Source organism: Musca domestica, unplaced genomic scaffold, assembly GCF_030504385.1.
Source record: "Musca domestica strain aabys unplaced genomic scaffold, Musca_domestica.polishedcontigs.V.1.1 29, whole genome shotgun sequence".
Lineage (NCBI taxonomy): Eukaryota > Metazoa > Arthropoda > Insecta > Diptera > Muscidae > Musca > Musca domestica.
Window position 1 is genome coordinate 1,989,704 of NW_026712296.1, and position 243,793 is coordinate 2,233,496.

Consider the following 243,793-nt stretch of genomic DNA (forward strand, 5'->3'; position numbering starts at 1 on the left):
TTTTGCTCTCCCTTAAAAGGGATTTTGGATTTTTTTGGGTCATTGGTGTTCTTAGGTGGTCATGGTATGGAAAAGTCTCTGTCTGTCTTACCCTCTAGACTTTCTATGAGGGGATCATTTTTTGCTATTCTATAATAAAACAAATTTCCTTTTCTATTGAGGGATCTTCTATAAGAAGTCCCTTCTGTAGTGAAAAGTCGGCAACATTAAAATGCTTATTTCGGTAATTAACAAAATTTATCGGTAAATTAGAGACGAAATCAGAATAGTCGCTAAGACCTACCGATAGATACCAGTGTTTTCAACCTTAACTTATTGTTTATATAAAAATTTTAGGTTTCAAAGTTACCGATTTTTGTCGGTAACTCAAACAATGAGTTAGAGAATCGCACTACTGGTCTTCCCCGAGAGACCCCGTTCCGGTTTATTGAAGAATACGCTTTTGATCTTTAATAAGAGCTTGTTTATACTTCTTTTATTAGACCTTATATATTTAAAGACCTTCTTATCTTCTCAGAGATTAATTTATTACCTTTTAATTGCATATTGTAATTAGTCAAACACTGGCGAACTAATTTTTTGTAGTTAAACAAGTTTCGAAAAAAAAAAACACTTTTGAAAATAAATTACAATCATGTTCTACAAAGACCATAATTTTTTAATTAAATTATAAATCATTTTAATTGACGCCGCCGAAAACTTAACGAGTAGTTTTGGAAACGAAAAACAAGCGACCGCGTTTGCTTCGCAAGAAGCAATCATGTCCAAAATTTGAACACTGCGCGTATCTACTCGAAATTGTAAACTGTAGTCGTAAATAATTAAGTTAATTAAAACGGTTAATTGAATCACTTGAACGAACACATATCGACTGAGATAAAGTTTTGGATTTTGGTCAACTGGGGGTTTTTGTGTTTTTTTTCTTTCGTGTGTGATATAAAAATGTTGAGTTCTTTTTTTTTTTTTTTGAATAGCAAAGCTTGAATAAAAAACAAACAAGAAACACAAATTAAAAAAAAAACTTGTTTTCGGCATTTTTGTTGTTTTTATTTATTCTCAGTTAAATTTGACAATTTATGATGAAAAATTAAATGAACTTAACGCGACAAGGAAATTTAAAGAGGTGAATGCAGAATTTGTACGAGGGGTCTAGTAGGAGGAAAATTTGATTTATTTATTTTTTGAGAAAAAAGAGGCAGCATCAGGGACCTTCTGCAAACTGTGGAACTGAAGAGATTACTTGTCTATACTTCTATAGACAGAACTAAAAAACTTTCATTTGACCGCCCAAAAATAAAAAAAAAAATGTTTTTGTGGAACACCATAAAGTCCTTCTAATTTGGACTTCATATGGAAGACAAATAACCTTTTTTAAAAGAAATCTATCCGCATTTTTTATATTTGACCAAAAATGGTTCTTATAGAAGCCAAAAAAGGTTTTCAGAGAAGTCCACAATGTTTGTGTGTAGAAGACTTAAAAACCTTAAATTTGTATTGAAAAAAGGTCTTCTTATTAAAAAGAAAAAGGTCTTGCTATTGAAAACAAAATGTATAGAAAGCCAAAATTATAGACTTATAGAATTCCAAAGATAGAAGAACATAAAGGTTTCCTTATAGGATCCGAAAAAGATCGTCCTGTAGAAGACCAATTAGGTTTTTATATCCTACACCACATAGTGGTAGGGGTTTTATGTCTTTGGGCATTTGTTTGTAACATGGAGAAGGAAGCGAGATAGACCCATAGTTAATTTTGAGGATCTTCATAGAATCACTTTCTGAGTCGATTTATGTATGTCAGTATATTTGTCCGTCCGTCTGTCCATGTATTTTTGTGAACAAAATGCAGGTCGCATTTATTATCTGATTGAGATCACATTTTCCAAACAATATTTTTTTGGCCCAAGGACGAACCCTATTGAAATTGGTGATAATCGGATCATATTTAGATATAGCTCTCATACATATCTTCAATCGATTTCGGGTTAATTGTGTAACAAATGGCCAATATGAGTCCAAATGACCTGAATTTTGGTACATCCCACCAAATTCAATCTAGAAGCAAATACATTAAATTTGAAGAAAATAGGTTCAGATATAGCCATAACTCCCATATATACGGATGAGATAAAAAAACTGCAACAAAGTCAAACGCCACAATTTTTACATTTTTTTTTTTAATTTTATTGAATTGAAGCAAAAAATTTTGGAAATAGCATCAAATTTTAGAATAAGTTTAGATTTTTTCGAATTGGTCTCCTTTTCATTAATTATGGCCCTCAAACGGCCAATGAAATCGTCGCACGCCGCCCAAGTGCTGCTCTGCGGTATTTTGGCCCATTCCTGGCGAAGCGCTTGCTTGAGGTGATCGACACTTTGGTATTTTTTAGTGCCAACCTTGCTTTCCAAAATACTACAGACACAATAGTCCAACGGATTGGTATCCGGAAATTTTGTTGGCCATTGTGCGCTGGAAATTAAGCGAGAAACCTCATTTTGTAACCATTCTTGGGTGGCGCGTGCTGAGTGCGATGGTGCTGAGTCCTGTTGGAATGTCCAAGGTCTGCAGCCAAAATTTTTGTTGTGCCCAAGGCTTTAATACACCCTCCAGAATATTTTCGCGATAATATTGGGCATTTATTCTGATGCCACGGTCAATTACTACGAGCGAAGAGCGATCATCGGCTGTTATGGCGGCCCACACCAGCCGGTGCTTAAGTTCTGGTGGCCAACCGAAGGTGCACATTTTCAGCTGACTTCTTTTTGGCAAGTAAAAACGATCATTCAGTTGGTTTACAAACTGCTGGACAACGTATGTTTTCTCATCGGAGAAAACCAAATTCTCTTTAGCTTTTTTGAATCTATTTTCTTTCTGTTGCGGTGTAAGTTCTTGCACTTTTTGGAATTCAATGGTTTTACCCCGAGCTCATTTTTCAATATTTGCCGAATGGAATATTACGATATATTCAGCTCACGAGCCATTTTTCGGCCACTGCGAGGCGGGTTTCGATCAAGTCTCTCCTTTTCCTTTCGAACCATCTCTGCTGATGTTGCTGTTTTTCCGTGCACTTCCTTGACGTCGGGCCACACTATAAGTATCACGGTACGAGACACAAAGATTTGTTCACATTTACATCCTGGAGTGCTCTAACTATCGCCACTTATGGTCTTCTAGCCAAATATAAAGAAGTCACACTATCACGCTTGAATTCCATCCTGAATAACTTTTGTTCTGAAAAATTCTCACCTTGTAAAAACGCATTTGCAAGCTGTCACTGGAATAATTTTAACAGCTGTCGGACAAATGGCTTAGAAATGACAGCAATCTGAATTTGGTTGCAGTTTTTTCATCTCACCCTGTACTGAAGGAAGCGAGATAGATCCATAGTTCCTTTTGATGTTGGGTTAGGAATCACATTCTGATTCGATTTATGAATTTCCGTCCGTCTGTTCATGTACTTTTGTAAATAAGGCACAGGTCGCATTTATTGTCCGATCGAGATGAAACTTTGCATAAATCTTTTTTTGGCTCAATAACGAGCGCTATTGAATTTGGAGATAATCGGTCAAAATTTAGATATATCTCCCATATATAACTTCTTCCGAAATTGGTTAGATATTGGTCTAGAAATAAGTGTGTCGAATTTTGTGAAAATCGGTACAGATATGGCTTTATAACAACAATATTTTCTTATTGATGACCTGTTAATAGAAGTCTAAAATACTCTTTTCTTTTGGGGGGGAGCAAACAAATCGTCTTATCATGGACCAGAAATAGCTTCTCAAAAAGGCCCAAAAAATTGATCCTGTATAAGATCAAATTAGTATTAATATACAAAAGAGCAAAAATTTTGCTCATTTTTACTCGGGTGTGTAACTTGTTTGCGAGCGAGATTGCTCATAGAGTGGGAGTTTTATGCGGAAAGTACTCTTCATTCTTTTGTTTTGTGTGGAAGCGCTCCCGAGTCACTCCTGTTTGAAAAATTAGAGTTGTAGTCGAATCGCTCGAAAAAGAGTTAGTCAACCCCAAAGATCTCCAGAAAAGGACAAATAGAAAGGTGACATAAAACAAATTTCTGATGAAAACATTTTTATGGAGGCTTAAAGAGTCTACAAATAAGACGGCAAATGTTACTCTCATGGAAGACCAACACAACCTTCTTCCAAAAGAATTCTCTACAAAATATCGTATTTTTATATTTGACCGAATATCTCCTAATCCAAGACCAATATTTCCTTGGTGGAAACTTCTTCAGCGAGCCATACTTGTCTAACAAAGAAGAACATAAGGTTATTTAACACCCTCAAATTTTGATTTCTCACCGAGCTTCCATTTTAATTTAATACCTCTTTGTTTCTTTACAATGCCATTCGTTTGTTTATAAATATTTATTAGTACGTAATCGATGTTTGTTTACATGAACTGGAGAATACCTTATTCGATAATTTACAGAAGAACAAGAAAAAATTGATTATTCGGCATTTACAATATTCTACGAATATGGCAAACCTAGAAACCTGCATTCGAATGGCATTGAACCAATGCCCTAAATTGTAACCCACATTAATTAGTACTCTCATATCTCAAATGCAAACACACACACACATTTACCTACACACTCGTAAATAAATATACATCATCAGTCATGATGACCGCTTGCAACCCACTCAAAACATTTGCAACCGTTCTCATGCTGAGTAAACGAAATAAAGGTTATTTTTTGTTAAACGAATATCGGTATTGAAGTGCTTCTTTCTCCGATTGCAGACCTTGAGTGAGTGTGTGAGTTGTCGCTCAGATATGGCAGTTGATATCAAAAAATCTACATGTCCCTGTTGTAAGGCCAGAACATGAAATCGTTTTTTTTTTTCTTCTCGAAACATAAGGCTGGCAAGTATAAAAATAGTTTGTAATTAATTGACGAACATGTTGAGTAATTTTTCTCAGATGTGTTTGGAGCAAAGGAGCAATGAACCGGAATGAACTTTACGCAAAAACATGACATGAGGACCTGTGAGTAATTTCTATGAAAAATTTTGGAGAGACAAATAAAATAATAATAAAAACAAGTTAAAAAGCAGCCATTTTCTGTCACAAGTGCAAATACGAAATTTGAAACAACTCCGGGGAATAATGTAGGTAAAATCATGAAAATACGGAATATAGGGTGGTACCGATATATAGGGGCTATATGAAGACCTGGACTTGCATTGGCAATTTTCTCTCATAGGATGTAGTACCCATGAGGAACTTCAAATTCGAAATTTGAAACAATTTCGGTGAATAATTTCGATGAAACCAGCAAAATACTGAATATGGGGAGGTTATATAGGGGACTTGCATAAGCAATTTTCTTTCATAGACTGTAATACCAATTACGAACTTCAGATACGAAATTTGAAACAAATCCTAAAATCATCAAATTACCGAATATAGTGATGTACCGAAGGCCTGGGGGCTATACGAAGACCTGGACCTGCAAAGATAAATTTCTGTCATAGACGGAAGTTCTCATTAGGAACTTCATTTACGAAATTTAAAACAATTCTGGTAATAAATCAGCAAAATACCGAATATAGGAATTTACCGTTATATGGGGCTATACGATGACTTGGACTTGCATGTGCAATTTTCTGTTATAGACTGTAGTACCCATTTCGTACTTTCATTACGAAATACCGTAACCATTGAATGCTAACTATTTATTAGTGTCTATCTCAATCGGCAATGGTGTTAATTGGCTTAAAACTTTAACACGTTCATGCCCTACGCCAATTGTTTATACCTTGGATAGGCGAAAGAAAAAACACCAGCTTAATTTGATGGTTAGGTTTTTATTTAAAGGAGAAGAGGAGAATATTGTTAAGAGTGTGCAAATTCACATTTAAGAATAGGCACTAATATTGGATATCCAAAAAATGAGGGACATCGGACCATGACTTCTTACTGTAATTAGTTAGTGGCATCCGTTACTTCATTAGTATGAATGCCACTTAGACCTGTCTTGGACCTCCCTTTCTAGATCGTATATGTCCTTCCTGACACGCCTGGGTGGGGTAGTTGTATCCACCATATGATGGTTTGGATGACTCCCACGATAGAACCCAAGCAGGTTATACAACGAAAACGTATGGTAATGCTGACGTGCGGGAAGAACCTTCGTCTCTACATGTTAATGGTCCACTGATGTCATGAGGAGACACCCTGTCACAGTTCTCAGGGCAGCATTTGGCAGGTCTGGAAATTCTTCCACTGTGAAGCACTTGTATTCGCAGACCACACTGACCGACCTATCGCGTTATAAGGGATCAAAAAAGGCTACTTATCGCAACCCAAGTACTGCCGCCTTGAGGATCTTTTCATTTTGTCGCAGGTAGCTGTGATTTGCGCAGAGGACTTGAACATGCTGTTGAAGGGGTAGTCGGTTCGTGGTGGAAAAATATGTCGCAGGTAGCGGTGACTTGCGCAGAGGACTTGAACATGCTGTTGAAGGGGTGGTCGGTTCGTGGTCGAAATTAAATTTCTCTCGACCTGCATATTCAGCATATTATGTCTGACCGTAGATTTAGTGGGGGATATTCGCATATTCCTCGCGTGGAAGTAGGCGGCAAGCTCTTCAATATAGTTGTCTCAACCTTACATTTATGTCAACCGACAATGTCACCGCGCCTTAGATAACCCCCTGTTTAACTCTACGGGTTTTGGAATTCTGTTCCGAAATTCCACGTACGGCTGGTTTCCACACATATACTTGATTATCCAGCGTTTCAAACTTGAGGGTAGTTCTCTCTATATCCTCAAACAGTGTGGCGTGGTTGACTGTATCAAAGACCTTTGATGAGTCAAGGGCCAACGACCACTGTTCTATGATACGGCTTGTTCTGGTTTAATCCTCGACTGTGGATATGACGTGGAATGCTGTTGTGGTACTATGTTGTGGACGAAATCCTTGTTGATGGTTAGAAACTGGAAAGCTTTCTCTGATGCCGAGAAGAAGTTAGATGTCAGATGGTCTAGTCACTTTTTATACCCTCCACCATACATAGTATGGAGGATATATTAAGCTCGTCATTCCGTTTGTAACCCTGTTCGTCTGTCTCTCCGTCTGTTGTAATCACCCTAGAGATAAAAACGAATTAAGATAGGAAGCTACAATTTTGTGTGCGGGCAGTTCAAGTTCGAAGATAGGCTATATTGATCCATTATATCGTAATGGCCCCATATAACGGTTCCCCCCGATCTTCAGTATTTTAATGGATTTAGCCGTTTTTCTTTGGAATGGTCTGAAATTCTACATAAGGAGCCCCTTGTGGGTACTTTACCTCATGTAAGGGAATTGTCTATATAGGTCCTAGATATCGTATACCCCATATATCTGTACCTTCCGATATTCAGAACTTTGATTATTTTAGCCACATTTTTCAATGGAAATGTCTAAAAATACACACAAGGAGTTCCTTCTGAGTACTTCAACCCTGGAAGAGTACTGTCTATAAAGGTCCACGATATCGTAAATCCTCCATATATCGGTACCTCCCGATATTCGGTATTTTCATGATTATAGCCAAAATGCCAATAGGATTGTCTGATAATCTACACATGGAATTCTTTCTGAGTAGTTTGCACCCTGGAAAAGAATTGTCCACATAGGTCCACGATACCGTATAGCGCCTATATAATGGTACCAACCAATATTCGGTATTTTAATAATTTTAGCGACTTTTTGAATCGAAATTGTTTCAAATTTCGTATTTCAAGTTTGATGCTCGTAATGAGTACTTTAACATATGACGAAGAATTGTCTATACAGGTCCACGTCTTCGTATAGCCCACATACAATGGTACTTCCCTTTATTCCGTTTTTTGATGATATTATAAACATTATTCACCGGAGTTGTTTCAAATTGTATAATATTAGTAACATTTTTTAACGAAATTATTTCAAATTTCGTATTTGAAGTTCGGAATCGGCACTAAAACCAATGCCAGGAAATCACTTATGCGGTTTTCATTTAAGTGGTACTTTTCGACGGATTTTTTTGAAAAAATTCAAAATTATTTCAAAGTGGTGGATGGTTTTAAAAGTTCGGCCCGTCGAACTTAGCTGCTATTTTACCTGTTTCTCTTATGCTCCTCCATCAAACGGTTGACTTCCACTGTCAATTCACTGATTCTGGAACAGCAGGATTGGGACGCTGGAGATCATCATGCTCATTTGCTAGATCAGCATGCTGCCTCTGCTGGGAAATTTGGTTTTATTTCAGGTATTTGGCCAGCCGGAATGAAGATTTCTCGGTGAACTATCTATATGGGACCACAAATCATACAGTTCAATGTTTGTGTTTGTGTGTTATTCGTGACATATGGCCAGCAGTGCTCGAAAAAGTGGTCAAAAATTGGACGTCCAGAATGCACTTCGTCAAGAACAGCCGCGGTGCCCAAATGCCCGTAATCATTTTCAAATGTTAATGCCACGTATTGATCTTTCGAATAAATAAAATTGATTAAAATTTAATTTTTTGTGTTATTTTTTACAGTTTCAAGTTCTATCGGGCTTAAAAAAAACACCCTGCATATGCCATGACTTAACCCACAACATACACAATCATTTCAAGTTTTTTTTTTCGCATTTTAAATGCCTTCAAATAATATATTTTTATTCTATTTTTTGCACGACATAATTACCTAAAAAAATATTGAAAATCGCTTATTTGGGTCACACGTATTGAGGTCACTAAGAATACATATAAAAGCTTGTGTGAATATATATTTCCTCTTTTAATTAGAGAATAATTATATTTTTTCTTTGATACTGATAACCTTGAATAATGAATTTCGCAAAATATTGTTCAGGGAAGGAAAGCAAAAAAGAAAAAAATTATAGAAAATGAAAATAATAGAAAAATAAGGTTTGTCAGAAGTGGGATTTGAACCCACGCCTACAGAGTAGACTGCGACCTGAACGCAGCGCCTTAGACCACTCGGCCATCCTGACTGTTGGTGTGCTGTTGGCAAATGTGTGTTTTGAGTGTGGGGTTGAAGCATTTCTGTTTGCTACAATGAGTCTTATTGTTTTTGTTGTTGCTTTTTTATTCTATAGAACGTGTGTTGTGTGTGAATGTTTTTTGGTTTTTCTATTTTACGAACTTTTTCTTTTCTATTCTTGTTTGGGGTGATTATTTACGGCACATGTTAGTAGTGTGTGATTGTGTTTTAATAATAAAATAAGAGAGATGGCTTGGTATCCCGTATTGTCTAGTGGTTAGGATATCCGGCTCTCACCCGGAAGGCCCGGGTTCGATTCCCGGTACGGGAAAACTTTTTTGTGATGCTAAATAAAAAAAAAAACAAAAGATTTTCATTGAAGTGGCGGAAAATGAGAACAATTGTTGAAAATCTTTGGATTTTGTCTGCAGGCAGGTCAAGTTCGAAGATGTCATATATCGGTCGACGATATCGTATAGCCCCCATATAACGGTACCCACCGATTTTCGGTATTTTGATGATTGTAGCCAAATTTTTCAATGAAATTGTCTGAAAATCCACAAAAGGAATTCCTTCTGAATACTTCACCCCCTGAAAGAGTATTGTCTATATAGGTCCACGATATCGTATATCCCCCATATAATGGTTCCTCCCTATATTCGGTATTTTGATGATTTTAGGTTAATTTTTCAATAGATTTGTCTGAAATTTTACACAAGGAGTTCTCTATGGGTACTTTACCCCCCTCCCCCACAAAGAATTGTCCATATGGGTCCACGATATCGTATATCCCCCAAAAAACGGTACCTCCCTATATTCGGTATTTTGATGATTTTAGCTACATTTTTCAATGGAATTGTCTTAAAATCCATACAAGAAGTTCTTGCACTTTCCTCCCTGGAAAAGGAATGTCTATATAGGTCCACGATATCGTGTAGCCCGCATACAACGGTACCCCCGATAATCAATACTTTCACAATTTTAGGGACATTATTCACCGCAGTTATTTCGAATTTAGTATTCGCAATGGGTACTACAGCCTATGACAAAAAATTGCGTATGCAGGCCCACGTCTTCGTATAGTCTTCATATTACGGTGCCTTCCAACATTCGGTATTTTGATGATTTTAGCGAAATTATTCACAGGAGTTTTTTTTTTCGAATTTAGAGTTCGTAATGGGAACTACAGTCTATGATAGAAAATTGTCTATACAGGTCCAGGACTTCCTATAGGTCACATATATCAGTACCTTCCTTATATTCGTTTTTGACGATTTTAGGAACAATTCACCGACATTTTTTGAAATTTCGAATTCGAACAATAGGCTGTGGCAGAAAATTGTCTATGGAGGTCCACGACGTTGTATAGCTACGTTGATGATGATGATTTTAGCTACGTTGTTAACCGTATTTTTTCAAGTTTCGTACTTGAATATCGTAAAGGCTTCTGACAAAAGTTGCCTTTGCATGTCCACGCCTTCGTATAGCCCCCATATAACGCATCTCCCTATATTCGGTATTTTGATGGTTTTAGCGATATTATTCACCTGAATTGTTTCAAAATTCGTATTTGAAGTTCCTAATGGGTACAACAGTCTATGACACAAAACTCTCGATGGTACCTCCCTATATTCGGTATTTTGATGATTTTAGCTACACTATACACCGATTTTTTTCAAGTTTCGTATTTGAATATTTTAATGGACTATGACAAAAGTTACTTGTGCAGGTCCATGTCTGCGTGTAGACCCCAATATAACGGCTTTATTCGGTATTTTTAAGATTTTAACAAAATTTTTAACGGATTGTATTTTTTTTTTTTTTTGAAAAATTTCAAATTCGTTCGAAATGGTGGAGGGTATTTATAGTTCGGCACGGTCCAACATACTGTTTTTGTACTTGTTGTAATTTTTATTTCATTATGGTTGATGTAACATCTTGCAATTGAAAACTGGGAAGTAGATCAGCATTTCGACATTGAGAAAATCGTTAAAATAAATGTTGACCAACATGACAAAAACCAACTTTTGTTTGAATAATGCCACTCTGTTGGTAATGAGCTTAAAACATGTTTTAAGCCAACTAATCAAACAACAACTAAACGAACTCAGTTCCATTAAATGTTGTTTATGAAGTTGTCATTTAGATATGCAGTTGAAAATGGACAAATTTAAAAGCGTAATGTCAATCTTAAACATAATTGACATTTATGTGGGCATTGCAATTTTACGCGGCATGTTATGAGATTAGCTAAATAAAAAATAATAAACAAAAAAGAAAAATTGCTTGACTTGCTCGTTGTCAATCATTGTATTAATATGTTTTCTGATAAAAAATTATGAATTATTATACTTAAAACTTTTATTCACATTTTAATAATGCTTTACATTTTTATGTTGCAGGTAATTATTGAAATACTTTGTTAGACAAATTGTAAGTAGATTTTATATAAAAATCCATCGAATTTATTAAAGAAAGAACGTTGGAAATTATTGTATTAAATAATTTAATTTAACAGCCATTGTGCAATATCTGCATCAAAATGGTTATAAAGTATCTGGTATGTTCCAGAACTGCATGAATGTAAAGATGTTAACCGACTTTTCCCTTTATGATATCGAAAAAAATTGCAAAAATAGTAGATTATTGCAGGTTCCGAAACAATAAAACAAAAGTACTGTACAAAATATAAGTTGGAAGTTCAATTATTTATTTTCCAATTTATTATATTTTTTCAAATAAGTCTCTTCAATAATATTTCGTCAAAAAATTCAATTATTATTATTTATTATTTACGGGAAAAAATACGTAGATTATGAAAGTAAACTAAAAATAGAAGACACGGCGTGTATCGGCGTTTTGACAGTTTACTACTTAACCTAAATAAAGGGGGCAAAATCCCACCTGTTCCAATTTTTTTAAGCTTTCGGATACAGATTCCATAGAATCCTTGAATTTTAGGGGAATAGGTCTTCGCCAACATTACTGATAACAATACGAGGATTGTATTTTGATCAAAACTAATTTCGAAAGGGGTGTTTCTGACCGTTTACCGATATTCACGAAAACTACCGTTTTCGGAGATATTCACAAATAATTTAGTGGCTGAATTGGGCGAAAAGCTTTCGTTTTCCTGATTTTGCAGCAGATGCTTAATAGGTGTACTCTAAAAATATTTTCCCGTACCGGGAATCGAACCCGGGCCTTCCGGGTGAGAGCCGGATATCCTAACCACTAGACAATACGGGATAAGGAACACTTTGATGTCAATATCATCTTAAGCTATAGTATAAAAAAAACTAACATATAAACAAACAAGTAAAAAAGCATTAAGTTCTGCGGCCCGTTATATCGGGGCTATATGAAGACGTGGACGGATATACCTCATAGTTAATACTGTCATAGAGACAAAACAAACTATTGTGTCAAAGCTCTACGTCAAATAATGTAGTCTGTATGATAATTTCAACAGACGTACGGACATCGTTAAATCGACATAGAATTTTATGCTGATCATGAATGCATGTAATTTATGGGGTCTTCGAAGAATATTCAGAGGTGTTACAAACGGAATAAAAACTAGTAAAAAAAACATACCTTAGGGTAAAGATAGCATTAGAACCCATTATGACCCACAAATACCAATATTTAGACAAATTCGTGGGAAAATGTGGCAAAAATCATCAACATACCGAATAACGGGAGGTACCGTTATATGGGGGCTATTCCAAATCGTGGACCTATACTTACAATGTTTCGCAACCGGAGCTAGAACCCATTATGACCAACAAATACCAATTTGTAGACAAATCCATGAAAAAATGTGGCAAAAATCATCAAGATACCAACAGGAATGACAAAGTTAATATACCCTCCTTTCCAAGGTGGAGGGTATAAAAATTAATATAACCTCCTTTGCATGGTGGAGGATACACAATTATTTTGTTTCTTTAATATAAACAGCAAAAAACTTTCCCGTACCGGGAATCGAACCCGGGCCTTCCGGGTGAGAGCCGGATATCCTAACCACTAGACAATACGGGATACAAAATTCCTCATTTGGCCTTATTGACAATTGTGGAAATTATATCGAAATAGGGTCCATGTGGTTATATTACAAAATTTAAGTTTTCCCTCTTAAATATATATTAGAGTAATGATAGATTTTTCGTTGTGCTCTTGAATTTCTTTTTTTTTGCGTAAATTTTTTCCGTACTTATCTTATATGTTTATCGGTAAAAAGGTGGGTGTGACCCGATTAGATAGTTTTTAAATATACCTCTTTTTCATGTAAATTGTTATTTGTTCCTGCATATTGCATTTTGTTTTCAGTTTGATGGCTGGTAAATACAAAAAAAAATAATGAAATAAAGGAAATCTTTCAAAATTTTGTTAGTTGTCAAATAAAGTTCCCACAGAATCAATTTTATTTAAAGTTCAAGGACCTTAATAACATCATTTTTTTTTGTGTAACGATAAATTGCATATTTGAAATAAGTACTTCAAAATATTTTCCCGTACCGGGAATCGAACCCGGGCCTTCCGGGTGAGAGCCGGATATCCTAACCACTAGACAATACGGGATAAGGAAAACGTAGATGTTAATATCATGTTAAGCTATAGTATATAAAAAGTGTGTAACCTAATTTTATTAAAATGCGTGGGAATGATACTGAGACGTTATCAAATATTCAAATGGACCAAAAATTGAAAGTTTTCTGGCACGTCATAATTATCGTCCGATCCTTAGGAAATTTTCAGTGGAGGTTCGGTATCGGCCCAGCCAAGCATTTTGGATGGCCATGTGATAACAGTGACCGGATAAAATGTGTCCCAATTTTTAGAGGAAAAAATACCAAAATGTCTATTCCACCGAAATGCTGACAGTTAATTCCAGGCGAATTAAGAAATACACGAATGGCGCACTTCTGATCTTTTTTACAACAATTCATATAGAGAAACCTTAATTTACAAATATTGTTCTGAATAGCCATCAGCATGACTCTCTTTTTTAAGCATTAATAAAGGGCAAATTCTATAAGAATATGCGTTACTTCGGTCCAAACCATGAAATTTTTTAGATATGACAGATTTTTGGAAAAAATAAATTTGGTTCCAGATCCATGAAGGTTATTCGGAAATAGGACCAATAAGGTCCAAAATCTGTTTTTAAATTTAATATGACTTTATTATAATGTCTTAAGTCCTGCTACTTGAAAATTAGAGACAGAATGAAGACATCGTTTGTAATCTTAAAACTTTCGCAACCTTTATTTAACCTTTTCAATCCGCATCTAATGTAAATAAGTGAATTTATAGTGTATTATATCATTCTATTTCTGATTTCTGCTGTTATAAGGTTCATGTCACTAAAAACTCTTCCAACTTCTGCGTTACTAAATGGTAAAACTATACACTTCATACCAATTCCTTGAACGGGGTTTCATTTGAAGAATTTTTAGTTTACCTTTGCCCATTTAATAGTTAAGTTCTAGTTAATGTTATTATTATACTCATGCTTAGCTGCTCATAGAAATGATGTTGCATCTTTCTATTCTGATCGAGGTACAGAGTAATAAAGTTGGTAAACGAAAAAACCCCTCTTTCGGAAAAACGCGGAAACTTAGCAGTCTTAGACTACATAAGCAGGCGATCCGATGACGACCGATACTGTTCGAATCGACTTATTCTGTCCCAGAATATATTAATAATAATTATAAAATTAATAATAATCCATACGAAGGAAAGGAGTTTCCACATTTGGAAATTACTCCCTTACAATTTTAATTTTGTTAAAAATTAAGAAAGAAAGTTTTTAATTTTTATTTAATATAAGACCGCACTTTAACGATTGGCGGCCAAATCCAAACCATCATACTTTTCATTGATAATTTGCATATTGGAAACAAGTGTTTTAAAATATTTTCCCGTACCGGGAATCGAACCCGGGCCTTCCGGGTGAGAGCCGGATATCCTAACCACTAGACAATACGGGATAAAGAATCAATGCGCATGATAATCAATTTAACGTTAATCAGTGGCATTCCTTCATGCCACATTTATAAATTTTCGTTATAAATTTGATATAAAATTTTTAGTGTTATATGTATATGAAAATAAAATATCTTTACCAGTTGTCTAAACATTATCTGATGTGATTTTATTCGACATTTAAACACAAAAGCACCGGAAGACCGCTCAAGCTTGATCCCTCCTTTCTTGCTTTTTTAATGTACATAGTTTTTAAATTACCCTGTTGATGCACTCCATCTTACACCTACAATTCGAAAAATCTCCAGAATACATTATTGTGTATTAAAATCTTTCTACGAAAATGTTTTATCAATTTATATAACATTTCGCAAAAATTTTCCCGTACCGGGAATCGAACCCGGGCCTTCCGGGTGAGAGCCGGATATCCTAACCACTAGACAATACGGGATAGTTAGCAAATGTGGAAAACTTTAGTGATAAGTTCTTTTTAAAAATTATATATTCTTTTTAACTGTACAACTCCGTTTTCTGCGGCATATGGCAAAACCTTGTGGACACCCATTATTTGTGATTATCGCTATACATTTTTTTCATCGAAAAACAAATGCTGGGATATATAATTGCTCTACGTGATCTAGGGTAAGATGAAAAAACTGCAATCAACGTAAGACTGCTGTCTTTTCTAAGCCACTCGCCCGAAAGCTGTTAAAATTATTTCAGTGACAGCTCATTATATTGTTTATAAGCGTACAAAAGCATTTTGGTGAGAATTTTCCAGAAAAAAGTTATTCGTGATGGAATTCAAGCGTGATAGTGTGATTTCTTTATATTTGGTTGGAAAACCACAAGTGGCATTTAAATGTGAATAAATTTGTTGTGTCTCGTACCATCGCTCAATACCGTGATACTGATAGCGTAGCCCGACGTTAAGGAAGTGGACGGAAGAAAACAGCAACATCAGCAGAAATGATTCGAAAAGTAAAGAAGCGACTTGATCGAAATCCGCGTTGCAGTGGCCGAAAAATGGCTTGTGAGCTGAATATATGGCAATATTCCATTCGGCAAATATTGGATAATGAGCTCGGAGTTAAGCCATTGAAATTTAAAAAAATGCAAGACCTTACACCGCAACAGAAAGAAAATAGACTCAAAAGAGCAAAAGAGTTTGGTTTTCTCCGAGAAGAAAACATTCGTTGTCCACCAGTATGTAAATAAACAAAATGATCGTGTTTACTTGCCAAAGAGGTCAGCTGAAAATGTGCACCATCGGTTAGCCACCAGAACTCAAGCGCCGGTGATGCCATGGTGATGGTGTGGGCCGCCATAACAGCCTATGGTCGCTCTCCGCTCGTATTAATCGACCGTGGCATCAGAATAAATGCCAAATATTATAGCGAAAATATTCTGGAAGGTGTATTAAAGCCTTGAGCACGCAAACATTTTGGCCACAGACCTTGGACATTCCAACAGGACTCAACACCATCGCACTCAGCACGCGCCACCCAAGAATTGTTAAAAAATGAGGTTCCTTGCTTTATTTCCAGCGCACAATGGCCACCAAAATCTTCGGATACCAATCTGTTGGACTATTGTGTCTGGAGTATTTTGGAAAGAAAGGTTGAAGGTTGAAAAATACCAAAGTGTCGATCACCTCAAGCAAGCGCTTCGCCGGGAATGGGCCAAAATATCGTAGAGTAACCTACGAGCAGCGTGTGACGGTTTCATTGGCCATAATTCATGCCAAAAGTGACCATTTCGAACAAATCTAAACTTATTGTAAAATTTGATGCTATTTCCGACATTTTTTGCTTTCGTTCAATAAAATTTAAAAAAAAAATTTAAAAATTATGGCGTTTAACTTTATTGCAGTTTTTTATCTCACCCTGTAATTTAAAGGTAAAGTATTAAATTACATCACTCCAAAAAATGTTGGGCATAAATTCAATAAAAACGAGATCAATGGCTACATGTATCACTCTAAAAACCTATCTGCAGATCATAATTTCAACCAGGCCTGAAAGACTTCCAACTTTTATAAATTAATTTTTTAATTAAGGAAAAAAGACTAAGACTTATGGTGGCGATCGAATGAAGTAAGGATAAGTATTGTGAGAAAAATAAACATTTTATAATACCAATTTACCCCGTTTTTAAAAGACAAATGTCTCTAAAACGTTCTTCATATATCAAATTGTTCTAAACCAAAACGAGGATATTACATTTACATGAATATTAAATATCTGTGCCTATTATCCAAACTTTTTTTTTAAATATTACAAATTCCGAAGAGTTTTTATTTGGGGAATTAGAAAACTTGAACAACTCTTAAATCTTAACGAGTTTGTAACCTTAGGCAGGCAAGTAGCTTTACCCCTCGGTCGATCTCATCCTTCACTTTTTTACTTTTTCAATTTTTTTAATTTATGACATTTCGCAAAAATTTTCCCGTACCGGGAATCGAACCCGGGCCTTCCGGGTGAGAGCCGGATATCCTAACCACTAGACAATACGGGATAAGAAATACAGTTATGACAAAATTAAAAGATGCAACTTGAAGTGCATTCGTATAGAAAGGTTTTTACGTGGCAAGAATATTTTGTTGTTTCGAATTTGAGTGGTAAAATATTTTCCCGTACCGGGAATCGAACCCGGGCCTTCCGGGTGAGAGCCGGATATCCTAACCACTAGACAATACGGGATAAATCTTATCGTCTTCAAAATGTCTTGTCAAACTATGCTATGGTAATACGCAATTTAAAACAATTAATAATTAAATGACCAAAACTTTTCGAAATGCATTCGTGAGAATATGATATGCATGCCAAAGAAGAATTCTCTTATTTTAGGCCATTTTTTATTATATAGAATGTAAAAAGATTTCCCGTACCGGGAATCGAACCCGGGCCTTCCGGGTGAGAGCCGGATATCCTAACCACTAGACAATACGGGATACTTAGCAAATATTGAAAACTTTACTGATAAGTTATATTTCAATTAGTTAAAAAGTATCAGTCGGTTTTGCCAACAGATGTATAACCTCAGGCAATACCATTTATATCCTAATTGTTTAACTCCGATACGAAATGGACAATATTGTCCCATTCCTTCGGAACCTACTCTATGGAGGGTCAACAATTTAAATAATCATAACAGAAGTCAAAATATATTTAAAAAATCGAACATTGCCTCGGGTTATACATTGTGACGCGCCAGGTTTGGACTATACTGGTTACTTCCTCCACTTCATATGAGATATGTAATCATTTTTAGAAAATGTTAAAATGTGCATGAGGTACCAGATATAGTTGACCAGTTTCTGGTTGAGAGATATGTTTAGATATAGCAAGTTGCAAAGAATCGCTGACTTTTCTCGCAAGTTATGACAGATAAAAGTATTGAAAATTGTGAAAATCGGACTCTTAAATCACATTTTATAAAAGTTGTAATTATTCAAGTTTTGACCCTTTGTGGGGAAGTACTTGATTGAGAGGACCGATATTGTTCATTGTCGCACCTGACCTAGCACTGATGCAAATATTAGGATTTGCAAAGTTGGAGCAAAATCGGAGTATCCTTTCCAATTCTGTGCTGTAAAATATTTTCTTTTGTGGGGGAGGTTGAGAAGGAATGGACCGATGTTACCCATCTCTGAACTCGATCTAAATTTGATAATAGTATTACGATGTACTAAGTTTGGACCGAATCGGATACTTCCTTCGAGAGTTATCGTGCGCATTATTTAGACAGCAGACAGATGTGGTCCAAAGAGACCTGGTCTATAACCGTTATTTCGAATAGGCACGTTTAGATCGTATCAAATAATATACACCCCCTGTAACCATATGAGTATTAAAATATTAACCGACCAGCAAGAATGCACAAATGTTGCTACAATGACTGATATTTCCTTTGTGATACCGAAAAAAAAATGCTAAACTAGTGGATTCTTGCAGGTTCTGGAACAGAGCATACATCAAAATTTCATTCTTCCAGGGCCCATAGGTATCTCTTGTACGATATGTGGCTATTCTTCGGCATAGATGTTTTGCTTTTTCAAGTGTATCTATTAAATGATCAATCGAGCTATTCACCATCTTTGCCAGATTATGGTATTCATCAATGAAAATTTTCAACCGAAAATTTTTCCTAAAATAAATGCATAAAAAATATATATTTCCCGTACCGGGAATCGAACCCGGGCCTTCCGGGTGAGAGCCGGATATCCTAACCACTAGACAATACGGGATTGTTGCGTCTTTTCGATCAATTGTTCATAAAGAATCTCAATTCTACACAGCAATTATTGGATTCTGTGTTGCTTTCTTCCAGATGAGCAGCAGGTAACTTTAGATGCTGCCACAAATCGTGGAGCTATTTTGTGGCAAACAACAATGCAAATGTTGAAATGATCTTGAAAAAGTCATGTCAAGAAAATACAAATGGCTGACAAGTTGAAAAAAAATGAGAATACCTGAGGCATATAAGGTAATACATGAAACCACCACATTGCCAGCCGTTAATCAATTAAATTAAAAAAAAATGAGAAAAATACGAAAAAAACAATAACAGCAAATACTAAATTTGCCACGTAGAACTCCCACACAAAAAAAAGCGATATTGATTGCTTTATGACCAATGTGGGTATTCCATTCAATTTTGGCCAGCAAATCTAAATTGTAGAGATGTAATGAGGATTTAAATACCCTAAGTCTTACAACTGCAGAGGGTTACATAATTTGATAAGGCCAAATGTGATTCATTGATATAATGGTCTTAGATCTTGGGTCTCCTTTTGGACGAAATCGATTTCAGAATATATGTGGTTGAGCTAGACGTCTGAGCGATTATCTGTCTATATCTCAAAGAAGGCATACGATTTGGAGTTCAGGATTTTTTTAATTATAACCTCAGCAATATAGCTTCAGAAGATTGATACGGCCAAAACGTGCCTCATCGAAATAACGGTTTTAGACCCTAGGTATCTTTGGACCAAATCCATTTCGGGATATTTGGAGTCAATCTCCCGACGTCCGTCTGTCTGTCTGTCTGGCTGTTGTACACCACAGAGAGAGAAAGGATAATCTGATTTTGCTCCAACTTTGTAAATCCTAATATTTGTATTAGTTCTAGGTCAGATGCGAAAATGGACAATATCGGCTCACACCATAAAGTACCTCCCACAAAAGGGTCAAAATTTTGAATAATTATAACTCTTATAAAATTGTCTTCAAATTTCACACATCACAATATTTTTATTAGCCCAAGGTCTGGTATAAAAATGGAATACGGGGTGAGATAAAAAAACTGCAACAAAGTCAAACGCCATGATTTTTAGATTTTTTTTCTTAATTTTATTGAATGAAAGCAAAAAATGTCGGAAATAGCATCAAATGTTTGCGTGCCTAAGGCTTTAACACACCCTCCAGAATATTTTCACGATAATATTCGGCATTTATTCTGATGCCTCGGTCGATTAATACGAGCGGATAGCGACCATCGACTGTTATGACGGCCCACACCAACACCATGGCCGGCGCTTGAGTTCTGGTGGCCAACCGAAGGTGCACATTTTCAGCTGACCTCTTTGGCAAGTAAACACGATCATTTTGTTTGTTTAAAAACTACTGGACAACGAATGTTTTCTCATCGGAGAAAATTCGGCAGTTCCCCACTTTCCGCCAAGCGAAGCAACTCTTTAGCTCTTGTGAGTCTATTTTCTTTCTGTCGCGGTGTAAGTTCTTGCACTGTATGGAACTTCAATGGCTTATCCCGAGCTCATTTTTCAATATTTGCCGAATGGAATATTGCGATATGTTCAGCTGACCAGCCATTTTTCGGCCTCTGCGACGCGGGTTTCGATCAAATCGCTTCTTTACTTTTCGAACCATTTCTGCTGATGTTGCTGTTTCCTTCCGTCCAATTCCGTGACGTCGGGCTACGCTACCAGTATCACGGTAACGGACGATACGAGACACAAAATATTTATTCAGATTTAAATGCTGGAGTGCTCTAACGATAGCCACTTGTTGTTTTCCAGCCTAATATAAAGAAATCTCTCAAATTCTCACCAAATGCTTGTAAAAATGCTTTTGTAAGCTATCAGTAGAATAATTTTAACAGCCTGGCTGTTAGAAATGACAGCTTTCTGAAGTTGGTTGGATATTTCCCCCAGAAAGGGTAAAAATTTTGAATGCCAATAAAGCTCGTAAAACGCGAAATTAACATACGATTCCTTTCGAATTCGGTACATTTCAATATTTCCACTATCACAAGACCTGATGTGAAGATGGTATGTATCGGCTCACTCCTTCTGGTACGCCCTTTGCAAAGAGTCAAAATTTGGAATAATCATAACTCTTATAAAATGCGAAATAAGCATCAGATTCTTTTCAAATTTCACACATCTCAATATTTTTAAAACACCAAGATCTGGTGTGAACAAGGAATATATCGGTCTACTGCATCTGGTACTTCCCCACAACAGGTCTAGATTTTATGGAGTGGTCCGATACTGTCAATTTTCGCACCTGGCGTGGTACTTTCAAAAATATTGATATTTTTAAATTTTGCACAAAATCGAATGACCCTTTCTCCTTATATTACGATGTACCAAAGTTGGAAAAAAAATCGGATACTACCTTCACGAGTTACCGATCCAAGTTTGGATCAAATCTGATGCTCCCTTCGAGAGTTATCGTGCGCACCAGCCAGCCAGACAGAAGGACGGACAACCCTAGATCAACTCTAAATGTCTTCAAAAAAATTTGGCCCAAAGAGACCTAGTTTCTAAACCCGTAATTTCGATGAGGCACGTTTTGGGCGTATCAAATAATATTATCCCTCTATAGCCAATAGCCATATGGTTGAGGTTATAATTAATATGGATCCTTGTTAGGGAGATATCAAAAGCATTTGATCGATATCCTTGATTTTTTTACCGCATATGTACAGACGATCTGTTACAAATATTAAATAATTCAGATATGATTGCCATTGAAATTTTGCAATAAAATATGAAATCATAAGTCGGAAGTGTTCCTAGAAACGACTCCCTTCACCATTACGACTGACGCCTTTTGAAGTTCCTTAAAAGGTTGTTAAACCCTCTCTCTTTCTCTCCGATGCATGAAATTGCTCATGTGGCCGCTGAATCGACCATTCATTCCGGCGACCCGGTGAGTGATTAAATAAATGGTCGTTCTGACATTTTTACAGTCGGCGGCATTATTATCATCCCGAACAAAATGATTGGCGATGTTTGTTGTTAAACGCAACAACATTACTGCCAAGTTCATTGCGGCGTTGAATAATGCGCTTCGAGCTAAAAAAAACTGACTATTCGGTTTGTTGGCATTTAATTTTACAACAACACGCGGCAATTTTCTTTTGTCTTCCAATTGGTTTATTGTTGTCGTTTTTTGTTATTATCGACGCAGATAAAACACAAATTAAAAAAACGTCAAGCTAACACACCTCACAAAAAAAAAAAACCGCCAAAATGAACGCAAGAAAATTCACCGAAATGCAACAGCATCTCGCCGCGTCTCGTCATTCATGGTCATTGCATTTTGGCCAGAGGAGCAGAAAAATAAAAAAAACGATGACAATGCTTAGCCGGTTTTGTTTCGACTGATGATTAAATCTTTTTGCCGTCAGTGAAGCGGCGGACATTGCTCGTGACCAAAAGTGGCCAAAACCAAAGCAATTGAATTGGGGTTTTTTCTTTGCCAATTGCCATATGGGGAATATTGGGTCACAATTGCATATCCAAGAAAAAAATAACAATTGTGAAGAAATGGGAACATAGTTTAGCCGGTGGGAAAGTTGCACCAAAATGATGTAATAACAGAAAATACATATTTCAAAATCCATTAATTGAATACCTACCACTGGAAAAAGGGATGCAAAAATTATCAAAGCATTTGTGGTTTCAAGCACAAATGGTCTAAATACTCTTCACAATTTAAATTTTAAAAGAAAAGGTGCAAATACAAAAGCTTTGAAGAAAAAAATTATATAAAATTATAAAAGATGACTTATATATTATCGACCACTTCCTTCAGGGAAGAAAATCGAACATATATTTCCAATTTTATGAAAATAATTGATTGTGGGAGAGGTTGATGGAAATATTGAGATTTACCAAGTCTGAATGAAATCGGATGTTAATTGCGTGTTTTATGAGCTTTTGAATTTTCAACATTTACCGGACCGGAGGCTTATTTCGGATTTTATGATCGTTTTGGTTAATTAAACTTTTGACTTTGGAATGGTCCGATCTCAACCATCTTTATATGAAATCTTGTGTTGATATAAAAATTAAGATGTACCAAGTCTGAATGGAATCGGATGTTAATTTTGCGTTTTATGAGGTTCTTGGATATTCAAAATATTGAACTTTCGTGGGATTAATAAACATATTGTGATGTGTGTAATTTGAAGAGAACCGGATGCCTATTTCGGATTTTATGGTCGTTTTTATTATTCAAAACTTTGACCCTTTGTGGGGGAGGTAACATAAGGGGTGGACCGATATATTCCATCTTCACATCGGACCTTGGGTTAGTAAAAATATTGTGCGTGTAATTTAAAGACAATCAGACACTTACGTCACATTTTATAACAGTTATAATTATTCAAAATTTTGACCCTTTGTGGGGAAGGTACTTGATGGAGTGAACCGATATTGTCCATTTTCGCATATGACATAGTTTGCACTGATGCAAATATTAGGATTTGCAAAGTTGGAGTAAAATCGTATTGTACTTTCTTTTTCTGTGCAGTAAATTATTTTATGTGGAAATTTTGACATTTTGTGGGGGAGGTACCAGTAGCAGTGGACCGATATTGCCCATATCCGAACTCGATTAAAATTTGATGACAATATTGCGTTGTACCAAATCGGATGCTCCCTTCGAGAGTTGTCGTGCTTACAAGCCAGACTGACAGACAGACGAACGGACGGATATCGCCAGATTGACTCCAGGTGTCTTGAAACCGATTTGGTCCAAAGAGACCTAGGGTCTAAAACCGTTATTTCGATGAGGCACGTTTTGGCCGTATCAAAAGCCATGTGGATACAGAGGGAATATACACATGGCTGAAGGTAAAAAATGCCGTCGAAAAATACCGCTCAAATGACGTGGAGACGTGGTCCTACATAAGAACGTTTTTGTCATAGGCTGTAGTACCGATTTTTAAACAATTCCAATGAATAATCTCTAAAATCATCAAATGAATTTAGGGAGGTACTGTTATATAGGGGCAATACGAAGACGAAGATAGGTTGTAATACCCACTATGAACTTTAAATACGAAATTTGAAACAATTCCGTTCTATTGGAGACTTTTAATACCATACGGGCTCTACGAAGGCGTGGACCTGCATAAGTAATTTTTTGTCAGAGGTTGTAGTATCAATGATCTTCTAATATGTTGTTGGAACTGATATGAGTATTTCGAGCAGGTACAAATGGAATGATGAAGTTAATATACCCTCCATAGTATGGTGTTGGGAATAAAAATCGAATGGTGTTTTGTAAGCAATTCCTTCTACATAGAATGTGCTTATATGCGTGGTCTACAATATTTATTTGTATTCGGATTCTAATAAATTTCTATAATTGTCTATAATTTCTAAAAAACTGACTTTCGCTCGGCGAAAATTTTTTAGTATTTTTTATGAAAATCATCAAAAATCAGAGTTTTCTTTGCCCAAAAATGACTGTGTGAAACTAATATTCATCATTAAAACTGCATCAAGATCTACACACTTACATAAGTAATGCAATATTTAAAAATATATTCCAAAAATATTTCTTTTCCATTAATTTTTTATATTTTATTTTTCATTTTTGTTACAGATACGACTTGAATGCTCAAATGGATATTTACATGACTGACCTATGTAAATCTGTTGCGCAATTTTACACAAACATGCCGCGTAGCAATGAACAACTATTGCATAAAATATAAGAACAACAGCAAAAAAACTAGCGCCACCTATGAATTTTTATTGAGATCTATCCGACTGGTAACAACAACAACAAACCTTCCCCCACACATGTACGTGACGAGAAAAACGTGTTTGCTAAATCACAGACAACCAAAATCAATAACAAAAACAAATATTTTTTGTTTGCTTCCAACAAATTAACCTAAGAGAATCTCTTAAAAACAATCGAAGAGAACCCACACGACAAGAGAGCACAACAAAATGAACTCTTCACATTTGATTAGCAATCCCCAGCTGGGTAATCATCATCAACATCATTATCTTCACAACCATTCGCAGCCACAACAACAGCAACCACACAACTCAAAAATGCCGGCTAGCAGCAACACAAACAATCAAACCCATAACTTTAATAATCATGAAACAGCAACAACGGCTCCCAGCCAACATCATACCGGCTCACACATGACTTCTCGTGGTCATACCCAATCAGTCTCAACATCAAACTCAAACCAAACAATGGGCCCTGGCTGCAATACAACCACAGCCAGCCCAACACCGCACACAACCAATGCCACACAACCGAATAAATTTGCGCCTGCACGTAGACTAGCTGCCCGACAAACTTTACGTTTGGCCATACCCAAACAACAGGGTGACCTGTCGTTCACAAATAATCAAGCTGGTGTGGGAGGGGGAATTTCACAATTTCGTCACTCCTCACCATCGCAACTGCCACCGGCTCCAATCTTAAAACGTAACACAACTCCACACATAATGTCATATACATCGTCCCCTTCGGGGTCCACCACCGCCACACCATCCCACATGCCACCGAAATCAGCCTCACCTCTGGAGTCAACGAATTTACCAAATGTCATGGATAATACCGGCTGTAGTGTGACCACGGCCACTCCATCCACCGCCAATAGTGCCAGTAGTGGACAATTTTTGAGGCCTCGAAATCCCAGCATAACTTTGAATTCAACGGATCTGTGCAACAACAACGATTTCTTTGCATTCGCCAAGGAAATGACGTCGCCAGCTGTAGGAGGTAAGTTGATTGTATCAATATCATTCACTAGCAGATAAGTGATGGAGACAATTTTGACTTTTTTTTGGCATAAAATTGACTGATTGCATTTAGAAAATATAATTTCTTAAGAGTATTCTTCCAAGCAATATCATAGATAACTAAAATATAATTCCGAATTAACAAATCGAAAACAAATCGACATATTACCGAAATTTTGCTATACAATTTTTATACCCTCAGCCATATGAGTAGAGAGGGTACATACCATTTGATACTACCAAAACGTGAATCATCGGAATAACGGTCTCTTTGGACCCAATCCTTTTCAGGACGTTTGGAATAGATATAGCGATGTCCGTCTGTCTGTCTTGCTGGCTACTGCGCACGACAACTTTCGAAGGGAGCATCCTTTTTGATCCAAACTTGGTACAACATTATATCAAATTTTAATTGAGTTCAGAGATGGGCAATATCGGTCCAGTCCCTCTGGTAACTCCCCCAGAAAATGTCAAAATTTTCAATAAAATATTTTACTGCATATAAAGGGAAGAATAATCCAATTTTGCTCCAACTTTACAAAACCTAATATTTGTATCAGTTTTAGGTCAGGTGCGAACATGGACAATAACGGTCCACTCCATCCAGTACCTCCCCCACAAAGGGTCAACATTTTAAATATTATTAACTCTTATAAAATGTGATGTAACAGTCCGTTTGTCTGTTTGTCAAATTACACACATCACAATATTTTTATTAACCCAAGGTCTGGTGTAAAGATGGAATATATCGGTCCACTCCTTCTGGTACCTCCCTCACAAAGGGGCAATATTTTTAATATCTATGAAGCTCATAAAATGCGAGATTAACATCCGATTTCATTTAGACCTGGCATATCTCAATATTTCCATCAACACAAGATCTGTTATATAGATAATAGAGATTGGACCATTCTTTCCAGTAACTATCCTCCCCTCCCCACAACATTTTGAATAACCTAATCGATAATAAAATCTGAAACAAGCATCCGGTTATCTACATATTTCACACATCCCATTATTTCTACTAACACAAGATATGCTGCGAGGAGGGGATATATCGGTCCATTCCTTCTGGTAACTTCCCTACAAAGAGTCAACTTTTCGAATATCCGTGAAGCTCATAAAACGCTCAATTACCATCCGATTTCATTATGACTGTATTTCATTCAGGGTACATTTTATTATTTCTATCAACACAAGTTCTGTTATAAAGATGGTAGAGATCGGACCATTTCTTCTGGTACCTCCCCCACATAGGGTTCAAGATTTTAAAAAACAAAACGTCCAAAGAAAGCGAAACAAGCATCCAACTCTCTTCGAATTTCACAGATGTGAACATTTTTGCTAACACAATATCTGTTGTGAAGATGACATATATCTGCGAACCCCGTCGAAACCGACTGATACCTTTTAACTTGTTGGGAGAAATATTTACATCAACCAAACTTGACAAGAATAGCTGAAGAAAATTCGGATCCTTTGTAGGGAATGAAACGATTTCTTCCTTCTTCACAGCAGATCTCATTTAAATTAAATTATTGAAATGTGTTCAATTTGAAGATAATCGGATGATTATTTCGCTTTTTATGAGCTTCAAGATTGTTCAATTTTTGACCCTAGTGGGGGTAGTGCCAGAAGGAGTGGTCGTCACATATTTTAAATTTATTTAACATTTTATAAGAGTTATAATGATTCCAAATGTTGACCCTTTGTGGGGGAGGTACTTGATGGAGTTGACCGATATCGTCAATTTTCACATTCACTAAGAAAAATATTGGGATTTGCAAAGGTAATTTGTTTTCTTTGAAAATGTTGACCTTTTGTGGGAGAGCTACCAGAAGGAGCGGTCCGATGTTGCTCATATCAGAACTCGACCTAAGTTTGACAATAATATTTCGATCTACCAAGTTTGGATCAAATTGGACGCTGCCTTCCAAATTTATCGTGCGCATCAACCAGACAGACAGGCGGATGGTCGGACGGACGGACAGCCCTAGATCAACTCCAAAGGTCCTGAAACGGATTTGGTCTAGGAGACACGTTTTGTTCGTACCAAGAGATATATACGGTCAGGAGCCATATGACTGAGGGTATAAAAAATAATTAGATTGTAAAATGCGTCTGAAACATTCGTAACATCTATCAAGTTTTCTGAACGGACCGACCGAACTTTATCCCAATTTTATAATCATTGCAATTTGTTGTATTTTTTTTATTTTCAGACCATTCACCCATATTTGCAGAAATCGCTTCATCCATATCACCATCGACAAGCTCTGCATCTCCCTCGAATCACTTAAATCGTCTGTTTAGCATGAGCCCCTCAACGCTGCGCAATTATGGAAATGTAAGTACAATCTTGTTATAGTATTGACGTATTTTATTCCATACTTCACAGTTTTGACAGCCTTTGTCGCAAAGAAGTGATCTAAGTAACATTTTCAATCGTTAAGTTAATCAATTTTCGTCAATTTTAAAATTTTTTACACTTCAAAAAATGCATCAATCAAAGCGTTAAGTATAAAAATAAAATAATTTTTTTTTGGCATAACTGGCCATCAAAAAATCTAAAATCAAGGTCGGCTTCAGTAGAATTTTGGTTCCTCTCCTCAAATAGTTGAAATTGCAAACTTAGATCGTCCATTTTTTTAAATATCTTTCAAAAAAACCCTGGCACGGTGCCCTTCGTTTGTAACTCATCGAAATAATAATTTTAGACCCAACAAAGTATATATATTTTCTTGATCAGCGTACAATTCTAAGACGGTTTAGTACTTTCCGACCGTCCGTCCATCTGTTTGTTGTAATCACGCTAGTGTCAAAACAAATAAAGATAGGAAACTAAAATTTTGAATAGATCAGTCTTTTGTCTGCAGGCAGATCAAGTTCGAAGATGGGTTATATCGGTCCATGATATCGTATAGCCCCCATATAACAGTACCCCCCGATATGACAGAAAATTGTATACACAGTTCCAGGTCTTCGTATAGGCCCCATATACAGGTTTCATATGCAAGTCCACGTCTTCATATAGATCCCAATATAATGGGTGTATTCGGTCTTTTATTTTTTTAACTTCGTTCCAAATGGTGGAGGATATTCAAAGTTCGTCCAGGCCGAACTTACTGCATTTTTTACTTTTTATAAATATCAAGGTCGCTGTCATAAATAATGGAGTTCAAAAATATTTTTTAAAACCAGAAATCGTAAATTTTTAAAAGTATTTTCCAGCTTGTTTAATGGTGTTTTTATATCCTACAATACTATGTGTTGGGGGTATTAAAAGTTTGATTGGACCAACAATTATGTAACACCTCGAAATATTGGTTTCCCACATAGGAAAGTATATATGGATCTTCCTATCTCGCTGAGCTGAGTTGATCTAGCTATGTATGTCCGTCCGACCGTCTGTCCATGTTAATTTGTAATCACTCTACAGGTCGCAATTATGGCCCGATTCTCACGAAATTTAAAATGTAGGTAGGACTAGGGCCAGAATAGAACCCTATTACTTTTGGAGATGATCGCATAATATTTAGGGACCAAAAACTGAAAAATTTAATGATTTTGCAGTTGCTCTACAGGAATTTAGCACGGGCTAGAGATTAGGGCTGAGCAGAAGCCTTCCAATTTTGCTGGTCATCGGGTAATATTTAGTGGGTGAAATAGTCCATACTATTTGTGTTAAATAAAAGTCAAATTTTAGATTAAACCGCGAATATTTGTATTCCCGGCGTAATCACAAATGGACGAACAGGTCAATTCTGACCGTTACGTAGATTCCGATAGTAAATATATCAGATATATATATAGCTAAATATATTCAATGTGTATATACAAAGGAAGGGGATGTTATCTTGAATGCTTATATCTCAAGAATGGCTGGACAGATTTTGACAAATGTTGTCAATTTAGAATGCCCTCCTAGCCGAAAAGAATAAAATATAAGGAATTCGCATAAAAAGATACCAATAATGGTGTTAATATAGATTTTGTAGTATTTTGTGACATTTTTTTTTATTTTTTCATATTTTTTATCGCATGCGATTTTTTCAATTTGATTTTTTAATATTGAAGTGTCTATTTTGTAATATTTTTTCACCTTACAACACAGGTTGGGGTTATTATATACAGATTACAATTACCGTCCGATCCTCACGAAAATTTTCACATTTTTAGACCCAGACGTCGGGTGGAATGGACCACTACTTTTTTGTGTAAAAAAATACCAACATTACTTACAGACGATATCCGAAAAAAGGCCAATTTCTGGCTTGATGCTGATTTCGTTGACGAATATAGCCAAATATCGTAGACAAGCAAATCATATAGATGAGTCTAAATTTGAAGATACAGAGGTGCTTCTTACTTTTGGAGATGATCGCAAAATATTTAGGGGTTCAAATGAATCAAAAACAGAAAAAAAATTTCTGATCACACAATTGAAGCCTATCGACACGCCTGAGAAGAGAGTAAAGGACAGGGGAGAATTGCATTATATGGATTACCTTTGCATTATATTTAGCTGTAAGATGGACCATAACAACTAACAACACGACGGAGTGCGTAAATATTTTGCAAATGTCCATGGTCAAAATGCTAAGGACAATATCTGGGCAGTACTCTGTATCATAATTTCAAAAGCAGAATCTTGCAAAATGGATTTGGACATAAGGGAGATTCTAACATATTGTAGTGTTGTAGGGTATCACATAGTCGGTCCCGCACGACTATAGCCTTTGCTTACTTGTTTTATGTATATATATTTTCAAATTTCCACGGTGAATAATATTGTGGATTTTAAAAAATATTTTTTCAAAGACCCCTGGCCTGAAATCGTGAATAATTTAACAGTAATTTTCATGGACCCCTTATTCAAAATTGTCGAATTTCCAAAAATGTTTTTCAAGAACCATTGGTCGACAATAGTAGATTATTTTGAAAAAAATTTCAGGGACCCTTTAAAAACATTCTTCATGAACCACTGACTAAAATTATTTTTTTTAATATTTTTCAAGTTCAAAGTACTGGGTTTAAAAAAAAAACAAGTAAGAAAGCGTTAAGTTCGGCCGGGCCGAACTTTAAACTCCCTCCACCATTTGGAACAAATGTAAAATTTTAAGAAAAATAAAATCCTCTAAAAATTATGTTAAAATCTTAAAAATAACGATATAGCCGTTATATTAAGGGCTATACGAAGACGTGGAACTGCATAGGCAACTTTTGTTATAAGCCATTACAATATTCAAGTACGAAGCTTGAAAAAAATACGGTGAATAATGTAACTAAAATCATCAAAATACCGAATATTGGGAGGTACCATTATATCGTACCTGTAGTACCTATTAGGAACTTTAAATACGAAATTTCAAACAATTTCGGTAAATATTGTATCTAAAATCGTCAAAAATTAGAATTTAAGAAGGTACTGATATAATGGGGCTATAGGAAAACCTGAACCTCTATAGACAATTTTCTGTCACTTTACCCATTACCAAATCTAAATACAACATTTGAAAGAACTCCGGTGAATAATGACACTAAAATCATCAAAATGCCGAATATTGGGAGATATCGTCATATGGAGGTTATACGAAGACGTGGGCCTGCATGCGCAATTTTCTGTTACAGTTTGTGGTACCCATTACGAACTCTAAATACGAAATTTGAAACACCTCCACTGAATAATGTCCCTAAAATCGTCAAAATATCGAATATCGGAGGGTACCGTTGTATGTGGGTTATACGATATCATGGAACTAAGACAATACTCTTCCAAGGGATAAAGTACTCAGAGAGAACTCCTTTTGTGGACTTTGAAAAAATTTGTCTACAATCATCAAAATTCCGAATATCGGGGGGTACCGTTATATGGGGGCTATACGATATCGTGGACCGATATAGCCTTGGCCTGCCAGCAGACCAAAGACTGATCTGTGCAAAATGTTAACTTCATATCTTTATTCGTTTTGACTCTAGCGTGATTGCAACACACGTTTATGCAGACCCGCGGACAAGGCTAAATCATATTAGAATTTTACGCTGATCAGGAATGTATATATATATATACGTTGTTATGTCTAAAATTATTATTTCGTTGGGTTACAAACAGAATGGCGAACATTATACACTTTCCATACTATGTATGGTTGAGGGTATAAAAAATTTTCTCACAAATCGTAAATTTTTACAAATATTTTCGAAGACTTTTTTTTTGATTTTGGAACATTTTGGAAATTTCCTTTCCAAAAAACATGTTTTTCTTTTCCAAGACTTAATGCAAAAAACCTTGGATTTAATCGGATATATGTTAACAATATTTTTAGATAGCATATCAAGACAATAGTTTCGAACTACCAATAATTATTAGTAGCAATTCACTACTCCTGTCTCATCAAAGCAAAGGTCATGACTTTTGCCATTTAACCAGACAGACGGTTCTCCTCATTTGAAAAACCATCTCCCCTCTCTCGTTATTAAATGAGTTCTGGCGGCAGCAAAAGAAAATTTAATAAATTAGAAACGAATAGAATTAGGATTAAAGTTATGATAAATGCTAAGCTGGTTGATTGTTCGGCATACAATCGGAGATAAAGAAGTTTTCGTTAGAAAAATACTTTTGGCGGTCATTTTGGTTGGTAGTCAAATTATATATACATTCAATACAGTTAACACCTTCGGAAAAGAGGGGGATATGGACGAAATCGAAAGAATAACATGCAAATAACTAATGATCATTAATGATTAAGAAACTATTCACAAAAAATATATATTCAAACAAATGATGTTTCATTTTTAACGTTGAAGATGATTATGACGATGAAATTAGGAGTTGGGGGAGGGGGAGGCAAGAAAGCACAATGGCCACATTAAAGCCAAAGCGTCAACTCAACACTGCCACCGGCTGAAACCATTGTGAAACAGTATTAGCTAAAATATGAAGAGACACTCCTTAACTTTCTTCCATTTACGGGTCGTCATTTGGTGTAGAACCATTTCAAAACATTCCTTGGCTTGCGGCTTGATTTTTGGCTTTGCGAAATTCTATTCAAATTCTGGCCAGTCAACAATGTTACTGGCTTCACCTTGCCTTTGGTTATTTCTCAATTTCTCTGAGCCATTTGCCTTGCTGCTGGCGATTCTCTCTTGTCACCAAATGAGCTACGGAATGGCATGGCCATTAACCAAGTTTTTAGAATTTATTTATGACCAAGTTGTGTGTGTGGAGACATTCAATGTGAAACTGAAGACCAAAGAACGCACCAACCCATCGAATTGAAATCTAATATGAAATCGAATATGAATCTACGCAAACTGGGTAAACAAGAAATCACAGATTTATGAATACTTCAGCCAACTAACTAACAATGTGTCCGATTGAGTTAGAAACAGTGTTTGGATTAGATAACAGTTGGGATATTTGTTATTTTGTTTTTAATTTTTTTATTTATTTCTCAAATAGGGCTAGTTTACAAATGATGTGAGATTATGAAAAGATAATTTTTCACATTAAATCTTTAGCAGTTATATAGCATACTTCCAGGCGATAAAGACTCTTTACATAGGGTCCACCAAATATTTACCTACACCACATAGTGGTGTGCATTTCTTTATAACATGAAGAAGGAAGCGAGATAGACCCATAGTTACTTTTGAGGATCTTCATAGAATCACTTTCTGTGTCGATTTATACAAGTCAGTCCGTCCGTCCATGTATTCTTGTAAACAAAATGCAGGTCGCTTTTATTATCCTATTGAGACGACATTTTCCAAACAATATTTGTTTGGCCCAAGGACGATCCCTATTGAAATTGGTGATAAGCGGCTCAAATTTAGATATAGCTCCCATAAATTTCTTTAACCGATATCGGGTTAATTGTGCACCAAATGGCTAATTTGAGTCCAAATGACCTGTATTTTGGTACATCCCACCGGATTCAGTCTAGAAGCAAGTAAATCAATTTTCATATATATGTTTCATCCGACTTGGCTTTTAAGACCCTCACATGCGTAATATACTCTCCAGAAGAATGATATTTGGTACCGGATATCAGATACTACTCGAAAATGCCTCTGTCAAATTTTATCGAGATCGGTTCAGATTAGGATATAGCTCCGATATCAGGTTAATTGTGCACCAAATGGCTAATATTAGCCCAAATGGACCAAATGGAATTTTGGCAATTGCGACTGAAGTTATCATATAAACCAGTACTTCAAAATTGGTGTATATCGGTTCAGATATAGCTATATCTCCAATATTTATAGTTTATCCGATTTAGGGTTTAAACTCCCTCACAAGCGTGATATGCATTCCACAACAATGATGTTTGGTACCAAATATCAGATACAGCTCCAAAATAGGTGTATCAATTTTTTTCAAGATCGGTTCATATTTAAATATAGCTCACATAATTCCTTAACCGATTTCGGGTTAATTGTGCTCTAAATGGCAAATATCAGTACAAATGTCCTACATTTTGACACATCCGACCGAATTCAGTCTAGAAGCAAGTACATCAAATTTGTTGAAAATCGGTGCAGATATAGTTATAGCTCCCACATATAAGTTTCATCCGATTCCACAAGAATGACATTTGCTATCAGATACAACCCATAAATACCTCTGCCAAATTTTATCAAGATCGGTTCAGATATAGCTATACCTCCCATCTATACAGGGTGAGATAAAAAAACTGCAACCAACTTCAGGCTGCTGTCATTTCTAAGCCACTCGTTCGACAGCCGTAAAAATTATTCCAGTGACAGCTCATTATATTGTTTACAAGCGTACAAAAGCATTTTGGTGAGAATTTTCCAGAAAAAAAAAGTTATTGGTGATGAAATTTAAGCGTGATAGTGTGATTTCTTTATACTTGGCTGGAAACCCACAAGTGGCTATCGTTAGAGCACTCCAGCATTTAAATGTGAAATAAATCTTTTGTGTCTCGTATCATCGCCTTTTACCGTGATACTGGTAGCGTAGCCCGACGTCAGGGAAGTGGACGGAAGAAAACAGCAACATCAACAGAAATGATTCGAAAAGTAAAGAAGCGACATGATCGAAACCAGCGTCGCAGTGGCCGAAAAATGGCTCGTGAAATTCGCAAAAATATATAAAAATTAGATCGGGGTAAAGCCATTGAAATTCCAAAAAGTTTACGAACTTACACCGCAACAGAAAGAAATTAGACTTAAAAGAGTTGCTTCGCTTGGCCGAAAGTGGTGAACTGCCGAATTTGGTTTTCTCCGATGAGAAAACATTCGTTGTCCAGCAGTTTGTACACAAACAAAACGAACGTGTTTACTTGCCAAAGAGGTCAGCTGAAAATGTACACCTTCGGTTGGCCGGCCATGGTGATGGTGTGGGCCGCCATAACAGCCGATGGTCGCCCTCCGTTCGAATTAATCGACCGTGGCATCAGAATAAATGCCGAATATTATCTCGAAAATATTCTGGAGGGTGTATTAAAGCCTTGGACACGCAAACATTTTGGCCGCAGACCTTGGATATTCCAACAGGACTCAGCACCATTGCACTTAGCACTCAGAACGCGCCACCCACGAATGGTTACAAAATGAGGTTTCTTGCTTCATTTCCAGCGCACAATGGCCACCAAAATCTCCGGATACCAATCCGTTGGACTATTGTGTCTGGAGTATTTTGGAAAGCAAGGTTGGCACTAAAAAACACCAAAGTGTCGATCACCTCAAACAAGCACTTCGCCGGGAATGGGCCAAAATACCTCAGTCAAACATTCGTGTGAGGGTTTCATTGGCCGTTTGAAGGCCATAATTCGTCCCAAAGGAGACTAATTCAAATAATTCTTAACTTAGTCTAAAATTTTATGCTATTTCCGACATTTTTCCTTTCACTCAATAAAATTTAAACAAGGTGTGAAAATTATGGCGTTTGACTTTGTTGCAGTTTTTTATCTCACCCTGTAGATAGACTTAATTTTTTGCTAAAGGCTTTAAATTAAATTTTGTGAAATTATTATCGAATTGCTCTCGACACTCTATCCTTAGGTCTGGCTAGTTTGTATATTTATCAGTTTATAAGATCCTTATAGCCGAAAATTAGAGTGAGGTTCATTTCACATTCTCTAAACGGAGTCGGTGCAGTGTGTCATTTCAGCAGGGTAGGGTACACTTACGACCGATTCCTAACCTCCAAACTCACGGAGTATTTCGTGTAGCTGTTTGTATTGTTTTCATTTAACATTTGAATTGTTTTTCACAATTGCAACGAATCGTGTTTGTGATATAAATGGTAAAAACGTGTCCGAGAGGATGTATAGCTACTTTTTTGTCAAAATTGTCGGTGCATGAGAATTTGTTTTTGTTTGTCGTTTTTTTTACAACAATTTGCTATTAATAATTGTTTACAGTAATGTTGTCATGAATACACAAAATAATAAAAAAAAAAAACTATAAAAATTCAAATTGAATGCTAGCTAGTATAGAGAGTAGCCAGAGAGCCAGAACAGATGAACGGAACAGAGAGCAATAGTTTTTAATCAAACATTAATATTCTTTGTAATGGATATGCATGGAATACCCCAACTAACGAAACACATATATATATATATATATATAAATATATATATATATATATATATATATATATATATATATATATATATATATATATATATATATATATATATATATATATATATATATATATATATATATATATATATATATATATATATATATATATATATATAATATATATATATATATATATATATATATATATATATATATATATATATATATATATATATATATATATATATATATATCAATATTAGAATATCTGAATGTAGCTATGTACGTATGTCTGTACATTGGAAATACGTACGTTTGTGCCTTCATTAGTACCAATTTTGCTTTGATCTTTTAGCATTTGTTTTTAAAAAACAAATTTGAAATTAAATATTTTTTTCGGCGGGTATTGTTTACTATTTGTTGTTTTTTTCTCGTCATGTACTCGCATCGGCAAGCTACCCAATGTGATATATTGAAAACCCAACGGTGATGATATTGAAAATTAAATAAACAAAAATCGAGAAATATGGTATGGATGTATGGGTATATATGTATGTGAATGAATTGCTTAAAACATGACCAAAATAATGAAGAAAATTAATAGATTTTTTGGCCAAACCAATACACAACAACTACATCAAGAACTGTATAACATATTCATTTGAAATACTCTAACCAGTGTCATTCAACATATACAGTATTGAATTAAACAATTAGTTTTGACAACAGACGGCGTGCACAGTGTTTGGAAAAGTCCGATCCTCTATGGGCCCAATATCCTAAGCAGGTAGAATACAATATTACAGGTCTTCTATAGACAGAACTTCTTTAAAATAATTTCTACAGATGTCTTTCTTCGGAATTCTATTGCAGACTTTGGTACACTTTTTAGAATAGCCCCCTGCGATGATAACTCCGATTTCTAGTATTTTTTAAGTTTTGGCCATGTTTTCCATTTTATTTTGCCAAACTTTGGCATTCTGAGCTCTTATTATATAAAAAGAGTGCATGATATCACTTCGAGAAGGATAATATAAACCAAATATGTACCGCAGCCGAGTTCCACCAAATGGAAACGCACACCCGAAATTCACTCCCTTTAGGCCGATATTAGCCATTATTTGCCCAATAAACCTGAAATCGGATTATGGACATATATGAGAACTATATCCAAATCTCAGCCGATCACGATAAAATTTGGCAAAGGTATTTTCGAGCTCTGGTACCAAATTTTATTGTCGTAGAGTGCATATTATGTATGTGAGGGACTAAACCCCCAAAATCGGATGAAAGAAATATATATATATATATATATATATATATATATATATATATATATATATATATATATATATATATATATATATATATATATATATATATATATATATATATATATATATATATATAAATATATATATATATATATATATATATATATATATATATATGGGAGCTATAGCTATATCTGAACCGATGAATTTGATTTACTTCCTTACAGACTGAATTCGGTCGGATGTGGCAAAATTCAGGTTATTTGGACTGGTATTGGCCATTTGCTGCACAATTAACACGAAATAGGTTGAAGGTATGGGAGCTACTTTCAAATCTGAACCGATGTGAAATAAAAAAACTGATACAGGGTGAAATAAAAAAACTGCAACAAAGTCAAACGCCATAATTTTTACATTTTTTTAATGAAATCAAAATATGTAATATATGTTTGCATCAAATTTTAGAATAAGTTTAGAATTACGGCCTTCAAACGGCCAATAACACCGTCACACGCTGCTCGAATGTTGCTCTGCCGTATTTTTGCCCATTCCCGGCGAAGCGCTTGCTTGTGTTGATCGACACTTTGGTATTTTAGTGTCAACATTGCTTTACAAAATACTCCAGACACAATAGTCCAACGGCCTCCAGAATATTTTCGCGATAATATTCGGCATTTATTCTGATATCACGGTCGATTAATACGAGCTGAGAGCGACCATCGGCTGTTATGGCGGCCCACACCATCACCATGGCTGACGCTTGAGTTCTAGTGGCCAACCGAAGGTGCACATTTTCAGCTGACATCTTTGTTTGTCATTTTGTTTGTTTACAAACTGCTGGACAACGAATGTTTTCTAATCGGAGAAAACCAAATTCGGCAGTTCACCACTTTCGGTCAAGCGAAGAAACTCTTTAGCTCTTTTGAGTCTGTTTTCTTTCTGTTGCGGTGTAAGTTTTTGCCCTTAGGAATTTCAATGGCTTTACCCCGAGCGCATTTTTCAATATTTACCGAATGGAATATTGAGATATGTTCAGCTCACGAACCATTTTTCGGCCACTGTGACGGGGCTTTCGATCAAGTAACTTCTTTACTTTTCGAACCATTTCTGCTGATATTGCTGTTTTCTTCCATCCACTTCCTTGAAGTCGGGCTACCAGTATCAAAAGATTTATTCACATTTAAATGCTGGAGTGCTCTAACCACTAGCCTCTAACCACTAGCCACTTGTGGTTTTCCAGCCAAATATAAATAAATCACACTATAAGGCTTAAATTCCATCACGAATGGCTTTTTTCTGGAGAATTCTCAGCAAAAAGCTGTCACTGGGATAATTTTAACAGCTGTCGGACGAGTATCTTAGAAATGACAGCAGTCTGAAGTTGGTTGCAGTTTTTTCATCTCACCCTGTATGTGGTACATCGCGCAAACTTTAACAAAACCGAAAAATGTAGCTGAACATATCGCAATATTCCAAATGTTGCAAATGTTGAAAAAATGAGCTCGGGGTAAAGCTATTTAAAACCCAAAAAGTGCAAGAACTTACACCGCAACAGAAAGAAAATAGACTCAAAAGAGCTAAAGAGTTGCTTCGCTTGGACGAAAGTGGTGAACTGCCGAATTTGGTTTTCTCCGATGGCCAACAGAACTCAAGCGCCGGCCATGGTGATGGTGTGGGCCGCCATAACAGCCGATGGTCGCTTTCCGCTCGTATTAATGGAGGGTGTATTAAAGCCTTGGGCACGAACACATATTGGCCGCAGACCTTGGACATTCCAAGAATGGTTTCAAAATGAGGTCCCTTGCTTCATTTCCACCGCACAATGGCCACCAAAATCTCCGGATACCAATCCGTTGGACTATTGTTTCTGGAGTATTTTGGAAAGCAAGGTTGGTACGAAAAAATACCAAAGTTCGATCACCTCAAGCAAGCGCTTCGCCGGGAATGGGCCAAAATACCGCAGCGCAACATTCGGGCAGCGTGTGACGATTTTATTGGCCGTTTGAAGGCCATAATTCGTACCAAACGTGACCAATTCTAACAAATCTAAACTTATTCTAAAATTTGATGCTATTTCCGATATTGTTAGCTTTCATTCAATAAAATTAAAAAAAATGTAAACATTATGGCGTCTGACTTTGTTGCAGTTTTTTTTATCTCTCCCTGTATAGGAGTTATAGTTACATGTGAACCGATTTGGTAGACTTATGTCTAATTAGCCCGAGTGGAAATATTTCATTAATAAGACTCATTTAAAATTAGTCCATACTAGTGGGATATACCGACATGGCCGAAGGTGTCCCGGGCCCCTCTTAAAGTAGTCAATTTTTGAAATCATTTTACAACATTTTACTTGAATTTTCCCCAAATGGGGTCGGAAGGAAAAGGAAAAACATATTCAGTAAAACTTTTACTGAGATTTTTTTTTTCAAATACAACACCGGATTTGGGTCGTAAGAATTGGGCTGGCTTCAGAGACTAATCAAAAAGGGATTAATTTCAAAGTAGTGGGCGGAACACTGTGTCACCAAAAAAGAAATGCGAGGAAGTAAATATTTTCATATGCATGTAATTGTATTGGTTTGTCCATCGTTGTTGTTGTTGCTGTTGCGTTGTGTGGACGAGTAAATGGTTGGGATGGATGGACGGATGGATGGCTGGGTGAATGAATGAATTATTAGTTAGATATGTGTATGGGTGTTAGTTCTACCCATACCGCGTACATTTCAGCACACTGTGCCACTGTGTGTCAAATAAATGGTTAGAATTTGTTATTTACTTTTGTTTCGTTAGTCTGTCTGTTTGTTTGTGTTTTCTCTTCTTCTACAACTCGGTGTTTTGTCGTTGTTGGGTTTTTTAACATTTCAAACATTTAAGTTCTGACGGATACTATTTTTTTTTGCCGCTCTTGACTGTGGCTGGCTGGCTGGCTGGCTGGCTGGCTGGCTGACTTTTTTGTCGATTAAAGCTTGTGTGTCAAGTGTGACGGTATGCGTGTTTTTTCAGTTATTGGCTTTGGGCGTGAGTAGTGGTGCTGGTGGCCGAGAGACACATAACGTGACTGCGAGTGAGTTATTTAGACGTCTTCCAAGAATACCATATTCAGTATGTGACGAATTGAGAGTCGTGCCGGTAGTAGTAGCCAGTAATAATTTTTTGTTTTGTTTTTTTCCGAAAAAAAAAAAATTGAAAAATAAAATTAATGCGTTTTGTGGCCATAAACCCCCCCGGTTTGAAATATTTTTATAAACAAATTTTATTCACCAAATAATTGTAAATAAAACCGGCGGCGGGAGTGCGTCGATTTAATGATTCTAATAAAGAGAAAAAAGCAAAATTTTGAATACCAACCAACCTAAATTTTAAATACGCAATTGCGCTATTTTGTTTCTGATGTGCCCAGGCTAAAAATTAAAGTTCAAGGATATACCAATGAAATGTGAAATTTTCGCCCAAAAGAAAATTTATTACATTTTCCTCCCGCTTCCGTGTGGCCGGCCGCTCTTTTGAAGTTCCCCACCATCCTTTGTGAAATTGTTGGTGTTTTTTTTTTCTTTCGGTACAACCTTGAATTGGAAATAAAATACAATTTTATTATTATTTTTCGTTTTTATTATGGGCAATCGTGTCAGTACGTTGTGGTGTAAGAAAACAAATTTGCCTATAACCCACATCAGCGAAGAAACGACCAATAAGACCAGTGAAAAGAGTTGCGATTTGAAAACGCGGGATTCACCCAGACGGGCATCGAAACGTAGATTTCTACAGCGTCGTCTGTCGCTGAATTGGATAACACGTGAGAGCGGTACGCGAAGTCAAAAAGTAGAAGAACCCGTTGAGGTTCATCGTACGGTCAGCACCTTGCCGAGGCGTCTGAAATTAAACAGTGAAGAGAGAGAAGTGAAATCACATCTGAAGAGATCGAGCGGGAGTGTTGAAAAATCAAATTCTTGCGAAAAAATCGAGTCTTCATCACCACCCCCGCAATCAAGCGAACCTTTGGAAACCACCCGGGTAATCGAAGAACCCAAAGAACCACACATCAACATCTCTGTGGATGAGGTAGATGCTCCGCCACTACCAATAGCAGCGGATACATATAAGCTATTGACATCGACACGTACCGATCTTTTGACCCGTGAAAAACGTACCGTGAATATTTCATCCTCGCACATAGCCAGAATGAAGATTAGTTCGGATTTAAATATCAACACCAGTTCGCTGGCCCCCACAGCCAATGGTGGCGGCAAGGTAAGCTGGGTTTATTTTTAACAAATTTATTAAATTGGGTATTTGTTAGCTCAGCAACCATACACCTGCTCTCCTCCTCCTATCCCTCTCCTCTTCCTACCCCTCTCACCACCAAACAATTTGATTATTTGTTTACATTTTTAATTATGACGTTTTGCTGATGACAAACTTCTTGGGGCCGTATCGTACTTTAAGCCAGCCACTGCTATTGTTTCAAACAATTAACAATGTATTTAACTTTTCGCTGAACATGATTATGACATTCCCACCAGCTGTCATCTTCATTATGATTTTGTTAATCATCCTCATCATCATCATCGCCGTCGATTTTATGACTGCTTCATGACATTCCGCTGCCATTGTGATTTAATGATTTCATTTTATTGGATTCTATTGTTTTGTTTTTCAACATTAATTAAAATAAATCTTTGAACACATTTTCGGAATTTAAATTCCACAACTCACAAAAATGTTAATTAATTACTTAAGCTTATTGATATTAAGCAATAGCACGACGACAGGCGTGCAAATAAAAAAACAACAACAACAGAGAGAATAATAAACAAAGCCTAACTGGTGTTGCAGGGAGTGTGACCCTCAAACGTTTAGAGGCGGATTTATGGAAATTCTTTTTTTTTCAAAGTATGGTATAATTATTATAAATGTATTAAAATATAATATAATAATAATAATAATAATAATAATAATAATAATAATAATAATAATAATAATAATAATAATAATAATAATTATAATTTTATTATTATTATTATTATTATTATTATTATTATTATTATTATTATTATTATTATTATTATTATTATTATTATTATTATTATTATTATTATTATTATTATTATTATTATTATTATTATTATTATTATTATTATTATTATTATTATTATTATTATTATTATTATTATTATTATTATTATTATTATTATTATTATTATTATTATTATTATTATTATTATTATTATTATTATTATTATTATTATTATTATTATTATTATTATTATTAAATATTTAAATATATTTTGACTTCTATTATGATTATTCAAATTGTTGACCTTCAATAGGAGAGCTACCAATGGAGTAGAACAATATTGTCTATTTCGTTTATGACCTTGGTCTGATATAATCATTGGAGGTAACAGCTTTGGATAATATGTTAGCTGAAAAAACTGCAACCAACTTCAGACTGTTGTCATTTCTAAGCCACTCATCCGACAGCTGTTAAAATTATTCCAGTCAATACCAATCCGTTGGACTATTGTGTCTGGAGTATTTTGGGAAGCAAGGTTGATACCTTAAAACTTAAAAACTTATTCTAAAATTTTATGCTATATCCGACATTTTTTGCTTTAATTCAATAAAATATAAAATAAATGTAAAAATTATGGCGTTTGACTTTGTTGCATTTTTTTTATCTCACCCTGTATAAAGTATTGACCTTTTGTGGGGGAGATACTAGAAGGAGTGGACCGATATTGCTCAACTCCGAACTCGGTCTAAGTGTTACAAAAATATTACCATGTATCAAGTTTGGACCAAATCGGATACTCCCTTTAAGTGTTATCGTGCGCACCAGCCAGACGGACGGACATTGCTAGATCGACTCCAAATGTCCTGAAACGGATTTGGTTTAAAGAGACCTAGGTTATCAAATGATATATACCCTCTTTAGCCATATGGCTGAGGGTATAAGAAAATTATACATTAAAAAATCTGAAATAGAAATTTGAGCTAGTTCCATTTTACACCGTCAATGGCAGTGAAATCGGTTGGAGAATGCAGTTAACCTTTTCAAAATACGATAAAGTGGGGGGTACCGTTATATGGGTGCTATATCAAAACGGGAATCTGCATGGGTAGTTTTTTTCTTTACTACGAGTTTCCAATACCAAAATTGAGACAATTTCGTCAAAAATGTGGCTGAAATCATTTAAATACCGAATATCAGGATGTACCATTGTAATGGAGCTTCACAAGAATGCAGACAGTTGTACCACATTTTCCATACCGTCATCCTAGACACTCTGCATACGATTACGCCAAATTTCAAAGCTCTACGTCCAATAATGTGGGCTGTATTTTTCAACAGAACTTAGAATTTTATGTTGATCACGAACATGTATTTTAAGGAGTTACTACATACGGAATGACGAATTTAAGGTGGAAGGTATAGAACACCACGTATATTGTCCTTGAAGACCATCAACATAACTTTGTAAAACATAACAATTTTTTGGAGAAAAAGACATTGACAATTCTGTTAGCAAGAGGTCTTTTATACCCTCCATCATCCATACCATGCAGGGTATATTAAGTTCGTTATTCATAGAAATAATAATTTTAGACCCAACATAGTACATATGATCAGCTTAAAATTCTAAGACGATTAAGCCCTTCCGTTCGTCCATCCGTATGCCTGTATGGCTGGTTGGTGTGCACGATAACTCTCGATTTGGTATTTAATTATCTATCGGTCCACAACTTCTGGTACCTCCCACACAAAGGGTCAACATTTTGAATATCAATGGAGCTCATAAAACGAGAAATTAACATCCGATTGCATTCTGACTTGGCACAACTCAATCATTTCATCATCACACGATCTGTTATAAAGATGGTAGAGATCGGAGTATTCCTTCTGGTACCTCCCCGACAAAGAGTCAATGTTTTGAAAAACCAAAACGTTTATAAAATAAGAAATAAGCATCCGGTTCTTTTCAAATTTCACATATGCCATTGTTTTTACTAACACAAGATCCGCCGTGGGATATATCGGCCCACTCCTACTGGCTCTTCCTCCACAAAGGGTTCAAAATGTTGTTTCCATCTCCCTTCAAATTTCATACAGCCACACAGTTTTGCTATCGCAAAATCTGTTGTGAAGATGATAGATATCTGTGAACTCCTTATGGTGCCTCACCTACAAAGAGTCACTGTTTCCAATACTTATATCTTCATACTTGTTATATGCAGAAATTTGATATGAATATGTAATTTATCGGAATTTTAAAATTGGATAAAAATGTTCGATTTTCTTATAAATTTTGCACATACAAGAATTTTTATATGTGTTAAATGAAATATTTCGGTCCGGTACCTCACGTATATTTCAACAATTTCCAAAAATATGCACATATCTCTTATAAATTATAAGAAGTAGACGATACAGGTCAAATATGGCACGTTGTAATATCTACATTAGACTTAGGTCAGATACAATTTGGAAATATTGGCCAACTACTTCGGAACCTCCCCCGTAAATGGTCAACTCAAGGCTTGGGGTATACATCTGTCGGCAAAACTGACTGATACTATTTGAGATGAATATCCTTTCCAAAAGTAATTTTACACTTCAGACTTTACGTTACATTTTGCTGCACAGTGTTCTAACCCGACGTCATGTAGTCGTCTCCGGTCAACCTTGATCTGCTCACTATTAAGTTTTGACATAAATTATGTAATATATCTAAAAATATTAATGCATTTACATTGAATCGACTACCAATAAGATACTTATTTTTATTTAAGTTTTTCGTTGTTTTTCCTTTTGTTTTGGTTGTGTATTCCGAGCAATTTCTCAGAATCGTTCGTATAAACACACAGAACACAAGTGTTTTTGTTGGAATGAAAAGATGTATCCACTTTCAATATGAAATTCTATAAACAAACAGAAAAGCAATGCGTTGTGCAAATATATTCAATTTAATTTTAAATTTGAATTCAATTTCCGCACACTTGGGCTACCGCCCGAAAAAAATGTTGTGTGTTTCTATGATTTCGGGTTTCTCTCTCAAGAAAATTTTAGGAGGCCAAAATATAAGTAGCTAACAATAAAAATAAATATCAAGTAGGATGTTGTATTTTACAATTTTACGAGATTTCTAACAATCTGTTGACCAAATCGACAATATGAACAAAATTGAAATTTCTTTTAACAAGCGTTATGATGAATCAAAATGTTGAGCCTCTATGGTGGGGCAATATTGTTAATGCAACTAACATAAATCTGATGCCAGATTTGGACCACATCGAGTACTTCCTTCACTTTATATTAGATTATCGTACAATTTTGTATGGAAGGTACCAGAAAAAGTGTACATTCCGTACTCACACAGACCGAAATATTAATAAATACAGAGTTTACGGAAAATTTTCATATTTTATTTGAGTTATTCAGGGCTGTCATAGAAACCAATTTTGTCACTATTGATTTTAAAAACGAGAAGAAAAACTGCTTTGGTGTCATGAAAATCAATGTTATTGGTTTTATTTTCGAATTAGAATTTTATCGGTTTTGGTTGTCATAGAAGCCAATGTTATTGGTTTTGTTATTGGAAATAAATCAAGCTGCTTAGAGCTGTCACTTTTAATTTGCTTTGGATTTTTTCAACAATTTTTAAAAGATATTCAAATGACTAAAAATGTGGATTTTTTAAACAATTTTTAAAGGACTAGAAACTTGAATTTTTTAAAGAATTTTTAAAGGACTATAGACGTGGATTTTTTAAAGAATTTTTAAAGGACTATAGACGTGGATATTTTAAAGAATTTTTAAAGGACTATAGACGTGGATTTTTTAAAGAATTTTTAAAGGACTATAGACGTGGATTTTTTAAAGAATTTTAAAGGACTATAGACGTGGATTTTTTAAAGAATTTTTAAAGGACTATAGACGTGGATTTTTTAAAGAATTTTTAAAGGACTATAGACGTGGATTTTTTAAAGAATTTTTAAAGGACTATAGACGTGGATTTTTTAAAGAATTTTTAAAGGACTATAGACGTGGATTTTTCAAAGAATTTTTAAAGGACTATAGACGTGGATTTTTTAAAGAATTTTTAAAGGACTATAGACGTGGATTTTTTAAAGAATTTTTAAAGGACTATAGACGTGGATTTTTTAAAGAATTTTTAAAGGACTATAGACGTGGATTTTTTAAAGAATTTTTAAAGGACTATAGACGTGGATTTTTTAAAGAATTTTTAAAGGACTATAGACGTGGATTTTTTAAAGAATTTTTAAAGAACTATAGACGTGGATTTTTTAAAGAATTTTAAAGGACTATAGACGGGGATTTTTTAAAGAATTTTTAAAGGACTATAGACGTGGATTTTTTAAAGAATTTTTAAAGGACTATAGACGTGGATTTTTTAAAGAATTTTTAAAGGACTATAGACGTGGATTTTTTAAAGAATTTTTAAAGGACTATAGACGTGGATTTTTTAAAGAATTTTTAAAGGACTATAGACGTGGATTTTTTAAAGAATTTTTAAAGGACTATAGACGTGGATTTTTTAAAGAATTTTTAAAGGACTATAGACGTGGATTTTTTAAAGAATTTTTAAAGGACTATAGACGTGGATTTTTTAAAGAATTTTTAAAGGACTATAGACGTGGATTTTTTAAAGAATTTTTAAAGGACTATAGACGTGGATTTTTTTAAAGAATTTTTAAAGGACTATAGACGTGGATTTTTTAAAGAATTTTTTAAAGGACTATAGACGTGGATTTTTTAAAGAATTTTTAAAGGACTATAGACGTGGATTTTTTAAAGAATTTTTAAAGGACTATAGACGTGGATTTTTTAAAGAATTTTTAAAGGACTATAGACGTGGATTTTTTAAAGAATTTTTAAAGGACTATAGACGTGGATTTTTTAAAGAATTTTTAAAGGACTATAGACGTGGATTTTTTAAAGAATTTTTAAAGGACTATAGACGTGGATTTTTTAAAGAATTTTTAAAGGACTATAGACGTGGATTTTTTAAAGAATTTTTAAAGGACTATAGACGTGGATTTTTAAAGAATTTTTAAAGGACTATAGACGTGGATTTTTAAAGAATTTTTAAAGGACTATAGACGTGGATTTTTTAAAGAATTTTTAAAGGACTATAGACGTGGATTTTTTAAAGAATTTTAAAGGACTATAGACGTGGATTTTTTAAAGAATTTTTAAAGGACTATAGACGTGGATTTTTTAAAGAATTTTTAAAGGACTATAGACGTGGATTTTTTAAAGAATTTTTAAAGGACTATAGACGTGGATTTTTTAAAGAATTTTTAAAGGACTATAGACGTGGATTTTTTAAAGAATTTTTAAAGGACTATAGACGTGGATTTTTAAAGAATTTTAAAGGACTATAGACGTGGATTTTTTAAAGAATTTTTAAAGGACTATAGACGTGGATTTTTTAAAGAATTTTTAAAGGACTATAGACGTGGATTTTTTAAAGAATTTTAAAGGACTATAGACGTGGATTTTTTAAAGAATTTTTAAAGGACTATAGACGTGGATTTTTTTAAAGAATTTTAAAGGACTATAGACGTGGATTTTTTAAAGAATTTTTAAAGGACTATAGACGTGGATTTTTTAAAGAATTTTTAAAGGACTATAGACGTGGATTTTTTAAAGAATTTTTAAAGGACTATAGACGTGGATTTTTAAAGAATTTTTAAAGGACTATAGACGTGGATTTTTTAAAGAATTTTTAAAGGACTATAGACGTGGATTTTTTAAAGAATTTTTAAAGGACTATAGACGTGGATTTTTTAAAGAATTTTTAAAGGACTATAGACGTGGATTTTTTTAAAGAATTTTAAAGGACTATAGACGTGGATTTTTTAAAGAATTTTTAAAGGACTATAGACGTGGATTTTTTAAAGAATTTTTAAAGGACTATAGACGTGGATTTTTTAAAGAATTTTTAAAGGACTATAGACGTGGATTTTTTAAAGAATTTTAAAGGACTATAGACGTGGATTTTTTAAAGAATTTTTAAAGGACTATAGACGTGGATTTTTTAAAGAATTTTTAAAGGACTATAGACGTGGATTTTTTAAAGAATTTTTAAAGGACTATAGACGTGGATTTTTTAAAGAATTTTTAAAGGACTATAGACGTGGATTTTTTAAGAATTTTTAAAGGACTATAGACGTGGATTTTTTAAAGAATTTTTAAAGGACTATAGACGTGGATTTTTTAAAGAATTTTTAAAGGACTATAGACGTGGATTTTTTAAAGAATTTTTAAAGGACTATAGACGTGGATTTTTTAAAGAATTTTTAAAGGACTATAGACGTGGATTTTTTAAAGAATTTTTAAAGGACTATAGACGTGGATTTTTTTAAAGAATTTTTAAAGGACTATAGACGTGGATTTTTTAAAGAATTTTTAAAGGACTATAGACGTGGATTTTTTAAAGAATTTTTAAAGGACTATAGACGTGGATTTTTTAAAGAATTTTTAAAGGACTATAGACGTGGATTTTTTAAAGAATTTTTAAAGGACTATAGACGTGGATTTTTTAAAGAATTTTTAAAGGACTATAGACGTGGATTTTTTAAAGAATTTTTAAAGGACTATAGACGTGGATTTTTTAAAGAATTTTTAAAGGACTATAGACGTGGATTTTTTAAAGAATTTTTAAAGGACTATAGACGTGGATTTTTTAAAGAATTTTTAAAGGACTATAGACGTGGATTTTTTTAAAGAATTTTTTAAAGGACTATAGACGTGGATTTTTTAAAGAATTTTTAAAGGACTATAGACGTGGATTTTTTAAAGAATTTTTAAAGGACTATAGACGTGGATTTTTTAAAGAATTTTTAAAGGACTATAGACGTGGATTTTTTAAAGAATTTTTAAAGGACTATAGACGTGGATTTTTTAAGAATTTTTAAAGGACTATAGACGTGGATTTTTTAAAGAATTTTTAAAGGACTATAGACGTGGATTTTTTAAAGAATTTTTAAAGGACTATAGACGTGGATTTTTTAAAGAATTTTTAAAGGACTATAGACGTGGATTTTTTAAAGAATTTTTAAAGGACTATAGACGTGGATTTTTTAAAGAATTTTTAAAGGACTATAGACGTGGATTTTTTAAAGAATTTTTAAAGGACTATAGACGTGGATTTTTTAAAGAATTTTAAAGGACTATAGGACGTGGATTTTTTAAAGAATTTTAAAGGACTATAGACGTGGATTTTTAAAGAATTTTTAAAGGACTATAGACGTGGATTTTTTAAAGAATTTTTAAAGGACTATAGACGTGGATTTTTTAAAGAATTTTTAAAGGACTATAGACGTGGATTTTTTAAAGAATTTTTTAAAGGACTATAGACGTGGATTTTTTAAAGAATTTTTAAAGGACTATAGACGTGGATTTTTAAAGAATTTTTAAAGGACTATAGACGTGGATTTTTTAAAGAATTTTTAAAGGACCTATAGACGTGGATTTTTTAAAGAATTTTAAAGGACTATAGACGTGGATTTTTTAAAGAATTTTTAAAGGACTATAGACGTGGATTTTTTAAAGAATTTTTAAAGGACTATAGACGTGGATTTTTTAAAGAATTTTTAAAGGACTATAGACGTGGATTTTTTAAAGAATTTTTAAAGGACTATAGACGTGGATTTTTAAAGAATTTTTAAAGGACTATAGACGTGGATTTTTTAAAGAATTTTTAAAGGACTATAGACGTGGATTTTTAAAAGAATTTTTAAAGGACTATAGACGTGGATTTTTAAAGAATTTTTAAAGGACTATAGACGTGGATTTTTTAAAGAATTTTTTAAAGGACTATAGACGTGGATTTTTTAAAGAATTTTTAAAGGACTATAGACGTGGATTTTTTAAAGAATTTTTAAAGGACTATAGACGTGGATTTTTTAAAGAATTTTTAAAGGACTATAGACGTGGATTTTTTAAAGAATTTTTAAAGGACTATAGACGTGGATTTTTTAAAGAATTTTAAAGGACTATAGACGTGGATTTTTTAAAGAATTTTTAAAGGACTATAGACGTGGATTTTTTAAAGAATTTTTAAAGGACTATAGACGTGGATTTTTTAAAGAATTTTTAAAGGACTATAGACGTGGATTTTTTAAAGAATTTTTAAAGGACTATAGACGTGGATTTTTTAAAGAATTTTTAAAGGACTATAGACGTGGATTTTTTAAAGAATTTTTAAAGGACTATAGACGTGGATTTTTTAAAGAATTTTTAAAGGACTATAGACGTGGATTTTTTAAAGAATTTTTAAAGGACTATAGACGTGGATTTTTTAAAGAATTTTTAAAGGACTATAGACGTGGATTTTTTAAAGAATTTTTAAAGGACTATAGACGTGGATTTTTTAAAGAATTTTTAAAGGACTATAGACGTGGATTTTTTAAAGAATTTTTAAAGGACTATAGACGTGGATTTTTTAAAGAATTTTTAAAGGACTATAGACGTGGATTTTTTAAAGAATTTTTAAAGGACTATAGACGTGGATTTTTTAAAGAATTTTTAAAGGACTATAGACGTGGATTTTTTAAAGAATTTTTAAAGGACTATAGACGTGGATTTTTTAAAGAATTTTTAAAGGACTATAGACGTGGATTTTTTAAAGAATTTTTAAAGGACTATAGACGTGGATTTTTTAAAGAATTTTTAAAGGACTATAGACGTGGATTTTTTAAAGAATTTTTAAAGGACTATAGACGTGGATTTTTTAAAGAATTTTTAAAGGACTATAGACGTGGATTTTTTAAAGAATTTTAAAGGACTATAGACGTGGATTTTTTAAAGAATTTTTAAAGGACTATAGACGTGGATTTTTTAAAGAATTTTTAAAGGACTATAGACGTGGATTTTTTAAAGAATTTTTAAAGGACTATAGACGTGGATTTTTTAAAGAATTTTTAAAGGACTATAGACGTGGATTTTTTAAAGAATTTTTAAAGGACTATAGACGTGGATTTTTTAAAGAATTTTTAAAGGACTATAGACGTGGATTTTTTAAAGAATTTTTAAAGGACTATAGACGTGGATTTAATTTTTAAAGGACTATAGAGTGTGTTTTTAAAGGACTATAGACGTGGATTTTTTAAAGAATTTTTAAAGGACTATAGACGTGGATTTTTAAAGAATTTTTAAAGGACTATAGACGTGGATTTTTTAAAGAATTTTTAAAGGACTATAGACGTGGATTTTTTAAAGAATTTTTAAAGGACTATAGACGTGGATTTTTTAAAGAATTTTTAAAGGACTATAGACGTGGATTTTTAAAGAATTTTTAAAGGACTATAGACGTGGATTTTTTAAAGAATTTTTAAAGGACTATAGACGTGGATTTTTAAAGAATTTTTAAAGGACTATAGACGTGGATTTTTAAAGAATTTTAAAGGACTATAGACGTGGATTTTTTAAAGAATTTTTAAAGGACTATAGACGTGGATTTTTTAAAGAATTTTTAAAGGACTATAGACGTGGATTTTTTAAAGAATTTTTAAAGGACTATAGACGTGGATTTTTTAAAGAATTTTTAAAGGACTATAGACGTGGATTTTTTAAAGAATTTTTAAAGGACTATAGACGTGGATTTTTTAAAGAATTTTTAAAGGACTATAGACGTGGATTTTTTAAAGAATTTTTAAAGGACTATAGACGTGGATTTTTTAAAGAATTTTTAAAGGACTATAGACGTGGATTTTTTAAAGAATTTTTAAAGGACTATAGACGTGGATTTTTTAAAGAATTTTTAAAGGACTATAGACGTGGATTTTTTAAAGAATTTTTAAAGGACTATAGACGTGGATTTTTTAAAGAATTTTTAAAGGACTATAGACGTGGATTTTTTAAAGAATTTTTAAAGGACTATAGACGTGGATTTTTTAAAGAATTTTTAAAGGACTATAGACGTGGATTTTTTAAAGAATTTTTAAAGGACTATAGACGTGGATTTTTTAAAGAATTTTTAAAGGACTATAGACGTGGATTTTTTAAAGAATTTTTAAAGGACTATAGACGTGGATTTTTTAAAGAATTTTTAAAGGACTATAGACGTGGATTTTTTAAAGAATTTTTAAAGGACTATAGACGTGGATTTTTTAAAGAATTTTTAAAGGACTATAGACGTGGATTTTTAAGAATTTTTAAAGGACTATAGACGTGGATTTTTTAAAGAATTTTTAAAGGACTATAGACGTGGATTTTTTAAAGAATTTTTAAAGGACTATAGACGTGGATTTTTTAAAGAATTTTTAAAGGACTATAGACGTGGATTTTTAAAGAATTTTTAAAGGACTATAGACGTGGATTTTTTAAAGAATTTTTAAAGGACTATAGACGTGGATTTTTTAAAGAATTTTAAAGGACTATAGACGTGGATTTTTTAAAGAATTTTTAAAGGACTATAGACGTGGATTTTTTAAAGAATTTTTAAAGGACTATAGACGTGGATTTTTTAAAGAATTTTTAAAGGACTATAGACGTGGATTTTTTAAAGAATTTTTAAAGGACTATAGACGTGGATTTTTAAAGAATTTTAAAGGACTATAGACGTGATTTTTAAAGAATTTTTAAAGGACTATAGACGTGGATTTTTTAAAGAATTTTTAAAGGACTATAGACGTGGATTTTTTAAAGAATTTAAAGGACTATAGACGTGGATTTTTTAAAGAATTTTTAAAGGACTATAGACGTGGATTTTTTAAAGAATTTTTAAAGGACTATAGACGTGGATTTTTTAAAGAATTTTTAAAGGACTATAGACGTGGATTTTTTAAAGAATTTTTAAAGGACTATAGACGTGGATTTTTTAAAGAATTTTTAAAGGACTATAGACGTGGATTTTTTAAAGAATTTTTAAAGGACTATAGACGTGGATTTTTTAAAGAATTTTTAAAGGACTATAGACGTGGATTTTTTAAAGAATTTTTAAAGGACTATAGACGTGGATTTTTTAAAGAATTTTTAAAGGACTATAGACGTGGATTTTTTAAAGAATTTTTAAAGGACTATAGACGTGGATTTTTTAAAGAATTTTTAAAGGACTATAGACGTGGATTTTTTAAAGAATTTTTTAAAGGACTATAGACGTGGATTTTTTAAAGAATTTTTAAAGGACTATAGACGTGGATTTTTTAAAGAATTTTTAAAGGACTATAGACGTGGATTTTTTAAAGAATTTTAAAGGACTATAGACGTGGATTTTTTAAAGAATTTTTAAAGGACTATAGACGTGGATTTTTTAAAGAATTTTTAAAGGACTATAGACGTGGATTTTTTTAAAGAATTTTTAAAGGACTATAGACGTGGATTTTTTAAAGAATTTTTAAAGGACTATAGACGTGGATTTTTTAAAGAATTTTTAAAGGACTATAGACGTGGATTTTTTAAAGAATTTTTAAAGGACTATAGACGTGGATTTTTTAAGAATTTTTAAAGGACTATAGACGTGGATTTTTTAAAGAATTTTTAAAGGACTATAGACGTGGATTTTTTAAAGAATTTTTAAAGGACTATAGACGTGGATTTTTTAAAGAATTTTTAAAGGACTATAGACGTGGATTTTTTAAAGAATTTTTAAAGGACTATAGACGTGGATTTTTTAAAGAATTTTTAAAGGACTATAGACGTGGATTTTTTAAAGAATTTTTAAAGGACTATAGACGTGGATTTTTTAAAGAATTTTTAAAGGACTATAGACGTGGATTTTTTAAAGAATTTTTAAAGGACTATAGACGTGGATTTTTTTAAAGAATTTTTAAAGGACTATAGACGTGGATTTTTTAAGAATTTTTAAAGGACTATAGACGTGGATTTTTTAAAGAATTTTTAAAGGACTATAGACGTGGATTTTTTAAAGAATTTTTAAAGGACTATAGACGTGGATTTTTTAAAGAATTTTTAAAGGACTATAGACGTGGATTTTTTAAAGAATTTTTAAAGGACTATAGACGTGGATTTTTTAAAGAATTTTTAAAGGACTATAGACGTGGATTTTTTAAAGAATTTTTAAAGGACTATAGACGTGGATTTTTTAAAGAATTTTTTAAAGGACTATAGACGTGGATTTTTTAAAGAATTTTTAAAGGACTATAGACGTGGATTTTTAAAGAATTTTTAAAGGACTATAGACGTGGATTTTTAAAGAATTTTTAAAGGACTATAGACGTGGATTTTTTTAAAGAATTTTTAAAGGACTATAGACGTGGATTTTTTAAGAATTTTTAAAGGACTATAGACGTGGATTTTTTAAAGAATTTTTAAAGGACTATAGACGTGGATTTTTTAAAGAATTTTTAAAGGACTATAGACGTGGATTTTTTAAAGAATTTTTAAAGGACTATAGCCGTGGATTTTTTAAAGAATTTTTAAAGGACTATAGACGTGGATTTTTTAAAGAATTTTTAAAGGACTATAGACGTGGATTTTTTAAAGAATTTTTAAAGGACTATAGACGTGGATTTTTAAAGAATTTTTAAGGACTATAGACGTGGATTTTTTAAAGAATTTTTAAAGGACTATAGACGTGGATTTTTTAAAGAATTTTTAAAGGACTATAGACGTGGATTTTTTAAAGAATTTTTAAAGGACTATAGACGTGGATTTTTTAAAGAATTTTTAAAGGACTATAGACGTGGATTTTTTAAAGAATTTTAAAGGACTATAGACGTGGATTTTTTAAAGAATTTTTAAAGGACTATAGACGTGGATTTTTTAAAGAATTTTTAAAGGACTATAGACGTGGATTTTTTAAAGAATTTTTAAAGGACTATAGACGTGGATTTTTTTAAAGAATTTTTAAAGGACTATAGACGTGGATTTTTTAAAGAATTTTTAAAGGACTATAGACGTGGATTTTTTAAAGAATTTTTTAAAGGACTATAGACGTGGATTTTTTAAAGAATTTTTAAAGGACTATAGACGTGGATTTTTTAAAGAATTTTTAAAGGACTATAGACGTGGATTTTTTAAAGAATTTTTAAAGGACTATAGACGTGGATTTTTTAAAGAATTTTTAAAGGACTATAGACGTGGATTTTTTAAAGAATTTTTAAAGGACTATAGACGTGGATTTTTTAAAGAATTTTTAAAGGACTATAGACGTGGATTTTTTAAGAATTTTAAAGGACTATAGACGTGGTTATTAAGGACTATAGACGTGGATTTTTTAAAGAATTTTTAAAGGACTATAGACGTGGATTTTTTAAAGAATTTTTAAAGGACTATAGACGTGGATTTTTTAAAGAATTTTTAAAGGACTATAGACGTGGATTTTTTAAAGAATTTTTAAAGGACTATAGACGTGGATTTTTTAAAGAATTTTTAAAGGACTATAGACGTGGATTTTTTAAAGAATTTTTAAAGGACTATAGACGTGGATTTTTTAAAGAATTTTTAAAGGACTATAGACGTGGATTTTTTAAAGAATTTTTAAAGGACTATAGACGTGGATTTTTTAAAGAATTTTTAAAGGACTATAGACGTGGATTTTTTAAAGAATTTTTAAAGGACTATAGACGTGGATTTTTTAAAGAATTTTTAAAGGACTATAGACGTGGATTTTTTAAAGAATTTTTAAAGGACTATAGACGTGGATTTTTTAAAGAATTTTTAAAGGACTATAGACGTGGATTTTTTTAAAGAATTTTTAAAGGACTATAGACGTGGATTTTTAAAGAATTTTTAAAGGACTATAGACGTGGATTTTTTAAAGAATTTTTAAAGGACTATAGACGTGGATTTTTTTAAAGAATTTTTAAAGGACTATAGACGTGGATTTTTTAAAGAATTTTTAAAGGACTATAGACGTGGATTTTTTAAAGAATTTTTAAAGGACTATAGACGTGGATTTTTTAAAGAATTTTTAAAGGACTATAGACGTGGATTTTTAAAGAATTTTTAAAGGACTATAGACGTGGATTTTTTAAAGAATTTTTAAAGGACTATAGACGTGGATTTTTTAAAGAATTTTTAAAGGACTATAGACGTGGATTTTTTAAAGAATTTTTAAAGGACTATAGACGTGGATTTTTTAAAGAATTTTTAAAGGACTATAGACGTGGATTTTTTAAAGAATTTTTAAAGGACTATAGACGTGGATTTTTTAAAGAATTTTTAAAGGACTATAGACGTGGATTTTTTAAAGAATTTTTAAGGACTATAGACGTGGATTTTTTTAAAGAATTTTTAAAGGACTATAGACGTGGATTTTTTAAAGAATTTTTAAAGGACTATAGACGTGGATTTTTTAAAGAATTTTTAAAGGACTATAGACGTGGATTTTTAAAGAATTTTTAAAGGACTATAGACGTGGATTTTTTAAAGAATTTTTAAAGGACTATAGACGTGGATTTTTTAAAGAATTTTTAAAGGACTATAGACGTGGATTTTTTAAAGAATTTTTAAAGGACTATAGACGTGGATTTTTTAAAGAATTTTTAAAGGACTATAGACGTGGATTTTTTAAAGAATTTTTAAAGGACTATAGACGTGGATTTTTTAAAGAATTTTTAAAGGACTATAGACGTGGATTTTTTAAAGAATTTTTAAAGGACTATAGACGTGGATTTTTTAAAGAATTTTTAAAGGACTATAGACGTGGATTTTTTAAAGAATTTTTAAAGGACTATAGACGTGGATTTTTTAAAGAATTTTTAAAGGACTATAGACGTGGATTTTTTAAAGAATTTTTAAAGGACTATAGACGTGGATTTTTTAAAGAATTTTTAAAGGACTATAGACGTGGATTTTTTAAAGAATTTTTAAAGGACTATAGACGTGGATTTTTTAAAGAATTTTTAAAGGACTATAGACGTGGATTTTTTAAAGAATTTTTAAAGGACTATAGACGTGGATTTTTTAAAGAATTTTTAAAGGACTATAGACGTGGATTTTTTAAAGAATTTTTAAAGGACTATAGACGTGGATTTTTTAAAGAATTTTTAAAGGACTATAGACGTGGATTTTTTAAAGAATTTTTAAAGGGACTATAGACGTGGATTTTTTAAAGAATTTTTAAAGGACTATAGACGTGGATTTTTTAAAGAATTTTTAAAGGACTATAGACGTGGATTTTTTAAAGAATTTTTAAAGGACTATAGACGTGGATTTTTTAAAGAATTTTTAAAGGACTATAGACGTGGATTTTTTAAAGAATTTTTAAAGGACTATAGACGTGGATTTTTTAAAGAATTTTTAAAGGACTATAGACGTGGATTTTTTAAAGAATTTTTAAAGGACTATAGACGTGGATTTTTTAAAGAATTTTTAAAGGACTATAGACGTGGATTTTTTAAAGAATTTTTAAAGGACTATAGACGTGGATTTTTTAAAGAATTTTTAAAGGACTATAGACGTGGATTTTTTAAAGAATTTTTAAAGGACTATAGACGTGGATTTTTTAAAGAATTTTTAAAGGACTATAGACGTGGATTTTTTAAAGAATTTTTAAAGGACTATAGACGTGGATTTTTTAAAGAATTTTTAAAGGACTATAGACGTGGATTTTTAAGAATTTTTAAAGGACTATAGACGTGGATTTTTTAAAGAATTTTTAAAGGACTATAGACGTGGATTTTTTAAAGAATTTTTAAAGGACTATAGACGTGGATTTTTTAAAGAATTTTTAAAGGACTATAGACGTGGATTTTTTAAAGAATTTTTAAAGGACTATAGACGTGGATTTTTTAAAGAATTTTTAAAGGACTATAGACGTGGATTTTTTAAAGAATTTTAAAGGACTATAGACGTGGATTTTTTAAAGAATTTTTAAAGGACTATAGACGTGGATTTTTTAAAGAATTTTTAAAGGACTATAGACGTGGATTTTTTAAAGAATTTTTAAAGGACTATAGACGTGGATTTTTTAAAGAATTTTTAAAGGACTATAGACGTGGATTTTTAAAGAATTTTTAAAGGACTATAGACGTGGATTTTTTAAAGAATTTTTAAAGGACTATAGACGTGGATTTTTTAAAGAATTTTTAAAGGACTATAGACGTGGATTTTTTAAAGAATTTTTAAAGGACTATAGACGTGGATTTTTTAAAGAATTTTTAAAGGACTATAGACGTGGATTTTTTAAAGAATTTTAAAGGACTATAGACGTGGATTTTTTAAAGAATTTTTAAAGGACTATAGACGTGGATTTTTTAAAGAATTTTTAAAGGACTATAGACGTGGATTTTTTAAAGAATTTTTAAAGGACTATAGACGTGGATTTTTTAAAGAATTTTTAAAGGACTATAGACGTGGATTTTTTAAAGAATTTTTAAAGGACTATAGACGTGGATTTTTTAAAGAATTTTTAAAGGACTATAGACGTGGATTTTTTAAAGAATTTTTAAAGGACTATAGACGTGGATTTTTTAAAGAATTTTAAAGGACTATAGACGTGGATTTTTAAAGAATTTTTAAAGGACTATAGACGTGGATTTTTTAAAGAATTTTTAAAGGACTATAGACGTGGATTTTTTAAAGAATTTTTAAAGGACTATAGACGTGGATTTTTTAAAGAATTTTTAAAGGACTATAGACGTGGATTTTTTAAAGAATTTTTAAAGGACTATAGACGTGGATTTTTTAAAGAATTTTTAAAGGACTATAGACGTGGATTTTTTAAAGAATTTTTAAAGGACTATAGACGTGGATTTTTTAAAGAATTTTTAAAGGACTATAGACGTGGATTTTTTAAAGAATTTTTAAAGGACTATAGACGTGGATTTTTTAAAGAATTTTTAAAGGACTATAGACGTGGATTTTTTAAAGAATTTTTAAAGGACTATAGACGTGGATTTTTTAAAGAATTTTTAAAGGACTATAGACGTGGATTTTTTAAGAATTTTTAAAGGACTATAGACGTGGATTTTTTAAAGAATTTTTAAAGGACTATAGACGTGGATTTTTTAAAGAATTTTTAAAGGACTATAGACGTGGATTTTTTAAAGAATTTTTAAAGGACTATAGACGTGGATTTTTTAAAGAATTTTTAAAGGACTATAGACGTGGATTTTTTAAAGAATTTTTAAAGGACTATAGACGTGGATTTTTTAAAGAATTTTTAAAGGACTATAGACGTGGATTTTTAAAGAATTTTTAAAGGACTATAGACGTGGATTTTTTAAAGAATTTTTAAAGGACTATAGACGTGGATTTTTTAAAGAATTTTTAAAGGACTATAGACGTGGATTTTTTAAAGAATTTTTAAAGGACTATAGACGTGGATTTTTTAAAGAATTTTAAAGGACTATAGACGTGGATTTTTAAAGAATTTTTAAAGGACTATAGACGTGGATTTTTTAAAGAATTTTTAAAGGACTATAGACGTGGATTTTTTAAAGAATTTTTAAAGGACTATAGACGTGGATTTTTTAAAGAATTTTTAAAAGACGTGGATTTTTTAAAGAATCTGCAAAGCAGCTTTATGAGTAAGTTCACAATAAAAAAATTACTTACGCTATCTCCGGCAACTCCAGTGGGTTGCTGAAATCTATAAGAGCTTTTCTCGTCACCTTTTCTGAGCGTTCTTCGTCCAACAACACAAAAACTACCACTGCTGATGCCATCTTACTTTATTTATAGCGACTTATTCCTTTTTTATTTACTTTACTTTTACTGATATTTCAATGACAAATAAACAAACAACACATGTAAGCAACAACAGCTGTTTCGAACATTGTTTTTATTTACATTCGAAATTGACAAAACCAACTTGGTTTCATGACACCAAATGAAACCAACATTGGTTTACAAAAACGACAATAAGCAAAACCGACATGGTTTCTGTGACAGCCCTGATTGTTAATTAGAATTTTGAGCTGTTGTGGAGGACGTACCAGAAGGAGTGGCCCGACATAACCCATATTTACACATATTATATGGTTGGTAGAAATATTGAGATATATGAAGTTTGAGAATAATCGCCAAATTAACCTTTTGTGATGGAGAAATTTAAAGATATACGAAGTTTGAGAATAATCGCCAAATAGACCCATTTTGAGGGAGATATAGGAAGGAGAATTCCGATAACTTCCATATTTCCACTTTATCTAATATAGGCAGAAGTATTCCTTTGTGCTATGTAAAAAATACATTATTTGGCAATTTGTGGGGGAGGTACCAAAAGCACATTCAGAAAAGATCTAAGGTTGGTAGAAATATTGAGATATATGAAGTTTGAAGAAAAAACGCTGACTTTGTTCACATGTTATAAGGGCTAAAATTATTCAAAATTGACCCCCTTTTTGGGGTAGGTGCCAGAAGTAGTGGTTCTTTATTGCTCATCTTCGAACTCGATCTTTAGCCCTAGGCTGAGGGTATAATTATTACTGAACCCTTCAGAATACCTGAACTCGTGCGGTCCGTTATATAATGTGATATTCCACAACGTTTTTTTTTCGGAGATCAGTATCGTACCCAATCAGAACCAACAATTCTAAATTAAAAATTTAATTGAAGAATGCATATAAAACCAACATAATATTTAAACCGAGTGCTGAGAGGTAGATCAGCGATGGTGACAAGTTTTTATACCCCCCAGCCATATGACTACAAAACGTGCCTCATCGAAATAACGCTTTTAGACCCTAGGTCCCATCGACAGCTCCAGCTCCATATCGGTATCCGATTTGGTCCAAACTTGGTACATCCTAATATTATTATCAATCTTAGATCGAGTTCGGAGATGGGCAATATCGGTCCACTATTTGCATTAGTGCTAGGTTTAGATGCGAAAATGAACAATGTCGGCCACTTCATCAAGCATCTGCCCCACAAATGGTCAAAATTTATAACTCTTATAAAATATGAAATAAGAGTCCAATTGTCTTCAAAATTTGCATATTTCAATATTTTTATTAACACAAGGTCTGGTATGAAGATGTCATAAATATCGGTCCACTCCTTATGGTACCTCCCCCACAAAGGGTCAATATTTTGAGTATCCGCTAAGCTCATAAAACACGAAATCAACATCCAATTCCATTTGGACTTGGTACATCTTAATATTTCTATTCATACAAGATCTGTTATGAAGATGGTAGAGATCGGACCATTCCTTCTGGCACCTCCCCCACAATGGGTCAAAGTCTTGAATAACCAAAATGATCACAAAATCCGAAATAAGCATTCGGGTTTCTTTCACACATCCCTAAAATAAGATATGCTGTAAAGATGGGACATATCGGTCCACTCCTTCTGGTACCTCCCTCACAAAGAGCCAAAATTTTGAATATCCATAAAGCTCATAAAACACGTAATTAACATCAGATTCCATTCAGACTTTGTACATCTTAAAATTTCATTAACACAAGATCTGTTATAAAGATAGTAAAGATCGGACCACATAGGTTCAAGATTTTGAAAAACAAAACGTTCAAAGAAAGCGATATAAGCATCCAACTCTCTTCAGATTTCATACATACAAACATTGGAATACTTCGGTCAACTATATGTGGAACCCCACTCACATTTTCTAAAATATTATCACAAATCTCATATAAAGTGAAGGAAATAGTCGATATAGTCCTAATTTGGCACGCCGAGTATACATTTGTCGGCAAATCCGACAGATACTTTTCAACTTGTTATACCCTCCACCTTGGTAAGGAGGGTATATTAACTTTGTCATTCCGTTTGTAACATCCTTAAATATTCGTCGTAGACCCCATAAAGTATATATATTCATAATCAGCATAAGATTCTAAGTCGATTTAACGATGTCCGTCTGTCTGTCTGTCTGTCTTTCTGTCTGTCTGTTGAAATCACGATACAGCCCACAGTATTTCACGTAGAGCGCCAATTTTGCAGAGCAATTCGCATTGTGTCTAGGATGGTTGGTACTGAATGGTTGGTTCTGGTATAGTCCTCATATAACGGTACCTCCCGATATTCGGTATTTTGATGATTTATGCCACATTTTTTCACGGATTTGCTTGAAAATTGGTATTTGTAGGTCATAACGGGTCCCTGTGCGTGTGGCAAAACATTGCATGTATAGGTCCACGTTTTGGTCTAGCCCCCATATAACGGTACCTCCCGATATTCGGTATTTTGATGGTTTTTGCCACATTTTTTCACTCATTTGTCTAAAAATTTGTATTTGTGGATTATAATGGGTCCTAGTTCGTGTGGCGAAACATTGTAATTATCGGTCCACGTTTTGGTGTAGCCCCCATATAACGGTACCTCCCGATATTCGGTATTTAAATGGTTTTTGCCACATTTCTTCTAATGTTTCTTTTACCCTAAGGTGGAGGGTATTAAAAGTTTGGCCCGGCCGAACTTAATGTTTTTTTACTTGTTTTTATTACAAATGTCGAACACAATAGGGTCTAATAAGTCTTTTGTTGAGCGCTATGTTACATGTTAAAAGTATCTATGAGTATACATAGTACCCCCAACAATAGCGGGGTGTAGGCTATTATTGACTACACAATTTTGAAATTCCATACTTTGATCGGTCATCGACCCCAAAAAAAAGAAGATGCATTCCAATTAGTTAACCACTAGGTCCATGCAATCCATACATCATCTGGGATTAATTAAAACAATTATTAATCATGCCACTGATGTTTACATTCCATTCTTGAGATTATGTTTGCTCCACGCTACCAAATGCATTCATCATCAGCACTCTCAATGCGATGCGCATGAATTCATTGACGTCATGTTCATCCACTTCCAAACCACAGCGAATGATGTAGTTCACACTCAACTTTCTCAATGAAAATAATTCACACATCAATTACACAATCTCGGCGACAGGCGAACAGAGAGAGAGAGAGAGTGCGAACCGGCGAACGAGCGTGTGTGCAATTTTAGCGTAAATTCCGGTGAAAAATAAGCCCGGCTTGGTGAATCACCCACCCATTCACATTGTGAGAAGATCTGATCAAAACAAAATCACAAATTGGAAACTATGAATCAAACTAGTGTAACGTGAGAGCATTAAATGAATTCCATGTGTTTGGTCGAAGATACCTAGTAAAGCTCAGCGAATGATTGAATGAATCTGTTTTTGATTTAGTATCGTTGTTGTTTTTTTTTTTTTTTCTTTTGGTGAAGTTGCCGATTATACGCTTGAAATCCTATCTGGCCATCATTACTTTGACCAATGGCTGCCTCCACATGCCATCTCATACCATCCATGTCAAGAGTCTTTTTTCCCCTGGGGCCACTACTTGCTTTCAATTGCGCATTTGTGGCATGAATCACCCACCAATCGATCGTTGGTGATTTTCAATTAGAAATGTTCCATGGCTGCCTTCGTCTTCTCCGCCATGTCTCGTGAATAAACTTCTGGAAAAAATGTATTGACGGAATTGCTACTTTGGTATGTTATCATTCCACAACAAGATACCACCAGACATTTTATACATACCTATGGTTTGAAGTTGTTGTTGTTATTCTTCTTGAGTAGCATTTGTTGTTTGTTTTTATACTTGCTACTCCATTTACAAGACATCACTCCAGAGATAAAGATAGCACCGCCATGAGAGCAGGGCACTTTCATTGATTAAATGTGGTGGTATGATTTAAGACTTTGGAATGTTCGTTCGATTTTTGTTTTTTGGTTGAAAACAATTTCTATTGAAAGATAAATTCTTGTTTTGAATTTTTTTCTCTTATAAATGGAACTGTGACGCATTGTTTGTTGCAAGATCGCGCCTGCGTGCATGAGCTGCAAACATGGATCACAATATGCCACAAAGTGTTGGGGATAGAAACCTCTGATGGTAATATGGGAACCGTAAATTAGGTCGCTATGAGTCAACCGTTTGCCCTAATGTTATTGGGTAGGCCGTTAATGCGAAGCTATTCAAAAAAGTTGTTTCCTTCCATTGAAAAAAAAAATTGCCAACGACAACCCCTATAACAATTTTATATACCCTCAGCCATGTGGTTACAGAGGGTATCAAATGATATAGATACGACCAAAACGCGCCCAATCGAAATAACGATTTTAGACCTCCCCCGCAAAATTTCAAAAATTTCAAAGAAACTAGTTTACTACTCAGAAAGAGAAAGGATAGTCCAATTTTGCTCCAAATTTGCAAATTCTAATATTTGCATCAGTGCTAGGTCAGGTGAAAAAATGGACAATATCGGTGAACTCTATCAAGTACAAACCCCCCACAAAGGGTTAAAATTTTGAATAATTATAATTCTGATATATGGTGATGTAAAATTCTGATTGTCTTCAAATTACACACATCACAATATTTTCCTTAAACCATGGTCTGGTGCGAAGATGAAATGTATCGGTCCACTTCTTCTGGTACCTCCCTCACAAAGAATCAAAATTCTGAATATTGATGAAGCTCATAAAACGTGAAATGAACATCAGATTCCATTTAGACGTGGCACATCTCAATATTTCCATCAACACAAGATCTGTTATAAAAATGACAGAGATCGGACCATTCCTTCTGGTACCTCCCCAACAAAGGGTCAAAATTTTGAATAACCAAAACGATTATAAAATACGAAATAAGCATGCGGTTCTCTTCATACTTCACACATCCCTTTATTTCTACTAACATAAAACCTGCTGTGATAGAATATAGATAGATAGAATATATCGGTCCACTCCTTTTGGTACCTCCCTCACAAAGGGTCCATTCATACCGACTTGGTACATTTCAATATTTGCATCAACGCAAGATCTGTTATAAAAATGACAGAGATCGGACCATTTCTTCTGGTACCTCCATGTGGGTTCAACGTTTTAGAAAAGAAAGTTGCTCAATGAAAGGGAAATAAGCATCCAACTCTCTTAAAATTTCACACATACAAACATTTTTCTAACACAAGATCTGTTGTGAAGATGATATATACCTGCGAACCCTATCTGGTACCTCATCCACAAAGGGTTAAAATTTCCAATATATTTAACTGTCATAACTTGCGAAAAAACACACCGATTATTTACAACTTGCTATATCAAATATTTCTCCCGATCAGAAACCTGAGATGAACATGGAATTTATGATTTCGCATAAAATTGGTTATCAATGTTCGATTTTCTTGTAAATTTGCCGTTACCAATTATTTTTATCTGTGAAGTGTGAAAATTAAATATTTCGGTCCCCTATATTTGATACCTCACGCACATTTTGACATTTTCTAAAAATTATCACATATATCATATAAAGTGATGAAAGTAACTAATAGAGTCCAAACCTGGCACGTCGCAATATTTATATCATATTTATTTAGGTCCGATACGAAATGGACAATATTGGTTTTATTCCTTCGGAACCTACGCCATAGAGGGTCAACAATTTTATTAATCATAACAGAAGTCAACATATATTTAAACAAGTAATAAAGCTGTAAGTTCGGCTAGGCCGAACTTTGAATACCCTTCACCATTTGGAATTAATTTGACTATTTTTATACGACGACGTGGACCTACATAGGCAACTTTTGTCATAAAAAAAAAATCCGGTAATAATGTAGCTAATATCATCAAAATACCGAATATAGGGAGGTACCATGGGGGCCGTACCAAAACATGGACCTGCACATACACTTTTCTGTCGTAGGCTGTAAAATCCATTACGAACTTCAAATACCAAATTTCGGTGAATAATATCGCTAAAATCATTAAAATACCGAATATCGGGAGGTACCGTTATATGGAGGCTATACGAAGACGTGGACCTGCACAAACAATTTTCTGTCTTAGGCTGTAGTATCCATTGCGAACTTCAAATACTAAATTTTAAACAACTCCGGTGAATAATGTCGCTAAAATCATCAAAATACCGAATATCGGGAGGCACCATTATATGGGGGCTATACGAAGACGTGAATCTGTACAGATAATTTTCTGTCTCAGGCTGTAGCATCCATTACGAACTTCAAATACCAAATTTGAAGCAATTCCGGTGAATAATGTCGCTAAAATACCGAAAATGGGGAGGTACCGTTATATGGGGCTATACGAAAACGTGGATCTGTACAGACAATTTTCTGTCTCAGGCTGTAGCATCCATTACGAACTTCAAATACCAAATTTGAAGCAATTCCGGTGAATAATGTCGCTAAAATCACTAAAATACCGAAAATGGGGAGGTACCGTTATATGGGGGCTATACGAAAACGTGTACCTGCACAGAAAATTTTCTGTCATCGACTGTAATATCCATTTCGAACTTCAAATAGCAAATTTTAAACATTTCAGGCTAATAACGTCGCTTAAATCACCAAAATGCCGAATATGGGGAAGTACCGTTATATGGAGGCTATACCAAAACGTGGATCTACATGACCCATTTTCAATACTTAAAGTCCTGCAGACATAATATACATTTGACTAAAATTTTATCAACCTACTTCATTTTGTTCGGAAGCTAGAGTGATTTCCACAGACGGGTAGAGGGACGGACGGCCATGGCTAAATCGACATAGAATTTTATGTTAATCAGGAATATATATTCTTTGTGGTGTCTAAAATGTATATTTCGAGGTGTTACAAACGAAATGACAAACTTCATACACCCTCCGTACTATGGCGGAGGGTGTAATAACTGAACTTTTGTTGTAAAAACCGACTAATACTTTATAACTTGTTTTTCTAATTTTCATTTGGCCTCGTGGTCCCGTCCAAAAAGTAGGGCAATACTCGTACATTGTTGACCCAACTATACTAAAGCCTTTACTAACTTGTTACGTGTTTCTTTTATGACTTGTCGCATACATCCCCCCATTCTAGATATTTATTTCAAACAACTAATAGTCTCCAACCAACAACATGTTGTGTGCTCCCAATCAGACATTTTATGTGCCATTAGAAACAATGTAACCACAATGTTTATGTTTGTATCCAAAAGATACATTTAACGAAAGAAAGAATCAACAAAAAAAAAGTATCTCAGATACGCATTATCCGAAGGAAACCCCCCACACATACATACACACGTACAATGTGGCACAATACCATTAATGCAGAGAGCCAAATAATAAATTTTAACGAAACACAACAAAACGAAATATTGTGTATGGTTAGTGAATGGTGATCACGTTCCGACTCACGCCTTTTTCAACACTCACACACACACGCGCGCACACAATCGCAGGCAGAGAGACCCGTTTTGGGACCCCAACAAACAAATGGCTGGCTGATCAATCTCACATCCGCTCACTGGCACTTCAGTCTCACTTTGAGCAGACAACGAAACGGATCGTGGAACTTGACACGGCGCTCGTGTAAAAGTCAAAACGGCAAAGTAAAGCAGCCAGCCAGATTCCAAGAAAACATAAACAAAAGAGAAAAAAAAACATATAATAATCATAATAATAACCGAAGAAAAGGAATCCGACAAAAGAAAGAACCAAAACAAAGCCAAGTAAAGTGAAGAGTCTTGAATAAGTTTTCTGAATGCGTGAGTGTTGGAAGAAGTGTGGTTTTTGGTGTGTCTCTTTTGTGTGCGTTGAGCATAAAGATTTTAAGAAATTAAAAAAATAATAATAATAAAACAAAAAAAGTCTAAGATCAAAATTCGTTACAACAACAAATCATTAACAACAAATTAAATGTGGAAGAGCATCATGAATGGCAAATAGAAAAGAAGAAATCAAGAAAAAAATGCTTTATCAGCTAAAAAGTCAAAATGGAAAAAAAAAATACAAATGCTATGAGAAAAGTGGAGTGATTTTTTCAGAAAAAAGATGAAATGAAATAGCAAAACAGAAGAAGAAGAAATACATAAATATTATTGCCGCCATTACAAACAAACGAATGGCCAGTGTTGAGTGTGCCGAGATTTTATGTTACATTCTCGACTGTGGGCTTTTTGTTGCCTCTCTAGGCGCTTGATCTTTGTACCATATCTTCAAAAGATATACACACACAATATTTCGAAAATTCAAGAAAAAACCAACCAACTACAAAAAATATTGTATCTGCACACAATTTACGGTGCAGTGTTATAGGGGGATTTGCTTGTAAACGATTTCAGTTTTTTTTGCAAAACAAGAAAAACAATACAAAACATAGATGGAAAAGTGTTGTTTCGTGAAATACACATTTTGGTGTTGAAAAATGTATGCCAAGTTTTTTTTTTCCAATTTTTCTTATAAATACATATATAAATAGTGATTTTTTTTTTGTATATATGTTTTCCGAATAGATATATTCTTATAAAAATACAGGCTTGGTGTATATATATTTTAAATACCCAAACAAAACATTAATTTTGAAACATTTAATAGTATTGTTTTTATTAAAAAAAAAAACAATATTCAAATAAATATTTGTGTTATAAAAATAATCAAACGATTTAAAAATAATCATTTGGAATTTTTCCAAATGGTATCAATTAAATACGTGCAGCAAGGTGCGACTAAATACATAAATAAATTAATAAACAAATAGAGTGGAAAAATTAAAGGAGACTAAATTGGACTACACCTTCTTCAGGTGGATTTCAAAACATAATTAATTTTTAAATCAAATATTCAATTTTAATTAGAACATTTCAATTATAATTGAAGAATTTCATCTATACACTGTTAATTCCAAAAAAATTCAAAATAATTTATCAAATCTAATTATTACATTAGAAAATCGTAAACAAGTAAAAAACATTAAGTTCGGCCCGGCCGAACCTATAATACCCTCCGCCATTTTTCAAAAAATCATAAAGAGGATGAGACCGTTACATGGGGGCCATACCAAAACGGGAATCTCTTTAGACAATTTTATACTTCAAGGATTGTCATCTACCAAATCTTCTTAAATACCAAATTTTAGACAATTTCATGGGTAAATGTGACTAGGATTATCAAAATACCGAATATCGGTGTGTATCGTTATATGTGCGCTATCGGAAAACGTGGACCTAAATGTTCAATGTTCAATGTTGAGCTAAAATCTATTATCATCCCCCCGAATATCGGGGGGAATCGTGGGGGCTGTATAGAAACATGGACCGATGTATCTCATTTTAAATACCAACCATCCTAGACGCAATACAAATTGTTCTGCCAAATTTTGAAGCTCTTCATCAAATAATGTGGGCTGTATCGTGATTTCAACAGACAGACGGTCATGGTTAAATCGACATATACTTTATGGGGTCTACGACGAATATTTATGGATGTTACAAACGGAACAAAGTTAATATACCCTCCTTTTCAAGGTGGAGGCTATAAAAATGATTCGATTTAAAAATAGAAAATTTTGAATTACGAATTAAATATATTGAATTCAAATAATTAATGTGCAATTTAACGAATTTATGTTTCAAATACCAAGTCCCGGATTGCAATAGATATTTCAATAGATGACTTGAAATGCAAATAACTTGTTGCGAATTACAGCTCCAATATTTTGGATTACATCTAAAGAAATTAAAAAGCTTCAGTCGGTTTTGTCGATAAATTTATACCCTCCGCCAATGTTTGATTAATTAAATATATTTCGACTTTTATTTTGATTATTCAAACGACAAATGGTCCGATCTCTACCATATATATAACAGATCTTGTGTTGATGGAAATATTGAGATATACCAAGTCTGAATGGAATCGGATATTAATTTCACGTTTTATGAACTTCATGGATATTAAAAATTTTGTCCCTTTTGTGGGGAGGTACCAGAAGGAGTGGACCGATATATCCCATCTTCACAGCAGATCCTGTGTTAGTAGAAATAATGGGGTGTGTGAAATATGAAGAGAACCGGATGCTTATTTCGGATTTAATGATCGTTTTTGTAATTAAACATTTTGGCCCAGAAGAAATGATCAGATCTCTTCTATTCTTATAACAGATCTTGTGTTGATAAAAATATTGAGATTTGCGAAGTCCGCATGGAATCGTATGTTAATTTCGCGTTTTAGGAGCTTAATGGATATTCAAAATGTTAACCCTTTGTGGGGCAGTACCAGAAGGAATGGTCTTATATATCACATCTTCACTGATTTATTGAGCTGTGCCAAGTCTGAATGGAATCGGATGTTAACTTCATGTTTTAAGAGCTTTGTGGGGGAGGTACTAGAAGGAGTGGACCGATATCTTCCATCTTCTCAGCAGATCTTGTGTTAGTAGAAATAATGGGGTATGATGAGAACCGGATGTATTTTTTGGATTTTATGATCGTTTTGGTTATTCAAAGCGTTGACCCTTTGTGCGGGAGTTACGAAAAGGAATGGTCCGATCTCTACCGTATCTATAACAGACCTTGTGTTGATGAAAATATTGAGATGTGCAAAGTCTGAATGGAATCGGATGTTTTTTTTTTCATGCTTCATGGATATTCAAATTTTGATCCGTTTTGAGGTTGTATCAAAAGGTGTGGACCAATATATGCCATCTCCATACCAGACTTTGGGTTAATAAAATATTTTGATGTGTGTAATCTGGAGACAATCATGCTCTTAATTATTAAAAATGTTGAACCTTTGTGGGGGAGATACTTGATGGAGAAGACCGATATTGTCCATTTTCGCATCTGACCTAGCACTGATGCAGATATTAGGATTTGCAAAGTTGGAGCAAAATCGGATTATCCATTCTCTTACTGTGTAGTAAACTATTTTTTTTTTAAATTTCGACCTTTTGTGGAGGAGGTACCAGAAGTAGTAATAATATGATTTACCAAGTTTGGACTGCTTTCGAGAGTTATCCTGTGCACCAGCTGGCCAGACAGACAAACGGCTCCAAATGACCTGAAACGGATTTGGTTCAAAGAGACCGGATCAAATGATATATACCCTCTCTAGCCATAAAAGCTATAAAAAATACTTTAAAAATGTAGTACATTCGATTGAAATGGAGTTACAGCCTTTAAAATAACGCTCATTGGGCGGCTTCCGTTATACAAAAGATGTCTTCCACTCACTAAGATTTCAACGAATTACAGTCACTTTGACTGGAAAATGTAACCACTACTCTTATAAACCCCAAATCGGCCAATACTCTTGTGCGGAGCTTATATTAAAACGTAGACCGACATACAGGCATGACACAGGAACGAATTCCGTACGAAAGTGATTTTAATTCCGTATTTAGCTTTTTCAGCTTGGACCAGGACTTTAATAGATGAAATACCGACTTTCATTTATATTAAAGACCATCTTTATATTATACTAAGCCTTTTAAGTCCTATTGGCATAAGATCATTGGTAGGTTGCCTACAGTCTGAACTAATTTTACAGGTCTTCAGTTAAAAAGGCAGAACGGCTTTAAGTAGACCACAAATTTCACAGAATTGACGAAAATTGTTTAATTCACGTCAAAAAGACATATGAAAGACAAAAATCCACGAAATTCTTAACCCTAAACGAATGGCCAGTGTTGAGTGTGCCGAGATTTTATGTTACATTCTCGACTGTGGGCTTTTTGTTGCCTCTCTAGGCGCTTGATCTTTGTACCATATCTTCAAAAGATATACACACACAATATTTCGAAAATTCAAGAAAAAACCAACTACAAAAAATACTGTATCTGCACACAATTTACGGTGCAGTATTTTAGGGGATTTGCTTGTAAACGATTTTAGTTTTTTTGCAACAAAAAAAAAAAAAAAAAAAAAAAAAAATACAAAACATAGATGGAAAAGTGTTGTTTCGTGAAATACACATTTCGTTGTTGAAAAATGTATGCCAAGTTTTTTTAAATTTTTCTTTTAAATACATATATAAATAGTGAATTTTTTGTATATATGTTTTCCGAATAGATATATTCTTATAAAAATACAAACTTGTTGTATATATATTTTAAATACCCAAACAAAACATTAATTTTGAAACATTTAATAGTATTGTTTTTATTAAAAAAAAAACAATATTCAAATAAATATTTGTGTTATAAAGTAATCAAACGATTTAAAAATAATCATTTGGAATTTTTCCAAATGGTATCAATTAAATACGTGCAGCAAGGTGCGACTAAATACATAAATAAATTAATAAACAAATAGAGTGGAAAAATTAAAGGAGACTAAATTGGACTACACCTTCTTCAGGTGGATTTCAAAACATAATTAATTTTTAAATCAAATATTCAATTTTAATTAGAACATTTCAATTATAATTGAAGAATTTCATCTATACACTGTTAATTCCAAAAAAATTCAAAATAATTTATCAAATCTAATTATTACATTAGAAAATCGTAAACAAGTAAAAAACATTAAGTTCGGCCCGGCCGAACCTATAATACCCTCCGCCATTTTTCAAAAAATCATAAAGAGGATGAGACCGTTACATGGGGGCCATACCAAAACGGGAATCTCTTTAGACAATTTTATACTTCAAGGATTGTCATCTACCAAATCTTCTTAAATACCAAATTTTAGACAATTTCATGGGTAAATGTGACTAGGATTATCAAAATACCGAATATCGGTGTGTATCGTTATATGTGCGCTATCGGAAAACGTGGACCTAAATGTTCAATGTTCAATGTTGAGCTAAAATCTATTATCATCCCCCCGAATATCGGGGGGAATCGTGGGGGCTGTATAGAAACATGGACCGATGTATCTCATTTTAAATACCAACCATCCTAGACGCAATACAAATTGTTCTGCCAAATTTTGAAGCTCTTCATCAAATAATGTGGGCTGTATCGTGATTTCAACAGACAGACGGTCATGGTTAAATCGACATATACTTTATGGGGTCTACGACGAATATTTATGGATGTTACAAACGGAACAAAGTTAATATACCCTCCTTTTCAAGGTGGAGGCTATAAAAATGATTCGATTTAAAAATAGAAAATTTTGAATTACGAATTAAATATATTGAATTCAAATAATTAATGTGCAATTTAACGAATTTATGTTTCAAATACCAAGTCCCGGATTGCAATAGATATTTCAATAGATGACTTGAAATGCAAATAACTTGTTGCGAATTACAGCTCCAATATTTTGGATTACATCTAAAGAAATTAAAAAGCTTCAGTCGGTTTTGTCGATAAATTTATACCCTCCGCCAATGTTTGATTAATTAAATATATTTCGACTTTTATTTTGATTATTCAAACGACAAATGGTCCGATCTCTACCATATATATAACAGATCTTGTGTTGATGGAAATATTGAGATATACCAAGTCTGAATGGAATCGGATATTAATTTCACGTTTTATGAACTTCATGGATATTAAAAATTTTGTCCCTTTTGTGGGGAGGTACCAGAAGGAGTGGACCGATATATCCCATCTTCACAGCAGATCCTGTGTTAGTAGAAATAATGGGGTGTGTGAAATATGAAGAGAACCGGATGCTTATTTCGGATTTAATGATCGTTTTTGTAATTAAACATTTTGGCCCAGAAGAAATGATCAGATCTCTTCTATTCTTATAACAGATCTTGTGTTGATAAAAATATTGAGATTTGCGAAGTCCGCATGGAATCGTATGTTAATTTCGCGTTTTAGGAGCTTAATGGATATTCAAAATGTTAACCCTTTGTGGGGCAGTACCAGAAGGAATGGTCTTATATATCACATCTTCACTGATTTATTGAGCTGTGCCAAGTCTGAATGGAATCGGATGTTAACTTCATGTTTTAAGAGCTTTGTGGGGGAGGTACTAGAAGGAGTGGACCGATATCTTCCATCTTCTCAGCAGATCTTGTGTTAGTAGAAATAATGGGGTATGATGAGAACCGGATGTATTTTTTGGATTTTATGATCGTTTTGGTTATTCAAAGCGTTGACCCTTTGTGCGGGAGTTACGAAAAGGAATGGTCCGATCTTTACCGTATCTATAACAGACCTTGTGTTGATGAAAATATTGAGATGTGCAAAGTCTGAATGGAATCGGATGTTTTTTTTTTCATGCTTCATGGATATTCAAATTTTGATCCGTTTTGAGGTTGTATCAAAAGGTGTGGACCAATATATGCCATCTCCATACCAGACTTTGGGTTAATAAAATATTTTGATGTGTGTAATCTGGAGACAATCATGCTCTTAATTATTAAAAATGTTGAACCTTTGTGGGGGAGATACTTGATGGAGAAGACCGATATTGTCCATTTTCGCATCTGACCTAGCACTGATGCAGATATTAGGATTTGCAAAGTTGGAGCAAAATCGGATTATCCATTCTCTTACTGTGTAGTAAACTATTTTTTTTTTAAATTTCGACCTTTTGTGGAGGAGGTACCAGAAGTAGTAATAATATGATTTACCAAGTTTGGACTGCTTTCGAGAGTTATCCTGTGCACCAGCTGGCCAGACAGACAAACGGCTCCAAATGACCTGAAACGGATTTGGTTCAAAGAGACCGGATCAAATGATATATACCCTCTCTAGCCATAAAAGCTATAAAAAATACTTTAAAAATGTAGTACATTCGATTGAAATGGAGTTACAGCCTTTAAAATAACGCTCATTGGGCGGCTTCCGTTATACAAAAGATGTCTTCCACTCACTAAGATTTCAACGAATTACAGTCACTTTGACTGGAAAATGTAACCACTACTCTTATAAACCCCAAATCGGCCAATACTCTTGTGCGGAGCTTATATTAAAACGTAGACCGACATACAGGCATGACACAGGAACGAATTCCGTACGAAAGTGATTTTAATTCCGTATTTAGCTTTTTCAGCTTGGACCAGGACTTTAATAGATGAAATACCGACTTTCATTTATATTAAAGACCATCTTTATATTATACTAAGCCTTTTAAGTCCTATTGGCATAAGATCATTGGTAGGTTGCCTACAGTCTGAACTAATTTTACAGGTCTTCAGTTAAAAAGGCAGAACGGCTTTAAGTAGACCACAAATTTCACAGAATTGACGAAAATTGTTTAATTCACGTCAAAAAGACATATGAAAGACAAAAATCCACGAAATTCTTAACCCCAATTTGTTAAGCCAGCTGCCTATAGAAACCTTGACTTTAAAACTACTTTGGGAAACTGGTTACAACAGTGTTGAACGTTTTTTTTTCTTGGGTATTTCAACTGAGTCAACAAAGAGTTTTACCAAAAATTTACCAAAGGCGTTTACAACATTTCAGCATTGTTTTTTTGGTAAATGCATCTCTGACAATGTTATTGGGTCGAAGCAGTAGAAGGCTTGATTGAATTGAATTGAAAACAAAAAAAGAAAAAAATCAGAAAACATTGAACATTAATTTACAAAGATATTAACGAAAAACCCACACTAACCTTGTTTCCCGCCGTCTGTCAGACGAGACAATTGACTGACTGACTGAATGAATGAATGTTCGAGTGAAATCTGGTATTGCGGTTGGATTGGCGCGCTTGCAAGTTACAACCCACGCCGTTTGAAGTTGCGTCTTGCAACTTCCGTTTGTTATTAATTTTGTTTTTTTTTTTTTTTTTATTTGTTTTTAACGTTTTGTTTTTGTTTGTCATGCTAGTGTTTAAAGAAACAATACAACGTATGTCTACATGTTGTTGTTCCTGCTGATGTTGTAAGAGAACAACAAAAGAGGTGCATTGGGAACATAGACAAGGTTTTGGGAAGCACAAAAAACCCACGTGGTTAGAAAATATTGAGAAAAATCCTATAGACGTTAGCAAGCCCTGCAGGTATTCAATGGTTTTCTAGCTAGAAAAAGTCTTGTAAGAGGTCTTTTGCTTACACAGAGTCTTTAGAAACCATTATGAGGTTCCGACATAGAGCTGATTTTTACGGACGTCTTCTAATTTTATAAGGTATTTTTTCCATAGAAGTACCCTTATTGGGTTTACATTTGTAGAAGACCTTTAGGAGGGTTTCTCCCATTCAGTATATATTGTTACTATAGAAGTCCTTTGGAATATTCTCAACCAATAGAATCCCTAAGGATGTATTAAAGGCCTTTAGGATGTTCTTTACGTATAGAGGTCTTTAAGAGCTTTTCTGTGTGAATAAAATCTTACGGAAAACTTCTGTGCATAGAAGATGCACAGAAATTCTTTTATGTATTGAAGGGCTTTTTGAAAATGATGTATGGAATATTTTGGCGGTTCTTCTCTTTATAGAACACTGTTGGACGAGTACCAAAAAGGACTAAAACTGAGTTTTGGTCTAAAATTCCATTTTTCGGGGATAAGCAGCTGTAGTCAATAATTAATTCCAGACATTAAATAATATTTTAATTTTTATACCCTCAGACTATATATTAGAGAGGGTATATATCAATTGATACTGCCAAAACGTACCTAATCGAAATAACGGTTTTAAATTCTAGGTCTCTTTCGACCTCTTTGGACAGGCTGTATGGGAATGTGTACCGAAAGGGTACTGAAAAAGTACTAACAACTCTATTTCTGCATCAAAAATTAGGCATTTTTCGCTACAATTTTGAAATTTCGCATGTTGCTGGCAGTTAGTACAAGTCACCACACAAGAAGGAGTTTTTTAAAAATTATACTAAAAAGTTCAAAGTATTGTACTATTGGCACCAGAATTTTAAAATTTTGTTGGTGGTTTTCCTGACCAACTCATGTGGAGAGGAAGAGTTAAAAATTTGTCACTTTGGGGCTCAAGGGATTAATGAGGGCAGGGTGTTTATGAATTTGTACTTACAATTACTAAATGGGTCTAAATACTAACAAACAGGGTGAAATAAAAAAACTGCAACAAAGTCAAACGCCATAATTTTTACATTTTTTTTTTAATTTCATTGAACGAGAGCAAAAAATGTCGGAAATAGCATCAAATTTTAGAATAAGTTTAGATTTGCTGGAATTGGTCCCCTTTGGCACGAATTATGCCCTTCAAATGACCAATGAAACCGTCACACGCTGCCCGAATGTTGCTCTGTGGTGTTTTGGCCTATTCCCGGCGAAGCGCTTGCTTGAGGTGATCTACACTTTGGTATTTTTTAGTACTTTTGGAAATACTGTAACCATTATTAGGTGGCGCGTGCTGAGTGCGTTGGTGCTGAGTTCTGTTGGAATGTCCAAGGTCTGAGGCCAAAATATTTGCGCGCCCAAGGCTTTAATACACCCTCCAGAATATTTTCGCGATAATATTCGGCATTTATTCTGAACCCACGGTTGATTAATACGAGCGGAGAGCAACCATCGGCTGTTATGGCGGCCCACACCATCACCATGGCCGGCGCTTGAGTTCTGGTGGCCAACCGAAGGTGCACATTTTCAGCTAACAGCTGGACAACAAATGTTTTCTCATCGGAGAAACCCAAATTGACAGTTCAGCGCTTTCGGCCAAGCGAAGCAATTCTTTAGCTCTTTTGAGTATATTTTCTCGCTGTTGTGGTGTAAATTCTTGCACTTTTTGGAATTTCAATGACTTTACCCCGAGCTCGTTTTTTCAATATTTGCCGAATAGAACACTTCGACGCGGGTTTCGATCAAGTCGCTTCTTTACTTTTGAAACCATTTCTGTTGATGTTGCTTCCGTCCACTTTCTTGACGTCGGGCTAAGCTACCAGTATTACGGTAACGAGCGATGGTACGAGACACAAACGATTTATTCACATTTTTATGCTGGAGTGCTCTAACGATAGCCACTTGGTTTCCACTCAAATATAAAGAAATCACACTACCACGCTTGAATTCCATCACGAATAACTTTTTTGTACGCTTGTACACAATATAATAAAATGTCACTGGAATAATTTTAACAGCTGTCGGACGAGTGGCTTAGAAATTACAGCAGTCTGAAGTTGGCTGCAGTTTTTTTCATTTCAGCCGTAAACTAAAAACGTCTTTTTCATCCAGAATGTTGTTCTTTTAGAGTTACATTCTGGGTATTCGAAACTATTAGTGCAAGACAGTTTTTGGGAATTGGTACTAAAATGGTACTGTTAGAGTTACATATGTGAAAATTAGAATGCACTGTGGTCTGATGATATATTTTTGGTCTGAAGTTGGGTACTAAAATAGATGCCTATAATACTAAATGTCGAAAAGTTGATATAAAATTTAAAAATTGAGTATGCAGGGTGACTCTCGTGGAAAGTAGGCGAACACGAAGGGTAAAGCATTGAAGCTTGTGATAAGTCTCACACTTTGTGAAAAGTTAATTTTTTTCTCTTCGTGCGGTTTGACTTCTGAAATGTGGTATAAAAAAGGGGAGAAAAATGAGAAATGCAAGTTTTAACAGGACCTTAAAATTGTCTCACTGTTAATGTTTGCATAAAACTGTTGATAGAAGGTACTACATTTTGTAACTCTGGTGTAGATGGAAAACTACAATCCTCGTGGTGGCCAATGGTGGACCAATTGTAGTGGTAGAGAAATTACTTATTGTAAGTGACCATTTGTGAAACAGACATTGTTTTGATATCGGAGCTAATAGAGCATTAAAATGGGTAACGAAATTTCTGGAACTGAAGCCTAACATTTTCTCAATTAAAACCCATTTCATTTCACAATCGGTTAGTATCTTCTTTTATCTAATAAAGACCGCTTGCTACTCTTTTTTAACTGGCTTGTTAAAATTAAATTTTTAAATATTTTTAATATATATAAGGTCTTATTCCTCTAAATTCAAAGAACCTATAAAAAGTCTGTCATTTCGGTAATACCATCTTTTTCATTGAAACGCGTTTGGATATTTATTGATTTTTAAAGAGAACAGTTCCGTTTCGCATTGTCTTTGAATGGAAAGTAAACAAATTAAATTATTTTTAAAATCTATAAACACCACACTTATTTCAATTCTCAAGAGAAAAAAACAATTCTGTGAATTGTATCCAAACGGGTTATATCTGTAGATTTCCAAGTTTGGTAACGTGTTTCTTTTCAATCGAAACAAATGAACTGAAGAAATGAAAGTTGACTGACTCATGGTGTCTGAGTTACAGACTCCAAAAGGTATATGGCAAAGTTTTGCCACTTTAGGCCACCACTCCATATAAGTTCAGACGAGCTGTCCGAGGTTGACATTTTTTTGCAATAATCATTCAATAATACACGTTATTTTTTCATTAAAAAAATCTTAATAATAAATGATAATAATATTAATATTGACTTCTGATTCCTTTTAAAGATGTATTTACCCTCACATCCATTTATATCTACCTACAACGAGAATTTATCTTTCTTTCTTTTTAACATCTATCTATCCGTCCAGACGTCACATCAACGACATCATAAATTCACATTTAATTCATTTCGAATATTTGCTGTTGTTGTTTTGCCAACCTATTAGGTGTATTTGTTTTGGTTTTGTCGATTCGATGTGGTCCAATGACGTCTTCAATTCAGATTTTTTTCTTTATTTTTTTTATTTTTGTTTATATCTATCGGCACATGTTTATACGATTTATTATTGTTGTATTTTAAATATTTTTCACTTGCTTCATTCCATTTTGGTTTTTGCTATTTAAATGTTTTTTTTTTTTTTTTTTTTTTGTTATTTTCTCCAACACAAATTAATATTTATTTAGCCAATAAGTGCAAAACCGTTCGTCTGGCACAGGTAATTTATGAATGACTTCTTTGTGTGGGAGTTGGGTTGGCTTTGCAAAATCTATCTTCATCACAAAAACATAAACAAAAATAAAAACAAAAACAAATACGTACCTTGTTTTTCCAAGAAATTATTTATTGTTACTTAAAAAGATACAACATGAATTCGCTATATTTGATAAGAATATTACCTAGCCCTAGGGAGAGAAATAATATTTTTTTAAAAGCAATGAACTTTTCAGAATTATGAGGATGGTTCAGGGATGGATCTCGGTTTAGAAATAGAAATTTGATGAAAATCGGTGATTTCTGATTTCACATTTTACTTGAGGTATTATTAGTTACAAGTAAAATATATCAGTCTGTTTTGCCGACAGATGAATACACCCAGCCTTGAGTTATGATTATTCAAATTGTTGACCCTTTATGGGGGAGGTTTCGAAGCGTTTGGCAAATATTGTCTTGATCGCATCTGATCTAAGACTGATATAAATATTACAACGTGAGAGATTTGGAAAATATCTACTACTTTATGTATAAAATATCCTATACTTTATGTACAAAATACAAAGTGAGATAAAACAAGTAAGCAAAGGCTACAGTCGAGCGGGGCCGACCGTTGAATACCCTACAACACTATAATAAACGATACAGTTTATATAGGCGAGATACTCGAAAGAATTCCACAAGATATTGTGACAAATAATAAAAGAAAACCATCAGGTTCCGTTCTCTAATTTTCGAATAATAGCAACTTAAACTAATTTGCTCATTTCCAATTTATTTGTAGATGTTGCACGTAAATGGTCATCCTAGATCTGGAACTAATATTTCCCAAAGACATATAATCTCTCAGAAGTGGCAAAAGATTAACATTTACTATTGGCTTTTGACTGAAACGCATCTATATAAGATACAGACATTTGACTATATTCTTCAACGAAATCAGCGTTAACGAAATAGTCAGAAGTGCGTCTTTCCTGTATTTGTGAATTCTCCAAAAAGTCACTGGAATGGACATTTTCGTATTTTGTCTATAAAAGTTGGCAAACTCCTTCACACATTGACTATTTTTGGATGGCCATCCAAAACTGCTTGGCTTTGGCAATGTCCGGTAACCCCAATTCAAATGTGCGTGAGGATCGTGCGATAATTACGACCTGCTGACAATTTTGCAATTTTTTGGTCCATTTCAGATAGATATATTGCGATCATCTCCAAAAAGGATAGGCCTCTATTCTGACCCTCATCTTATACCCATGCAAAATTTCGTAAGGATCAGGCCATAAATGCGATCTGTATATGATATCCTGATATCCTAACTACTTAGTTTTGTTAGCTGTAGAAATATTTCCAAATGTTTAATTCAAAATGAAAATATGCCAAAAATATGACAAAATGGAAAAAATATGAGAAAATTTTACAAAATCAATATTTTCATCTTTAGAGAGATATTTTTATGCGATTTTTTTTAGACGTTTTATGTTTCCTGCCAGTTCAACCGTTCTCCACATATTAGAGATCTTTCAAGCATATCTTCTTTGATAGACATATATATCGCACATATTTTGCTATATATCCGATTTGTTGGATGTTAACATTAATGTAAAGGTCAGAAGTAACCTTGTCATGGCTTCGTGATTTCGCCGGGATTTAAAATATTCGCGGTTTAATGAAAAATATTGAATTTTTTCAACATATAGATATAGTCTATTTTACCCGCTAAACATGTAGAGCAAGTGCAAAATCAGGAATTTTTTCAGTTTTTGGTCCATTTCAACCCCTAAATATTATGCGATCATCACCAAAAGAAATAGGGTTCTATTCTGACCCTAGTCCCACCTCCATTTTAAATTTCGTGAAGATCGGACCATAATTGCGACCTGTAGAGTGATTACAAATTAACATGGACAGACGGACAGACGGACGGACGGACATACATAGCTAGATCGACTCAGCTCGTCGAGCTAGGAAGATCCATTTTTTTTTAAATTTTATTGAACGAAAACAAAAAATGTCGGAAATATCATCAAATTTTAGAATATGGTTAGATTTGGTCGAATTGATCACCTTTGGCACGAATTATGGCCTTCAAACTACCAATGAAACCGTCAAACGCTGCCCGAATGTTGCTCTGCGGTATTTTGGCCCATTCCCGGCGAACCGCTTGAGGTGATCGACACTTTGGTATTTTTTAGTGCCAACCTTGCTTTCCAAAATATTCCAGGCAAAATAGTCCAACGGATTGCTGTCCGATCCATTGTGCGCTGAAAATGAAGCGAGGAACCTTATTTTGTAACCATTCTTGGGTGGCGCGTGTTGGGTGCAATGGTGCTGAGTCCTGTTGGAATGTCCAAGGTCTGCTACCAAAATGTTTGCGTGCCCAAGGCTTTAATACACCCTCCAGAATATTTTCGTGATAATATTCGGCATTTATTCTGATATCACGGTCGATTAATACGAGACCATCGGCTGTTATTGCGGTCCACACCATCAACATAACCGGCGCTTGAGTTCTGGTGACCAACCGAAGGTGCACATTTTCAGCTGACCATTTTATTTGTTTACAAACTGCTGGATAACGAATGTTTTCGCATCGGAGAAAGCCAAATTCGGCAGTTCACCACCAAGCGAAGCAACTCTTTAGCTCTTTTGAGTCTATTTTCTTTCTCTTGCGGTGTAAGTTTTTGCACTTTTTGGAATCTCAATGGGTTTACCCCGAGCTCATTTTTTAATATTTGCCGAATGGAATATTGCGATATATTCAGCTCACGAGCCATTTTTCGGTCACTGCGACGCGGGTTTCGAACAAGTAGCTTCTTTACTTTTCGAACAATTTCTGCCGATGTTGATGCTTTCTTCCACTTCCGTCCACTTCCTTGACGTCGGGCTACGATATCAATATCACGGTAACGAGCGATGGTACGAGACACAAAAGATTTATTCACATTTAAATGTTGGAGTGCTCTAAGGAAATTGTAAACAATATAATGAGCTGTCACTGGAATAATTGTAACAGCTGTCGGAGAAATGACAGCAGTCTGAAGTTAGTTGCCGTTTTTTATCTCACCCTGTATAGTACACATTTCTAAAACCACCTCCATATCTTAAGCACAGGCACCAACAGTGACATCTACTCGTACATCAAATTTCGCGTTTACGGCCCTATATCTTAACCCAATATTAAATTTAGTACCATTTGATACTTTTGGTACAAATATAGAAGGCATTTCCACGGAATCTGAATTTCGTACTTGTCGAACAGTGTACATCCATTTGTGATATTTTCCTCCTTCATTTCCACCGGACATGTACGCAGTCAATAATAATTGATTTCCTTTTGCATTAAACGAAAATAACAACTCCATATTGACGTTAATGACGTCCGTTAATTCAAATTGTGTCCCACAGAAAAGTGTGTGCGCATGTATGAGTGTGTGCGTATTTATGTGAATTGCCCAATGCAAAGCATATTGACCGCTTATCCTACGCCGGTTCTGTTAAGGCTTGCATAATTTTTTGCCGTGGCAAAGAGTCATACCACGTCATACGAAACCACAACTGCACTATTAAGCGGAGGGAAAAACTGGCTGTTGAACAAAAAATTGAAATAAAGATAAAGAAAAACGATGTAAAGCACACAAATTGTGGATAATTTTTATAAGGCACAGTGGATTAAAAATTCATAACCAAATTTATAATATAATAAATTTATAATAAGTTAAATCACCGTACAGGGGTTTGCGATTAACAAAAAAAAAGGAATAAATAAACAAGTAAGCAAAGGCTACAGTCGAGCGGGGCCGACCGTTGAATACCCTACAACACTATAATAAACGATACAGTTTATATATATTTCCAACTTAATTAACGAAATAGTCCGAAGTGCGTCTTTCCTGGATTTGTGAATTCTCCAAAAAGTCACTGGAATGGACATTTTCTTATTTTGTCTACAAAAGTTGGCAAACTCCTTCACACATTGAATATTTTTGGATGGCCATCCAAAACTGCTTGGCTTTTGCCATGTCCGGTAACCCCCATTCAAATGTGCGTGAGGATCGGCCGATAATTACGACCTCCTGACAATTTTGCAGTTTTTGGTCCATTTCAACCCCTAAATATATGGCGATCATCTCCAAAAAGAGTAGGCTTCTATTCTGACCCTCATCTTATCTCCATGCAAAATTTCGTAAGGATCGGGCCATAAATGCGATCTGTATATGATATCCTGATATCCTAACTACTTAGTTTTGTTAGCTGTAGAAATATTACCAAATGTTTAATTCAAAATGAAAATATGCCAAAAATATGACAAAATTAAAAAAAATATGAGAAAATGTTACAAAATCAATATTATTATGTTTAGAGAGATATTTTTATGCGATTTTTTAGACGTTTTTTCTTTCCTGCCAAGAGACCATTCTGAATTAATGAGAACTATCGAAATCAGTTCAGCCGTTCTCGACATATAAGAGATCTTTCAAGCATATCCTCTTTGATAGACATATATATCGCACATATTTTGCTATATATCCGATTTGTTGGATGTTAACATCAATATAAAGATCAGACGTAACCTTGTCATGGCTTTGTGATTTCGCGGGGATTTAAAATATTCGCGGTTTAATGAAAAATTTTGATTTTTTTCAACACAAAAGATATGGTCTATTTTACCCGCTAAATATTATCCGATTACCACCGAAATTGGTAGGCTTCTTTCCTGCCCTAAACTCTAGCTACAAGCGAAATTCCGCTTGGTCTATAATTGCGACCTGTGTAGCTACTGCAAAATCCGACATTTTTTCAGTATTTGGTCCATTTCAACCCCTAAACATCTGGCGATCATCTCCAAAAGAAATAGGCTTCTATTCTGACCCTAATCCCACCTTCGTGCAAAATTTCGAAAGGATCGGGCCATAATTGCGACCTGTAGCGTGATTACAAATTAACATGGACAGACGGACGGACGAACATACATAGCTAGATCGTCTCAGCTCGGCGAGCTAGGAAGATCCATATATACTTTCCTATATGGGAAACCAATATTTCGAGGTGTTACATAAATTCTGGCCCAATCAAACTTATAATACCCCCAACACATAGTGTTGTAGGGTATAAAAATATCAAAAAAAATGTGTAACCTTAATATGTTTTTCAAAAAAAAAAAAAAAAAAACATACATTTTGGTTTATAAAAAATGTTATTTTCGATTTAGCACTTTTTCGAGTTCTGCTGCATATTTTCTTACATCTTCCTACAATTTTATTGGGTACCCGTCAGTCTTGGGTATGAGAAATTTGATAGCATTTGGTTTGTAGATCAAAATGCCAAAAAAAGTTTTCAGGTCTGAAGTTAACTTTTTAGGGCCTAAACCATACATTTTGAGCTATGTTTTGCAAAATTCTGGGACCAACAATAGGATTTTATGAAAAGTAATTGTGTATAGGGAAGACCTTGTAAAGTGATTTCTACCTTGAAAAGGCCTTTGAACTTTTGTCTACAAAAGACCTCTGGAAGGGTTTTTGTGTACAGAAACCCTATGACTCTTATAGGGTAAGAGAAATTCCAGGTGAAATCAGTACTATTCGGTTTGTAGATAAAACCCCAAAATGGTTTTGGGTTCTCATACAATTTTTTTTGGATATTTATGTAACCTTAACAATGCGCAAAGGAACCCTAATATTTTGAGCTGTATGATGGACCATGATAGGCTTGAGAGGGTATATGTCATTTGATACGGTCAAAACATGCCTCATAGAAATAACGGTTTTAGGCCCTAGGTCTCTACCACAAAAGGTCGACATTTTCTAAGAAAATATTTTACTCCACAGAAAGAGAAAGGATAATCCGATTTTGCTCCAACTTTGCAAATCCTAATATTTGTATCAATTCTAGGTCAATTGAGAAAATGGACAATTTCGGTCCACTCAATCAAGTACCTCACCCTCAAAGGGTCAACATTTGGAATAGCTTTAACTCTTATAAAATGTGATGTAAGAGCCCGATTGTCTTCAAATTGCACACATCCCAATATTTTTAATAACTCAAGGTATGGTATGAAGATGGAATATATCAATCCACTCCTTCTGGTACCTCCCCCACAAAAGATCGAAATTTTCGAAAAAAAATCTGCACGTATAGAGAAGCGATAATCCGTTGTTGCTCCAATTTTGCAAATCCTAACATTTGCATCTGTGGTAGGCCAGGTGAGAAAGTGGACAATGTCGGTCCATTATATCAAGTACCACCCCCTCAAAGGGTCAATATTTTGAATAATCCGATTGTAAGAGTCCGATTGTCTTCAAATTTCACACGTCCCAATATTGTTATTAACCCAAGGTCTATTGTTAAGATGGAATATATTGGTCCATTCCTTCCGGTACCTCCCTCACAAAGAGTCAACATTTTGAATAACCAAAATATAATAAAATCCGAAATAAGCATTAGGTTCTCTTCATATTGCACACATGTCATTATTTCTACGAACACAATATCTGCTGCGAAGATGGGATATATCGGTCCTTTCCCTCTGGTACATTCCCCACAAAGGGTCAACATTATTAATACCCAAGAAGCTCATAAAACGCGAAATTAACATATGATTCCATTCAGACTTGGCATATCTCAATATTTTTATCAACACACGATTTGTTATAAAGATGGTAGAGATCGGAATATTCCTTCTGGTAACACCCCAAACAAAGGGTCAAAATTTTGAAATCCCTAAACGATTATAAAATCCGAAATAAGCATCCGGTTCTCTTTATATTTCACACATTCCATTATTTCTACTAACATAAGATCTGATGTGAAGATGGAATGTATCTGTTTACTCCATCTGGCACCTCCCCCACAAAAGGTTCAAAATTTTGAATAAACAATACTATCATAAAATCCGAAATAAACTTTTAATTCTCTTCATATTTCACACAACCCATTATTCTTACTAACACAAGATCTGCTGTGAAATATATTGGAATATTCTTCTGGTACCTCCCTAACAAAGGGCCACAATTTTCAATAGTTATATGTGTCATAAATAAGTCGGCGACTCTATGCAAACTTGCTATATCTAAATATTTCTCTTAACCAGAAATCTGATATGAATATGTAATTTATCGGAATTCATGATTTTGTATAAAATTTTATATAAATGTTCGATTTCCTGTAAATTTTAAACATACCTACATCTTTATCTGTGTTAAATGAAGTGGAATATCACCGTCCACTACCTCTGGTACCTCACGCATATTTCCACATTTTCCAAAATTTTGCGCATATCTCATATAAAGTATCCAAATATGACACGTTGTAATATTTATATCAGACAATAATAGCCAACTGTTCCGGAACCTCCCTCATAAAGGGCGAACAGTTTGAATAATCATAACTCAAGGCTGGGGGTATACATCTGTCGGCAAAACCGACTGAACAATTTAACTTGTTTTTTTTTTTTTAATTTTGGTGGCTTTACTACCGCGCACTAAAGGTTAAATGGTTGTAAATCGATATGGAATTCTGGTTAAACAAGAATTATGAATGTTTAGATTATGTATTACATCCAAAGAAAAAAAAAACTTGGCATACAATAACAACAAAATTGTAGTAAAAAAATATAAAAAGAAAAATATGTCATTGAATTTTCAATTTTCAGCTTGACAAAATGTGAGTTTCTCTAAATATTTGTGAAGAAATTTTTCCCGAATCAAAAAAAAAAAAGGAATTAAAATTGTGCAAAAATAAATAATATAGAAGATTATATTGAAAATAAATTGAAGAAAAGGTTTAATTATTTCACCTTCCGAAAAACCGTAAATAACAACAACAAAATGGTGGTAACATCGACCCGAAGTCATTTGGTTACCTCACAACCGGTGGCCAATTCAGCGCCCACAACTGTCTACAGATCGAAATTAATCTATCCGCGTAGCAGTGGCACAACTTTGCATCAGCATCATCACCATCAACAGAGCCACTCGCATCATGGCCATGGAAATCAGGTAAATTATTTCTCACCGAGGGAAAAGTACATATATGTGAGTGTGTGTGTATGTGTAAGAATTCATTTTATTGCCTCTTAGAATGCTGCCACACAAAATGTTATTGAAAATCAATTAGCCAGGACAATGTCCCAGAAATTCTTAATGATTTTATGACAAAGAGACAGAGGCAGACAAACCCTGTTTCTCGGCAATGCATAATTTGTCGCGTCCACATCACGACAACGACCACATGATGACGAGGCGTTAGGTAATGCAAGTCATTAAGTCACACAAAGGCAAATAGATTCGACAGACACTCGAACGGTGTGTGAGTGTGTGTTTTGAAATTCTTTGAAAATCGTTCCACCCATCTCCCTGATTTAAACAAATAAACGAAACATTTGAAAGCAGTCAATCATTCAATTCAAAAAATTTTCGGAATGCAAGGAGTAAATAACCGGGGCATTATGACCTTGGCACCTTAAGAAGAAGTTAGTGGGATTGGAAAAAGGGTCTGCTAAGATTTTTAATTAGTTCCTAATTCTAATTGGGATTCCTTAACGTAACACCAATTTCCATAAAATATTGAATTGTGGTTTTAAGCTATTTCAGATATTTATTTTTCAAATTTGAAGGACAAACAAAAGAATTTTAAAACAAAAAATTAGAAATAACAAGTAAAAAAGCTCTAAGTTCGGCCGGGCCGATCTTTGAATACCCTCCACCATTTGGAACGAATTTGGCAATTACCAACCCCCCCAAAAAAAAAACCACACTCTTAAAATTTTTTGTTAAAATCTTAAAAATTCCAAATGTAGCCGTTATATTGGGGTCCATACGTCGACATGGACCTGCATGCGTATTTTGTCATAAACCATTACAATATTCAAATGCGAAACTTGATTAAAAAAATTGTTGAATAATGTAGCTAAAATCATAAAAATTCGGAATATACCGTTATGTTGGGGCTATACGATGACGTGGACCTGCACAGACATGTGTCTGTCATAGGCTGTATTACCCTACATTAGGGTCTATACGACAACATGGACCTGCATTGGTAACTTTTGTCATAAGCCATTACAAAATGCGAAACTTAACAAAAAAGAAAAAAAATCGGTGAATAATGTAGCTAAAATCATCAAAATACCGAATATCGGGAGGTACAGTTATATGGGGGCTATACGAAGACGTGGATCTGCAGAGACAATTTTCTGTCATAGGCTGTAGTATTCATTTCAAACTTCTAATACCAAATTTGAAACAATTCCGATTAGTATTGTCGCAAAAATTATCAAAATACCGAACATCAAATACAAAATTTGAAAGAATTCCGGTGAAAAGTATCGCTATAATCAACAAAGAACCGAATATCGGGAGGTATCGTTATATGGGGGCTATACGAAGACCGGGACCAGCGCAGTCTTAGGCTGTAGTGCCCATTACGGTGAAAAATATCGCTGAAATCATCAAAATATCGAATATCGGGGGGTACCGTTATATGGGGGCTATATGATGACGTGGACCTGCATAGCCAATTTTCTATCATAGGCTTTAGTATTCATTTCAAACTTCAAATACCAAATTTGAAACAATTCCGATTAGTATTGTCGCAAAAATTATCAAAATACCGAATATCGGGAAGTACCGCTTTATGGGGGCTATACCAAAACGTGGATCTACATGGCCCGTTTTCAATTCCAAAAGTCCTGCAGACATAGTATATATTTGAGTAAAATGTTATCAATCTATTTCAATTAGTTCGGAAGCTAGAGTGATTTCCACAGACGGAGAGACGAACAGACGGACGGACATCGCTAAATGGACATAGAATTTTACGTTAATCAATAATATATATACTTTGTGGGATCTAAAATGTATATTTCGAGGTGTTACAAACGGAACGACAAACTTAATATATATACCCTCCATACTATTGTGGAGGGTATAAAATCGTGATGACAAACATAATTTAAATAACATGCAAACCTTCGCACTTAGATACAAATATTCAAATTTATTTTAAAAGGCCTAACTAGAATAAATCTATAAATTAACAAACAAGAAAGAGTCTGCAGTTCCACCAACTCGTAACAGACCTCGCACAATAAATTTTAAAGTGTTCTGACGCCGAACGCATTTGACGGGACATTTGCCATTAAACATGCTCCCAACAAGCGTGACGTTACTCGGCTAGCTACTAGTAAAGATTTCTTCTTGGCTCCATTCAGAAAGAAAAATTAAATACGAAACGAAATTCTGAAAATAAAATAACGAATGAGTTTATATTTTTAGTTGGCACTACAGAAACGCAAAATATTTTTGTTTATTGGACGAGTTCTTTCTTCATTGGGCTTTTTTCAAATAGTAGAATACATGATATGTTGCAGAAATTTGCTTTGGATCATTTTTACAGGAAAACCATTTGAAAACAAGGAAAACGTAGGTATTCCAAAGTCCATTCCAAAAAGATTTTAAGATTTTATATTTTTCTAAAGTAAAATTAGAAATTAAAATACAGTACAGGGTGAGATAAAAAAAATCGGCAACAGAGTCAAATGCCATAATTTCTACATATTTATGCCCTACACCAAAAGGTGGTCAGGGTATTATGTCTTTGTGCATTTATCTCTCTTGTGCATTATCTCTGTTATGGCGGCCCACACTATCGGCACCATGGCCGGCGCTTTAGTTCTGGTGGCCAACCGAAGGTGCACATTTTCAGCTGAATTCTTTGGCAAATGAACACGATCGTTTTCTCATCGCAGTAAACCAAATTCGGCAGTTCACCACTTTCGGCCAAGCGAAGCAACTCTTTAGCTCTTTTGAGTCTATTTTCTCTATGTTGCGGTGCAAGTTCTTGCACTTTTTGGAATTTCAATGGCTTTACCCGAAGCTCATTTTTCAATATTTGCCGAATGGACTATTGCGATGTGTTCAGCTCACGAGCCATTTTTCGGCCACTGCGACGCGGGTTTCGATAAAGTCGCTTCTTTACTTGTCGAACCATTTCTGCTGATGTTACTGTTTTCTTCGGTTCACTTCCTTGACGTCGGGTTACGCAACCAGTATCACGGTCTTCCGAACCGTAATATGCACCCTGTAACAACGATATTTGGGAAAATATATCAAATGCAGCACAGAAATACCCTTCTCAAATGTTATCGAAATCGGTTCGAATTTGGATATAGCTTCATCCGATTTGAGGGGTGTAGGGTATCATAAAGTCGGCCCCGCCCGACTTTTAGACTTTCTTTACTGGTTTGTTCTGAAATAGATGCCGCCTATGTGTGAAAGGGCTTCAGACTACAAAAGACCCTAGAAAAGGCATAACAATGGCTTCTGGGCTTTTAAAGGACTTCTGTCAGCAGAACGTCTTTAAAAGGGGTTCAGTGAACAGAAGGTCCTTATAAAGGTTCTTGTCAACAGAGGGTATGTGAACGGAAAACAACATTCAATAGAAGGCCTTATACATGACTTTTGTCTACAGAAAACCTTTGAAAGAGCTTCTGTCAACAGAAGTCCAACGAAAAGGCTTCTGCCTACAACAGGCCTTAGAATGGGCTTCTGTCTAGGAAAAACCTTAGTAAGGACTTCTGTCTATAGAAGTTGAAAGGACTTCTGTCTGGATGATGCCCCAGGAAGGCTTCTGCCTACGGGTTCTATCTCCGGAGAATTTTAGTTCTGTCTTCAATAGTCTAGAGGAGAAGACCTCAAATTTTTCATTTTTTTGTCGAAGACACCATAAAATATATATTCATGATCATCATATAATTTTGTGTCGATTCAGCACTTTTAGGTATAGTCCTAATGTTGCGCTAGTTCCTGATTTTTCATATTCTGTTGCTGTTAAATTTTCCAACCAAATCAGGCTTAATTTAATATTCTGGACACCTCTAAAAATATTCAATGTAGATACACTTTTAGGTATAGCCCCCGCCCGACTTTTAGACTTTCTTTACTGGTTTGTTCTGAAATAGATGCCGCCTATGTGTGAAAGGGCTTCAGACTACAAAAGACCCTAGAAAAGGCATAACAATGGCTTCTGGGCTTTTAAAGGACTTCTGTCAGCAGAACGTCTTTAAAAGGGGTTCAGTGAACAGAAGGTCCTTATAAAGGTTCTTGTCAACAGAGGGTATGTGAACGGAAAACAACATTCAATAGAAGGCCTTATACATGACTTTTGTCTACAGAAAACCTTTGAAAGAGCTTCTGTCAACAGAAGTCCCACGAAAAGGCTTCTGCCTACAACAGGCCTTAGAATGGGCTTCTGTCTAGGAAAAACCTTAGTAAGGACTTCTGTCTATAGAAGTTGAAAGGACTTCTGTCTGGATGATGCCCCAGGAAGGCTTCTGCCTACGGGTTCTATCTCCGGAGAATTTTAGTTCTGTCTTCAATAGTCTAGAGGAGAAGACCTCAAATTTTTCATTTTTTTGTCGAAGACACCATAAAATATATATTCATGATCATCATATAATTTTGTGTCGATTCAGCACTTTTAGGTATAGTCCTAATGTTGCGCTAGTTCCTGATTTTTCATATTCTGTTGCTGTTAAATTTTCCAACCAAATCAGGCTTAATTTAATATTCTGGACACCTCTAAAAATATTCAATGTAGATACACTTTTAGGTATAGCCCCCGCCCGACTTTTAGACTTTCTTTACTGGTTTGTTCTGAAATAGATGCCGCCTATGTGTGAAAGGGCTTCAGACTACAAAAGACCCTAGAAAAGGCATAACAATGGCTTCTGGGCTTTTAAAGGACTTCTGTCAGCAGAACGTCTTTAAAAGGGGTTCAGTGAACAGAAGGTCCTTATAAAGGTTCTTGTCAACAGAGGGTATGTGAACGGAAAACAACATTCAATAGAAGGCCTTATACATGACTTTTGTCTACAGAAAACCTTTGAAAGAGCTTCTGTCAACAGAAGTCCCACGAAAAGGCTTCTGCCTACAACAGGCCTTAGAATGGGCTTCTGTCTAGGAAAAACCTTAGTAAGGACTTCTGTCTATAGAAGTTGAAAGGACTTCTGTCTGGAGGATGCCCCAGGAAGGCTTCTGCCTACGGGTTCTATCTCCGGAGAATTTTAGTTCTGTCTTCAATAGTCTAGAGGAGAAGACCTCAAATTTTTCATTTTTTTGTCGAAGACACCATAAAATATATATTCATGATCATCATATAATTTTGTGTCGATTCAGCACTTTTAGGTATAGTCCTAATGTTGCGCTAGTTCCTGATTTTTCATATTCTGTTGCTGTTAAATTTTCCAACCAAATCAGGCTTAATTTAATATTCTGGACACCTCTAAAAATATTCAATGTAGATACACTTTTAGGTATAGCCCCCGCATTGATTTTCGATATTTTGATTTTGGTCCCAATTTCTTAACAAATCATATTAAATATTTCGATTTTTCTGTGGGCGCATTATTTTTGGTTTTTCTAATAGGTATAGCGGTAGTGCCCGCTGCCAAATACGAAATTTGTTATTCTGGTGAATAATGTTGCTGAAATCGACCAAATACCGACTATCGGAAGGGACCGTTGTACGTGAACCAGCATATAAAATTTGTTGTCATAGGCTGTAGTACCCATTACGAAATTAAAATACGAAATTTTAAATAATTCCGGTAAATAACGTCGCTAAAATCATGAAAACACCGAATATCGGGAGGTACCGTTATATAGAGGCTATAGGAAAATTTGGACTGACACGCCCATTTAGGAACTTAACTTGCCTACTGGTAAGCTATGCATGTATGCAAAATTTTAGCCTTCTATCTCAATTAGTTCGAAAGATAGCGTTGTAATCATGAAGGACAGACAGACAGACAAGCGGACATCGCTAGATCGTCTTAGAATTTTATCCAGGATATATATACTTTGTAGGGTATATTATGGATATTTCGAGGAGTTACAAACGGAATGACAAAGTTAATATATATACCCTCTATAGAATGGTGGAGGGTATAAAAATAACTTAACAAAACGCGGTGGTCTCCAATTTTATTTGTTCTTCTATTCAGACAAGGATGAACATTCACATAAATTTTTTTTAATTTATTTTACCATTAAACCTAAACCTTTAAAAAAAATCAAAAATGTTGACCACAAAAGCTTACCCACCACTAGCCAATTAAAAATATTCATCTTAAGAATTTATTTACGTTTAGTTTTAAAGATCATATCTCATTGACCTTAAAGGTCATTTTATTTAATTCAATCTTCAGCAGCATCCCATGGCTGGCACATTTTAAAGAAAGCCCTCCACCAGAGAATGAGGGATTGTAAACTGGACATTATTGGAGTTTATGAATGAATTTTATTCATATTAATTACAACACTAACCTCCTTCAACTTCCACCAAATGAGCTGTGCAACAAATACGACTTGTGTCAAACCATCAAATTGACCATTCCATTCATCCATTTACAACAAAAAAATGTCTATCTGATCTGTACCCACTTTGTCCGTCTATAAGTCTCCAATTCACTTAGCTTCGGCTGCCACCATGAGCCGGCACTGCTGCCACCGATGTTGTTGCATTTATCTTCATTTAGATTGTGGGGAGCTTTTATGCTGATCTCCGGCACACCAATTAAAGCCGTTGAATGCAACTTTATAGCCGTGGCAGTTTGTGTGGTGTTACTGTGTTACTGTTTTATCGTTGAAAAGATCAACTTTAAAAGTGTCTCTGTGGCAGGGTATTAATTAAATTGATATTTCAAAAAAACTAGTCAACATTTAGATACGAACAAAACACATTTTGATTTTCAATTTACATAAATTTTTAAATGTTGAATTTTTATAAATAAATGGATATTGGATTTGGGCAAAATAATACTCAATTTTCTTAAATCGAATAAAAATGAGAGAAAAGATAACCGAATAAAATAAATTCATATCTATGTCATTCTTCCAGTCCAAAATTCCTGGGCTTGGCTATGAATATAAATTTGACCTTATTTGTACTTTTTCGTGCCGATAGTTGGGATTTTTGGAAATTCGTACATTATTTTCCAAAAATCCCACCTAACCTCACCCGCGTCAGAAAGAGCATTACACAAATATCACAGCACTAGTTATTGCCTTCAAACATCTTTCTTCTGAGGTCTAAGTATGTTTCGAGGAAAAATGTCACAGCTCTAGCTATTGCCTTCAAACATCTTTCTTCCGAGGTCTAAGTATACTTCGAGGAAGCTAGAGGTGTTTTCCTAAGGAGTAAAGGGTTTGTAGCTCGCATGAAACGCCTAGATTTTCGAGGATATTTGGTAGTGAAAATGGAATATATCCCCAACATCGATTTAAATTGCTTGCACTGATTTCCAAAAAAGACTCGGTTCTATCTCAATCCAGCTCACCAAGACTGAACGCCAACAAGAATTTAGGAATTCTAGGCAGACCTCCGAAAAACTCGCTCGAATTTGTCCAAAGAGTGAAACTCACTCGAATTTGAGCGGGAGCGCTCCTGAGAGCAGAAATTCAATTTTCCAATTTTTAAGTGGGAGCAAAATTAGTTCAAAGTCCAGCAGATTCTAGTCTTGCCTAGCACTCTTTTAGTTACTGACAAACCGTTGCTGTATTTCTATGCATCTGCATTTTTTCCGGACAAGATTACACCACTCTAAAGTTCATAGATCTAATAATTCTCTCAATACCATTTCGTACTTTTTGAACCCTTCTAAAAGGCGATTTTTAAGAGCTATAGGAAAGAAAGAAAAAAAATCAAATGACTGGTCCCTAACTTGAAATACAATGTTCACCGATCTCGCCTCTCAATAAGTCCATTGTTACGCGAACTGTGTGGCATGTGGAACCGTCTTGTTCAAAACACAAAATTTGACAAATTTCCAGGAGCCCAAAAGTTTATATTGAGTGGTAGATAAGAGTTGGAGCTCTGAATTGTGTGCAGTACGGGAAAATATACACTTGGCGCGAAATTAACAGGCAAAAGTGTTAAGATTTCTAAGATATTTGTATTGCTCTAATTGTTTTGTCGAAAACTAATAATGACGGACACTTGTGGTACCATTTGTACCACTTTTTGTATTTTATTATGTTTTTGGTCCAATTGTTTAATCATACTTTTTTAAATTATTTTATCCTCTTTTCAATGTATTTATGCTCTTTTCAATGTATGTGCACTTTTCCTTTGTCAAAAAAAACTTGTAGATTTTTTTTTCATATTTCAATTAAATTGTATCATTTAAAGTAAATTCTATACTTCATATAGAAAACTAGTAACACATGTAAACACGTGATATTTAACCATTTTAATTTTCTCTTCTCTTTTTAGGTAAGTGCCTCAATAACACTTTATAATAACATGCAATATTTACGGTATGGTAAGAGAATCAAAATATATCAGTTAATTCAAAATAAAGTTTGAATTATTCGTTTTGTAACTGTCAAACAACTTACAACAACTAACTTGCTGTTGGCAATACTGTATTTATCACAACGATTCGACTGTTGTTTTCTCACCTTCTCCCTCTCTCTCTCTCTCTTCAGCAACTGTTAATGTTAATTCAGCCATTCAATTGTTGCCAACAAACGGGTTTTCTTTGTGAGAGGAAAGCATTGCGTTTGTGTGTTTATGTTGAATGAAAACAAAAAAAAGCTTTATGTTCTTGCCATTCAGTCGTTCATTCAGATAGAATTACGAACCACAACAACAAAGAGGTCTTCACACGCGGTGTGTTGTTGCTTATGGTTAATGTAGTCGTGACATGCATAAAAAATTGATTTGTTTTTGAATGAGAGACCAGAATCAAAACAAATACCTATACATGTGAATATATATGTGTGTACAGTACACAGTGGCCGAGGTTGTATGGGAACAGCGGTCAAAAATACTTTCAGTGCAGATATCAATATGAATCTTTGGTTATGGTACCTTGATGGGATCAAAATAAAAAATGTGACAAAATAGATATGATCGTTGCATATTTTGGCATGGTCCCCTTACAACGTACCTCCCGAATAAGAGTTACTTGACCAATTCTTGTCACATTTCCACACCAGATTTTTCTGTTATTTCACATTTTACGTTCTAAAGAGTTAAAGAATAATCTTATTTGGAACTGCCCGCCTTCAGTTCCCCTGTAAGGGTACCTCCAAAAATGAAGTATTTTTAATGAAAATTAATTCCACATTTTATTATTTTCACATTTTTTGTAAACAAAATAAAATAACAGTTCAATATAAGATTAAATCAAAGTTATTAATCGATATTCATAAATTTCAGTGTTATTCAAGTAAATCAAGTACAGGTTTGAATAGTATAGGTTTTTTATTGTCTGTTAACGTTCGCTGTCCCGTTATAAAAGGGTTAGAGCTCAGAAGAGGACGCTTAATAAGATATGTATTTGTTGAAATACGAGAATTTTTATTATTATTAAAATTGTATATACTGTGGGTGGAAGATAGTACTTTTTGTTAACTCTTTAGCAGTTTCCAGAGCAAAGGCCTTTAATTTTTCGACATTTATATTGCTTGTAACAATATGGAACACCTGTTATCACCGCAGATAAGCTCACATTTTGTATTCCCGTTATTTGAAGATCCACTGCCTTCTACTTTTGGGTTATATACAATTAAGCCCATTTCTTCTCGAAATTTCAATTGGATTTTTTTCCTTCTAAGTTTGATCTAATTTGCCATTTGTAATGAAGAAAGTACTCAAAAAAAAAAACGAGTATATGCATGCAGAGGCGATAATCCAAATTCATAAATATCTGTTTGAACCTCTCTTTGTAAACAGGCTTCAATATTATTCATTTCTTTTGGGCTTGAATTAAATATATAGCATTTAACGGATGACGTCTGAGTCAAGGCATTACATACCTTACCATCCATCATAGAAAGCTGTTACTTATGACAAACAACATATAACGACAAAAACATATTCCATTTCACTAGCACCATAAAACTGACAAAATTTAGGTGGGTATTGTACCTAAAATCGTCAAAATGCCGAATATTGGGAGGTACTGATATATGGGGCCTATACGTAGACCTGGACCTGCATAGGAAATTTTCTGTCACATACTGTAGTTCCCATTACGAACTCTAAATACGTAATTTGAAACAGTTCCGGTGAATAATGACGCTAAAATCATCAAAATACCGAATATTGGGAGGTACCGTTACATGGGGGCTATACAAAGACGTGGGCCAGCACAGACAATTTTCTGTCTTAGGCTGTACTATCTATTTCGAACTTCAGATACCAAATTTGAAACAATTCCGGTGAATGACGCTAAAATCATCAAAATACCGAATATTGGGAGGTACCGTTATATGGGGGCTATATGAAGACCTGGACCTGCACTGACAATTTTCTGTCACAGGCTATTGCGAACTTCAAATACCAAATTTGAAACAATTTCGGTGATTAATGTCGCTAAAATCATCAAAATACCGAATATCGGGAAGTACCATTATATGGGGGCTACATGAAAACGTCAACCTACATGGCCCATTTACGAACCTACTGGAAAAAAAATGTGTTCAAAATTTTAGCCTTCTATCTCAATTCGTTCGAAAGATAGCGTGATTATAACCGACAGACATACAGACGGACATCGCTAAATCGACTTAGAATTTTAAGCTGATCAATAATATATTTACTTTGTTGGGTCTGACATGAGTATTTCGAGGAGTTACAAACTGAATGACAAAGTTAATATACCCTCCATAGTATGGTGGATATACCCTTCCAATCGATTCAGGTCTACGTTCACAGTATTATTATTATTATCTTTGTTTGTCGACGTCGAGTTTCGAACACACAATCTTCGTTTTTGAATTTGAACGACCGTCGATCTTACTTATTATTATGAAATGAGGAAAGAAAGTTTTTTTTACGCTGCGTATTTTTTATGCAATAACCAATTATTTTCAACTATTGGTAATGTAGAAGTTAGTTGGTTTTCATTACCTTTCACTGGGTTATTCGGTTCATATGAATCCTACGTTTTAGTTGGACAAAAGCCTTTTAAATATCTAACTCTACTGTAGTCTATTTGCCAATTTTACCCATATTTTGCAGGGTATATTTCTGTAATAATTGATTGAACCCAGCAAAACCTAATTTCTCCATCAACAGTAGGCGGAGAATAATGGGTTAATCCTCAAAACGTTTAGTAAGCATAACTTACTTATGTCATTGCCAAGTTATTCGTTACGTCGGCACAGATTATGAGCAATTGATTTGATGATTTGAGACAACCCTTAATGTTCGGAACCGCATAACAGAATGCTAGTTCACTTCCCGCAGCGGACAAAATAATAAAGCGGATTGTTGTTAAATTAGCTAATAATTCAAAAAATATAACATATGTTCTGTTCTACTTATTTTCCAGCTTTTAGTGGCTTATTACTTGGTCCAATTGTAAGTAATTACGAAAGCCAAAAATTTGTTAGGAATCCCGTTACTTGGTAATGGAAATTTTAGCTGGATTGTTTCCGATACATAACCCCAATATAATTTGAAATTTTTAATTTTATTTAGGAATTTTTTGTAGTAATAAAGCTTGTAAGGGTTCGGTGCACCTGCACCCAAGGCTGTTTATACTCGTTTTATTAAAACCCTCTGCTAAGCACTGTGCAATGAAAAGAGCAAGAGAGAATATATGAGAGTACCGAATAAAAAGGGGTGTTTTAGCTTCATTCAAAGTTTCTTTCTCCGATTCGGAAACCAAAGCATAAAAAGCGTTCCACATGGCATTTCCGAGAGAGAAAAATAATAATAATAACAACAACAATGTTAACCAAGCAGACAATGGGGCTTCTAGCGTGTTCATTATCTCGGCGAGATACTTGGCAAGCGGCGTGGTGTTCGTCGCCGTCTTTGTTCCGTTCCGTTTGGGCAAGGTATCAAAAGCAAAATTTGCCTGACGTTATTTATTGAGGGTTAGCTTTTATTTCAATTGTTTGTGTTGTTAGTTTGCTGAATGCGTTTGAGTTGTAAAGTTGTAGTTTTGTTTGGGCTATATTTCTCACGGCGACGCGAAAGAAACGGCAGCAACAACGACAACAACAACTTGAAGTGAGCGGCATAAACATAGATTCGAAAAAGAAAACAGCTACCATTCATTCGCATCCATCAGATACAAGTCGAAGAGCAAAGAAAATAAAACAACGAAATTTGAAGCAACAAACACGTTCTACACGCGCTGGCTGCGTTCGTTTTCGGTTGCTTGGTCGGTCGATCGGTCGGTCCGCTTGTCGATAGACGGTAAAGAAAACACGCGTTTGCCAGATTGTTTGCTATGCGGCGGCAATAGATACGTCGCAGGTGAAGAAGATCCAAGTTTTGTTATAAACAAATTGAAATACCTCTACTACAACTACAACAAAGAAAAATAATTAAATAACAAAACATAAAAAATTTAGTCGAAATAAAGAGAAGAGCAAAAAAGCAGCTGTGGTCGTTGTTTGCTTCTGTGAAAGAAAAAAGAAAATCACTTCCGATTTTTGTTTGAAAAAAAAAATGTGATAAATATTTTCTAAAATAAAGTAAACAAAAATATAAATTCAAAATAAATTTTGAAATTGTGCTAAAATAAAATTGGAAAACCCAAATTTTTTAGAAAAGTGTGTCGAAATAAAAAATTGAGGAAAAAAATCAAATTTATTGAAAAAGTGTGTGGAATTAAATAAATAGTTTTTCATGAAAATGTTTCAAATTTGCTAAGGTTTTCCTTCATCCTCCGTTGCATACCCCAAGGTAATTTTCTATGCCACCCAAAGCTGCCTGTGACGTTAGTTATAAAATGACGAAATTATAAACTAAAATTATTATTTTGCGGAAAATTTAACAAAAAGGAAAACCCATCCATCCATTGTGAGAGAGAGGGTAATTGCCAAATTGCCTTTGTGTTGGTTTTGAATTAAAATTTACAACACAAAAGAATTAATTTCTGTGTTGATTATGTATTTCCTCGACGATCAACAAATTATAATGTGCAATTAAAACTATTATTATAATTCCCTCGTTTTTTTGCTGTTGTTGGATTACCCACTGTTCGTTAAACGTGTGTGTGTACTACTTTGATGCGCTTACACTCGAAAAATGTTGACGGTGGGATGCTATGTATAATGAATTAGAAGGGAAAAGTGATTTTTTGCAAATTAAAAATTGTGGATACTAACTCAGTAAAAACAAGTAAAAAAACTGGGCCGATCTGAACAGACAATTTTCTGTCCTAGGCTGTAGTATCCATTACGAACTTCAAAAACAAAATTTGAAACAATTCCGTTGTATAATGTTGCTATAGTCATCAAAGTACCGAATATCAGGAGATACCGTTATATGGGGGCTATACGAAGACGTGGACCTGCACTGAAAATTTTCTGTCATAGGCTGTAGTATCAATTACGAACTTCAAATACAAAATTTGAAACATTTCCGATGAATAATGTCGCTTAAATCACCAAAATACCGAAAAAAGGGAGATACCATTATATGAGGGCTATACCAAAATGTGGACCTACATGACCCATTTTCAATACCAAAAGTCCTGCAGACATAATACATATTTCAATAATTTTTTTTCAACGCACTTCATTTCGTTCGGAAGCAAGCAACAGGCGGTTAGACGGAGGGACATCAATTTTATGTCGATCAAGAATATATATACTTTGTGGAGTCTAATGTATATTTCAAACGGAATGACACACTTAATATCCTCCCATACTATGTTGGAGGTTATAAAAACATTAAGTTCGGCCGGACCAAACTTTTAATAACCTCCCCTACCCTCCTTTGGGCAAAGAAAACATTTTTATGCAAAAGTATCTGAATTCAAAAGTGTTCCACTTTAAACTACAAATACCAATCAGACCGTATGTATAGTGCTATTAAACATTTCAAAAAAAAAAAAACCTTAAAGTGGGTGAAGCCTTTGTATGGGGGCCATACCAAAATGGGAACCTCCATAGACAATTTTATAATTCAAGGATTGTCATCTACCAAATTTTAAACAATTTCGTAGGTAAATGTGACTAGGATTATCAAAATATCGAGTATCTGAGGGTATCGTTATATGTGCTATATAGGAAAACGTGGAAGTAAATATTCAATTTTCTGCCACCGAAGCTAGTGCCCATTATGACCAATAATTTTTAGACAAATCCGTGAAAATAATGTGGCAGAAATCATCAAACTACCGAATAATGCGGGATACCGTTATACGGGGGCTCTACAAAAACGTGGACCCATACATACAAATTCACGGGAAATGTAGAAATCATCAAAATACTGAATATCGGGAGGTATCGTTATATGGGGGCTGTACCAAAAAATACACCGATATATCTCATTTTCAATACCAACAACCTCTGACACAATACAAATTATTCTGCCAAATGTTTAAGCTCTACGTCAAATAATGTGGGCTCTATCGTGATATCAACAGACGGAGATAAAGACAGACAGGTGGATAGACAGACGGACATTAACTTGAATTTTTATATTATGAATATACAGGGTGAGATAAAAAAACGGCAACAAAGTCAAACCTCGTAATTCTTACATTTTTTTTTTTATTTCATTGAATGTCGGAAATAGCATCAAATTTTAGAATAATTTTAGATTTATTCGAATTGGTCACCTTTTGCGAATTATGACCTTCAAACGGCCAATGAAAGCGTCACACGCTGTCCGAATGTTGCTCTGAGGTATTTTGGCCCATTCCCGGCGAAACGCTTGTTTGAGATGATCGACACTTTGGTATTTTTTAATGCCAACCTTGCTTTCCAAAATACTCCAGACACAATAGTCCAACGGATTGGTATCCGTTGTCCTTGTGCGCTGGAAATGAAGCGAGGAACCTCATTTTATAACCATTCCTGGGTCCCGCGTGCTGATTCCATTGATGCTGAGTTCTGTTGGAATGTCCAAGGTCTGCGGCCAAAATGTTTGTGTGCCCAAGGCATTAATACACCCTCCAGAATATTTTCGCGATAATATTCGGCATTTATTCTGATGCCACGGTCGATTAATACGAGCGGAGACCGATCATCGGCTGTTATGGCGGCCCACACCATCACCATGGGCGGCGCTTGAGTTCTGGTGGCCAACCGATGGTGCACATTTGCAGCTGACCTCTTTGGCAAGTAAACACGATCATTTTGTTTGTTTACAAACTGCTGGACAACGAATGTTATCTCATCTGAGAAACCCACATTCGGCAGCTCACCACTTTCGGCCAAGCGAAGCAACTCTTTAGTACTTTTGAGTCTATTTTCTTTCTGTTGCGGTGTAAGTTCTTGGTCTTTTTGGAATTTCAATGGAATTGAAAAATGAGCTCGGGGTAAGCTCATTTTTCAATATTTGCCGAATGGAATATTGCGATATGTTCAGCTCACGAGCCAGTTCTCGGCCACTGCGACGCGGGTTTCGATAAAGTCGTTTCTTTACTTTTTGAACCATTTCTGCTGATGTTGCTGTTTTCTTCTGTCCACTTCCGTGACAAATATAAAGAAATCACACTATCACGCTTGAATTCCATTACGAATAACTTTTTTCTCGAAAATTCTCACCAAAATGCTTTAGTGCGCTTGTCAACAATATAATGAGCTGTCACTGAAATAATTTTAACAGCTGTCGGACGTGCGGCTTAGAAATGACCCTGTATATGTATACTCTTGATCATATAAAAATCGACTTATGCCTATATTTCCGATGAAATCAAGATAGAGTCTACATTATTATATGTAGAGGTCGGAAATTACACACTTCCCGATTTTCTGTATTTATTAAGTACTCAAAATGTATTCTGTAGGTAGAGTATAATACCTGTATAACAGTAGCTTTTGAAGAATGTGTGATATTGTCTCATAGATTCTGAGTAACAGTGCTCTTAAATTGGAATCGTTAATTCCGACACAAGAACCTTAAATAAATTAATGTGTTAACTCGACCAAAAACACTAATGGGAACAACCCATTTATTAGGGAAATAGTTTTTATTTTAAAATTGTAAAATAGTGAAATAAGGGCTAAAAAAGTAATGTAACTTAGTAAGAATCAATGTATGTTGATATAAATAGTTTTCGAAGGGTCTTGAAAATCTGAACGTGAGGACCGGATTTGATTGGAAAGTCGTTTTCTTTGAATGCAGTGATGTCGAGCGTCATGATTTCTGGTTAAAGGGTTGTAGTGGCGAGTACGCAGTTTTATCTGCAATTTATACAAATTTACATAAATCATTCCTTTCGAAATCCCCATATTGTATAAGATTAGTGTAAGCCCCTATTAATACATCGTATCTTTTATGCGAAAATTTGAACAAAACCATTTATCACCATTTTCCTTGTATTGTCCGGTTTCTAGCATTTCGAGCAACTTGGATACATTTTTTCTGAACATCCACTTTTACTATTTTGAACTCTGTACAAAACGATTCCAATAAAAGAATACCTTCTTTTAATAAAACAAAAAACAGACCGGTTGCTGAGGTGGACAATGCAATTTTATTGGCCAACAGCCAATTGTCAAAACAATTAAATGCGGCTTTTTGGGTTATTTTGTTAATATTAATGTGACATTTATTATCTTTGTTTTTTTTTTTTTTTTTTCTTAATTTCTTTTATAATTGTTTAAATAAAAATAATAATGCCACGAAACAGTGGCAACTGCAGGGAATGCGTCAGAAGCTTTTCAGTCGTTGCAACAACGTAACAACGATAAAACAAAAGACACATTCTGTTCGGAGACCAAACATCAGCCAGCCAACTACCGATCAGTTGTTTTGTAAAAATAAAATACAATAATTTTTAATTAATTGTAAACATTGTTTATTAATGTTGTTGTTGCTGCTGCATGAAATTGATATGTTTGTATGGAGCGGGGGTTTCTTTACAACAATGTATGGGAAAAGAATAAATTTACGACATATAACGGTGAGGGTAAACCTTATACACCCTACGAATTTTGAAAAATTTATTAAATCTCACAAAAATGTTTTGAATTCAAGAAATGTAAAACCTGCAACGTCTTAAAACGATGGGGTTGAGATATACATACAGCCATATGGCCAGAGAGGATATATATCATTTGATACGGCCCAAACGAGCCTCATCGAAATAACGATTTTAGACTCTAGGTCTCTTTGGACCAAATCCGTTTCGTGAAATTTGCAGTCGATCTAGCGATGTCCGTCCGCCCGTCTGTCCGGCTGGCTGGCTAGTGCGCACGATTATCTCTCCAAGGGAGTATCCGATTTGATCCAAACTTGGTACATCGTAATATTATTATCAAACTTAGATAGAGTTCGGAGATGGGCAATATTAGTCCACACTTTCTAGTACCCCCCACAAAATATTAAAATTTTCATATATAAATCTGCACAGAAAGCGAAAGGATGCTTCGATTTTGCTCCAACTTTGCAAATCCTAATATTTGCATCAGTGCTAGGTCAGGTGCGAAAAGGGACAATATCGGTCTACTCCACCCACAAAGTGTCAACATTTTGAATATTTATAAATTTTATAAAATGTGATGTAAGAGTTCAATTGACTTCAAATTACATACATCAAAATATTTTTATTAACCCAAGGTCTGGTGTGAAGATGGAATATATCGGTCCACTCCCTTTGGTACCTTCCCCACAAAGGGTCAAAATTTTGAATATCCATGAAGGTGATAAAACGCGAAATTAACATCCGATTACATTCAGACTTGGTACACCTAAATATTTCCATCTACACACGATCTATTATAAAGATGGTAGAGATCTGACCATTCTTTCTGGTACCTCCCCCACAAAGGGTCGAAGTTTTGAATAACCAAAACGATTATAAAATACGAAGTAAGCATGCGGTTCTCTTCAAATTACACGGATCATAAAATTTTTATTAACCTAATCTCTGGTATGAAATTGGGATGTATCGATCCACTCCTTCTGGTACCTACCCTACAATGAGTCAAAATTTCAAATATTCATGAAGCTCATGAAACATTTCTTCTGGTACTTCCTCCGCAAAGGGTCATTATTTTGAAAAACCAAAGCGATCATAAAAACCAAAATAATCATCCGGTTCTCTTCAAGTTGCACACATACCACTATTTTTATTAACCCAAGGTTTGGTGTAAAAATGCGATATATTGGTCGACTTTTTCTGATACTTCCCCCTCAGAGGGCCAAAATTTTGAGTATCCATGAAGCTCATAGAACGCGAAATTAATATCCTATTTCATTCAGACATAGTACATCTCAATATTTCCCTCAACACAAGATTTGTCATAACGGTGATAGAGATCGGACCATTTCTTCTGGTACCTCCCCCACAAAGGGTCAATACTTTGAATAACCAAAACGATTATTAAATCCAAAATAATCAAATCTATTCAAATTTCATTCATTCAAATATTTTTGCTTACGCAAGATCTGTTGTAAAGATGATATATACCTGCCAACCCTTCTGGTACCTCACCCACAAAGGGTCAAGACTTTCAATATTATATGCAAAGCAAGTCGGTGATTCTTTACAACTAGCTATATCTGAATATTTCTCTTAACCAGAAATCTGAGATGATTATTGAATCTATAATTTCGCATAAAATTAGATATAGATATTCGATTTTCTTGTAATTTTGCCCATTCCAATATTTTAATCTGTATTGGATGAAGTATGAAAATGGAATATTTCGGTCGACCATATCTGGTAACTCACGCACATTTTCTAAAAATTATTATTATAAAGTGAATGGGAAGTATAGTCCAAGCCTTGAACGTCTCAATATTTTTATCATATTTATTTAGGTCCGATACGAAATGGACAATATTGGACCATTGCTTCGGAATCTTCTGAACAACTTGAATAGTTGTAACAGAAGTCAAAATATATTTAAATAATCGAGCATTGGCTGAGGTTATACATCTGTCGGCAAAACCGACTGATACTTTTTAAAATGTTTTCTTTAAAAATAGTTCATGTTGTTACAAACGCAATGACAACTTTAATATATCCCCATTTAATAGTGGCACATCTAGTACGGCACACTGAAATAAAAGTTCCAAATCTAATTACTTTTTTAAATTTTTTCAATTTTGTTTTGCTGTACAGCATTGATGATAATTTAAAGATTACAATTATTTTCTTGTTTTCTTCCCCTTTCGAAATTTCTGATTTGTTGAGTTTTTTATTTTAGTTTTTCTTTTCTTTTTTTTTTTGTTTTTATTCTGACAAGCTTCATTTGTACTGGCGATAAAGTCAATCTATGGAAACATTTGTTGCATTGTCCACAACAACAGCGATGTATCACCTTACACTCAAGCAAAATAAAAATCAAAAACCGAATGGGTCTCAAAATTAAATTGATTGATAATTTGTGGTATCTTGACACGTGATAAGGGTCAATAGAATTAGGTACACAAAATAATTAAAAAAAAAATAAAAATAAATAAATAAATAAACGATAACACCCTGAATGGGGTCATGGTATGGGGGTAACAATAGCTCGAATTGCATTCCAACCCAAGGAGGGCACCAACTAAATAGTGCTTGTTATATTGCCGTTTAGCTGAATTGGTGTATAGTTTGTCTTATATATCTAAACATTGACGTAGCCAGTGGGCATGGGGTGCCCGGTCTCGCTCCAAAATGGTTTTTTTTTTTGAAAATTGTGTATGAAAAATCGCATTTTTTGTCTGTTTGATTTCAAAGCTAAATTTTACTAGTTTTCCCATCGCAGTCATTGTGATATTTCCATAAAAAGTATTATGCCTACATATATAGTTCATATTAAGAGTTATATTGAAATTTTGTGTAGAATATTTCTTCTTTTGACACTGTTTGCCTAAAACTAAGTTTCATATTAGTTTCAGACTTAAACTTAAAAAAAAGAAAACAACAAATATTTATCAACAAATTTAAAAATATTATTGTTTTTTCTTCGGCAAAATTGATATAGATATTACGTCGCAATATTTTCCAGCAAAGTTTAAACATGTTCACTACCATATTCGTTCAGTGAAAATATAAAACATAATAAATTAAGTTGAAACAACTTAATACCCTCCACCATTTGGAAATTTTCAAACAATAAAATACGTTAAAATCTTAATAATACCGAATATAGCCGTTATAATGGGGTCTATACGAAGAAGTGGACCTGCATAGGCAACTTTTGTCATAAGCCATTACAATATACAAATAGGAAACTTGAAAAAAAAAATCCGGTGGATAATGTAGCTATTATCATCAAAATACCGAATATAGGGAGGTACTGATATATAGGGCCTATACGAAGACCTGGACCTGCATAGACAATTTTCTGTCATAGACTGTAGTTTCCAATACGAATTCTAAATACGAAATTTAAACCACTCCGGTGAATAATGTCGGTAAAATAATCAAAATATCGAATGGCGGCGTGTATTGTCGTATGTGGACTATACGATATTGTGGACCTACATAGACTTCCACTATGAATTTTTAGACAATTCTATTGAAAAATGTAGCTAAAACCATCAAAATATCGAATATAATGAGATACTGTTTTATGGAGATATACGATATCGCGGACAGATAAAGCCCATCTTCGAACTTGGCCTGACTTTATATATCCTCCATACTGAATATGGTGGAGGGTATAAAAACGTTAGATAGTGGACCCTCACCCATATGGCCTCTCTAGCCATATACATCATTCGATACGGCCTAAACGTGCCTCATCGAAATAACGGTTTTAGACCCTAGGTCTCTTTGAACCAATTCCATTTCAGGACATTTGGAGTCGATCTAGCGATATCCGTCCGTCCATCTGTCTCGAAGGGAGTATCCGATTAGATTCTAACATGGTACATCGTATTATTATTATCTAACATAGATTGAGTTCGGGAATGTGTCTAAATTTTCAAAAAGGGTCAAATGTTTTATTGCCATGAAAGAGAAAGGATAATCCGATTTTGCTCCAACTTTGCAAATCATAATATTTACATATGCTAGGTCAGGTGTGGTCCACTTAAGTACCTCCCCACAAAGGGTCAAAATTTTGAATAATAATAACTGTATAAAATGTGATGTAAGATTTCGATTGTCTTCAAATTACACACATCACAAAAATTTTATTGGCGCAAGGTCTGGTTTGAAAATGGAATATATCGGTCCACTGTTCCTGGTACCCACAGAGGGTCAAAATTTGGAATATCCATAAAGCTTATAAAACGCGAAATTAGCATCCGATTTCATTCAGACTTAATACATTTCAATATTTCCATCACCACAAGATCTGTTATAAAGATGGTAGAGATCGGACCACTTCTCCTGGTACCTCCCCCACAACGGGCCAAAATTGAGAATAACAAAAGGCTCATAAACGCGAAATAAGCATCGGATTCAGATTCGCTTCAAATTTCTAACCTACCAATATTTCTACTAACGAAAGATTTGGTGTAAAGATGGGATGTATCGGTCCACTCCTTCTGGTACCTCCCCCAACTAGAGTTCAAATTTTGATTAAAAATTTATTCAAACTCGACTCATCTCAATATTTTCGCCAACATAAGATCTGGTCGAAACATGGGATATGACGGATCACTACTTCTGTTACCTCCGCCCTAAACGGTCAACATTTTTAACATGTATCAACATATTTATAGCCTTTTCAACTTATGACACACGTCATTTACCCTCTTTCACACAACCAGTGATCTGAAGTGAATATGTGATTTGTGGACCCATCCCTATGACACATTTCCCCAAGGTCTTAAACTTTTTAAAAATTGCAAAATTTATTAAATTTGGAATTAGCCGGTCTTTCCTTTCTGGTATCTCCCCCGGGTAGTCCCAATTTTTTTGGGGGGATTTAAAATTGGATATAGGCTGAGGGTATACATATGCCGGCAATACCGACGGATTCTTTCTAAATTATTTTTTACTGATATAGTGATAACTGACCTCAATCAATGGCTATTTTTCGCAAATCTTAAAAAATATTCTTCTTCCTCTGAGAAATTCTTTTGTTTGGATTTCTTTAATTTTCCTGCTACAACCTTTCAAAAGAAAAAAACTGATTTGGTGGTTTTTCAATCGCAGCTTAGTTCAATCCCTTGTAATGTAGAAATCATAAATATGCACTGCAACAGCAAAATACAAACGAATTGAATGATTTGTCCATAGAGAGCTAGTTCTATAAATAGTTCATCCAACCCCCCTCAGTCTTCCATCAGATTTAAAGCAATTCAACATCAAACAAACGCCATTCTGGCCACAATCGATATTATCTAAATTGCTTCTGAATGGGATTGATTCGAATACGCCAATATCACATAAAACACTTTGTGGTGCTTTTTAATGGATTTCCCTAAGTGTCTGACCACCACCATCGAACAGCAGTTGAGGGGAGACAGAGGAAAACGCAATTTCTAAATATGAATGAATTAGTGTGCGAGTGTGTGTGTGTGTGCGCGCCAACACCACCTACCATGGGATAAATTAGATTGGAATTGGAACTCATCGAAATGAAATCCACAGAATGAATTCGTATTCAGTAGAAACTATTTTGATTTTATTGGAATTTTGGGTACAATAGGTTCTAGTTCCGAATTCGGTACTTACGTTCGGCAATATAACGGAATAGTGGATTTTTTTTAAATTAGACAGAATAAACAGTGAAAGCTGATAAGTTTGTGACTTTTGCTTAGAAAATTGTATTACCAAAATTTTTGACTTAAGTGTCCCCTTAAAGGATTCATACGATTAATAGGATTTTTGAACCCATTCAACCCCTCCCCCACAGTTTAATTATTGTGGATAAAGACTTTTTGCATTTGCTTACATTCGTGATACAATTATTTCAAGGTAGCTTATATTCAAATGAGAATATCCAGCCCTGTATTTTCTGGAAATTACCCCGGAAAATGTAAATGCATACAAATTAGGTTCCCATCTCTGATTTGGGAACATACTAGGGATTTATTTATTTTGACAATGGAATATTGTCAAGGATATAATTATGAAAAATACGCTACATTGATAATTCTATCATAGTCACATTTTTGAACATTTTAATTTTTAATCCAGGCGTTTCAAAAATTCTTTCATAAAAATTCTTAAAGAATTTCTTTAATTGCATTTCATTCCACCCCAATACACACATGGCTGTATATGTGTGTAGTTATCGCGCCGCATAGCAGTTTATTCCGCTTTACTTATTTAATTGATCACTTTTTTCTGTTCTGTTCGGTTCAGTTCTGTTTAGTTTTATTTGTATTATTTTCATTATGTTTCAGACGCCCGACTGTCTTATTGTTATCATTTGCATTCTCAAATGGAATATTCGATAGCCAGGGTTGCCAAATATTAATTCTAAATAAAAGAGAAGTGGTCGGATTTTATGTGAAATACTGGTCGTCTCAAAAACTGTCTGTTAGTACATGATTCAAAACGCTTTTCACATTTCCTCTATAAATGCAGAACGGCGTGTGACTTTGTCACATCTGGCAGAAGTCGTCGGTAATAACAGATCATTCTCAGGAAAACGCGCGAAGATATTTGACGGCGTTGGGAAGTTTATATGTCTGTATTATTTGGGTTCAGCTAGAAAGAAGGCTTTAAACTCTTCTTCGATCAAGAGATAACCGAGAAATTCCAATTCAACAGCTCCGAAAACACTTTTGTCGATGTTGATGGTGAGTCCATATTCACGAAGTTTTTTAAATAGCCTTCTTGGATTAATTTGATGTTCCTCCGGACACGCTGAAGCGACGAAAACGTCGTCTATACTTATACGACATAATTTTAAATGCGGGTGAGTACTCGACCCTATTAACCTACCGAGACATTGTGTGTTAGAGCATACAGAGACAGAGCCAACAGCTGTCCGCTCTTCTTGAAAAAAAAAAAAAAAAAACAGGATTCTAAAGCTTAGCCAAGAGAGCATTCCATTTGGCTTCGGAAATAATGCACCTCTCTCAGAGGAGGAGCTCGACGTCACTGTCATGCCCTCATCTCAGAAAGATTAATCAATCCAAAAATCTACGGAGAACTCCCAGACAGGCGCCCAGGTGAGGTTAACTGAAGAAGTAGAACCGCATCGATGCAGTCAACCCTCAGATGCAAAATGTCATCGTGCGAAGTGATTTCGAGGCTACTTCATCCACCAATAACCGAAGCAAACGCGATGACTCCAGCTTAAAGGAGGGTGAAGCAAAAAGGAGGGCCCAAGCTTTCAGTCCGACCCCCCACAAATTACGAGAAGGAAAACCCCAATCAAGGCGAACCTTAAGGCAGTATGGAAGTTCGAGAATAATCATCCGTTACTGCCAAAACGTTCGCTTGAAAAGGAATTTGCCTCTCTCTTAACCGACCTCGTCAAGAAGGTGAGTCCAGTTGGGAACAAGTCTTCGGACGAGGATAAATCGGAGAGCAGCAATATTCCAGTTGTTGGGACGATGGCCTTTGAACACAATTGGCCAGTCTCCGAGTGGAGTGGTTGTGTTTTAGACAACCACGCATTCTTTAACCTATCCTGCTTTCCAACCTTGATTTTCCTACCAAATTTCAAGTTATTAGCTCTTTTTGTTCACATAATAACACAATTTTAGAAGTTTAGTACCAAAAAAAAAACATCTATCCTGCCTTCCATCAGTGACTCTCATTCCAAAATACTTCATTTTTCCATTCGATAACTGAAATTTGTATTTCGTTCTCTTTTGCTGTTCCATCAGTCATTTCACATCATTGCCCCTCCGATAACATTGAAACTGCATTGCAGAGTTTATTGACATTTCCATACGTGATGTTGAACCGAATTTTTCGCATCAATACTAAATTTTAGATTTTTTTAGATTTTTTTAGATATTTGACAGCTCACAGATCAACAGCATCATTTTTGAATATATTTTGTCTTAGTTCCATTGAATACAAGTTGGCATATTCATATTCTGCACATTTCGATCATTAATCAATATTAATTGAGTGGTCATGTCTGCGAGTATGTGTATGTGTGCGAGTGACACCCTATAGCAACATTGAATGGGATGTTGCGAATATGAGATTTATGTAGATTAAAGTGCCATATGTTCGATTGGAATACAATTTAAGCCATGTCAGCCTTCATTAACTAATCTAATTTATTTGTAAAAAGTAACTTCCAATCTGATTGCAAACCCAGCCGAGGCCATAGGGTATTATACAGTAGTTACAGCAGAAAAGCAAGTGGTCTTAACCTGCATTAAACTGTGTAATTAGATTTTCACATTCGACTGAATAAATCTATTGCGAACCTCCCCTCTTTTTAAAAAAGTGTTCGACAACAAATCGAGAGTCACGATTCAAATGAACAACTTGATTTTATTGCTTTGCAGCAAAGCTATTGCCGAGAGTTGTTGATGTGGCGATATGAGGATTATAATTTGTTTTAAATTAATTCTGCTTTGAGTTGTTATATTTGCTGAATGTCAATCAATTTTAAAGTATTTGAAAAATGATTTTCAAAATCTTAAGTGGGGAGAAATATACCACCCAGCATTAGACCATTTATGTATGTACATATACGGGGTGAGAAGGAACTGCAACAAATTCAAACGCCATAATTTTTACATTTTTTTTTTAATTTTATTGAATGAAAGCAAGAAATGTCGGAAATAACATCCAATTTTAGAATAAGTTAAGTTTGGTTCCAAATTGATCACCTTTGGCACGAATTATGGCCTTCAAATAGCCAATGAAACTGTCACACGCTGCCCGAATGTTGCTCTGCGGTATTTTGGCCCATGCCCGGCGAAGCACTTGCTGGAGTTGGTCGACACTTTGGTATTTTTAGTGCCAACCTTGCTTTCCAAAATACTCCAGACACAATAGTCCAACGGATTGGTATCCGGAGATTTTGGCCATTGTAAGTTGGAAATGAATCGAGGAACCTCATTTTGTAACCTTTCTTGGGTGGCGTGTGCTGAGTGCGATGGTGCTGAGTCCTGTTGGAATGTCCAAGTTCTGCGGCCAAAATGTTTGCATGCCCGAGGCTTTAATACGCCCTCCAGAATATTTTCGCGATAATATTCGGCATTTATTCTGATGCCAGGGTCGATTAATACGAGCGGAGAGCGACCATTGGTTTTCAGCTAACCTCTTTGGCTAGTAAACACGATCATTTTGTTTTTTTACAAACTGCTGGACAACGAATGTTTTCTCATCGGAGAAAATCAAATACGGCAGTTTACCACTTTCGACCAAGCGAAGCAACTCTATAGCTCTTTTGAGTCTATTTTTTCTGTTGCGGTGTAAGTTCTTGCACTTTTTGGCATTTCAATGGCTTTACCTCGAGCTCATTTTTCAATATTTGCCGAGTGGAATATTGCGATATATTCAGCTCACGAGCCATTTTTCGGCCACTGTGACGCGAGTTTCGATCAAGTCGCTTCTTTACTTTTCGAACCATTTCTGCTGATGTTGCTGTTTTCTTCTGTTCACTTCTTTGACTTCGAGCACTGTAACGAGCGATGGTACGAGACACAAAAGATTTATTCACATTTAAATGCTGGAGTGTTCTAACGATGGTTTTCCAGCCAAATATCAGGAAATCATTCTATCACACTTGAATTCCATCACGAATAACATTTTTTCTTGAAAATTCTCACCAAAATGCTTTTGTACGTTCGTAAACAATATAATGAGCTGTCGCTGGAATAATTTTTTTCGGAGGAGTGGCTTAAAAATGACTGCAGTCTGAAGTTGGTGCAGTTTTTTCATCTCACCTAGACATTTTTTCCCACTCGGTAAAGTACTCAGAAGAAATTCCTTTTGTGGATTTTCTGACAATTTCAATGAAAAAAAATTGGCTACAATAATCAAAATACCGAACATGGGGGTACTGTTATATGGAGGCTATACGATATCGTGGACCGAGATAGCCCATCTTCGAACTTGGCCTGTCTGCAGACAAAGGGCAGATTTGTGCAAAATCTTAGCTTCATACCTTAATCACTTTTGACTCTAGCGTGATAAAAACAGACGGACAGATGGACGAACGGACAGGGCTAAATCGTCTAAGAATTTTACGCTGGTGATGAAATAATTATTTCGATGAGTTACAAACGTAATGACGAACTTAATATACCCTCCATATTATGTATGCTATTGGTAAAAAAATTCTAAAGGTTAGAAGAGGGCGAAACTTGCCCCATCTATTTAGGTCACGTTGCTTGTCTTCTGTTCTTACCTTTAGCTTTACTTTTATAATCTGCTGGATTTCCCCTGTAATAATTTTTTCTGGATTGGGCCGATTTTGACATTGTATAAAAAATAGATTTCAATGAAAACTTATAAACTTTTGTATGAAAAAAGCTTTGATTTTTCCATTAAACATTTACGTCTCTCGCTTCTGGTTCTCGTAATTACTTTAATTGCTCATGAAATTGCAATTGTAGACACAGACAGGCCCCCTTAATAGATTCGGACTCTATAACAGATATCACAGGTATAACGAGTACTGGCTACTGTGTCATACTAATAGTGGGTCGGAGAATTGTGCCAGCGTTGTGTGAGCTATTAACAACTAACTACCTCACAAGCATTTCCGCCTTAGCAAAACTAATTTCTGTTTTCAATTTTGTCTGCTACATACGCTCACATGTCTTGTTATTTCATTTTTATCCACTTTATTTTCGCTATTCCGTTTTACACATTAATCAGCTGCTGAAAGAGGAAGAAGAAAAAATAAACACCGATGAACAGCAGCGAAATTGTCTCAATAAATCAATTGGAAACATGCAAAAATTCACAAATCCAAACAGGGATATTAAAACACCAAGGTCCATACAACGCAACGACCGACCGTTCGACAGTCCGCATGATCGATTAATCAATCGATCATCGAACAGTTACAACTGAGCAATAAATGTCAATATTGTTGTTGATTTCAATTTGTATCGCGCCTCTGTAGCTGTTGTGTTGTGACCGCAGCCAAAGCCATTGTCATCCCCCACATCCCATTCAATATTGAGGGGGAGGGGTCGGCTTATATGTGATTTTGGAGGCGTGACGTGAGGCAAATGACAGATATTTTTCCTGTTTTTGTGTTGATGGTTTTTATTTTTTTCTTGTTTGCCATTAATTGATGATAAATGTGAATGTGATTTATTGGTTTCGACCTATTTAACCTACACCCACTGTTCGAGTTCTTGTTGTTTGTTCACGTACATACTTACATACATTTTCATTGTAATCGAAATCATTAGTTATTATTGCAATCACTTTATTGGCGATTGCATTTACACTCAGAGAAAGAAAGTCAGACATAATATTCATAGAAGCCACAGATGACTTCCAGAGAAGTCATAGAAAACTCAAGTAGACGTCATTACTGACTTCCATAGAAGTTATAGATGACTTCCACAGAAATCGTAGATGACTTCCATAGAAGTCATTGATGACTTCCATAGAAGTCATTGATGACTTCCATAGAAGTCATTGATGACTTCCATAGAAGTCATTGATGACTTCCATAGAAGTCAATGATGACTTCCATAGAAGTCATTGATGACTTCCATAGAAGTCAATGATGACTTCCATAGAAATCATTGATGACTCCCATAGAAGTCATGGATGACTTCCATAGAAGTCATTGATAACTTCCATAGAAGTCATGGATGACTTCCATAGAAGTCATTGATAACTTCTACAGAAGTCATAGATGAAATCCAAGGAAGTCATAGATGACTTCCATAGAGGTCATAGATAACTTTCATAGAAGTCGTTGATGACTTCCACAGAAGTCATACATGACTTCCACAGAAATCATAGATGATATCCACAGATGGCACTGATGACTTCCATAAAAGTCATTGATGACTTCCATAGAAGTCATTGATGACTTCCATAGAAGTCATTGATGACATCCATAGAAGTCATTGATGACTTCCATAGAAGTCATTGATGACTTCCATATAATTCATTGATGACTTCCATAGAAGTCATTGATGACTTCCATAGAAGTCATTGATGACTTCCATAGAAGTCATTGATGACTTCCATAGAAGTCATTGATGACTTCCATAGAAATCATAGATGACTTCCATAGAAGTCATAGATGACTTCCATAGAAGTCATAGATGACTTCCATAGAAGTCATTGATGACTTCCATAGAAGTCATTGATGACTTCCGTAGAAGTCATTGATTACTTCTATAGAAGTCATTGATTACTTTTACAGAAGTCATAGATGAAATCCAAAGAAGTCATAGATGTCTTCCATAGAGGTCATAGATTACTTCAATAGAAGTCATTGATGACTTATGACTTCCACAGAAGTCGTAGATGACTTCCATAGACGTCATAGATGACTTCCATATAGGTCATTGGTGACTTCCATAGGAATCATTGATGACTTATATAGGGGTCATTGATTATGTGTCGATGCTTCTGTTTCCAAATTTGTATTTATTATTGCTGACTTGAAATCTAATCTAATATTTGTTCTTATATTTTCAGGTAAGTTACAATTGGATTCAAACAAATTCAAATACTGACAAATAATTGGGTATTATGGGTAGCCTACCATACGACGGTTTCTTTAGTGAAATTGCACTCAAAAATGGGATTGTGTAGCTGCTCTCACATAGTGCCCACGGGCACTCTTTTGATAAACGCAAGTGTAATGAAGAATTGTTGTATTTTGTATTTCTAATAACACAATTTTGATTGCATATTGTTAGGGAGATTGGTAGAAATCAATCGAATTGCGATTTTACATTGAAAATGATTTGGCATATTTCGGTAGACATTGTTTGTTTTGATTTGCAAATTCCTTCTATTTCATAACAATTCCCATCTACCCTACGAAATTGCTTTCTTCCTGTGTATTTTCGATTCTTGGCATCCCAAACATTTACGTTGAACCACAATTGCTATTCAAGTGTATGTCTACATCACCAGCAGCACATCTGTCACATTCGCTTCGATTCGATTCTAGTAGACTCTATTATTTTTTACCTGTTTAGACATTTGACATTTATCACAATCTAAACAGAGAATGCTAATTGCACACTTATCATTCATTGCCTCTTTCCTGCTGCCACCGTTGCCGCTGCAGAGGAGGGCATTGTTTTGGCCCATTGACGCGCTAAAAATAAATCAAAATCTACAGCATTGTTATAATTTGTTGTTCGTTCCCTTTTAATTAAATCGAAAAAATAGGCAAGACGACCCAAGAAGAGGAAAAGAGAATCGAAATGGTTGCACATTATTCGCCAATGCAAAAATAGAAAGATTTTACCTTGAATTTGAACTTCAACATCTGGGTGACAAACAGCCGCAATCGGTTTGCAGTGAAACCGAATGGGATTTGAAGAGAAATAGGAAAACAACGTAAATACGGATGTAGAGGCTTTGCAGCAAAAATTAGAGAACACTAGTATTAGAAGAGTAAACAGAACAGGTAAAATAATGGGCAAGTTCAATTCGAGCGGAACGACACAAATTGAGTAAATTTTATGAACTCCATGATAAAACGTATTTTATCGAACATTCACCCCGAAAAAGGTAGAATATAATTTTTAGAAGGGGATTCGTCATTAAATTTTAGTAAATATTGTTGATTGATTTTGCGAAAGCAATATATGACATGCCAAGAAGACATAAAATAACATGGATGACTTTCTTAGAAGTAGCAGATGATTACATAAATAAATTTCCTAGAAGTCACTGACGATATAAGTCGTATTTTTCCGTAGTAATATTCATAAATGACCTTCCTTGACAAACTTTCCTAGAGGTCATGGATGATTTCTCCAGAAGTCATGGATAAAATCTCCAGAAGATATCGATAATTTCTCCAGAAATCATAAAATACTTCCCTGGAAATCAAAGATGAATTGCAGAAGTCGGAAATGAAAGATGATTAAATTAAAATACAAATCATCAGAGTCAAGTTGAATATCCTAGAAGTCATAGATGTGTTTCCTAGAAGTCATAAATGACTCCCCTAGAAGTCATAAATGACATCCCTAGAAGTCATTGACGACTCCCATTGAAGTATTGATGACCACCGTAGAAGTTATTGATGGCTCAAGTAGATGTTATAGATCGCTTCCTTAGAAGTCACAAATGACTTCCCAAGAAGTCGTAAATAACATCCCTAGAAGACATAAATGTCATCCATAGAAATCATAAATGACTTCCCTAGAAGTCATAGATAACTCAAATAGATGTTATAGATAACTTACCTAGAAGTCATAGATAACTTTCCTAGAAGTCATCGATGACATTCCTAGAAGTAATAGATGATTTCCCTAGAAGTCACAAATGACTTCCCTAGAAGTCATTGATGCCTTCCCTAGAAGTCAAAGATGACTTCTTTAGAAGTCATAGATGACTTCTTTAGAAGTCATAGATGACTTCTTTAGAAGTCATAGATGACTTTCCTAGAAGTCATAGATGACTTCCCTAGAAGTCATTGATGACTTCCCTAGAAGTCATAGATGACTTTCCTAGAAATCATAGATGACTTCCCTAGAAGTCATTGATGACTTCCCCAGAATTCATAGATGACTTCCCTAGAATTCATTTGATGACTTCCCTAGAAGTCATTGATGACTTCCCTAGGAGTCACAGAATACTTCCCTAGGAGTCATAGATGACTTCCCTAGAAGTCATTGATAATTTCATTAGAAGTCATTGATGACTTCCCTTGAAGTCATAGATGACTTCCCAAGAAGTCATTGATAATTTCATTAGAAGTCATTGATGACTTCCCAAGAAGTCATTGATAATTTCATTAGATGGCATTGATGACTTCCCTAGAAGTCATTGATGACTTCCCTAGATGGCATTGATGACTTCACAAGAAGTCATAGATGACTTCCCTAGAAGTCATTGATGACTTCCCTAGGAGTCATAGATGACTTCCCTAGGAGTCATAGATGACTTCTCTAGAAGTCATTGATGACTTCCCTAGAAGTCATTGATGACTTCCCTAAAAGTCATTGATGACTTCCCTAGAAGTCATTGATGACTTCACAAGTAGTCATTGATGACTTTCCTAGAAGTCATAGATGACTTCCCTAGAAGTCATTGATGGCTTCTTCCATGCGACTTCCATAGAAAACATGGATGACTTCCATAAAAGTCACAGATGTCTTTCCTAGAAGTCATCGATGACATTCCTTGAAGTCATTGATGACTTCCCTGGAAGTCATTGATGACTTCCCTAGAAGTCATTGATGACTTCCCTAGAAGTCATTGATGACTTCCCTAGAAGTCATTGATGACTTCCCTAGAAGTCATTGATGACTTCCCTAGAAGTCATTGCTGACTTCCCTAGAAGTCATTGATGACTTCCCTAGGAGTCATAGATGACTTTCCTAGAAGTCATGGATGACTTCCCTGGAAGTCAATGATGACTTCCCTAGAAGTCAATGATGACTTCCGTAGGAGTCATAGATGACTTTTCTAGTCAGTCATTGACTTCCCTAGAAGTCATTGATGACTTCCCTAGAAGTTATTGATGACTTCCCTAGAAGTCATTGATGCCACAAAAGGCATTGATGATTTCCCTAGAAGTCATAGATGCCACAGAAGTCATATTTGACTTCTCTAGAAGTCATAGATGACTTCCAATAAAATCATGGATGACTTCCCTAGAAGTCATTGGTGACTTCTCTAGAAATCATAGATGATTTCCTTTGAATTCACAGGTAATAAATGACTTCCCTTCAAGTCATAGATAACTTTTTTAAAAATGTTATAAGTGGCTCTTGTACATAGAAGTCATAACTGATTTTTCGAAGTCATAATTGACCTCTACAAATTGATAAATAACTAAAAGGTCAACCGATTTCTTGAGTTCTTGGTTGGCGTTCTAATAAGTCATAAATTACTCCCACAGAAAAACATATTCCAGATATACTCTACCCGGATCTACAAGATTCTACCCTTTGTCATATTTGACTCCCTGGAATGATAGTAATATTTAAATGAAAAATCTAAAATATTTTCAATAAAATTTGATTATTTCTTTTCCAGAGTGTATTAACAGAACCACTTTTCTCCTTTCTCCTCATTTGACAAGCGTTAAATGAAATCATGCCCAGAACTTTGTCTCCTCGTTTGATTGTGGTTTCACATTTTGTGATTTCAAATCTCTTCTTTTCTTCAACTGAGTTCATTACAAAAAAAAAAAAAAAAACTGACAAAAGGTTAAAAATCATTGGCGCCATTGGCATATTTACAAAAACTTGAAATGCTTTATGGCTTTTTGTTTTTGTAACGGCATTTGTCATGCAGTCAAGTGTCTGTGTAACTGTGGTGTTATCCTTTGACTACAAAAAAGACATAAAACATGTCGGTTGCAATCAAGGGTGTTGTCGTTGGAAACCTTGTAAATGCCACAACGCTTTGGGATTTCCCCCGTTGGCTTCTTTTTCGTTTTTGTTAAGTCTGAAAGATAGAATAAACAAAAAAATATGGACCCGCTTATTGTTTTTTTTTTTTTTTTTTTTTTTTTTTTTTTTGAGGTAAATAACTCACATTTTTTATCACATTTTCTTTTACGCTCAAGTGTTTGTTTTAACCGAAAACAAAATAAAAAAAACTAAATAAGGTGTTGCTTGATTTCATTTTGAACGTAGCTGTTTTGCAGTTATTTTAAAAAAAGTGATGGGTGTGTCTCCATGTTTTTCGACGTACATATTTTATCGTGTAGCGTCTCACCATCGTCCCCACAAATCTCTTTAGTCGGAACACATTTTGCTCTACAACACTCGCATGTAACTGCATTTGCAACGAAAAGACAACACAGGAAACCTTTTATTTGTTGGGCAAATATCCATCAATTTGGAATTGGGGGTAATTAAATGCAACCATTGCCTGTAACTGTCGCTTCTATGGGCCTCTGAGCGGCACTTAATTGCAATGTAATCGATTTTATTTCTGTGTGTGTGATTTATTAATACTATTGCAAATGACATTGTCGGTAAGAATTCGAGTAATAAATATTTTCGTTTGTGGGATTTATATCCAGCAACATTTTTTGTGAGGAAAACGAGCAGAATAGGTCATTACGATGTAATAAGCTATAACTTGTATTACCATTTGGTAAAAAGTGGTTAGTTATTTTACTAATTTCCAAGTGATGAGAATGTGTTACATAATAAAAAAATGAAAAAAGGGAATCAACTTTAGGCGAATACTACCTCATTACAAGGTAATGTAAACAAATTAACTCTCTCACATTTATACAGGGTCAGATGAAAAAACTGCAACCAACTTCAGACTGTTGTCATTTCTAAGAACCTCGTCTGACAGCTGTTGAAATTATTCCAGTGACAGCTCATTATATCGTTTACAAGCGTACAAAAGCATTTTGGTGAGAATTTTCCAGAAAAAAAGTTATTCGTGATGGAATTCAAGCGTGATAATTCGATTTGTTTATATTTGGCTGGAAAACCACAAATGGCTATCGTTAGAGCACTCCAGCATTTAAATGTGAATAAATCTTTTGTGTCTCGTACCATCGCTCGCTACCGTGATGCTGGTAGCGTAGCTCGACGCCAAGGAAGTGAACGGAAGAAAACAGCAAACATCAGCAGAAATGGTTCGAAAAGTAAAGAAGCGACTTCATCGAAACCCTCGTCGCTGTGGTCGAAAAATGGCTCGTGAGCTGAACATATCAAAATATTCCATTCCACTGAAATTCCAAAAAGTGCAAGCCGTTTGTAAACAAACAAAATGATCGTGTTTACTTGCCAAAGAGGTCAACTGAAAATGTGCACCTTCGATTGGCCACCAGAAATCAAGCTCCGGCCATGGAGTGGGTCGCCATAACAGCCGATGGTCGCTCTTCGCTTGTATTAATCGACGTCATCAAGTGGCATCAGAATAAATGCCGAATATTATCGCTAAAATATTCTGGAGGGTGTTTTAAAGCAAACACGCAAACATTTTGGCCGCAGACCTTGGATATTCCAACAGGACTCAAGCACCATCGCACTCAGCTCGCTCACCCAAGAATGGTTACAAAATGAGGTTCGTAGCTTCATTTCCAGTGCACAATGGCAACCAAAATCTCCGGATACCGGAAGCAATGTTGGCACTAAGAAATGCCAAAGTGTCGATTACCTCAAGCAAGCGCTTCGCCGGGAATGGGCCAAAATACCGCAGAGCAACATTCGGGCAGCGTGTGACGATTTCATTGGCCGTTTGAAGGCCACAAAGGTGCCAAAGGTGACCAATTCGAACAAATCTAAACTTATTCTAAAGTTTGATGCTATTTCCGAAATTTTTTGCTTTCATTGAAAAAATTTAAAAAAAAATGTAAAAATTATGGCGTTTGACTTTTTGCAGTTTTTTTTATCTCACCCTGTACAGTGCTTGAAATCTAAAATTATGGAGGTGATTTCGGATATTATAGTACACATTTCCTATTGTACGAAAAGTACTAAATTGTGCTGTATTTTGGTAATGGGGAAAAGATTTGACTGGAATCCTCACATTTGATATTGAGGCGTCTCGTGGTATCTAGATTTGAAATATGAAGGTGATTTTGGAAATGTATACTATGATTGTACGAAAATTACTAAATAGTAGTAAATTTGGTACTGGGTAAAGAAATGGAGCAGAAGTCCTGAAATGTGATATATATGTCACGGCTAGTATCTTCGGTTAAGAGATGGAGGTGGTTGTGAAAATGTGTACTATAAATGTTTGAAAAGTACTAAGTGGTACTAAATTGGATATTGGGGGAATAAATAGAGCTGAAATCCTGAAATTTGATATAGAGTTCACTGTTGGTGTCTTTGGTTGATTTTCAAAATGTGTGCTACAATTGTACGAAAAATACTAAATGGTACTTAATTTGGTATTGAGTGAAGGGATAGATCTTGAATAAGGAAATTTTGGTATCTGGAATTGAAATCTGGTGGTTATTTTGAAAATGTGTACTATAATTGTACGAAAAGTACTAAGTGGTACTAAATTCGGCATTGGGTGAAGGGATAGATCTGGCATCTAAAAATTTGATATTGAGGTATTTGGGATTGAGGTATGGAAATTGTTTTTGAAATATGTACGACAAGTACTAAATGGTACTAATTTAAGATCACCCTTGGTGTCTAGGATGGAGAGATGTAGATTGTTTCGGATATGCGTACAAATGTTACTAAATTTGGTATGTGGGTCCATTGAGTTTTACTTATATCCTTCTCCAAAAGATTTTAAAGGCTTTTTGGTGTAAAGGGAAAACATTTTCCTATTATTCTTTCCGAGAAAGCAAAAAAAAAACTTGTTATATATTAACACTTAGAAAGTCTGAAACTTTAGTACGATATATGAAGTTTTGATATTTTTTTTTTTGGCAAACAGAACGAGTTGTGCATTTTAGGTACTAAAAATGCCTAACACAAACTGTTGGAACGAATTGAAAATTTTAAGATGGACTTTTTGCTGACGAAGTAGCGGCCACTTGCTAGTCTCATATAAAACGATAATATTAACCCAGCTATTCCAAATCGCAGGATAATCTTTCTAGTAACCAATAACCGCCTCACCAAAATGCCTAATTTTTAAAAAAGTCTTAAATCCCATATGAAGTTAGTGGTAGACTATCGGAGGTGATCGAAACTTCGAATATGATAGTATTGCTATCAAAATAAAAATAAAGGTTAAATTGTGGAAGACGAAACTCATTCCTGACCAAACCTCATCGATTTTTTAACATTATTTTGCGAGATTTACTAACAAAAAAAATTGTATTTTTTATGAAAAATATTGAAGGATCCTCTGGATTTTCTAAAATTATTTTGATGGACGCCCTGATCAAAATCGTGGATATTTAAAAGACAAATTCTGTCCTCTGACCAAAATATTGCTTTTTTAGAAAATATTTCTAACTTTCCTGCGCAAAATTAATGCACTTTTGTACTTCTTCTGTTAAAAGTTTAGTACATGTTTTTAAGGACTTCCAGGATAATAATTGAATATTATACTCTGTAGGGTCGTTTTTTTAGATTTCCCCCTTACTAAGAATCGTCGTCCAAAAACTCCTTGCCGAAATATTGTTGATTTAATATTCAAATTATTTTTGTTTTTAATTTCTGGCAATTTTTGTGAATTTTAAGAATATTCCCTACCGTTATTTAAAAAAATACAAATCGCAAAATTGGATCATGCAGTCTACCTTGTTAATTTTTGTTAAATACTATCTGTAAAGATGACTATCAATGCTGTTGAATCATGGCTTTCCACTGAAATTCCGGTGAATATTTCTATCGCCATATAGGGTCTTTATAATGTGAGATTACATGCCATCTCCTCAGTCGTGGGGTAATCCGCACCATATAATTTTAAGACTAATTTGCATTTAGCTTTAATTTTATTTTCATTTTTATGTCGCTCATTAACCTTATAAAAAAATACAAAACAAAGCAAAGCAAAAAAGAAAAAATAATAACAAATCTAATGAGTCTATTAGCGTGTGTGGGCAATTCTCTGAATTTGCCTCTAGCAAAATATTTTGCAGTTGATTCTGATAGGGTACTGTTTGAATTACCACCATGTGTATAAATGGTTTAGGCGAGTTTTACTTTGACTGGAAAAAGGGGGTGAGGTATTTTCGAATATCATAGGGCTAGTTTACAATAGTTAGCTGGTTTATTAAAATACACAACCGTTGAAGAGAAAAAATTCTTTGTTACAGAATATTTCGAAAAATTGTTTTGTCGATCATCTCTATAAAGATTTTTCTCAATAACGAACTACCCCGATCCGAACTCATGAATATCTACGTTATAGAGAATCTTCGTTTTAGAGAGAGGCTAAAAGAGAGAGATAAACTGTGGTTTTTAATCCACAATATTTTTAAAATCATTTCTAGTCTCCCTCTTCCTAAAGCGAAGTTTCCCTATAACGTAGTTAGTCATCGGTCCCCAACGGCTACGTCATAGAGTGTTCGTCTGCATATAATTTGCTCAATAAGAAGTCCACAATTTGCCTAATCAAAGTGAACAATTATTGTAGTTTTACTTGAACTGAATGACCATACCTCGTTTTAAATTCTTAGAGATTTTAAAATTGAAAGTTGGTGTGGGTTGAAATCGATCGAATTTATTTCAATCATTTGTGGTAGCTTGTGACGATGTTATTACCTTTTCTACGTCTCTAGATTTATTTCACAATACTTGAAATTAAATTAAACAGTTTCAGAGAGATGTGCTTCAATTTTACTGGAATCAATGTTTGAGATACCAAACTTCACGAACGCTTTTTGACGTAATTTTGATATAAAAATTACCATTACCCAGGGACACTTTTGATCATTACCAAAGGGCTATACAGGGTGAGATAAAAAACTGCAACAAAGTCAAACGCCATAATTATTAAGTTTTTTTAATTTAATTGAATGAAAGCAAAAGTTCGAATTCGTCACCTTTGGCACGAATTATGACCTTCAAACGGCCGATGAAACAGTCACACGCTGCCCGAATGTTGTTCTGCGGTATTTGGCCCATTCCCGACGCTTGAGTTCTTGTGGCCAACCGAAGATTTACAAACTTCTGAACCGGAGAAAACCAAATTCGGCAGTTCACCACTTTCGGTCAAGCGAAGCAACTCTTTAGCTCTTTTGAGTCTATTTTCTTTCTGTTGCGATGTAAGTTCTTGGACTTTTTGGAATTTCAATGGCTTTACCCCGAGATCATTTTTCAATGTTTGCCAAATTGAAAATTTTGCGATATGTTCAGCTCACGAGCCATTTGTCGGCCACTGCGACGCGGATTTCGGTCAAGTCGCTTTTTTTACTTTTCGAACCATTTCTGCTGATGATTCTGTTTTCTTCCGTCGACTTCCTTGTCGTCGGGCTACGCCACCGGTTGGTACCTTACGGTAACGATCGATGGTACGAGACACAAAAGATTTATTCACATTAATGCTGGAGTGCTCTAGCAATAGCCAATTGTGGTTTTTAGCCAAATATAAAGAAATCACACTATCACGCTTGAATTTTGTTTGCTTTTTTACGCTTGTAAACAATATAATGAGCTGTCACTGGAATAATTTTAACAGCTGTCGGACGAGTGGCTTAGAAATGACAGCTGTCTAAAATTGGTTGCAAGTTTTTCATCTCACCCTGTATGTTAAGGCTACACATAAACACTATTTCTTCACCCAATACCAGATATTGTACAAAACCACCTCCATATCTCAATTCCAGATACTAACAGAGACCTCAATATCAAGTTTGAGGAATTTTTTCGTTACCTAAAAGTTCGAATTTCCAAAAACCCTTTGGTACATCGATCCTGCAATCCTTCAGTGATCCCCATTAAAAATTCTAGCTTATTAAGTTTGTCCGATACCAATTATTCAATTTTTAGTACTACTTAGTACTTTTCGTACCCTTTTACTACGAATTTCCAAAAACCCAGTCTTACCAGACGACTGTACCTCATGCAAAATTTCAAGATTTTAGATCAATTATTCAGTTATTTCACTACTCTTATATATATAGTTTATTGGAGCCTTTTTGAAGGTACCGATATCTTCGATTTTCACACATGATCTAGCATTAGGCCGCACTATTGAGATTTTGCCACATTTGGAAAAAAAAAAAACGAATATCGCAATTTACGTGATACGGAAGTTATTTCTGACCAACATGTTTTTGTGGGGTAAGTACCAGAAAGAGTACCCCAATATTTCCCATCTTTGCACCTGACCTAAGTCTTATCCAATTATTACGATGTGCCAAGTTTGAATTATATATCTGAGGGAAGTACGATAAGAAGTCGTTAAAAATTTCCCATCTTCGAACTCGATCTAAGTTTAGTAAAAATATTATGTTGGGACAAAAGAAGGTATCTACTTTGAGACAACCAGCCAGACAGGTCGACTCCAAATGCACTGAAACGAATTTCCTCCAAAAAGACTTTGGGCCTAAAACCGTGATGGGCACATTTTGGCCTATTAAATGATATATACCCTCCATAGCCATAGTCTAAACCCATATACCCCTAGTCATAATCTAAGGGTGTAATTATAAATTTATTTCGAACATTCGCTTTAGATCCGTTTAAGATTTGCTTGATCTAAAACAATTTACAGACATTTTTCTTTAAGTGCACCCTTCTTAGCCATTGTATCCAAATGGTGGAGCATTGCTTGTGCGATGAACCAAATTTGGCAAACAAATAATTTTTGCGGCTATGATTCAACAGCACTCCGATCTCTTACCAATAAAATGTGTGTAACCAAACACAGTCAAATGGTTTTTTGGCTACTTTTGTTTGGTGGCCAAAAATAGTTCAAAACATGGCCGTAAAAAAGCATTGTGAGAGAGAAAAAACTAATAATGACACCACATGTGGTTGGTTGGCTTGGTGAACGTTAACTATATCTGGAAATTTCTTCAAAACACGTGAATAATATGCACATTCATGGAATACATGTATATATGTGTGTTTGTGTGTAATGGTGTTTTATTATTTCATTTCCACCTTTTTTTTATTTTATTTTCGTTTTGGCCAACGACCTTTTAAAGGTTAAATATTAAGCTTCCTTTATATGGGGGTATAGTCAACATATTTTTTTTCCAGGTGATGGGAAAGTAATAGATTATGTTAAATACTGGTATTTCAAAAAAAAGTTAAGTTTATGATTAATGAATAAAAAAACATAAACTAAATACCAATTTTATTGAGTCATGGCATTTGATACATAGAGAAGACATTTTTTAACAACATTCAAAAATATTGACATTTTGTTGTTCTTCCATGGCATATGCAAGAATAATTCATATTTTTATGACCCGCTGACCATGACCTGGAAAATCCATCAAATGTTCTTTAAGGAGCTAAATCTAAACTTAAAAATTTGCCATTTCAATTTTAAATGTCAATAATTCTTATTAAAAGAATAGCATTAATATTATTTCTACAATTGCACGTCTCGTATTTCAAATCTGTATCTGCTGCCACCATAAATCATTTGCTATAGAAGAAAAAACGAATAACAACAACAACTTTAACACAATGACAAAGTGTGAGTACCGCTACAAAACGCCTTCTTTTGATTTATTAAGGACACCGGCTAAGACGTGTGGTGCGTGTTTCAAAACCGGGTAACAAAATTATGGCCATAACCACATATCGCATTGGTTTCCAATACTCAGAATAATAATAAATATCAATAAGGAAATCACTTTGAACGATGGCAATGTTGTAGAGACAGAGATAAATCAATTGCCTTCAACGATCGACCAGAAAACAGAACAGTGGGTGGGTGGTGGCTGCGCAATTTAAAGCGCAGTAAATACACAAATAAAAAATGGATGGAAATTAAAAAAAAAAAAAAACAAGTTATAAAGTATCAGTCGGTTTGGCCGAAAGATTCATACCCTCAACCAATATCCGATTATTTAAAAATATTTTGTCTTCTGTTATGATTATTCACCCTCTATGGAGTAGGTTCCGAAGGAATGGGTCAATATTGTCCATTTCGTATCGGACCTAAATAAATATGATATAAATATTGCGACGTGCCAGAAGAAGTTCGCCGATACATCCCATTTTCGCAGCAGATCTTGTGTTAGTAAAAATAATGAGTGAAATTTGAAGAGAACCGGATACTCATTTCGGGGAGGTACCAGAAGAAATTGTCCGATCTCCACCATCTTTATAACAGATATTGTTGATGGAAATATTGAGATGCAGCCCGTTTGAATGAAATCGGATGTTAATTTCGCGTTTTATGAGTTTCATGGATATTCAAAATTTTGACCCTTCGTGGGGAAGGTACCAGAAGGAGTGAACCGATATTTTTTTTATTGTTATTATTTTCACAGCAGATCTTGTGTTCGTAGAAATAATGGGATGTGTGAAATATAAAGAGAAACGGATACTTATTTCGGATTTTATAGTCGTTTTGATTATTTACCAGAAGGAATTGTTTGAGTGAAAGGTAACAGAAGGAATTTACGGATATATCCCATCTTCACACCAGACCTCGGATTAATAAAAATATTGTAATGTGTGTGACTTGAGGAAAATAGGACTCTTACATCACATTATATAAAAGCTATAATTATTCAAAATTTTGACTCTTTGTGGGAGAGGTACTTCATGGAGTGGACAGATATTGTCCATTTTCGCATCTGTCCTGGCACTAGTGAGATAAAAAAAACTGCAACAAAGTCGGACGCCATAATTTTTACATTTTTTTAATTTTATTACATGAAAGCAAAACATGTCGGAAATAGCATCAAATTTCAGAATAAGTTTAGATTTGTTCGAATTGGTCACCTTTGGTACGAAATATGGCCTTCAAACGGCCAAAGAAACCGTCACACGCTGCCCGAATGCTGCTCTGTGGTATTTTGGACCATTCCCGTTGAAGGACTTGCTTGAGGTGATCGACACTTTGGCATTTTTTAGTACCAACCTTACTTTTCAAAGTACTCCAGACACAATAGTCCAACGGATTTGTATCCGAAGATTTTGGTGGCCATTGTGCGCTGGAAATGAAGCGAGGAACCTCATTTTGTAATCATTCTTGGGTGGTACGTGCTGTGTCCTGTTGGAATGTCCAAGGTCTGCGGCCAAAATGTTTGCGTGCCCAAGGCTTTAATACACCCTCCAGAATATTTTCGCGATAATATTCGGCAGTTTATTCTGATGCCACGGTCGATTAATACGAACGGAGAGCGACCATCTGCTGTTATGGCGGCCCACACCATCACCATGGCCGGCGCTTGAGTTCTGGTGGCCAGCCGAAGGTGCACACTTTCAGCAGACCTCTTTAGCAAGTAAACACGATCATTTTGTTTGTTTACAAATTGCTGGACAACAAATTTTTTCTTATCGGAGACGGAGAAAACACGATTCGGCAGTTCACCACTTTCGGCCAAGCGAAGCAACGTTTTAGCTCTTTTGAGTCTATTTTCTTTCTGTGGCGGAGTAAGTTCTTGCACTTTTTGGAAATGGCTTTACCCCTAGCACATTTTTTAATATTTGCCGAATGGAATATTGCGACATGTTCAGCTCACGAGCCATTTTTTCGGCCACTGCGACTTGGCATTCGATCAAGTCGCTTCATTACTTTTCGAACCATTTCTGCTGATGTTGCTTTCTGTTCTTCCGTCCACTTCCTTGGCGTCGGGCTACGCCACCAGTATCTCGGTACTGGAGTACTCTAACGATAGCCACTTGTGGTTTTCCAGCCAAATATAAAGAAATCACAGTATCAGGCCTGAATTCCATCACGAATAACTTTTTTTCTGGAAAATTCTCACCAAAATGCTTTTGTACGCTTGTAAACAATATAATGAGCTGTCACTGGAATAATTTTAACAGCTATCGGACGAGTGGCTTAGAAATGACAGCAGTCTGAAGTAGGTTTCAGTTTTTTCATCTCACCCTGTAAAAGTTCGAATTTCTTGTAAATGCCCATAACAATATTTTTATCTGGATTTTCTAAAAACTATCACATATCTCATATATAGTGAAGGAATTAACCAATATAGTCCAAACCAATATATTTACGAAATGGACAATATTGGCCCATTAATTCGGAACCTACTGCATAGAGGATCAACAATTTGAATAATCATAACAGAAGTCAAAATATGTTTAAATAATTGATCATTGGGTGAAGGTGTACATTTGACTGCAAAATCGACTGATACTCTTTAATTTATTCCTTTAAAATTATCTGGAAATAACTCATTATTTTTATCATACTTGTAATGCAGAGGGTATGTAGTTGTCATTACTAGTAATATTGAAAATGGTACATTATGCTATCAAATTTTTGCTGGGTAGATATTTTCGAATGACATTTTTTGCACGTTTTTTTTTTTTGTCAGTGTAGAAAATGTTGAATGTTTCGCCAATTTGTTAATTAAATTCGCAATACTTACCTACCAACCAACCACACAATTGGGAAGACATTGACTTTATTGTTATTGTTGTTGGTGGTGTTATTGTTGCTGCTGTTATTGTTGCTGGCAGAATAACTATTGAACAATGGACGTGGGATTTCCTTTGACAATGTGATTTGCATTTTAATTTTTCTATTTTCTCTCAACCGTTTTCGATGGCAATTGTGTGTGTTTTCTTCTTCTACTTCTACTCCTCTTTGTTGTTGCTGCCTTTTTTGCATATTTTATTATGGGATTTGAGGTAGTATGTTTTGGTGTTTTTTTTTTTATTTTTTTGGAGGTGTTAATATTTTTCTTTCGGCCAATAAAATCGAATACAATTATGTGTTGTTCTATTTTTATATTTTTAGAACTTAAATTTACATCGATAACAATTGAGTTCTTAATGTGTCTTAATATGTCTATGTGTAACCTAATATGTAATTTATATAAATGGGGGTGTTATAAGTTTGATTGGACCAAAAATTATGTAACATCACGAAATATTGGTCCCCGACATTGGAAACTATATATGGATCTTTCTATCTCGCCGAGCTGAGTCGATTTAGCTATGTATGTCCGTCCGTCTCTCCATGTTAATCGTAATCACGCTACAGGTCACAATCGTGACCCGATCCTCACGAAATTGAAAATAAAAGTGGGGTTAGGGAATATAATCATACTTGTTTTGAGATGATCGCACGATAGTTAGGGGTTGAAATGGACCAAAAAACAGCAAAATTTCCTGATTTTGCTCTACAGACAATCGACAATAATACAAACATTGACTTTTTTGCGTCCAAATTCTCCTTTTCGTCGGTTTTGCCGACAGATGTGTACCCTCAGGCAATTTTCGATTATCTTAATATATTTTGATTTCTCTTATGGTTATTCAAGTTTTGGACCCTGTATGGAGTAAGTTCCAAAGTAATTGACCAATATTTATCATTTCGTATCGGACAGGCCAGGTATAGTCCAAGCCTGGACTACTTCCTTCACTTTATATGAAATATGTGATCATTTTTAGAAAATGTTAAAATGTGCGTGAGGAACCAGATGTAGTCGACCGAAGTATTCCATTTTCATACTTCATATAATAAGATAAAAATATTGGTATGGCTACGTGTAATTCAGTCGAACATTTATATCCAATTTTAGGCGAAATCATAAATACCAATTTCATCTCAGGTTACATGATGAGAGATATGCTTAGATATAGCAATCACTGACTCGACACGCAAGTTATGACAGATAAAAGTATTGAAAATTGTTTGCAGATATATATCATCTTCACAAGAGATTTTTGTTAGGAAAAATTTTTATAGTTGTGAAATATGTAGAGAGTTGGATGCTTATTTCGCTTTCTTTGGGCGTTTTGTTTTTCAATACATTGAGCCATATGTGGGGGAGGTACGAAAAGAAATGGTCCAGATCAACAGGTCTTGTGTTAATGGAAATATTGAGTATTTGTGGGAGTGGTACTTGAGGGGGGGGGGGGGGGGGGGTGTTGATATATCCCATCTTCTCCGTATATCTTGTGTTAGTAAAAATAATGTAATGTGTGAAATATGAATAGATCCAGGTGCATATTTCGGATTTTGTAATCGTTTCGGTAATTCAAAACTTTGATCCTTTGTGGGGATGTACCAGAAATAATGGTCCGACCTCTACCGTCTTTATAATAGATTTTATGTTGATGGAAACATTAAAAAATACCAAGTCTGAATGGAATCGGATGTTAATTTCATGTTTTATGAGCTTCAAGGATATTCAAGATTTTACCCTCTGTGGGGGAGGTACTGGATGGTGTGAACCGATATATTGCATCTCCACACCAGACTTTGGGTTAATACAAATATTGTGATGTGTGTGATTTGAAGGCAATCGGACTCTTACATCACATTTTATAAGAGTTATAATTATTCAAAATTTTAACCTTTTGTGGGGGAGATACTGCATGGAGTGGACGGATATTGTCCATTTTCGCCCATGACCTAGCACTGATTCAAATATTAGGATTTGCAAAGTTGGAGCAAAATCGGAATATACTTTCTCTTACTGTGCAGTAAATTATTATTTTTGAAAATTTCTACCTTTTGTGGTGAGGGAACAGAGGGAGGGGACCAATATTGTCCATCTCCGAACACGATCTAAAATTGATAATAATTTTACGATATACCAAGTTTGTTAAAATCGGATACTCCCTTCAAGAGTTATCGTGTGCACCAACCAGCCAGTCATCGCTAGATCTACTCCCAATGTCCTGAAACAGATTTCGTCCAAAGAGACCTTGGGTCTAAAACCGTTATTTCGATGAGACACATTTTGGCCGTATTAAATGATATATACACTCTCTTTATAGCTTTTGACAGACTAAGGGGATCATTGTCAGAATTCGCCCAATGGATGATCTAATAAATATACCTTGGTTCTATATTTTTATCTATTAAAATAAACATTGACAAAACTGCTCTGAATTGCAGCTATTTATAATCAACCATTTTGTTTTCTTTTTTTCAGATGTCAGATTTTTCGGATAGTTCACAGAGCGGTGTCATCAGTCCGGCCAGTTCGTTCATTGAAAATTTCCACAAGAAAAATGGCACAGTTCCCGGCGGAGCCTCATCGACATCGTCGTCGGTCACAACATCGCCAAGTATTAGCATACCCAGCACCATTGGAGGTACCACATCACCGTCCATCAATGGTGGGGGTGGTGGCAATCAAATAGCCATATCTGGTGGTGGTGGTGGCAGTACCAGTCGACAAATAAATGCCAGTTCCAGTAGTAGTGTTAAGGAAACATCATCCACATCGTCATCGCAACAGGTAAGCTTGAAGAACTTTAAAATTTTTATTATTTAAATTGAAATTATTTGCTTCACGAATATGTGAGGCACCTTAGTGTGTGAAAATTAATATTAACTGCCTGAAAGTATGCTATGATTTTGTATGGATTTATTTTAAATTAATATATTGTGGCTGTGGAATGTAGCAATAATACGTTCCACAGGTATGTAAACAGCAATTCTACAACGAACAACGAAATGAATTAATTTTGGTTTTAATTTTCTTAATTTCCCAATGAATCTAAAAAAACATTAAATTCAATAATAAAAAATTAATAAAAAGAAAATTATTAAATATGCGAGGAATGTTATTTTTCGACATTGTTTAATAAATAAATTGAGACCACCACTTTATGAGATTAAAAGTGAATAAATCAAAATTACAAATATTGCAAATTGAAATATATAAGATTAGAAGTATGTCGCAATCACTTGACAAATATAATGATATCCTCAGCCTTACGGCTAGAGAGGGTATATATCACTGGATACTGATAAAATGTGTCTCATAGAAATAACTAGGTTAGACCCATTGTCAAAATCCTTTTTACAAAATTGTAGCTAGATGTAGCCATGCCTGTGCGTCCATCTGTCTGTCTGGCTTGTATGCACGATAGCTCTCGAAGGGAATATTCGATGTAGCCAAAACTTGGCACATCGTTGCTAATTTCGTAATTGAAGTCAGAGCTAACCTATCTGGCGTCGAAAGATGCTGTTTCTCTAAATGAATTTATTTTATACAATTGTTACTCGTTGACTCCGGGGTGAAACTACCACCTCGATTCCGGCTGCAATAGTGGTTATTACAGAATTTTTTAGAAATGGAAAATGTATGGCAATTTTTTGGGCTCCTTTTTTTAAAAAAAATGAATCACTTAGAATGCGAACGAAGATCTCGGATTGTCAAATTTTTACCAAGTACAAAGAGTTGTTAAAAATATTTTTTCATCGACTTCATGACCAAGTCAAGTGAATTGTATAAAGAAATCCCTGGCCAGAATCACAGATTTTTATATCCTCCACCATAAATAACATAGAGGGTATATTACGTTCGTCATTCCGTTTGTTACTCATCGAAATAATAATTTTAGACATAACATAATATATATATATATATATTCTTGATCAGCGAAAAAAATTCTAAGACGATTTAGCCATGTCCGCCCATCCGTCCGTCTGTTTGTTATAATCACGCTGGAGTCAAAACAAATAAAGATATGAAGCTAAAATTTTGCAAAGATCAGTCTTTTGACTGCAGGCAGGTCAAGTTCGAAGACCAAACCAAATTTTTCAATGAAGTACTTTACCCCCTGCAAGAGAAATATAGACATTTCAGGGTAAAATAAAAAACTGCAACAAAGTCAAACGCCATATTTTTTACATTTTTTTTAAATTGTATTGAATGAAAGCAAAAAATGTCGGAAATAGCATCAAATTTTAAAATAAGTTTAGATTTATTCGAATTGGTCACCTTTAGCACGAATTATGGCCTTCAAGCGGCCAATGAAACCGCCACACGCTGCCCGAATGTTGCTCTGCGGTAATTTGGCCCATTACCGGCGAAGCGTTTGTTTGAGGTGATCGACACTTTGGAATTTTTTAGTGCCAACCATGCTTTCCAAAATACTCCAGACACAATAGTCCAACGAATTGGTGTCCGGAGATTTTGGTGGTCATTATGCGCTGAAAATGAAGCGAGGAACCTCATTTTGTAACCATTCATGGGTGGCGCGTGCTGAGTGTGATGGTGCTGAGTCCTGTTGGAATGTCCAAGGTCTGTGGCCAAAATGTTTGCGTGCCCAAGGCTTTAATACACCCTCCAGAATATTTTAGCGATAATATTCGGCATTTTATTCTGATGCCACGGTCGATTAATACGAGCGGAGAGCGACCATCGGCTGTTATGGCGGCCCACACCATCACCATGGCCGGTGCTTGAGTTCTGGTGGCCAACCGAAAGTGCATATTTTCAGCTAACCTCTGTGGCAAGTAAATACGATCATTTTGTTTGTTTACAAACTGCTGGACAAAGGATGTTTTCTCATCGGAGAAAACCAAATTCAGCAATTCACCAATTTCGGCCAAGCGAAGCAACTCCTTACCTCTTTTGAGTCCAGTTTCTATCAGTTGCGGTGTAAGTTCTTGCACTTTTTGGAATTTCAATGGCTTTACCCCGAGCTCATTTTTCAATATTGCGATACGTTTAGCTTACGAGCCATTTTTCAGCCACTGCGGCGCGGGTTTCGATCAAGTCGCTTCTTTACTTTTCGAACCATTTCTCCTGATTTTGCTGTTTTCTTCCGTCCACTTCCTTGACGTCGGGTCACGCTACCAGTATCACGGTATCGAGCGATGGTACGAGACACAAAAGATTTATTCACATTTAAATACTGGAGTGCTCTAACGATAGCCAAATATAAAGAAATCACACTATCACGCTTGAATTCCATGACGAATAACATTTTTTCTGGAGAATTCTCACCAAAATGCTTTTCTACGCTTGTAAACAATATAGTGAGCTGTCACTGGAATAATTTTAACAGCTGTCGGACGAGTGCCTTAGAAATGATAGCAGTCTGATTTTGGTTGCAGTTTTTTCATCACACCCTGTACACAACAAACTCTTTATTAACGTGTTTCAGAACTGTCTTCTGAATTTTTCTAATCTCACCTCTACTAATTCTATTGCCCTTCGAGATTTAATGACCCATGGCAAAATAATTTAAAGTCAATGGACTATTAAATAGTTTTTACTCAACAAATATAATTCGGTAGATAAGATTTAAATTTAAAGTAAAAAAAAAAAAACAAAACTTAAAAAAACAATTAATCAAAATGACATATTTGATCATAAATATTTTTTTGGAAAGTTCTTTTACTCCGATCCGATTTGGCATTCCTACTTGGCGGCGTTTTTTGGTCGACGATGGTGATAATAAAAAGCCAAACACGTTCCCAATAAAGCCAACAATTTACTGAGGGGTAATTTTACGATTAGCAAATAGTTTTAAAAATAATTATTACTCCAAAAGTTTGCAAGTCCGGCAAAAATTATAAAAGCGATAGGCTTTTGACACCTGTAAGATACAGTTAATAGCTAGAAATATATATGAGCAAATTTGGTGCGAGAGAATGAGGCCGAGATAGCAGAATTGTGAGCGACCGTCAAGTGTGACGTATGATCAATTTGTTGTTTCAAACGCGGACGATAACATTACTCATACGCGGTGGAACGTGACTGTTGATGTTTGTTGTTGTTTGTGTTCACCCTTTCTTGCTGGTTAATTAAATAGCTGGAAAAAAGAACAGTTAGTATTTAATTAAGACATTTTTCAAATATCTTTTTTTATTAGAGTTTTTTATTGTTGCTTAGTTTTCTTTTATATGTGGAGCATGATAAAGACAACTACCTCCGATGATGTGTCTCTAAGAATTTTATCTAAGGAATCTTTTTTATTTATTTGCGATTCAGTTTTGAAAGTCATGCCGCTCTGAGAACGGAAGTTATTAAAAGGGTTGGTTTTGGCGAAATTTGAAGTCAAATTGTAAATGAACTTGACAAACACACACCTTTATGGAATTAAATAAAATAATTAACATTTTTAAACATATAGTGACTTTTGAAAAAAATTTGTGAAAAAATGTAGTTTCGTAATGTAATAATGTCTATTTTAAATTATGATTGGCAAATGGTTAAGTGTTAGGCTGAAATCAGTGCATACCCTTAGCCAGGGACGTACCAAAAGAATAGGCCTAAATCCCAAGCTTACATTAGTCAGTTATAAAAAACTGGGGCATAATTATACCCTTAGCCATACGGCTAGAGAGGGTATATATCATTTGATACGGTCATCGAAATAACGGTTTAACGGTTTAGGTCTCTTTGGACGAAATCCGTTCCAGAACATTTGAAGTCAATCTAGCGGTGTCCGTCCTTCCGTCTGTCTGGCTGGCTGGCGCGCACTATAACTCTCGAAGGGAGCATCTGATTTATATAAAACATTGTACATCGTAATATAATTGTCAAACTTAGATCGAGTTCGGAGATGGGCAACATTGGTCCACTCCTTCTGGTACCTCAACCACAAAAAGTAAAAAAATTAAAAACAAAAAAAATGTCCCTTATATAACAAGAACGGATCATCCAAACTTGTTCAAACTTTGCAAATCACAATATTTGTATCGGTGCTATGTCAACTGGGAAAATGGACAATATCGACCCACTCAATCATGTACCTCCCACACATAGGGTCAAAATTTGAATAATTATAACTCTTATAAAATTCGAAATATACATCCGATTATACTAAATTATCACACATCCCAATATTTCTACTAACACAAGATCTGGTGTGAAGATGGAAAATATCAGTCCACTCCTCCTGGTACCTCCCCCACAAAGGATCAAAATTTTGAATAATTATATCTCTAATAATTTGCGAAATAAGCATCCGATTCTCTTCAAATTTCACCCATCACAATATTTTTTGCAACACATAATCAGGTGTGAAGATGTGATATATCGGTCCACTCCTTCTGGTACCTCCCTCAACGTTTTGAATATCCTTGAAGCTCATAAAACACGAAATTAATTCAGACTTGGTACATCTCAATATTTTTATCAACACAAGATATGGAAAAGATCTCACCATACGTTCTGTTACCTCCCACACAAACGGTAACAGTTTTGTAGAACCAAAAGGATCATAAAATCCGAAAGCATCCGATTCTCTTCGTATTTCACACACCCCATAGTTTCTACTAACACAAGATCTGCTATGAAGATGGGATATATCGGACCACTCCTTCTGGTACCTCCCCCCAAGGGGTAAAGATTTTGAACATCCATGAAGCTCAAAAAACGTGGAATTAACATACGATTACAATCGCACTTGATACTTCTCAATATTTTCATCAACGCAAAATCAGTTATAAAGATGGCAGAGATCCGGGCATTTCTTCTTCTGAGCCTGAGAATATTTTCCTTGATTGTTCCTGGACTTTTTTTTGTATAAGATGTATGTATGATTTTTTCTGAAATTGTTGAACTTTTGTGAGGCTCTTCGGACTTTTAAAAATTGTGACCATTTGAAGTCGACAAACATGACCAGTATTACTAGTTTTCGATCCTGACCTATGACTTGTCAAAACGAAATGTTAATGTTCTTATTGGTAAAATCTCCAAAATACTGAATCCATATATTAGATTTTCGCATTTGCTCTATATTAACATAGGCTAAAATATTATAGAAAAGTCGGATATATATTTTACATATTATTAAAATTTTTGTTATCTTTTATGGGGAAGATACTAGAAAGAGGTCTCGGTATAACAATGTGCCAAGATTGGGTACTACTTTCACTAAATATACGCCTTTTATAGCGAAATTTTTAAATTTTGTGGTAAAGGCTTCACAAAGGACTGGACCGATATTGTGCACCTCCGAGATCATTAAAAGACGAAAAAAATAACATAAAAATTGTATCCTCTTTTCGAGAGTTATACTACTAACCAGCAGGCCAATATAGATAGATTGACTCAACATGCCCTGAAATTATTTTCGTCCTAAGACAACGGTGGCATAAATCCGTTATTTCCACACTTGACAATTTAGTTTGAATTTGAAATTGAGATAAGATATCTTATACACAGGTTACATGTGACCTTCTCAATTAATACCGATCGAGATTTAAACAAATATTTTTCACATAAAACTCTATAATCTCGAAATGACGTCATGCGCCCTGAAATGCCTGCTGTAAACTTTGAGATTAGAAATAAAATTGATAGCACAAAAAAAAAGCAAAATATGAAAACATAATTGAAGTTTCTTATCATCAGTTCATGTAAAAGTTGGAAGAATTGAAATCTATTCAATCCGATATTTGCGTAGCAATAAATTATGTTAGGAAGGTGTAAGGTGTAGTCGATTATAAATTTTGGACGTTGAACTAACCAAAAAAACTTTTTTTGGGAAGGATTGCTTTTAAGGGAGGAAGAATCTGTTCGGTTGATAAATGTTGTGGGTTTGAAGCAATCATAACGAGGTCTTCCAGGTCCGTTGTTGGATCGGAATTGCCCATTTAAGTAAATAGTCTAACTCAAATTCAATATGCATATGGATCAAATCGTCTCAGATTTTATTTTAGTGGAGTGTGAATCAAACTCGCAATCGGGAGTGTTCAAAGGGTACGAGTTTTACACGAAGTTTACGCTGCGCTCTCACGTTATTCCTGTGGGTAAAATAATAGTAGAAGTGGGTCTTCTCCCCAAAAATGGTAAATACTCTGACATTTTTGATACATTTTGTATGGAAAATTTAGTTTGTTACGAGTTTCATCAACACCTCCACCCCCTTTATCATAAAGGGGTGTCAGAGCCTAGCCCTGATACCAAACTGCCAAGCTACCTATGTACTCACACCTTATGTAGGTCAGGATTCGAGTGCGGCTTTGGCATCCCTTTATGATATGTCACAAAATATGCCTTGCGAAGACTTCAAGATGTTTACGTGCCCAGACCTTTAGAATGCTCTTTCCACACATAATAGATCATAATAAATCCACTTATTCTAAAATACTTTAGAAAATTTATAATTATTTTATTTATGTATATTTTTCTTAATTTAAATTTTAACAATAGAAATTAACACATCACTATTTCGTCGAATTAATATTCATTAATATTTTTTGTTTAAATAAAACAAATTTTGTAAACCAATGACGCCATTATTGTTCCACACTTCAACTTTTACCACTGATTAGATAAGACGTTCTGTCAAACAAATCTATAAAAAAAATATCGCCCACAATTCCCAAAACCATGCTTTCATTTGCAAAAATTAAACAAAAACGCTTTCAAAATTGCCAGTGATGAGAAATTCAAATAATCATTTTGGGGTTTTCTTTTGTTTGCTCTTTTGATATTAGTTAGGCACGTGTCGGACTTAAATGTGGCAATTTTGAAAGAAAAAATCCCCAAAACATTGGTTCTTCCCGTTAATGAATTATTTCGGATAGTAGATAAAATATTTTTGGTGTATATCTTTTCCCACCGATATAGGCAGAAATGTATAGAAATTGACTTTTTCATATAAAGGGAAGAAAATTAAATATTTCGAAAGGGACCTCGGAAACCAGGGAGATTAATTCAGTAAAATTTAAGGTTTCCATTACCGTTGCTTTAAAACCTGTCGAAATATTACAATTGTTTACGAGAAATTTGTCCACATGTTACGAATGAGACGAGGATTTTTAATCCAGGCCTCCGAAGAACTCCCTCAAATTCGAATAAAGAGTGAATCTCTGTTACTTCATGGGAGTACAAAATATAAAACTCTTGAATAAGGGCGAACATGCTTTGCTGATTTTTGGAGAAAGGGGAAAGAAGGATCGAAAACGAGAAGATTCTACTCTTGCCGGGTACTATGTGTATTCTCTCAAACCATAGCAGCAAACAAAACAAAACTAAATACGTTGAAACACGTAACCTGTAACAACAAAGCGTATGATATTGTTGTTGCTTTTGTACACAAAATCCACGGGCCGTAGCTTCTATTGTTTTTCTCTTCTTTCGTTTTGTACACGATCATCCTCCTCTCCCACAATTTACAGTAAAGGGTGAGATGAAAAAACTGCAACCAACTTCGCACTGTTGTCATTTCTAAGCCACTCGTCCGACAGTTGTTAAAATTATTCCAGTGACAGCTCATTATATTGTTTACAAGCGTACAAAAGCATTTTGGTGAGAATTTTCCACCATGATGGAATTCAAGCGTGATAGTGTGATTTCCAGCATTAAAATATGAATAATTCTTTTGTGTCTCGTACCATCGCTCCGTACCGTGATACTGGTAGCGTAGCCCGACGTCAAGGAAGTGGACGGAAGAAAACTGCAACATCAGCAGAAATGGTTCGAAAAGTAAAGAAGCGACTTGATCGAAACCCTTCATCGCAGTGACCGAAAGTGGTGAACTGCCGAATTTCGGTTGGCCACCAGAACTCAAGTGCCAGCCATGGTGATGATGTGGGCCGCCATAACAGCCGATGCTCGCTCTCCGCTCGTATTAATCTACCGTGGCATCAGAATAAATGCCGAATATTATCGCGAAAATATTCTGGAGAGTGTATTAAAGCCTTGTCCACGCAATCATTTTGGTCGCAGAACTTGGACATTACAACAGGACTCAGCACGCGCCACCCAAGAAAGGTTACAAAATGAGGTTCCTCGCGTCATTTCCAGCGCACAATGGCCACCAAAATCTCCGGATACCAATCCGATGGACATTATGTCTGGAGTATTTTGGAAAGCAAGATTCGAACTAAAAAATACCAAAGTGTCGATCACCTCAAGCAAGCGCTTAACCGGGAATGGGCCGAAATACCGTTTGAAGGCGGTAATTCGTGCCAAAGGTGACCAATTCGAACAACAACATTCTGCATATAAATCGCGAAATTAACATCCGATTCCATTCAGGTTTGGCACATCTCAATATTTCCCTCAACACAAGATCTGTTATAAAGATGGTAGAGATCGGAACATTCCTTCTGGTACTTCCCCCACAAAGGGTCAATGTTTTGATTAACCAAAACGATCATAAAATCCGAAATAAGCATCCGGTTCCCTTCAAACTCTGCACATCCAAATATTTTTATTAACCCAAGGTCTGGTGTAAAAATTGGATATATCGGTCTACTCCTTCTGGTACCACCCCCACAAACGGTCAACAGTTTGAGCATCCATGAAGCTCATCCGATTCAATGCAGACTTGACACATCTCAATATTTCCATCAACAGAACATTTTTTATAAATATGGTAGAAATTGGACCGTTCCTTCCAGCACCTGCCCCACAAAGGGTCAAAGTTTTGAGTAAAAACCGAAATAAGCATTCGATTCCCTTCATATTTCACACATCCCATTATTACTACTAACACAAGATCTGCTGTAAAGATGGGATATATCGGCCCACTCCGTCTGGTACCTTTTGAATATCCATGAAGCTCATAAAACGCGAAATTAAGATCCGATTCCATTCAGACTTGACAGATCTTAATATTTTCATCAACATAAGTTTCGAATAACCAAAACGATACATTATTTCTACTAAAACAAGATCTGCTGTGAAAATGGGATATATCGATTCACCCCTTCTGGTACCACCCCCTACATAGGATTGAAGATATTGAAAAACCAAACACTCAAAGATAGCGAAATAAGCCTCCGAATCTCTTCAAATTTCACACACACAAACATTTTTGCTGACGCAAGATCTGTTGTGAAGATGATATATATCTGAAAACCCCTTCTGGTACCTAACGCACAAAGGGTCACAATGTTCAATATCTCTCTCAACCAGAAACCTGAGATGAATATGGAATTTATGATTTCGCATAAAATTGGAAATAAATGTTCGATTTTCTTGCAAATTTGTCCATACCAGTACTTTGATCTGTATTAGATGAAGTATGAAAATGGAATACTTGGGTCGACTATAGCTGGCACCTCACGCTCATTTTAACATTTTCTCAGAAATTATCACATGTTTCATACAAAGTGAAGAAAGTAACCAATGTAGTCCAAACTTGGCACATCGCAACATTTATACCATATTTATTTAGATGCGATACGAAATGGACAATATTGGCCCATTCCTTCGGAATCTACTCCATAGAGGGCTAACAATTTGAATTTATAGCACAAGTCAAAATATATTTAAATAGTTTATTAGAACATTGGCTTAGGGTATACATCGGTCGGCTAAACCGACTGATACTTTTGTTTAATTTTATTTTAAATTTTTTGGAATATTTTGAATTTATTGAAAATGAAATTTCGCAAAATTTTAGGAATACTGGCATATCAAAGCTTTTCGGAAATTAACGAAATATCTCAAAAATTTGTATAAAAGCCAGATCTAAAAGGGCTACAACGTTTGAATACGAAAGATTGGAGTTTTGTTTTTAACAAAATAAATAGGCTGTTAATTGTGGAACTAATTTTCCGTCTGCAACGCTTAAACCAAAAATTAAATTCTTCCCAACTCCAGATCTAGGAATTTTATAATTTACCTTTTCTACTGAACTGCCCTCGTATTTATAATATAACCCTCAGACAGCATGTTAGAACTCGATTATGGCCATAAGTGTTTGCCAGCAATGTGGATTTTTGCAAATGATAAGAATCTTTTTCTCTGTGGCGGATTTCATAGACTATTTGCATTCATAATTTTGATAATGAAGATGATGATGATGATCATCATCATCATCCTCGCCCTCATCCCTTGCTGTCGGAAATCACGACTGTGCTTTTTTTTTTCTTTAAAAATAAAATAATAATATTTTGTTTTTAAAATGCCGCAAATATTTTGCGCTAAAACTAAAGACGATGACTCATGGCGTATTTGCGACAAGCCACCCAATATAAATCAGAATGGATTGTAAAGAGTGTATATGTATGCATGTATGTGTGTGTTTGTTTGAGTTATTCTACATTTATGATTGAAAACAGGCGGGCAATAGAACGGACGCCATGGCATGGCAAACGACACTTGTGTCAACTTAAAATAAGTGACTCTCGGTTGTTCAAAGGTGGAGAAGCTGGCGGAGGTGGTGACATGCTGTGCCTGTTTTATTTTTAATTTTTTTTTGCAAATTCTATGAATTAATTCCGACAAAAAAAAGCCGGCCAACCTGCGTGGGTGAACTTAACACCTCGGCAGTGTTTGTGTTGTTGTTTTTTTTTTGTTTTTGAATATGGTGTCCATATTTCGCAACAAAAACCAAAATCCAATTTCACCGATAAGGAGGAGGAAAGATAATCGTTGCCGTTTTTAGGAAATGATTGACAAATTTTAATTTCTATTTTATTTTCTTGAAGTTGCTTATATTTTTCTGAAAACATAAAATTAAGTCATTCAACGTTGATTTCATTGTCAATTCTCGAGAACTAATAAAAAACCTGGTGTTTGTTAGTATTCATAGATTTTCATATTGACTACGCTGTTGATTACCTAGGATTTATTGGAAAACTACTTGGTAGGTTCCTAGATAACAGAACATGAGAAATAATGACATTTTTTTTCATTGGCTAGTTTAAATAAAAAATATGACGTAATATGTTCCTATGATCCTGGTATGTCATATTTACAGATATTGAACCAAATATTAAATTACAACCATGGCTCCATTGAAAATGTATCCAATTCGATAGGACAATATTTTTACAAAATTTGAAAATTCCTGAATTAGGTGTTTTGGAAAGTTTTTTTCAAACGCTTTCTATTATCACCAATTAACCAGTTAAAACAAGTCAAAAAGTATCAGTCGATTTTGCCGACAGATGTGCACCCTCAGCCAATGTTCGATTATTTAAAAATATTTTGACTTCTGTTTTGATTATTCAAACTTTTGACCCTCTATGCAGTAGATTCCGAAGGAGTAGGGCAATATTACCAATTTCACATCGGACCTAAATAAATATGACATAAATATTGCGACGTGCCAGGTTTGGATTATATTGATTACTTCCTTCACTTTATTTAAGAGATATGTGATAATTTTTGAAAATATAGTGGATCGAAGTATTTAATTTTCACACTTCAGCTATAAAATATTGGTATGGGAAAAATTACAATCATATCGATCCAATTTAATGCTAAATTATAAATTCCATATTCATATTCGTGGTTGATTGAAATATTTAGATACAAAAAGTTCTGAAGAATATGCATCCAACTCGCTTCAAATTTCACACAACCAAACATTTCTGCTAACACAAGATCTGTTGTGAAGATGATATATATCTAAGCACCCCTTCTGGTACCTCACCCACAAAGTGTCACAATTTTCAATACTTTTATTTGCCATAATTTGCGAAATAAGTCAGCGCAGCAGATCTTGTGTTTGCAAAAATGTTTGGATGCTTATTTTGCTCTCTTTAAGAGGTTTTGAACCCTATGCGGGGGAGGTACCAGAAGGAGTGAGCCGATATATCCCATCTTCATAACAGATCTTGTGTTAGTAGAAATAATGTGATGTTCGAAATTTGAAGACAACCGGACGCTTATTTCGATTTTATGATCGTTTTGGTTATTTAAAATGTTGACCCTTTGTGGGGGAGGTACCAGAAGGAATGGTCCGATCTCTACCATCTTCATAACAGATCTTGTATTAGTAGAAATAATGGGATGTGTAAAAAATGTGCAGAACCAGATACTTATTTCGGATTTTATGATCGTTTTGGTTATTCAAAATTTTGGCACTTTGTGAGGCAGGTACCAGTAAGAATTGTCCGATCCCTACCATCATTATAACTGATCTTGTGTAGCTGGAAATATTGAGATGTACCAAGTCTGAATGGAATCGGATGTTACTTTCGCGTTTTATGAGCTTCATGGATATTCAAAATGTTGACCCTTTGTGGGGGAGGTACCACAAGGAGTTGGACCGATATATTCCATCTTAACACCAGATCTTGGGTTTATAAAAATATTGGGATGTGTTTAATTTTAAGACATTTGGATTCTTACATCACATTTTATAAGAGTTGTAATTATTCAAAATGTTGACCCTTTGTGAGGGAGGTACTTGATGGAGTGAACCGATATTGCCCATTTTCGCACCTGAACTAGCACTGACGCAAATATTAGGATTTGCAAAGTTGGAGCGAAATCGCTTTATCGATTCTCTTTCTGCGCAAAAAATATTTTTTTGGAAATTTCGACCTTTTGTGGGGGAGGTACCAGAGGGAGTGGACCCATATATTCCATCTTAACACTAGACCTTGGGTTGACAAAAATATAGAGATATGTGAAATTTGAAGACAATCGGACTCTTACATCACATTTTATAAGAGTTGTAATTATTCAAAATGTTGACCCTTTGTGGGGGAGGTACTTGATGGAGTGGACCGATATCGTCCATTTTCACACCTGATCTAGCACTGACGCAAATATTAAAATTAGCAAAGTTGAAGCAAAATTAGAATATCCTTTCTCCTTCTGGGCAGTAAAATATTATTATTATTATTATTATTATTATTATTATTATTATTATTATTATTATTATTATTATTATTATTATTATTATTATTATTATTATTATTGTTGTTATTATTATTGTTATTATTATTGTTATTATTATTATTATTATTATTTTATTATTTTTTTTTTTTAAATTTTGATGTTTTGTAGGGAAGGTGCCAAAAGGAGTGGACCGATTGGCATTTCTTGTTTACCAAAATTGTCTTCTTATAGGTGTGAGTCTTGCATGTCTTAAGCCCAGGCCTATAGAGGCTACATATCAATATAATCAAAACAACATGTGCCTCATCGAAATAACGGGTTTAGACCCTAGGTCTGTTTGGAGGAAATCAGTTTTAGAAAATTTGGAGTCGATCTAGGTTTGTCCGCCCATCTGTCAGACTGCTGCTCACGATAACATTCCAAAGGAGTATCCAATTTCATCACAACTTGGTAGATGATAATATTATATTAGCATACTTAAATTGTACATTGTTATGAATGGACTTTAAATTAAAGCTTCGTTTTCCAGTCTGTAATCTTATTCTGTGTTTTCAAACTACCCTTTAGGAAAGGATTTTCTAATCCCAAAAAGGCAATTATTTCCCGTGCTCCACGTACCTCTACTGTTATAGATTATCACATGATCCATCAAATGTATTGTAGCCCTTTTCTCAAAAACCCTAAAGTTGAATAACATCACTTTACTAATTTAAAAGTAAACTACAAAGTAATTGGCAACACAGCAAACGGAATAAATTAAAAAAAACGTTTACAATTTTACACCAACAACAACAACCTTATCCATTCTAGAAGCTGTTATAAATTAAAATGTGGTGAGCGAGAGAGAGAGAAAGATAAAAATAAATTAAATAAAAGTCACGTTTACTTGGCGAGAAAATGCTGCACGGCATGATCATGACAAGATCGTAAAAAAGAGAGAACAAAACCAAAAAAAAAACAACAAAACAAAAATAAACATAAAATTTCAAATATTTTAATTCTTAACAACGAAAAATTTATGTAATTTTTTTTTTCATTCTGAATACCACCGTCATGTGTGTGCTTTCTTGAATTGATTTTTTTTTTTTTTGCTTTCAAATTACAAAGGAAAATTGAAAATTGGCATGGAAAGCGAACAAGTGACAATTCTAAGAATTTCTGCTTAAGTCATAACGTTAAATATGCATGATGTTGTTGGGTTTGTTGTTATTTTCACACATACACATGCTCTTGGCTTTTTCCTACAATTTTCTCGACTGGCTTCGCCTGTAGTTAGTTCAAGAAATAATTCTTATTTAAATAAGATAAAAACAATAACAACAACACCACCAGAGGAAAAAAGCAACAATTTTAATTTTCATTAGTTGTCATAGATGTTTTTGTTTTGCTAGTTTTTTTTATAAGTTTTGGTTTTTTTGCGATAAACAATTTTTTTCCATTTAAGAGCATTAACACGCCTCCGACAGCTGAGAGAATAGAGAACCGTAGATGAGTTAATATAACAGATTGATAGCATAGACAAATGGAAATATAGACAACGAAATGCTCTCTCCGTTTATCTTCGAAAAAAATCGAATCAGCAGATGTCGTCTATATCGTTTCAGGGGTTTGAGTGGGAATGTTGAAGTCACTCAATTCTAAAACGTTAAAAATAACAAAAACTGTAAGATATTTGTCAGTTGAAAATTGTTCCATAATAAAAGAAATGTGAAAAGTACGTGATGACATCAAAAAATTCCGGAATAATCAAGTAAAATTCTTGAAAAACGTTAAAATGTGTTTTCGAAGTCGAGTGGGTTGAACGCGTAAATCAGCATGTTGACTATGCAAAACATGATGAGAGCCACCTGGATAAAAAGACAAAACTAACTTTTCGTTGTCTATATCTTCATTTGTCTATGTTGATAGGTAATTGGTCGATTTTTTCGAAAGAGCGGGAGAGTGAAATAGATAAGAGTGTTCGAACAAACAAAATGATTATGTCGAATCGTAAATACCCTACATCTTTGCAAAACAGGAAAAGAAAATTATTAAAATACTAGTAAGTGCCCGCTACTTCGTCAGTGAAAAGTCCACATTAAAATGTTGGATTCGCTCCAACAGTTCGTGATAGGTTTTTTTTGGTACTCAAAATGTACAATTTGTTCAGTTTGATAATTTTTTTTCTTAATCAAAACTTCATACATTGTACAAAATGTTCAGATTTCAAGATTTTATGTATTATTCCTTTTTCCTTTTCGGAAAAAAATAATAAGACATTGTTTACCTTTTACACTAAAAAGTCTTCAAAATCTTTTAGAAAACCTTATTAGTAAAACCGTTGCACATCCAATTTTTCTGATCAAGACTATTTAAATATCAAATTTCAGAATTACAGCTCCCAATACCAAATTTAGTAACATTTAGTACGCATATCCAAAATTATCTATAATATCTCCATCCTAGACACCAACAGGAATCTAAAATTAGTACCGTTCAGTACTTTTCGTGTAATTTTTGTACTCATTTGTAAAACTCTTTCGCAATAAAAGATTTCATGGATCTCTTCCACCAATACAACATTTACTTCAGTTCAGTACTTCTCCAACAACTATATTACACATTTCCAAAACCACATTCATATCTTAACCACAGACATCAGCATCCTTTACCCAATACCAAGTTTAGTACTATTTACTACGAATATAGGAAGCATTTCCGAATCTCAAACTCAGATACCAACAGTTGCTGCAATATAAAATTTCACGGTTCAGCTCTATTCCCTCACTCAATACAAAATTTAGTTCAATTTAGTACTTATCGTACAAATATAGTACACATTTGCAAAACACCTCTATATCTTAACCACAGACACCAACAGTGACATCTTATCAAATTTTAGGATTACAGCTCTATTTCTCCAAATTTAGTACACACTTGCAAAACCACCACCAGATCTCCAATTCCAGATACACACAACAAACAATGTTAAATATGGGGATTACAGCCCTATCCCTTTACCCTCTACCAAATTTAGTACCATTTAGTACTTTTCGTACAAATATAGGACGTATTTCCAAATCCAACTCAAAATCTGAACATTAGATAACAACTGTTAATTATAATAATTAAATATTATAATATTGTCTCCATCTCTACATCCAAGTTTGATACCAATTTAGTACCATTCAGTACATTTCGTACAATTATAGTGCACATTTCCTAAAACCACCTCCATATGTCCGACCCTAATATCAAATTTCAAACCCCAACCAACACCAAATTGTACGAAATATAGTACTATTTAGCACTTTCCGTGCACTTATAGAACCCACTTTCAAAACAACCTCTTTGTCACAAGCCTACCATCAACAGGAACCCCAATACAAAATTTCAACTAAATCCGTTCATCCTAAACCAAGCTGTTTCAAATTTAGTCCCATTTAGTACAGTTCGCACACTTGGTACAAATTTCCAAAACCACCTTCATATATCAAACTTACATTCCATCTTTGATTCTCATACCACAATATTAGTTTTCAGCTCAATACGTTTACATTATACGAAATGGTACCATTTTAGAATTTTTCATAGCCTTAAAGTTCGAGTGTCCAAACACACATTGGTACCTTCACCCTGCACTGCATCGATGACTCTCATTCCAAATTTCAAAATTTTAGCTCATTTTGTTTGACCAATACTTTTTATACCGTCAGCCTTATGGCTAGAGAGGGTCGAAATATCGGTTTTAGATCCTAGGTCTATGGGGACCAAATCCATTTCAGGATATTTGGAATCGATCTCGCGATATCCCTCCGTCCGCTCGCCCGTCTGTCTGGCTGGTGCGCACGAAAACTCTCGAAAGCAGTATCCGATTTGATCCAAACTTGGTACATGGTAATATTATTTTCATACTTAGATTGAGTTCGGAGATGAACAATATCGGTCCACTCCTTCTGGTACCACCTCCACAAAATGTTAAAATTTTTAAAGAGAAAGGATAATCCGATTTTTCTCCAACTTTACTAATATTTACATCAGTAATAGGTCATGTGCAAATATGGACAATATCGGTCCACTCATCAAGTACCTCCCCCACAGAGGGCCAAATTACGCACATCTCAATATTTATATCAACACAAGATCTGTTATAGAGATCGGACCATTTCTTCTGGTACCTCCCCCACATAGGGTTCAGGATTATGAAAAACAAAATGCTCAACGAAAACGAAATAAGCATCCAACTCTCTTCAAACCTCACACATCCAAATATTTTTGCTAACGGAAGATCTGCTGTGAAGATGATATATATCTGCCAACCCCCTCTGGAACCTCACCCGCAAAGGGTCACAATTTCAAATACTTGTCATAACTTGTGAAATAAGTCGGCGATTCTTTACAACTTGCTCTATCTAAATATTTCTTTTAGCCAGAATCCTGATATAAATATATAATTTATCGGAATTCATGATTTCGCTTGAAATTGGATAGAAATGTCCGATTTCCTTCAACTTTTGCACTCAAGGGGGTGTACATCTGTCGGAAAACCCGACTGATAATGTTTTACTTGTTAGTACCTTTTGAAGATTCTAGCTCTAAAGTACGAATTTCCCAAAACCCAGCCTCATTTTACCTTTACTAGCCAACACCTGCACATGCAGCTTATGTATGCTATAAAAATAGTAAATTCGTCGAGTTTTTCTTTCACTACTTCGACCCCAGCAAAAGTGCTCAATATCGTATAGACAACAGACTATCCGAAAGATATTCTATAGACTGAAGACCTATCCAATAATCTTCTATAGGGACCTTTTGAAGATCCTACAAGCTGTCCTCTTTAGTTAGAATCCTTCAATAGCTTTTTGATAGCCAGAAAACCATTCAAAAGGTTTGTTTTTAGGTGGAGCTGTTTTTTTTAGTAAAACGAAGTCAGATTAGATCACCTTGTCTGTCTGTGTGTGTAGGGTACACATTGGCAATGTGATGTGTGTTTTGCTCTCCACTTGACTAACTAAACATTTGATTTTGTTGTGCTTGTTGTTGTTGCTGCTGTTATTGTTATTCTTTTATTTGATTGCTTTTCACTTTCTTGGCAAAAGTGTGTTGGGACCACATATCTTGTCAGTGGGGCTCTTCTTGTTGTTCTTCTTCTTCTTCTTGCTATTGCCTCTTGAATTTTTCTATTCTCTGAGAATTCTCGGGGGTGTGAGTATGAGAGCCGATGTCCATGTATGTGCTTGACTGCTGCGTTGTATTGGTTCTTCTTGACTGCTGACGACGGGTTGCTGAGCAACATTACGGCCAGAAGCAAATCAAAACGATACTAAACGAACGAGCGAACGAACGTCTCAAGCGTAGAACGCCGGAATAGTGGTTTTGTGCGCGCCTTTAAATAATAAAATAATAATTAAAAAAATACAAAATAAATCTAAATTCAAATCGAGCAAATACCAAAACGAAAATTGTTTGCAAATCTTAAAGGAAAAAAGTTAATTTTTAAAATTTAATAAAAAAAATAAAATACGAGTAATATTCTTCACAACGAAATATAGTCGCCACAACGAGATATTCATTTTAATACCAAAAAATATATAAAGTGTACACAACGAAAAAAAATATTAAAATATATTTAAAAAAAAGTTATTTCCTAACAACGAGCGAAAAAAAAATATTTCCTGAGAAAATATTTTTTAATAATTTAGTAAAAATACTTACTCAAAGGTATTTCAAACTAATATTGTAAATTTAAAAAATAAATGTTATTATTAAAATTTCTTTGGACAACATTCGACAGGCCAACCAACCGATCAGTCAACAACAAAAGACCCGTAACTTAACGCTCATCGCATCGTCAATCATCGTGTAAAAATAGAAACTTTGTATCATTCAAATGGTCGTCGTCGTTGTTGTCGTAAAAAAGTAATTCGCAGTCACTTAGCGGGTCGATCAGTGGTGGCATAGTCTCTTCTGGTATTCCACAGCTGTATTTCCCTTTCTGGTTGGTTTTCGCACATACAAACAAACTAACATGCCAAACATGACTTCATGTCGAATACGCGTTGTAGGTAGTTAGTTAAAGCATGATTCTCATCACTTCACGAAGTGTTTATATGTCTGTAGAAATGTATGTGGGTTCTATATTCTGTTAACGGTATTTATCGTAACTTTGCTGTCGTCACAGCACACACGATATGCGGTAACAGTGTTTTTTTTTTAATTAATTACATTCATTGACGCTGCTCAATGTCGAAGTTGGATATGAATATTTTTTTTCTACTCCAAGCCGCAATGATACATAAAAGTGGTTTTTTTAATCCAAAATATTTGGAGCTTAAACCGATGTTGGTAATAGACATAATAACGGTGATGGTTTTCAAATTTAGGAAGACGTGGTCCAGGGAAGATCTAAAACTCACGTTTTTCTTCCGTAAAATTCTTCTTCAAACAAGTAAAAAATCAACTATGTTCGATCCTGCCGAACAAATAAAAAAAACAAATAAATACGGCCGGGCCAAACTTTTAATAGCCTACACCATTTGGAAAAAATGCGCAGAATGTAAAAAAATTCGTTGAAAAATGCCGTTAAAATTTACAAAAAGAAACCGATTATCAGATTATTCCAATAATTTGGGGCTATAAGAAAAAGTGGACCTCTATAGACAGTTGGAGATAATTCTTTTGAGATTCTCATAAAGTTCTGAAATCTGTCCAAAAAGATTGAAAGTCGATTCACGTTTTGATAAAGGTCCTTTATAACAGTTATCCCCTCCCCATATTGTGTGTTGGTTAAATTTTAGCTTTAACTCTGAATGGAAATAAATCGAAATGGGCTTTCGTTTGGTATAGCTACCATATAACTTCCCGTATTTTGATAGCTTCTTTCGAATGTAGTTATTTTTTGTTGAAGTTCGGCGTTTGAATAAATCGGAAATTCATTTAAAAAAAAAGGGGGGGGGGGTAATATGGAGCGGTATTGTCTTTTTATGCATTGAGTGAATTTTGAAGGAAATCATTGGCTTCTTTTTACGATTATTATTTGATCTATTTTTTAATGTTTCTTTTTTGGTAGAGTTACTATAACCAGATACCAGATCAGTTTAATACTGAAATTATTTTTTATGGTATTTTGGAAAGTTAGGCTTTTGAATAAATCGGAAATTGATTACAAATTATTCAAAATGCTATGAAAATTTCGAGGTCTTACGATTTTTAGGTCAACTGTAGTTAAATGGATTATATCAGCAAGACTTGGCGGATTTTGGCCATTTTCGTAACGGTCCTTACTGTGATATAAACATTACGATCGGGGGAGTTTAAACCAAGTCGCGGTCCATGTTCGATTTTTAAGAAATGTGCATTTGTTAAAAACATTTGTTGGCTGGGACCGATACCATCATTGCAAAGGATCTGATATTCAACGCGATTATGAGATGTGTGCAGTTTCAAGATTATGATTTTTCAAAATTTCGAACATTTGTGGAGGAATTTGCCGAATTAGACTTTTTTATACCTTTCCTAGGTTACAGTATACATGTTATACAGTGCGAGGTTTAAGCTCCATCCGATACTCCCTACTTGTTATACGAGATTTTTAATTGTTATACCCTTAGCCATGGGCAAAAGTACCTCATCGAAATAACGAAATAACTTTGGAAAAAAATCCGTTTCAGGACATTTGGAGTCGAACTCGCGATGTTCGTCCGTCCGTCCATCTCGATAATAACTCTCGAAGGGAGTATACGATTTGTTTCAAACTTTGGAACAAATTCCGTTCGTCCGTCCGTCCATCTCGATAATAACTCTCGAAGGTAGTATCCGATTTGTTTCAAACTTGGTACATCGTAATATTATTATCAAACTTATATCGAGTTCGGAGATGAGCACTATCGGCCTACTCCTTCTGGTACATCCCCACAAAAGGTCAAAATTTTCAAACAAAAGGTCAAAATTTTCGCACCGAAAGATAAAGCATACTCCGATTTTGCTCCAACTTTGCAAATCCTAATATTTGCATCAGTCCTTGGTCAGGTGCGAAAATTGACAATATCGGTCCACACCTTCTGGTACCTCCCCCACAAAGGGTCAACATTTCGAATAATTATAACTTTTATAAAATGTGATGAAAAAGTCCATTGCCTTCAAATTACACACATCACAATATTTTTATTACCTCAAGGTCTGGTGTGATGATGGAATATATCGGTCCACTCCTTCTGGTACCTCCCCTTCAAAGGGTCAAAATTTGGAATATCCATGAAGCCCATAATACGCGAAATTAACATCCGATTCCATTCAGACTGGGTACATTTCAATATCTCAAGATATGTTATAAAGATGATAGAGATCGGACCACTCTTTCTGGTACCTCTCCCACAAAGGGTCAAAATTTTGAATATTCATGAAGCCCATAATACGCTAAATTAATATCCGATTTCATTTAGACATGGTACATATCAATATTTCCATCAGCTCAAGATCTGTTATTAAGATGGTAGACATCGGACCATCCCTTTTGGTACCTCCCCCACAGAGGGTTAAAGTTTTGAATAAGCAAAACTAATATAAAATCCGAAATAAGCATCCGTTCCTCTTTATATTTCACATATCCCATTATTTCTACTAACACAAGATCTACTGTGAAGATGGGATATATCGGTCCACTTATTCTGGTACCTCCCCCACATAGGGTTCAAGATTTGGAAATAGAAAACGCTCAAAGAAAACGAAATAAGCATCCAACTCTCTCCGTCGACTGATAATTTTTAACTTGTTTCACCAAATTTTAAACTTTTGTGCGGGGAAGATATACCACAGGGAGTATGTGGACCCCCAATATAAGTTTAAATCCGATAGGATACCTCTTTTGAAAGTTATCATGGGCAGCCAGACGGACATGCCTTTTTAACGGAAAAATCCTTAAGCTGCTTAAAAACTCTTTTACAGACCGAAAATCTTCCACAAAAAGAAACATTTCCGTGCCTACCCTAGACAAATTAACAAAATACCAAGCTATCCTTTGTCTGTAAGATTTTTCCAAATGACAAAAAAATATATATTTCTGAAGACCTTCTGGTGGAAAACCGTTGTAAAATATTCAAGACCTTTCGAAAGGACAGAAGACATTTAAGAGTCATTTTTTGACAAATGGTCCTTTAAAAGATCTTCAACAGATCTTTCAAAAGCGGATGAAATATATAAATAATATATATATATAAATAGACATGACATACGGTACCGGATATTATCATGTTTGTTATTAAAGGAGAGTAAAGCCCAGCAACACTTAGCCGAGGAAGTTAGTCATCAATCTGTCATTTGCCTTGTCTTGTGGCTTGTTTTTTAATAGTACATATCGGTTGACCGAGTCGTGAACACAACGTGTAGAATTGACAAAAAAGTGACGATATTAAAAATCAAAATTTTCAACAACGATATTTGACTGAAAAATGGGGTAAATTTTGCATTTAATACCAGTCTTCATTTGAGGGATATTTATCGTATTAAAATATGGGAAGTTATTCGCAAAAATTGTTAATTTTTAATTTTTTAAATAGGCATCGCTCTCGACAAAAATCGATTTCATGCACCGATCTGAACTGCACTGATGAAATTATTTCCGATGAGAACTATACCTGTTTTATGTGTCCAGCTGAGGGTTGGACATACACCATTGTATCGAAAAAGAAGGTCTGTACGGTATTTCGATTTGTGTGTGTCAGTCATTAACAACAGTGAAAAAAGAGAAAATATCTCAATTTATTTGGAAAAAAATTAATTAATTCTTCAAATAGTCCTAAAATAGACGTGTGTAAAATTTGCAGGGAAGTCAAGTGAAAAACGATAGTTAAATAAATTATTTATCTCTCACTTTTCAATAGCGCAAACTTTACACGTCTACTAACAGGCGAACTTATATATTTAATATTCGAGTGAATAAAATCCGTTTATGTTGCAAAGAAAACAAATCTACACCCAATTAATAATTTCATTATGATGTAACTCAATTTTTAGATGGTTCACAGCCATGTCAAGGCGGTCTCATGTTCGGACCTTCGTTGCAATAAAACCATAACAAACCAGATGTACACGAAGTTTTTGTGTCCTCGGGAAGGATTATCGCATAAAACAAAATCCACTCAGGTGTGTGTCATGTTATGTGTCCGACATTTCGTGTTTTTCGTGTATTTGACATGTAACTAACAAAATTTAATAGTTCAAATTATTATTGAAATAATGCCGCCAGAAGTCGCTCTTCAGATAAAATGTCAAATAAGTCAAGATTAATATTTTAAAATTTGGATATATTTGTAGTCGCACAGTGGGTCTCATTGTTAAAATTTCAATTTCGATAAGTCTCAAATATTTTTATATTGGAAATTGATTTTGAATATGGACTTTTTATATTTTGGAAGCCCCTAGGGAGACCTTTCATTGGGTGGTATTACCCTATCCCCAGGTATCCTAGTTTCCGAACAATGAACAATGATATTGATGGTAGGCTTGCGATAAGGTAGTTTTGGAAATGTGTACTACAAGTGCACAAAAAAGTGCCAAATGGTACTAAATTTTGAAAAGTTTGGTATTGGATGAAGAGATAGTGCTTGAAATCTGAAATTTGATACTAGGGTCGCTGTTCATGTATAGCCTGGACATTTGGGTATGGTTTTGGAAATGTATACTATACAGGGTGAGATAAAAAATAACTGCAACAATGTCAAGCGCCTCAATTTTTGCATTTTTTATTTTATTGAAAGAAAGCTAAAAATGACGGAAATAGCATAAAATTTTAGAATAAGTTTAGATTTATTCGAATTGGTCACATTTGGCACGAATTATGGCCTTCAAACGGCCAATGAAACCGTCTTACGCTGCCCGAATGTAACTCTGCAGTATTTTGCCCCATTCCCGGCGAAGCGCTTGCTTGAGGTGATCGACACTTTGGTATTTTTTAGTGCCAACCTTGCTTTCCAAAATACTCCAGACACAATAGTCCAACGGATTGGTATCCGGAGATTTTGGTGGCCATTGTGCACTGGAGATGAAGCGAGGAACCTCATTTTGTAACCATTCTTGGGTGGCGCGTGCTGAGTGCGATGGTGCTGAGTCCTGTTGGAATGTTCAAGGTCTGCGGCCAAAATGTTTGCGTGCCCATGGCTTTAATACACCCTCTAGAATATTTTCGCGATAATATTCAGCATTTATTCTGATGCCACGGTCGATTAATGCGAGCGTAGAGCGACCATCGGCTGTTATGGCGGCCCACACCATCACCATGGCCCGCGACACCATCAGCTAACCTCTGTGGCAAGTAAACACGATCATTTTGTTTGTTTACAAACTGCTGGACAACGAATGTATTCTCATCGGAGAAAACCAAATTCGGCAGTTCACCACTTTCAGCCAAGCGAAGCAACTCTTTAGCTCTTTTTAGTTTATTTTCTTTCTGTTGCGGTGTAAGTTCTTGCACTTTTTGGAATTTCAATGGCTTTACCCCGAGCTTATTTTTGGAATATTGCGATATGTTCAGCCAACCATCACAAGCCATTTTCGGCCACTGCGACGCGGGTTTCGATCAAGTCGCTTCTTTACTTTTCGAACCATTTCTGCTGATGTTGCTGTTTTTTTCCCTCCACTTCCTTGACGTCGGGCTTCGCTACTAGTGTCACGGTAACGAGCGATGGTACGAGACACCAAAGTTTTTTATTCACTTTTAGATACTGGAGTGCTCTAACCATAGCCACTTGTGGTTTTCCAGCCAAATATAAAGAAATCACACTATTACGCTTGAACTCCATCACGAATAACTTTTTTTCTGGAAAATTCTCACCGAAATGCTTTTGTACGCTTGTCACTGGAATGATTTTAACAGCTGTCGGACGAGTGGCTTAGAAAGTGGCTTGTGTTGATTGATATATATCAAGTCTGAATGGGATCGGATGCTAATTTCGCTCTTTGTGAGTTATATTCAAAATATTACCCTTTGTGGGGGAGTGGGGGAGAAGGAGTGGACCGATATATTCCATCTTCACATCAGACCATGATATAATAAAAATATTGTGATGTGTGTAGTTTGAAGACAATCGAACTCTCAAATTACATTTTACAAGAGTTTCAAATATTCAAAATTTTGACCGTCTGTGGGGGAGGTACTTGATGGAATGGACCGATATTGTCCATTTTCGCACCTGACTTAGCACTGATGCAAATATTGGAATTTGCAAAGTTGGAGCAAAATCGGACTATCCTTTCTCTTTCTGTGCAGAAAATATATTTTTTGAAATTGGAAAAATGTTGTCAAATTGAAGAAATAGTACATTTTGAGTACTAAAAGGCATAACATGAACTGTTGGAACGACTTTAAAAATACAAGGCCTTGTGGTAGTAGAAATATTGAAATGTCCCAAAATTTAAGATAATCGCACTTTTAGTTAAAATTTTATAAACGTGACCATTTATGGGGGGAGGTACCACAAGGAGTGGTCCGATATCTACCATCTTCACACGTATCGAATTATATATACCCTCTAACCATATGGCTGAGGGTATAAAAACTCCTAGAAATACAATTTTCATCCAATTACAACTAGAGTTTTGAAAGGGGTAGAAATGTATAATATATTTTTTTGCAAAATGGAAACAAATACAAAAAAAATCATTTACAAATATAATTCACATTATCGCGGAGGAAAGAAAGCAACAACAACAGCCCTACATATCAAAAATGCCAAAGAGTTGATAAGCCAGCACCTTGCTGTCTGCCTATCGCTCTAGAGCTGAGAGAAGAGGAACTCTTCAAGAAACTGAATTCTAGATAAACTGAGAAAACAATATTTGAATGTGTTTTCTCAACGATTTTGTTTGCCATTAGTCCACAAAAAACAGTCGTTGTTTACGGTGATAAATATTAACGGGCTCTTTAACGTTTTTCGTTTCGGCTAAAAGACCCATTTCATAATCGATACTTAAAGTTGTGGAAGTTGGAAAAATTTTGGTTGGCTTGTCGATTTGGTTGTGGAAAATTGAATTTATGGAAAAATTAAAATTATTTTACATTGCCCATATCTAGAAACGAAGCTGAAACAAAGAGTTTTCTAGAGCTAATTAAAAAAATACATATATAGTATATAATAAAACCAACAACGAAGCAATATACCAAATGCAACAACAACAACAAAAGGGAGGCATACAGAAAGAAAACGAAAAAATCATAAATTGATAAGAAAAGAAATCCATCCAAAAGCAGCTAGAATAACAAAAAAAAGCAATAATAGTAATAAACAAAATAACAAAAAAACAACAACAAGCAAAGTAAAAGACATACAAAAGTAAGAAGCACCTAACAATTTAGCATAAATTAAAATGCAACTGTTTTTCAAATGATTTATTGAGAAAAAAAAAATAAAATAAATATTTAATCAATGTAAAGTGGTGAAAAAAGATAGCAATAATCAAACGCTTCAAAAGAAAGATAAGTGTTTGTGTTAACAACAACAGCAACAACTACAACAGTATTTCTTTGTAAACAAAACAAGTGCAAAAACTTTATGAATTCCATAAAGAAGTAGAGGCAGAAGAACGTGTTAGAAGAGGAATTCAAAAGTTGTGGCCACAGAATAAAATCAACAAAAAAAAGGTTAGTAAATAAAAAATAACAATAATAATGATAATAAACAAGAAAAATATAAGAAATGAAACTTTACATTTTACACAAAATTGAACTTGTCAACATTTAAGGAAGACTAAAAGGAAGTTTACGGGTGCTATAGCACAACATTTGTTTATCATGTGGTTAAAAGATTGCAGATTTAATATGCGCCCCATCCTATGAATGGTATAAATATACAAATAACTTCAGGAGAATTTTTCTCACTCTCAGTCATGTGAAGCCTGTGTTTCGTTATTGGTTTATTGCACTATTTATAGCTTCAGCCATATGGCTAGAGAGGGCATATATCATTTGATACGGCCAAAGCGTACCTCATTGAAATAACGGTTTTAGACCCTATGTCTCTTTGGACCAGATCCGTTTCAGGACATTTGGAGTCGATCTAGCGATTTCCGTCCGTCCGACTGGCTGGTAACTCTCGAAGGGAGTATCCAATTTGGTACAAACTTGGTACATCGTATTAATGTTATCAATTTAAATCTACTTCGCAGATAGGCAATATCGGTCCATTCTTTCTGGTACCTCCCTCACAAAAGGTCGAAATGTCAAAAAAAAAGTTTAAAAAAGGATATTACGATTTTGCTCCAATTTTGCAAATCCTAATATTTACGTCAATGCTGGGTCAGGTGCGAAAATGTAGTGGACCGCCATCAAGTACCTCCCCCACAAAAGTTCAAAATTTTGAATAGCCATGAAGCTCATAAAACGGCAAATTTACATCCGATTCCGTTCAGACATGGCACATCTCAATATTTCTATCAACACTGCAATAAAGGTGATACAGATCGGACCATTCCTTTCTCACTTCCCTCATAAATGGTCAAAGTTTTGAATAACAAAACAATTATATAAACCAAAATAAACATTATTTCTACTAACACAAGATCTGCTGTGAAGATGGGATATATTGGACCATACCTTCTAGTACCTCCCCCACAAATAATAAAAGTCATAAAACGCGAAATTAACATCCGATTCCATTCAGACTTAACACATCTCAACAAGATCTGCTGTAAAGATGGAATATATTGGACCATACCTTTTGGTACCTCTCCCACAAAGTGTCAACGTTTCGAGTAACCAAAACGATTATTAAAATCCGAAATAAGCTTCCGGTTCTCTTCATATTTTACACATCCCATTATTTCTACTAACGCAAGATCTGCTGTGAAGATGGGATATATTGGTCAACTAGATCTGGCACCTCCCCCGCAAAGGTTTAAAATGGAAATTCATAAAACGCGAAATTAACATTCGATTCCATTCAAACTTAGCACATCTCAATATTTCCACAAACACAAGATCTGTTGTGAAGATGGAATTTATTGCACCATACCTTCTGGTACCACCCCCACAAAGGGTAAAAGTTTTAAATAACCAAAATGATCATAAAATCCGAAATTAACACCCGATTCCATTTAGACTTGATACATCTCAAAATTTCTATCAACACAAGATCTGTTGTAAAGATGATAGGGATCGGACCATTTATTCTGGTACCTCCCCCACATAGGTTTCCAAATTTTTGAAAAAAAGGCTCTTAAAAGTCGAAAAAAGAATCCAACTGTCTTCAAATTTCACACAACCCCATATATATTTGCTAACGCAAGACGATGATATATATCTGCCAAACACTTTTATCTGTTATAACTTGCGTAACAAGTCAGCGATTCTCTACAACTTTATATATCTAAATATTGCTCTCAAACGGGGAGAGAAATGTAATTTATCGCAATATATTGTTTCGCATAAAATTGGAAACAAATGTTGGACTTTCTTCTAATTTTGCCCAAATCAATATTTTTATCTGTATTAGAAGACGGAATACTTCGGTCGATAATGTCTCTAACCTCACGTATATTTTAACATTTTCTAAAAATTATTACATATCTTATAAAAAGTGAAGGAAGCAGTCAATTATTTCATATATATTTAGGTCCCATACGAAATGGACAATATTGGCCCATTTCATAGAGGGTCAACAATTTGAATAATCCCAACAGAAGTCAAAATATATTTATATAATCGAATATTGGATGAGGGCCTAATGTAAACATACTAACAGCCTGTTTTTTTTTTTTTTTTTTTTTTTTTGTAAAAAAGGATTGCTTTCACCCGAAACGTTCGTATTTAAACGTATTCATTATAATTTGGGTTTTTATAATAATTTTAAGAACTTCCGTCCTTTTCCGAAAAGCTTTGAAATGTTACGGTTTCCATAACCATTATTTTGTGATTTTTTTTATTTAATTTCATTAGGAGTTGTGCTGATTGTGGCAACCCCAATAAATTCAAAAAAAATTTTTTTAATTTGAAATTCCAAACGAAAAGAAAAAATACTGTTACATAAACAGGCTGCAAATAAAAAAAATATTATTTATTGAAATGAATTTTTAATTTTTTATTCTTAATATAGCTGAAAAATCCCGCAATTTGAATATCATTGTGTGGACATCTCGAAAATTAGATATAGAACATTTACCAAAAATTCATTTTATCTCGAAAAGTCAAAAATGGCATATGGAACACTTAAGTATCATGTATCACGATATGTGTGTTCACGTTTTAGCTTTCATGTACATTAATGTACTATGTACGAACTTTGCTATCTATAGAATATACTTCTTAGTTTGATTTTTTGGCACACATCAAACAAAAGATTTTCAAAATAAAGCGAAATGATCTAAAATTGACACAAAATGTCTAAAAATAGATGCTGATGTTTTTTTTTTTTTTTTTTTAATTTTCCCCTAAAATGGCAGCACTTAAGAACAAAAATCCATATTTATATTAAATAATACAATATTGTTGTGTGCCACAACAAACAAAAAACGATTGGCAACAATTGTTAATACGTTTCTTAGGAACTGGCGAGGAACCAGAACATGTGTTTATATATGAAAAATATTTTTTTTTCTTTATATACTTCATAGTTGTAGGTTAATATTTTAAAATCGATTTTTTATATTCGACAAAATTTAAAAAAGAAAAAAAAAATTATTATTATTATATTTCCTTAATTATTTTATGACCCTCTCAAATGTGGGTTTGTGTGCGACCATCTAAAATGATTTAACCATTCTTTAAACTTTAACCATTCTTTAAACATAAACGATCAAAAATAAAAATTACTCTATAACAAGCACAAATCAGTTGAGAGCAATCCACCGGTTTGGCCATTAACGAAGATTACGAAAAATATTGCAAAAAAATAATCAAAAAATAAAATAATAAAAATAAACAAGACAAACAAAAAACAACATCGCATGCATTTAATTTCAAAATAAATTAAAAATTGTTTCATTTCCCGTTTCTCAGAACCGAATTTTAGTCATTAAAAACTTTACTGGGAAATCCTTGAAGAAATATGTTTTGAAAACATTTTTGTATTTAAATTTAGAAATGCGTTCTATATTTGTGGGAAAAAATATACATTTAAAATCAGTTAATGACAAAAAAGTAATTGGCGAGGAGCAGACAAAATTAAAATGATTTTTATTGTATTGTTTATTTATTTATTTATTTATTTTTTTGTTAATAATAAACCCCTTCATTCATCACTTGGTATTTAACATACCATTTGTAGATGCGTACATATGTACATGTGTATGTATGTACAAAATAGACATTGTGCTATTGGTCGTTTCAATAATAACAAAAAAGTGATAAAAATTAATCAGAAAAAAAAGAATTGATAGGCGGCAAAATAATGGACACATAGTAAAACAGAGAGCAATAAAAAAGAGCAGAGAAATTATACGCTTGAAGAGAGAAGGAATAAAGTAAAACTTAAAAAACAGAGGGTATTTATCATTTGATATGGCCAAAATGTGTCTCATTGAAATTACGGGTTTAGATCCTAGGTCTCTTTGAATCAAATTCGCTTCAGAATATTTTGAACCGCTCTAGAGGCGTCCGCCCTGTCTGGCTGATGTGCACTCGCGAAGGGTGTGTCCGTTTTGGTCCAAACTTGGTACATCGTAATATTACTATCAAACTTTGATCGAATTCGAAGATGGGCTATATGGGCCCACTCCTTCTAGCTCCTCATCAACAATAAATAAACATTTACATGGAAAATAATGTAACTTATAGAAAAAGAAAAAATCATCAAATTTTGGCAAGCTTTGCAAATCCTAATCTTTTTATCAGTCCTAGGCGAGGTACGATAATGGACAATATCGGCCCACTTCATCAAGTACTTACCTCACAAATAGTCAAAATTTTGAAAATTAAAACTCTTAAAAAATGTGAAATTTGAGTACGATTAAAATTTGGTTCATCTCAATATTTCTGACAACACAAGATCTGGTATGAAGGAAAAACAGAACAGATCTGGTACCTCCCCCTGGATAATTATAATTCTCATTAAACACGTGTTAAGCCTCCGATTGATTCTAAACTTCAGACATTCCAATATTTCTCTAACACAAGAATTTTTGTAAAAATTGAAGATATCGACCCACTCATTCTGGTACTTCCCCCACACTTCGAACTTCGAAATTTTGAATAAAATGCGAAATAAGCCTCCGATTCTCAGTAAATTGCAAATATCTTAATATTTTAATTAAAATCGGCTGTGAAGGTGGAACGATATCTAGGTCCATACCTTTTGGATAACTTCCCCACAAAGGATCAAAAATTTGAACAACCAAAATGCTCATAAAATGCGAAATTTCACACATCCCGATTTTTCTATTAACACAAGATCTGCTGCATAGATGGGACATATCGGCCAAATCCTTCCCCCCACAAAGGAGTCGAAGTTTTGAAGAACAAAACTTTCATAAAATGCAAAATAAGCACCCGATTTCTTGCAAAATTCACACATCTTAATATGGTTGCCAACATAAGATCTGGTACCTACCTCACAAAGGGTCACAAATTTAATTATCCCTCAATATTCGCCCTTTGGCTGAGGGTATACATCTGGTCGGCAAAACCGATTGACATTTTTATATCCTCAGCCATATGGCTAAAGAGGGTATATATCATTTGATGCGGCCAAAATGTGCATCATCGAAATAACGGTTTAATGCCCTAAGTCTCTTTGGACCAAATCCGTTTCAGGACATTTTGAGTCGATTTAGCTAAGTCCGTCCGTTCGCCTGTCTGTCTGGCTGGTGCGCACGATAACTCTCGAAGGTAGTATCCGATTTGATCCAAACTTGGTACATCGTAATATTATTATTAAACTTCGATCGAGTTCGGAGATGGGCAATATCGGTTCACTTCGAAATTTTCAAAAATATATATTTTTCTGTGAAAAATATATTAGAAAGAGAAAGGATAATCCGATTTTTTTCCAACTTTGCAAATCCTAATATTTGCATCAATACGAGGTCAGGTTCGAAAATTGACAATATCGGTCCACTCCATCAAGTACCTCCCCACAAAAGGTCAACATTTGGAATAATTATAAGTTTTATAAAATGTGGGAAAAGATTCTGATTGTCCTTAAATTACAAACATCACAATATTTTTATTTACCCAAGGTCTGGTGTGAAGATGGAATATATCGATCCATTCCTTCTGGTACTTCCCCCACAATGGATCAAAATATTGAACATCCATGAAGTTCATAAAACACGAAATTAACATCCGATTCCATTCAAACTTGACAAATCCCAATATTTCTGTTAACACAAGATCTATTATAAAGATGGTAGAGATCGCACCATTATTTCTGGTACTTCCCCCACAAAGGGTTAATGTTTTGAATAACTAAAACGATTATAAAATCCGAAATTAGCAGCCGGTTTTCTTCATATTTCACACATCACAATATTTTTCATTAACCCACAAAGGGTCAAAATTTTGAATATCCATGAAGCTCATAAACGCGAAACTAACATCCGATTCCATTTAATCTTGGTACATCTCCATATTTCCATCAACACAAGATCTGTAATTATATACCTATATTATATTTATATTACACTTATGCTAAAAATATATACTATATAAACAACCACCCTTCAGATAACAAATTGTGAGAAGCGCCTTTAAGTGTGTTATAAATATGCGTAACATATATATGAAGAGTGGTTTTACATATGACTCCAACATTATGTGTATTATAACCTTAAATGTTTATCGGAGCTATAATTCTTGTTCCATGAAAATATGAAATAAAAAATAATATTTTTAATTTTTTTCTTTTTGGCAATCATTTCCATAATTCTGTCCCGGAACAGATAAAATATTTTTTTCCTTAACAATTATTTTAAAATTTTAAAAATTGTACACAGGTAGAATTCTTACAATAAGCAATTAACTTTTGCAGGTACAACAAATCCAAGTATCCTAATCTATTTAAGATTTTCATAGTTTTTTCTTATTGCAAAATATACCTGTTCTGCAACCTTTACTAATTGTCACCTTTGCCCTCTGCCAAAATTGTTTTTGCAGGTCGTTAACAGTAGCAGCAGTAGTAGTACAACCACACGCGTCGAAAAGAAGTCACGCCTGCATCACATCACCTCATCATCGTCCTCGTCCTCATCATCGACATCCACAGAAATGAAAGCAGCAGCATTGAAACGTGATATGAGCGAATTTAAGAATTCCATGTCGGAAATCAATGATTTGGCCCTGGGCCGAAATGCCTCACCCGCCCTGAGTGGGTCCACGGGGACCCTGAGTCATCATCAGCCGCCCTCCATTAACGATCTCAATTCCCTAAATAGTGCAGATGCCATAAATAAGCTTAAGAAAAAGTAAGTGGGAATGCGGAAAATGAATTTAAAGAGAGACCCATTTAATTTGTTATTTTTTTGGTTCCTTCCTTAGGATACGCTCCTCCTTGGAGAACATTGTGGATGGCAATACCGAACCCAGTATCACATTTCCCGACGACAGTGATGACAATGATATGAATCTAAATATGGATTTGGTCAAGGCCTCCAATCAATTGTCCACCAATGGTTTGAGCGGTTCCAAGGGCACCCTTGTCGATACCGTCAAATTCGAGGAAAAACGCACCAAAACCGAATCGAAAACAAAAGTCATTACCGATGGTTTCAGTTCGGAACAGGCCACCAGTAATTTGGCCGAGTCTAAACGTCTGCAGACCGGTGATATTGACTATCAGCAGGCCAAGGCAGCAGCGGCGTCACGCAATCGCATGGAAATGGATGGTGTTAAGACGGAAGAGAATGCCGCTGTTATACATGTAAGTAGAGAACAAAAGTGGCATTGAAGATAAAAAAAATGAATGGGAGGGAAAATACGTGGCAATATTATACAAGAATAAATTTTTAACTCTCGTACATGCTTTCAATGAAAATTGGATATCATCCCTTGACCTCGAAACTAAAACAAAAGAAAATGCTATGACGTCAATAAAATATTTTATTGCGCACAAATGCCATAATCATATTCCTTTCTTATGAAATCATGCCAAGTGCAAACGTCATTTTCATTCATGTTAGAAACCAAAAGGGAAACCACCACCGACGTTATAGAGTACAATACCCTTAATATATTCTTATCATGTTTTTTCTATGGTAATTTAATCAATAAGTCGATGTGTAATTCTGTTTATATTACACGTTATAAATAAGGCGTCATCAAACTTTCATTTCATTCTTTCGGGATTACGAAATTAGGCTGCCATAATTTTATGATTTTCATAAAATTCCAACCATGAAAGTTATCCACTGTTTATTTTCAAAGGTGAAGAACTCACGTGTCTTCCACTATCATCACTGTCATGTAAAGCATGCCGCCATTCGTTTGTTTGGAATGACTTGCATTAGTTCGTACACTCTCCAACACAGCAGCTATGACTAAATGGAGAGTATATCAAGTCTGTCATTTCGTTTGAGACCCATAAAAAATTAGGTAAAACTATCAGAGCTATAGTCGAGGATTTTAAAGTGTTTTTAAAAGGACTAACAGGGCGATTATCGTAAATCTTTTGTTTTGAGTTTTGGCAGCCCCTAAAAACGTAGATTTTTAAGAAATTTAAAGAAACTAAATTTGAAATAATACCGGAGTTATATTAGATATTATCGACTCTTACGTATTTCTAAGAAATATCGAATTTAAAAAAAAATCATGGACCGTAATTGCGATTTTAAACCAGTAAGGAAAGGTCAAAAGTCGGGCGGGCCGACTATATGATACCCTACACCACTATGCTTATTAAGTAGAGCTCCCGTAACAAGAATGTTTATGGTGGGAATTTATGTGTACCAACTATGAACCAAATAACAGTGCTACAGTGCAGGATATGACTTCGACGAGGAATATATTAAAAAATATTTATTGCAGCAATAAATATACCGGACCGAGCTACACCAAATGGTCAAATTTGCTTGAATATGAATTACATATATGGAGAGCAATATCCATAAAATCGGATGAAGATTTTATCGAAGCTATATAAAAATCTGAACCTATCTTGATAAAATTTGGCAGAGGCATTTTCTAGCAGTATCTGATGCCCGTTATCAAATATCAATGTTATGGAATGCATACTAAGCATGTGGGGGATTTTAACACCAAATCGGATGAAACATATATATGGGAGCTATGGCCATATCTGAACCGATTTTAACCTAAATTTGAAGCACTTGCTTTTAGGCCGAAATCCGTCGGAAGACTCAAAATTCGGTCAGTTTGTGCTGATATTAGCCATCATTTGCACAATAAATCTGAAATCGGATTAAGGATATATATGGGAGCTATATCCAAATCTTAGCCGTCCAAGATAAAAATCGGCAAAGGTATTTCCGAGCCTTATGAGATATCATTTTATGAATGTGAGGGACTTAAACAAGCTAGGAGGGAGCTATAGCTATATCTGAACCGATTTTCACCAAATTTGACGTACTTGCTTCTGGTCTGAACTCGGTCGGATGTGCCAAAATTCATTTGGAGAGATATTGGCCATTTGGTGCATAATTAACCCGAAATCGGTTGAAGATATATATGGGAATTATATCCAAATCTGAACCGATCTTGATACAACTTAGCAGAGGTATTTCTGAGCTGTATCTGATATCTGATCCCAAACATCGTTCTTGTGGGGTGCGTATTAAGAAATACCAAATCGGATGAAACCTATATATGGGGACTATATATATTGATGTACTTTATTCTAGACTGAATTCGGGTGGATGTGACTGAATTCGTTCATGACTTTTGGACTTATGTTGACCAGTTGGTGCACAATTAGCCCGAAATAGGTTCAAGGTATATGGGAGCTATATCTAAATCTGATCCGATTATCACCAATAATTTTTATATTTTTATTTGTTTTCCTTTTCTGTGCTTTCTGGCAAGGTTGACACTTTTACTATACTCTACTATACTATACTATACTATACTATACTATACTATACTATACTATACTATACTATACTATACTATACTATACTATAATATACAATACTATACAGGGTGAGATGAAAAAACTGCAACAAACTTCAAGACCGTGGCATTAGAATAAATGCCGAATATTATCGCGATAATATTCTGGAGGGTGTATTAAGGCCTTGGGCACGTAAACATTCTGGCCGCAGACCTTGAACATTCCAACAGGACCATCGCACTCAGCACACGCCACCCAAGAATGGTTACAAAATGAGGTTCCTCGCTTCATTTGCAGCGCACAATGGGCACCAAAATCTCCGGATACCAATCCGTTGGACTATAGTGTCCAAGGTTGCCACTAAAAATACCAAAGTGTCGATCACCTCAAGCAAGCGCTTCGCCGGGCCAAAATACCGCAGAGCAACATTCGGGCAGCGTGGGACGCTTTCATTGGCCGTTTGAAGACCATAAATCATGCCAATGGTTACCAATTCGAACAAATCAAAACTTGTTCTAAAATTTGATGCTATTTCCGACATTTTTTGCTTTCATTCAGTAACATTAAAAAAAGGTAAAAAGTTGCAGTTTCTTTATCCAACCCTGTACACGGAAAAACATGGGGAGTCTAACATGATGTTTAAACTAGCCTTTAGCATAGTATATATTACAACATTTTTGGAGAACTATCGAATATATTTGATTTATCTCCCATTTATTTGTATTACAAATGTAGGCTACACTTCGTTGTCTTATTTTCATATAGGATTCCCTATAATATATACTTACTCTTACAAATTCCCCCAATTTTATTCAATTTAAAATTCCTATTACATTATCCTTGTTGTCCTGGATTACGCTATTCCTTCCCCTCCAGGGAATTCTTGAAAAGTGAGAAGGCAAAAGGTTGCTAACATTCATGTCAGTGGCGACAAACATTATCGCTGCCCCCTGCACCCAAGTGGTGGGAGATTTGAATTCGTTGTGTTATCGTTAAATGTCAAAAGGGTGTGTGTGGTGTTGTTGTTGTTATGCCTGCATTGGCGTATTTTATGACATTACTAACTCTGCTGAATCACAAAAATCTCATTGGAACACGCAAGGCGCGCAACACCCAGTGGACGACGACAAAGACCAGTCGTTAATTCAGTGTTTTCGCGTTCATTACAAACGGGCGGAGGTAATGACCCGGCTCGGCTCCCACAAAGTTCATGCCAGCGAATAATGGAGTCCTTGCGTGCTGACATAGTATTTGGTGGAAAACGCGTTAACATCGAGAAAAGGACACACATAAATAACGAATAACGAAAAAGCGGTGACATCAAGGACACACTCACAAAAAAAGTAGTTCACAACCATGAGAAATTGTAAAAAAGTAAACAAAAGAATAAAAATATTTGTGAAATAAATGTAATAAAATACAACAAAGAAAATCTGTATAACAACATGAAACAACATTAGAGCCCGAAATCCAAGGGAAAGAGTAAAACAGCCAAAGAGCAACAAAGCACAAGATATTGATTGGATTTCTTGGTATTTCTAAGTTTTCATTTCGTATTCGCTCTCGTCGCTCCTGCGACTCTCTTTTGTTATAACAACTCTCGAACATAAAGTTTGCCAAATTTCCTTTCCTTTTGTATGTTTGTGCGTGCGTGTGTGTATGTGGGCGTATTTGTGAACAAGTGCTTCTGTGTTTATAAAGGATTTTGCCAGTTTATTATCCTTGGCGAAGACACACAAGTGGCGTCAGTCAGTAGCTCACATGTAGTTCAGTCGAAATCTACCACACGGACCTTCGCTCGTTTTGCCGAACAATGTTCTCAACCCAAGTGTGGGTGTTGGGACAAAGGACATTGTTTAAAGTTGGCGCTGCTGGTTGCCGTATCACCACAAACCTTGGACCTTCAGCCTTTTTTTATTGTTCGAAACATTCTGAACGCAAATCGGTATTCGGCCGTATTAAGGTAATGTACTTAAAATGAACATTAACAGTTAACGACTGATAGCGCGGTAATATTTTTATTGCGAAATTATTTCGTATCGGAATTTATTAAATTAGTCTGCCCCGCCATTGTAATTATGCGGTGTGTTTTGGTGTTTGGTTTTTGTATTTTTTTTTTTTTGTAATACAAAGAGAAGGGAGGGAAGTCGTAGAGAAGAATTAATTAAAAAATATTTCTTTCGGTTTTTTTGATGTTTTGAGTATATCTAATGAATTTTGGCATGTACTGAAATTACATTGAGAAATATAGAAATGATATCTAGAAAATAAGTGTGTCTGCATATTCGATATTTTGAAATCGAATTTAACAAAATGTTGTCTGTTTACCCAAAAGTTTAATAAATGAGGAGTTTATTTTAATATTTTATAGTGAGAATTTCCATAATTTTACTGGAAAACTTCTTCTGGTAGAGTTTTGTCTTTTCAGACAGCCTTTTTCAAAACTACTTTGAGACGTTCAACATGTTTCAATTTCATGTTTCAAATTGAAAGCTTTTATAGAATGTTGGGCTTTTACGTTTTATAATAGTTTAATAATAGTGAGTACAAAGTGCCTTTATCTCTCGAAAGAGTTTACTCAGTAAATATTGCTGGAAATATCCCCAGGTCGTGTACAAAAGCCAAGAAGAAAACAAGTAAAATAATGTCATTCTATTTTGCTAACAGATATTATGATTATTCTGTTATTGTTTACAGATATTATGATAACTGTTGATCCTTTATGGGGGGTTTCGAACCAGTTGGCCAGTATTGTCCAATTCGTATCTGACCTAAATAAGTGTGATATAAATATTGCAACTTGCCACATTCGGACTATACAGTGTACTTCATGTGGAAATATGCGTGAGGTACCAGATATAGTGGACCGAAGCAATCCACTTCATCTAATAAAGATATAAATATTGGCATGTGCAAAGTTTTAAGGAAATCGAACATTTATATCCACTTATATGCGAAATCATGAATTCCGATAAATTTCATATTCATATCAGATTTCTGGTTAAAATAAATGTTTGGATATATCAAGTTGTATACAATTGTGACAGATATAAATATTGAAAATTGTGACCCTTTAAGGTTAAGGTATCAGAACGGGTTGGCAGATATCTATTATCTTCACAACAGATTTTGCTTTAGCAAAAGTATTTGGATGTGTGAAATTTGGATAGAGTTGGATGCCTACTTCGCATTTTTTGAGCGTTTTGTTTTTCAAAATTTTGAACACTTTGTGGGGGAAGTGCCAGAAAGAGTGCGCCGATATATCCCATTTTCATAGCAGTTCTTGTGTTAATAAAAACAAGTAAAAAAACATTAAGTTCGGCCGGGCCGAACTTTTAATACCCTCCAACTTAGGGTAATAGAAACATTAGAACCAATTATGACCCACAAATACCAATTTTTACACATATTCGTGGGAAAATGTGGCAAAAATCACCGAAATACCGAATATCGGGAGGTACCGCTATATAGGGCTATACAAAAACGTGTACCTATACATACAATGTTTCGCCAACGGAGCTAGAACTTATTATGACCAACTAATTCCAATTTTTAGACAAATCCGTGAAAAAATGTGACAAAAACCATCAAAATACCGAATATGGGGAGATACCTTTATATGGGGGCTACAATGTTTCGCCACACGAACTAGGACCCTTTATGACCTACAAATACTAATTCTAGGACAAATCCATGAAAAAATGTGGCAAAAATTATCAAAATACCCAATATCGGGAGGTACCGCTATATGCGGGCTATACGAAAACGTGGACTTATACATGCAATGTTTCGCCACCGGAGCTAGAACCCACTATGACCAACAAATACCAATTTTTAGACAAATCCATGAAAAAATGCGGCAAAAACCACCAAAATACCGAGTATCGGGAGGTACCGTTATATGGGGACTATACCAAAACGTGAACCGATAGATGTCATTTTCAAGACGCAATACAAATTATTCTGCTAAATTTTGACGCTCTACGTCAAATAATGTGGCCTGTATCGTGATTTCAACAGACAGCCAGTAAGACAGACAGTCGGACATCGTTAAATCGAATTAGAATTTTATGCCGATTATGAATATATATACATTATGAGGTCTACGACGAATATTTAGACATGTTACAAACGGAAAGACAAAGTTAATGTACCCTCCTTTCCAAGGTGGAGGGTATAATAATGGCATACGTGAAATTTTAAGAGAACCGGATGTTTATTTCATGTTTTATGGTTTTGGTTATTCCATTCTCTCCCATCTTTATAACAGATCTTGTCTTGATGGAAATATTGAGATGTACCAAGTTTTAACGGAATCGGATGTTAATTTCGCGTTTTATAAGCTTTATAGGTATTCAAAATTTTGACCTTTGTGGGGGTACCAGAAGGAGTGAACCGATATATTCCATCTTCACACCAGACCTTGTGTTACTAAAAATATTGTAATGTGTGTAATTTGAACACAATCAGACTCTTACATCATATTTTCAAAGAGTTATAATTATGATGTTGCGAAATGGTCAGACTTAATCGCTTTATTGTTGTTTTTTATAAAAACAACCTTTGTTTATTAGTGAAGAACGATGGTAATGTTTACCAGGGCGTAAGGCAGGCTAAGGAAACTGATGAGGATTGGTGGCTCTTTCCGAAACCTAGGTATTCCCTGCCTTACCCCCTGGTAAACATTACCATCGTTCTCCACTAATAAACAAAGGTTGTTTTTATAAAAACAACAATAAAGAGATTAAGCCTGACCATTTGCAACAACAAAGTACTATGGTATCCCGAACAAACAAGCCAAAACACTGAGTTATAATTGTTAAAAATGTTGACCCTTTGTCGGGGAGGTACTTGATGGAGTGGACCGATACTGTCCATAGCACTAATACAAATATTAAGATTTGCAAAGTTGGGGCAAAATCGGATTATTCTTTCTCTTTCTGTGCAGTAAAAAAATATATATATATATATTTTTTTTTTTTGAAAAGGTTGACCTTTTGTGGAAGAGGTACCAGTAGGAGTGGACTGATATTGCCCATCTCCAAACTCTATCTAAGTTTGATAATAAAATTACGATTTACCAAGTTTGGACCAAATCGGGTACTCCCTTCGACAGTTATCGTGGGCACCAGCCAGCCAGACAGACATCGCTAGATCGACTCCAAATGTCCTGAAGCGGCTGTTGTCTAAAAGAGATATATACCCTCTTAAAAAATAATATTTTTAGTTTATTTTTTCAAAACATTTTCAAAAAAAAAACAAACATCGCATGAAAAGAGAAGAACAAGAGTGAAGATGATGATGAAGATCAATCTACTCCTCCCCCTCAAATATTGAACATTTTCAAAGCAATAATAGATTAGAAAGGAATGTGCAATAACAAAACAAAAATATTTGCAACCTCTTCTTTTCGTATCTCACCAAAATGTTGACTTAAAATTGTTCTCATAATGTAAAGCTAAAAGGAGCAAAACTAACAATTCCGAAGCATAATTTTCGAAATTATATTTCTAAACACTATGACGTATAAGTAATGTGTTTTTCATACAACGTGGTAAACTCCAGATTGATCAGTGTATATGTGGTAGTAGAATAACATATTGATTCAAAACTATTTGTGTTGGGCAAACGCCAAGAGAGTATGTCATGTCGTTTCAATCATTTCAATTACTTATACTTCTTGGTGGTTTTAAATGTAAATTCTGAATTTTATAAAATATTTACACCAGAAGAAGTCTTTGAAAAAGGAAAAAAAAAAACGATTAATTAATTTTCATCTTTAACCCAATTATTTAACTCACTCACCGACATAGCAAATAACTTAATAATTATTCACATTAATTATGTACTATAGAAACTAAATTCAAAAACATTTTCTAAATTATATATTGTCAATCAATGAGCATCAAGGCTCAAGGCTATCCCAACAACAAAAACAGCACATTACAAAACAAAATTCGAGTGAAAAGAAAAACTGACAGACAGGTATTTCATACGAAAACATTGCAGAACATGGCACTTAATTGGATAATGGCCAACAAAATCATGATGCGGGGCAAATGTGATCTGAATTGACGTTGCGCTCTCGCTGACACTCCCCCGCCCGTCTTCCCCAAATTGCCTACACTCTATTGTATTAGCTAGCTGCGGCTAACTAATAGTATTTTGATAGTGTGAGAGGAACAAGGGTCCATGATCCCAAACAATAGTTCTTTTGGCCATAATTATGACGTTGACATCATTAGTTTTAAATAATTTATAAAATCAAAGAAATGAGAGGGAATTAGAGTGACAATAGGACAAACTATTAAACTTTATGATTTGGTAACAGCTGGGAGAATAGCATGATTTAATATGCATAGCTACACCATTTCCTTTGGCTTCAAATAGTAAAACTTTATTAAGTTTTCCAATTTTTAAAAACGATTTTTAAAGTTTAAATAAAAACACGTTTTATTTATTGTTAAAATAAAATAAAGTTTGTAAATAGAAGATGATTTTATTACAATATAATAGAATAGTAATATTTGTGAACAGTTTAATTTTGCAATACATTTTTTCTAAGACTCATATCTTGCCAATCTCATATCTTGGACGTTGAATTTCCTAAGGCAAAGTTGTAGCTCTTGTTTTAAAAATTGTTAAATAAAAAATAATTTTAATATTTTATATTTTAATATTTTCTATAACAGCAAAACAACAACAAACTACTTTCTAGAATATCAAATTTTGACACGACAAGGCCAGAGCCCACTCTTATAAAATGTGATGTGTAAGAGTCCGATTATCTTAAAATTGCAAACATTCTAATATTTTTATTGGCCCATGTTCTGATGGAATAAATCGGTCCAATTCTTCTGGTACCTCCCCCACAAAAGGTCAAAATTTTCAAAAACCTTGCAAATCTTAATATTTGCATCAGTGCTAGGCCAGGTGCGAAAATGGACAAAATCGGTCCACTCCATCAAGTACCTCCCCCACAAAGGGTCAACATTTTAAATAATTATAACTCTTATAAAAGGTGATGTAGGAGTCCGATTATCTTCAAATTACACACATCACAATATTTTATTAACCCAAGGTCTGGAGTGTATATTCTGATACCTCCCGCACAAAGAATCAAAATTTCGAATATCCATGAAGCTCACAAAACAAGAAGTTAACATCCGATTCCATTCAGACTTAATACAACTCAATATTTCTATCAACTCAAGATCTGCTGCGAAGAATGAATATATCTGCTTCTCGTACCTCACCTACAAAGGTTCAACATTTTGAATATCCATGAGGGTCATAAAACGCGAAATCCACATCCGATTACACTCAGACTTGGTACTTCTCAATATTTCTATCGGCAAAAGATCTCTTATAAAGATGGTAGAGATCGGACCATTCTTCTGGTACCTCCCCACAAAGAATCAAAATTTTAAATATTCACAAAGCTCAGAAAGTGCGAAATTAATATTCGATTCCATTCAGACTTTGTACATCTAAATATTTCCATCAACACAAGAACTGTTATAAAGTTGGTATAGATCGGACCATTCCTTCTGGTAAAATTTTTGAATAACCAAAATGATCAAATTTCACACGTACAAACATTTGTGCAGATGGTATATATCTGCGAACCCTGGCACATAACCCACAAAGAGTCACAATTTTCAATACTTTTATCTGTCATAACTTGCGAAACAAGTCAGAGATTCTTTACAACTTTTTATATCTAAAAAATTCTCTCAACCAGAAACCTGAGATGAATTATAATTTTCGCATAAAATTGGATATAAATGTTCGATTTTCTTGTAATTTTGTCCTACCAATATTTTTATCTGTATTAGATAAAGTATGAAAATCACACCTCACGCACAATTCAACATTATCTAAAAATGATCACATATTTCTGACCCTGGCACGCCGCAATATTTATATCATATTTATTTAGGTCCTTGTTCTAACTCGTAGTTTCCAGTTCTTGCCCGAGTATTCGGGACGTTTTGACATGAACATATTTCATTCGCCGTTCATTGCCCAACTCACTTTTGCAAATATTTTGTAGTTTGTAATACGATCTTCTTATAATAAAGGCTAGTGTACATATCGTGTTAATGTAAAATCAGTTTTTCAGCATGTTTCTCTAGTATTGTTATAACATACTTTTAGGCGTATCACCATAATATCACCCATGATCTTGACAGCTGACCCATCAGCAACTTTTTCTATATCTGATCGTTTAACATTACAAAATATTTCTTTCAACTCCCACATTCATTAAACTAACCTCCGCTCTTAACGAGAATATAATGCATTGCACTTTTAAACAACAAAGCCAATATTTAATAGATTATTAGCACCTTAATAGGATTAATTTATAAATAAAAGATTAAATATTGTTATTTGTTATATCTTCCATATCTGCTCTATGTAATTCTATGAAATGGTAGGTCATTGTATTCAATTCAATTAAATTCCATGCCGGACACTTCGTCACAATAATGGCCATTACATGTGAAATGTAAACAAGAGCGGATGAAAACTAGAGCATATTATGGTCAATGGTGTGTGTATGTGTGCTGATCTCGGAGAGTTAATCTCGCATGTGTATCTCTTTGGCATTGCGTTAATGTACTCTTAATGTTTAACACATTTGCTTGGCATTAACCCATGGTGACACAATATTGATAAATAGGTTGGTTGATAGGAGAATATGTATAGAAAAATTATATTGAAGGGAAATTTGTGAGTTACATTTGAGACCTAACCGAAAATACTGGAAATTGTTTTTTATACCCTACACCACATAGTGATAAGTGTATACTTCTTTGTGGATTTGTTTGTAACATGGAAAAGGAAGCAAGATAGACCCATAGTAACTTTTGAAGATCTTCACAGAATCACTTTCGGAGTCCGTCCGCCTGTTTGTGTATTCTTGTGAACAGAATACATGTCGCATTAATTATCCGATTGAGATAAAATTTTCCAAACAATATTGGTTTCGACGAACCGTACTGAAATTGATGAGAATCGATTCAAATTTACATATAGCTCCCATATATATCTTCAACCGATTTCGGGTTAATTGTGCACTAAATGGCCAATATCAGTCCAAATGACCTGAATTTTGGCACATCCCACGGAATTCAGTCTAAAAGCAAGTACATCAAGTTCGGTGAAAATCGGTTCAGTTATAGCTATAGCTCCCATGTATATTTTTCGTCCGATTTGGTGTCTAAGTCCCTCACATTCGTAATATACAATCCACAAGAATGATATTGGGTACTAGACATCAGATACAACACAGAAATGCATCTGCAAATTTTATAGAGATCGGTTCAGATTTGGATATAGCTCCCATATATACCTTCAACCGATCTCGGGTTAATTGTGCAAGAAATGTCTAATATCAATCCAATGACCTGAAATTTGACACATCCCACTGAATTCCGTCTATATAGCTATAGCTCACATATATATGTTTCATATGATTTGGTGTTTAAGTCCCTCACATTCGAAATATGCCCTCCCGAAGAATGATATTTGGTACTAGATATCTAATAGAGCTCCAAAATAGCGTTGCCAAATTTTATCGAGATCGGCTAAGGAATAATTGAATATATTGATAATTTTCTATAAGACTAGATAGTACCTATCGCTAAAATTATCGAAATATCGAATATAAATAGGGAAAAAGACATATGGGGGCTATACTACCGACGTAGCCAGAAACCGAATCCATTTCGGGGGAGTTTTTCCCCACCGAAAAATACTGCTAGTACAGATCAAGAGCAAAAATTCTACGGATTTTAAATGCATATGTTCAAAATTATATCAACCTACTTCATTTCGTTTGGAAAGTATGAAGATTTCCACAGTTCGACAGAAAGACAGACATATGGACGAACATGGCTAAATTGATATAGAATTTTATTCTGATCAAGAATATATAAACTTTGTTGGTTTCAAAATGGATATTTCGATGTGTTACAAACGGCAAGACAAAATTAATGTACCTTACTCCATGCTACAGTGGAGGGCTTAAATTAATATAGTCATTGCATACTTTATGGCTTGTACAAAAGTAAAAAAGACGACCAAAATCAATGGTTTCAAGCCCTAAAATCGATTGCAAAAAACTGACCTTCCGATTATTTCCACAAACTAGAATTAACTTCAAAATTATCCATCCAAAACTAGATTCAATTAAGTTGATATGTTGGTATATGTGATCGAAAACAAAAGTCGATTTTTAGGATTTTTAACTTCAAGAAGAAAAATAGCTGAAAATCGATATTAATTTTTTGGAGGTGTGGTTTTATGCAAAAATAAAAACATCGATATTGTTTCAAATTTTTTGACTCATGCGGAAAATTTTCAAAAAAAATCTATGATTTCTTTACCACAAGCAAAAGTTAGCTTCGATTTGGAAAATATTTACATTTTGTTTATTTAACTTCCAATATGAGCTTAAAATCGAAAAATTGCAGTGAAAAGGAAAATCAGAGAAACACTATCACTCACTCACCTCTACACGACGCATTTACATTTAATTTTTTACAGTTCTGCAACACCTTTCTATTGTGCTCAGCATACTTTGTTTTATTAATTCCAGCACCCATAATGAAACTTTCCTTTAACAAAATTACCCAACCGCTCCCACATGGGTTAATCGCAACACACTCTCACAAAAGTGGAAGCGGGCAAAGAACACTTCGTTAAATTAACATTACAATGAGAGAATCAGATTTTGGCATTCTTACTATCTATTCGAAATTTCGCCTAGCTGTCGTCGTTTAGTCTTTAACGAACTGCACGATCGAGTAGATTTCGAATACAAATCGCTCATACGCCCCAAAATAAGCAAACGCGAAATTTCGTTAATAAACACAAACACACGCACACAAATAAATAAAAAATTTGAGAAAAAAAGAAAATAAAAACAAAAAATATACAAAATTAAAAAAAAAAATCCATTATAAATAACGTGAAACGTGTACGAAACTTTGCATTTATTTAAAGAATTGAACACAAGAAATTAATGAGCAAAATACAAAAAATAAAAAGAATTTCTTAATTAATTAAACAGTTAGTGCAGAAAATAAAACACAGCGGCATTAAAACAAAAATAAAACACCTTAAAGTATTTCCTCAATGGCCAAACAATTGATTTGTTAATTTTTATTTTTTGGCAAAATTTCGAACGTGATTAGTTTGGCCAATCGCTTGGCATTGCAGGCACACCTGAGCAAAGAAGTCATCTAAAATAGGCTCTTCCATCGCCACTTCTAATCGCTCAATGCATAGTTTTGTGAACTTGTCATTGACGACATTTCGTTTACATTGAAAAGAGACTACATATTTCGAAATAAAAAAAAAAAAACGACCACAAACGACTAAAATAAATCGAAACTATTTATTTTTGTTTTTCAATTTTTTTTTATTGATGTTCAAGTAGGAAGGAAACAAAATTGCTGTCACCGCATTGCCCAAAACAAACGAAAAGAAATTCAAATATTTGAAAAGAGCAACAACAAAAACAAAAGTGTTTTAAAAATACATACACCAAAGAGTAGAACCAAAGACAAACAAAACAACGACCTTCTGTTGGTGTTAAAGATCATTTAAATTTGAATTAAAAACGAATAATAACAATAACAGCAACAACAACAAAAAATAAAATAAAATATTGAAACAAGTATAGCACACGCACGCACACACGCAAAGCAGAAGAAAAAAACAAACAAACAAAAAATTTGAATAGTTCGGCAAAAATATTGAAAATATTTCTTTAGTTTTTTACAAAAAAAAAATAGTTAAAAAAACAACAAATCTCTTGCTTTGGTTAAATAGAATTACAACAAGTGTTTTTCCAATTTTTCAAATTTTATTGAATTTAAACCCTGTGTTATTATATTTGATCTGATCTGCCTGCCAGCTTCTTGCCACTGCTAAAATGAGTTACCGCTATCGCACCTATGTGAGCTTTTGAATTTGAATTTTTTTTCTCTTCTAACTTCTTAAATTACCGTTCAATTTGTGTTTCCTTTAATACGAACTGTCTTTTGTCTCCGAGTGTTGTTTAACTTAAATCTTTTTTCGAATGCTGCATTAATTATTCGCTATTGTCTGTTAAATGTTTGCATGTCGTTGTCGAACCTGAATACCACGACTTCCCCGATGTATTGACAAGTATCTGTTGAAAATAGGTGTAAGAAACACCTGAATATTCATAAAGATGAGTAACTAGAGACACAGTAAACTTTTTTTAAATATCGGAAGGGGAATTTTCGAAATTGTCAACGCATTATGGAATGTAGACCGAATTTACAAGACATTTTTCCAGCCAAACAACTAATTATCAAATAATGAGTTTTCAAACAAATGTTTGGCAGTCATAATAAATAGTAATTCTTTGGTTTCTAAACGTCTACGAAGTAGATAACAACTGGTCTAAAAATATATCAGTCGGGATTCCGACGGATATGTACTCTCTACGCTGGATTACTTATTTACGTATACTATTTTGGGTGAGGCTCCATAAAGATTGGATCTACACATCCCGGTTTTCAATGGATTTTCGAATTTTATTTCAAACAAGCAAGTGCCCCAGCTCGACAGCGAAAAGTCCACCTTAATTTTTTAGAATCGGTCCAACTATTTATATTAGGCTTTTTATACCCTACAACACTATGTGTTGGGGTATTATAAGTTGGTCACAATTATGAACCAATCGACGCGGAATGTTGCATGAAGTAAGAGTGTAGGGCTGGGCAGATACCTACCAATTTTTACGATTATCGGACAATATTTAGGGGGTAAAATAAACCATTAGTTTTACCACATCCCTATCTCAATCCGAGATACCAACAGGGTCTTCAAGAGCAAATTTTAAGATTTCAGCTGTATCCCTTCAACCAATACTAAATTTAGTAACATAAGAGAGATGAGATTGAGATATTGCGGAGTTTTTGGTAATGTGTTCTATAGTTTTTTTTAAATGTCAAAGTTGGTGTCTGTTTTTGAGAGTAGGAACTGGTTTTGGATATGCGTACTATAATTATACTAAATGTTAATAAGTGTAGTATTAGGTGAAGGGATAGAGCTGGACATTTTCAAATGAGTACTATGTTCGGAAAGTATTAAATGGTACAAATTTTGGATCACTGTTGGTGTCTAGGATGGAGAGATGTAGATTGTTTTGGATATGCGTACTAAATGTTACTAAATTTAGTATTGGTTGAAGGGATACCTACTTTCCTAATTTGATTTTCATCCCGAATTTTATAGTTTTAGTTTACATAATACCAAATGGTACCATTTTAGAAGTTGAGTAACAGAACTATTCGTAACCTTAAAATTCGAATTTCCAAAAACTCTTTGATACATCTATCCTGCATTCCATCAATAACTCTTATTCCAAATTTCGTTTGTCCAGTACAAGGCATTAAATTTTTAGTACATTTTAATACTTTTTCTACAATTTCAGTACGTATTTCCAAAAACCCAGCCTTACCACACGCCAGCGCAACAAGACTGACCCTCGTGCAAAATGTCAAGATTCGAATCACGGCCGTTTCGTCTGAACGTCCATTCTCATTTAGTTATTTCACTACACTTCGATGTATACCATTTTACACATAATGTCGGTGTCATATGTATATTGACTTTTTTCACATTTATCTCTATCATTTTTATAGCATACTTTTAGACAATCCCTGTTGTTGTTCGAAACTCCATAATTACTGCTCCTTAAGTCTATCAATTAATATTCTTAAAAAGATCCACAATTATAGCTTCTTAACTCTTTCCCTTAAATGTCTTTGAATTATTTGTAATATTTTCTGCAAACAACACTTGTGGCCTCTGAAGTTCTGTAAAAGCTAATCATCAATTAAAGTTGTAATATTTTTGGCACATTCATGATCTCAGACGATCTTCCAACAAATGTTCTAACAGTTTTACCAGTAAAATTAATCTTCTTCAGGTTGAGCATATCTTAGAGTCTGTTACATACAGTATTGTTACATAGTCTATGTGTGACATTATTTCATTATTTTTAGTAGATGAGTTATATTCTTCCATTAAATTAATAGTTTTTATATTTAAATTTCAATCGTCAGTTCAGAGGTTATTGATTAATTTAAAGCAAATACATATTTCACTACATCATCTCCCGGCTTTCATTGTTTTCATTTTGTTTTGCATTAGTTGGAAAAATAAACAAGTAGCAAATATAAACTTGCATTTATTACCCAAATATAAATGTATGTACGTACACATGTGCGATTTTGGTTCCAAGAAATAAATTTTATTGTTTGAAATACCCTACATTATAAATAATGGGAAATATTCAATTATATCATCTATAAGGTTTCTAATGAAGGGTATTTAAAGAAAGAATTTATTAAAAAAAGCAAAAAATTAAATTGTTGTTAAAACAATTTTCCATAAACTCCAAACAAACTCTATCCAGTACCTCCCCCACAAAGTCTCAAAATGTTGAGTACCCGTGAGGCTCATAAAACGCGAAATTAACATCCGATCCCATTCAGACTTGACACATCTCAATATTTCCATCAACACAAGATCTGTTATAAAGATGGTACAGATCAGACTATTTCTTCTGGTACCTCCCCGACGTAGGGTTCAATATTTTTGAAAAACAAAACGCTCAAAGAAAGCGATATCAGCAGCCAACTCTCTTCAAATTTCACACATCCAAATATTTTTACTAACGCAAGATCTGTGATGATGATATCTGAACCGATTTTCACCAAAAAGTTGAAGCACTTGCTTCTAGACTGAATTCGGTCGGATGTGCCAAAATCCAGTCCATTTGGGCTGGTATTTGCCATTTTGTGCACGAAAAACCTGAAATGGGGTAATGATATATATAAAAGCTATATCCAAATCTTAACCGATCTTGACAAAAATTTTAAACACTTATTTCTAAGCTGCATCTGATATCTGGTACCATATCTGGAGTTCATATTACGCATGTGAGGGACTTAAACTCCCAAACTGGATAAAACTTAGGTATGGGAACTAAAGCTAAATTTGAACCGATTTTCACCACATTTCATGTACTTGCTTCTTGGCTGAATTCGGTCGGTAAGGTACTTTGGACTTATATTAGCCATTTGGTGCACAAAAAACCTAAATCGATTAAAGATATATATGGGAGCTATATCCCAAACTGATCCGATCTCGATAAAATTTGACGCAGGTATTTTTGAGCTCTGTAAGTTATCTAGTACTAAGTATCATTGTTGTGGAGTGCATATTACGCATGTGAGGGACTTAAACCTCCCAAATCGGTTGAAACATCTTTATGGGAGCTGTAGCTATAGCTAAACCGATTTTCTCCAAATTCGATGTACTTGCTTCTAGACTTAATTCGGCCGGATGTGCCAAAATGCAGGTAATTAGGACTGATATTGGTCATTTGGTGCACAATTAACCCGAAATCGGTTGAAGATATTAATGGGAGCTATATCTAATTTTGAACCGATTCTCACCAATTTCAATAGGGTTCGTCCTTGGGCCAAACACATATTGTTTGGAAAATTTCATCTCAACCGGATAACAAATGCTGCCTGTATTTTGTTCACAAAAATCCATGGAAAGACAGACGGACTTACAAAGCGATTCTATGAAGATCCTCAAGAGTATATATGGTCTATCTCGCTTCCTTCTCCATGTTACAAAGAAATGCACAAAGACATTATACCCTTACCACTATGTGGTGTAGGGTATAAAAATCGTAGGAATGCTACAAACGTCTATTCCGAATTTAATAACTTATCTTAAATATTGCGACCATTTACGACAAACAGACGAATCTTTAAATCACCTTCAAATAGATTACTGATCACAGTTATATATACTTTGTTTGATCTTCAACGACTTCTTCACGTTGTTGCAGACGGAATGTTAAAGTTAATATACTCTCCATATAGTGGTAGAGGATGTGAACATAGTGTGCACTCATTATGCCTCTTCTTCTTCTTAACACACTCCCACCCAATCTGTCTGACAAAATATCCGAATGAAAGCGCGAGACTAATAATACGTTTTTCACCAAATATTTTCATATATACAATCACTTCTAAAAATGTTTCTTCACAATATTTGAAAATAAAAAGCAATTAAACAAAAGCAAAATTTCATTTAATTTGTTTGAAAAGAAAGACGAAAACATTTTTTCTTTTTTGCTTTCAAAGGCAGAAATTCATTTTTGTTTTGTGTTTTTAAAAATTTAATTTTATTTGCTGAACAGGTCGTGTTGTTCCTTATTAAATTAATGTTTTTAATTTTCAACACCCAAGCAATGTTCCGCTTGTCTAGGCCAGAGCTTCCATGACGTTTGAAAGGAAAATGATTTTTGTTGATGCTTTTAGAGCATCTTTGCGAAAGTCAACAGCATCAACCGTTTCTCGAATGCGAATTATGCCTCATCATTTTTCGGACGATCCAACAATGTGTCCAAAACTTATATTTATTATTAGCTGGGTATTCTGAGAGCATCTCTCTCTCTCTCCCCGTTGTTATGGGATTTTCAGTTGATTGCCAACCATTGAAATTGAATTTCAAAAAATTTTCGGCGCGTTGTTGCGTTTTCAGTTTGACATTGAAAAATGTTACGTTTTCTCTATTATTATTTTTTTTTTTTTGGTCAAAATTGCCATAAATCTATGTCCGCCTAATACGTTATGACGTCACTTTTGTTTTTATATCGTTTTTTTTTTGCAAAAAACTGAGCCTGCCCATGTGCCTAATAAGTGTCCGCCACATTTGTTTTACTCGTTTCCCAATTAAAATTTAAAGACATATACTTTGCATAATATTATCCATAAGTTTATGTACGCGTGATTGTATGTGTGTGTGTGAGTTTTGTGCTAATATTTGCTTCCATTCCACATTGGAATTGCAATAATAAAAAATCGCCTCGCCTCCTCCTTTAAAACAGCCTGAATAGTTTTCTTGCATTTCGACAAAATTGGGAACATTCAAAATTCAAATCATCAACATAGACAGCCTAACAGCACCGACATGAACAATCAAGCACCCTGGCCAGTACGCAAGGGCATATTTCGCTCCAGTGGGCAATCCGATTTCATACCCACGCGATCGCCAAGTCCCATTGTAGAAATGCCCTTGTCACCGCCACCGGTTGCGAGTAATAGTCGCGCTTCGTCGTTAAGTCGTTTCGATAATAATTGCCCACTTTCGCCCCCGCCACAGCCTGTACAAGTCATACTGGGGCCTCCTGGACCTGCAGTCACATCGTCCGCCACCCTAACTGCAAGTTCAAAAAGTGCCCAGTCATCATCTGCTTCGTCGTCGTCGTCCGCCTCGTCCGCAGCAGGTCAACGAAGAATGTCCCAGTCCGCCGCCACAAGTAGTAGCACTGCCGCCACTGCCACCGCGTCTTCGTCGTCTGCCTCATCTGCATCCGCGCGTATGTCACAATCGGCAACCTCTTCGAGCAGCAGCAGTAGTGCCTCACGCACTTCTGTACGTAAAGAATCCAGTCCCTCTCTCAACAACAACAGCAGTCACTCCTCTACACATCACCACCACCAACAACAACAACAACACATAAATCATAATGCCATAAAATCACCAACTCCACCAAAACCGCTAAAAAATGTTCGAGAAATACCCATAGAGGTCGAACAAAATAAGGTTAGAATTTCATGATGTAAACAACAACAACAAAAACGGAAAATTAGGCCAATAGCACCACCACTCTATGTTTATTGTACTCGAATGAACCTATCACCCACCACCTCTCCCTCTCTTATATACTCTCTTTGTTTTCCAAAAATAATTTCTTTTTTCTTTTCAATTGAATCCTTTTTTAATGGCGTTTCTTTCCCTTTTCTCCCTTTTTTCAGGAAGCACTCTCCCTGCGCACCGGTGATATTACCCAACAGGCCAGCAACAATGTGGCCGCCGCTAGTATTAAGGTACAAAGTGACACCTTCTCTGCCGACAAGAAAGCCATCTCCCAATCCCAACAGTCCCAAACGATGACCTCCAACGGCATCATCAGCCAAGAGAAACACATGTCATCCGCCGCCCAGGCCAACTATACCATGACCAGCAAAGGTGTCAGCAGCTCTGGCGGCAGTACCATGATCTCCTCCTCCTCACAAATGTCCACAACGAATGGCAGCTTCTTTAAACTGGCCGATTTTAAGATCGATGATTTGATGTCCCTGTCCGCCAATAGTGGCCAAAGGGAAATCGAACAGGCCATCAGCAAGTACTCGAACATGTTAACCAACTGTGTTAGCACCCTGCAAGAGAAGAAGGCCGATTCGGAGGCCACATTGTTTTTGGATAAAATCAATGAGGTCATACGTCGAGCTTGGGCCGTACCCACCCACGGTCATGAACTGGGCTATAGTTTGTGTAACTCCTTGCGCAGCAGTGGTGGTCTGGATCTATTGATGCGCAACTGTGTCCAAAGTGATATGCGCATCAAATTCTCCTCAGCCAAGTTGCTGGAGCAATGTTTGACCACCGAAAATCGCACCCATGTTGTGGAAAATGGCCTCGACAAGGTGGTAAATGTGGCCTGTGTTTGCACCAAAAATCAGAGCACCGAACACTCACGTGTGGGTACTGGCATTTTGGAACATCTCTTCAAACACTCGGAGGGCACATGTTCGGATGTCATTAAGCTGGGCGGTTTGGATGCTGTACTCTTCGAATGTCGTACCAGTGACGTGGAAACGCTGAGACATTGCGCCAGTGCCTTGGCCAATTTGTCACTGTATGGTGGAGCTGAAAATCAAGAAGCCATGATCCTGCGTAAAGTACCCATGTGGTTGTTCCCCCTGGCCTTCCACAATGACGATAACATCAAGTATTATGCCTGTCTGGCAATTGCTGTTCTAGTCGCCAACAAGGAAATCGAAGCTGAGGTCTTGAAATCCGGTTGTTTGGATTTGGTTGAGCCGTTCGTTACCTCGCACGACCCCTCAGAGTTTGCCAAGTCGAATTTGGCCCATGCCCATGGTCAAAGCAAACATTGGCTGCAGCGTTTAGTTCCAGTTTTAAGTTCGAATCGTGAGGAGGCACGCAGCTTGGCAGCTTTTCATTTCTGTATGGAAGCTGGCATAAAACGTGAACAGGGAAACACCGAGATTTTCCGGGAAATTGGCGCCATTGAAGCCCTCAAAACTGTGGCGAGTTGTCCAAATGCCATAGCCTCCAAGTTTGCCGCTCAAGCTTTGCGCCTGATCGGAGAAACGGTACCCCACAAACTGTCACAACAGGTGCCACTGTGGTCTGTCGAAGATGTCCAAGAGTGGGTGAAACAAATTGGTTTTGGTCAATGTGTTAAGCAGTTTGAGGAATCCCAGGTGGATGGTGATTTACTCTTGAAATTAACCGACAAGAATCTGCGCGATGACATCGGCATTATGAATGGCATTCTATTGAAACGTTTCGAACGTGAATTACAAAATCTCAAACGAATGGCTGATTACTCGTCCAAGGACACGGCAAAATTGCATCAATTTTTGGCTGAAATCGGTCCGGAATATTGTACCTATACCTACTCAATGTTAAATGCGGGCATTGACAAGAATTCTCTGCCCCACCTCAATGAGGATATGCTAATACAGGAATGCAACATCACCAACTCAATACATCGCCTAAGGATTCTGAACGCAGTCAAAAGTTTGGAAAATACTTTATCGAGTGCCTCTGAGGACAGTATGGCCAAGACATTGGATGTGTTTGTCAGTTATAGACGTTCCAATGGTTCGCAATTGGCTAGTTTGCTTAAGGTGAGTACGATTTGTGGTTGAAATGTTGTGAACGTATGATCTAATTGGTGTTTGTTTTTCATCCCTAGGTCCATCTGCAATTGCGCGGCTTCTCGGTGTTCATTGATGTTGAACGTTTGGAGGCTGGCAAATTCGATAATGGTTTGCTAAACAGTATTCGTCAAGCGAAAAATTTCGTTTTAGTATTAACACCAAATGCCCTCGAACGTTGTGTCGACGATAATGAATGCAAGGATTGGGTGCATCGCGTAAGTTCGACTTTGAAAAGTCAGCTGTAATAATAATATTTAGTTATAAGTTAAAAGTTTCAAGGTTATCAGGTTATGCTTCCAAAACCAATTTTCATGAAAACATCCGCGAGATATACGAAGGTAGATGTTAGATTTCTAAATTATTTTGTAAGAAACAGGAAGCAAAGTAGAAGTTGGACAATACCAACGAAACTTTAAGTTGTTAATATTATGCATCGGCTTTTTATTTTACCAAATCAGCGCGGTAAAGTCACGTTCTGATTCTTAAAATATTAACATTGAGTAGGATAGATACAGTATTTCGAACCGATTTCAACCAAAAATTGTTGCATTCGCCATTCGTTGGAGATTTTGTAATTCAAGTTCTGTATTGAAAAAATTTGTCCTAATAGTTCACTATTTCACGCTTTTATTACCATATTATTCTTCATAAAGTATTCCTTTAAAATCCGCAACAAAAAAGTTGTAAACCATTTAAAAATGTCTCATTAAAAACAAGAAGAAATTGTCCGATCTCTACCATTTTTATATCAGATCTTGTGTCGATGATAATATTGAAATGTATCAAGACTGAATGGAATTGGGTGTTAATTTCGCGTTTTATGACCTTCATGATTACTCAAAATGTTGACCCTTTGTGGGGGAGGTACCAGAAGGAGTGGACCGATGCATCCCATCCTCATACCAGACCTTGTGTTACTAAAAATATTTTGATATATGTAATTTGAAGTGAACCGGATGCTTACTTCGTATTTTATAATAGTTTTGGTTATTCAAAATTTTGACCTTTTGTGGGGGAGGTACAATAAGGAATGGTCCGATCTATATCATCTTTATAACTGTTGATGGAAATATTGAGATGTACCAAGGCTGATTGGAATCGGATGTTAATTTCACGTTTTATAAGCTTCATGAATATTCAAAATGTTGACCCTTTGTGGGGGAGGTACCAGAAGGAGTTGACCGATATATTCCATCTTCACACCAGACCTTGGGCTAATAAAAATATTGTGATTTGTGTAATTTGAAGACAGTTGGACACTTACATCACATTTTATAAGATTTATAATTATTCAAAAATTTAACCCTTTATGGGTAGGTACTGGATGGAGTGGACGGATGTTATCCATTCCCTTTCTGTGCAGTAAATTATTTTCTTTGAAAATGTTGACATTTTGTGGGGGAGGAAAGGTACCAAAAGGAGTGGACCGATATTGTCCATCTCCGAAATCGATCTAAGTTTGACAATATTATTACGATGTACCAAGTTTGGATCAAATCGGACACTCCCTTCAAGAGTTATCGTACGGATTTGGTACTAAGGGACCTAGGGTCTAAAATAAAAATTAGGTTATAGTTCATTTTATTCAATTAAAATTTACTATTATGTTCATCCTAAAATATTTCATTGACATCCACGGTTATAAAATGAATGGCCCTGCCAAAAATTAGCCATTTAATTCCACGATAAGAAATCTTCGCCAATAAATCTCTAGTGAGTGAAAAAATTTAATTAAAACTCACGATTACAAAATCTTTAAAATCTTTCATAATGTCTCTGATGGCAATCAAAATACCTCTATCTACCAGACATCCAAAAAAAAGTCAATTAAAATTCACTTTTAGTCTTCTAATAATAATCCAGTTACTTTCCAAAGACATCCCATTAAACAATTATGAGTCCTACTGAAAATTTATTCGAAAACAGAGTGTTTTTACAAAAGTATTTTCAAATATCCATAACCCTTGAAATTTAAAGTACTCACATCCCCTACCGCTGCATTTAAAATATATCACATTTTAAAATATAGCATAATTAAGATTATTGTTAGATATAATTAACCTTTTAGTAAATTCGATTTTAAAATTGTCTTCACCATTTTCAAATTTTCACTAATTTTTCAATTTTCTCCCATTTTATTTTTTCCAGGAAATTGTTGCTGCTCTAAATTCAAATTGCAATATTATACCAATTATTGATAATCAATTCAGTTGGCCCGAGTCGGAGAGACTGCCCGAGGATATGCGCAGCGTTTGTCATTTTAATGGTGTCACCTGGATACATGACTATCAAGATGCCTGTATCGATAAATTAGAGAGGTTCGTTGTCAACTCATGAGCTCACGCCCCATACCACGTAGCGTACAAATAGTAATCACACAATCACGGTTTTTCTCGATTCGATTTTCGATTTAGGTTTATGCGCGGCGAAAAGAATATTGATCGCATAGCTGCAATGACACCGGGCACGCCCAGTTCGACGGTAACATACCAAAGAATGCACAGCAACGATTCCGACTATAGTGTGGCGGGCAGCAATGCGGGTGGCAGTAATTGTGGCGGCAGTGGCGGCAACAGTGGATCATCGGTTAATGGCGGCGGACAAGGTGGGGTACAAAATTCGATCACAACTACAGCATCCTCAAATACAGGACGATCCAGTGTCGATTGACTGGATTGTTTAAACTCGCAAAGATTTGAAACAAAAAATGATAATTCTATTAATTCTCAGACCACTACCACCAATACCACAACTACTACTACTAGTACTTGTACTACTTTCCTACCATCATTTGGTTCTTTACACTATCCCACTACTTTAACTACCTATACCTCTCCTTCCTCTTCTTTTGGTTCTTCTCCTTCTATTTCGAATATTATTGATAATATTAATTGTAATAATGTTAGCCTTAGTAGTTACATTAGTAATAGTAGCAACAACATCAACAATAGTCATAGCAAGAAACATTTCAAAACTCTTTCGAATTCTCCATCATCCATACTGAGATCTAAATTGAAGTCGAAATTATTGAAAGGCCAATTGGCATTGAAGCGTAGCCACAGTGGCAGTTGTTGTTACCTCAGTGACAGCAGCAGCAGCAGCAACCTCAGTAGCTGTAGTAGTTATCTTAGTCAAAATTCAAAAGCCTTACATTTACTCAATAACCTAAACCATAATAATGATAACCATAATGATGATGATGATAATGATAATAATCAATTAATTAATCAAACTAATCACAAACTAGCAGCTAGTCACCAGGCAAATAGATATCGGCAATCGGCATCACCGGCTCGTCAGCGATTGGGTCCAGGAGGCGGCGGCGGCAGTATGATAAGCAGCACAGGCAAACTGGGTAGTACCGGCAGCCAGCTGAGTGTGTTTGGTCGCGGTTCCAAGAGGAATATGTTCCCACCCTACAGAACACAACCGACTTCGGCCCAAAAGCCCTTGGTTATGGGTGGTTCAATGCAGAATGTCTCACCATTGGCCTATAAACCTCCGCGTCGCAGCTCGGCGGTGGGCATTTGCAATGATTCGGGCGATTCTAAGCCGCCAGCTACCAACTACCGGAGTCACAGTGTTGATGGCCTGCTGGATAGTAGTGAGAGTAGTGAACGTAAAATAGCTGAAGCAGCAGCTATAGTCTCAGCGGGCAGCATGGCATTGACCAATGCCAGCTCCACCAGTACTCTTCAGCCCAATGAAGATTACTCGGTATCTACCGATGATTTAGTTGAGAATGATGTCAGCGCTAATGTTTCACGACGCGACAAATCTGCCCATCTTCCTCCCATTAATCCTCAGCATCGTAAATCACGCAGTCTCGATCATTTTCTGGACGAACAAACTCTTGCAGCAATTGTAGTGCCACCATCACCCACCGATGGTACACAGAGTATGCAAAATCTTGCCACACCTCAAACGCCGGAGCCAATGCGCTCCACAAATGTAATAAATGGAGCAATTCATTCGCTGCCCATGCGTTCTGCCTCGGTGCGGGACTCTAAATCCCTAACACCGGACCGTGTCACTGCTCTGCGGCAAAGTCCCTCAAATAGACAGAGTCCCGAAGGCATTAGCTCGGCAGAGGACGAGCATGAGGATAGCCAGAGTGTGAAGAGTTGTCAATCGACAAAATCTAGCCCTGCACCACCTGTACCAGTTGCGGCGAAAACAAATGCCGCCAACAAAAGTCAGACCAGGGCAGCAGCTCATGTACATCGAGGTAATGGGGCAAGTCGTGTACCCAAAACTACATCCAGCAGTTCATTAGGTTCAACACCCACGAAATCGGGCACAACACCAACGGCAGCGGCAGCGGCGGGAGACAACAATAAAACCATATTCAATCGAACAATTAAAAAAGTTCGATCGCTCATCAAAAAGTAAGCATCATAATTTAATTGAATACAGCAAGAACAAAATGACACAAAATATCCAAAAACAAAAACAGCAAGCGTTAAAAATGTCCCTCTCCTACCTCATTAACTCATTACATACATATATTGATTTGTAACAGCATCTGCTTAAAACGCCATATTATTTAATAAAACATACTGTAGCATTATTCACATTTGTGTTCTAGTCCTATTTGCAAGGACATTTTGTTCGTCCTGTTCTCATTGCCCAACCAGTTCATGTGTCTCCATCCATGTGTATTTTCCTTACCAAAACTGCATTAACTTCATGTTGGGAGGACTAAAAGAAAACTATTTAAATTAGTTTACCATTTAATGGCTCATTTTCGTGTAATGTCTCCGAGGTATACGAATGACATCGAGATAGCTCGGACTCTCGGAATAAAATTATCTTGAGAATTTTGTTTCTACAAAACCAGACAGTAAATCTAATACTGTGTTTAAATAATAAGCAAAAAATCTTTAATTGACTGAACCAATAAATATGTTTCAGTTCTGTAATTAGTTCCTCCTTAACATTAATTGGAAAAGGAAACTATTGCTTAAAGCCTGTATATTTTTGGGAAAGCAAACACATATTCTTTCGAAAAAATTTTTTTCTTCATAAATTTGTTTATCAATTCAAAGCGGATACTGACCAATTTGTTTGATTCCGGTGCCAGTTTAGCAAACCCAGTATGAATACACATAAATAATGCCATTCGAATTAATCTTTCCCAATTATTAAAAATTTTTCAATAACAATATATTGAATACACTCTATTAGCTAAATGACAACATGTTTTGCAATATACCAACATGGCCTTAGTTTCCCCAGGAAATAAAATAGTAGTATTAATCATTTATATATACACACACGCATAAAATAGTACAAAAGAAAAGTGCCTGATTTTACAAGAATTCCATGTAAAATCCAACAAATTGCGAATCTCATTAAACGCTATTATTAACATCGCTCCCTATGATCCCCTTGTGCCCCAAAAAATGCATTCCATTTCTTAAAAAAAAATAACTGAAACTACAAAAACATCTAAAACTGTGCTTACTTTTCGGTTCTAATCTCTGCAGAATAAGATATGCCCAAAAACAAATTGAGGTTATGGTTTAACATCTTCACTACTCTACTCTACTGTAATTTCAATAACTACCACTCAAATGTGTTATCTAAACAATATTTAAACTGAATTTAAAGCGACTAAAAACCTAAAAAAACTTATCAACTGCCTTTAGCACCACCAAAACAACCACATTACCTTCCCAGGCGTTCAAGTAAAAAAATAAACAACCGATCAAATCTATTTGCCTTGTGATTAGTTTTAAAAGATAACTACCAATAATCACACAACATTTATTATTTATCGAACAAGAGTTTTTGAAATTTCTTTCTCAACGAATTTTTCATTTAAGAACAGATATTTATTAAAAAAAATCAAATAATTAACACACAGAAAAAAAAACAAAAAAATATTAAATTTTAAATTGCATAGAATTTAAAATTTATTGACTGTTTGTTGTTTTTATATACGTTTTTCTGTTTGTTCGAAATTGTGTTTAAAACTTTGTACATTTTTTCACCTGTGACCTAATTTCCTCGTTTATTTTTTGAGTTTTTTAAAATAATTATTTCATAGGTAACAAAAAACACATGAACTTTAAAGCCGCCGCTTAAACAGAAAAAATATTATTTTGTCTCATAAAGGGAAGGAACAATGTTCTTAAGGGGATCCAAAGTCTGGCAGTCATTTTGATCGATATGAATTTTATTATGTACATATTAATAGGATGAAATTGAAACTTTCTTTAGAAACAACTAGATAAATAATTTAAGTTGTTTATATTAAAATTTTCATCAATCTAAAATAGGCCTAACAAATTCATTTCAGTTGAAATTTGAGAATTTGACCCCAACTTAAATCACTGTTGTAGAGTAATTAATGATTCGCTTAAAAATATGCTATAGATTATCTATTTCTTGAGCCATTTGTATAATGGAATATAGCAGCTAAAGAGATTTTAACACTTCAATTTTATCGGTCCACATCATAACATTTGGCCCTTTCAAGTTCATGTGTTAATTAAAAAATAAAATATTTCCAAACCGTCCCGTTTTAGTCAAAAGAACAAACAAATTTTTAAAACAATTTGTAATTTTTTGTTTAAATTTTAAAACCCCACCTTAATGCTTGACCATAAAAGTTTTATTTTTTGTTTTGTGTGTTCCCACATGGAAATACATTCAACATATATATTTTTATATATATTTTTTTTATATAAAACTATGCTAATTCATTAATTTTAAATTAAAATTAATTTATATAAGTAAAATATTGAAAACAAAAAAAAAACAAAAACTAAATAATGTTACTAATTGTACAACATTTTTCGTTGATGGAAAAATGCTTAAGAAACAAAATATACAAATACAAATTAAATTAGAAGCTAATAATTGGCTTTAAAGCAAATCAAAACAAAAACAAGAAATTATTATTAATAAAAAGTGTAATTCTAAAACCAAAAGAAACCCTCAAACCTGTGTTGTGTTGTAATTTTTATGGCTCCTCCCCGAAATGTTGTAGTGATTGAAGTTATAGAGAGACCTCAAAATGGAATGTTAGATTTGACAGATGTCACGGTTAAATTTTGTCGTTCGTTCGTCCTTTGTCCCACCCATGGCGCCTCCCAAACCATGTTGCTTTATAATTTATTATTATTTTTTATGTTTTGTTGTTTTTGTTTTTGATGTTATTTTGTTATTTGTTTGTTGCATGATGTCCAGGTTTATTTATTTTATTTTTATTACTAAATTATTTAATAATTCTTAATAATGACACATATCTTAGAAAAAAGGCCAATACCAGTAAAAATGCATTACTCAGTTAAATATGTATTCCTCGCTTCACAGGTCATTATGAATTTAAGGTAGAGAGTATGTAGTAACCCAAACTATTTGCTCAAGACCCAATGAAGGGTATTCATATTCCTCCGTCTGCACTTTGACAAATAATTCAGTTCAAGTCCGAAAAAAGGTTTCTTTAACATTTGCTGAGAGTTTTATTCGGGTCCATAGCTTTTATGCTTTAGTGGTGAACTTGCCAAATAAGTGTAGACAAGAAAATATACCTATCGCCTATGGACAAAACAGTTTCTTTTCAGACTTTTTTTTTTTTTCAAATTGACATCTATTAAACCTTTGCTTAGTGTGTTTTAACAATAGAATGACCATTTTATCGCTAAAGATTAGGAGGTCAAAAACTTGTAAATTCATCTGGAATGCTTCTCGTCCTCATTTGCCTTCCAAAAAAGGTTCTTCAATTTTGGGCCATGACATTTTTTAAATGTCTAATCTGGTACGATTTTTTATTCATTCTCAAATAAAACCAGTAAGGAAAAGTCAAAAGACGGACAGGAACGACTATATGATACCCTACATCACTATGCATATTTAGTAGAGCTCCCGTAACAAAAGCATTTATTTGAAGTAGAAAATACCACCTATCAACATTTGTCTTTAGAGCGGTTATAGTTTGGCTTCAGAGGGAACTAATATATAGGAGGCATATCCAATTCTGAATCAGTTTTCATTAAATTTGGCGGAGACATTTTAATATTTTATATCAATACCAAATAACCCTTCGAGAAGGATTATATTAAAAAAATATATATCGGACCTGTGTTCCACAAAATGGAAACATACGTCCCTAAATTCTCTCCATTAAAGCTGGTATTAGCCATTATTTGCACAATAAACCTGAAATCGGATTAAGGAGATATATGGGAGATATATCCAAATCTTAGCCGTTATCGATGAAATTTGGCTAAGGTATTTCTGAGCTCTATAAGATATCTATTACCAAATATCATTGTTGTCGAATACATATTACGAATGTGAGGGACTTAAACCAAATCGAATGAAACATATATATGGGAACTATAACTATATCTGAACCGATTATCTCTAAATTTAATGTACTTGCTTCTAGACAAAATTCGGTCAGATGTACCAAAATTCAGGACTTTTTGACAGATATTGGCTTCTTGATAAAATTTGACAGAGATATTTCCGAGCTCTATAAGATATCTGGTACCAAAAATCATTGTTGTCGAATACATATTACGAATGTGAGGGTCTTAAATACAAAATCGGATGAAACATATATATGGGAGCTATAGCTATATCTGCACCGATTTTGTCCAAATTTGATGTACTTGCTTCTAGACTGAATTCAGTCGGATGTGCCAAAATTCAGGACTGTTTGAAAGATATTGGCCATTTGGTGCAGAATTAACCGGATATCGGTTGAAGATTTATATGGGAGCTATATCCAAATCTGAAGCAATCTTTATAAAATTTGGCATCGGTATTTCTGGGCTGTATTTGATACCAAAGATTATTGTCGTGAAGTGCATATTACGAATGTGAGGCACTTTAAAGCCAAATGATGAAACATTTATATGGGACTGATATTGGTCATTTGGTGCACAATTAACCCGAAAGCGGTTGAAGATATATATAGGAGCTATATCTAAATCTGATCCCACTATCACCAATTTCAATAGGGTTCGTCTTTGGGCCAATGATTTGATTTTTTAAACCATTAATTTTTCCCAAAAATGCGAATCAGAGTCTATCGATTCTCCCCGATAGATAGATTAGATTTCAGTTGTGTTAGAGTTAAGTGCTCGTACAAATTTCGTCATAAACATTTTGCCCAGGTTGATGAACAATAACTTGTAGACAATTCTTTAATCCTGGCTGTACTTCTAGGTGCTTGAAATTTTTACTTAAAAATCCAATGGTTGGAAATCAAATTCAGCTTTCTGTCTACGGAGCATTTCTAATTTCTCCAAACAAAACAAATCTTTTTTCCAAAGACCGACTTAGGGAAAGGTAATATTATCTCACTTTCTTTTTCGGATGAAGGGGCAAGTTCAATTTCGATAAATAAAGATTTAAACCCAAAATATATTAAAAATTTGACACCTTATCCTTATAAGCGTTATCACAGGGGATGGTAAACTATAGTTCCTTTTGATAATCTGCATTGAATCACACTCTGAGTCGATTTATGCATGTCCGTCCGTCTGACCGTCGGGCAGGTCGCATTTTTTGACTAATCCAGATGAAATTTTGCACAAGTCTACCTATTGAAATTGGAGATAATCGGCTAAAGTTTAGATGTAGCTCCCATATATATATTCGTCCGATTTACCTTTTATTTGGCACCAATTGTGTAATATCAACCCAAATAGTATGGAATTTTGCATATACGACCATAAGTACGCCAATTTGATCGAAATCGGTTCAGATATAGCTATAGGTCCCATATATATTGTTCTTCAGATTTGATGTTTTTGTCCTCCGCAGACGCAATATTCCCTCTGTAACTGCGATTTTTTGGGGAAATATATAAAATACAGCACAGAAATACCTTTCCTAAATTTTATCGAGATCGATATAGCTCTGATATATTTCTTCATTCGATTTGACTTTTATTGCGCACCAAACGTGTCATATTTGCCCAAATGGGATAGAATTTGACACTTACGACCAAATTGAGCATAGAAACAAGTATGTTACATTTGGTGAAAATCGGTTCTGATATAGCTATAGTTCCCATATATATTGTTCATCCGATTTGTTATATTTTTTACTTTTTATTTGCTATATGAAGCTCTACTAAGTATGCAAAGAGGTATAGGGTATCATAAAGTCGGCCCCGCCCGACTTTAAGACTTTTTTTACTGATTTTTATATCAACATTTTGGCTTTGAAAGTTACCGATTTTTGTCTGTAACTCAAAAAATTAGTTAGATAATCCCACTACTGGTCTCTAGTCTCTGCTCAGCTTTCTAGAACTTTCAACGAAAAAGCCGAAAATCTTTCCTTGATACTCGATGGACTTGCACTTCACACAGAAGGTTCCATAAATCTCCACTATATTTGGAATCAAAGTTGGAGGTACATTAGACACCAGATTTTATATCTTCCGTTTCAGACCATTTATGTGACTATAATAAGAATATATCGGCTTTACACCATACTTTATGATTAGGGAGATATTCAAAAATATCTATTACTTTCGGGACTATCGGAAATGCTGTTGAAATTGTCAAAATCTATAATTAAACCAGAAATTTGCTCTCGGTAAAGCCATGCACAGAAACTTATTATAAAAATTGTTGAATATTTAGGAAAAACGCAGGTGTTGAAGCATATTGTTTTCCCTTCCACCCATAAACTTTAGTATTTTCAATTGAAATGTTCTATGTTAGACTTCAATATTTTTCATTTATTCCCTTTTCTTTTGGGGCCCTTTTTTCGTTTTCCAAATGAATATGCATACTTCCTTGGTATATTGGACCTATAGATATTATACATGTGTGTGTATAAATAGCAAAACGAAATTTTCAGCAACGCTTTATACAGTTCAATTGATGATAGGCTCTAAAAATATATCTATTTTATATTTTTTTATAGCTTAGTTTGAAATACTTATTAGTTTATTTAATTTTCTTAATTGTAATTCAGAAGTTTTTAATTTAATTCCTTACTTCTTTCTTTTTTTCGTTTATTTCTTTATTTTCACAGACCTTAAATTCTTCTAAAGAAATTTCTTGAAATTACCTGTTTATACGGCGCCGTTAAACATGTTTAGATGTAACTAGCAATGTTAATGAGTGTGTCTATCGTTTAATCATCAAACATTAGCATATGTTCTGTCTCAGAGTATTCGGAAGTGTATTTGACTCAAAGTCCTTTGAGTTGCTCGTCCTATAGTACAATGTCCAATACACCCAACAAAGGGATGAAAGTCTACAGCTCTACATCTAACATCATCGACGAAAAGGAAAAGCAACATTTTTTCACCACTTGATGTCTATAAAGATAATTTTTATTAAAACTGAGATTTGTTCTCTAAACAAATGTGTTAATTTTAAGCTCAAAACAATACATGCAATACATACTTACATACACCCCAACACACATACATAATTTACATTGTATTTGTACTCTTACGTTTTTTCTATTTATTATTAAATAATTAATTTATTTATAAAAAAAAACAAACAAAAAAGCCAATTGTTACAATTTTATCCATACAAAAACAAATATATATTTTTTAATCGAAACTCCCTCCATTTCTTCCTACCTCCTACTATTTTTTTTAGTAATGACACTTTTGCAAATGATGAAATTCCTGAAATACTCTTTTCTAAAGGCACATCACCCGCACCAGGACGTATTTTATTTTGGTAACACACAGACATATTTATTGAAAAAATTGAAAATGAAAAACTACTCCCAAATAACTAATACTTCACATTTTTGTACAAAAATATCGAAAATTGTTAAGAAACAAGAGCTACACACACATAAAAAAAACAAAATATTTTTATTTTAGAGTATTATTAGAGAGTACGATAACGATTAATGAAATTTTAATGAAAACGCAACGAGTATAGACTTAAATTATAATTAATTAATAAATCCGAAAGATTTTCATTCGCACAAAACGAATTCGGATGTGTTTTATTTCTTTGGCGTGATTTCAGGGAATTTTCATTCAAATTTTAGTGTACTTTAGTGCATGTTTACCTATTATTTAAAGTTTAACTACAGTCGAGTCACTTCAAAATAAGGGTTTTTGATCCTATGTTTCTTTGAATGAAACCCGTTTCAGGATTGTTTGAGTCCGTCAAAATACTGGGTTTTAATCCTAGGTTTCTTTGAATGACATCCGTTTCAGGATTGTTTGAGTTCGTCGCTTTGCTTGGACTCAAACTTAGTACATCGTAATATTTTTTAGCAAATTTATACCATTGTGTTATAACCAGAGATTCGTAGCGCATATAAAAAACTACGATTTTTTTAAAGAACATGCAGCGACATCTCTTGTATTTAATCAGTAGTTTTACCTGGTATCAATTCTGGTTGATTTTTTTTGCTGCTATTCACGATCTATTGATAGCCCGGTGGTAACACTGTTCAGACTGTTCAGTGAGCTTAGTTTCCCCATGTCTTTTTCGTAAACAAATGTGTATTCATTCATGTTGTCATTTTGCTTTCATCACATTCGTAAATAAGGAGGTCTACATTCATTTTGCCCGCTCCTTACTCCAGAATGAACCTAATCACACAAGATGTCCTTCACGTTCAACCCAAAACTACATATTTGAGGTAAATTAAAGAAAACAAAAGAACTGAAAACATTTTTAATTGACACGGTTTGTAGTTCCGAAGAATTAACACAGCTAAGGAATGTAGATGCCGATGGAATGAGTATGGGCCTCAAAAGGTCATTACCGGAAAACACTGAAGAGGAAAAACATGAGTTAGAAATACTCTATGGCAAGTGAAAACTGACAAAACATGATATTTTTTCTAATTCGATGTTTATATTAATAGACCAACTGCAAAGACAGTTGTCCCGGCCTCGCATAGAACGTTTAAGTGGACGAGCTGTTGGCGAATGGGATAATGAAGTCAAAGCTGTGCGCATAGTTCGCAAGGATGGTAAATTCGGTACATTTGGTTTTAGTGAAGGCGGCAAACTTTATTTGGAATATTATGAAGCAATGTTTCTGTTGGAAGTGGTAAGTTTTGAGGTTAAATCCTGCGAGAGGAAATCTAAATTTCAATGCTTGGGAAAATAGCCTTTTAATAAAATAAAAAAAATTAAAATTAATCATATTTACAAACACTCGTTGACAAAGCCCCTAGTCTAAGATAACACTAGGGACTAAAAAAACTAGTAAATAAAAGACTGAGTCGGCGGGGGGACTTTATGATACCCTACACCACTTTGCATATTTGGTAGAGCTTCACATAACAAATGAAAGTTTTTATGGGGAATTCGGGAGAATTAGAATTTGTGCCTTTACAATTCGGGCTTGTATTACCAATTTGGTGCACAATTAACTTCAAATCGAGCTATATCGAAATCTGAACCGATCTCGATAAAATTTAACAAAGATATTTATGAGTTGAATTTGGTATTTTTCCCTAAATATCGTTGTTACAGAGTGCATATTACGGCTGCGGAGGACAAAAATAACAAGTCGGATGAACAATATATAGCTCCCATATGTAGTTATATCTGAAACGATTTCAATAAAATTTGGCATACTTATTTTCAGGCCGAATCTGGTCGTATGTACAGAATTCCATAATATTTGGGATAATATTACACGTTTGGTGCACAATAAAAGGCAAATCGGACAGAGATGTATATGGGAGCTGTATCTAAATTTTGGTTCTAGCAAATTATTTCTTCACAATTTCATCTGGATCGGACAATAAATGCGACCTGTACAAAAATACAAGGACGGACATGCATAAATCGACTCGGAATGTGATTCTATGCAGATCATCAAAAGAAACTATGGATTTATCTCGTTTCCTTTTGCCTGTTACAAACAAATGCACAAAGACATATTACCCTGACCAACTTGTGGTGTAGGGTATAAAAATATATAAAATATGTGGTACGCTCCCTACGCATATCAAGTTCAGGTTTTTTAGAAAATAAGAGAATCATAAAAATACAAAGTTTTCCATACCCACTGATATGTGGAGGACAAAGAACAAAGCGGCATCTTGTCTGTCAGATTTGTTTTGACATAATTTTGGATTGTCTTTGCTAAGAGTGCTTTCTAAAATAAATTAATAGAAATCTGAATCTCGGATTCCTGTGCACTTGTATCTTTACGGTTTTATATTAAGAACGTTATGAAAGTTTATTCACTGTAAATTTCTAATCGTGATAGTTCAAAAGAGGGCAACCGATGATTTTATAGATAGATCCATATTTTTTGTAAACATTTTTCACTTTTAACTTCGGATTGTGAGGAATTGTAAATTCAGGAAATATAAAGGAAAAGAGAAATTTGGCTGTAAATTATGAAAAACTGGCTAGAACGAATCCTCTAAAATACCTCTAAAAGTATTCTAGATATAATTTTTAAACTGATTAAATAAAAAATAATTGTTGTTAGTTTTGTGGTGGGCAAAAATCAATTTTTAAACGCTATAAACTAATAGTCCAATTTAATATTATATAAAAAAGGCGGCTGCGTTTTCCCTAATATATACATATATATATATATATATATATATATACGATTTTAAAATAATGTCAATGACCCTAGTAACACTAAGATTGTATGAACTAGTAAAATAGTGGGCGAGTCTTTACGCCACCAACTTATCCAAAAATTACCAACTACGATCTTTTTAATTGTTTTATTCTTTTCAGAATCGTCTTCAATTGGAATACAATTCAAGAATTCTAAGCATCGAGCAGGCATATATCCTGTTATTAGGCGAAAATAAGTCAAGCAAATATAGTGAATATCTGGTATATTCCCATTTCACCCGAGTTGGGTATGTTTTGGTGAAACATCAAAATATAATTTTTCCAAAATATCAAATAGAAACTGCTAAAGATTGTACATGGGCCATATTAGAAGCGGAATTACAAAATAAAAGTGTGCCGGATTATGTGAAAAAATCAACATTTTATGCCAAAGTTAAGCAGCAGTTTGATAAAATACGCGGTGACATTAAAAATCAAAATAATAAAGAAGACACCGCTGACACCGAGACAAATGATGTTAAAGTACATTTTAATGGCAACATGAAATCAAATCTAAAAAGAAAGGCCGATAATGATGTTGATGACATGACAAAAGATAATTGGAGTAAAGCAAAAAGACGTCGCTATTGTGGCACAAATTTTCTTCGAAAAAGTCTGGTGGAGTTTCTCAAAGATGAAGATGAGTATAAACGATTTAAAGAACAGTTTGAACAATTCGATATTGTAACCTTAAAAAACTACGATGAGGAGATGGAGGATGAGAAAAACACAGATCTTACTGGTGTAGAAACATTAGCCATTAACTTTGATGTTTATCTTCACAACGAAGGTTTTCGTAAAAGTTCACCACACATGCCAAACTTTCGAGTAATAATTCTAGAATCACATCAAAGATTCCCAACGCATAAAGAAATGTTTTTCACTTATCGTCAGCAATTTAATCCTGTTCCATTGCTAATGGTGACGGTCAATGATTCCAAACAAATTCAGGCATTTTTATACCATTTCAGTTGATGCTATACCATCATGATTAGCAAAAAAACAATTTCCTTTTAAAATTTGTTAAATCTATAATAAGAACACAATACAAAATTGAACGGAGACATACAGTTTTCAACACGCTGGGTGTATTTCTTTGTATATTCAAAATTGGAATCTAAACAATTGTTTGTTTATCTTAAACAATTTAATAATATATCACATCATCCATAGGGTTCATAATTTTCTTACGATAGTGTAATTAATATCTTTTGATTGTTTATTGGGTAAATTTGTTATGTGTATTATTTCGACCATTTTTGTTGTAGGCAATGTTCAATGTGTATTTACTCTAATTATGTTAATATATTTCTTAAGACTGGCAGTCAGGACTTCCAACGGCCAATGAAACCGTCACATACTGTCAAAATGTTGCTCTGCGGCATTTTGGCCCATTCCCGGCGAAACGCTTGCTTGAGGTGATCTACACTTTGGTATCTTCTAGTGCCAATCTTGCTTTCCAAAATACTCCAGAAACAATAGTCCAACGGATTAATAACCGTAGATTTTGGTGGCCATTGTGCGATGGAAATTAAGCTAGGAACCTCATTTTGTAGCCATTCTTGGGTGGCCCGTGTTGAATGGGATGGTGCCGAGTCCTGTTTGCATACCCAAGGCTTTAATACACCCTCCTCAATATTTTCGTGATAATATTCGGCATTTATTCTGATGCCACGGTCGATTAATTAGAGCGAGATTGGTTGTAAAAATTGCAAATTTAATAATCTGAATTGAAGGGTAGTTTTGCTTGTCTTTCGCCAAATAATTTATTACTAAATTCAATTCAATCCTCAATTATTTATACATAATTATCTATACATATTTATACATATGTAGAATGAAATTGTGACCGAAAACTATGGCTACTATTCCTAATTTACAAGACAAATGTTTTTGTGATCAAAGATAGTAGGGTGTCATTAGCCCGTGTAAGCCTTCTTTTTTATTATTTGTTCCTTAGGAAAATGTTTAACATATAATAACTTTGTTTACTATTCAATTCGATTGAGGCATTAATTAAATTAATTTTATTTACAAATTATTTCATTCCAACTGTGCGTAGACGCAGTTGGTTAAATTTTCTTCATTATCTGCCGCGCCCAGTTTAGCTAAAAATATTTTCAGTTTTTTAATTTTCCCAAAACGTAGCTACATTAAACATTGGCTGGCCACTGAGACGCTTTTCTTCCCATCATGTATTGTTTGCTAAAATGTTTAAAATGAATAATATATAAACGTATAATTCGTTATTTTTAGCATATTTATTTATTAAACGTATAATTCATGTCTACATGTGCGTGCAGGTTATTTCAAACCAGCCCCGTTGTTGTTTATTTTTTCATTGAGGAACCAACGGCCAGTAAACGAGTACATTTTTGCTTACATTATATGGAATTTCCGGTTAATACAGATGACAATTTTCAAAGTCAATAACACTGGGTGAGAGGAAAATGCTACAATACTTATTTGAAATAAATACAATGATGCACATTAAAACAATGAACCTCATATTGAGCTTTATAAAGGGAAAGTATCTTTCCGTAGATTAAATATGCACAGATTTAAAGTATTTTTAAATCCAGAAGGTGTATTTACAATGTGACATAAGATATCTCTCACTACTAATTCTTACATGTACAACTTTGGTCAAAATAATTTTTGCAATAATTTTCTTAGCGATGTATAATAATTGTAAAGTAGGGAAGAAGAATTAAATTCGAAACACATAACTCTGTAGCTAGAGTCCGGTAGCTTCAAATTTAACAATAACCAATGCAAAAAGTTGTTGTTATACCCCCACCATTCTATGGGGGGGGTATATTAGTTTTGTCATTTCGTTGGGACTCCTCGAAATATTCATGATAGACCCTACAAAGTATTTATATTCTGGATCAGCGTAAAATTCTAAGACTATGTAGCGATGTCCGTCTGTCGTAATCACGATATCTTTCGAACGAATTGAGATAGCTAAAATTTTGCATGCATGCATATTTTCCCACTATGCAGGTTAAGTTCGTAAATGGGCCGTGCCGGTCCACGTTTTCCTTTAGCCCCATATAACGTCACCTCCTGATATTCGGTATTTTCATGATTTTTGGAACATTATTCACCGGAATTGTTACAAATTTTGTATTAAAAGTTCGTAATGTGTACTACATCCTATGACTAAAAATGTTCTATGCAGGTCCACGTCCCCCATTAACGTACCTCCCGATATTCGGCATTTTAATTATTTCCTCAACATTATTCACGTGATCGTTTCAAATTTCTTATTTGAAGATCGTAATGGGTACAACAACCTATGGCAAAATAAATTCGTATACAGGTCCACGACTTCGTATAGTCTGGTTTTCATTTAAGTGGTAGCTTTCGGAATTTTTTTGAAAAAATTTTCAAGTTCCTTCCAAATGGCGGAGAGTATTAAAAGCGCGGCCCAGCCGAACTTAGCTGCGTTTTTACTTCTTTTTCTTTTATTTGACACTTTTCTTCCCATGTATTTATAAAAAGAAACCCGAATCGAAGGTCGTGGATTTCTTACTACAATTCCCATTATTTATCATCCCAAAATGGAAACATTTGTTATTCAGAAAAGCTGTAAAATGAATTTAAATTTCAACAGAATTTGAGAACTATGTAATTTTTTTTGTCTGTCATTCAAAACAATACACACACAGGGAAAAACTCTAAGCATGTTTTGACATTACAAGACTTCCAAAAGAAAAAAATATACAGGTAAATGCCTCGCCTTACCTGTCTTTATTGTACCATGGGTCATTGCTGAGAAAATCAGCTCTCGCAAAATTGTTCCAATTCAAAATACATTTGGCATATCATCCTTGTAATGGCGGCACGGGAATAATTTAAGCATGGCAAAATTAAAAAGCTTAAGTCATTTCAAATAAGAATTCCCAACTCTGTATCTTTTGTAATTTACCTTGTAAAATTTCACTGCATAAAAACAAGTTCCCATCTCTGATTTGTGTGTATACAATGGATTTGTAAATATAAAATTTACAATGAGATGTTGTCAAATGAATTGTTTTGAAAAAGAAAAATTGTATATGACTGCACTTTACATTCTTAATTTTACCATTAATTTAAGTTTTCATCAAGTACAGTAAAAAATCAAATCTAACTCTTTTTTGTATGTGGAATGGTAACCCTTAGAACATTTCAAACAATGACATTTGCTCAAAATGTTTTTCCTCTCACATTGTTTTTGAAAACAAAAGCATGCTACTCTTTGAGTAATATGCCAAAACAAACATCTCACCCACAAACAAATGTAAAAATAATTTATAAACTAATAAAAACATTTTTACTCAAAGAAAATTAAAATTTTTTTTGTTTTTCTATTCCCTTGAGCTAGAATACAAATAAAAACAACAATAACTTCAGCGTGAAAAATGAGTGCGATGACAAGTGGAAAATGCTCAACACTAAAGGTATGTACGTACGTATGTGCTAGGGAAAATCACATCTGACCAACAAAACAACACTCAGTAGCTGTACGCCACTCAATGAAGGAAAATCATCAGAAAATTTCCTAACTAAGTAACGGGAAAAAGTAGTGCGAGCAGATTGTTTTCCCTTCTTCATTATTAGTTCACATTCAACAACGGACGGCACGGTCGGTATTTGCGCGATAGCAGTCAGTGTTGAACGAAACGTATCATAACGTCCGTGTGTGTGGTACGATAAATTCAAAAATAAATAAATTTCAATTGTTCAAACGGGAACAAAGTTGTTAATAACCAGCAAGCAATTTACAGAAGCAGAGTGTCTAGCAGAAATCTCTGTTGATTAAATAATTCTATTGTCAATTTAAACCAAAATCATATAAATTTATTTTAATCATCATGGTGAGTAATAGATTTCCCAACCTTTGATGACAATGTGGGAAGTTTATAAAAAGTTTTGGACAATCAGCTTCCTAGTTGACCAATTGAGAAACGGACCAAATACTTTATTCCAAATATTTGAGTTGATTATCTTAAATTGAAATTAATTTTTACAAAATTAAATTGAATTTACCATGCTTAATCCTTTCCTTTTTTACTAACACCCTATTTTTCTCCCAATATCCCCCCTCCTGCAAAATATTTATAGCTCATGAAATTTGCGCAGCGTTCAGTGAGAAGATTCTATTATATTATTTTGCTGATTGTTCTGTTTTACTTAGTATTGCCGCCGTCCTTGACCTGATTTTTTTCTTGTATTACAAAATCAAGTTCATTTTCATTTCACATTGACCCTGATAGATTGCAATGTCTGTATTTTGTTTTCAGTGTTAACATTTAAAGTAGTATTTTCTTCGGAAACAATGGATGCAATTGTATTTAGATATTTTATAATTTTGCCAGTTTGCAATAAGAATTGAAGAACTAAAAAATGAGATAATTTAAAAGAGCGGTAAAATTGCTTAAATCTATAGAAGGGTAAACGGCATTAAGGGTGAAATTTAATGAAATTAAAATGTGATTGTTAAGAAAAATATATTATGGTCTCATTCGGATAAAAACCGTTGAGATGAATATGTCATTATCTTCATCCAAAATATGGCCAAGAAAACAAGCATATAATATCCAAAAGGATGGGCATTGAGGTCGTCGAGAAATATGAACCCATATAACTACATTAATCTAGATTTAGAAAAAAACTATTGCCGGTTTGCTGATATGCGTATTATTGTCATTAATTGTCGATGGTTTCATCTTGGAATATATTATTCAAACTTATTTTCACTAGTTTTACACATATATTTAAAATATATTCTAGGATTCTGAAAAATTTCTCAACGAATACATTGTAGAATATAACTTTTTATTAATAATAAAATGATAGTTACTTAGTAAGGAAGAAACAATTTTATATATTTTTTAACCTCCGCCATACGGCTAGAGAGCTTATATATCATTTATACGGCCAACGTGCCTCATCGAAATAATGGTCTTAGACCCTAGGTCTCTTTGGACCAAATCCATTTCAGGACCTTTGGAGTCGATCTAGCGATGTCCGTCCGTCCGTCTGTCTGGCTAGCGGGAAGGGAGTATCCGATTTGATCCAAACTTGGCACATCGTAAAATTATTGTCAAACTTAGATCGGGTTCGGAGATGGGTAGTATCGGTCCACTAATTCTGGTACCTCCCACACAAAATGTTAACATCTTTAAAGAAAATAATTTACTGCACAGAAAGAAAGGACAATCCGATTTTGCTTCAACTTTGCAAATCCTAATATTTGCATCAGTGCCAGGTCAGGTGCAAAAATGGACAATATCGGGCCACTCCATCAAGTACCTTCCCCACAAAGGGTCAACATTTTGAATAATTATAACAGTTATAAAATGAGGTGTATGTGTTCGATTGTCTTCAAATTACACAAATCACAATATTTCTATTAACCCTAGGTCTGGTGTGAAAATGGGATATATCGACCAACTCCTTCGGATTTCTTCCCCACAAAGGATCAACATTTTGAATATCCATGAAGCTCATAAAACACGAAATTAACATCCGACTCCATACGGCAAATTCGACCGATACTATTTATTATTTACTATTTTTTTTCCTTTGCATTAATTTCCGTATCGTCATAAAGAGACAATGACTAAGATAATTCTTAAAAAAATTAATACAACATCCAGTAAAAACTTGCCGATTGAGAAATTGAAGTGAGTTTCTACAAAATGTCTTAAAATTGTGTTGAAATTTACAATTACAAAATTGTGCTGAACAAACTTTCCAATAAAATTGTTCAAGTCATAAACCTTGTAACTAAATATTCCTAAATACATCCCATTGAGGAGTTCAAAAGTTTTTGCCTTATCAAAATTTTATATTATCTAATAAAATTATATAATTTCTTTGTACCTATAGCTATTGGCATAAAACCCCATTTAAACGCATAGTCATTTTTCTAAGTTCCACTGTACATCTATATGTAAGTCATAACCATAATTATTTGTCACAGCAAATAAGTTTTGAATATTTATGAGACGGTACGATAAATATGTACCTGATTGTAAGATACTTGCACAAATTATTGCAAATAACAAGCGATAAATTGTGTTTGCTGAGCGTATATTTATCATTGTTTAGAGTATTGGTGAGCATGGTCACGCGATGCATTGATATGACAACAATTTCTACAATTATCTAATGTCGCTAATGTGAATGACACTTTTTGAATAATAAAACGCAAAACAAATCAACCAATAAATTGTATTTATTAAAGTTTATGCAACTCAATTTTGACATAAAACCAAAGGGCAATATTTTGCCGGTGGTATCATTAGAATGTTATTTTTGCCCGAAAAATCTACTAATCAATCACTGTGATTGCGTTTGACAATTTTGGCTATCAGAGACGGCTTGTCTTATCTGAAAATAATTGTTGGAATATTCTTTTAATAGCAAAATGCAATTGGTATTGATTTAGATCACAACCACATAAATTCCGAATTACTGTGGTAGTTTCATTTTATAACTTCATTGGCTAATTCAATAAGCATGTCTAATTACTAATGAAAAAAATATTTTCTTGTCTGAAAAAAATCTTAATTATTCATATTTAATTGATTACGGTTCTTAAAAAAGTGTTTTTTTTTTTTAATTGTCTCTCTCATGAATAAATCTGCGTTTGGTATGTTTTTGGAAAGGTAATTTAAAAAATAAATTAATTAATTCCATAGTTTCTTAAAATTTCAAATATCTCTGTGCTGGGATTACCGAATAAGTAGCTTTTTATTTCACAGATGCATTTGTTTGTCTATTTCCTCTAAAGGGCTAAGTACATAAGAAGCTTGAAGTCATGGCTAGGCATATTTTGTGACATTTCACAAAGGGATTACAGAGCGTCACTAAAATCCAGCCGTCGTTTTCCATTATAATTTGACATTAATATGCCTAGCCATGACTTCAAGCTTCTTATGTACTTAGCCCTTAAGACTTCTAAGGTTTCTTATAAAAATCCACTTGAATTTTTGTGGCAACCAAGAATTTGTAATTTCAAAAGTTAAATTGACCTATTTGTTTTCTGTCACTTTATTATGAGCCTGAAAGTATGTTGTGGAATTTAGTTTTGTTTTTATTTGTTAAAAAAAAACTACCAGCATTGTAATGATGAAACTATTTTTGCGTTTGCCGATATAATTAACGCAATCGACTCTATACGAAGGTCTTAGCTACTATCTTCTTTTATATCTTAGTGTATATATTTGTATTTTAATATTTGAAATTATAAGTTGAAGTTACGGAATTGCATTACAGACCAAATTCTTGTATGTACGTATTTGTTGAACTTTTAAACAATATATCTTAGGTGAGGACATGGTAGAATAAAAATGAAAGGTAGACATACCAGCTGATTACAATTTTTGTTTCTAAGTGTGCCCGCTTTCTGCCAATTTTTATATGTTTTTTAATTTTATTGAATGAAAGCAAAAAAAATGTCGGAAATAGCATCAAATTTTAGAATAAGTTTAGATTTGTTCGAATTGGTCAACTTTGGCACGAATCATGACCTTCAAAAGGCCAATGAAACCGTCACACGCTGCCTGAATGTTGCTCTGCGGTATTTGGCACATTCCCGGGGAAGCGTTTGCTTGAGGTGATCGAAACTTTGGTATTTTTTTATTACTAACCTTCTTTTCCAAAATAATCCAGACACAATAGTCCAACGGATTTGTATCCGGAGATTTTGGTGGAAATGAAGCGAGGAATCTCATTTTGTAAACATTCTTGGGTGACGCGTGCTGAGTCCTGTTGGAATGTCCAAGGTCTGCGGCCAAAATGTTTGCCTGCCCAAGGCTTTAATACACCCTCCAGAATATTTTCGTGAATATATTCGGCATTTAATCTGATGCCACGGTCGATTAATACGACCTGTTATGGCGGGCCACACCATCACCGTGGCCGGCGCTTGAGTTCTGGTGGCCAACCGAAGATGCACATTTTCAGCTGACCTCTGTGGCAAGAAAACACGATCACTTTGTTTGTTTACAAACTGCAGGACAACGAATGTTTTCTCATCGGAGAAAACCAAATTCAAGCAACTCTTTAACTCTTTTGAGTCTATTTTCTTTCGTTTGCAGTTTAAGTTCTTGCACTTTTTGGAATTTTAATGGCTTTATCCCGGGCACATTTGTTAATATTTAAAATGCTGGATTGCTCTAACGATAGCCACTTGTGGTTTTCCAGCCCAATATAAAGAAATCACAGTATCACGCTTGAATTCCATCACGAATAACTTTTTTTCTGGAAAATTCTCACCAAAATGCTTTCGTACGCTTGTCACTGGAATAATTTTAACAGCTGTCGTACGAGTGGCTTAGAAATGACAGCAGTCTGAAGTTGGTTGTTGTTTTTTCATCTCACCCTGTACATCGAACATTGGCTGCGGGTATACATCTGTCGGCAGACCCTACTGATACTTTTTAACTTGTCATTTTAAAATCTGAAGTAGATTCCATATATTAGGTACCTTTTTCTATTTAGGAGATAGGCCTGTCCTAGTCTTTGATATTATAAACCTAAATCCCCAAAAAAGCTGATAATTCGATTTCATTATTTTAGAATCCTTACTGTTGTTCTATGGCCTGCCCACATATATATTTCCAATAAATCCATAAACCTAAAATTTTTGTCAATCTTTCTTTTAAACCATTTCTGCTGATCATCAACAATAGATATTTTATGGAGTCTAACAAGACTATAAAGAGTTAATACAATGGCAATTCCAAACGCTGTATATTGAAATACATTTCAAAAAAATACACATTTAAATAACCGGCATCATCTGTATGTTAAGATACATTTGAGACCATGTGTTAATTTGTTTAAACAAACATCAAATTTGTGTTATTGTTTTCGCCTAATGCAAATGTGCCAAACAACAAATATTAAATTGCAGATAGGTATCATTCTACTTATTTGGCGTTGACGACTTGGATCGTCATTCAAACGTCCGAACCAAAAAAAAAAAAATACCTCTACAAAACAAAACAGAAGCAGACACAAAGAACTATACCCCAACAAAAAACAATACCAAACGACCTTTGTTATTACCAAACCCCCCAAAAACCCTGCTAGTCATAGTCAAACGCAGGCTGGTGGTTTGAAAATTTGAGGAAATTAAATTGTAGATTTGGCCAAAAAACCCAAAAATTAAATCAATATTTATGAGCCAAGACCCGCTTTTAGCGAAGAAATGTGAAATGCTGGATTGGGGCTTTGTCGTCTTGTTTCCATTTCATTTCATTTCATTTTGGAAGGGAGGGAGCTTATTGTCAAGACCAGCTCCAATTAGTTATCTTAGGAAATTTATGGTAAATAAAATAGCTTTTGTTTCTGTTTTTGCGTTTAAAGATCATCGAACGTCGCCAATTTTTATGCTAATTTTTGGCTGGAGCCAATGATTAGTCAAAAAATTAGACAATAACAACAGCAGCAGCAGAATTGGACAAACAATGGATAGATTGCGCCGGCATGGAACCGGTTGCTCCCGACATTTGTTGTTGTTTTGGCTTCTTTTTTTTCGAAAAAGTCATTCAAAACAACATTCCAACGGTCAATAATGTGGTGTGACGTCAATTCTTGATCGAATTTTTGTGAAAGATTGGCGCATATAAACTATGACAAGTTTGCCAATTTGCATATCAGAATTCCCCAAAAACCAAAAAAAAAAATGTTTGAATAATCATGACAAAACAAAACAAAAGATCGATGCTTGGAGGGAGAAAGAGAGATACAACTTTAATAAAGTTGAAATAATCGACTATTAATATCGACATACCTACCTAATAAAGGCGACAACAACGGCGTCGCCTGGCCGCGCTTAATTGGATATGACATATAAAAATAAAACTTGAAGTTTTGCTTGGACTTTTCAACAGTCACCGTGATAATTCGCAAGTGTAAGATCGTGGTTAGTTCTCAAGTATATAAAAAAGGATATGCGCCCGTCCTTCTCGAAAGAAATGCTCATAAAAAATACATAAACGAAATTGAAATATATTTCAAAAGAATAATTAATTATATAGTTCAATAAAATATTTAACGAAAAAAAAATTATATATAAAAATCCTACTGCCTTTACAAAAAATAGTTAATTGAATCCACCTACTACTCATCCTGTGTTTCATGTTTAATAAAAGTTAATTGTTTAAATTTGGATTTTTTTAAAAACTTTGAGTACAATAAATACCTAGAAGAACGTCATCATCATCCAACCATGTGCACCAGAACTAAGTACCCCTCGGAGTGCCGTTACTGGCCATTCCCCCAGTAATTTATTCTCTCTTGCGCGTCTCAATGACAAGCTGACTAACTAACTGTGTCATAGCCTTAATTTAGTACTCGTTTTGTGAAATATAACAAGTGTTTTCTTAATTTGACGGCGAATGCTGCCGACCGACGATGGTGATGATGATGATGACCGCCACAACCGCATACGGCACGTTTAACCGTTGATACCCGTTATGAGTGACATGGTGTTGTTTTTGTGCGTGTGATACAATTTCGGTTTGTTTTGTTCAGATGCAAAATTAAACGAAATCCATATGTAATGTGATATCTGAGAGCTCTGTCGAAGTGAGCGGAACCACCTTAACTGGTAATAAAAATACTGCTTCATTTTATTTTAATTTATATGACTATTATTATAATTATTATTGTTATTTATATACTCAACTGAAGATGTGCACCTGGGCCGAGGCTAGGGCAAGGAAGTTAACAAAATAAATTAAGAGATCAAAGTCGTTTAGAACGTCTGTGCATCTATTTGTTATGGTAAATGTGAATATTTATTTTCGTTACCCCTGTAAAATTGGTATTAGGTTCGGGGGGTAGGATGCATCGATTAATAAAAATATGCTTACAATGATTAATATAAATTTAGAATAAGTAAAAAAGCCGAACTTTGAATACCCTCCACCATTTGCTACAAATTTGGCAATTTTCAAAAAAAAAAAAAAAAAAATAAATAAATAAATAAAATCCGTTAAAAATTCTGTTGAAATCTTAAAAATACCGAATATAGCCGTATATTAGGGTTTATACGACGACGTGAACCTGCATAGGCAACTTATGTAATAAGCTATTACAATATTCAAATTCGAAACTTGACAAAATTCTGTTTATAATGTAGCCAAAATCATCAAAATACGGAATATAGGAAGGTACCATGGGGTTATAAAACGTGGACATGCCCAAACATTTTTCTGGCATAAGCTGTAGTATCCATTGCGAACTTCAAATACAAAATTTGAAATAATTCCAGCAAATAATGTCGCTAAAATCATAAAAATACCGAATATCGGGGGTACCGTTATATGGGGGATATACGAATACGTAAACCTGCACAGACAATTTTCTGTCATAGGCTGTAGTAGTATTTGAAGACAATTGGACTCTTAAATCACATTGTATAAGAGTTGTAATTATTCAAAATTTTGACCCTTTGTGGGGGAGGTACTTGATGGAGTAGACCGATATTGTCAATTTTCGCACCAGATTTAGAACTGATGCAAATAGTAGGATTTGCAAAGTTGGAGCAAAATCGGAGTTCCGATTTTTTTTCTGTGCAGGAAATATGTTTCTTTTTTTGAAAATTCCGATCTTTTGTGGAGGAGGTACCAGAAGGAGTAGACCGATGTATTCCATCTTACCACCAGATCTTGGGTTAATAAAAATATTGGGATGTGTGAAATTTGAAGACAATCGGACTCTTACATAACATTTTATTTTTTAAGAGTTGTAATTATTCAAAATTTTGACCCTTTGTGGGGGAGGTACTTGACGGAGTAGACCGATGTTGTCCTTCGCACCTGACCTAGATCTGATGCAAATATTAGGATTTGCAAAGTTGGAGCAAAATCGGATTATCGGTTCTCTTACTGTGCAGAAAATATGTTTTTTTTTTTTGATAATTTGGATCTTTTGTGGGTGAGGTGCCACAAGGAGTGGACCGATCTATTTCATTCTAATATAAATATTGGGATGTGTGCAATTTGAAGACAATTGGACTCTTACATCACATTTTATAAGAGTTATAATTTTTCAAAAAATTTGCGCTTTGTGGGGGAGGTACTTGATGGAGTGGAGAGATATTATCCATTATCGCATCTAACGTAGCACTGATGCAAAGTTAGAGCAAAATCTGGTAATCCTTTCTCCCTCTGCTCAGTAAAATATTTTCTTTGAAAATTTCTATCTTTTGTGGAGTGGTCACGGAGGGAGTGGACCGATATTGCCTATCTTCGAACTCAATGTAATTTTGACAATAATATTACGATGTACTAAGTGTGTGTAAGTATGTACTTCGAGAGTTATCGTGCGTACCAGCCAGCAGACAGACGGACGGGCAATGCTGGATCGGCTCCAAATGTCCTGAAACGGATTTGGTCGAAAGAGACCTGCGGTTTAAGACCGATATTTTGATAAGGCACGTTTTGTACGTATGAAATGAATTATAAATTTATGGTATAAATACGGTATAAGTGTTTTTGTACGAGGTATAGCTCATAGCTTTTTTTCTTGTTTTGAAAATAGTTGCTAAATATAAAATGTGAAAAATTCAACTGGACTTAAGAATTGTTTTCAACAGCAAATGTATAAATTTTGGTTCCACGAAAACTGCCAACAATTATTCTTTAAATTGCCCAGTCTGTTTAACTAATTTCATAATTCATTCCATCAATTTGTTTTCTCGTAATATTATTAAACTGTCAATCAAATATTTTACAATAATTTTTCACCTTTACACATATGTGTGATTGAAATATCCGCTGAGAGATTAACTTTTTGAAAATCATTTTTTTAATACATCCCCCGATTCGGGGCGGATAGGTGTACGCCAACCGACATTGCACCTTGAGCAAATAAACAAAACAATTTGTTTTCATTTCGAAAATGAAATTTAAGCAAACAATCAATAATCTACACCTAGACAGGCGAGATTAATACGTATTCGAAAAACAAGAAGCTGTGAAGAAAAATTGAAAATGTCAGAGCACTGCTGGCATAAAAGAACGGATGTCTGTCTAACCGACGAGGATCGTTTTAACACATGTAGATACATTGATATTTTGTTTTTTTTTTTTTTTTTTTGCTTATATTATGTATATTTATAGTTTACATAAATTCATATAGGTATATAGCAAAAACAAAAAAAAAATGAAGGTGTGAAATTTCCCACCAAAGTGAAAAACGGCAAAAAGCAAAACGAAACTTGATTTAATAATCTACGTCGTTGCGTCTTCCTTCTTTTTGGCAATAAACAATTCCACACACCGCTGCGCTCCATTGTTAATAAATAAATTTGTTGATTTGTTTTTTTTTTGTAGCGCCCACGCCAACTCGCTCACGTTTTAATTCGCTCGCTTCCCATGAACGAATATCTTATTAAGACAATACGTAGACGTACAAGTTTCAAATGGGTTCTAGGTTTGTTGTCTTCATATACTATATAATTTTTTTTTAATAATTTCATATATCATTGGCACTGTTGTTGGCGAAATCTGTTGAAAAGATTTAATAATTGAAGAATGAAAACAACAAGTCTTTCAAACTTTTAGACATGAAAAACTGGAAAGAAAATAAGAAATTTTTACAAGGGAATGTTTTCATAAATATTTTTAAAGACTTATTAAAAAAATTTAGAAATTTTAGAAATCGTATATATTAATATACATTATCTTAATATATAAATCCGGCAGATTTAAGTTGCCAATTTTATCGCGTGTACGTAAAACCAATGCCAATGGATTAAAGATTTAACCTATACAAATCCACTGGATTTGTTATATGAAGGCTTGTGTTAAGTGTCAAAGCCAAACTATGGGTCTGTTCGATATCTTTTACAATAAAAATAACTCTCATGTGTACATATTCCAAAAAATAAAACAGCAAGGAAAAGTCAAATATATGATACCCTGCACCACTATGCATATTCAATAGAGCTCCCGTAACAAAAGATTTTATTTGAAGTAGATCATACCAACTTTCAACATTTGGTTTTAGAGCATTAGAGAATTGGAGGCATGTCCAGTTCTGAATCGATTTTCACTAAATTTGACGGAGACATTTTAATCTTTTATACCAAATAACATATATGGGAGCCCACCAAATGGAAACGTGCGTCCCGAAATTCACTCCATTTTGGGCTGATATTAGGCATTATTTGCACAATTAATCCGAAATCGGTTGAAGATATATATGGGAGCTATATCCAAGTCTGAACCGATATTTATACAATTTGACAGATGTATTTTGAGCTGTATCTGATATCTGGTACTAAATATCATTTTTGGGATGCATATTACGAACGTGAGAGACTTAAACACCAAATCGGATAAAACATATATATGGGAGCCATAGCTATATCTGAACAGATTTTCACTAAATTTGTAGTACTTGCTTATAGACTAAATTCCGTCAGATGTGCCAAAATTCGGGTAATTTTAACTGATTTTGGCCATTTGGTGCACAATTAACCCGAAATCGGTTGAAGATATATAAGGGAGCTATATCGAAATTTTTATACGAAATTGTCCGAAAATCCACAAAAGGCGTTCCTTCTGAGTAATTTACCCCCTGGAAGAGAATTGTCTATTTATGTCCACGATATCGTATATCTGCCATATAACTGTACCTCCCGATATTTGGTATTTTGATGATTTTAGCAACATTGGAATTGTCTAAAAATTCATTTAGAAGTTCTTCCTAAGCAGTTTACCCCCTGGAAGAGAGATGTCTATATACGTCCACTATATCGCATAGCCCACATACAGCGGTACCCCCATATATTCGATATTTTGACGATTTTAGGGACATTATTCACTGGAGTTGTTTCAAATTTCGTATTTAGAGTTCGTAATGGGAACTACAGTCTATGACAGAAAATTGTCGATACAGGTCCAGGTCTTCGTATAGGCTCCATATATCAGTAACTCCCTATATTCGGTATTTTGACGATTTTAGGTACAATATTCGACGAAATAGTTTGAAATTTCGTATTTAAAGTTCCTAATAGATACAACAGGCTCACGACTTCGTATAGCCTCCATATATTCGGCATTTTGACGATTTTGGGTACAATATTCACAGAATTTTTTTTTTTTTAAATTCGTAATGGGAAATGAAATGGGTAATGGGAACTACCATCTATGACAGAAAATTGCCCCATATATCAGTTTCTCCTTATATTCGGTATTTTGACGATTTTACGTATTTCAATATTGTAATGGCTTATGATAAAAGTTGCCTATGCAGCCCACGTCTTCGGCTATATTCGGTATTTTTAAGATTTTAACAGAATTAACGGATTTTCTTTGTTTGAAAATTTCCAAATTCGTTCCAAATGGTAGAGGGTATTTAAAGTTCGGCCCGCTCGAACTTACAGTGTGAGATAAAAAAAAAACAGCAACAAAGTCAATCGCCATAATTTTTAAATTTTGTTTTTAAATTTTATTGAATTAAAGCAAAAAATATCGGAAACAGCATCAAATTTTAGAACAAATTTAGATTTGTTCGAATTGGCCACCTTTGGCACGAATTATTGCCTTCAAACGGCCAATTAAACCGTCACACGCTGCCCGAATGTTGCTCTGCGGTATTTTGGCCCACTTCGGCATTTCATCTGATGCCACGGCCGATTAATACGAGCGGAGAGCGACCATCGGCTGTTATGGCGGTCCACACCATCACCATGGCCGGCGCTTGAGTTCTGGTGACCAACCGAAGGTGCACATTTTCAGCTGACCTCTTTGGCAAGTAGTCACGATTATTTTATTTGTTTACAAACTGTTGGACAACGAATGTTTTCTCATCGGATAAAAACCAAATTCGGCAGTTCACCACTTTCGGCCAAGAGAAGCAACTCTTTAGCTCTTTTGTGTCTATTTTCTTTCGGTTGCGGTGTAAGTTCTTGAACTTTTTTGAATTTCAATGGCCTTACCCCGAAATCATTTTTCAATATTTGCCAAATGGAATATTGTGATATATTCAGCTTAAAAGTAATTTGTCGGCCATTGCGACACGGGTTTCGATCAAGTTGCTTCTTTACTTTTCGAACCATTTCTGCTTATATTCCTGTTTTCTTCCGTCCACTTCCTTGACGTCAGGCTACGCTACCAGTATCACGGTAACGAGCGATGGTACGAGACACAAAAGATTTATTCACATTTAAATGCTGCTTTAACGATAGCCACATGTGTTTTTCCAGCCAAATACAAAGAAATCACACTTCTCACCAAAATGATTTTGTATGCTTGTAACCAATATAATGAGCTGTCACTGGAATAATTTTAACAGCTGTCGAACGAGTGGCTTAGTAATGACAACAGTCTGTAGTTGGTTGCAGTTTTTTCATCTCATCCTGTATAGTGTATGAAACTAGGAATTTACAGGAATTACAACGCTTCTATAGAGATTTAAAGCCAATTTTGAATGCAATTCTCCTTTAAATGATTCAAATACTATCATAAGCTGATAAGCATAATTCCTACTGAGACTTCTTTCCCGTAAGATTTGAAAACCCTTAGTATCTTAACTGTCTTTTCGCTTTTTTCTTCTGACTATCGAACAACGTCTTATAATACCAAGTTCACTCGGTACTTTATTCTTCTATATTCCTTGTTCGATACTTAATTATTAAACATCTGCTCAATTAACCACACAAAATGTGTATTCCTAATCCTAACAATTCAGAGGATTTGTCGAAAAAATAAATTTTGACACTTTCGACCAAATTCGAACATTAAATATTTTATTTAACAAGTGTGTTTTTGTTTTTGTTGTTTTGCTTTTATTTAATTCCTTTCACTCGTTTCTTTGTCATCAAGGTCATGTATATCTGCGAATATTTTTCTCATCACGAGTATGGAAAATGCCTGTTTTTGATTTTTTCATTCTCAGTTCTGAAAAGCAAATCACATAAAGAAATTCAGTCAACATAATTTGAAATAGAAAAGTTTGAGTTTATTTAATGATTTCTGCAAGAATATTAATTTTGGTTCGTATTTATTTGATATTGAATATTACCATAAGTATCATAAATCAATATATTAGAAGAATTTGATGATGCTTAGTAACCCAATCAAATTGGATGATAAATGCTCCTATTCAATTCTATTCGGGGCAATGCATTAAAAAAAATTGTCGAATATATGAGAAACACGAGTACAAAATTGATCTTGACAATAACACATGAGTAGTTGCCCTCAATTTGAAGGTTGTGGGTTCTTGATTTTACACTTTTATCGCATTGTTTTTCTTACGTTTACTACTTCCTGTTCATACCCTCTCCTCCGTAAACAGTAGGCAATAAAATTTTTGCGAAAATAAAGACATTAGCGTAGATAAATTCCTCTAGGGGCGTGGAATGGGAATATTCAAATATTTGAGAGGTTCCAATAAGTCTTCATATTTGTATTTCAAACTCCTTGCCAAGAAAATTTAGTTGTATAGTTCAAAAGGATACTGTTTGTGGCCTCCTGCCAACTGGCTACGCCATTGGATGATTTCGTTTTTATTTTCTTCTTCTATTTTTTCTTTGCAAATAACCACTTGCCACAAACTAAAACCAAGGAATTTCTCTTAAAAAAACCCCAGAAAGAAATAAAAATGTTTGGCATTTTGCCGGGAAAATATTTTCAGCATAATGAAAATTCATTTCATTTTCACGGCGAATAAAATTAGGGGGAAATTGACATTGTATTTTATTTGATAGTCTATATGTAGAACAAATGTTTGTATTATGTGTGTCGACAAAACTTAAAAAAAATTTTTTTTTTTTTTTTCTAAAAAAATAGAAAATCTTGCCAACATACATTCGTTTGAGGTACCACCTATATGCGTGTGTTTTGTATGTTTGTTGATGTTTATGATGACATAATTCTTGATTATTCATACATAACAGTCATAATTCGCGCTGACCTCTTTCACTAGATCACAAATGAAGGAAGGACTTGGTATTGAAATAAAGGTCATTGTTTAAAGTTGTACAAATTGTGTTGTTTTCAATTATTTAATGTGGTTTATAATGCATAAAAATCAGAAATAATCAAAATTACAAAAATGAATAAACATCAATTAATTCTTATCATTTTTCATTTCATTCACTTTTTATATATCAGCAAAATATAGGGAACAATTTTATAAAAAGTTCTCGAAATCTACTCGGAACTCTTTTTGAAATTCACCCATTTTTATACCCTCCACCTTGTAAAGGAGGGTATATTAAATTTGTCCTTCCGTTTGTTACACACCATAAAGTATATATATTCATGATCAGCATAAAATTCTAAGTCGGTGTCCGTCTGTCTATCTGCCCGCTGAAATCATGATACAGCTCACAATATTTGACGTAAAATTTGGCACAGTAGTTTGCATTGTGTCAAGGATGGTTGGTATTGAAAGTGATATATATCGGTCCAAGTTTTGGAATAGCCGGTACCTCCCGATATTCGATATTTTGATGATTTTCACAACATTTAATCATGGGTTTGTCTAAAAATTGGTATTTGTAGGTCATAATGGGTTCTAGCTCCGGTGGCGAAACATTGTATGTATAGGTCCACGTTTTTGTATAGCCCCCATACAACGGTACCTCCCGATATTCCGTATTTTGATGATTTTTGCCACATTTTTCCAAGGATTTGCCTAAAAATTGGTATTTGTAGGTCATAATGGATTCTAACCCCGGTGCCGAAACATTGTGTGTATGGGTCCACATTATTGTATATCCTCCATATTTAGACGCAACAATTTGTCTTATTTATTATACCCTCAGCCATATGGCTAGAGAGGCTATATATAATTTGATACGGCTAAAACGTGCCACATCAATAACGCTTTTAGACCCTACGTGGTTTCTTTGGACCAAATCCGTTTCAGGACATTTAGAGTCGATCCAGCGATGTCCGTCCGTCAGTCTGTCTGGCTGGTGCACACGATAACTCTATTTTGCTCCAACTTTGTAAATCCTAATATTTGCATCAGTGCTACGTCAAGTGCGAAAATGGACAATATCGGTCCACTTCATCAATTACCTCTCCCACAAAGTGTCAAAATTTTGAATAATTATAACACTAATAAAATGTGATGTAAGTTTCTGATTGCCTTCAAATTTCACACATCCCAATATTTTTATTAACCCAAGATCTGGTGTTAAGATGGAATACATCGGTCCACTCCTTATGGTACCTCCCCCACAAAGGGTCCAAATTTTTAATCGTCATGAAGCTCACAAAACACGAAATTAATATCCGCTTCCATTCAGACTTGGCATATCTCAATATTTCCATCAATACAAGATCTGATATAAATATGATAGATATCAGACCATTCCTTCTGGTACCTCCCCCACAAAGTGTCAAAATTTTTGAAAAATTACAACTCTTATAAAATGTGATGTAAGTATCCGATTGTCTTCAAACTACACACATAACAATATTTTTGGTAACCCCAGGTCTGGTGTAAAGATGAAATATATCGGTTCACTCCTTCTCGTACCTCCTCCACAAAGTCTCAAAATTTTGAATATCCATGAAACTCATAAAACGCGAAATTAACATCAGATTCCATTCAGACTTAGTTCATCTTAATATTTCCATCAACACAAGATCTGTTATAAAGATGGTATGGATCGGACCATTTCTTCTGGTAGGAAGGATTCAAGATTTTGAAAAACAAAACGCTCAAAGAAAGCGAAACAATCATCCAACTCTCATTAAATTGCACACACACAAACATTTTTGCTAACACAAGATCTGTTGTGAAGATGATATATATCTGCGAACCCCTTCTGGTACCTCACCCACAAAAGGTCACAATTTTCAATACTTTTATCTGTCATAACTTGCGAAATAAGTCAGCTATACTTTACAACTTATTCTAGGTAAATATTTCCCTCAGTGAGAAACCCGAGAAAAATATGGAATTTATGTTTTCGCATTAAATTGGATATAAATGTTATATTTTCTTGTAATTTTGCCCATACCAATATTTTTATCTGTATTAGATGAAGTTTGAAAATGAAATACTTCCATCTACTATTATATCTGGTACCTCACGCACATTTTAACATTTTCTAAAAACTTATGTGATAGTTTTTAGTCATGTAACCAATATAGTCCAAACCTGGCACATCGCAACATTTATATCATATTTATTTAGGTGCGATACGAAATGGACAATATTGGTCCATTCCTTCGGAACCTTTTCCATAGAGGATCAAACATTTGAATAATAATAACCATCAAAATATATATTTAAATAATTTAACATTGGCTGCCGGCAAAAACGACTGATACTTTTTAAATTGTTTTTTTTTCTATTTTAGAATGATTTAAAAATTGTCTAGGGTTTCCTTCGAAAATATGATTCACGGTAAAACTGGCTAATATCTTAAAGACCCGCCCGCCATTTATTTTTTTTCTAAATATTGAATTTGAAAATTCTTTGTGTTTATTTTTCCAAACAAAAATACAAACACAAAATTGTATTGGACTAGGCCTCAAACTTCCTGGCGTTCAAACGAAGTCGTATAAATAATTTGTAGAAACTATAAAACTTAAAAAGTCAAGAAGGTCTCAACTAAAAAAGATGAAATATTAATAAATAAATTAGAAAAATATTTAGAAGTTCCCACGCTTTAAAATTAAAGTACACTAACGTACCAAAAAAAGCTTCCCCTCTACTAACGGCTACCACATTTCCTTTGGAATAATATAAAACCGAAAATAAAATCAAGTTTGAAATGACGTTTTTTACTCTTTTACTACCACTGTTGCATTGACATTTTCTCACACAAACAAACAAACAAACGAACAAAAAATTAAACCAATAAATTGTCCTGGGGTGGTGGTATCTGCTACACAACAACAACAGTTGTTTATGTGTCACCAAATGGCCATGAAGAAGGAGGCCAATGAAAAACAAAAAGCTGATGAAGTACGAAGACAACAAATTGGTGTAAGTACCAGAACCAAAACTAGCAACGATTCCACCCGCACTCCATTGCAAATGGTTGGGAGGGAGGGATGGATGATGTTGTTTTCAATATTGTGTGGATGGGTGTAAAAAGGCTAACCTCCCTAATAAGCAAAACAAACAAACAAAAAAACCAAAAAATCAACCATAAAACCCTTAATATATATCTACCTTCTTGGAGCATGTTTGCAACGTAAGCCGCCTACTAAACAAAAGCTAAGCAAGGATATTTATCTTAACCCAATATGCCGTTTCTGCTGTAAATTTGCAAATAATTTTATTAGCTAGCCTCTGACAAGCATTGCCTATTTTGTTAAATGCCATAATTGTACATACATATATTATATATGCCATTTAATTATATAACTTTATGGCTAATGTCTTATTCTTTCCATTTAATTTTAGGTTGGTGTACCAATTATCTGGGTTTTGGGTGGTCCCGGCTGTGGCAAGGGTACTCAATGTGCCAAAATTGTGGAGAAATATGGTTTCGTCCATTTGTCCAGTGGTGATTTGTTGCGTGAAGAGGTATGTGTTGTCGACTTTGTGTCTTAATTGAATTTGATAAGGTGTTAATTATTGCATTCTCTATTGAAGGTTGCCTCCGGTTCACCCAAGGGCCAAGAATTGGCTGCCATCATGAAGGAGGGCAAACTTGTTTCCAATGATGACGTTTTGGGTCTATTGGAAAAGGCTATTCGTGAAAGACTAAATGGCGCCAAGGGTTTCCTTATTGATGGGTATGTAGTTGTTGTTGTAATATGAGAAGCTTTACATAATATTAGGAAATTATTTTGAACGTGGAAATTAGGGTTAACATTAAACGAAGGCTGCAATAAGGAATATATTTAATACTTTTGTATGTCTTCCACGTCTTGGGAATATTTGTTCACTTGAAATTTCAAGACATTTAGACCTTTTTATCAACCTTGTAATATTGCAGATTGAAAATTGCACAGGCATAGATAGAGTGTGGGGTAAAATTATATATATTGGCCTACTCGTAATTATAGCGCCAAAGAACGATTACTTTTGTTTTTCGATGTTTTCAAAATTTTTGACTAGATTTTCAATCGAACTTGCTGTAATTTGACATTTTTGTACAGACCTCACATAATGGTCCCTTGTTGAACTTATACTTACCTTTATACTAGTTATAGACCCCAAAAAACAATTCCTTCTTTTTTGCAATGTGTCAATTTTGATTTTGATTTTGTTTTAAACGACCCTATTAAACTCCCCAACTTTTTATAACACGGTCTCTTCTGATATTGGCACTTCGAATGATTCCATCCCAATTTGGCATGAGCCCCACATTGTTGCAAATAATGTTTCATTTTGTTCCATATTTTGATAATGCTTCCATTGAATGGTAGGCCCTATTAATGGTATTTTGAATTTGTTCACGGATAAGTGAACATGTTTTTATAATAAAAGAGAATAGCGGGGCTACCTAGTGTAGATGAGAGGGATTTGTTAAACTGGGATCTTCTTAATACAGTCCACATGAAATAAGATAAGAAAATGTGGTGAGCAGACCTTCGAGTTAGAAATAAATAATACAGAATTGTCACTTGCTGCATGTGTTATGGTGGAGTTAGATTATGGGATGTAATCTTTACTCAGACTGATAAGCAAGTGCAACATGTTTGCTTGCCACATGTGAGATAGCTATGCGTGTGTTTGACCTCCCCCTAAGGTTTATGGTGGCATGGTGCATATGCATGTGTGCGGTTGGTATATATCTCTCTTTCTCTCTTATTTACACTTAATTATAATTTAGGTTAAGTCATATTATCACAACTAGTTCTTAAGTCATATTTTTAATAAATAAATTCAGTGTCTTACAAACGCTCAAACAGCTGGAATTGTTCCCATACAGAAGAAATTTATAAGCCAAATAAAAGGATGCTGAGTCAGAAGGAAACTTCAGCACAGAAGACTGTGGTGGCGGTGCACACCGAGGGGGCCTCATATTTGAAATCTTCAGACAGAAGGGGTGATGCATATGCCCAGGAGGACGAATGGGTGAAACGGCCGCCAATGATGAAAATAAAGGAAGAGGCTGCCACTCTTCTCGAAATGATGGGTACAATTATGGAAATAATGAGTACCTTAAAGACAGAAGAAGCCATAGAAGGCGTATTTGACTTCGCCAAAGAAAAAATTATGGACGCGGCAAAAGACGTAATATTGTATCCAAGCGTTCATAGGCGGTTTTTAGAGATGCTTCTAAAGAAGTCCAAATTAGCCGCTGCTATCAGAGCAAGTCAGCCGAATGGGACAGCGAAGCTGTATTTGGAAGATGTTAAGGTCATCCTTAAAGTCACGCAGGCTCTTAATGTGGAGACCAAAGAGAAAGTCCTTGGCTTGAAGAAACAAGTGGCCTACATAACATCCGAATTGGACAGCGAGCGAGAGGGGCGCAAAGCAGCGGTAGCCGTAATGAGAAAAATGGAAGGTGATATTAAGGAAATGGAGTTTGCCTTGATTTCACAGAAAGATGAAAAAGAAGATGCCCTCAAACTTGTGTCCAAATTGAAGGAAGAAGTCGAAAATGCTGTGTGTGTAGCCGAGGATACTAAGGACAAATTACGAGCGGCTAACCAGGAGGCAGAACGCGAGGGCAAGGCGTTGAAGGCGGTAATAAGACAACTTAGTGATGAGTTGTCTTGTGCAAAAAGAGAACGACTTGCAGCTGCAACTGAACGTGACCTGTTGGCTGCAAATCTAGAAGATGGTGAAGAAAAAGAAAGAAGGATATTTCTGCTGGAGGCTGAAATATTGCAACTTAAGGAAGAGTTGCTCATATCGCAGAAAGCATCCAAAATCGAGGCTGATGAATTGGCTGCAAAATTAGTGGTCAATATCAACGAAGATATGATGGTTGAAGAGGTTTATATGGAAGACCCAATTGCCGAAAGAGAATCAACTTTGGAAAAGGTAGATGAACAGCTCCCTGGAAAACTGGACACAGGGAGATTGGAAGAAGTCGAAGATAAGCTGTTTGCCAGCAAGATGAAAACTAAGAAGAAAAGCAATCTGCGTCGCTGGAATAATAAGATGCTGGAAAAAAATCAAGTTGTAATGAAGATGCCTAGTGGAATTTGTGCAGCGAATAAAATACAAGCCGAAGTGACAGAAAATTATGAACGCTGGAACGATAAACTGTCCAAGGTCGGTGAGATGGCGCTTCCAGAGAAGGATGAGAACTTTGGCTACAAAAAGAAGACGACAGATAAAATGGATTCAGCCTGGAAATTGAAGCCGGCAGACAAGAGAGGTGGAACCTTTAAGAGAGACAGGCTGGAAAGATGGAGGAGTTACTTGGGTGCTATAACTTAACTTCTTTTCTCTTAAAATGTCACTTCTATTAGATCTATTTTATTGTTCATATTTGTAATTTTTATATTTTATATGTATTTTTGCCCCTGCCAAGAATGTTCACGGATAAGTGAACATGTTTTTATAATAAAAGAGAATAGCGGGGCTACCTAGTGTAGATGAGAGGGATTTGTTAAACTGGGATCTTCTTAATACAGTCCACATGAAATAAGATAAGAAAATGTGGTGAGCAGACCTTCGAGTTAGAAATAAATAATACAGAATTGTCACTTGCTGCATGTGTTATGGTGGAGTTAGATTATGGGATGTAATCTTTACTCAGACTGATAAGCAAGTGCAACATGTTTGCTTGCCACATGTGAGATAGCTATGCGTGTGTTTGACCTCCCCCTAAGGTTTATGGTGGCATGGTGCATATGCATGTGTGCGGTTGGTATATATCTCTCTCTCTCTCTTATTTACACTTAATTATAATTTAGGTTAAGTCATATTATCACAACTAGTTCTTAAGTCATATTTTTAATAAATAAATTCAGTGTCTTACAAACGCTCAAACGGAAAAGACGTTTGGTCTTTTAATTAATCCCAATTTACAGAATTCATAACGAGTAGAAGACTGACTTCAAATAAATTTTAGAATTATTACAGGTGTTTATCCCGAATTATAGTAGGAATGTGGAAACAAGTAAAAAGAAGTTAAGTTCGAAAGGAACTTGAAATTTAAAAAAAAAAATAAAAAATCCGACGAAAAATACCGCTCAAATAATAAACTTTATATGGGGGCTATACAAATTCGAAACAATTCCGGTAAATAATGTCGCTAATATCATCAAAATACCGAATAAAGGGAGGTACCGTTGTATGGGGTCTATACTAAAAAGTTGACTTGCATAGACAATTTTCCGTCATATTTTGTAGTACCCATTACGAATTTCAAATACGTAATTTGACGCAATTCAGGTGAAAATTATCGTGAAAATCCTGGAAATTCCGAATATGTCAGGTAGTGTGTCTACTATGTAGACAATTCTCTTCCAGGAGCTAAAGTACTCAGAGTGAACTCCTTGTGTGGATTTTCAGATTATTCCATTGTAAAATGTAGCTAAAATCATCATAAAAATACAAATATCGGGGGGCACCATTGTATGGGGGCTATACGATATCCTGGACCTATATAGACAAATCTCTTTCAATTCAATGAATTTTTGTCTTTTCGTCTTCTATATAATTCGTTCAAAAATTTAAAAACCCCTGTATCTGAGTTGAAAATTTAAACAAAGTTAGGTGTGTCTGGTAATTTTTTGTTCAGGAATTGTCCAGCAACTTCTTTCTGAGAGAGTAAAGTAGTTTTATTCTCTTTTGCAAGAAAACTGTGAAAAGTAAACAGACGGAATCCCGGCAAAAACTTGCATGAAATCAGCTGGTTTATCAAAACAAAACAATTTGTGCGTCATAAACAGAGATTAATTTTGCAGAAATTTATAGCAAGTAAGCAAATGCTATAGTCGTGCGGGACCGACAGTGTGATACCCTACAACACTATAATATGTTCGTTTTCGAAATAATGCCATTCAGCCCCGCACAAATGTTACTTCTGTTTTTGACCGGGCGAATTTTCCCTGTCGAGCTGATAGACATTCAAAACTATTTCACACGAAAGGTGTGGTGCATTTTATATAATCCAATGGTTATCACAATGCTGGACCTCTGCCCTGTGCTAACCAATAGGCTTCAGTTTTGACCCTAACCCTACCCCGGTGCAAAATTTCGTGAAGATCGGACGATAATTGCGACCTGTATATAATACCCTCTACAAATAATGTTGTAGAGTGTAAAATTAACTTTACAAAATGTACAATTCCAAATTGTAAGTCAAATTGAAAAAATCGCATGTGATAAGAAATATAACAAAAAATTAAAAAAATTAAAAAAACATATTTACTTTTTTATTTTCATGTTTTTCCGCAATTTTCTTAGGTTTTAACTTTTTTCGGCAAGGGGCCATTTCGAATTCGTAAGAATTGTCAAAATCAGTGAAATAATTAAGATCAATTTCTGTTACATAAATATTATACATATGCCCGGCCCCAACCTCTAACACCATGCTAAATTTCGAGCCGATTCGTCTTTAATTGTGGCCTGTAGAGTAACTGAAAAATCAGGAAATTTTTCTGTTTTAGCTCAATTTCAACTCCAAAATATTTTGCAAATGTCTCCTACAACAATAAGCTTCTACTCGGGATCGGGTCATAATTGCGACCTGTAGCTTGACTAAAAATTAACATGGACAGACGGACGGACATACATAGCTGGATCGACTCAGCTCGGCGAGATAGGAAGATCTATATATAGTTCCCTATGTCGGGGACCAATACTTCGAGATGTTACATCATTTTTGGCCCAATCAAACTTATAATACCCCCAACACATAGTGTTGTAGGGTATAATGAACCAAAACCGAACAGTACAGAACAATTACGCTTGCGATTTCCCAAATAAAGACGTTTTTAAATTTTTTGTCCAAACATAAATCACCGGAAGGAGAAGAAGAGTTGCAAATTTGTTTAGCAAGAATTTGCAAACTTTCAATGAAAGAACAGCCAAAATTGTTCTCTCAAATCGCCTTTTTTCGTCTTTCATTTACAATTTGCGACAATTGTTACAAATTTTAGGGTAACCAGACACGCCTAGTACTGATGCAATTACCTTCCAGCTAGCATGTCAAAAAAAATGTTTTGGTCTTTTATTGACTTTATGTTCCTTTTTGAAACCACTGATACCTAATTATGAAATAAAAGTACGTTTACACACAAAATATGTACCCGTATTAAGCCTAGTTTGCATATAATGATAGTGTAATGTGGCACATTCAAGTATATTTTTAGCATTTCTATAGTATACTTTCTGGCACTCTCCAAAATGTTTAAACTAAAAAGAAATTTTTAAATTTATATTTTTATAATATAAATAAAAAATATATAATAATATATAGCTGTTATATAGTAAAGTATTATTTTAGTTCTAGAAAATATGCTATAAAAATGGTAAATATAAATGTGAAAGCCACTTTACGAAAGAAATAAAATGGGGGAACTATCGTTTATTATTATGAGTGTCATCTATTGATATTGGGAGAAGGAGTAAGAGAAGAGAAAACTAAAAGAGAAACCTTCCTCAATAAATGCAATTTAAAACACTTGTGAAGAGTTGCAGGTACTGCCGCATTTTGTTTACAATATCTTTGTTTTCATAGAGTGCTGTTGACCCAAAAATCCAAAACCTGCGTCAAAATATCAATCAGACGTCACGCTGTGATAATTGTAATCTACAGCAAATTATATAGAAATTGTAATTTATGATTTTGTTTTTTAACCATCTAATGAATTAATGTCCTTTTTACGATGCCAATGCCATACTCAAGATGCAAAATTGATCAACAATTTAATAGGAGTCAATGAAACTCACGTGTGGAATTTGCTTCACTTTTGAAATTCCAATGGTTTCTCGAAAAAATAAAATCACTTTGTGTTTATCCTATTCGAACGTTCGATGTCAAAGACTTGCACATTTCTCATTCTTTTTTATTGTTGATACATTAAAACATTTTTTATGACTGGCATTGAGTATTGGTGATAAAAAATGGAATTCAGAGACAATATTCTAATTAGGATGGTCTGATTAGAACAAACAAAATATTAAAGAGATATTGACATTGCCTTTCTGCATTGTCTGATCCAAAGCATACATATGTACATAAATTTGGTAGGGATTTTAATGGAGGAAATAATAAAAGTTATACGGTTTTAGACCTTAGGTCTCTTTGGGCCAAATACGTTTCAGGACATTTGGAGTCGATCTCGCAATGTTCGTCCGACCGTTTGTCTGTCTGTCTGGCTGGCTGGTGCGCACGATAACTCTCGGAGGGAGTATCCGATTTGATCCAAACTTGGTACATCGTAATATTATTGTCGCACGTAGATCGAGTTCGTAGATGGGCAATATCCGTCCACTCCTTCTGGTACCTCCCCCACTAAATGTCAACATTTTCAAAGCAAATAATTTACTGCACAGAAAGAGAAAGGATAATCCGATTTTGCTCCATCTTTGCAAATCCTAATATTTACGTCATTGCTAGGTCGGGTGCGAAAATGGATAATATCGGCCCACTCCATCAAGTAAAACCCCCACAAAGTGTCACTTTTATAAGCTGTGATGTAAGTGTCCGATTGTCTTTAAATTACACTCATTACAACATTTTTATTAACCCAAGGTCTGGTGTGCAGATGGAATATATCGATCCCCTCCTTCTGGTACCTCCCCCACAAAGGATCAAAATTGTAAATATTCATGAAGCTTATAAAACACGAAATTGATATCCGATTCTATTCAGACTTGGTGCATCTCCATATTTCCATCAACACAAGATCTGTTATAAAGATCAACACAAGATCTGTTATAAAGAAGTGAAACCATTCCTTCTGGTACCTCCCCCACAAAGAGTCAAAGTTTTGAATAAACAAAACAAGCATAAAATACGACATAAGCATCCGTCTTTTTTTTCAAATTTAACACATCTTATTATTTCTGCTAACACAAGATCTGCAGTGAAAGTAGAATATATCGGTCCACTCCTTCTGTTACCTCCTCCCACGAAAGGTCAAAATTTTAAATATCCATGAAGCTCATAAAACGCGAAATTAACATTCGATTCCATTCACACTTGGCACATCTCAATATTTCCATCAACACAAGATGTGTCATAAAAATGGTAGAGATCGGACCATTCCTTCTGGTACCTCCCCCACAAAAGGTCAATGTTTTGAATAAAGAAAACGAGCATAAAATACGAAATAAGCATCCGGCTTTTTAAAAATTTCACACTTCCCAATATTTCTACTAACACAAGATCTGATGTGAAGATGGGGAATGTCGGTCCAGTCCTTCTGTTACCTCACCCACGAAGGGCCAAAATTTAGAATATCCATTAAGCTCATACAACGCAAAATTAACATCCGATTATATTCAGACTTGACACATCTCAATATTTCTAACAAAACAAGATCTGCTGTGCAGATGGGATATATCGGTCCACTCCTTCCGGTACCTCTCCTACAAACGGGGTCAAAATTTTGAATAATTATATCTCTCATAAAAAGTGAAACAGACATGCGACTCTCATAAAATTTTACTCATCCCAATATTTCTATGAACACAAGATCTGGAATGAAGATGAGATATATCGATTTACTCCTTCTGGTACCTCCCCCACAGAGGGATCAAATTTTTAATAACAAAACTCTCAAAACTGCGAAATATACGTCCGATTCTTTTCAAACTCCAAACATTTCAACATTTTTACTAACCCAAGATATGGTGTGAAGATGATAGATATCGGTCTACACTTTGCGGTACCTCTCCCACAAATGAGCACAATTTTAAATACTTAAATCTCTCGTAACTTGCGAAGCAAGTATATGCGATTCCATTCAAACCTGGTATAACTTAATATTTTCATCAACAAGAGGGCTGACGTGAATAAATTTTTCTGCCCACTCCCTCTGGTGACTAATTTGACACCTCACGCACATTCCAACATTCTCTAAATATTATCACATATCTCATATCAACACCTTCTAATTTTTTTCATTTTCTCTATTTTCAGCTACCCACGTGAAAAGGATCAAGGCGTTGCCTTTGAAAAGAAAATAGCTCCTGCCGATTTAGTTTTATTCTTCGACTGTGCCGATGTAAGATGACAATGGAAGATATTAATAAAAACAAACTAATTATTGCTTTGTTTAAAATTGCAGGCTACTTTGGTAAGCCGTGTTATGGCTCGTGCTGCTGCATCCACCGAAAAGCGTGCTGATGATAATGAGGAAACTATTAAGACCCGCATTGCCACCTTCAGATCAAACACCAATGCCATTCTTTCACAATATACCGACAAGACCTTGACAGTGAGTTTTGTTTCCATATCTCTCTTAAATCTCTTAATCGCTCTCCCTCCCATTCAAAACACTGCCATGTTTTCTTTTACAGATCAATGCTGAACGCGGTGTTGATGAAATCTTCAATGATGTCACCTGTGCCTTGGATTGTTTAATACAAAAGAAAGCCACCGTAGTGGCCAGTGCATAAAGACGGTCACACGCGATCTATTCGATATAGTTCTACTATTTTATGTTTGTTGTTTCTTCTTAAATGTTAATTTCTTTCGTTCGTTTTTTAATTTTTAAATATGGAAATATGCACTTGCTGATGTAGCACCTACAAAATCGAGAGAATAGCTAAATAGTTTTTGAGAATACCAATGATATTATTACCGGTTGAGGAAGGTTATAGAAAACGAACTGGTCAAAATATGCTATAAACCAAAGATAAATAATGTGAGAACACTAAAACACAACAACAACAAAGCTTTAAAATGGTTTAGAACAACAACAACAGCAACCACTACTACCACTTTAGCCATTTAAATATTTATTTATTCTACAACTTATACTCACCCTACCTCCAGCAGAAAATATCGCCATCCCCTCAGTGCCGAAGAGACAAAAACAAAGCAATGCTAAAATACAAAAACGTGTCTATTTTCAATAACAAAAAAAAAATACCATTAAATGAATGTTAGTTCAATTTGTATTAAATTTAAGTCACTTTTAATTGAAAAATAAATGAAAAATTAAACAAAAAAATTAAATAATAAATAAATATTTATTCTCAACCGATTTTCCCATCACTCTTGGTGAAAATTCATTCCTTGTTTTTGCTCTGTATTTTCTCTTTGTATTTGAATTACTTATGCTGGCTAAAGGTGCCATGTGATATCTCAACTCAGCAGGCCAATTCGTAGGAGTTTGTGACGTACATAGTTACTTAGGCATCTTATTCTTCTTGTTCGCATGCTGTTAGCCACATTAATAAACAATTTCCTTATCCCATTAGCTGTGATCTCCAGCAGTTTATTTTGCCTTAAATTTACGTCATTTAATAGAACATCATTATAAAAACTCTATTGTTTAAATGCAAATGAAATATTTGTGATAAATTTACATTTTTTTTATAAAATGAAAGAAATAGGGTTAAATCGATCCTGTTCGTTTATTTGAATGTTGTAGGTTATTTACGAATATTAGGCAAATTATGCTACATATTTATTGTTTGGCGAAAATATGAATGGATGGGACAATGTGGTCACCATACTAAGAATATCTTTCCACATACAATGAGCATATGAATGTATGTATCAAAGAATGGTAAAATAACACAGTAGGTAGAGTAAAGCAAGCTCCTAAAAACAAAGCAGATGAAACATAGTTAAATTTTGAATAAGCAGGTAAAATGACTTAAGATATAGCGCGTTTAGATACACAATTTTATCCGGATTAACACACATTATCAGGATTTATTGCTTAATCCGGATTTATTCAACCAAATTTCCATAAAACAAGTCAAAAGGTATCAGTCCCTTTCATCAGTCTCAGTCGATTATTTAAATATTTTTATACCCTCCACCATTCTATGGAGGGTATATTAGCTTTGTCATTCCGTTTGTAACTCCTCGAAATATTTATAATATACTCTACAAAGTATATATATATATTCTGGATCAGAACAGTGTTGACTTGTTTGTTCGGGATACCATAGTATTTTGTTTTTGCCAAATGGTCAGGCTTAATTCCTTTATTGATGTTTTTATAAAAACAACGTTTGTTTATTGGTGGAGAACGATGATAATGTTTACAAGGGGGTAAAGCAGGGAATACCTAGGTTTCGGAAAGTAAAAAAGTAAAATTTTAATACGATCTAGCGATGTCCGTCTGTCTGTTTGTCCGTATATCTGTTGTAATCACGTATCTTTCGAACGAATTGAGATAGAAGGCTAAAATTTTGCAAACATGCATAGTTTACAAGTAGACAGGTTAAGTTCGTAAACGGGCCATGTTGGTCCACGTTTTCGTATAGCCCTCATATAACGGTAGCTCCCGATATTCGGTATTTTGAGGATTTCTGCAAAATTATTCACGGGAATCGTTTCAAATTTCGTATTGGGAGATGTTAATGGTTACTTCTACCTACGTCTTTGTCTACGTCTTCGTATAGACCACATATGACGGAACCCCCCAATACTCGGTATTTTTATGATTTGTGCGACATTGTTCACCGGAATTGTAACAAATTTCGTATTTAAAGTTCGTAATGGATACTACAGCCTATGACAAAAAATTCGTATGCAGATCCACGTCTTCGTATATCCCCCATATAACGATACATCCCGATATTCGGTATTTTGATGATTTTAGCGACATTATTCACCGGAATTGTTTCAAAACTGGTATTTGAAGTTCGTAATGGGTACTACAGCCTATGACAAGATTTCGTAAGCAGTTCCACGTCTTTAAGTTTTTTTTTTCGAAAATTTTCAATTTTCTTCCAAATGGTGGAGGGTATTAAAAGTTCGGCCAGGCCAGAACTTAGCTACTTTTATACTTGTTTGGCTTCTGATTATTCACATTGCTGACCCTCCATGAAGTAGGTTCCGAAGGAATGGACCAATATTGTCCATGTCGAATCGAACCTAAATAAATATGCTATACGATTTTATGTAAGTAAAAATAATGGGCTGTGTGAAATATTAAGAGATGTACTTATTTCAGATTTTGCAATCATTTTGGTCATTCATTTGGTCATGGATATTGAAAATGTTGACCCTTTGTGGGAGAGGTACCAGAAGAAATGGTTCGATCTTTAGCCTCTTTGTAACGGATCTGGTGTTTATGGAAATGTTGAGATTTAACAAGTCAGAATATAATCGGATGTAAAATTCGCGTTTTATGAGCTTCATGAATATTAAAAATTTTGACCATTTGTGAGGGAGGTACTTGACCGATATTGCCCATCTCCTAAATCGATCTAAGTTTGACAATAATATTACGATGTACCATGTTTGGACCAAATCGGTTACTCCCTTCGAGAGTTATGGCGCCCATCAGCCATCCAGACAGATGTACGGACGGACATTGCTAGATCGGCTCAAAATGTCTTGAATGTCCAAAGAGTCCTAAAACCGTTATTTCGGTGAAGCAAGTTTTGCCCATTTCAAATGATATATACCTCCTCACCACCGGATTTATTTTAAATCCGGCGTGCATTCTAACGGAGAGCTTCACTGTGTAAGTCGTAATGTTTCCGGAAAGGCGTTCCTTACAGTTTGCATTGGAACATTAACAACCACTAAGGAAAGGCAAAAGTCGGGCGGTGCTGACTTTATGATACCCAACACCATTATGAAACTAAAAAACATTAGTAAACTATAAAACATGGTAGACGCATCGACACAGCTGCTGGGACAATGTCCAGTCAAACCAATTTTGGTATTGAAATTTTTGAATGAAAAATTATTCAAATTTTTAAAAAATTGTTAAGAAAAACTCATATTTTAATAACTTCCGTTTGACGTCGTATAAGAAAACATATAAAAATAACTTATATTTGAAAAAAAAAACATTTTGAAACAGACATGATTAATCCGCTGGAAAAACATTTATAAAAGAAGACGTAGTTGCATATTTATTTTAGTTTGATAAACAATATCTATATGCATTTTTTGTTTGCAATTTATCGTTTGGATTCACCAATTGTTGACTATTTGCATTCTGTACTCAGATTCCAATCGAAAGTGTCTGCATATAACTTTTAAGAGGAGAGAAATTAACCTCATATGTATTTATATATACATGAGGCACAAACGCGTTTAGATGTAGTCCGTTCCAGCACTGCAAGAATGTAAGAACGTAGTTTTTACTACGGTAACCGATTTTCCCTTTATGATATTGGAGAAAATTGCAAAACTAGTAGGATATTGCAGCTTCTGGAACAGACATTTTTACAAATTTTAATAATTTTTCATTGAAAATTTTCAATTTTAAAATTGTTTTGACAGTTTGTCTCAGCTGCTGTGTCGATGCGACTTCTGCCATGCGGTCACTGAAGACAGTCAAAAAAACGTTTTATGTATTCTCAACTTGACTATAAGACCGTTCGTAAACTTCCCCAGTAATATTTACTTAGTAAGAAGTTACTGAGAAACAAGTAAGAAGAGGTTAAGTTCGACTGGGCCGAACTTCTAATATCCTCTACCATTGGGTAAAGAAAACATTTTTTTGCGAAAGTATCTTTATTTTTAAACTACAAACTCCTATAAGATTGGTTGGAAAATTGTTGGAGCTATTAGTATTACTTTACAGGGTGAGATAAAAAAACTGCAACAAAGTGAAATGCCATAATTTTTACATTTTCTTTTTTAAATTTTATTGAATGAAAGCAAAAAATTTCGGAAATAGCTTCAAATTTTAGAATAAGTTTGTTCGAATTGGTCACCTTTGGCACGAATTTTGGCTTTCAAACGGCTAATGAAACCGTCACACGCTGTCCGGATGTTGCTCTGCGGTATTTTGGCCCTTTCCCGGCGAAGCGCTTGCTTGAGGTGATCGACACTTTGGTATTTTTAGTGCCAACCTTGCTTTCGAAAATACTCCAGACACAATAGTCCAACGGTTTGGTATCCGGAGATGTTGGTGGCGATTGTGCGCTGGAAATGATGCGAAGAACCTCATTTTGTAACCATACTTCGGTGGCGCGTGCTGAGTACTGTTGGAATGTCCAAGGTCTGCGGCCAAAATGTTTGCGTGCCCCAGGCCTTAATACACCCTCCAGAATATCTTTCCCATTATATTGGGCATTTATTCTGATGCCACGGCATGCATTTATTCTGATTAATACGTGCGGAGAACGACCATCGGCTGTTATGGCGGCCCACACCATCACCATGGCCGGCGTTTGAGTTCTGGTGGCCAACCGAAGGTGCACAACAACAAATGTTTTCTCATTGGAGAAACCCAAATTCGTCAGTTCACCAATTTCGACCAAGCGAAGCAACTCTTTAGCTCTTTTGAGTCTATTTTCTTTCTGTTGCGGTGTAAGTTCTTGCACTTTTTGGAATTTCAATGGCTTTACCCCGAGCTCATTTTTCAATATTTACCGAATGGAATATTGCGATATGTTCAGCTCACGAGCCAATTTTCGGCCACAGGATATCGATATTTTAAATGAGGTTATCTTTAATTAATTGTACCACAAATTGAGGGAAAAATATCATATCTGAAGAACAAGCATGTTAATTATTTATAATACATTTATACTTTTTTACCCTACGAGCCTATGTTCTTTTCCGAAGAAGCCAGCCGATGACATAAGTCAATCAAAAAAGCGTTTTATGTATTCTCACCTTCAAAACTTCCTTTAATTTGAATATACTTAAGGGGTCTATAAAAATGATCTTAATAAATCAACTGGATTTATTTATTATTACATATGTAAATGCTCTATTATTATAATTAAAATTTGAATTCATCCAAGTTCTTTTTGAATAGTCAATCACATGGCTGTTTGATCTCGAAAAATCGCCAAGTAAATTATCGAACAGGGAACGTGAATGGTGTGCTATTTGATTTTTTATGATGTGAAGAAATCGCATAAAATCTGGTGTTATTTATATTTGACAAAGCCCAGAATCAAATAAATGTCAATATCCATTTGAATAGATAACAGATATGCTAACAGATCTTGTTCGAATATCTGACTATACATGTCGATGTCGTCTGCCACTGGATGGAGTCACGTATGATAGTGGTAGTCAGCCACAAGCGTGACACTTAATAATGCATGGTGACTAAATCTTGTTTTTCCATTTAAACTATTGATTATCTCCCGGTGGAATGGAAAAGAAAGATATTAAGTTGACGGAACTACATTCCATTGATTATTGAAAGTCTTATCAATAGCAGTCATTCTTTTTGTTGCTGGTGCTGGAGCTGTCGTTGTTGTTTTTGTTATTTTTTGTCATCGTTTGGAGATAACTTTTTGTTTAATCTTTAAATTTTGATTTCGAACAATTCGGTAATTTATGCAAGAATTCTAAGAAATACAAATTTAATTTAAAACATTCGTAATCCGTCAATTGGCGCCCGTCTAGATGGCGATGATATCGCAACAACAATAAAATCCGAAAATGTGATGAGCCATTTAAATTCTTCTTGTTTTCGATAATTTTTATAAATTAAACAATTTTTTGCGGAATTTTCAGAAATAATAATCAATTCTATAAGAGAAAAAAAAATAGTTTAAAAAAAGAGAAAAAACTGACAAAATGTCCCTATTGCATTAAAAAACTATTTTTCGACAAAAATAAATATGTATAAATGGTACAGCTAATCTGATAGATGACAAATAGTCCAGTAACCAATAAAAAAGTATATAGCTTGGTTCCAAACTATATAAATTATTTTTAGAAAATTACTCCAAGCAAAGATAATGAGAGTAATGTTTTTTTTTTCAAATATACTCCTTTTTTCGGTTTAAGGTGAGAGTACATAAAACGCTTTTTTAAGTGGCTTAAGTCATCGGCTGGCTTCTTCGTAAAAGAACAAAGGATCTTTGGGTTGGCTCAGTTCAATTTCGGCCCATTATTAATATTTGTAAACCTTACCCTCCTTTGTTCTTTTATGAAGAAGCCAGCCAAAAAAAGCGTTTTATGTGTTCTCACCTTTAGGACGAGAAAGATTCAACAATTCAACCAGACATTTTGGCCGTGTCAAATGTTATATAACCTCTGTAACAACATGCCTGAAGGTATAACAAGCAAAATTGGCGGCCAATAGTGCTCTCTTAAAAAAAATCTGGTCGAGTGAAAATAGTTGCATGATCCTGAAATGTTAACTGTCAGACGTGTTAATTTTGAAGAATTGACATAAAGTTTTGACACTTGTTATAAACATACAATGGAGCAGTTCTCTCAGAGAGATTTCAAAAATTCTCTGGTTTACTTTATATTATCATTAAAAAGTACGAGAATTCAGAACATATAAACCAAAACGAATTGACATTGCGTTTACAAAAGACTAGCCAATTGAGTTAATAAATATAAAACAAAGAAAAAAAGGGAACCTCATTTCAAGTTAGCATTCCCAGCTCTGCATTTTCTGCAACTTACCTTGTCAAAATTTAATACATAAAAAACATTTCCCATCTCTGATTTTGTGATGTTGTCAAATGCATAAATTTGAAAAAATTGTAAACATATA

At 34.6% G+C, this 243,793-nt stretch overlaps 3 protein-coding genes and 11 non-coding genes across 30 annotated transcripts; 4 read left to right on the forward strand and 10 right to left on the reverse strand.

Annotated features, from left to right (window-relative positions):
* Nucleotides 1-8,910: 8,910 nt before the first annotated feature.
* TRNAL-CAG (transfer RNA leucine (anticodon CAG)) lies at nt 8,911-8,993 on the reverse strand. The gene has a single exon. It is a non-coding gene; the product is annotated as a tRNA-Leu (tRNA).
* Nucleotides 8,994-9,242: 249 nt separating this feature from the next.
* TRNAE-CUC (transfer RNA glutamic acid (anticodon CUC)) lies at nt 9,243-9,314 on the forward strand. Its single transcript has one exon. It is a non-coding gene; the product is annotated as a tRNA-Glu (tRNA).
* A 2,846-nt stretch (nt 9,315-12,160) lies between these two features.
* Nucleotides 12,161-12,232, reverse strand: TRNAE-CUC (transfer RNA glutamic acid (anticodon CUC)). The gene has a single exon. It is a non-coding gene; the product is annotated as a tRNA-Glu (tRNA).
* Nucleotides 12,233-12,955: 723 nt separating this feature from the next.
* On the reverse strand, nt 12,956-13,027 carry TRNAE-CUC (transfer RNA glutamic acid (anticodon CUC)). Its single transcript has one exon. It is a non-coding gene; the product is annotated as a tRNA-Glu (tRNA).
* Nucleotides 13,028-13,495: 468 nt separating this feature from the next.
* TRNAE-CUC (transfer RNA glutamic acid (anticodon CUC)) lies at nt 13,496-13,567 on the reverse strand. Its single transcript has one exon. It is a non-coding gene; the product is annotated as a tRNA-Glu (tRNA).
* Nucleotides 13,568-14,907: 1,340 nt separating this feature from the next.
* TRNAE-CUC (transfer RNA glutamic acid (anticodon CUC)) lies at nt 14,908-14,979 on the reverse strand. The gene has a single exon. It is a non-coding gene; the product is annotated as a tRNA-Glu (tRNA).
* Nucleotides 14,980-15,353: 374 nt separating this feature from the next.
* On the reverse strand, nt 15,354-15,425 carry TRNAE-CUC (transfer RNA glutamic acid (anticodon CUC)). The gene has a single exon. It is a non-coding gene; the product is annotated as a tRNA-Glu (tRNA).
* Nucleotides 15,426-17,419: 1,994 nt separating this feature from the next.
* On the reverse strand, nt 17,420-17,491 carry TRNAE-CUC (transfer RNA glutamic acid (anticodon CUC)). Its single transcript has one exon. It is a non-coding gene; the product is annotated as a tRNA-Glu (tRNA).
* Nucleotides 17,492-17,604: 113 nt separating this feature from the next.
* Nucleotides 17,605-17,676, reverse strand: TRNAE-CUC (transfer RNA glutamic acid (anticodon CUC)). The gene has a single exon. It is a non-coding gene; the product is annotated as a tRNA-Glu (tRNA).
* Nucleotides 17,677-17,855: 179 nt separating this feature from the next.
* On the reverse strand, nt 17,856-17,927 carry TRNAE-CUC (transfer RNA glutamic acid (anticodon CUC)). The gene has a single exon. It is a non-coding gene; the product is annotated as a tRNA-Glu (tRNA).
* Nucleotides 17,928-19,151: 1,224 nt separating this feature from the next.
* On the reverse strand, nt 19,152-19,223 carry TRNAE-CUC (transfer RNA glutamic acid (anticodon CUC)). The gene has a single exon. It is a non-coding gene; the product is annotated as a tRNA-Glu (tRNA).
* A 5,992-nt stretch (nt 19,224-25,215) lies between these two features.
* LOC101888424 (NAD(+) hydrolase sarm1) lies at nt 25,216-202,693 on the forward strand. Of its 11 annotated transcripts, none has more exons than XM_059124473.1 (11): nt 25,216-25,986; nt 28,229-28,353; nt 134,605-134,913; nt 168,014-168,321; nt 168,395-168,776; nt 188,816-190,720; nt 190,789-190,968; nt 192,902-193,071; nt 193,168-193,358; nt 194,001-195,141; nt 202,345-202,693. In XM_059124473.1, the coding sequence occupies exons 1-11, from the start codon at nt 25,302-25,304 to the stop codon at nt 202,430-202,432; spliced, it is 5,484 nt and encodes a 1,827-aa protein (XP_058980456.1). In that variant the 5' UTR covers nt 25,216-25,301; the 3' UTR covers nt 202,433-202,693. The 11 variants fall into 11 exon arrangements, with proteins under 11 accessions (XP_058980456.1, XP_058980457.1, XP_058980458.1 ...); XM_059124474.1 differs by having other exon boundaries at nt 25,217-25,986; nt 194,004-195,141; XM_059124475.1 differs by having other exon boundaries at nt 25,218-25,986; nt 201,764-202,693.
* Nucleotides 202,694-203,198: 505 nt separating this feature from the next.
* LOC101889696 (uncharacterized) lies at nt 203,199-206,368 on the forward strand. Its single transcript, XM_005182874.4, has 4 exons — nt 203,199-203,353; nt 203,409-203,524; nt 203,582-203,769; nt 205,431-206,368. The coding sequence occupies exons 1-4, from the start codon at nt 203,298-203,300 to the stop codon at nt 206,283-206,285; spliced, it is 1,215 nt and encodes a 404-aa protein (XP_005182931.2). The 5' UTR covers nt 203,199-203,297; the 3' UTR covers nt 206,286-206,368.
* Nucleotides 206,369-209,701: 3,333 nt separating this feature from the next.
* On the forward strand, nt 209,702-237,346 carry LOC101888704 (adenylate kinase isoenzyme 1). 7 transcript variants are annotated; one of them, XM_005182868.4, is made up of 7 exons: nt 209,809-210,172; nt 227,202-227,285; nt 227,709-227,831; nt 227,901-228,043; nt 236,311-236,395; nt 236,459-236,608; nt 236,691-237,346. In XM_005182868.4, the coding sequence occupies exons 1-7, from the start codon at nt 210,170-210,172 to the stop codon at nt 236,787-236,789; spliced, it is 687 nt and encodes a 228-aa protein (XP_005182925.1). In that variant the 5' UTR covers nt 209,809-210,169; the 3' UTR covers nt 236,790-237,346. The 7 variants fall into 7 exon arrangements, with proteins under 7 accessions (XP_019892085.1, XP_005182925.1, XP_058980397.1 ...); XM_059124414.1 differs by having other exon boundaries at nt 209,809-210,168; nt 227,201-227,285; XM_059124412.1 differs by lacking the exon at nt 209,809-210,172 and adding an exon at nt 223,282-223,323.
* The last annotated feature ends 6,447 nt before the right edge of the window (nt 237,347-243,793 follow it).

Coding starts and splice junctions, on each gene's coding strand:
- LOC101888704 (XM_059124412.1), top strand. CDS start 223,297: ATGATTTCTGCAAGAATATTAATTTTG. Junction 236,396..236,458: donor TATTCTTCGACTGTGCCGAT/GTAAGATGACAA, acceptor TTAAAATTGCAG/GCTACTTTGGTAAGCCGTGT. Junction 236,609..236,690: donor ATACCGACAAGACCTTGACA/GTGAGTTTTGTT, acceptor TTTCTTTTACAG/ATCAATGCTGAACGCGGTGT.
- LOC101889696 (XM_005182874.4), top strand. CDS start 203,298: ATGAACCTAATCACACAAGATGTCCTTCACGTTCAACCCAAAACTACA. Junction 203,354..203,408: donor CCCAAAACTACATATTTGAG/GTAAATTAAAGA, acceptor CACGGTTTGTAG/TTCCGAAGAATTAACACAGC. Junction 203,525..203,581: donor TGAGTTAGAAATACTCTATG/GCAAGTGAAAAC, acceptor TTATATTAATAG/ACCAACTGCAAAGACAGTTG.
- LOC101888424 (XM_059124473.1), top strand. CDS start 25,302: ATGCCGGCTAGCAGCAACACAAACAATCAAACCCATAACTTTAATAAT. Junction 28,354..134,604: donor CGCTGCGCAATTATGGAAAT/GTAAGTACAATC, acceptor TCTTTTTTTCAG/ATGTCAGATTTTTCGGATAG. Junction 193,072..193,167: donor TGTATCGATAAATTAGAGAG/GTTCGTTGTCAA, acceptor TTTTCGATTTAG/GTTTATGCGCGGCGAAAAGA.